Source organism: Oncorhynchus gorbuscha, linkage group LG01 (genome assembly GCF_021184085.1).
Source record: "Oncorhynchus gorbuscha isolate QuinsamMale2020 ecotype Even-year linkage group LG01, OgorEven_v1.0, whole genome shotgun sequence".
In the NCBI taxonomy this organism is placed as follows: Eukaryota; Metazoa; Chordata; class Actinopteri; order Salmoniformes; family Salmonidae; genus Oncorhynchus; species Oncorhynchus gorbuscha.
Window position 1 is genome coordinate 74,698,205 of NC_060173.1, and position 288,358 is coordinate 74,986,562.

The following is a 288,358-nucleotide window of genomic DNA, read 5'->3' on the forward strand; positions in this document are numbered from 1 at the left end:
CATTAAAGATCACGTAGTTACAGTATATTCAAATCACAATTTTGCAATAAATGAAAAGGAATCGCTCGCCACATTATGGTGTGTGCATTCACCGCTGTTAGTGATCAGGGTTGGTTGACTAAATTGTTCAGCCAAGTTTGCAGGAATTGAACAGAATGCACCGGTGTCCAGAATGACCACATGCATTATGGAATGTAGTGTATGCTCTCATTAGGTTGGTGCAGAGATGCTCGCTGTCTATGTGCTGTATCTGCTCTGACCCACTCAGCTACTGCATAATGCATGGGACTAGCTACAGATCAGCATGCCATATAAAGCCAATTTAAACAGTAATGGTTTCAGAAATGGGCATTTTGTGGATATTTTCTTTTTGGTTTTTAGATAGAGTGGAACAGTCTTGTTACACGACCTGCAGTACAATTGTTTGCCTTTTATGGGAAGTATGCCTTTTATGGGAGGTCCTTCTGTAGCTCAGTTGGTAGAGCAGTTGGTAGAGCATGGCGCTTGTAACGCCAGGGTAGTGGGTTTGATCCCCGGGACCACCCATACGTAGAATGTATGCACACATGACTGTAAGTCGCTTTGGATAAAAGCGTCTGCTAAATGGCATATATTTATATTATTATTATTATTATTAAGTATGCGACATTTAGTGATTCATTTGTTACCGAAGTGATCCTCCATGATTGTATTTTATATTTTTATACAATTAGTGTAGATGAAAAGTTGCCTTTATAGAACCCTATTGCATTTGGAACTACTCTTAAAACAATGGCTATATCAATTATGATCTCTCCCAACATTGCCTTTCCTAAACCAAATCCCAAAATATATTGTCTTGTGGTACACAACAGTAATTACTTCAGTTTGATAATATTCACCATGTTTCTTGACTTAAAAATGTCCCTCTAGTTTATCATAGTGTTGTTCTTTTGTAAATTGCAACACATAGGCCTAAATGTAAAATGATTTTGAAATTCCTTTTCAGACATTTCCCTCCAGCCTGTTCTTCAGGGATTGAAAGGGGACCTCTGCAGTACTATTTATTACATAAGCATGTTTCTCTGCAGATCCATCGGGGGTGATGGGTGTCAAACTCATTGCAGAGAGGAAGAGGAGTATGCCAATAGTCAGGGCCTAGGGCTTTGCACCTCACGTCGTCAACATGGCTCCTGTCCTTTCCTACTGTAATGGCATCTGGCAGGGAAAAAAGGCTGATCCCGGTGCAAGACTTTGGGGTAAAAGGGAAAAAAGAATTTCAGGGTTTACGTAATCCCCAAACTCTGGGATGTAATTGAGTGTTCCAGACAATCTAGGCATCAAAAGTGAGACAGGGAAGGTACACTATAAAAATACACGTATGTGGACACCTGAAATGAGTAGGTGTGTCCAAACGTTTGACTGGGACTGTATATCTGACTTGGTACAGGTGTTTTCTTTTTTAAGCCCATAACCAAATGTGTGAGGTGTATACTTTTGTTTCAAAGTAGATTTGTTTCAGACTACCAAGATTCACTCTGTGTAGCGCCGATTTAACTTACTGCATTAAAATGTTTTTAAGGCATTCATGTGAACGCCTTTGGTGCATAAATGTGCCCTGTAACAACTCTCCATATGCCCTCCCCCTCTCATAGCCCTGGCTGTGATGCATATTAACCGATGTGTCTGGAAGAATGGACTTTCTCCCCCTTACAATAAAATGGAACTGATGAGAGCTCGGCAGCCTGGTGTTCCTGCACCTTATATGTCTGGGTAATTGCTGTGGTGAAACTCAACTTGTGATAATTACGGGGACAGATTAAGTGTACAGGAAGGTGTCTGCTAGTCTGTCACTCTGTTCATCCATTTTGCATCATCCCTCATTTCCACATGAGCTACTAGTTAGTCGAATCAAATGTTCAGTGCATGAGTATGTACAAGTTGAACTCTTTTCTCACATTGTATCAAGATTCGGAGCACACAGCAACTGAAGAATAATGAGCTTCGTTGTAGGAATCCACCCATTTGTCACAACACGTCTTTACCATCAGCGCGTCAGCTTGTTATCTCTATGTAATTAACCTGGCTGAAGAGATTCTAGTGGAATTAACCAAGATGGGTAAAGCTGCAGCATCTTGCGTGATGCCGGTTGCCTTGGAAACCTTGGATTTGAAGCACCAAGCATTGGGCAAAGTTGGATGTTCAAAGGAGCATTGGCACAGGGCGGGAAAAAAAAGTTAATTGGTTTTGGAGAATCTACCATAACTGTCCCAATAGTTGGGGAAAAGAAAACATATAGAAAGTTTTAGAATCTGAGGCCTCATCGAAGAAGAAAAAAAGAAGGATTCCATTTCTGACACGTACAGGAATATGCTGCTCTAGTCTAGGGAAGGGGAATCAGGATCGGGGTCTGACACAGTGCGGCTATGCAAAAGATGGATCTGAAGTCTTGGGGATCTGCAATGGAATGCACAGAAGTAACAGAAATACCCACTACAAAGGGAAGGGGTGAAAGGGCAGTTATTTAACCAGATGCCCCACTCAGCAAAGAGGGGATTAAAATGCTGCTTATCACAGGTTCCCCTCAAAACGTGGTGCCAAGGTCAGCCTTTTATTAGTGCTCCTTTGTGTGCAAATGAGAATGCGGAGGGATCTTTTCAGAGACGGGATTTAGGTGTTCTTTCTTCAAAGTTGGTGTCCATAAAAGAAAGAAAAACAAGGGTAATGACACATGAATTCTGGCAGGGGATGGTGGATACTCCCTAATGTGTCAGCATGTTCAAATTGGACTGAGAGCAGATCTTTGGCAATTGTGTCCAAAGGCATAGGAATTTGGCAAAGGTGTAATGTGAGATTAAGTGGGCAAAGCTGCCTTGGTTTTGGGAGTGGAGCACTGTATGCCCATGAAGGACAAGATGTCTACCAACACACACAGTCAACGTGTTTTCTTTGATGCACTAGGCTACGTTTTCATTTTATTCCACTTCAAAATAGCTGGTCCAGTGAAGGCACAGCACAGTATTTCCTTGTAATGCTAGTGACCTGTGAAGCAAATTACAGTACTAGTAGTAATGTTGAACTGGTTGAAGTAGATGAGTCAAAGTGTTAATATTACTGCATTTTGATGAATATATGAGTCATTCCTTTTCAAGATGTGAATAGGCAAATTTCCTATGTAAAAATGTTTCATTCTGATCATAACTTCCTCTAGATTATTCACTCAGGAGTGAGTGACCATAGACCATATATCAGTATTGTTTTATAAGTGATGGTGTTGAACAATAAACAAATCCATGTAATTTTAGACTGCCAGAAAGACACACTTTGCACCATCTGTCAAAAATACAAAATAGTACTTTGCGCAATGTCCGTTTTGTATTTGACCACCTGTTTATGTCCATTTAGGGAAGGGAGAAAATGTCCGCATATTTTTCTTAGCTCTAGAGCCCACTTCAAAGCCATTAGGCCTTCATAGTAGGATGAATATCCCTCTCACATGAACAATTGGCTGTGAACTTGAGGTTGAATTATGGGAGAGGTTTATGAGAACAAATGAATCTTCAATTTTACACAACAGTAAAGACAACTTAACTTATGACAACGCCAGTTAATACCAACAAGGCCACAACATGTAACAGGATAAAATATCTCAAGGGAAATCAAGGGTAATCAATTTCAGTTTGTGCTATCTATTTTACTGTGGCGTAATACATTCTCACAGTGAATGGAATTTGACATTACAGTCACATGTATGATCTCTTTACTTGTAACTCAAATGTCTTTACCACATTTCTTGATTCATCTCTTGTCAATCCTTCTCCACAACCATTGAACGGAATGTAAAAAAACATCTGCCTTTTTTAGATGAGTCTCAGGTTATTATCAGCGAAGCAGTCATATAATTGTATTTGATTATTCAATCATGTTAATATTATGGCCCCCATGTAAGGGGGATGTTGTGTTAGGAGGAAATTCACTCAATGTCACGTTCTGACCTTTATTTCCTTTGTTTTGTCAGGGCGTGAGTTGGGGTGGGCAGTCTATGTTTGTTTTTCTATGATTTGGGGATTTCTATGTTTCGGCCTAGTATGGTTCTCAATCAGAGGCAGGTGTCATTAGTTGTCTCTGATTGAGAATCATACTTAGGTAGCCTGGGTTGCACTGTTTGTTTGTGGGTGATTGTCTATGTTGATTGCTTGTTTCAGCGCAGTTCGCATTAGCTTCGCGGTTGTTATTTCGTTTATTGTTTTTGCATAGGATTTCAGTGTTTTCTTTATTAAAATTCATGATGAACACATACCACGCAGCATTTTGGTCCTCTGATCCGTCTCGCCTCTCCTCTTCAGATGAAGAGGAGGAAGACCGTGACACGCTATGTGTTTTACAGTAAACGCCAGCTCAGCCCCAACTTATCAGAGAAAGCAGATCATGGAAGACCACGCTAAAAGGGAGCACCCACTGTAATCACGGCAGTTCTTATCGGTGTATGTTAACATAGAATAAAGTGATGATGGTCAAATGGAAAGCCCCCAGCTTGTTTAGTTCTTGACAACACAGGTGCTTTTGTTGTTGTGTTGCACTACTGTCAAAGACGTCAGATATGTGTTTCATATTACTTAAAGTGCTTGTCCTTTGAGAGTTATCATACGCAGACTGCTGTCAATTCCGTCACCTTAGGCCTGGGGGGAGGATATGTCACTTATTCATAAATATGTTGATATAACTTGCAGTCTGTGGTTTGTTATACTTCTCAGTGTTGAATGCCCTTAGGTTACTGAGGTGGATTTGCCTCCTCTCCTTGGGAAGGTCTTTGAAAATGTTGTCTGGGTAATTGTCTGGATATGACATCGTTCACTAACATCAATCTTGAGTTTTCAGTTGTATATCATTTTTTATCAATGGCAGAGTTGGTCTACAACAGTATTCTCTCTACATCTTATCTGTAGATGAATATGCCTTTAAAATGGTCCCCTATACTGTAAATGTACTTTCCAGAACTAGGCTTGGTATATGATATAACCGGTATATTTCGAAATACCGATGGTGTGATTTTCAATACCGTAAAAAAATATATACAGTTGAAGTTGGAATTTTACATACACTTAAGTTGGAGTCATTAAAACTCGTTTTTCAACCACTCCACAAACTTCTTGTTAACAAACTATTGTTTGTAATTTTTCCAACAATTGTTTACAGACAGATTATTTCACTGTATCACAATTCCAGTGGGTCAGAAGTCTACATATACTAAGTCGACTGTGCCTCTAAACAGCTTGGAAAATTCCAGAAAATGATGTCATGGCTTTAGAAGCTTCTGATAGGCTAATTGGCATAATTTGAGTCAAATGGAGGTGTACCTGTGGATGTATTTCAAGGCCTACCTTCAAACTCAGTGGCTCTTTGCTTGACATCATGGGAAAATCAAAAGAAATTGTAGACCTCCACAAGTCTGGTTCATCCTTGGGAGCAATTTCCAAAAGCCTGAAGGTACCCCGTTCATCTGCGCAAACAATAGTATGCAAGTATAAACACCACGGGACCACGCAGTCATACTGCTCAGGAAGGAGACGTGTTCTGTCTCCGAGAGATGAACGTACTTTGGTGCGTAAAGTGCAAATCAATCCCAGAACAACAGCAAAGGACCTTGTGAAGATGCTGGAGGAAATAGGTACAAAGGTATCTATATCCACAGTAAAACCAGTCCTATATCAACATAACCCGAAAGGCTGCTCTGCAAGGAAGAAGCCACTGTTCCAAAACTGCCATAAAAAAAGCCAGACTATGTTTTGCAACTGCACATGGGGACAAAGATCGTACTTTTTGGAGAAATGTCCTCTGGTCTGATGAAACAAAAAAAAGAACAATTTGGCCATAATAACCATCGTTATGTTTGGAGGAAAAAGGGGGATGCTTGCAAGCCAAAGAACACCATCCCAACCGTGAAGCTCGGGGGTGGCAGCATCATGTTGTGGGGGTGCTTTGCTGAAGGAGGGACTGGTGCACTTCACAAAATAGATGACATCATGAGTGGCCATCCAAAGCCCTGACCTCAATCCTATAGAAAATGTGTGGGCAGAACTGAAAAAGTGTGTGCGAGCAAGGAGGCCTATAAACCTGACTCAGTTACACCAGCTCTGTTAGGAAGAATGGGCCAAAATTCACCCAACTTATTGTGGGAAGCTTGTGGAAGGCTGCCTGAAGCGTTTGACCCAAGTTAAACAATTTAAAGGCAATGCTACCAAATACTAAATTAGTGTATGCAAACTTCTGACCCACTGGGAATGTGATGAAAGAAATAAAAGCTGAAATAAATCACTCTACTATTATTCTGACATTTCACATTCTTAAAATAAAGTGGTGATTCTAACTGACCTAAGACAGGGCATTTTTACTAGGTTTAAATGTCAGGAATTGTGAAAAACTGAGTTTAGACGTATTTGGCTAAGATGTATGTAAACCTCCGACTTCAACTGTATATATTATTGTTATTATTTTATGGTGTGGTGGGGGTGAGTGCAACGCAAACTGATTTTAACTTTAAGTTAAGTATAACTATAATAATTCTATGATGTCAAATAAATGATATCCAGCTCAGGGGTCCAGCTATGCATTTGGTTTGCTAAATTGCTAGCAAAGTGGCTAGATGTCAAGATCAAGCTTTTTGGTTACAGCAGAGACATTCAATCCCCTCGTATTCTTTATATAGTGCACTACGTTTAAACCAAGTATTTATTAGTTAGGGCACTAGGGCAGTGGTTCCCAACCAGGGGTACTAGGACCCCCCCTGGGGGTATTTGACCTATCCACAGGGGGTACTTGAAGACTCATGAGACCATAGGTCTACATGTCTACTGGTAAGATGCACATGAGGGGGTACTTCAGGGGTACTCCGGGCAGAATTCAGTTGGTGGTACGGTAACTGAAAAAGGTTGGGAACCACTGCACTAGGGAATAGTTTTCCAATTGAGACGCAGACTTGTAATTTAATGGCAAGGTTTACTCTACTCCACCACTTGAGAACAGGAAGTCAAATGACATGTTTAAAATCACAGAACTCACTCATTTTGAACTTGTCCCCATAGGGGAGCTCAAGCAGAAAGGATTTATGCTATCCAACCATTGTACCTGCAGTAAATTATAGATGTCACGAATATCACAGAAGGTGGCTCTCCTTCCCGTTAGGGTGGTGCTCCGCGGTCGTCGGTCTACTAGCTGCTACCGGTCCCTTTTCCCCTTTTCGTTTTGTTTGGTTTAATTGGTTTCACCTGTTCCTTGTTTGGGGGATTTGGGTTGGGGTTATTTAAGTTCAGTTAGCCCGCCTGTGTTCGTGCGGGCTTGTTTGCTGTTTGGTCCAGGAGTGTTCCTGTCTTTTGGATTTTCCGCTGAACAGTGCATGTACCAGTGTAGTATATTTTGGAGTGTTTTACGCCTGTGTTCGGCGTCACCCTCTTTTTTGCGCTGTGATTGTACGGAATAAAGTGTTTTTTTCCCCCCAAATCCTCTGCTCTCTGCGCCTGACTCCACACCCATCACTCTTTGAAGCCTGACAATAGATTTGAAGATAAATGGCAAAGCGGCAACAAACAAAAAAATCGCGGACTTAAGACATGAAGTGAGCAGACATAAAAAAACTAAAAAAACAAGCTCAGAGTAAATTGTATTTGAGAATACCTTGTCTTGCAAAACACGACCAGTCAAAAGTTGTTGGTGAAGCAGACACGCATTCATTAGTTCAGTCATTTAGCACTATTGAAGCATGAAGATTGGTGATATTATGTTAACCTCCTGTTTTTACATCTAGAGTGCAGATTACATTTCACTAGGGAGCTTTTGTAACATTCTGCACAGTCTCCAGGTAATTGATGACGGACTGAAGCCATTTAGTGAGTTGAGTGTCTGTGCTATCGTTCTGATTCCAGGTCGTGGCATACGCCATTTTTACAATGATTGACCGCAACTGTATACATCCTCTATGTAACTCCTCCTTTTTGGTCTGAATGTGGGCCCATATTGTCGCAATGTTTGGCGAGGGCAGCATTTTTCAAGGTAAACTGACCAAGATGATACACCTCCAACAACACATAACACCTCAAATGATTCTGCCCAAAAACAATGATAACTTCTCTCACTCAGCCTTACAGTACACAAAGTACTAGCCTATGTGAGTTTTTCTGTAACCCTAGACCCAAATGTATTACAATGTCATGAGGCAGATACTGTTTTAAATCATCAACTTATTAATGAGAAGAGAGAGTGCAGGCAAGCGGGCAGACATCAGTTTTGGAGAAGCTGCAGCATAATCAAACAGGGAGACAGCAAATGGTGGTGAAAGTCATTCATTTCAACAATTATCTTCATTTTAATTAGACTTCACTAAACTCTTTGTTGGAGCCTATTTCTTCTTATGTAAAACAAAACAAGAGGTAGGCCTACCTGTTTGACAGACGCAATTATGCTATCCATAGATTTGTCGGCCTAGTCAAAACCTTCAATACTTTCACCCTGCAGTCCTTACATGCTACAAACGAGCTTTAAAATGCCCACACATATACGTTACTCTGATGCATATGGAGATATATGGATTAATCTCTATGACATTCTGAAAGTGATTTGACTAAAACATAATCATTTCAAAACCTTGCTCACATTTGTACATGATCATATACAATATATCTCTCTATTATGCGTAGGGATACTTTGGAACAGATTTCCAAACTTAAAATGACTTGGAGATGATTTTCTGGTGTTTTTAGTCTTTTGTCCAACAATAAAAAAAAGAAAAAATTTGTATATAATATTTTACTCAAAATTTGGGGGTTCAAATAAGGTAACCCTGGTGTATACCACATGTGTCCTGTACATACGACCAACACAACTTGAAACTTGAGGCAGGAGATGTTTGACAAATGTCATTTTCTGTGCTCGAGTGCCTATATCATATTGAAGCATATTGACCTTTTAAAAAACTATGTGAATGATATGTTTTCACATGACATTATGTTGTCACCCATTCCTCTGAACTCTTCAATTTGTTACTCCCCTTTACAATCAGGCCAACATTTTCTACTGAGTGCAGCTTTCTCAACCAGTCGTGGTATCTTTATTTGAGGCCTACTTGGGGATAGAAGCACAGATCTGGGCACTATAGTGTCTTTCCAAGTACTTGTTGGAGAGTTGGAGAGTAATGGTTGTCGTCTTCCTCTTCTGAGGAGGAGTAGGAAATATCAGACCAATATGCAGTGTGGTAAGTGTTCGTCATATTTATTTCACTCAACACAGAAAACAAACGAACAAGCGAATAAAGAAAAACCGAAACAGTCCTGCATGGTGAAAAACACTGAAACGGAAAATAACCACCCACAACCAAGAGTGGGAAAACAGGCTACCTAAGTATGGTTCTCAATCAGAGACAACGATTGACAGCTGCCTCAGATCGGGAACCATACCAGGCCAAACACATAGAAATATAAACACAAGAACAAAACATAGAATGCCCACCCCAACTCACGCCCTGACCAACCTAAAATAGAGACATAAAAAAGGAACTAAGGTCAGGACGTGACATGGAGTAGTGGATGTATTTTTGAAGATATGGGTTTGGAACACAATTAATCAAACTTTTTTCACTCGTATGATATCTTGGTATCTTGGGCAATATGCTACAAAGGAGAGTCGGTTCACTATCCTGAATAAGGGAAGAAGGCATTTAATTATGCTCATCATGGACAGAATGGAATGGCCAAACAATATGGCAATATGCTTCAAGCAATGTTAACTACCGTACGTAGTATGTAATAGTAAACATTTTAAATGTTCAATTAATTTACTGCCAAGATGCAGTATATCTATAGATCGAGATAAAATGGCATAATCCCCTAAAACCACGGTAATAATGTTACCTTCCCTGATCATCTCACAGGTACTGTACATACATCAGAGTTGTTGAAAGTCTCACCGTTTCAATAGTTTTTGGCAAAGCTTTTTCACCCATGTTAGGGGATGAGTGGATTTGGGTCTAGAGAGGCAAGCTTTGTTTTGGTGGCCTCTGGTACATTCTAATGCTTTGATTCCATCCGAAATACACATCTAAACTATTGAAAACTTTAACAACTTTTCCTCCAAAATTGGTAAAAATGTGTTGATTAGAAATATAACTTTACATTTAAAATTACTGAAAATGTATGAATTCGGTGTGTTGGTTGTTTTGGATATCGCCAAGGACTATTTTCAGATAACCTTTTTATTTTATTATTTATTTAATTTTTACATGGGAACAGTCTTCTCTTGAGATTTAGTCATATTTATAGTTTTACTGCAAGATATGAATTTCCACAATGATGTTTGTTCCTTGAATTATGTGTTTGAGTCAGAGTTGGTAGGGTTGTTTTTTACCTGTCAATCAATCACTGCGGGTGGGACTTTGAGGGAAGGCAGTAGATTAGTAATCTAGTCAGAAATACTAGTCTAGTCTACTCTTTCAATTATTGTGGCAAAAACTAAATAAAATCTACTCTTTCAATTTAGTTTGTGACAAAAACATGAGGAAAAAGTTGTGTTCTGTCAAGTAAACATGGATTCCCTGTTGAGAAACAAAGTAGAATTGGCTGAAAATGGTTCTAAAAATATCCAGGAAATGACCCCCAGAGACCCCTGCCAGATTGTGCACCTCCACTTTTATACAAAGTCAGACGTCCATGAATAGACCTACAGGTGTTATTGAAGAATGAATCAGGTGTTAAACATGGGCTTTGCAACACAGAAAGCAACAATTGACTACTCCATTGTTGACACTTTAAATCTGTAGGCCTATATCAATATGTTTAATAATACCATATAATTATCAAGCCATTAGCTTTTATAACCTTATAACCTAAAATAAAATTGTCTGTATGAAAATGATGGCGCCAAATGAACAGCTCTCTTACCGATGCATTCGGTTCCGTTCAAAAAGAGCCGAACAACCCATCTGACTGATGAGTCACTATAGCGGTCATTGGCAAGTCTTGATATGGGCTTCGAATCCTAGGAAACATGTATTGCTTGTCCAGATGCGATACCATGGACATAAACAGTGCTTTGAGGAAGTATTCATACACCTTGACTTATTCCACATGTTGTTGTTACAGCATTAATTCATAATGGATTAAATAAAACATTTTCTCACCCATCTTCACACAATACCCCAAAATGACAGTGAAAACATGTTTTTAGAAATGTTTGCTCATTTACTGAAAATTAAATACGGAAGTGTCTCATTTACCAAAGTCTCTAAGAGCTTTGCACACCTGAAATGTACAACATTTGCGCATTATTCTTTTAAAAGTTCTTCAAACTCTGTCAAATTGGTTGTTGAGCATTGCTAGACAACAATTTAAGTCTTGACATAGAATAGATTTAAGTCAAAACTGTAACTAGACCACTCAGGAATATTCACTGTCTTCTTGGTAAGCAACTCCAATGTGGATTTGGTCTTGTGTTTCAGGTTATTGTCATGCTGAAAGGTGAATTCATCTCCCAGTGTCTGGTGGAAAGCAGACTGAAGCAATGTTAATGCTAAATTGTAATTATTTTGCCTCTATCGCCTCTTTACTCCACACACCAGAGACGTGTAAAAAGCTCTCCCTCGCCCTCCATTTGGCAAATCTGACCATAACTCTATCCTCCTGATTCCTCCTTACAAGCAAACATTTAAGTAGGAAGCACCAGTGACTCTGTCTCTAAAAATGTGGTCAGATAAAGCAGATGCTAAACTACAGGACTGTTTTTCTAGGACAGACTGGAATATGTTCTGGGATCCTTCCGATGGCATTGAGGAATACACCACATCAGACACAGACTTGATCAATAAGTGCATCGAGGAGGTCGTCCCCACAGTGACTGTATGTACATACCCCAACAAGAAGACATGGATTTACAGGCAACATTCGCACTGAGCTAAAGGGTAGAGCTGCCGCTTTGAACGAGCGGGACTCTAACCCGGAAGCTTATAAGACCCGTATAAGGCTCGTCGGATGTGGCAGGGCTTGCAAACTATTATAGACTACAAAGGGAAGCACAGCTGAGAGCTGCATAGTGACACAAGCCTACCAGACAAGCTAAATCAATTCTATGCTCGCTTCGAGGCAAGTAACACTGAAACATGCATGAGAGCATCAGCTGTTCTGGACGACTGTGTGATCACTCTCTCTGCAGCTGATGTGAGTAAGACCTTTAAACAGGTCAACATTCACAAGGCCGCAGGGCCTGATTACCAGGACATGTAGTCCGAGCATGCGCCAACTACCTGGCTAGTGTCTTCACTGACATTGTCAAACTCTCCCTGTCGGAGTCTGTAATACCAACATGTTTCAAGCAGACCACCATAGTCCCTGTGCCCAAGAAGACTAAGGTAACCTGCCTAAATGACTACCGACCCGTAGCACTCACATCTGTAGCCATGAAAATGCTTAGAAAGGCAGGTCATGGCTCACATCAACACCATTATCCCAGAAACCCTAGACCCACTCCAATTTGCATATCACACCAACAGATCCACAGATGATGCAATCTCTATTGCACTCCACACTGCCCTTTCATATCTGGACAAAAGGTACACCCATGTAAGTCCCCTCCTGTACTCACTGTTCACTCAAAACTGCACTGCCAGGCACGACTCCAACACTATCATTACGTTTTTTGATGACACAACAGTGGTAGGCCTGATCACAGACAACGATGAGACAGCCTATAGGGAGGAGGTCAGAGACCTGGCCGTGTGGTGCCAGGACAACAACCTCTCCCTCAACAAGATCAAGACAAAGGAGATGATTGTGGACTACAGGAAAAGTAGGACTGAGCACACCCCCATTCTCATCGTTGGGGCTATAGTGGAGCAGGTTGAGAGCTTCAAGTTCCTTGGTGTCCACGTCACCAACAAACTGACATGATCCAAGCACACAAAGACAGTCGTGAAGAGGGCACGACAAAACCTATTCCTCCTCGGGAGACTGAAAAGATTTGGCTTGGGTCCTCAGATCCTCAGATTTTACAGCTGCACCATCGAGAACATCCTGACGGGTTGCATCACTGCCTGGTATGGCAACTGCTCGGCCTCCGACCGCAAGGCACTACAGTGGGTAATGCGTACGGCCCAGTACATCACCAGGGCCAAGCTTCCTGCCATCCAGGACTTTCTACACCAGGCAGTAAAAATTGTCAAAGAGTCCAGTCACCCTAGTCATAGACTGTTCTCACTGCTACCGCACGGCAAGCGATACCTTAGCACCAAGTCTAGGTCCAAGAGGCTTCTAAACAGCTTCTACCCCAAGCCATAAGACTCCTGAACAAATGAGACTCCTAATCAAATGGCAACCCACACTATTTGCATTGCCCCCCTCTACGCTGCTGCTACTCTCTGTTATTATCTATGCATAGTCACTTTAATAAATCTACCTACATGTAGATATTACCTCAATTACCTCGACACCGGTGCTCCCGCACATTGACTATGTACCGGTACCCCCTGTATATAGCCCCGCTATTGTTATTTGGTGCTGCTCTGTAATTATTTGTTATTCTTATCTCTTACTTTTTTTAGGCATTTTCTTAAACATTGTTGGTTAAGGGCTTGTAAGTCAGCATTTCCCTGTAAGGTCTACACCTGGTGTATTTGGCGCATGTGACAAATAAAATGTCATTTGATTTGAATTGAACTCATCATAACTACTTATGGGACATGTAAAGTTATACAGGAGAAGATGAGAAGCATCAAGTTATCCCTCCTCCAGGAAAATAAATGAGACTGCAGCCAACCACAGTATACAACAATAACACCAGTATCGAGAGGTTGGACAGACAGCAGACTGACAAACCAGCAGTTTCCCTGTCATTGCTCGCTTTGTGAATGACAGGTGCCTGTCCTATCAATAGATCACTCGAAGATTCATATTGTTCATTCTAGTGGAAGAAGGCTACACTGACTATTCTGACTAGTGAATGGAAACTTTTAAATGAAAAGAAGCCTTGTTAATTTATGAAGTGGAAAAGTAGCCTGCTTACACTAAGTCTGTTTTGGGCTATTTAGCCGACGGCCGGCCCTTATGGAAAACACTACAGATGGGTCCCTTATAGTTCCCTCTTCGCTGATGGCCTGACCTCTGAATATCCTGAAAGCTTGATACCACCGAGGGCTCTGATTAAGACCAGTGCAGCCTGCACATCCCACTGGGCAGGTATGAGAAGAGGCAATAGAGTGGACGTGATTGACTACGCTGCACACCCTGGCCGAGTGCTGCAGTTCCAACAGATCGAGTCCTCACTGTTTTTTCTGCTGTTTGGCTAATTAAGTATTATTATCCAACACAGCAGGAAGTACCTGAGAGGTAATTGTCCACAGCTACAGCTAAATGTCCCAAAGTCAGGAGCACTAGGAAAGGTCAGACACCATTGTGTTCCACTTCTGATCTAATTATTGCTACCATCCGTCACAACGACTCCATTAATGTATATTCCAAAATATTTCTTGGATTAGTATTTTTTTTTACTCTATTGACAACCTTTTTTGTTTCAGGTTAAAAAAAGGCAGGGAATTGAGGAGCGTTAGCGTCGCCTGAAAGCAGCTCTGAGGCTACCATTTATTTTTGTTGGTCTCTTTTTAAAAATGTCTCTTTATCTATCCCCAGCCATTGTTTACATGCTCTGTATCTTAATGTCTGTACATGATAAACAGCACTTTATTGCTTTATTGTCGTGAGTTGGTATTTTGTCGTAGTTCTTTGAAAACATCAATTACATTGCATTACAAAAGCACCACCACGTGGACTTCATTCAGCTCTTTTGTCCGTGCCAATGTTCTACTTCTCTGTTATGATTAGATTGAAAAGGTCATCTCGGAGCCACAAAGGTTACAGAATGTTCACAGCTTGACTATTTTTACACTGAAGCCTGATTCACTTTGGACTAGTTTCATTTGCAACCTTAGTCGTTTCTTTCCAATATCTGTCAATATTGCCAGCATTCTAAAATGCAGCAAATTTGCCCATTTAAGGGATCAAATGACAGATCATTGCAGTACATTTCACAGAGAAATAGATTCCGCCCCACTGATGATAGAGAATACATTCTGGATCGGAGTGGCCGGAACTGGACTTTCCTTGGTGAGAATGAAGGTCACATTCCTATGTTAATTACAATAATCAACAAGTAGCTAGCTGCTGCACATTGAACTGCTATTCCGTATTACATTTTTCTTTAAAACTACTCAAAAAGCCATTGATACACTTTTAAGAGAGGGTTATAACTTTCTTGATCTATTTTCATTAAGAAGAAAGACAAATCCACTCCAGTTCATAGTGACTGAACAATACGAAGTACCGGCTCATGTAAGATCACACCAGCATGTTCTGAGTGGCTTAAATGTAGTGTCAATCCAATTTCATTTCGGAGCACATTTGAACTAGAATGATGTCTTGTTCCGAAAAGTAATAAACATACAGCTTCCAACTATAGTACATCAACACATTAGTGCCAAAACACTGTTTGGTGCAAGAGCTTTCCAAATTGTGTAAAATGTATCTATCTTTCACTGCCTTTTTGAAGGTCCCATTGGCCTGACACCACTCTCCGAGGGTGTCTAAGGGGGAGTTGGGATATGCAAAAAATATATTTCCAATTCACACGTACTATGCACTTGTCCATCTGTGAAATAGGACAAATATAAGCACCTGTCACGCCTGCTCCCGCTCTTCCCCCCTGGCGCTCGAGGGCGCCAGGTTGCCCTGCATTCCGCACTCCTGCCACCATCATTTACGCACACCTGCTTTCCCTCGTCACGCGCTACAGCGATATTGGACTCACCTGGACTCACTCAATCACCTGTTTATTACCTCCCCTATGTTTGTCAGTTCCCCAGCTTTGTTCCCCGGTGCTGTGTTGTTTGTCACATGTCCATGTTACCTGTGTGCTGATGCTGTTCCTGTCTTGTTCTATGTCTGTTCCCGAATAAATGTCTCCCCGTACCTGCTTCTCCTGTCCGGCGTCAGCCCTTACAGAACGCAGCAGCAATTACACAAAGCATTGGGGAGTACTGGTGTTCCGGTTGGTGGTGACGTCGGCCCTGGATCGCCGCCGATGGAAGCGGGGGTGCCTAGCCAGCTCGTCGGGCTTCCACGCCCTAGCTGGCTGTCACGTTCATCATAACGAGGAGACCAAGGCGCAGCGTGAGATGAATACATTCTTCTTTATTTAAACGAAGAACACTAAACAAAATAACAAAACGAACGTGAAGCTATAAACACGAGTCCTGACATGCAACTACACATAGACAATAACCCACAAAACCAAAATGGAAAATGGCAACCTAAATAGGATCCCTAAATCAGAGACAATGATAAACAGCTGCCTCTGATTGGGAACCAACTCAGGCCACCATAGACCTACATTTACCAATACAAACCAAAACCCCATAGATGTACAAAAACCCTAGACAAGACAAAAACACACATACCACCCTCGTCACACCCTGACCTAACCAAACTAATGAAGAAAACAAAGATAACTAAAGGTCAGGGTGTGACAGTACCCCCCCCCCCCCAAAGGTGTGGACTCCTGGCAGCAAACGTAACCCAAATAAGGGCACTGCGTTCATCCACCTCTGGCCTGCTCGCCTCCCTACCACTGAGGAAGTACAGTTCCCGCTCAGCCCAGTCAAAACTGTTCGCTGCTCTGGCTCCCCAATGGTGGAACAAACTCCCTCACGACGCCAGGACAGCGGAGTCAATCACCACCTTCCGGAGACACCTGAAACCCCACCTCTTTAAGGAATACCTAGGATAGGATAAAGTAATCCTTCTCACCCCCCCCCCCCCTTAAAAGATTTAGATGCACTATTGTAAAGTGGCTGTTCCACTGGATGTCATAAGGTGAATGCACCAATTTGTAAGTCGCTCTGGATAAGAGTGTCTGCTAAATGACTTAAATGTAATGTAATGTAAAAAACGTAAACCTATATGGGAGGGTCTGGGTGGGCATCTAACCTCGGTGGCGGCTCTGATTCTGGATGCCACCCCCCTTCTTTACACTGAGTCCGCTCTTGTAGCACTGACCAGTGGATCATCACCGGGTGGGGACCGTCGTTGGAGACCCCGGACTGGGGACAGTCGTTGGAGGCCCCGATCTGTGGCCTGTCGTTGGAGGCTCCGGACTGTGGCACGTCGTCGGAGGTTCCGGACTGTGGCCCGTCGTTGGACGTTCCAGACTGTGGCCCGTCGGAGGTTCCGGACTGTGGCCGTCATTGGAGGTCCCAGTCTGTGAACTGTTGCCGGAAGCTCTGGACTGGGTACTGTCACCGGACGCTCTGGACTGGGTATTGTCACCGGACGCTCTGGACTGCAGAGGCGCCCTGTAGGCCTGGTGCGTGGTGCCGGCACTGGTGGTACTGGGCTGGGGACACGCACCTCAGGGCGAGTGCGGGGAGGAGGAACAGGACATTCTGGACTCTGGAGGCGCACTGGAAGCCTGGTGCGTGGTGTCGGCACTGGTGGTACTGGGCTGGTGACACACACCTCAGGGCGAGATCGGGGAGCAGGCACATGACGTACTGGACTGTGGAGGCGCACTGGAGGTCTGGAGTGTAGAGCTGACACAACCCGCCCTGGCTGGATGTTTATTTTCGCCCTGCACTGGCACAGGACGCAGTGGGCTGTGCAGACTCACCGGAGACACAGTACGCAGAGCCGGCGCAGGATATCCTGGTCCAAAGAGGTATATTGGAGACCAGGAGCGCTGGCTGGATGCCCATTATAGCCCGGCCAATGCGAGGAGCTGGATTAGAGCACACCGGGCTAGAATAGCGCACTGGAGACACTGTGCGCTCTATCGCATAACACGGTGGCATGGAAGGCGCCCATCCCATGTCGGGCCTCAGCCGGATCGTCAGGTCTTGTTCGCCCAGCCGGCCCATGAGTGTTCTCGTCTTGTTGGTGACGTTGGCCTTGGATTCCTCCGCTGATGTAACCGGGGGTGCCTAAGCCAGCTTGTCGGGCTTCCATGTCCTAGCTGGCTCAAGAAGTTTCCTTGCTTTGGTTGGCTCATCAGGTTCCCATCCCACATCATGCTCCGCCGGATCATCGGGCTTCCACGCCGCAGAGGGATCGTCAGGCTCCTATGCCTCAGCCGGCTCGCTAGGCTCCCACGCCCCTGCTAGTTCGTGTGGAGTTTACCCCCAGCCGGCTTGCCCAGCACCCATGTCTTGGCCGGCTCGCACTGGTGGGATGGGTTACTGTCAAGCGTGCTCCCGCCTGCTCCCGCTCTTCACCCCTGGCGCTCAAGGGCGCCAGGCTGCCCTGCATTACGCACTCCTGCCACCATAATTTATTCACACCTGCCTTCCCTCGTCACACGCTTCAGCAATATTGGACTCACCTGCACTCACTCAATCACCTGTTTATTACCTCCCCTATGTTTGTCAGTTCCCCAGCTCTGTTCCCTGGTGCTGTATTGTTTTTCATATGTACATGTTACCCGTGTGCTGATGCTGTTCCTGTCTTGTTATATGTCTGTTCCCGAATAAATGTCTGACTCCCCGTACTTGCTTCTCCTGTCCGGCGTCGACCCTTACAAACCCACCCAAATTATAATTATAATTATCAGCATCGGGTGACTGTTCTAGAATATTTATGCAGTTCATCCCTCTCTGCCCCCTGGCTAACCTGTTCATGCTCCCCTTCAACCTCATCTAGCTATCCAATCACTCCTCCAATGCTAATGAGCAGCTTAGGTGCCTGCTCTCCTGTCACTCGAATATCATGACTGGAGAAGGTTGATCAGGCAAGCGGTGATACTGCAACATAACATTATTTATTCTGCCTCTAATATCCTGCATCAGGGCCTCTCCCTAGGGACGCTGTTTATTCAGGCATGCTGTTCTTTCATCATCGGGAGGATCAGAACCTCGTTACTAAATGCAACCTCAACTTTTCTTGCACGAAGTGGCTGTGACGCTCTACACTTAGTGGTGAGCCTGACTGTTTAGATAAATTCTTACACTGTCTCAAAATGTATATTTAATGTGTTTTTGCTCTAAGACTGTTTTTTCCTTCCCCCCTTCCCTTACACGGAACAGCTGTTCGACTTGCATTCCGTAGTCCGTAGTTTCATTGGGTCCCCCCCTCCTTTGAAAGGTAAGATGACACAAACAAACAATGATTCTACCTCTCAAAATAACTGGATTAGAGATAAGATCCAGCTAGTCAGACACACTTTTCAACCCTCTCCCCACTACCACCACCACCCTCCCTCAAAACATTGTCACTGACTCACTGTGTGAAATCCTCTAAGGGCAGGAGTGAGTTTTCAGACTTCACCGCGTCTGGGTGGTATGGCGTGCATGGTGGTGATGTACACAGCTGGCGGCAGGAACATGCCCTCTTTTAGTGGGGGCTGGAGGGCAGGTGAGGCTCTGTCAAATCAGGGGGAGGATTGTGAGTGTGATTCCCATCGTGTTTGCGCTGCTTATGGGGAGGGGAAGAGGGTCATCAGTCCCTCCCAGGCTTTCATCCGCGTGCGTCCCATCTGTCCTGCACTGACAGCCTACGAGCCCAATAACAAGTTAGCATCTGTCCTCTAATGAGGCATCCCACTCTGCATCAAGACATCAAACAAACAGGTATATCATCAAGGCAGGAGGAGAGGTGCCCCACGTGAAATATAGCCTTCTCAGTCCACTTAATCACAATGTCTCCATCTACAAAGTAAGCAATAATCGTTTGGAGCGCCTCGCTATTAATTATACAACACACACAACTTGTCTTTATCAGTGCAAACTTTGCTTCGTGAACCGGAAAAACATTTTATATGTAAAAGTATTTTTTCACCACCCATTTTTTTTATCTGAACCCCACTGCTGTCTTCTGTCATCCATTGTTTTGAACTGGACTGTTATTCTGTGTGTCAGATGCAAACAGATGAGGTTCAGTCAGTCAATGTTCTCCCCTGGCGTTTACAGGCCTTTGCTATTTCTGCCGGCCACAGAAAAACAGACACTCCCCTGAACTTTTGAAGAGGTAGAGGAATTTATATTAAGAAGCTCTTAAAAAGAAAGTGCATTTATTATTTACAAGACACTATGTGTTGTAAAATTGCGCATGAATGATTTTTGGAAAAGGAGATTCAGCCTGTGACATTTAGCTTTTGTTCCTTTGCTTATGGACGAGAGTACCTTTCTTTCTTTAACTTGGGGGTGGGGGTCCGCACACGGGTGAGGGTATGAGGACAGAAATAATATTGGGAGGTTGGGAGGTTTGCACTATTTTGGGTATGTCCTTTATACTGTTCTGTAGATAAAGAGCTCTGCCAATTGTGGTTGTCAATACTTGGATACCCTACCCATTGTCAACAACCTCTCTTTTTTCATTTGATATTTGATCGATTAATGTTGCATTTGTTAGCCTCGGTTTCTATTCTTCCTGTCGCGTTGGTATGAATGATTCGGGAGACAGGCGCAGGAATGCATAATAATGTTTTTTATTCAGCCCAAATTACGATGTGCCGTGTAAAGTACTTAAGTTAAAAAAAACTTTAAAGTACTACTTAAGTAGTTTTTTTTGAGTGTCTGTACTTAACTATATATATATATATTTTTTGATTACTTTTACTTCACTACATTCCTAAAAAAAATAACGTGCTTTTTACTCCTTACATTTTCCATGTCTCCCAAAGGTACTCGTTACATTTTGAATGCTTAGTAGGTCAGGAAAATAGTCCAATTTACGCACTTATCAAGAGAACATCCCTGCTCATCCCTAATGCATCTGATTTGGCGGACTCATTAAACTTAAATGCTTCATTTGTAAATTATGTCAGTGTTGGAGTGTCCCCCTGACTATTCATAAATAAAATAATAAGAAAATTGTGGTGTCTGGTTTGCCTAATATAAGGTGTTAGATAGGATTTACTTTTGATAGGATTTTACTTTTGATACTTAAGTATATTTTTGAAATTACATTCACTTTTAATACTTAAGTATATTTAAAAACAACTACTTTTAGACTTTTACTCAAGTAGTATTTTACTTGGGTGACTCACTTTTACTTGAGTCTGTTAAGGTATCTTGACTTTTACTCAAGTATGACAATTGGATACCTTTTCCTCCACTGGCAGCAATACACTGAAAGTAATGTACTGTGCTCCTTAATGTTCTCACATATGTAGAGCACTACCTGGGAGGTCAAGGGATGTACACTTTCCGTGACTTCTCCCAATATTATTCTCATACTGAAACATTGAAGATATACATGGGTAAGACGTTGCATTTTTTGTTGTTGTAATTAAGCAGTGTACTGCATGTGTTCCTTAATATAAATGATCTTCAGAGCTGTAACAAAAACCCGTGAACCTTGAGCTTCAGGCTCATGTTTGCAAAACATGTCAACTCCTCCGTCCACTGCACTGGCTACACTTGCTGTTTCCCCCAGGGCAATGGATTTACAATCATACGTACAGCAAAATGAGATATGGTCCATCCATATGGTCCTTCAGTAGATAGTCTAACCTTAATAATGAGAGCTCTCATTATGCCCTGGCACTTTGGACTTTGCTTTCATGTAGTATTAAACCATGGTAGCAGAATTAAGTGACTGATCCAATTTCTGCATAAATGGGTGGGGGGCTTTCAATGCCATACCTGAGTGGCTTTCAATGCCATACCAGTTATTTCAGCATTTTCAGAGGAATAAAAAGTAAAAAAGACTTCATCTATAATGAAACGGAGACTGGATGTAAAGCAGAAATTCCATTTCTAGAGTTAACAGTAAGGTAGGTTGGTCTCGGTTATATTCTCAAGGCAGTAAGTTAATACATTCACTTCCATGTATTACCTCATGTAATCTCCAAAGTAAATGTCTTTAAGCCATCCCTCCAAAAGAAAATGTCTCGTTTATCATAAAGTAGGTATAGCATTGCTAACAGTCGCCAATGTTCGCCAGTGTTAACATTGCTAATTGAGTAGTGGTTTAGGCCATAACTGTTTGGGGTTTTAAGCTGGGTTTCTGCATAAGCACTTTGTGACATCTGCTGATGTAAAAAGGGCTTTATATAAATACATTGATGTTATTCAATGTTATTCAATGTTATTCAATGGTATTGTCGAAACCTACTTTGCGACAGTTCTCAGTGATCCTCCCTGAATTTTACACTTGAGTTTTTACCAACTGGGATCTCTGTTACATGGTGAAAATGGTGTTTTACTGGAATAAGAGTAGACTAAATTACATTAAACTTTATTCAGACAATTCAGCTACAACATCAGAAAAAGTTTTGGTACTTTTGCTTGATACAATCAGTATATATAGTAATGTTTTTATACTGAACAAAAATATTAACACAACATGTAAAGTGTTGGTTCCATGTTTCATGAGCTGAAATAAAAATCTCAGAAATGTTCCATAGGCACAAAATGCATATTTCTCTCAAATTTGCTTACATCCCTCTAAGAGGGTATTTCTCTTTTGCCAAGATAATCTATCCACCTGACAGGCGTGGCATATCAAGAAGCCAATTAAACAGCATGATCGTTACACAGGTGCAACTTGCGCTGGGGACAATAAAAGGCCACTTTAAAATGTGCAGTTTTGACACACAACACAATGCCACAAATGTTCCAACTTTTGAAGGAGTGTGCTTTTGGCATTCTGACTGCAGGAATATACACCAGAGCTGTTGCCAGAGAATTTTATGTTAATTTCTCTACCGTCGTTTAAGATCATTTGTCAGCACGTCCAACCGACTTCACAAAAGCATACCACGTGTAGCCAGTCCAGGACCTCCACATCCCACTTCTTCTGAGGAGGACTGGTGGGTGTGCTGAGGAGCGTTTCTGTCTGTAATAAAGCCCTTATGTGGGGAAAAACACATTCTGATTGGCTGGGCCTTGCTCCCCAGTGGGTGTGCAGGGGTGCCCTCCCAGGCCCACCCATGGTTGCACCCCTGCCCGGTCATGTGAAATACATAGATTAGGGCCTAATGAATGTATTTAAATTGACTGATTACCTTATATGAACTGTAACTCGGTAACAATTTGGAAATTGTTACATGTTGCGTTTATATTGTTGTTCAGTATATTTAAAAAACAACAACATTGTAAATCAGTTAATCCTCCCATTTCCCACAGTCCCCCATTCTCAGAGGAGAAACTAGGAAACAAGAAATACAATATTTTGTAGCTGTTATGCAAATCTGACATTTCCCTGGCCTGTCCCAGGCAGTTGGGTTGTCTGTTTGGTGCAGATACCCGCCTGTGTTACTGCTGAGGTAGCAGTCACCTCACCTGCATTCAAGGAGCATCTTTTAACAACTGTCAAAATGAAAACCTCTAACGACAATTACATAGCCTCAAAGTCTCATTTCATTTGCTTGTGTAGCAGGGTTAGGCTAGGCTAGGGTCTGGCAGAATCTCAAACTCCATATCTCATAGTTGCACTCTTGGGAATGAATAGAAATGCCTGTGTGGAAAACGTTTATCCCCAGGAAACGTTTATTCAACAGAGATTGAAGAAAATGTATTTTCCTCCAAGATGAATAAAAAAATATAATGAACTGCAAAACAGAGGTGCAACATCCTGGATTTATTATGTAGCACAAAACTGAAGCATGAAGAGAATTCTCCAGTTCAACTTAGTGTCTATTGATTTTGGTTGTTGTATACAGTATCAGGTCATGCCTTCCATCCCAATCGGTTTTAATTGACAAATTGTTGGTAATTATGTGATATTTGGTTTTATAGCAAGCATCTTCACCATATCCTCTAATGATTTTCGAAGCAATTGCACATTGCACTGTGTTATTTGAGTAGCTCCCCTACTGCTCCTAAAGGTTTGCCAAAAGTAAAGTCAATTCTGACTTTTGATTCAAATTAGTGTATAGTGTGCTCAAAAGGTGTTGCATAGCCTGAAGCCAGTGAAGTGACATTTGAAAGGCTATTAAATGTAATATGTATGGTGTCCATCCACTCTGGGCAGGTTTGGTGATACAATTTCACTTCCTTATATTATAAAATCAATTTTACCAATACAAATATCATTCTTTATGTTCTGAATTGTTCAGTGTTGTAACGTATCATTAACATTATATATAAAATTTTGGATTTCATAACCTAATACCGACGATAATGAGCTTAGAGCTCTGTGCCACTTCTTGACGCGACTTTTGAAGATTTTTGTGGTGGTCTTCTGCAAAGTGGTTTTTGGGGCTGCAAAAAACAAAATGAACATGACCCAAATTCAATTAAATGTAGAAGACTTTGAAAATAAATAGTGTGCGGTATGATCAGTGACATTTCACAGAGATACAGGGTGTTTTTCTGAGAAATATTCTAAAAATAATATGAATTTTGCGTTAATATTGAAGTGTATACTAAAATATGAAAATACATGTCATCAATATCTCAAAAATTGATATCTATCTTACCTCTATATTGTTTCATGTCCTCCGGATTCAAGAAGATGACAAGTTCAATGGTGAGCCTGTCAGTTTAACTTAATTCTCGCACAGAATCCAGCCTAGCTGACGCAATGCTATTTTCCAGATTTTTATTGCATATGTTGATTTAGTCACACTAATCTTGGCCTTCCTACAAGGGTAAAACAGATTATGGTAGAGACATAAGGTTTGTCTCATTGGTTTTCTTAGAGGAGTATCTACAATGAACATATTATTTTACCCATTGGTCAAAGTATGTTTTTGATTGGACACCCTGTAATACGATATTTACCATAGTCTGTAGGGCTCACCCCTACAATTCATTGGAGGTCTGTTGAATGCTTATTAGTATTTATTATGGATCCCAATTAGCTACTGACAAGGCACCAGCTACTCTTTTTGGGGTCCGGCAAAATTAAGGCAGTTGTACAATTTTTAAAACTTTAAAATAAATGTATTACAGAATTCACAACACACATACTCCACTACCACATATCTACAATGCAAAATCCATGTGTACGCGTGTGTATAGTGCGTATGTTATCATGTGTGTGTATGCATGTGTCTGTGCTTATGTTTGTGTTACTTCACAGTCCCCGCTGTTCCATAAGGTGTATTTTTACCTGCTTGCATCAGTTACCTGATGTGAAATAGAGTTCCTTGTAGCCATGGCTCTACATATGTAGTTCTGTGCTCCTCCCATAGTCTGTTCTGGACTTGGGGACTGTGAAGAGACATCTGGGTGGCATGTCTTGTGGGGTTTGCAAGGGTATCCGAGCTGTGTGCTAGTATTTTAAACAGACAGTTCGATACCTTTGGCTTGTCTACACCTCTTACAAAAACAAGTAATGAGTAAGTCAATCTCTCTTCCACTTTGAGCCATGAGAGATTGACATGCATGTCATTAATGTTAGCTCTCCGTGTACTTTTAAGGGCCAGCTGTGCTGCCCTGTTCTGAGCCAACTGCAATTTTCCCAAGTCCCTCTTTGTGGCACCTGACCACACGACTCAACAGTAGTCCAGGTGCCTGTAGGACCTGCCTTGTTGATAGTGTTGTTACGAATGCAGAGCAGTGCTTTATTATGGACAGACTTCTCCCCATCTTAGATACTGTTGTATCAATATGTTTTGACCATGACAGTTTACAATCCAGGTTTACTCCAAGCAATTTCCACATTATTCATTACTATCGTCACAATGCCATTTCTTTGGATTGTTGTGATGTGTGTTACAAATACACCAATCAGAAAATACTCTGTATTCCATATGTGATTTGTGCATGAACAATGGATGCTGAAAGGATCGTAGTGTATGCATCTCAACATAAAGAAGGATCTGACAAAAAAGCACAAAGATCCTTCGCTGAGGTATGACACATAGCAGGGAATTACCAGGCTGCTGGGAGTGGCAGTTGGTTCCTCTTACAGGTTATCAGTAGCATGGTTTTCCTTTTCACTGGTTCCTATTAAAACCTATAGCTACAACTACTAGAGCTACAGTACTGCTGGATGTACCCATTCCTCCTTATTGACATTTTAAGTGACAGCTCTCAAAATATTAAAAAAATGTGATAAAAAACATTGGACATTCCCCAGCGGACACTTACCCTGCCCCCACCCACACTTACCCTGCCCTCACCCCCACCTACCCTGCCCTCACCTCCACTTACCCTGCCCCCACACCCACTTACCCTTCCCCCACCCCCACTTACCCTGCCCCCACCCCCACTTACCCTGCCCTCACCCCCACTTACCCTGCCCCCACCCCCACGTACCCCACCCCCACTTACCCTGCCCCTACCCCCACTTACCCCACCCCCACTTACCCTGCCCCTACCCCCACTTACCCCACCCCCACTTACCCTGCCCCTACCCCCACTTATCCCACCCCCACTTACCCCGCCCCTACCCCCACTTACCCCACCCCCACTTACCCTGCCCCTACCCCCACTTACCCCACCCCCACTTACCCCACCCCCACTTACCCTGCCATCACCCCCACTTACCCTGCTCCCACATTTATCATTGCTACAGTTGTAAATGTGCATATATTATTATTTTTATTGTCTCCTTCATACAGGGCATCATTGTAAATAAGAATTTGTTCTTAACCGACTTGCCTAGTGAAATAAAGGTTCATTCAATTACAGATCTTTTTTTTGACCTGCACTGTTTGGAGCTCAGAGCATAAGATTTTCACTTTACTCTGCGATATATAGTTTTTTTTTACATGTCTTGGCTGAAGGCAAATATAATGATCTCCAATACGTGAAGTTATTCCATTTGCCATAACGTGTCTTCTACATTTTTTTTGTAGGCTGGATTGAGGGCTGTACCCCTCCCCCAGGATGATGATCAACCCCAGATCTCTGTGTGGCTGCTGTAAATACCCTGAGAATGCTGAGGTTATCTCTATATCAAAGACTTCATGTCCAGCAGACCTCACTGCCAGAAGCAAGGTTAAACCATGTTCCTTAGATATCTCAATGTATCTATAAGGAATTACGATCAAGGGTCCTTTGTTTGACAAAGTAAAACCGCTTGTAGGAGTGACTACCATGACAATGATCAAAGAAGAAATATACAGTGAGAAGTCACGGTTAGGGCTTCAATAGTTACTTGGGGGCACCTTGTCAGTTCTCACTGTGGATAGGAATTGCCTTGGCTTGCACAAACTAAGGACATATTGTTGTCTTTGCAATCAATATCTCAATCCGTGATCACTCATTATTTCTATAATTTAACAAGATTTCATGCTAATTGTTTATACTGCCAAAAATAACTTCCCTGCTATTTCACAGTATGACTTACTCCCCCAGTCTATGTAGTGAGTAACTAAGACAGTGGAGGGTGAGCAAAAAATACCTTTAAAAAGCTTGTCCCCATAGTTCCTTGTTCAATCTGTAATAATCCTGTTTCTCTACGCTGTCACCATCTCCACTTGAGGGGACTTGGCACATGTGTTTAAAGCAGTTCAATTCACCTTTTAAATATGCCTTTTCTTTAAAGGTTCCAGCCGTGTGATGTGACCAGCATGAGTAATCCCATTTAAAGGGGAATAACATGCATAAGGGAGCCCAATTTTGTGCCCCCTATTTACATAATTTAGTTTGGCAATCTGGAAAAGGGCTATTAACAGCATGGGGGGGGGTAGATCGATACTTTATTTCAACATCTCCAGCGTCATCTTGGTCCCAGATAAGAAGGCATCCACTAATTCAAATTCATGCTGGAGCCTGTGACGCTGCCATTAATTCCTGATAAGAAAGGACCGTTGTACTGCCTTACTTAATCTCTGACAGATGCTTCAGCCGGAATCGATAGTCTTTCACTTTTTTTTTTCCAAAGAGAAGATTGATTGCTAGGAGTTACCTGCTGCTCATTTCTACTTATCTCATTCCTCATTATTTTTCAAATTAGGCATTCTCTGGGGAACCCGAGGGGGGTTGGCATTAAAAACCAGTGACCCACTGAAATTCACATCAAGCACCGGATGTTTGGTGGAACAACCTTTGAAACCAACTTATTGCGGTCAAGGAGTAAAACAGTGTTACACACAAGTGGATTAAGCAGGAGCAGGCTATGGGAAGATCAGGGACGTACGACGGGGGAAGTTGTGGCTCGCGCCAGTGAAGAGGAAATAATCACAATGCTGCCTTCTCATGAATCATTAAGTAGCCCCATGCCTCTTAGCTCGACTCAAAACGCTGCATTTTCATCTATGGGTCTGAAAGGGTGTTTTTTGACAGCAGTATTACTGCTGATAAGCAAGACTCTGCCAGCTGATCAAGTACTGAGACAAGCATCCTGAGCAGCAGCTACACAGCAGCACTAGTCACTATGAGCAGTGGCAGTCAGTAGCAGCAGCACTAACAGCAGAAGCAGCAGCAACAGCAACTCTCTCGTGCCTTTTTTCTTCTTCTTTCTGTAGTTATAATCTGTTCTGAGATCAACGGCCAGGGAAGACGGGACAAGTGGATCAGGGCTGATAGCTGTCATCAAAACAACCCCAAACGCAGACCTGGCTGCCCACATGCCGATCGAATTTGTTTGCAAAATCAAATTTGCAGAGGAGGATGAGAAGCAGAAAGGCAAACAGGATGGGGACAAGGAGAGTCTGATTGAGGAGAGCTGCACTCCTCCAGCTAAGGACCTGGTTGGCTTCGCCAACTCCAGCTCTCTCCATGGAATTAACCACATCTTTGTCTCGGGGCGCCTGGGCATTCGGCAGACCCTCTGGGCACTTGCCCTTTTGGCTTCTCTGGCACTCTTTTTGTACCAAGCAGCAAAGTGTGCCATCTCTTACCTGGAGCACCCTCACGTCACGGCTTTGAATGAGGAAGCAAGCCCTGAGATGGTCTTTCCTGCTGTGACCATCTGCAACATCAACCGCTTTCGTTTCTCTGCTCTCACCGATGCCGACATCTACCACCTGGCTAACCTCACAGGTCTACCTCCAAAAAACCGAGATGGCCACAAGCCCACTGATTTGGACTATCCTGCGCCCGACATGCAGGACATCTTCAACCGGACGGGACATCAGCTGGATGAGATGCTGAAGAGCTGCAACTTCAGTGGACAGAACTGCTCTGCCGAGGACTTCTCTGTGGTAAGTTGAAAAGTTTCCCAAATTAGACTTGCTTGTGTCTTGTTCTGAGAAAGAATTTCATTTCATTCGGTGTTCATCTAAACTAAAACATTTAAAATACTGAAAACACAAGGCATTAGAAAAATAAGTATCCATGTTCTTATGTATTCTGAATTTTATAAAACACAATTCCTTGGGACATAGCACTTGTCGTGTATTTCCAAAACACCTGGAGGCCTGAAAGAGAAGGTTGGAGTCAGCTCAATACTTTAAAGTGTAATTAGTGCCATTTAAATTCTCTGTTCGATAGTGTTACTTGAAGAGCCATGTGCTTTTTACTGGGACAAGCTTATAAAAATAGGATTCAGAGCTCTGTGTCAGTTAGCTTTCATCATGCACAGGGCAGCAACAGTTCTCTCATGATTTCCTAGTGTTTGAGAATGTAACGGCATGGAACAACTGCTCTGGCTCCCCTAAAGGGAATAAAATACTGTTTACTTTTTAAATACACGCTGTGGTTTTGTGCTACCTCTGATGCCAGCAGCTGAGAGAGTTCATGGCAACAAGAGAATATTTTAAATGCGAACTTCTCTTTCCCTCACTCCCTCTCTCTTTCTCTCTCTGGCATTGCAGAACCGCTGCCTCTCAGCTCTTGAACCTTTCAGGAGGGGAGGAGTAATGTTCCGCCAACGTTGTATTTCAATCTCACTGCTGTTAAGATTAAATATTTAGAGACAGACATACATGATTCTTGCATTAGCCAGATTGACTAAAAGGAATAAAAAATAAATTCCATAAGCTTCTCTCACATCCGGACAGGAAGGTAAGGGACTCTGTCTCTGTCTGTCTGTCTGTCTGTCTGTCTGTCTGTCTGTCTGTCTGTCTGTCTGTCTGTCTGTCTGTCTGTCTGTCTGTCTGTCTGTCTGTCTGTCTGTCTGTCTGTCTGTCTGTCTGTCTGTCTGTCTGTCTGTCTGTCTGTCTGTCTGTCTGTCTGTCTGTCTGTCTGTCTGTCTGTCTGTCTGTCTGTCTGTCTGTCTGTCTGTCTGTCTGTCTGTCTGTCTGTCTGTCTGTCTGTCTGTCTGTCTGTCTGTGTGTGTGTGTGTGTGTGTGTGTGTGTGTGTGTGTGTGTGTGTGTGTGTGTGTGTGTGTGTGTGTGTGTGTGTGTGTGTGTGTGTGTGTGTGTGTGTGTGTGTGTGTGTGTGTGTGTGTGTGTTGTGCACTATTTATTAAAGCCACAGTCCTGATAGCAGATGGATGTTTTCCCTCTATCCAGGAGGAACAGGAATATGCAATGGCTTTAGTGATGATAAAGTACTGGTGTCAAGTCCTAATAGGCTGTGTTGAACATTGATATGCTCACTTTCCTGAGACCCAAGGATTCTCTCTTTTCGTGGTGATTAAACAGTAATACCCTTTGATCTGCCATGTTACAGACCAAGGAAATAATGACGTATCCTTCCTTATTTCTGTGACTGTTGCAATGTATTGGCAGCTTGTTTCATATGCAGTACTTCTGATCTTCAAAAGAATCTCTCACATAGTGACATGTTATTGCCCCTGACATGTAGTAAGATCAACGTAGATTTCTCTTCTTTTTTTTCATCATCCTAAAATAAAAATAAAATGACGGGTAAAGATGGCAAAATACTGGCAGCTTTGGAGATGCAATTCCAAAAGTTTGCAAAGTGCTTGGGTTCAAGCTATTGCTGCACCAGTTGATGAGAATGTCATATGACACTTTGACAGTCCCTTCTCTCTAAGTACATCAATTAGGGGAAGATTGTGACATCCAGGAACGGGGCTGTCCTGTGTCAGCTGTTGAAACCTCGCTAGTTCCCCGGGATGGGGAGTGACTTCAGCACAGATTAAGATCCCGTAGAAAGTTCCTTAAGTTGCTGTTTTCTCTCTGTCAGCTATGGGATCTGCATTTCGGGGGCTGTCAGTTGGATTTGTTACAGGCTTCCTACTGCCTCCACGCATGACAAGTCATTTACTCCACCCCCAAGGGCAGCACAACTGGGAGGGAGCGTCTGTGTAAGGTGCCAGCCTTCCTGGTTTGCGAGCTCTGGATAAGGGCAGGCAGGGAAAGGATGGGATGGATGTGCGCTAGGTAGCTAACGGATGTTAAAACCATCCACAGTCTCTCTCACACTGCATTTACTCCTCTTTTCATATGTGCGTGCCTCTGAGGAACGTGGAGCAACAGAAGTATGCAGCTAAGACTGAATATTAAACTAACTCACTAGAAGCATTGTTATTACAGGCAATATGCAATTAAACACACACACTATCTCTCTCTCTCTCTCTCTCTCTCTCTCTCTCTCTCTCTCTCTCTCTCTCTCTCTCTCTCTCTCTTCTCTGTTTACTTTTTATTATTTTTCCTCCGTGATTTGCATATATCGGGAAGGCCTTATGCACAGGGCTGTGAGTTTCAATGGATCATTCAGAGGTTTCCAGATGTTTTGTTTAGGTAATGACTGAGATGCTGCTCTGAGGAAAAGTGTCTCATGAATAATCTCATTCCAAGGCATTTGTCATTTCATTATTTGTCCCTAAAGAAACATTCTGTCTTTATTACCTTGCAACTTTACTTTGATATTTTTCAACTGGTCTCTCACAGAACACTTCAGTGTTCTCAAGTTAGACACATAATTGAATTGAAAAATTACACGGTGTGACACACTGTGAGTCTGAATCATGTGCTTTGAAATGCAATAATTGGTAGGGAAAAAGGAATTCAAAAACATGCATTTGCGCTTGAGGCACTCAAGACCCAACCGAGATAGCGGTACATAGCAATTTATTGTACATTCTGGTCCCTAAGAATGAAATGATTTTCAAAGAAAAAGAAGCTTTGTCATCCAAACAAGGTAGCTCTGTTGGAAGCCTATCGTCAGAAACTCCTTGGATCGATGTGGACTATCAAAGACCTGTTGGAAGCCTATCGTCAGAAACACCTTGGATAGATGTGGACTAACAAAGACCTGTTGGAAGCCTATCGTCAGAAACACCTTGGATAGATGTGGACTATCAAAGACCTGTTGGAAGCCTATCGTCAGAAACACCTTGGATAGACGTGGACTATCAAAGACCTGTTGGAAGCCTATCGTCAGAAACACCTTGGATAGACGTGGACTAACAAAGACCTGTTGGAAGCCTATCGTCAGAAACACCTTGGATAGACGTGGACTATCAAAGACATGTTGGAAGCCTATCGTCAGAAACACCTTGGATAGATGTGGACTATCAAAGACCTGTTGGAAGCCTATCGTCAGAAACACCTTGGATAGATGTGGAAGACCTGTTGGAAGCCTCACACAGGAAGCGGCGCAACAAAGACCTGTTGGAAGCCCTACACCCAAATAAGGGCACTGCGTTCATCCTATACCACTGAGGTCAGAAACACCTTGGATAGATGTGGACTAACAAAGAGCTGTTGTCGTTTTACAGGAGATTGATTGGTGTATTTTTTGCTGTTATTTTGCTTTGGAAATAAATTGATAAGAAAAATGCAGCTACTAGCGTTGTCATATTTTACGTTTTACAGATGTAACGCAACATTAGCCGTCCCCAGTCCCTATTCAATTCAACAATCTATTTTCCTAGTAGGTCTTGATGTTCATATCAAATTTAAGAATGTGTTGACTGGTCAACAAATAGGAAAACAAATAGCTGATCTATTTTAAAACGCGGTCGTACATAATTACATATCAGAAGGATTTGTTTCCCTTCATTAGGCTAATAACTTTGCAGATTGTCAGCATTGTTTGACTAGCATCTTATACCATTTGGTGTAATTAAAAATCATATTGACTCTGATTATTTTAGCACCAGATAGAGCTGACCCAACACGCCAGTTTTTTTTAACCTCCAGGATAATTGTTATTTCATTGTGTTGTGCTATCATGTAAATCTGTCTCCCCAGCATGTGCAGAGAGCCCTTTGGCATTTTAAAGAGGATATTTTGGATTTGTTTGCTCTCTCAGTCAGCTCTGTTTGCAGCTGCATTATCAGATTTAGCTTGCAATAAGGACAGATCCCTTCTAAATATATTCATATGGTTAATTAATTGGTGTTGGTATGATGTGCAGCAGTCTATGTAACATGGGTTAACGCAGTCACAATTAAAGGTGTCTGCAATTTGGCCCCTTTGCAATTTGTCATTTCTGCGTGTTAAGTCATTGTTGAGAGGCTGGTGTGTTTTAATCGACAATTGAATATTTAACAACGTGATCCTGAATGGTTAACTGTTCTTGATCTCCTTTACCTCATCTATTTCAATCAAATCAGAAGTGTTGGAACAAGGATAATGAAATCAATAGTATGCAGAATGGTTAGGCAAGCATGTATGGTGATGCTGTTGTTGATCCATACCAAGGCAGACAACTGCCTGACTAGATATCTGGAGCTTTGTCCATACAGCATACGGCTTTGAGCCAGGTTGTATTAACCTACAGCTTGTTATTGCTAAGCTCTAGTGAATTTCCTATACGCAAAAACTCCCAAGTCAACAACATAAGTAGGCACTCTTTATATCTGATTTCTTTGTGTCGTCCTGTGAAATGATTTGCCAAGAACCGGTGCTCTTTGTTGACACTGTCAACAAGTGGGCTGGCACCCACCCACTCCCGGGGTGGCATGTCACCCTTGTCTTGGAGTGAGTGATGCACATGAGCATGACATCAGGTCCCCCAGTGGGTTTAGCATCTGACCCCCCCCCCCCCATCCATCCAGCCCCCCGACAGAGGACTGGGGACCGTGAAAGTGACCGCCTTTCTGGAGCTTCATCTGAAACAACCTGTCAATTAGCCATCCAGTTCCACTGCTATGGGCCTATCTCTCTGCAGCTTACCATGCTACTCCACATCTCATCTGATGTACAGACTCTGTCTGAATTTAGAGCCCTCTTTAGTTAGGATATGAGCAGCTAGGGGAGACCACACATTTGCAGTTGCTAGCTGTGCCACTAGAGATCTTGGTTCGAGTCCAGGCTCTGTCGCAGCCGGCCGGGACCGAGAGACCCGTGGGGCGGTACACAATTGGCCCAGTGTCGTTCGGGTTGCGGGAGGGTTTGGCCGGCAAGGATGGCCTTGTCCCATTGCGTTCTAGCAACTCCTGTGGCGGTCCGGAAGCCTGCACGCTGACACGGATGCCAGGTGTACGGTGTATCCTCTGACACATTGGTGTCGCTGGCTTCTGGGTTAAGCGGGCATTGTGTCAAGAAGCAGTGTGGCTTGGTTGGGTCGTGTTTCGTAGGACGCACGGCTCTCAACCTTCACCTCTCCAGAGTCCGTATGGGAGTTGCAGCGATGAGACAAGACTGTAACTACAATTGGATACCATGAAATTTGGGTGAAAAAGGGGTAAAAGTAAAAGAATATATATACTGTATATTTAACTTCTACGGGATAATATATTTATTTGAACCTCTAATCAACGATGATGGTATTATCTTTTACCAGATCTAATGTGTTATATTCTCCGTCATTCATTTCACATTTCCACAAACTTTAAAGTGTTTCCTTTCAAATGGTATCAAGAATATGCATATCCTTGCTTCAGGTCCTGAGCTTCAGGCAGTTAGATTTGGGTATGTCATTTTAGGTGAAAATTGAAAAAAAGGGTTGGATCCTTATAAAGAAATACTTCAGTTTATCCCGTATCAAGCTGCTCTCTGATGGGGGATACGCAAACAGTACTGTAGGTGTAACCTATTCCGGGCCCTGTCCAACAAACACTGTCCTCCTCCACGCTGGAAATGAATTAGTCAAATTGGTCGGCTGCTTTACTCAATATGCATCATCAACATCTAATTAGATTAATCCATCCTGTGGCCAGCTACTGTATAATACAAAACCAAACAGTTTATATTCTTAAAGGATTTGTATTTTTTAAATAATTTCTGAGCAGATTTAAAACATCTTACCTCTGCAAGCTTTGGAACACTAGGCTGTATATGAGGAGAAGCTAGAGCTTAGGGGTGGCTTGTAACTCTACAATAAAGGTTTCTAATGCTCCGGTGAAGTTAACCCCCTTCTAACCCCTGGGTGTCATCTACTCATACATTTGTCTCCTTTTGAGAAGTAGCACACCAAGCTGTTGGTTGTGTTAATGCATGTGCGTGCTTGTGTGTACACACACGTTTCATCACAGGCTGAAGGACTTGGTTCAACAAGATTGATAATAACCCCCAACTGGCCCTCCCCCTTCCATGGATCGATATATCCTTCAGTCAGATTGCTTCCCAGGCCTTAAGCCTAGTGTGACTAATTATCTGGTTGCTGTGTTTTGGTCCGGGTCTCTGCTGCATTTGTTGATGCTGCCAGAGCCAGGTTCGAGTTTGATTTTAGTCTAGAGCAACATTTCTGTTAGTAGAAACAGAGTTGTTGGTCGAACTCAGTCAATAGGGCTGACTTTTCCTAATTTACATGTAAAGTGTGCTCCAATGGTCTATTACTATTAAGCAATGAACCATGAGTAGCCATTTCCACACCTCACACAATATTGGGCTGAAAATACATTTGTTATTCTCTATACAGTGGGGTCCAAAATTATTTACATCCTTGATAAAGATGAGCAGTAATGAGTGTATAAAATAAATAAATCAAATACAGAGCTACAAGTGGGGCAAAAAAGTATTTAGTCAGCCACCGATTGTGCAAGTTCTCCCACTTAAAAAGATGAGAGAGGCGTGTAATTTGCATCATAGGTACACTTCAACTATGACAGACAAAATGAGAAAAGAAATACAGAAAATCACATTGTAGGATTTTTTATGAATTTAGTGTACCTATGATGCAAATTACAGGCCTCTCTCATTTTTTTAAGTGGGAGAACTTGCACAATTGGTGGCTGACTAAATACTTTTTTTGCCCCACTGTATATTGTACGCTAAAAAGAACAGGGAAATTCTATTATTTTATACTAATATTTTATATATTTTATACTTTTATACTAATAGAATTATAAAACACATTAATGTGTACCATGATTACGGAAAATTAATTGTGAATAATGATGCGTGAAAAAGATAGAGTGTAAAAGGTTATACCCCTAAGTCATGCTAACTTCTCACCATTACCAATGACAGGGGATGTTAGCATGTCTTGGGGGTATGATTTTTGACCCTCGCTAACTTTCTCACTCATCATTATTCACAATTCATTTAGGATTATCCGCAATCATGATAGCATCCACATTAATGTAGACGTGTTTAGAAACCTTCTATTCTTATTTGCAATAATAGTGACTCCAAAATGACACAGTACATTATTTAGCATTCATTTCTATTGGGCACAAAACAATCTGAAATCTAACCAAAATGAACTGCAAATGCATGCAAGTTTGTAGAGTCACAAGCTTGATGTTAGGAATATGGGACCAAATACTAAACTTTTGACTATTTTGACCCCTACCTTTTTGAGAAAAAAAGTATTACAGTACATGTTAAATAATATATTTTTGAGAAAAAAGTATTACAGTACATGTTAAATAATATATTTTTGAGAAAAAAAAGTATTACAGTACATGTTAAATAATATATTTTTGAGAAAAAAAGTATTACAGTACATGTTAAATAATATCTTTTTGAGAGAAAAAAATATTACTTGTTAGGTAAAATCTTTCTCTGAGCAATTGTATTAGTATTAAATAATATAATATCCCTATTGTTTGTAGCGTACAATATAGCTGTCATGTTTTGTCTTATTTTGTCTTGTCATTTTGCTTTTCCCTCTGTTCGTTTTCCCCCTGCTGGTCTTTTTAGGTTCGTTCCCCTCTTTCTCTCTTCCTCCCTCTCTCTCTTCTCTCTATCGCTCCGTTCCTGCTCCCAGCTGTTCCTATTCCCCTAATCAATCATTTAGTCTTCCCACACCTGTTCCCTATCTTTCCCCCTGATTAGTCCCTATTTCTCCCCTTGTTTTCCGTTTCTGCCCTGTCGGATCCTTGTCTATTGTTCACCGTGATGTGTTTGTGTATCGCCCTGTCGTGTCGTGTTTCCCTCAGATGCTGCGTGGTGAGCAGGTGTCTGAGTCTGCTAAGTTCAAGTGCCTTCCCGAGGCAACCTGCAGTTCAAGATCGAGTCTCCAGTCTGTTCTCGTCATTACGAGTGGAAATTGTGTTTTTTGATTGTATTTTTACTTTACTGGATTAAAGACTCTGTTTTCGCCAAGTCGCTTTTGGGTCCTCATTCACCTGCATAACAGAAGGATCCGACCAAGTATGGACCCAGCGACTATGGATTCTCTCTACTCTACTCTCGAGTTCCAGGGAGCGATGCTCAGCAGACACGAGCAGGAATTGTCTGCTGCTCGGCATGCCGTTGAGACCCTGACCGCTCAGGTCTCCGACCTCTCAGGACAGTATCAGAGTCTTCGTCTCGTGCCACCAGCTACTTCCGGGTCTTCCGAGCCTCCGGAACCTAGGGTTAATAACCCACCATGTTATTCTGGGCAGCCCACTGAGTGCCGCTCCTTTCTCACCCAGTGTGATATAGTGTTCTCTCTCCAACCCAACACATACTCAAGAGAGAGAGCTCGGATTGCCTACGTCATATCACTCCTTACTGGTCGGGCTCGGCAGTGGGGCACAGCTATCTGGGAGGCAAGCGCTGAGTGTACTAACAATTATCTGAACTTTAAAGAGGAGATGATAAGAGTTTTTGATCGTTCAGTTTTTGGGAAAGAAGCTTCTTGGTCCCTGTCTTCCCTATGTCAAGGTAATCGATCCATAACGGATTACTCTATAGAGTTTCGCACTCTTGCTGCCTCCAGTAACTGGAACGAGCAGGCGTTGCTCGCTCGTTTTCTGGAGGGACTCCACGCTAAGGTTAAGGATGAGATTCTCTCTCGGGAGGTTCCATCCAGCGTGGATTCTTTGATTGAACTCGCTATTCGCATTGAACGACGGGTAGATCTTCGTCACCGAGCTCATAGAAGAGAGCTCGCGTTAACTGTGTCTCCCCTCTCTCGGACACTACCATCTTTCCCCACTGACTCAGGTGTTGAGCCCATGCAGCTGGGGGGTATTCGCATCTCGACTAAGGAGAGGGAACGGAGAATCACCAACCGCCTCTGTCTCTATTGCGGTTCCGCTGGTCATTTTGTCATTTCATGTCCAGTTAAAGGCCAGAGCTCATCAGTAAGCGGAGGGCGACTGATAAGCGCTACTAGACGGTCCTCTCCGTCAAGTACCTGTACTACTTTACCGGTCCATCTACGCTGGACCGGATCGGCAGCTTCCTGCAGTGCATTAATAGACTCTGGGGCGGAGGGCTGTTTTATGGACGAAGCCTGGGCTCGGGAACATGACATTCCTCTCAGACAGTTAGGGGAGCCCACGGTCATGTTCGCCTTGGATGGTAGTCCTCTCCCCAGTATATTATGTGAAACACTACCTTTAACCCTCACTGTATCTGGTAACCATAGTGAGACCATTTCTTTTTTGATTTTTTGTTCACCTTTTACACCTGTTGTTTTGGGTCATCCCTGGCTAGTGTGTCATAATCCTTCTTTTGATTGGTCTAGTAATTCTATCCTTTCCTGGAACGTTTCTTGTCACGTGAAGTGTTTCATGTCTGCTATTTCTCCCGTTTGTTCTGTCCCCTCTTCTCAGGAGGAACCTGGTGATTTGACAGGAGTGCCGGAGGAATATCATGGTCTGCGCACGGTCTTCAGTCGGTCCAGAACCAACTCCCTTCCTCCTCACCGGTCGTATGATTGTTGTTCTGATCTCTTTAAGAAGCATTTTGCATCCGCTCCTATCCTTGTTGCACCTGACGTCACTAAACAGTTTATTGTTGAGGTTGACGCGTCGGGGGTGGGCGTGGGAGCCATTCTGTCCCAGCGCTCCGATACTGACGATGGGGTCCACCCTTGTGCGTATTTTTCTCATCGCCTGTCACCGTCGGAACATAACTATGATGTGGCTAACCGCGAACTGCTCGCCATCCGTTTTGCCCTAGGCAAATGGCGACAGTGGTTGGAGGGCGACCGTTCCTTTGTCGTTTGGACTGACCAAAGGAACCTTGAGTACATCCGTTCTGCCAAACGACTGAATGCGCGTCATGCTCGTTGGGCGTTGTTTTTCGCTCGTTTCGAGTTCGTTATTTCTTATTGCCCGGGTACTAAGAACACCAAGCCTCATGCTTTATCCCGTCTCTTTAGTTCTGCTGTGGCTTCTACCAATCCCGAGGGGATCCTTCCTGTTGGGCGTGTTGTCGGGTTGACAGTCTGGGGAATTGAAAGACAGGTTAAGCAAGCACTCACGCACACTGCGTCGCCGCGCGCTTGTCCTAGTAACCTTCTTTTTGTTCCTGTTTCTACTCGTCTGGCTGTTCTTCAGTGGGCTCACTCTGCCAAGTTAGCTGGCCATCCCGGCGTTCGAGGTACTCTTGCTTCTATTCGCCAGCGGTTTTGGTGGCCTACTCAGGAGCGTGACACGCGCCGTTTCGTGGCTGCGTGTTCGGACTGCGCGCAGAAGAAGTCTGGTAATTTTTTTTCTGCTTCTGCTCCTGGTCTTGCTGGGTCTCAGTCTGTTCCCTGCCATCGCATCTCTCCTGTTCTTGTTCCTGCCCTTGCTGTGTCTCAGTCTGTCCCTAGTTGTTACTCTCCTGGCCTGTTTGGTCCTGTTTGCTCTAAAGCTTTCAGTTCTCTACCCGTGTCTCATTTTTTTTTAGAGTAGTACCCTAGTTTCCCTTTTTATCGTTTTTCGTTACGGTCCTGAGGAGAGGAGTTGGGTTCTTTCTCGGGACGTGCTGGACCGTTTGTGATCTATGATTTCCTCCGTTGCCGCCAGTGTTCCTCCTCGAGAGTGCCAGGAGGCGCTCGGTGAGTGGGGGGGTACTGTCATGTTTTGTCTTATTTTGTCTTGTCATTTTGCTTTTCCCTCTGTTCGTTTTCCCCCTGCTGGTCTTTTAGGTTCGTTCCCCTCTTTCTCTCTTCCTCCCTCTCTCTCTTCTCTCTATCGCTCCGTTCCTGCTCCCAGCTGTTCCTATTCCCCTAATCAATCATTTAGTCTTCCCACACCTGTTCCCTATCTTTCCCCCTGATTAGTCCCTATTTCTCCCCTTGTTTTCCGTTTCTGCCCTGTCGGATCCTTGTCTATTGTTCACCGTGCTGTGTTTGTGTATCGCCCTGTCGTGTCGTGTTTCCCTCAGATGCTGCGTGGTGAGCAGGTGTCTGAGTCTGCTAAGTTCAAGTGCCTTCCAGAGGCAACCTGCAGTTCAAGATCGAGTCTCCAGTCTGTTCCGTCATTACGAGTGGAAATTGTGTTTTTTGATTGTATTTTTACTTTACTGGATTAAAGACTCTGTTTTCGCCAAGTCGCTTTTGGGTCCTCATTCACCTGCATAACAATAGCTCAGTATTTGAATTATTTATTTTATACTGTCATTATTGCTCATCTTAATCAAGGGTGTCAATCATTTCCGACCCTACTGTATGTTTTGAAAAACAGTTTTGCACTCTCCATCTGAATACAGTAGGGTTGCATCCCAAATGGCACCCTATTCCCGATGTGTGAGCTGTAATGAACGGTACTGAACATAAATATAAATGCAACGTAAAACAATTTCAATGATTTTACTGAGTTACAGTTCATATAAGGAAATCAGTCAATTGAAATAAATTAATTATGCCCTAAACTATGGATTTCACATTACTGGTCAGGGGCACAGCCATGGGTGAGCCTGGGAGGGCACGTGGTCTGCAGAGGCCGGTTGGATGCACTGCCAAGTGGTGGGGGTTGCACGCTCCCTAAGACTTGAGAGATCTGTTGCTTTGTGTTGGGTAACAAAACTGCACATTTTCGATTGGCCTTTTATTGTCCCCAGCACAAGGTGCCCCTGTGTAATGATCATGCTGTTTAATCAGCTTCTTGATATGCCACTGTCAGGTGGATGGATGATCTTGACAAAGGAGAAACGCTCACTAATAGGGATGTAACAAATAAATAATGAGATAAATAATGATTTTGTGCATTTGGAACATTTCTGGGATCTTTTATTTCAGCTCACGAAACATGGGACCAACATGTTGTGTTTTATATTTTTGTTCAGTATATATAGGGAATAGTGCACTAAGTAATGCGCTATATAGGGAATATAATTTGGGACACAACCTAGGTGATGATGATGAAAGCTACTGACCAAAGATGCACTGTACAGTAAGTACTCTTTTCTTTCTTCAGTGGAGACAGCCGTGAGAGCTGTTTTTGCTTGGGTTTTCGAATCACCGAATACATTAGTGGAAATGTATCAAGCCTGCTTTTAGACCACACAAGATAATACATGCTTGCATGTTGTTTCTTTAACCAGTATCGCGTATATACTTTGAAAGATGAATGTTTGAATTCCAAAGATATTTAAAATGTAGAAACCATTGTGGCTGCGATTTGCATGGAAATAGCGGTGATTACTTGGGCTACCATTCAGCGGCAGAAAATGACAAGGAGCACAAATGTCACGGTGCATATCTACTCCCAGTGCTATCTGCATCTGCATGATGCTGCACTGTCTGTGCCTGGTACTGTATATCTGATTGGCTGGACAATTGGCCCATGTTCTGAATTATGTCTAATGTCACACACTTGGCTCGGCCCCTTGCTGATCTTTTGAGAGTGTCCTGGCCCCACTTTTGCATGAATTATCGAGCGGAATTTCAAACAATGTATTTCATTTTCTGTGCTCATTTAACAGGTTCATTTTATACCTTTTTGCATATTTGCCACTATTGCTAAAAAAAATACGCAATCCAGGTAGGACCTATATGGATATGGTGGCATTACTGTCAGGTGTGAAATTCTGTCTTGATCATTCAGAACACAAGTGTCATGAAGAGGACCACTACTAGAATCCCTTTTTCCTGTGAGAGAGGTTTGTTAAAGCCTGTGGTATGGTTCCCAATATTGCTATATATAGAAAACATTGGGCCTGATTTACTAAGAATTTAAACTAGTACAAAGTTTGCACTTTTGAGTTTGAGAAGGGCATACACCATAGTGGGATGATTTATCTCTGTCCCCCCCTGACTTAGAATACCAGATGCAAACGTTGCACTGGTGTAAATGGACATCTGTTATGTTGAGTGGGGAAAAAAGTGGAAATAATAATGAAAAAAACCTTTAACAGTACTTTAGTTAATGAATGAGTTAATATATTCAAATAAAGTAAATAAATCATTTCTAAAGGTAGACTAGTTACTTGAACAAGGTTGTACAGTACCTTGAATAAATCACAAGTTATGCAAAAATATTCATGATCATTGATATATTTCTGTACATGGCCTAATCTTTCCAGACAGAAAATGTCCCTGTGTGCCAGACCAGCAGGTTGTGTGGAGACATGATGTTGACAAACCACTCAACCTTCAGGTGCAGAGAAATGTCATCTGATTTTGTCTCCCAGTGCTTGATTTGCCACCTCTCATTGTGTCATTCTACTAGTACATTTCACTTATAGCGTGTCTCGAATCAAATCAAACCAAATTGTATTGGTCACATACATATGGTTGGCAGATGTTATTGCGAGTGTAGCGAAATGCTTGTGCTTCTCGTTCCGACCGTGTAGCAATTTCTGACATGTAATCTAACAATTCCACAACAACTACCTAATACACACAAATCTAAGTAAAGGAATGGAATAAGAATATATACATATAAATATATGGATGCGCAATGGCAGAGCGGCATAGATGCAATAGATGGTATAAAATACAGTATATACATATGGGATGAGTAATGCAAGATATGTAAACATTATTAAAGTACCATTACTAAAGTGACTAGTGATCCATTATTAAAGTGGCCAATGATTTCAAGTCTGTATGTAGGCAGCAGCCTCTCTGTGTTAGTGATACCTGTTTAACAGTATGATGGCCTTGAGATAGAAGCTGTTTTTCAGTCTCTCGGTCACAGCTTTGATGCACCTGTACTGACATCGCCTTTTGGATGGTAGCGGGGTGAACAGGCAGTGGCTCGGGTGGTTGTTATTCTTGATGATCTTTTTGGCCTTCCTCTCCCTTTGGAGAGCTTTGCGGTTGAGGGCGGTGCATTTGCCATACCAGGTGGTGATACAGCCCGACAGGATGTGCATTTGTAAAAGTATGTGAGGGTTTTAGGTGACAAGCCACATTTCTTCAGCCTCCTGAGGTTAAAGAGGTGCTGTGGCACCTTCTTCACCACACTGTCTGTGTGGGTGGACCATTTCAGTTTGTCCGTGATGTGTACGCCGAGGAACTTAAAACTTTCCACCTCCTCCACTGCTGTCCCATCGATGTCAAAGGGGGATGTTCCCTTAGCTGTTTCCTGAAGTCTACAATCGTCTCCTTTGATTTGTTGACGTTGACTGAGAGGTTGATCACCTCCTCTGTTTTGTTGACGTTGGTTGAGAGGTTGTGAGGGCCCACTGAGTGCCCTCACCTACTCCCGGCAGGCTGTCTCGTCGTTGATGGTAATCAAATCTACTACCGTTGTGTCATCTGCAAACTTGACGATTGAGTTGGAGGGGTTCATGGCCACACAGTCATGGGTGAACAGGGAGAACAGGAGGGGGCTGAGCACACACCCTTGTGGGGCCCCAGTGTTGAGGATCAGCAAAGTGGAGATGTTGCTTCCTACCTTCACCGCCTGGGGGCGGCCTGTCAGGAAGTCCGGGACACAATTGCACACAATTGCACAATTTAGACCCAGAGCCTCAAGCTTAGTGATGAGCGTGGAGGGTACAATGGAGTTGAATGCTGAGCTATAGTCAATGACAGCATTCTTACATACAGTTGAAGTCAGAAGTCTGCATACACATAGGTTGGAGTCATTAAAACCTGTTTTTCAATCACTCCACAAATGTCTTGTTAACTATATTTTTGGCAAGTCGGTTAGGACATCTCCTTTGTGCATGACACAAGTAATTTTTCCAACAATTGTTTACAGACAGATTATTTCACTTATAATTCACAGTATCACAATTCCAGTGGGTCAGAAGTTTGCATATACGAAGTTGACTGTGCCTTTAAACAGCTTGGAAATTTCCAGAAAATGATGTCATGACTTTAGAAGCTTGTGATAGGCTAATTGACATCATTTGAGTCAGTTGGAGGTGTACCTGTGGATATATTTCAAGGCCTACCTTCAAACTCAGTGCCTCTTTGCTTGACATCATGGGAAAATCAAAAGAAATCAGCCAAGACCTCAGAAAAAAATTGTGGACCTCCACATGTCTGGTTCATCCTTGGGAGCAATTTCCAAACGCCTGAAGTTACCACGTTCATCAGTACGAGCAATAGTACACAAGTATAAGCACCATGGGACCACACAGCCATCATACCGCTCAGGAAGGAGACGCGGTCTGTCTCCTAGAGATGAACGTACTTTGGTGTGAAAAGTTTAAATCAATCCCAGAAAAACAGCAAAGGACCTTGTGAAGATGCTGGAGGAAACAGGTACAAAAATATCTAAATCCACAGTAAAACGAGTCCTATATCGACATAACCTGAAAGGCCGTTCAGCAAGGAAGAAGCCACTGCTCCAAAACATGCATAAAAAGCCAGACTACTGTTTTCAATTGCACATGGGAACAAACATCGTACTTTTTGAAGAAATATCTTCTGGTCTGATGGAACAAAAATAGAACTGTTTGGCAATAATGTCCATCGTTATGTTTGAAGGCAAAAGGGGGAGCCTTGCAAGCTGAAGAACACCATCCCAACTGTGAAGCTCGGGGGTGGCAGCATTGCTGCATGAGGGACTGGTGCAGTAAATAGATGGCTTCATGAGTAGGGGAAATTATGTGGATATATTGAAGCAACATCTCAAGACATCAGTCAGGAAGTTAAAGCTTGGTCGCAAATGGGTCTTCCAAAGTTGTGGCAAAATGGCTTAAGGACAACAAAGTCAAGGTATTGGAGTGACCATCACAAAGCCCTGATCTCAATCCTATAGAAAATGTGTGGGCAGAACTGAAAATGCATGTGCGAGCAAGGAGGCCTACAAACCTGACTCAGTTACACCAGCTCTGTCAGGAGGAAGGGGCCAAAACTCACCCAAAATTCAACCAACTTATTGTGGGAAGCTTGTGGAAGGCTACCCTAAATGTTTAACCCAAGTTAAACAATTTAAAGGCAATGCTCCCAAATACTAATTGAGTGTATGTAAACTTCTGACCCACTGGGAATGTGATGAAAGAAATAAAAGCTGAAATAAATAATTCTCTCTACTATTATTCTGACATTTCACATTCTTCAAATGAAGTGGTGATCCTAACTGACCTAAGACGGGGAAATCTTATTAGGATTAAATGTCAGGAATTGTGAAAAGCTTAGTCTAAATATATTTGGCTAAGGTGTATGTAAACTTCCTACTTCAACTGTAGGTATTCCTCATTTCAGATGGGATAGGGCAGTGTGATGGTTATTGCATCGTCTGTGGACCTATTTTGGCAGTAAGAAAATTGAAGTGGGTCTAGGGTGACAGGTAAGGTGGAGGTGATATGATTCTTGAATAGTCTCTCAAAGCACATCATGATGACAGATGTGAGTGCTATGAGATGATAGTAATTTAGTTCGATTACCTTTGCCTTCTTTGGTACAGGAACAATGGTGACCATCTTGAAGCATGTGTGGACAGCAGACTGAGATAATGAAGGATTGAATACGTCTGTAAACACACCAGCCAGCTGGTCTGCGCAAGTTCTGAGGATGCGGCTAGGAATGTGGTCTGAGCCGGCAGCCCTGCGAGGGTAACACATTTAAATGTCTTACTCACGTCGGCCACGTAGAAGGAGATCCCACAGTCCTTGGAAGCAGGCCACATCAGTGGCACTGTATTATCCTCAAAGTGGGCAAAGAAGGTGATTAGTTTGTCTGGAAGCAAGATATCAGTGTCCTTGATGTGGCTGGTTTTTCTTTGGTAGTCTGTGATCGTCTGTAGACCCTGCCACATACGTCTCGTGTCTGAGCCGTTGAATTGAATCTCCACTTTGTCTCTATACTGACAATTTGCTTGTTTGATTGCCTTGCGGAGGGAATAACTACACTGTTTGTATTCGGCCATATTCCCAGTCACCCTTCCATGGTTAAATGCGGTGGTTCGCCATTTCAGTTTTGCGTGAATGCCGCCTTCTATCCACAGTTTATGGTTAGGGTAGGTTTTAATAGTTACAGTAGGTACAACCCTTCCTATACACTTCCTTATAAACTCAATCACCGAATCAGCATATACGTCGAGGCTACCCGGAACATGTCCCAGTCTGCATGATCAAAACAATCTTGAAGCACGGATTCCGATTGGTCAGACCAGTGTTGAATAGTCCTTAGCACAGGTACATCCTGTTTGAGTTTCTACCTGTAGGAAGGGAGGAGAAAAAGAGAGTTGAGGTCAGATTTGCCGAAAGGAAGGCAGGGGAGGGCCTTGTATGCATCGGAGAAGTTAGAGTAGCAGTGATCCAGCGTTTTTCAAGCTACAATCAATATGCTGATAGACTTTAGGTAGCCTTGTTCTCAAATTGGCTTTTTTTAAATCCCCAGCTACAATAAATGCTACCTCAGGATATATGGTTTCCAGTTTGCATAAAGTCCAGTGAAGTTCCTTGAGGGCCGTCGTGGTGTCGGATTGAGGGGGATATACACGGCTGTGACAATAACCTATGAGATTTCCCCTGGGAGATAATACAGTCAGCATTTGATTGTGAGGAATTCTAGGTCAGGTGAACAAAAGGACTTGAGTTCCTGTATGTTGTTACAATTACACCATGAGTCGTTAATCATGAAACATACATACTTGCCCTTCTTCTTCCCAGAGAGATGTTTATTCCTGTCGGCGCGACGCACAAAGATTCCGACTCCGACAGCATATCCCGCGAGAGCCATTTTTCTGTGAAACAGAGTATGTTACAATCCCTGATGTCTCCCTGGAAAGCAAACCTTCCCCTAATTTGGTCTATCTTGTTATCTAGAGACTGGACGTTAGCGAGTAATATACTCGGAAGCTGTGGGTGGTGTGCGCGCCTCCGAAGTCTGACCAGAAGACCACTCCGTCTACCTCTTCTCCGGCGGCGTTGTTTTGGGTCAGCCTCTGGAATCAGTTCAAATGTCCTGGGTGGTTCAGACAAGGATCCGCTTCCGGAAAGTGGTATTCCTGGTCGTAGTGATGGTAAGTTGACGTCGCTATGATATCCAATAGTTTTTACCGGCTGTATGTAATAACACATAAGATTTTCTGGGCTATCAATGTAAGAAATAATACATTAAAAAATGAAATACTGCAAAGTATCCTAAGGACTAGAAGCGAGGCAGCCCTCTCTGTCGGCGCCATCTTTCATGTTTACAGATCCTTGCGTATGAGGTACAGGGAATACATTAGTGTAATCAACTGCACTTAAAATCACCAAATTACTTCCTGCTAGATTCCAATATGATATGGCCCACCGTCTATTTATTCATGTTTTTTACTCCTCCAGTTATGCCATATTACAAATTAATAAATTCATTTTGTGGATATACACACATTTACACAATTTAAAGTAAACATTGGGAAACTGAAGAATTTGGGTGGTGCAGGAGATTACATGACTGGACCCCTCAACATCTACATTCCAAATTCATTCTGACCATGACTGGACAGTTAGTTCCTCGGTGGTCCAGACAGGGCTGTCTCTCTCTTGGCTGTGGTCTGATCTACTCTTCATGTCTTTTGTCTTCTACCTGACCTACAGCTTTGCTCTGGGAGCTGTCCCAAATGGCACAATATTCCCTATATACAGTGCACTACATTGGACCAAAAGCCATGGGCCCTGGTCAAAAGGGAATATTGTGCCATTTGGGACAGCCTTAAGACAATTGCGCACCAGTTTGGGTGTGTCAAGAACTGCAACACTCCTGTGTTTTTCACACTCATCAGTTTCCTGTGTGTATCAAGAATGGTCCACCACCCAAATGACATCCAGCCAACGGCAGGACAGTGGTTGAAAACGGGTCATTGATGAAAGAGGACAAAGGAGGCTGACACGAATTGTGCAGAGCAACAGACAGGCTACAGTTAGTCTACTGACAGTCCAGTACAACATTGTTGCCCAAAGACCCATAAAATAATGCTCAACTCGTCGTACCTTGATACGAATGGGGTATGGCAGCTGACGACCTTAGAGTTCCACTTCTTTCAGCAAAAAACAAGAAACTGCTGTTGCATTGGGCTAAGGAACAAAAACACTGGACACAAGAGAATTGGAAAAACATTGCCTGGTCTGATGAATCCCGGTTCCTACTGTTTCATACTGATGGGAGGACTAGGGTATGGAGAAAACCACATGAGCACATGCATCCATCATGCCGCATGTCAACATTGCCAGCTGGCAGTGGTGGTGTGATGTTGTGGGCTGTGTTTTCATTGCACACATTGGGCCCCTTGATACAAGTAGAGCAATGTTTGAATGCCACAGGATATCTGAACATCGTTGCCAATCAGGTGTATTCCTTTCACAGTAGCAGTGTATCCATCTGAGAATAGATTTTTCCCGCAGGATAATGCCTCATGCCACAAGACTAGGATTGTCCAGTTCAAAGAAAATGACAGTGAATTCAGCTTACTGCAGTGGCCTGCCCAGTCACCAGATATCAAACTAATTGAGCATCTGTGGGATGAGATGGAACAAGCTATTCGGAGTAGAGATCCACTAACAGCCAACTTGACACAACTGTGTGAAGCATTCGAGTCAACATGGGCCAGCATCCCTGTGGAACGCTTTTGACACCCTGTTGAGTCCATGCCCGACGAGTTGAGGTTATTCTAAAGTCAAAAGGGGGTGCAACTCAATATTAGGAAGGTGTTTCTGTTTTGTACACTCAGTGTAACTGTGCCATCCTTTCATGATAGTGTTGTCAAGATTAATTATGTTTATCCTAATGTAGGCTAATGAGAAAGCTGCAGTGTTTCTTTGTCAATAATTTGAAACATGGCCCTGCTCCCGAAATGCTCGCTCCACTCAATAACCTATTAAAGTTGAATCACAGATAACTTGGTGCGCATTAGGAGAGAACTGAAATCTGTGCTGACATTGATCCAACAGGGAGAGCACCTAGTGGCTTTCTAGAATAGTGCCGGAGGGGATGGCTGCCATTTTACGGGCTCCTAACCAACTGCTCTATTTTGTCCTTTTTTTTTGCATGGTTTGTAACCTTTAAAAAAAATAGTTTTTTGTACTTAATGACCGAAAATAACTTCTGGACATCAGAACAGCAATTACTCACCTCGAACTGGACAAAGATTTTTTATTTAACGAGTCCAATGCGAAGGATAGACTGTTCTTTCTGCCACCACACCGCAAGCCAAGAGTCAAGTCTAGGACCAAAAGGCTCCTTAACAGCTTCTACCCCCAAGCCATAATACTGCTGAACAATTAATCAAATGGCCACCCAGACTATAAACATTGTTATTTTATTGTGTTATTTTTTCTCATTTTTAACTTTAGTTTATTTGGTAAATATTTTCTTAACTCTTTCTTGAACTGCATTGTTGGTTAAAGGCTTGTAAGTAAGCATTTCACGGTAAGGTCTACCTGTTGTATTCGGCGCATGTAACAAATCAAGTTTGGTTTTGATTTGATTTAGCACTGTTGTCCCAAGAGGGAAGTCCCTTTGGCCATTAATGGCAACACTGTCCTCATGTCTTTGGTTCCCCTCATGACCATAGAAACAGGTTTATTTATGAGCATCATAGGTCGAGGTGTATAAGGGGGTTAAAAGCTACTTGGATGTGGGAGAGTCTTGCCCATCATTTAACATTGTTGCATAAAACAAAGCACCTATATATTAATAACAGAATTCACTGCACTTTTGATGGTCACGCACTACTGTGTGTGTGTGTGCAGCTGATTGGAGCACTTGAATGTAAATACCTTAATTAGAGCTTCTCTGTTTAAGATTTTCTCATCTTAAAATAAGTTAAGAATATAGGCTAGAAATCAGAATTCAGCTATTCAGATAGCTTTTGCGGCACATTCTAAACACAATAATGTGAATCATTTAACAACTTTATCTGGCACACCTGGCTCATTTGGTTGTGTTTTCTACATCACTATGAAAGTTTTAAGATATTATTGGGCATTTTACAATTTTATATCTCATGCAGCTATGGTCATGCAAAATATAACCAATAAGACCCCATTGAGTTGCTTGCCGCCATATTGGGAAAAAGTGAGGAACTGAAAAAGTTAGAGGGTCAAAGATCATGCCCCCAAAGCATGCTCACCTCCTCCCCTGTTATTGGTAATGGTGAGAGGTTAGCATGATTTGGGCATATGATCCTTGGCCTTTGGGGCGACAGGGTAGCCTAGTAATTAGAGCGTTGGACTAATAACCAAAAGGTTGCAAGTTCAAATCGCCGAGCTGACAAACAAGGTACAAATCTGTCGTTCTGCCCCTGAACAGGCAGGTAACCCACTGTTCCTAGGCCGTCATTGAAAATAAGAATTTGTTCTTAACTGACTTGCATAGTTAAAAATGTAAATTTCTCACCCATAATTATTCATGATTCATTCAGGATTATCCATAATAATGGCAATTATATCAGTATGAAAATATATGGTTCCCCCATTATTTTGAGCATACAATATAACTCAGTATTTTACTTATATTATACAGTAATTTTACTCATCTTTATCAAGGGTGTCATTCATTTCAGACCCAACTTTATCTACAAATTTGTTTCTAGCTGTGTGTGAAATGTGGTGCCTCTATCACTAAAGTTACAATCAAAAAACATAGTTGCCCCACTACATAGAATTCTACGACAAAATTTCCAACATTCTAATGTCAATGGCAGAATATGGTCTATTTGTAAACAATCGTTTGCAGCTGGTGCTTTCAAAGTTGGTTAAGTAAGGGATAATCAACGGGGGGCTATGCGTTCTATGTAAAAGAATGCACGATGTGGAAGGTGTGTTCCACGATGCGCTAGCAGAGTTGCATTATTTTCCAGAGAACATATAGAGCCCCAAGTTGATTATCTCTTTTATACCATGGCTATAATTCTTAAAATTGTTTATATATATATATATTTATTCCATTTTCAACCCAATTTCGTGGTATCCAATTGATCATTTACAGTCTTGTCTCATCGCTGCAACTCCCATACGGACTCGGGAGAGGCAAAGGTCGAGAGCCGCGCGTCCTCCGAAACACAACCCAACCAAGCCGCACTGCTTCTTGACACAATGCCCACTTAACCTGGAAGCCAGCAGCACCAATGTGTCGGAGGAAACGGCGTACACCTAGCAACCGTGTCAGTGTGCACTGCACCCGGCCCGCCACAGGAGTCGCTAGTGCCCGATGGGACAAGGACATCCCTGCCGGCCAAACCCTTCCCTAACCCAGACGATGCTGGGCCAATTGTGTGCCGCCCCATTGGTCTCCCGGTCGCGGCCAGTTGTGACAGAGCCTGGACTTGAACCCAGAATCTCTAGTTGCACAGCTAGCACTGCGATGCAGTGTCTTAGACCACTGGACCTCTCTAAAATTTAACACATTTGAAATGTGTTCACTTGCCGGTAGAAATGTGTTCAACATCCATTTTACTAGTCATCAAGTTTACTAAGATACAGTTGAAGTCAGAAGTTTACATTCAATTAGGTTGGTGTCATTAAAAGTTGTTTTTCAACCACCCCACAAGTTTCTTGTTAACAAACTGTAGTTTTGGCAAGTCGGTTAGGACATCTGCTAACAATTGTTTACAGACAGATTATTTCACTTATAATTCACTGTATCACAATTCCAATGGGTCAGAAGTTTACATACACTAAGTTGACTGTGCCTTTAAACAGCTTGGAAAATTCCAGAAAATTGTGTCATGGCTTTAGAAGTTTATGATAGGCTAATTTACATCATTTGAGTCAGCAATTGGAGGTGTACCTGTGGATGTATTTCAATGCCTACCTTCAAACTCAGTGCCTCTTTGCTTAACATCATGGAAAAATCAAAAGAAGTCAGCCAAGACCTCAGAAAACAATGGTGACCTCATCATGTCTGGTTCATCCTTGGGAGCAATTTCCAAATGCCTGAAGGTACCACGTTCATCTGTACAAACAATAGTACACAAGTATAAACACCATGGGACCACGCAGCCGTCATATTGCTCAGGAAGGAGATGCGTGTTCTGTCTCCTAGAGATGAACGTACTTTTGTGCGAAAAGTGCAAATCAATTCCAGAACAACAGCAAAGGACCTTGTGAAGATGCTGGAGGATACAGGTACAAAAGTATCTTAATCCACAGTAAGTTCTATATCAACATAACTTGAAAGGCCGCTCAGCAATGAAGAAGCCACTGCTCCAAAACATGCATAAAAAAGCCAGACTACAGTTTGCAACTGCACATGGGGACAAAGATCGTACTTTTTGGGGAAATGTCCTTTGGTCTGATGAAACAAAAATAGAACTGTTTGGCCATAATGACCATCGTTTTGTTTGGAGGACAAAGGGGGAGGCTTGCAAGTCGAAGAACACCATCCCAACCGTGAAGCACGGGGGTGGCAGCATCATGCTGTGGGGGTGCTTTTCTGCATGAGGGACTGGTGCACTTCACTAAATAGATGGCGAAAAGTATGTGGATATATTGAAGCAACATCTCAAGATATCAGTCAGGAAGTTAAAGCTTGGTCGCAAATGTGTCTTCCAAATGGACATTGACCCCAAGTGTACTTCCAAAGTTGTGGCAAAATGGCTTAAGGAGAACAAAGCCAAGATATTGGAGAGGCCATCACAAGGCCCTGACCTCAACCCTGTCGGCAATTTGTGGGCAGAACTGAAAAAGCGTGTGCGAGCAAGGAGGCCTACAAACCTGATTCAGTTACATCAGCTCTGTCAGGAGGAATGGGCCAAAGTTCACCCAATTTATTGTGGGAAGCTTGTGGAAGGCTACCAGAAACATTTGACCCAAGTTAAACAATGTAAAGGCAATGCTACCAAATACTAATTATGTACATTTCTGACCCACTGGGAATGTGATGAAAGAAATAAAAGCTTAAATAAATTACTCGCTCTACTATTATTCTGACATTTCACATTCTTAAAATAAAGTGGTGATACTAACTGACCTACAACAGGGAATGTTTACTAGGATTAAATGTCAGGAATTGTGAAAAGCTGAGGTTAAATGTATTTGGCGTATGTCAACTTCCGACTTCAACTGTAGCTACAGTAGTTGCCTTCGTCAGGGTTTCCCAAAGTCGGTCCTACCCCCCCCTTCCCCCACATCTGATTAAAATGATTAAAGCTTGATGATGAGTTGGGGGGGCATAGGACCAATTTTGGGGAACCCTGGCCTTGGTAACCAAACAGACTTGCTAGTTTAGCTAACCAAACCATCTGTCCTAGCTTTCTTTTATGAAAATCTAATTCAACAATGCCAATGTTTTCAATTAGACTTTTACTTTCAAAATCAGTTCAAACATAGAACATGTAAGAATTAACTATAGCCATTGAATTCTAACGTGCGGATATGCCGTGTGTTATATGGAAATAATGCACTCTGGCATGCCCAAGCCAATCAGATATGAGTATTCAACATTGCCATGGTATAAATTATATATAATTTGAAAAAGTAATTTCATGACCTTTCAGAACCACTTATATCACAAAGATTAAAATTGTTTAAGCAATGTAACAGGTAATTCTGAAATGTACCCTAGAGGTCAAAGGTCAAAGTTCTGTTGACCTGAACATTACAAAAAACGTTGGATAGCTGTAAATCTAAGCTTTCCAATGATATGATTAAAGGGTATACGTGTGCAATAACTTGTTGTGTACTGACATTGTTTGTCATAGGGTTAAATCCCTTTGGGAAAAATGTATGGGATGGAGGGATGAAAGAAAGTGATAACACATAGAAAGCTACCATTGTTGCACTGCTATCACACCTTTTCCAACTCTATGGACATCACCGAGACATCGTTGTCCCAAGTGAACCCGACGGCCAAACTTTGGGGGTGTGGCTCATGGACTAAATAGAGTACAATACTCTTGGACAAGGCCTATAATCTTATGTAGGGAATAGTGTGCCATTTGGGACGTATTTTCAGGGTAAAGGAAGGAAGGGGGAATGGCATGCTTCAGAACAGATCTCCAAAGTCCAGGGAAGAAATAAATATCACAGTGCTTCACACACAAATCACCACCCTTTTTTTCATTCCTCTTTGAGCTTCGCCGTCGACTCTGTTCTAAGGGGAATTAACAGGGTACTAACGTTTCATTAGTATGTTCTACCATAGTGAAAGTGCTCCCCTGAGACCTCTTGAATATTTTTCCTTAATGGCTATAATGCCCCTTAACTGACAACTAATTAGTAAGTTGAGGTAATAGGTTAATATATATATATAACCACCACAACATTGAGGAACATCAGGGATGATACTGTGCAATAGAACATGAGATATACAGTAGGAGTGGTATTGAGATACAGTGCCTTCGGAAAGTATTCAGACCCCTTGATTTTTTCTCACATTCTGTTGCTTTACAGCCTTATTCTAAAATTTATTTTTTTATTAAAAATCCGCAGCAATTTACACACAATAATCCATAATGCGAAAACTTTTTTTTTTGCAAATGTATTAAAACGAAAAAAATGGAAGAACTTATTTACATACGTATTCAGACCCTTTGCTATGAGAAAATTGAGCTCAGATGCATCCTGTTTCTATTGATGATCTTTGAGATGTTTCTACAACTTGATTGGAGTCCACCTGTGGTAAATTAAATTGATTAGACATGATTTGGAGAGGCACACACCTGTCTATTGTAAGAGCCGACGCTGGAGTAGAGAAGCAGGTACGGAGAGTCAACATTTAATTTTGCATGGACATGGAACAGGACAGGAACAGCGTCAGAACCAGGTAACACAACGACATAGGGCAATTAATGCTGAAGCGGGGATACAGAGCTGGGGAACAGACAGATATAGGGGAGGTAATAAAACAGGTGATTGAGTCCAGGTGAGTCCAATGAATCGCTGATGTGCGTGACGAGGTAACAGGTGTGCGTATTGCTGGGCAGCCTGGCACCCTCGAGCGCCAGAGAGGGAGAGCGGGAGCAGGCTTGACAGCTTATATAAGATCCCACAATTGACAGTGCATGTCAGAAGAAAAAGCAAGCCATGAGGTCGAAGGAATTGTCTGTAGAGCTCCGAGACAGGATTGTGTCGAGGCACAGATCTGGGGAAGGATACCAGAAAATTTCCTCAGCATTGAAGGTCACCAAGAACACAGTGGCCTCCATCATTCTTAAATGGAAGAAGTTTGGAACCACCAAGACGCTTCATGGAGCTGATGACCCAGCCAAACTGAGTAATCGGGGGAGAAGGGCGTTGGTCAGAGATGTGACCAAGAACTTGATGATCACTCTGACAGAGTCCCTCTGTGGAGATGGGAGAACCTTCCAGAAGTACAACCATCTCTGCAGCACTCCACCTATCAGGCCTTTATGGTAGAGTGGCCAGACGGAAGCTACTCATCAGTAAAAGGCACATGACAGCCCGCTGGGAGTTTTCCAAAATGGCACCTGAAGACTCTCGTACCATGAGAAACAAGATTCTCTGGTCTGATGAAACCAAATTAATCTATTTGGCCTGAATGCCAAGCATCATGTCTGGAGGGAACCTGGCACCATCCCTACAGTGAAACATGGTGGTGGCAGCATCATGCTGTGGGGATGTTTTTCACCGGCAGGGACTGGGAGACTAGTCAGGATTGAAGGAAAGATTAACGGGGCAAAGTACAGAGAGATCGTTGATGAAAACCTGCTCCAGAGCGTTCAGGACCTCAGACTGGGGCAGCCAAAACAACGCAGGAGTGGCTTCCGGACAAACCTCTGAATGTCCTTGAGTGGCCCAGCCAGAGCCCAGACATGAACCTGATAGACCTGAAAATATCTGTGCAGCAACGCTCCCCATCCAACCTGACATAGCTTGAGAGGATCTGCAGAGAAGAATGGGAGAAACTCCCCAAATACAGGTGTGCCAAGCTTGTAGTGTCATACCCAGGAAGACTTGAGGCTGTAATTGCTTCCAAAGGTGTTTCAACAAAGTCCTGAGTAAAAGGTCTGACATTTCTTTTTTTCTTCTTTTTTTGTTGTTTAAAATGTATAAAAACCTGTTTTTGCTTTGTCAGTATGGGGTATTGTGTGTAGATTGATGAGGGGGGAAAAACAATTGAATACATTTTAGAATAAAGGCTGTAACTCAACAAAATGTGGAAAAAGTCAAGGGGTCTGAATGCTTTCCTGAAGGCACTGTGTATAGAACAAGACTTGTTATAGAACAAATAGTTTGCTCTTTGTGCCAAAAGTGGGCTGACAATATAATTGTTGCACTCTTATTAAAATAATTTTAGTCTTGAATATTGACGATCTAATCTGTATTGTCAAACTTTCTGAAAAGAAGAGTATTTGGAAGCTCCTGAGGAAGCGAAACAGCTACGGATCAATAACAGCAGAGTACTATACATGATTATAAACTGGGTGATTTGAGCCCTGAATGCTTGACTGACACCAGTGGTATATCAGACTGTTTACCACGGTTATGACAAAACATTTATTTTTACTGCTCTAATTATGTTGGTAACCAGTTTATAAATGCAATACGGCACCTCTGGGGTTTGTGGTATATGGCCAATATACCACGGCTAAGGGTTGATCTATGCACTTCACGTTGCGTTGTCCCTAAGAACAGCCCTTAGCCGTTGTATATTGGCCATATAATACACCCCATGGGCCGTACTGTTTAATTAGACTCAACAAAAATATAAACGCAACATGCAACTACTTTACTGAGCTACAGTTCATATAAGGAAATCAGTAAATTGAAATAAATTCATTAGGCCCTAATCTATGGATTTCACAAGACCGGGCAGGGTCGTAGCCATGGGTGGGCCTGGGAGGGCATGCGGCAGGTCCACCAACTTGGTAGCTAGGCCAGCCAATCAGAATGAGTATTTGTCTACAAAAGGGCTTTATTATGAACATAAATACTCTTCAGTTTCATCAGATGTCCCGGTGGCTGGTCCCAGACAATCCCGCAGGTGAAGAAGCAGGATGTGCAGGTCCTGGGCTGGCGTTGTTACAAGTGGTCTGCAGTTGTGATGCCAGTTGGATGTACTGCCAAATTCTCTAAAACAACTTTGTAGGCGGCTTATGGTAGAGAAATGAACATTAAATTCCCTGGCAACAGCTCTGGTGGACATTCCTGCAGTCAGCATGCCAATTGCACGCTCCCTCAAAACGTGAGACATCTGGAGCATTGTGTTGTGTGACAGAACTGCACATTTTAGAGTGGCCTTTTATTTCCCCAGCAAGGTGCACCTGTGTAATGATCATGCTGTTTAATCAGCTTTTTGATATGGCACACCTGTCAGGTGGATGTATTATTTTGGCAAAGTAGAAATGCTCACTAACAGGGATGTAACAAATTTGTGCACAGAATATGAGAGAAATAAAATATTTCTGTGTATGGAGCATTTCTGGGATGTTTTATTTAAGCTAATAGGACCAACATGGGACCAACACTTTACATGTTGCTTTTATATTTTTGTTCAGTATATATTTTAGTTGTACACTATAGTATTTGAATGGAAGCGCCAAACCACTTGGCACAGCTATTTACTCCCAAACTGCTCCTTAATGAGCACAGAGGGAGACAGAGTGGTGAAATGGAGGCTATCCACTTCTGTGCTGGACCAGCTGTTTCGGGAAATAAATTGGAGCCACCCCATGTGCTGACCTGCCATATGCTATTGGAGTGTTCCAAATTGGGGAGTTACCAGCCTCCTTTCCTTCGCCTCTGATTCAGCTTGTAATAAAGTCAAGCAGCTCGCGTACTCAGAGAGCGCATTGCCACAATGGATTTACCTTTTAGAGGGGAAATCACAAGCCACCCACAGAACTGGACTGCCACTCTCTTATGTTATGCCACCCAAAAAACTGTACTGCCATTGCCTTTCATATCTATGTTAAGGTGCATGGCGTCTTCTCATGGCAATCCGGGCACGTTTCTGGAATGTGTTGTTTGTTCATAAACAAATTTTAAAAACAATACATTTGGGAGCATAATATGCACTTTTACAATGGATCGAAAATTAACAATGTATCACTAATTAATTTTTCAGCCGTCGACACATGATGAATACCTGCTTTCATATACTTTTGTTTGAATAATTAAACTTCCTGCCCGGTAAAAAGTAGTTAAGATGCAAAGGTAAATATGTATAAAACCAACATTGCACCAGACAGGTCCAGGTGTAGGATCTTAATTTGATCACCCTGTTGTTGCAGGAAATGCATACTTGTAGTTTATTCCAGGTTTAAAAAGGCTTGTAAAAGTTTGTAATTTCCACTATAAAATGTGACTTGATTTGCCCTAACTAAAAATGTATCACCTTTACAAAAATGTCCATTAATTATAATCCACACAATAATGTGCATATCCTGTTGCCGCAGGATTATTTTCCTGGTGTGAGAAACTGGTCAAATGAAGATCCTGCATCTGTATATTGATGCTCAGAAGAGGTCACCTTTAACCATGAGCCCCTATCAAATCCAGCTAATGTAGGAAAAGGAACATGATACAGATAAATACTGAATAAATAAAAGCCTTCCTCCCCCGAAATACTGGAATAAATTGCAGAGGATTAGCATCTCATTACAAAGGAGGGCTGAGGATTGTGGATAAAGCGGTGTGAAACAGGGAGCAAAAGGGGGACTGGGAGAGTTCCCTCACCTGAATATGAAAGAGGTCGAGATGCTGCATCCCTCCTGGGAGCTCTGGATAAACATGCATTGACTATGGATTGCACCGCTGGTGTTTTGCGGGTACTATTGCGGGTACTAATGAAGCTGCCAATTGAGGACTTGTGAGTTGTCTGTTTCTCAAACTAGACACTCTAATGTGCTTGTCCTCCTACTCAGTTGTGCACCGGGACCTCCCACTCATCTTTCTATTCTGGTTAGAGCCAGTTTGCGCTGTTCAATGAAAGGAGTAGTACACAGCGTTGTATGAGTTTCTTGGCAATTTCTCGTATAGAATAGCCTTCATTTCTCAGAACACAACTGACGAGTTTCAGAAGAAAGTCTTCGTTTCTGGCCATTTTGAGCCTGTAATCGAAGCCACAAATGCTGATGCTCCAGATACTCAACTAGTCTGAAGAAGGCCAGTTTTATTGCTTCTTTAATCAGAACAACAGTTTTCAGCTGTGCTAACATAATTGCAAAAGGTTTTTCTAATGATCAATTAGCATTTTAAAATGATAAACTTGGATTAGCTAACACAACATGCCATTGGAACAGAGGAGTAATGGTTTGCGTAAAATGGGCCTCTGTACGCCAATTGTAGATATTCCATAAAAAATCTACCGTTTCCAGCTACAATAGTCATTTACAACATTAACAATGTCTACATTGTATTTCTTATCAATTTCATGTTATTTTAATGGACAAAAAAACAAGTACATTTCTAAATGACCCCAAACTTTTGAACGGTAGTGCATATATTCCCAGACTCTGACATTGCTCGTTATGAAATGTACATATTTCTTAATTCCTTTTTATTTTGGGGATTTGCGTGTATTGTTTTGTATTGTTAGATATTATGGCACTGTTGGAGCTAGGAACATAAGCATTTCACTACACTTGCGATAACCTGCGGTGACCTCACCCATTACAACCAGCATGTCCAGAGATAAAACCTCTCTCATCATCACCCAGTGCCTGGGCTTACCTCCGCCGTACCCACACCCCACCATACCCCTGTCTGCGCATTATGCCCTGAATATATTCTACCATGCCCAGAAACCTGCTCCTCTTATTCTCTGTCCCCAACGCTCTAGGCGACCCGTTTTGATAGCCTTTAGCCGCACCCTCATACTACTCCTTCTCTGTTCCGCGGGTGATGTGGAGGTAAACCCAGGCCCTGCATGTCCCCAGGCACCCTCATTTGTTGACTTCTGTGATCAAAAAAGCCTTGGTTTCATGCATGTCAACATCAGAAGCCTCCTCCCTAAGTTTGTTTTACTCACTGCTTTAGCACACTCTGCTAACCCTGATGTCCTTGCCGTGTCTGAATCCTGGCTCAGGAAGGCCACCAAAAATTTAGAGATTTCCATACCCAACTATAACATCTTCCGTCAAGATAGAACTGCCAAAGGGGGAGGAGTTGCAGTCTACTGCAGAGATAGCCTGCAAAGTAATGTCATACTTTCCAGGTCCATACCCAAACAGTTCAAACTACTAATTCTGAAAATGACTCTCTCCAGAAATAAGTCTCTCACTGTTGCCGCCTGCTACCAACCCCCCTCAGCTCCCAGCTGTGCCCTGGACACCATTTGTGAATTGATTGCCCCCCATCTAGCTTCAGAGTTTGTTCTGTTAGGTGACTTAAACTGGGATATGCTTAACACCGCGGCAGTCCTACAATCTAAGCTAGATGCGCTCAATCTCACACAAATCATCAAGGAACCCACCAGGTACAACCCTAACTCTGTAAGCAAGGGCACCATCATAGACGTCATCCTGACCAACTGGCCCTCCAAATACACCTCCGCTGTCTTCAACCAGGATCTCAGCGACCACTGCCTCATTGCCTGTATCCGCTACGGTGCCGCAGTCAAACGACCACCCCTCATCACTGTCAAACGCTCCCTAAAACACTTCTGTGAGCAGGCCTTTCTAATCGACCTGGCCCGGTTATCCTGGAAGGACATTGACCTCATCCCATCAGTTGAGGATGCCTGGTCATTCTTTAAGAGTAACTTCCTCACCATTTTAGATAAGCATGCTCCGTTCAAAAAAATGCAGAACTAAGAACAGATACAGCCCTTGGTTCACTCCAGACCTGACTGCCCTCGACCAGCACAAAAACATCCTGTGGCGGACTGCAATAGCATCGAACAGTCCCCGCGATATGCAACTGTTCAGGGAAGTCAGGAACCAATACACGCAGTCAGTCAGGAAAGCTAAGGCCAGCTTCTTCAGGCAGAAGTTTGCATCCTGTAGCTCCAACTCCAAAAAGTTCTGGGACACTGTGAATTCCATGGAGAACAAGAGCACCTCCTCCCAGCTGCCCACTGCACTGAGGCTAGGGAACACGGTCACCACCGACAAATCCATGATTATCGAAAACTTCAACAAGCATTTCTCAACGGCTGGCCATGCCTTCCGCCTGGCTACTCCTACCTCGGCCAACAGCCCCCCCCCCCCGCAGCTCCTCACCCAAGCCTCTCCAGGTTCTCCTTTACCCAAATCCAGATAGCAGATGTTCTGAAAGAGCTGCAAAACCTGGACCCGTATAAATCAGCTGGGCTTGACAATCTGGACCCTCTATTTCTGAAACTATCCGCCGCCATTGTCGCAACCCCTATTACCAGCCTGTTCAACCTCTCTTTCATATCGTCTGAGATCCAAGGATTGGAAAGCTGCCGCAGTCATCCCCCTCTTCAAAGGGGGGAGACACACTGGACCCAAACTGTTACAGACCTATATCAATTCTGCCCTGCCTATCTAAGGTCTTCGAAAGCCAAGTCAACAAACAGGTCACTGACCATCTCAAATCCCACCGTACCTTCTCCGCTATGCAATCTGGTTTCCGAGCCGGTCACGGGTGCACCTCAGCCACACTTAAGGTACTAAATGACATCATAACCACCATCGATAAAAGACAGTACTGTGCAGCCGTCTTCATCGACCTTGCCAAGGCTTTCGACTCTGTCAATCACCATATTCTTATCGGCAGACTCAGTAGCCTTTGTTTTTCGGATGACTGCCTTGCCTGGTTCACCAATTACATTGCAGACAGAGTTCAGTGTGTCAAATCGGAGGGCATGCTGTCCGGTCCTCTGGCAGTCTCTATGGGTGTGCCACAGGGTTCAATTCTCGGGCCGACTCTTTTCTCTGTATATATCAATGATGTTGTTCTTGCTGCGGGCGATTCCCTGATCCACCTCTATGTAGATGACACCATTCTATATACTTTCGGCCCGTCATTGGACACTGTGCTATCTAACCTCCAAACGAGCTTCAATGCCATACAACACTCCTTCCGTGGCCTCCAACTGCTCTTAAACGCTAGTAAAACCAAATGCATGCTTTTCAACCGATCGCTGCCTGCACCCGCATGCCCGACTAGCATCACCACCCTGGATGGTTCCGACTTTGAATATGTGGACACCTATAAGTACCTAGGTGTCTGGCTAGACTGCAAACTCTCCTTCCAGACCCATTTCAAACATCTCCAATCGAAAATCAAATCAAGTCGGCTTTCTATTCTGCAACAAAGCCTCCTTCACTCACGCTGCCAAGCTTACCCTAGTAAAACTGACTATCCTACCAATCCTCGACTTCAGCGATGTCATCTACAAAATTGCTTCCAACACTCTACTCAGCAAACTGGATGCAGTTTATCACAGTGTCATCCGTTTTGTCACTAAAGCACCTTATACTACCCACCACTGCCACTTGTATGCTCTAGTCGGCTGGCCCTCGCTACATATTCGTCGCCAGACCCACTGGCTCCAGGTCATCTACAAGGCCATGCTAGGTGATGCTCCGCCTTATCTCAGTTCACTGGTCACGATGGCAACACCCATCCGTAGCACGCGCTCCTGCAGGTGTATCTCACTGATCATCCCTAAAGCCAACACTTCATTCGGCCGCCTTTCGTTCCAGTACTCTGCTGCCTGTGACTGGAACGAATTGCAAAAATCGCTGAGGTTGGACACTTTTATCTCCCTCACCAACTTCAAACATCAGCTATCTGAGCAGCTAACCGATCGCTGCAGTTGTACATAATCTATTGGTAAATAGCCCACCATTTTCACCTACCTCATCCCCACAGTTTTATTTATTTACTTTTCTTTGCACACCAATATCTCTACCTGTACATGATCATCTGATCATCTATCACTCCAGTGTTAATCTGCAATATTGTAATTATTCGCCTACCTCCTCATGCCTTTTGCACACATTGTATATAGACTCCCCTTTTTTTCTACTGTGTTATTGACTTGTTAATTGTTTACTCCATGTGTAACTCTGTTGTCTGTTCACACTGCTATGCTTTATCTTGGCCAGGTCGCAGTTGCAAATGAGAACTTGTTCTCAACTAGCCTACCTGGTTAAATAAAGGTGAAATAAAAAAATCTATAAAATAAAAACCTCAAAATATGTGTACGTGACCAATAACATTGTATTTGATTTGACAAGCATCAAACTACACAATCACAAAGGTCAAGGATGTGAAAAGAGTGCAAATAGCCTCCACAGAGTAGGATAATTATGAAATAGAATAATCAAGCAAGGCCCGAGAGTCCTGAAATGAACATTCGGGCTTTGTTTTAGGCAAGGTAGTCCATGAAGAGGTCCTACATCTTCAACAAAACCTAAGAGGCAGCTCATCTCTAGTTCCCAGTATACAAGACTTTGCACACAGCTGGGGAGAGCATTCGAAAGCGTTATCTATACAGTATCTGTAGAATCTCTGACCAGAATGTGTATTATGTTAGGACAATCCCAGAAACAATGTGTAAGAGAACCCTCCGCACCGTGACACTTATTGCAAAGACTAGACAAATTTGTGTTCATTCTGTCTAGACACAGAGGTGTCATGCAGTCGATCTAAAATTACATTTCCCAGGCTGAGCTGCAAGCTAGAAAATGGTGATGGTTGTACACACATTTCTTTGCTTTTCTGCAAGCTCATTGGGGAGTCTATATCAGTCTCATAACACCTTAGTTTTGTCTGCCTTATCTCTTCAAATTGCACAGTAAGTTCGAAAAGCCTTGAGTAATACGTTTGAGCTGTGTATTCTTCAAGAGGTGGGTCAGACTGTTTGCCACCGATAAATTGGCAAAACTACAAATCCTCTGCTGCTGGCTTGTCTACGTTATCTGCACCATGAACATGCAACTCATTGATTGCCCACTGATGTGTAGATGCTCAGTTAAGCAGAAAACTACTGTAAACAAGGGGCTCGTCGACAGTAGCGACGCTGCATCTCATTCTGAAGGAACCAAATACACTCTCCCTAATTTGAAACAAGGACCTTTTTAAATTTAAGTTGCTGCAATGTTTTTATCGTTTTTTGGATAAGGTGCAGTTTTGTCTTGTTTTCAGGTTGCTTATGGGATAACTTCCAGTCTGTCTTCCTCTCAACTATTTAGCAGAGATTAAACTTGGAAGTGGTCTGCTCAGACTCTGCTGGTTCACTACCCCACTAAGTGCAACACTATATCCTAGAATGGGACGATAAACCAAAAACGATCGATACCGACCAATTTTCGAGGACATTTTACTGAGATCGATAATAACGATAATTAGCCTTTACTAGAGGAATGTTAAGTTAGAAATGAGAAAAGCCTGTTAATATGAACTATTGCTAACGGGACAATTGAGACCCACAACATACAGAGTTGTATTAGTAGTTATAAAAATGTAACAGCACATTAATGTCATAAACGTATCGTTCATGCTAATTATCATGCTAATTCAGTAAATTTATTGGGATATATATATATGTTTTTTTCTCCATATCGCCACGCTCTACTATATCCTGGTTGATTTTGTAGACAAATGTCTCAGGGTAGTGTTTGGGAAAGGTAGGAGGAAAATGATAGATGGGCTCAGCGACAGTGTTCCATTGCACCACTTTAATGGAATCAAACATGAACTTCACAAAGTGTGTCACGTGAGGTTACAAATGCATCACTTGCAGCAAAGAAAATACAACGTTTACCATTGTAGAGTGAGTGAGTTGTCATTCACACAACTCATATTTGTGTTGACCACTACACAAAGGAACCAGGGGTCATCCTTAACTCTGATCCAATCATTCTAACGGATGTATAGGAATGCACTAGAGTAAGGGTGAGTTTTCTTCCACAAAGCTGCATAACTGGAGAATATCTCAGCATGTCTGTCTCCTCCCTATGATGTCTTACCTTGCTGTACGTATCTGCTGTTGTGTACAACCTCAATTTCCTCCCTGTAACAACTCCTATTCTAGCAACATGTTTACCTGCAGGGGTGGAAAATTCCTTAATCCCCTGACAATACATTTACTGTGCAGGATTACAGAGGAAATACAGAATATTGCTGATGACCTTGGTAAACATTAGACTGGATATACGTTTTATTAATATTGCTAGAGTCGTTCAATTTCTTTCATTTTTATGGATATGTGACATTTAGTTTACAATTGACCAACATAGATTATTTATTTATGTGCAGAGATATAGGTTTGGTCTAAACTAGATTTAGACGACAAGGGCTTTACTCCCAAATGACTGGAGAGCTGTAAAAGACTAGCAACTGCTCCTCTAAAATTTTGACAATGGGATTTGTGAGGAATATTCCTCCAGCATTCTCCCCACGCTCTCGACTTGAAGCTCTTTTGATCACCCACCTAGAAGGCCTCCACATCTGTGATTTACCCTCTGTTTTTTTTATCACTCCGATCATCTATCTTGTGCTAGCATATGGAGCCTGGATTCTGCCTGTATATTCTATCTTTCTGATTACAAATTGTTCAGGAGCTGTCTGTTTTGCTGCTTGCTTGCAGTCAGCAGAAAGCTTTCTGTGGGTGGTTGGTTGTGGAAGGCGGTTGGGTGGGTGGGTGGGGTGATGCTGGTGCTGCTGGTTGAGTTGAGGGGTGGATTAATCCCCACACTGTGAGAAATTAGGTATTGTGTTCGCCCTCTCGCTCTTGGCACTTTGATCAAGCCCTTATGCGATTAGAGGCTGACCTTGACATGAGAGGCCCCAAAAACTTGTAAAAGAAGCTAGAAAAAAACTTCTTCTGATCTGACGGGTAAACCAGGAAAAGAAAGGAGTCTGAATTATTCTGAAGGTGTCTTTCCACCTCTCACACACAGTCTTGAGGGTAATAAAGATTTCATGTATTCATTTTACTCTGGCAAAAATTGCAATCTATAATGACCTGACATTTATTTTTTAAAACTAGCTGGAGGCCTCATGATTTGAATGTTAACCAGAGTCCTGCTTCACTCCAGGTAGAATCTGGTGGGAGCGGCATGTTTTGAATTGTACAGTTCTTACACACCTGTGAAAGCAGAGATGCATGCCTTGGATAAATCTGTATTATTAATTTGTTTATATTTTGCGAACATGCTTTCCATAGTGGTTTATTCCAAACCAGATTAGGCAGAAAATATTTTTGGTATCTGATTTTTCTGGAAATTCTCATGTAGAAACTTCATTGGGAGAATGTTTGACATTCTTTTTACAGTTTTTCACAAACAACTCATGATGAAAGTGGTGGTGATGTGCTTCTTTTCCCTTTCAAAACGATGCGATATGTATCTATCTAGGAACGATACATTTTAGTTTGAAACAATTCAGCGCGATTTATCTTTAAATATTAGTTATGACATTGTCAATGAATATATAGGACAACTTTGGATTAGGCCGTTTGGAAGTTGACAGAAGGCCTAACCATGCAGTGCGGGTAGCAAAAGTGATTGACGTCCTTGTTATGAAATTATTAACTTTACATTATAGCCTGTTTCAATTGACTGATTTCCTTATATGAACTGTAACTCAGTAAAATCTTTTAAATTGTTGCATGTTTTTAAATAGTTGCATATATAAATGTAACATGCAACAATTTTGAAGATTTCACTGAGTTACAGTTCATATAAGGAAATCAGTGATTTGAAAGGAATTCATTAGCCCCTAATCTATGGATTTCACATGACTGGGCAGAGGCGCAGTGGGCCTGGGAGGGCATAGGCCCACCCACTTGGGAATCAAGCCCACCCACTGGAGATCCAGGATCAGCCAATCAGAATGAGTTTTCCCTACAAAAGGAATATATTACAGACAGAAATACAAGCCCCTAGACGATCCCGCAGGTGAAGAAGCTGGATGTGGAGGTCCTGGGCTGCGGTTGTGAGGCTGGTTGGCAACCGCTCTGGTGGACATTCCTGCAGTCAGCATGCCAATTGCATGCTCCATCAAAAGTTGAGGCATCTGTGGCATTGGGTTGTGTGTCAAAACTGCACATTTTAGAGTGGCCTTTTATTATGCCCTAGCACAAGGTGCACCTGTGTACTGATCATGCTGTTTAATCATCTTTTTCATATGCCACACATGTCAGGTGGATGGATTGTCTTGGCAAAGGAGAAATGCTCACTAACAGGGATTTAAACAAAGTTGTGTACAAAATTTGAGAGAAATACGTTTTGTGTGCATTTGGATCATTTCTGGAATTTTTTGTTTTAGCTCATGAAACATGGGAACAGCCCTTTACATGTTACATTTATATTTTTGTTCAATTTAACAAATGTACTATATATACAGTACTAACAGTTTGCAAAGCTGTCATCAAGGCAAAGGGTGGCTACTTTGAAGATTCTCAAATATAACGTATTTTGATTTGTTTAATACTTTTTTTGGTTACTACATGATTCCATATTTGTTATTTCATGGTTTTGATGTCTTCACTATTATTCTTCAATGTAGAAAATAGTAAAAATAAAGAAAAACCCTGGAATTAGTAGGTGTGTCCAAACCTTGACTGGTACTCTGTATATACTGATTGTTTCAAGCAAAACTATCAAAACTATTGCTGATGGGGAACCTGAACAATCAAAATAAAATCTAAATTAGGCCATGCCCCGATCAGCATACAGTGCCTTGCGACAGTATTCGGCCCCCTTGAACTTTGCGACCTTTTGCCACATTTCAGGCTTCAAACATAAAGATATAAAACTGTATTTTTTTTGTGAAGAATCAACAACAAGTGGGACACAATCATGAAGTGGAACGACAGTTATTGGATATTTCAAACTTTTTTAACAAATCAAAAACTGAAAAATTGGGTGTGCAAATTTATTCAGCCCCTTTACTTTCAGTGCAGCAAACTCTCTCCAGAAGTTCAGTGAGGATCTCTGAATGATCTTTACTAACTAAGTAATTCACAGAAATGCATAAACAAACAGTGAATATGGTTACAAGAAATGATAGGAGAATGTGCCCTAGTGGGCTAAACCGGCATCGCGGCTTGGTGGACAAAAAGGGAAGTGGGGGTCGACTGAGAAGTCACTTCAGAGTTAATAATTATAACAATTGAAATGCTAATCCTTTACACATGAATGCTCAGTCATTCGGGAACAATTGCAATCAATATATATATATTTACGCTCAGTGTGTCATCTTGATCGCTGTTGAAAAGTTGTTTCTTTTGTAGAATTGTCCGTCTCTCTCTCTTTGTCATGGTGGGTACATAGAGTGACATTCATTCATGTTGTTGTAGAATGGATGTTTCGTCGGTTGTTGTTCTTCGCGTTCAATGATACCGAATTCCTAGCTGCAGACTAGTAATTAATCTCAAAGACTTGTTCTTGTTCTGTCGGTATCGATAGTCCAATAGTTTAACCACGTGGTATGGTTAAACGATTCAGCAATGGTCTCCAACCTTTGTACTCCCGTGATTGAGAGATACATGGTCTACTTGAGAATTTCTCAAAGTTGGGATTTATTCGGAATTGCAGAAAAGGGGCTGTCCCAGGATGCCTGACCCTAACTGGGCTCAGGGGCGGTCCTCTGATTTAGTTAAACTCAAAAGGGAATTGGAGTTTCCTTCATTAAACAGTCCAAAATCACATTACACAATTTTACAAACAGTATCATACTCACTCATTCATCTTATAGAACAATTAGATGTAAACCTCATATCTGAGGCTATTATATAAACAGCGTTATGGTAATGTGGCCACACCGTCTCCCATGAGCTTCCCCAAGTTATAACAAATGGACCAGTTTGTAGCTGGATTCTTCACCAATCTTTTATACCTTCTCCGGAACATGAAATTTATTCGGACCTCAAGTTCTGTGAGGTGGAAGAAATTCCTTTGTTCTCTATGAAACTTCACTCTCTCTCTATACTGTGTGGCCATGAGGCAGGGTCTTCTCCTCAGGAATTTAAGACCTCTCTCTGACCACAGCAGCCTAGTTGAAGGAGGCAAGGGGGAGGCAGGGAGAGGGGTATGTGGCAATGGCATGACACCTGGCTACCCATCCACATCGCTTCGGCCAACTGCCGTTTCTTCTCCACGATGTATCTGGATTTGCCTCCCTGCCCGACTATTTCTAGAATGGAAACACATGACCGTTATGATTGGTCCCAGAAAACAATGGGTTGGGCCAGAGCTTAGCTGGGGCAGCAGGTAGCCTAGTGGTTAGAGTGTTGGACTAATAACCAGAAGGTTGCAATTGAATCCCAGAGCTGACAAGGTAAAAATCTGTCATTCTGCCCCTGAACAAGGCAGATAAGAAAATAAGAAGGAACTAACTTGCCAAGTTAAAAATAAAAAAAAAAAAAAAACATTATGACGTTATCAACTTTGATACTCTGATTGGTTAAATTTGTTAGAGACCATCAAATTGCTGAATGACTTCTAGGATATCAGTTTTAGACTGGATCTTTGTAGCGATTGATATAGCGGCGGAAATAAATTTAGGGTAAAAAAAAGCAACTAAAAAGGGCCTAAAATAGCCATTTTCATCATTAACCTTGAATCACCCTATTGAATCACCCTATTGAATCACCCTACAGTTTGTAAAATAGCTACCTGATTGTGTTCCCCTATCTATAGTGAGTCCAAGTCCTCCTGTTACCTTAATCATGTTGTTTGGGGTAAACTGCTGTGCCTGAACTTGAGTCTGCATGCTGGCTCTGCCTGGGCCAGGTCTCAATGTATTAAGTTCAGTCTAAAAGCTATTTATCAGCTTTGGCCTAGAAAGTCATGGAGATTAGAAAGAGGGTGGATAGTTGATTATTTAGCATTCTGTTTGGTTCTCCCCACCATGCCTGGAGTTGCTTAGAAGACTTTAAATGCCTGTCGGAATGTCTTTAACGTAGTGTTCTACTCCATCCTAGGGTACCTCCATTGCTTTTAACCACACAAGCCTGGCCACAGACCCATAATCTCCATTGGTAATGCGATCTAGAATATTCGGGGCAATGTTTTCTCCACTGAGAGAGCCTCTCTGCTGATAGGAATTCTTATTTTTACGGGCTATTGCTGCATTTTGAGGGGGGTTGAGATAAAATACTGGTTAAAAAAATACACGCGCTAATAAGCTTCATGGGTTTTATACAAATATGTAACAATGATTCATACAGTATAATTCATACTATGTCGTGTCAATAGTGACCAATGCAGAACATAGAAAGTATCCTAAATGAACAAATCCGATACATATTTAATGTTCCATCCAACAGCATTACAATCAGTTTAAGTTTTTGTGATCCATTCATGTTCAAATCTCATAGAACAATATTCAATTCTGTCCAGACAACATAAGATTTTCCACATGACAAGAAGTGTGTTCAGGGACCTATCTGGAGATCCACACACATTTGGAATGCTTGATTCAACACTTCACAAGGGACATCGACAAAACAGAATTGGCCAAAAGATGGAAAAGATATTCAACCACAAGGGATCCCCAAACATTAGCACAGAAGGGAGAAACGAGAAGTGTAGAAATTGGTTGGTTTGTAGTCAGACTTCTGGACTTGCAACTAATGGCACAGGTCTATTTCCTCTGAAGTATGTCCAGTGGAATGGAAAAATGTATAACTTAGATTTTTAAACATGCGGTTTTTATGTCCTTGATTACATTCGCGGTTCACATCTCATTATCGATGTATTACGTTAAAATGAACAAACACTTTTGTCTCTTATCTTGCATCATTTCATAAGAGCATTCAATGGCATTGATTGTGTGAGTCTACTTAAATAGATGGATGTAATTGCATGTATTAAGTATCCCATGGAGTTGGCTATCTGTTAACCCCTTAGATGTGTCTGTATGTTACCAGCTGTAACATAAGCCTGAATGCTGCCTCCTTGGGTGCTAGGTCTTGATCCAGCCTGGCCTCAGAGCCATATGTGTGGTGGCCTAGGGAAACCCTTCACATCATCAAATCGAGATTTTTCTTATAGTTCTGAAAACTACAAACTCTCCCAAATCCAGATATTTTTTAAACCTACAGAATTCTTGATCAAAACAGAGTTATGAGCTTTTAAAGTTGTCTTCAACTATAAACAGCATTAAAACATGAGGCATGACAGAAAAACTGCAACACAGCTTGATTATGTCAAAAAAGATTGCCTGTATATTTCTTATTTGTAAAACTGCAATTGCTGGTATTGTTTGCATTAAATATCATTACTAGAACAAATGACTATGCAGTACAATAATAGATGCATACATTTACATTACATTTACATTTAAATCATTTAGCAGACGCTCTTATCCAGAGCGACTTACAAATTGGTGCATTCACCTTATGACATCCAGTGGAACAGCCACTTTACAATAGTGCATCTAAATATTTTAAGGGGGGGAGGGGGGGTGAGAAGGATTACTTTATCCTATCCTAGGTATTCCTTAAAGAGGTGGGGTTTCAGGTGTCTCCGGAAGGTGGTGATTGACTCCGCTGTCCTGGCGTCGTGAGGGAGTTTGTTCCACCATTGGGGAGCCAGAGCAGCGAACAGAACATTTGAATTAGATTCAAAATAATGTGTATTTCAGTGTGATTATAAACCGTCAACAACAAATCCTTAAAAAGAAAAACAAAGAATGGTCTGTTTGATTTGAAAAGATACATAACACCGGATGGTATGAAAGATGTCAAAAATAATTATATATAAGCTGTTTTCAACTCGTCAATTTCAAATAATTTTCAAACAAGTTCTTATTTTCTAAGAACAGTTTGAATTGAGGTGTGTTCCGCCTCCTCATTCATTCACATAAAAGTAGGCATTTTTACTTTTGCGGGCAATTTTTTGTTGTTTGTTGACATTTTTGACCCAGACAAAATTCCCCTAGCACTTCGCAATTGTTTGTACAGTACAAGTCTGCAGACATTTGCGCATGTCCCATAAGAACAGGATCTGCACACACGTGTTCACATTTTTTAACCATTATGGTGTTATTCAATGTACTCATATAGCTAGCTGCATTCTTCTTTTAGCTCCGTAAAACAATGCTAATTGCGGCAGTGAAGTATTAGCTTGTGTTTTATTTTGAAGCAAACCTGGCCTTGTGACTCCCAATTGGCGCAGCTGTCTAAGGCACAGCATCTCAGTGCTAGAGGCATCACTAGACACCCTGGTTGAAATCCAGGCTGCGTTTCTGTCAAAGTAAGTGCCTTATTACGTTATAATAGTTTCTGTATGTCATGTTATGCAGCTTACTGTATGTATGGAGCATAATATATTTGTGTATATTCCTTATAACCACTGACACGCGAGGTAAATGTTACTCATTTCATAACCTTTATGGTGTTATATTCAATCGTGCTTATGTAGCTAGCTATATTCTTATATTAGCTCTGGAAAACAATGCTAATTGCATCAGAAGTATTAGTTTGTGTTGTATTTTGAAGCGACCCTGGCCTTATGACTCCCAAGTGGCGCAGTGTTCTAAGGTACAGCATTTCAGTGCTAGACGTGTCACTACAGACACCCTGGTTAAAATCCAGGCCGTGTTTCTATCAAAGTAAGTGCCTTATTATGTTAATAGGTTCTGTATGTGATTTGCATGTGAACTGTATGTCCAATTACAAAAAAATAATAATAATAATAATAATAATAAAAAATACCTTGTTCAGTAATCATCTCACCTGTCAGTTGGTGGTTAACTATGTGGCCGTTGAGGGCAGCGTCGTTCAGATGGAAAAATATCTTCTTATACCACTTGGTTGTTTTCGGAGTGCATTCCACAAAGCTGGTTATCATGTCCGCCTTATCCACTGCCCCCATTTTCAAATCAAATCAAATCAAATTTTATTTGTCACATACACATGGTTAGCAGATGTTAATGCGAGTGTAGCGAAATGCTTGTGCTTCTAGTTCCGACAATGCAGTGATAACCAACAAGTAATCTAACTAACCATTCCAAAACTACTGTCTTATACACAGTGTAAGGGGATAAAGAATATGTACATAAGGATATATGAATGAGTGATGGTACAGAGCAGCATACAGTAGATGGTATCGAGTACAGTATATACATATGAGATGAGTATGTAGACAAAGTAAACAAAGTGGCATAGTTAAAGTGGCTAGTGATACATGTATTACATAAGGATGCAGTCGATGATGTAGAGTACAGTATATACATATGCATATGAGATGAATAATGTAGGGTAAGTAACATTATATAAGGTAGCATTGTTTAAAGTGGCTAGTGATATATTTACATCATTTCCCATCAATTCCCATTATTAAAGTGGCTGGAGTTGGGTCAGTGTCAATGACAGTGTTGGCAGCAGCCACTCAATGGTAGTGGTGGCTGTTTAACAGTCTGATGGCCTTGAGATAGAAGCTGTTTTTCAGTCTCTCGGTCCCAGCTTTGATGCACCTGTACTGACCTCGCCTTCTGGATGATAGCGGGGTGAACAGGCAGTGGTTCGGGTGGTTTATGTCCTTGATGATCTTTATGGCCTTCCTGTAACATCGGGTGGTGTAGGTGTTCTGGAGGGCAGCTTGTTTGCCCCCGGTGATGCGTTGTGCAGACCTCACTACCCTCTGGAGAGCCTTACGGTTGAGGGCGGAGCAGTTGCCGTACCAGGCGGTGATACAGCCTGCCAGGATGCTCTCGATTGTGCATCTGTAGAAGTTTGTGAGTGCTTTTGGTGACAAGCCGAATTTCTTCAGCCTCCTGAGGTTGAAGAGGCGCTGCTGCGCCTTCTTCACGACGCTGTCAGTGTGAGTGGACCAATTCAGTTTGTCTGTGATGTGTATGCCGAGGAACTTAAAACTTGCTACCCTCTCCACTACTGTTCCATCGATGTGGATAGGGGGGTGTTCCCTCTGCTGTTTCCTGAAGTCCACAATCATCTCCTTAGTTTTGTTGACGTTGAGTGTGAGGTTATTTTCCTGACACCACACTCCGAGGGCCCTCACCTCCTCCCTGTAGGCCGTCTCGTCGTTGTTGGTAATCATGCCTACCACTGTTGTGTCGTCCGCAAACTTGATGATTGAGTTGGAGGCGTGCATGGCCACGCAGTCGTGGGTGAACAGGGAGTACAGGAGAGGGCTCAGAACGCACCCTTGTGGGGCCCCCGTGTTGAGGATCAGCGGGGAGGAGATGTTGTTGCCTACCCTCACCACCTGGGGGCGGCCCGTCAGGAAGTCCAGCACCCAGTTGCACAGGGCGGGGTCGAGACCCAGGGTCTCGAGCTTGATGACGAGCTTGGAGGGTACTATGGTGTTGAATGCCGAGCTGTAGTCGATGAACAGCATTCTCACATAGGTATTCCTCTTGTCCAGGTGGGTTAGGGCAGTGTGCAGTGTGGTTTTGCATCGTCTGTGGATCGTCTGTTTTGCATCGTTTGGCATCGTCTGTGGACCTATTTGGGCGGTAAGCAAATTGGAGTGGGTCTAGGGTGTCAGGTAGGGTGGAGATGATATGGTCCTTGACTAGTCTGTCAAAGCACTTCATGATGATGGAAGTGAGTGCTACGGGGCGGTAGTCGTTTATCTCAGTTATCTTAGCTTTCTTGGGAACAGGAACAATGGTGGCCCCCTTGAAGCATGTGGGAACAGCAGACTGGTATAGGGATTGATTGAATATGTCCGTGAACACACCGGCCAGCTGGTCTGCACATGCTCTGAGGGCGCGGCTGGGGATGCCGTCTGAGCCTGCAGCCTTGCGAGGGTTAACACGTTTAAATGTCTTACTCGCCTCGGCTGCAGTGAAGGAGAGACCGCATGTTGCAGGCCGTGTCAGTGGCACTGTATTGTCCTCAAAGCGGGCAAAAAAGTTATTTAGTCTGCCTGGGAGCAAGACATCCTGGTCCGTGTCAAGCACACAGTCTGGTTTGATTTTTCTCTCTCCCGTCAGGTGGTCCACTTCCCTTGTGGCCGACATGTTTGCTGTATGGACAGTGGAGAGGACATGAACGTCTCGTTTGTCATGCCACTTTACTTCCAGCTGTTGACCGTTCTCCTTGAACACCACCTCCCCTCTCTGCATCTTCCTGCATCCGAATGCCGACATCCCCTTCCTGTTCGACCTGACCCTGCCACAGGCCCCTATGCTGTTGGAGAGCAGATGCTGGAAGAGTGTGGGACTGCTGCAACAATTGTTCACATACAAAGTGTGTCCCTTGCTGAGATGAGGAGCCAGCATGGTCATCACCACGGACCCGGACACCACAAGCCCCTCATAATGTTAGATGTCAGTGGTGGACTCTGTGTAAACTTTAATGTCCTGGACAAATCCTGTCTTCACGTCGCACATGACAAAGAACTTGACCCCAAACCTGTGCCTTTTGAAGGGAATATATTGACGGAACACCAGCCTACCTTTCCCTAACACCAGGTACTCATCAATGCATAGGTCCTTGTCTGGTAAGAACATTTCTTATTTTGTATATTGGATCATTTAGGATGGCAGTAGTATTGTTGACGAAATGCAGGCATCGCAGCAGAACTAGGAAGCGGTCTTAGGAAAAGAGGGTTGCAAAGAAGGGAGTTGCAAACATAATATCTGGGCTCCAGTATTCTCTTAGTGAGTTCTTCTTTACTATCCCCATGAGAAGGACTGTCACTAGGAAGGTATACATTTCACTAATTGTGGTTGTCACCCATTTAGCAAGTTTCCCCCTCACTCCTTGCTCTCTCTTCTTGTAGCTCCAAGGCATAGCGATTGGTGTCCTCTACTATGTCTCCCACCAGCTCCTCTGTAAGAAACAACTTGAAGCTCTCTGCCTCAGATGGAAATGGCAAGGCGTGTTGCGCTCCAGACTGGGACTCATCAAAGCAAACAGCAGGGTCAGGAGGGGTGAAATGCCTGGTGGCCTTCCAGCTACCACAGAACTCCTTTACTTCATCCACTGTCGGTCTGCCTCCATCACCACCAGCATCTTCAAAGGTACCTGGGACTTCGTCAGTGGAAAGGAGCCCTGAGACTCAGGGTTCTCAATGGCTACAAGGCTGAGGGGCAGCTCCTCACTGTCAGAATCTGATTCCTGACTTTCCTACTCAGACTCAGACTTTTTTAAATCTCCAGAATTTCCACATTTGTGAGTTGTCTCCTTTTGAAAGACATTGCTATTGTTGCAGCTTAGCTCACTAGCTACATACATAAAGAACAACACGGAATGTCTCAGATTGGGAGTGAGAGGTTACGTGATTGTCCGCCAGCACGCACCACTTGTATCAATAAATCACTACCAGTAAATGTTTTGTGTGGTAATTATTTATATATTTACTGTTTTTGTACTGATTATGATGAGCAAAGCTAATTCCAGCTGTGTGTGGAGCCATGTTTGTTGACATACAATGCATTCTGGGTTTCACGTAATCGTCTGTCGGACCAAAGATGTAAACAACAAAATGAGGTGAGTAAGGGTTCACAAATCTTTTGAAAACTTACGGAAATGAATGGTGTGACGTGAACGATGGTAGACGACACGCCCTTCAACATGCATACTATAAACAAACCAAACTCATCTTGTCTTCCCTTAATATCTTTGGTTTCTGTGAGAAAAAAGGCATGGCATCACACAGAAACTACGCATCATCTGATTATTTTCGATTTGTTTTGATTTTGATCAATGGTGAGCTCAACCGTGATGTGATTAATTATAAATAGTAATGTATATTAATTAGCTCATTCATTTTGTAGTTTTGTCAGCTGAGAGATAGAAATATGGCCGCTTGTGTTACATCAATCTTTCCACAGTTAGCTCTAGGACAAATGTTGCCAAAATAATTCTGGTTTGGAAGATGGTGTTATGCTGCAGATACTTCTGTGAATGTCATTGCATCCTCAAATAAACTGCTCCCATTCTGGACATAACTTTGTAAGGACCGTGTTTTGTGCAAAATTTGACTATTTCTTTGTCAAACAAACACAGAGATCTTTAACACACAAACACAAACTATTAAAGTAATCTTTCTTACCGTAGCGGAGTGCTCCATGCTAACAACCACCTTGATCCATGAGCCTGTCCATTCCTTTCACCATCTTACCCCGAGGGGAAAAAACAGGTTTCAGTGCCTTATCAGTCTTATTTGGATCCACAATAAAGTAAATTGTCATGGAGACCCAAATGTATAGCTTACTTTGAACAAATGCAAAGAAGATGCAGGTAGTGAAGGCCTGAGTTTATATTGTATACTTGACTAGCTAGCTAGCTAGCAAGCTAGCTTAACATACCTTGCATGCTCCTCATTGAAGATGCTCTCTCATCTCTCCATCCATGATGAGGTGACACTTTGGGACAACTCATACCAGTAATTCAGAGCATACTACAGCTTTGTTTTAAAGTAATAACAACTAACTAGCTAAATCAAACAACAAGCAACATCACTATTTATCTGTGAAGTCAGCTTTTAGCTTCAATGATGACTGATGACTAACTAGAAAATGGAAAGACTGTGCACATGTGCATCCACCCCTTCTCGCCTGTGCACTCATTCACACCCCCTCAAAGATTAAAAGCAGTGGATTGGTGTACTTGTATTGGTAGACAATTCATCTACACCTATCATCTACACCCACATATGCTTTTCCATCTTTGAGGGGAGTGAAGGCAAGTTGCCAGGGCTAGCAAGAAATGGGATGCGGCTCCAAATTACATAGCTAACAAATGACAGCAAGGTGCCTCTCGCTTCCAACAAGTTTAGGGTAGGATATCGATTGCTTTGCTATCTAAAATTTTAATTATTCTCAACTGCTGAAATTACTGCAATACTGTTAATACTGGAATACACTTAATGTCATGTTGGCCAGCTAAGAGGCCTACCCACTGATCAAGCAACATCGGAAAAGTGTAAACCTCTTTATGAATGTTACTCGTTAGCTTCGGTGTATGGCTACTTGAAGGCGAAATGAAAATCCGATCCAATTGTATTCATAACTACTTTGTTGATTGTGAGTCACTTCCTATTGAATGCAGAGTGAGGGAGAGCTTGATTTGTTGTTTTGGAAAGTTTGTTGTTTTGAAAGTCTAAATTTGGTTACTAGCTAGCTACCTTTTGAGTTTGGATCCGGTGACGCAGTTGGCATCAATTGTTGAGATAGCTACTATCTGTCCAGTGATCCTGCCGACCAAGGCTGCCTATCAAGCTAGCAGTGTTTTCTTGAGGGCTTGAATACAGCCTGTGACACGGATAGCTATTGTGTCTGGGATTGTCTCGGGCTTGTGGCTTCTCTGCAACCTGCCCTGTTTGGAACTGAGAGGAGTAACAGCCTATGATGCTACTGTACCATGACAAAGACAGTGATGTCTCTATCACAATTGAATCATTTTTTTAACCAGAAGGGGACTAGGGTTCCAATTTTGGAACACCACCCCCCCCCCCCCACGTTCAGCTGGAAGGTGGCGCATGGAACGCAAACTTATTCCTAAAAATATTTAACCTCCACACATTAACAAGTCCAATGGCTCAAATGAAAGATAAACACCTTGTGTATCTACCCAGCAAGTCAGATTTCTAAAATGTTTTATGGCGAAAACATAGCACATATTTATGTCAAACCACCACCAAAGACACAGCTAATTTGCATAGCCAAGTTGAAATAAATATGCAATCAACAAACGCAGGATTAAAAGAAAAATAATGCACTAACCTTTTGAAATCTTCATCAGATGACAGTAATATAACATGTTACACAGTACATTTATGTTTTTTTCAATAATATGCTATATATATCCATAAATATCTGTTTACAATGATGCATCGTTCAAAAAATGCTACTCAAATGTCCTGAGAAATGACGATAGCTCTGGCAGATAACATCAGCTAACAAGGAATACACATCATAAACTTTGACTAAATATGCATGTTCTACATATATATAGTTAGATACACTTCTTCTGAATGCAATCGCTGTGTTACATTTATTTTTAATGTTACAGGTTTCGTTCACTAGGCTATACTATGAGTCTGCGCTCAAAAAGTAGCATTATGGCTCCTCTATCTTGGAGTCCACATAAACCCAAATTTACCACATAAATATTCCCTTACCTTTGCTGTTCTTCCATCAGAAGACCTGGAAGGAATTATACTTACCAAAAACAGCGTTTAGTTTTGCAGTCTGTGTCTTTCGGTTCTCAAACATGACACATTTCGGTTGAAATGTAGCCAAAAGTCAAGTGGATGCGCACCAAAACGTTGAACTTACATATTATATGTCGATTAAACTTGTCAAACTAACTTCATAATCAAGCTTTAACATGTTATAAAGGTGTACAGCAAACGTGAGGACGAACAGAAACGCATGCATTGTATAATCGAAGATTGAGGTGGAGTATACCCATAGGACTGGAAAACCTACCACCGGCTCAGGTGACAGACCATTTAGTTTGTGTGGGGTTTTCAAAACCATAAGGAGTATGAATGAGGGAAGCTATCGTGGGGGATATGATGCAGGAAATATTACTATGATGGGGGATTTATCAATAAAAGAGGGAAAACACAGGAGGACTTTGTACTCTAAATAAAAATAAAACCCTGAGCTGGCAACCCTGAGGTACCATAGTTACAATCTGATGCACTGTTCTAAACAACTGGGAACTCAGAAATCTCCAACTTCAGTGCGTTCAAGATAACTGCGAACTGAAAAAACAAGCTCCGACTCGGAAAAATCTTTGTGAATAGTCATCCAACTCGTGATTCCAACTCAGGAACTTGGCCTCTTTCTAGAACTCCGACTTTCTGACCTGAAGATCACTGACATCATCGTTTGACCTCGTATTTGTATGAGTTCCCAGTTGTCTTGAAAGCATCATAAGTCAGCCGAGTGAACTGTCCCTTACCTCATTTTTTATAACATATTTGGTCTGGCAGATGCTTACATGACAACCAGAATGCATTGTATGATGTCAACAAACATGGCACCACACATAGCTGGCAAATAGCTTAGCATTATCTAATCATAATAAGTACAACCTTCAAAAAAGTATTTTACACGCATCATAGGTATCCATTACGATCTGTGCAATAATCGGAATGCATGATTTGTCACCAGTACTTGAAAACGTGAATAAAACAGTAAATGCATTATGCTCCATACATACAGTACCAGTCAAACATTTTGACACATTTACTCATTCCAGGGTTCAAGAGGAAAATCATTCCTCATGAAGCTGGTTGAGAGAATGCCAAGAGTGTGCAAAGCTGTCATCAAGGCAAAGGGTGTCTACTTTGAAGAATCTGAAATATAAAATATATTTTGATTTGTTTAACACTTTATTGGTTACTACATGATTCCATATGTGTTATTTCATAGTTGTGATGTCTTAACTATTATTTTACAATGTAGAAAATAATCAAAATAAAGAATAACCCTTGAACGAGTAGGTGTGTCCAAACTTTTGACTGGTACTCTACATACGGTATGCTACAGTAGAAACGACAACACATTATACCAAAAATAAAGCACTTACTTTGATAGGAACGCACATATGTCCAAAGGTATTATTTGTTAGGAAAACAACAATGAAGGCAATGCGGGTGCCAGCCAGAAAATATGCCGGGAAAAAAGAGAGAAGTTTGTTTGGGTCAGTAAAAGCTCAAACATAAATGGTCCGCAACAGTGAAATGATCTACTTCTTATGTGAATTAATGAGGAGGCGGAACACACCTCAATTCAAACTAGTGTTAGAAAATCCAACTTGTTCAAAAATAATTAGCCTCTAGATAATTAGCAGGCATCTACCTTGGTTGGAGGGGCAGTGCGAGTTAACTGGCCTGATGCGTAACAATCACATTTTGGAACAGTGAGTACATTCTGACATCATGAGATAGAGATATTTTGTAACTCACATGTGAAAAGGTTAATGGACTTCTGAATGTATATTTTTTCTCTTGCTTTGTTTGTTCTTTTCTGTATTATGTCTGTCTCTGATAAGCTACACAGGAAAGGGATGAAAATAGCCCATACTAATATATGTAGCCTTAGAAATAAGGTTCATGAAATCAATAACTTTCTAACATCAGATAACATTCATATATTAGCCATTTCTGAGAGTCGTTAGATAATTAATTTGATGATACAGCAGTAGCAATACAAGGACATAACATCTATAGAAGAGACAGGAATGCTTATCGGGAAGGTGTTGCTGTATATATTCAGAGCCATATCCCTGTAATACTTAGAGAACATCTAAAGCCTTTTCTTTTGGGGTGTTGCTATAGGCCACCAAGTGCTAACAGTCAGTATCTAAATGTGTGAAATTCTTGATAGTGTATGTGATGTAAACAGAGAGGTCTACATTCTTGGGGACCTGAATACTGACTGGTTTTCATCAAGCTGTCCGCTCAAGAAGAAGCTTCTCACTGTAACCAGTGCCTGTAATCTGGTTCAGGTTATTAACCCATTCGATCCTAATCGAATTCTAGAATGTTGCTGTAGATTACTGATCATTTTCAAGATAAAGCTAATTTTCTCACACATTTCAAACTATGGTTGATCCCATTTAGTCGTCTGGTCCATAAGCTGTTGGTCGACTGAGATTTATTTAGTCGAGCAGTGTGCTAAAAAAAATAATGGAACACAAGACATCTGTCTGATTCACACCTGTCTGAGTGGACGAATCCATTGCGGAGGCCGTGGGGATGGGACACCAGTACATTTACCGTTAATTACCATAATTTCTCATTTACAATGTTTGTTTGGTTATGGTAATTTCTGTTAATGCATTCAATATATTATTATTAACAGTTTTACCGTTGCCATTTTAGGAGTGGACACGTTGATTGCAGAGTTCACAACCTAGGCTAAACATGTTAGGAAAATGTTTTGGTTTATTTCGTTCCATTTTCAAGTTGTCAATTTATTCATTTGCTTTTGTTTGGAGGCTCCTGTCAGTCTTGAGTAAGGATGCGCTTCTGATTACACATAGAACTAGGTCTAGGCTACCTGGCCTGCACACAAATCTTATAAATCTTATAAATGTGCCCATTTGGGGATCTGATACTATTTCTGATTGTCTTAATTGTTGTGCTTCTCAAAGTAATTTTTTCGCCTCAAAAATCAAGTAAAATAAGTCTGTTTTTACATCCACTGAGAATGACAATAGTTCCTCAAGTATTTCCAGCGCTCTCCATTTCGATAACCACTCAGCATGAAAGGGGAGAGAAAACATGTCATGCTCTGATCCGGTGGAAATGTCATAAAAAAGGCTTACCTGATTACTTCTTATCCCTTGACCAAATAGCCTACAGCTGTGTTTGTCTTTCCGGAGGTCATTGGTATGGGAAACTCTGGGGGCCCAGTTTATGTTATTCAATGTTGCACGTTATCAAGATATTTTCTACCTGCGGTCTGCAATGTTTTTATTTGTTGGCTTTATGTAGGCTATTTTTACGTATTGGCAATGGTAATAGAAGTGACTTGGAGATTTGTAACATTTTAATTTAGATAGAATTTGGATGAATCATATGAAATTGATTTTGAGATATGAAGACTTTATTCTAAATTAATTGAAGCTATTCCACGAAAATGTGCACATGAAAATCATAACCTGCACGTAGATCAGTTGAAATGGTACAATAACTTGGCACTCCAAATGGAAAAGGTGGCCGACTGCTGGTGTAGCCTTTTACCTGCAACTTCGGGAGCTTAATGGCAGAATCTGTGGAGGCCAGCAGCAGTGGGAGGAGGAGGGTCTCGTCGGGAACAGGTTTTTTTCTTCTGGTTAGGCTCCCTCTTTAGTAATTTGTGTGTTTTACTTTTGAATTGCAGTGCTTTAAGCATCAGGCATAGTAGTCTACATACAGTTGATTTTATTGAAACATAGGGTGTGTCTACATATGGAAAAATACATGTTTTAAAATGTTGACCAATCAATTGGTCAAAAGAACAGATGAATCTCGGTCGACCAATATTTATTTTAGTCAGGGATACCCCTACAAACAAACAGACATAGCTCAAAAACAAAGAACAAATGACAATGACAAGTTCACTTAGTTAAAAAGAGCACAACCTCTTCTTTAATATGATACCACATTCATGTCAATAAGAATAACACACATTTTGTGCTAAAAATACTCACTATCAAAAAATGATCAACACTCAACACAACAAAGACTATTTCAAAAGGTTACCTACCTCTCTCAATAAGTTTTGTAGTACACATACATATCATTTAGCCTACAACATGTCATGGAACTTCTGGAAGCACGACCCCATCCAGCAAAGTGGCACAGAACACGTAGAGCACCCAAAGGAGATTTCCACATATCTTCCACTTTTTGCCCTGTGTCCACTCAGGATGCACACCACACACCCTCTCTTGCGCACTTCAAACTCCACCTGCTTTCAAATGAGTTACAACTCTGTCCACGCGCCCTTGTGCCAAACCTTCCCCTCTTCCTGCCAGTGTAGCCATATCACAAAGTGAATGCACAAGCTGCATTTTGAATGCCTTTAAAGGACCAGCGCCTGCTGTTTCTGGGAAGGGGCCTTTGCAGGGTCCCCCACACAATATACGCATTTATGATGGAAATGTTGAGCATCCCCCAAAACACATATTTCCACCATTTTCTGCCTGTGCGTCCAACATTGTAATAGCTCCTCAGTTGGTCAAGATTTTCAACCCCGCCCATTTTCTTGTTGTAATCCATTACAAGCACTGGAGCAGATATAAGTTCCTAGCACTTTTAAAACAACCCCAAAACACTGTCATTTTAGGCCCAAGCTGTGTGGTACAAGGGTGAATGGTGGGACTTGGGGCAGACACACGCCATGGAAACGTAGTCTTCCCACTCTGGTGTGCGCTCCCTCTTCCCCTCCCTCTTCCTCCCCCTCTCCCTCTACTTCGTCCTCTCCTTCCTCCCCTTCATCCTCCTTCCTCATGTTTCTCTCCCTCCACTCTCCTCTCCTGCATACGCCTCTTCCTCTTTCCCTCTACTCTCCCTCCTCTTCACTTTCCTCTTCCTCTCTCCCTCAACTCTCCTCTCGCTCCACTCCTCCCTCCTCACTCCACATATCTATCCCTCCAATCATCTCTAACTCCTCTTCCTCCCTGACTTTTGCTGCTGAGCCCTGAATCTCCACATCACTTCCCCTTTCACTGACCTAGAGTAACAGAGGGAGACAAATAGGATACAATTGTAGTCCTGAACATCATTTCTCTCTCACACTCTCTCTTCCTTCCACTCTTTCTTTTTTTTTCAACATACACATACTCTCTTCCTAATAAGGGGTTTCCATAAAAAATTGTGTGATACAGTTATACGCCTCCCATTCCACACACACACACTCTCTCTCTCCATCTCTGTCTCTCTCTCTCCTCCAATCGGATCTTGCCTGACAGACTACAGAGCTAACCAATATTAGCCGATTAGTTACGAAGCTGTTTTGAAATGAATTGCATCGGTAGAAACAGGAAAAAACAAACATCTACGACCCTAACAAGACAGCTAAGGTGTCAAATAATAGAAATACGAGGCAATGTATAGCCTATGAATATCTGCCCCTAGCAAACATGACAAACCATAACCTAAACCCAACAGATAAACACAAATTTATCCAGCCTTCATTTCGGTGGCTAGTTAGCAGGTTGTCTGTATGGCTAGCTAGTGAAAGTGACACCTGTGTTTGACGCTTTGTGAGAGCTACACACAACTTCTCTTGCCTGACCAACGTAATAGTTAGCTAGCTAGCTATAGCAAGCAGCTTGGACCGTTTCCATATGAAGTACATAATTAGAAACAAGACAAAATAACCCACTATTTAGCTGACTATATACAGCCAAACATCAATTCCATGAGATAGAGAGCAATCATTCGAGCTCCACCACTGATGTGCTCGCCTGTACCAACCAAGTTATCATGACATGACGGGACATGCTAATCTTTGAGCGATTCCCTAAGTTTACCAGCATCCCACATCGACAATACCAAACAAACATCTGCTGTTGACTTATTAAACTCACCTAGACATCTTCGCTTTTCAAAGTGCAAGGACGTGTGCGAATCTATAACACCAAACAAGTCGTGTCTGGTTTGGCGCTGTGATTTTAAGTAATGAAGTTTAAAAAACGTAGGAAAGTAAAATGACTGCACACTCTTTTTCCGGTTTCTAGCTGCTCACAACAGTCACGCGAATTGACACAGGTATTATTGTTAGAAAAACAAGGCTATTCGCGGCCGCTATAGTAATTTAAAGAAAGGTTGTTGACGGCCGCTATTGGTTCTAAAGGGTTAAATCAATCAACCTACCAGGGTGTTTACAAACACTACAGGAACAAGATCATCCACATGTATTGATCACATTTTTACTAATACTGTAGAACATTGTTTTAAAGCTGTATCCATACCCATTGGATGCAGTGATCACAATATAATGGCTATATCCAGGAAAGCCAAAGTTCCAAAAGCTGGGCCTAAAATAGTGTATAAGAGAGATTTTGCTGGACTCTTATGTGGATGATGTTAAAAATATTTGTTGGTCTGATGTGATTAATAAGGAACATCCAGACGCTGCACATGATGAATTTATGGATCAGCTTCTTCCAATAATTGTTAAACATGCCTGTTAAGAAACTGACTGTTAGAACTGTTAAGGCTCCATGGATTGATGAGGAATTTAAAAACTACAGTTGAATAGGACAAAGATTTTTGGAGTAATGTCCTCTGGTCTGATGAAACAAAAATAGAACTAGTTGGCCATAATGACCATTGTTATGTTTGGAGGACAAACGGGGAGGCTTGCAAACTGAAGAACACCATCCCAACCGTGAAGCACAGGGATGGCAGCATCATGTTGTGGGGGTGCTTTGCTGCAGGAGGGACTGGTGCACTTCACAAAATAGATGGCATCACGAGGATGGAAATTTATGTGGATATATTGAAGCAACATCAGAAGACAATTCAGTCAGGAAGTTAAAGCTAGGTTGTAAATGGGTCTTCCAAATGGATATTGACCCCAAGCATACTTCCAAAGTTGTGGCAAAATGGCTTAAGGACAACAAAGTCACCCAACTTATTGTGGGAAGCTTGTGGAAGGCTCCCCGAAATGTTTGACCCAAGTTAGACCATTTAAAGGCAATGCTACCAAATACTAATTTTGTAAATTTCTGACCCACTGGGCATGTGATGAAAGAAATAAAAGCTGAAATAAATTATTGGCTCTATTATTATTCTGACATTTCACATTCTTAAAATAAAGTGGTGATCCTAACTGACCTAAGACAGGGATTGTTACTAGGATTAAATGTCAGGAATTGTGAAAAACTGAGTTTAAATGTATTTGGCTAAGGTGTATGTAATCTTCTGACGTCAACTGTATATGGTTGAAAGAGATGGGACAAAGAGAGCGGCCAATAAGTCTGGCTACACATCTGAGTGGCTGACTTACTGCAAATTGAGAAATGGTGACTAAACTCAATGGTGACTAAACTACTTTATGGGTAGAAAGACCAATTCAATCAGATGGCTTATTCATCACAAAACCATTTGATGTTGCCAACTATTTTAATGATTACTTCATTGGCAAGGTGGGCAAACTTAAGCAGGGAATGCCAACAACAAACAGCGTGCCATTGTACACATGCATAAAAAAAACAATAATGAAAGAAAATTATTGCAATTTTGTAAAGTAAGTGTGAGAGAGGTGGATTTATATTGTTATCGATCAATAATGACAAACCTCCTGTCATTGACAACTTAGATGGAAAGCTACTGAGGATGGTAGCTGACTTTATAGCCACTCCTATCTGTCATATATTTAATCTGAGCCTAGAGGAAACTCTTTGTCCTCAAGCCTGGAGGGAAGCCAAAATCATTCAGCTACCTAAGAGTGGTAAAGTGGCCTTTACTGGTTCTAACAGCAGACCTATCAGCTTGCTGCCAGCTCTTAGCAAACTGTTGGAAAAAACTGTGTTTACCAAACACAATGCTATTTCTATGTAAACAAATTAACAACAGACTTTCAGCATGCTTATAAAGGGCGCTCAACATGTACTGACACAAATGACTGATGATTGGCTGAAATAAATTGATAATAAGAAGATTGTGGGAGCTGTACTCTTAGATTTCAGTGCAGCCTTGGATATTATTGACCAGAAAACATATGTGTTATGGCTTTTCAACCTCTGCCATATCGTGGGTTCAGAGCAATCTATCTAATAGAACTCAGAGGGTTTTCTTTAATGGAAGCTTCTCTAATGTAATATAATATATAATAATATATGCCATTTAGCAGACGCTTTTATCCAAAGCGACTTACAGTCATGTGTGCATACATTCTACGTATGGGTGCTCCCGGGGATCGAACCCACTACCCTGGCGTTACAAGCGCCATGTTCTACCAACTGAGCTACAAAAGTAGGCAAATATGTAAAGTGTGGTGTACCACAGGTCAGCTCTCTAGGCCCTATACTCATTTCTATTTTTACCAATGACCTGCCACTGGCATTAAACAAAGCATATGTGTCCATGTATGCTGATGATTCAACCATATGTGGCATATGTCACACGTCATTACTTCACAGGAGCACCATTTGAAAGTAAATTTAAAATTTAAAAAAGGTATTGTTTGGCAGAAAAGCCTTCTGGAACATGTGAACTTTAATGTGTCTTAATAATAAACGAATATGCCTTCTGTAAATATGAATAAACTTGTAAAATTGAAAGCCTCGCCAAAAAGTTATTTTCATTTCAAGTTAAAGTGTACTATTAGCTAGCTAGCTAACATTAGCTGGCTGGCTAGCTAGCTAACATAACATTACGTGTATGATCTGTGTAGTAATATGTAGTAATATTATAATTATCCATTGGCATTGCTAATTATAGCCTAATGTTAGCTAGCTAACATTTAACTTGGTTGGTTAGCTTCCTACTGATTCATGCAGGGTAGTAACATTATGAGTTGGGATTATGGTTAATTGTTTAGCTAGCTAGCTAGCTACATGTCTAAACAAAAAACTCTACTATGAAAGTAACTATTTCAATAGAATGTTTATGATGTTCCTGCAACAACTGTCGATAGACGTAGCAGAATAACTGACAAATTGACTAACGCTCAACACCCATTGAATATGGCCGGTGTCAGTAAACGTTGGCAAAAAAAATGTCATTAAATTGCAGCAGAGTTGCAGTCACCAACGCTCTGCATAAAAACAGCCTAACCAGCTCTGATAGGGAGAGTAAAATGGTCAGTGAGCTGTTCTCTCATTTGTGTCTGGAAATAGCTAGCAAGCTAGCCAACGTTAGCCAGTTAGCTTGGGTGCTTGACTGCTGTTGTTAGGTCAGAATGCCCACGTAAACCCTACTCCTCTGCCAGAGCATCCAGTGTGTGGTCTGAACGCTCCGAGAGCGAAACACTCTGAATTTATGAACGGCCAATCTGACAACACTCTGAATTTAAGAACGCCCAGAGCACACTCTGGCACTCCAGATTAAATTCACGAACACACCTGTAATGTAAACCAACCTTGCTACATAAGACTGAATTGAGCTGGTCGGTCACATATACACATGATCAACCACAGCTAATGAAGTGACTGAAACCAGTTTTGGAATGGATGTCCAGTAATAAACGGGTCTTGAACATCTCTAAAACAAGGAACATTGCATTTGGTACAAATCATTCCCTAAATTCTAGACCTCAGCTGAATCTGGTAATGAATGGTGTGACTGTTGAACAAATTGAGGAGACTAAATCACTTGGCTTACATCAGATTGTAAACTGTCAATGTTATGCAGGTGAATGAGGACCCAAAAGCGACTTGGCGAAAACAGAGTCTTTATTCCAGTAAAGGAAAATAGGCAATACTCCTAGACAAATCAGAGCAGAAAACAAAACATAAAAAACTAATTCCACTCGTAGTGACGAGGACAGACTGGAGACTCGACCATAAACTGTAGGTTGCCTCGGGAAGGCACCGACCGTAGCAGACTCAGACACCTGCTCACACGCAGCATCTGAGGGAAACAAGACACAGCACGGCGAACAATATACAAGGATCCGACAGGACAGAAACGGAAGACAAGGGGAGAAATAGGGACTCTAATCAGAGGACAAGATAGGGAACAGGTGTGGAAAGACTAAATGAGTGAGTAGGAGAATAGGAACAGCTGGGAGCAGGAACGGAACGATAGAGAGAGGAGAGAGAGGGAGGGGGAGAGAGGGATAGAAAACGGGAACGAACCTAATAAGACCAGCAGGGGAAACGAACAGAAGGGAAAGCATAATGACAAGACAATATAAGACAAAACATGCCAGTACCCCCCCACTCACCGAGCGCCTCCTGGCGCTCTCGAGGAGGAACACTGGCGGAAACGGAGGAAATCATAGATCACAAACGGTCCAGCACGTCCCGAGAAAGAACCCAACTCCTCTCCTCAGGACCGTAACGAAAAACGATAAAAAGGGAAACTAGGGTACTACTCTAAAAAAAAAATGAGACACGGGTAGAGAACTGAAAGCTTTAGAGCAAACAGGACCAAACAGGCCAGGAGAGTAACAACTAGGGACAGACTGAGACACAGCAAGGGCAGGAACAAGAACAGGAGAGATGCGATGGCAGGGAACAGACTGAGACCCAGCAAGACCAGGAGCAGAAGCAGAAAAAAAAAAATTACCAGACTTATTCTGCGCGCAGTCCGAACACGCAGCCACGAAACGGCGCGTGTCACGCTCCTGAGTAGGCCACCAAAACCGCTGGCGAATAGAAGCAAGCGTACCCCGAACGCCGGGATGGCCAGCTAACTTGGCAGAGTGAGCCCACTGTAGAAACAGGAACGAAAAGAAGGTTACTAGGACAAGCGCGCGACGACGCAGTGTGCGTGAGTGCTTGCTTAACCTGTCTCTCAATTCCCCAGACAGTCAACCCGACAACACGCCCAACAGGAAGGATCCCCTCGGGATCGGTAGAAGCCACAGAAGAACTAAAGAGACGGGATAAAGCATGAGGCTTGGTGTTCTTAGTACCCGGGCAATAAGAAATAACGAACTCGAAACGAGCGAAAAACAACGCCCAACGAGCATGACGCGCATTCAGTCGTTTGGCAGAACGGATGTACTCAAGGTTCTTTTGGTCAGTCCAAACGACAAAAGGAACGGTCGCCCCCTCCAACCACTGTCGCCATTTGCCTAGGGCTAAACGGATGGCGAGCAGTTCGCGGTTAGCCACATCATAGTTACGTTCCGACGGTGACAGGCGATGAGAAAAATACGCACAAGGGTGGACCCCATCGTCAGTATCGGAGCGCTGGGACAGAATGGCTCCCACGCCCAGCCCCGACGCGTCAACCTCAACAATAAACTGTTTAGTGACGTCAGGTGCAACAAGGATAGGAGCGGATGCAAACGCTTCTTGAGGAGATCAGAACAACAATCATACGACCGGTGAGAAGGAAGGGAGTTGGCTCTGGACCGACTGAAGACCGAGCGCAGATCATGATATTCCTCCGGCACTCCTGTCAAATCACCAGGTTCCTCCTGAGAAGAGGGGACAGAACAAACAGGAGGAATAGCAGACATTAAACACTTCACATGACAAGAAACGTTTCAGGAAAGGATAGAATTACTAGACCAATCAAAAGAAGGATTATGACACACTAGCCAGGGATGACCCAAAACAACAGGTGTAAAAGGTGAACAAAAAATCAAAAAAGAAATGGTCTCACTATGGTTACCAGATACAGTGAGGGTTAAAGGTAGGGTTTCACATAATATACTGGGGAGAGGACTACCATCCAAGGCGAACATGACCGTGGGCTCCCCTAACTGTCTGAGAGGAATGTCATGTTCCCGAGCCCAGGCTTCGTCCATAAAACAGCCCTCCGCCCCAGAGTCTATTAATGCACTGCAGGAAGCTGCCGATCCGGTCCAGCGTAGATGGACCGGTAAGGTAGTACAGGTACTTGACGGAGAGGACCGTCTAGTAGCGCTTATCAGTCGCCCTCCGCTTACTGATGAGCTCTGGCCTTTAACTGGACATGAAATGACAAAATGACCAGCGGAACCGCAATAGAGACAGAGGCGGTTGGTGATTCTCCGTTCCCTCTCCTTAGTTGAAATGCGAATACCCCCCAGCTGCATGGGCTCAACACCAGAGTCAGTGGGGAAAGATGGTAGTGTCGGAGAGAGGGGAGACACAGTTAACGCGAGCTCTCTTCTATGAGCTCGGTGACGAAGATCTACCCGTCGTTCAATGCGAATAGCGAGTTCAATCAAAGAATCCACGCTGGATGGAACCTCCCGAGAGAGAATCTCATCCTTAACCTTAGCGTGGAGTCCCTCCAGAAAACGAGCGAGCAACGCCTGCTCGTTCCAGTTACTGGAGGCAGCAAGAGTGCGAAACTCTATAGAGTAATCCGTTATGGATCGATTACCTTGACATAGGGAAGACAGGGACCAGGAAGCTTCTTTCCCAAAAACTGAACGATCAAAAACCCTTATCATCTCCTCTTTAAAGTTCAGATAATCGTTAGTGCACTCAGCGCTTGCCTCCCAGATAGCTGTGCCCCACTGCCGAGCCCGACCAGTAAGGAGTGATATGACGTAGGCAATCCGAGCTCTCTTGAGTATGTGTTGGGTTGGAGAGAGAACACTATATCACACTGGGTGAGAAAGGAGCGGCACTCAGTGGGCTGCCCAGAATAACATGGTGGGTTATTAACCCTAGGTTCCGGAGGCTCGGAAGACCCGGAAGTAGCTGGTGGCACGAGACGAAGACTCTGATACTGTCCTGAGAGGTCGGAGACCTGAGCGGCCAGGGTCTCAACGGCATGCCGAGCAGCAGACAATTCCTGCTCGTGTCTGCCGAGCATCGCTCCCTGGAACTCGAGAGTAGAGTAGAGAGAATCCATAGTTGCTGGGTCCATTCTTGGTCGGATCCTTCTGTTATGCAGGTGAATGAGGACCCAAAAGCGACTTGGCGAAAACAGAGTCTTTATTCCAGTAAAGGAAAATAGGCAATACTGCTAGACAAATCGGAGCAGAAAACAAAACATAAAAAACTAATTCCACTCGTAGTGACGAGGACAGACTGGAGACTCGACCATAAACTGTAGGTTGCCTCGGGAAGGCACCGACCGTAGCAGACTCAGACACCTGCTCACACGCAGCATCTGAGGGAAACAAGACACAGCACGGCGAACAATATACAAGGATCCGACAGGACAGAAACGGAAGACAAGGGGAGAAATAGGGACTCTAATCAGAGGACAAGATAGGGAACAGGTGTGGAAAGACTAAATGAGTGAGTAGGAGAATAGGAACAGCTGGGAGCAGGAACGGAACGATAGAGAGAGGAGAGAGAGGGAGGGGGAGAGAGAGGGATAGAAAACGGGAACGAACCTAATAAGACCAGCAGGGGGAAACGAACAGAAGGGAAAGCATAATGACAAGACAATATAAGACAAAACATGACAGTCAATGTCAAAACAAATAGATTCAATGGTTGGAAAGATATGGAGAGGTCTGTTGGTAATAAAGATTCTCTGCTTTTTTGACACCACTCTCCACAAAGCAAGTACTGCAGGCTCTAGTTTTATCTTATTGTGATTAAAGAAACACCTAGTTAAGCTGCAGCTGGCCCAGAACAGACCATGTGAGCCAGTGCCAGTCTTTCTTAGCTAAGAGTTGAGGAAAGAATGACTGTGTTACTATTTGTTTTTATAAGAAACAATGTGTTGGAAATTCCTAATTGTTTGCATAGTTAACTTACACACAGCACTGACAAACACACTTACCCCACCAGACATGCCACCAGGGGTCTTTTTACAGTCCCCAGGTCCAGAACAAATTCAAGGAAATGTACAGTCTTATTCAGGACCACGGAACACCCTCCCTTTTTATATAGCACAAGTGAACAGCAAACCTGGTTTCAGGAAACAGATAAAGCAACACCTCATGACACAATGCCTCTCCCCCATATAAACTACTTGTTGTGTGTATGTACTGACATGTATGTATGCTTAACTGATAGATGCACCCACACTCGATGCACACACACTGCATGTTAATGGTTTTAAATGTATGTATATTGAAATGTCTTTTGTCTGTAATGTATTTTAAATTATATGTTGGACCACAATAAGACTAGCTGTCGTGATTGGCTTTATGGTGAAATCCCTGAGCGGTTTCCTTCCTATCCAGCAACTGAGTTAGGAAGGATGCCTGTATCTTTGTAGTGACTGGGTGTATTGATACACCATCCAAAGTGTAACTAATAACTTTACCATGCTCAAAGGGATATTTAGTGACTGCTTTTCCAATAGGTGCCCTTCTTTGCAAGGCTTTTGTGGTTGAATCTATGTTTTAAATTCACTGCTCCACTGGGGGACTTTAAAGATAATCGCATGTGTGGGGTACAGAGATGAGGTAGTCCTAAAAAATCCTGTTAAACACTATTATTGCACACTGTGTGCTTAACAAGTCACATAATAAGTTGCATGGACTCACTCTGTGTGCAATAGTGTTTAACATTATTTTTTACGACTACCTCATCTCTGTACCCCACACATACAATTATCTGTAAGGTCCTCCAGTTGAGCAGTGAATTTAAAAAACAGTTTCAATCACAAATGCATTGCAAAGAAGGGCACCTATTGGTAGATTGGAGAAACCTTGAAAAGGTATAGTGAAAGTATAGTGAAGTTATAAATGACACAATGGATGGTATGTCAATACACCTTGAGACAACAAAGATACAGGCGTCCTTCCTAACTCAGTTGCCGGATAGGAAGGAAACTGCTCAGGGATTTCACCATAAAGCCAATGGTGACTTTAAAACAGTTAGAGTTTAATGGCTGTGATAGGAAAAAAACTGAGAATGGATCAACAACATTGTAGTCAACAATGTTCAACAAAAATGTACTGAATACAAAGTATTATGTTTGGTGGTCCTTCTGTAGCTCAGTTGGTAGAGCATGGCGCTTGTAACGCCAGGGTAGTGGGTTTGATCCCCGGGACCACCCATACGTAGAATGTATGCACACATGACTGTAAGTCGCTTTGGATAAAAGCGTCTGCTAAATGGCATATATTATTATTATTATTATTATTACATTACTGAGTACCCATCTTCATATATTCAAGCATGGCGGTTGCTGAATCATGTTATGGGTATGTTTGTCATTTGCAAAGACTACGGAGTTCTCCCAATTAGGTTGTTTTCCCAACACACTGGGAGATAAATTCACCTTTCAGCAGGACAATAACCTAAAACACAAGGTCAAACATACACTGGAGTTGCTAACCAAGACTACATTGAACATTACCCTGTAAGACTCACATCTGTAATCCCTGACAAAGATGATTCTAACATGTATTGATTTAGAGGTAAAAATACTTATGTAAATTAGATTTCTGTATTTTATTTTCAATACATTTACAATTGTGCTTGAGGCTATTTGATAGCAGCCTTTTGAGCCGAAAGTGTGGAGATTAAATTTCTCTCCTTCAAAACCGCTCCGACAGACATTGTGTGATTGGCTCTTCTGTAGTGAATTGCTAGAACGCGATATCCCATAGCGAGACATCTCACTCATTCTCAGAGAACCGGAGTAACCTTGAGTTTCTTTACACTTTGACTTCCCTTAGGGGAGACTTCATTAGGTTTCCATTGGGGTGTGTGGATGTGGTGGTGAGAGGACAGCGGTAGAGTGGAAGTGTAGAGGGATGTTGTTGTTGAAAAGAAAGTGATGATACAAAACAGAGTAAAAAATGGCACAGCCAAAGAGAGAAAGGTGCAGATGCAGAGCCTTCACAAAGTATTCATACCACTTGACTTATTCCACATTTTGTTGTTACAGCCTGAATTCAAAATGGATGAAATATTTTGTTTCTCACCCATCTACACACAATACCCCATAATGACAAAATGAAAACATGTTTTTGGACATTTTTGCAAATGTATTGAAAATTAAATACAGAAATATCTCATTTACATAAATATTCATGTATGTGTTCAACACCAGTCCTCTATTGGCACATCATTAGTCAAAGTAGAAATGGCAACATTAATATCAAGCCTTTAAGGCCCTGCTTGCAAATAAAGCACAATTATTCTAACTACATTGCCTTTTTAACAGAAAACTAGGGAAAGTGTAGTAATCTGTTGGGTTATGAAAGATAAATTATAGACAAGAAATACAGTGTACAGTATATATGATACGTTATAGAGAAGATGCGTTATATACATTAGGTAACACAAACTTAAAGATGGCATGTTTTCACATCTTCCTAAAGACCACAGTGGATGCTGCTGATGCACAGCAGAAGAAGCAGGGGGAAGCATTGGGATAGTGCTGAATTTCATGTCCCTAGAAGACTCAGGACCCTTCCTTAGCAAGTTGCAGGACGAGATTTACTGTAGCACTATAATAATAATAATATATGCCATTTAGCAGACGCTTTTATCCAAAGCGACTTACAGTCATGTGTGCATACATTCTACGTATGGGTGGTCCCGGGGATCGAACCCACTACCCTGGCATTACAAGCGCCATGCTCTACCAACTGAGCTACACAGGACTATGGCATTATTAAGTAAGACACTTCAAACGGCCAATTGATCATTGAGGTTGAAAATATAATCTCAAAATCTGATGACTACTTTGGGTTGCTTTAGATTTGCTAATTAGGATTATCGATCCTATGTCATAATGTCACAGTTTAAGATGATGAAATCTCATAATCTAAGAGTGCAATGTGTGCAACCTCACAACTTTCATGACGGGCAGTTCTAAAGTATTTTTTCCCCCTTAACTCTTTCTCTGATGAATGTATTTCAAAGGGAGGAGTGGAAACTATGAGAGAAAAAATACTCTCATGATTGGATAACCTTATGTTATTTATTCTTTAAGGAGATTATGTGTTGCTGGTCACTGTAGAAGTCTGAGGTTCAAAATGATTGCTCCCTCCTTACTCCAGTGCCAAGTGAGTGACAGAGCAGTGACAGGATACAAATGTGAACCTTCATCACACTGGGCATCCACATAAAAATCTCGCAACCCCTCGGGCGCACTTTGAATTGCTAATTCAGTTGTGATGAGGCTGACGGGAACATGTTTTGAGGGAGAATCATGGGTTATACGAGCCTTCCTGCCCCACTTTACAAAGTCATTCATTTAGTATGTTTTTCACTTCCCCACTGCTCCCATAGAGAATGGACAGTCAACTATTTTCAACAACATTGATCAGCCAGTGTGAAGCCAGGCCTAGGATATTAGAGGGAAAATGGTCAGTTAGGGTTGGAGAAATGGCTTACTGTAGGGAGACTGATTGACTTCCCTCGGGGGAGACTTCATTAGGTTTCCATTGGGGTGTGTGGATGTGGTGGTTTTACAGGCTGATGAGAGGACAGCAGTAGAGTGTAAGTGTAGAGGGATGTTCTTGTTGAAAAGAAAGTGATGATACAAAAGAGAGTAACAAAGGGCACAGGCAAAGAGGGAAAGGTGTAGATGCAGAGCCTTCACAAAGTATTCATACCCCTTGACTTATTCCACATTTAGTTGTGTTACACCCTGAATTCAAAATGGATTTTAAAATAATTTCTCACCCATCTACACACAATACCCCATAATGACAAAGTAAAAACATGTTTTTAGACATTCTTGCAAATGTATTGAAAATTAAATACAGAAATATCTAATTTACATCAATATTCATATTCTTAATTCAATACATTGTAGAATCACCTTTAGCAGCGATTACAGCTGTGAGTCTTTTTGGGTAAGTCTCTAAGAGCTTTCCACACCTAGATTGTGCAACATTTGTCCATTATTATTTTTAAAAATGTTCAAGCTCTTTCAAATTGGTTGTTGATCATTGCTAGACAACCATTTTCAGGTCTTGCCATTGATTTTCAAGTAGATTTAAGTCAAAACTGTAACTTGGCTGCTAAGGAACATTGGCTGCTAAGGAACTGCCATATTGTTAAGCAACGCCTGTGTAGATTTGGCCTTGTGTTTTAGGATACTGTCCTGCTGAAAGGTGAATTCGTCTCCCAGTGTCTGGTGAAAACAGACTGAACCAGGTTTTCCTCTAGGTTTTAGCCTGTGAAAAACTCCCCAGTCCTTAATGATTATAAGCATACCCATAACATGATGCAGCCACCACTATGCTTGAAAATATGGAGAGTGTTGGATTGGATTTGCCACAAATATAACACTTTGTATTCGGGACAAAAAGTCAATTGCTTTGCCACATTGTTTGCAGTATAACTTTACTGCCTTGTTGCAAAGAGGATGCATGTTTTGGAATATATTTATTCTGTACAAGCTTCCTTATTTTCATTCTGTCAATTAGGTTAGTATTGTGCTTAAACAGTTACAGAGTTTAATGGCTGTGATAGGAGAAAACGGAGGATTTTAATGTGAAAACGGAGGATTCAAAATGTGGACAAAGTCAAAATGCTTGCGCAAGTCGTGTCACTTTTCTTCAACACACCTCTTTCAAAAACTTGTTTTAATGTCTCACTATGGGACAACGCATTCTAGCGATTCACTACGGAAGAACCAATCACACAACGTCTGTCACTGACAGACCGATCCAGTGCCGAATGAGGTGAGCACCTCCCTCCTTATAAGGCGCCACTCGCCAACTCTCTTTCTTGCGAAGAGCACTACGCTGCTTGAAGCTCTCCTCAGCATGACTTGATCCATGTCTTCCTGCTTAACTGTTCTCAGGTGAACTGTAAGGTTAACGTGGCCGAACATACTTTCTCAGCTCTTGTCTTTTTGTGTTGAACAACTGACCGAAAGGAAAATTTCAGCTTCCATTAGAATTTATTTTCTACTCTTAAAACCTCTTGGAACTACCTCTTGGAACTACCGAATTGTCATCAACTGACACTAATTAGCATAACGCAATGGACAAGAAATATTACTAGAAAATATTCATATTCATGAAATCACAAGTGACATATATTGAAACACAGCTTAGCCTTTTGTTAATCACCCTGTCATCTCAGAGTTTGAAATTATGCTTTACAGCCAAAGCAAGACAAGCATTTGTGTAAGTTTATCGATAGCATAGCATTATGCCTAACTAGCAGCAGGCAACCTGGTCACGAAAATCAGAAAAGCAATAAATTAAACCGTTTACCTTTGATGAGCTTCAGATGTTTTCACTCACGAGACTCCCAGTTAGATAGCAAATGTTCCTTTTTTCCATAAAGATTATTTTTTTGTAGCCGAAATAGCTCTGTAAGTTCTTCACGTTTGGCTGAGAATTTGACTGGAAATTGCCGTCACTACAATGGCGGAAAATATTCTAAATTAGCTCCATGATATCGACAGAAACATGGCAAACGTTGTTTATAATCAATCCTCAAGGTGTTTTTCAAATATCTATTCGATAATATATCAACCGGGACAGCTGTATTTTCAATAAGACCGGGAGGAAAAATAGCTACCTCTGTCTATTACACAAGAGAGAGCCCTCAGCCGGACACTTACGCAATGTAGTCGTTTAAGCTCATTTATCAACATAAAGGTGTGAAACTACGTCAAAATGCTGTAGACACCTTGGGGAATACGTAGAAAAAGGAATCTGGTTGATATCCTATTCACTGCTCAATAGGGACGCATCGGAACACAGAGCTTTCAAAACATGAGTCACTTCTTGATTGGATTTTTCTCAGGCTTTCGCCTGCAATATCAGTTCTGTTATACTCACAGACAATATTTTTACAGTTTTGGAAACTTTAGAGTGTTTTCTATCCTAAGCTGTCAATTATATGCATATTCTAGCATCTTGTCCTGACAAAATAGCCTGTTTACTTTGGGGACGTTATTTTTCCAAAAAATGAAAATAGTGCCCCCTAGTTTCAAGAGGTTGTCTCTGGGGGTAGTTCTCGTCACATGGCTAGCTGTTCAGACTTGGTTAGCTAATGCTGTAAAGCCTAAGCTAACTCAGCTCGCTCCCTACTTGCCCAGATGGTAGCATAAGCATTGCTAACTAACTCAGAATGAGTTCCCTTCCATGCCCAGATGGTAGTATTGCCAGCTCCCTTGTTTAGTACAACCTCATTCATGCGTTTGAGTTGCTAGACTGACTGGTTTAAATTCTCTGCATTATGGTCTTGGGAGATATTGAAGACAAATACCCACACACTTCACTTCGGCTAGTACTGTGCTAGCTATAACAAACTTAGCCCACAACCTGGTTGCTAGCTAACACCTACACTAGCCCCATGGTCATAATGTTATAAATAGTGCCAATTTCAATGAACCGTTAGCCGCGTGGCATGTAATAAGCTAGCTGAAGCCTGTCATTGCAAATGTTCTACAGGCACTACTGGGTATAAAGACATCATTTTTTCCACAAATTAGAGATGTAAGAAGGGTAACAGTGGCTTGACTGAGGCGCAACGTGACTCCCAGTTTCAACAAATTTTGGCCACTGCTACACCGTCTGAGGGCCAACTAGGTAATGTATTCAAACCCCCTCTCGTTTGCACTGGCGGCTTGATGATGCTGGGAAGCCAGCTGCTACTGGCCCTTCCACCTCATTTAGTACATTTAATGGTCACTCGTTTTGTTGGCTAAACCGACTGGTTACAGCTCAATGTGCTATGGTCAAAAGAGACCGAAGAAACAAAGCTATTTACACAGTTTTCTTCTGCACACGTGGTGTGAGCTATAGCTAGGCTATTATCCAACTCGGTGAAAACTAGCTAGATAACACAAAAGCCTCAAGGCTAAGTCTCGACTAGTACATGCATAACCCAGTTAGCTATACTTTTCTCCTGGAGCCATTATGGGCTCATGTACCCCATGGGAAACAAACATGCTCAGCCAGCTTTCATACGAGTCCTGTGCGTTTTGTAAGGTTTTAACAAGTAGCAGCTTAAGCTATGCTATTAGCCCTCACGACAAACGCTACTTAGCTAACCATGGTCTAGGGATTACTGGCTTAGCTCTCGTATTTAGTTCACCTAGCATTAAGTTGCTTTGTGCCTACTAACGGAATCAGTCACTCCATGCGGTGATCTGAGCCATGAGACGGCCTATAACAGGCTAACTCATACAGCAAGGCTAACTGTACCACTGCTAACCTAGGCGAAATGCTCATGCAGTCACGGACACATATTTTGCAGATATTATTGCAGGTGCAGTGAAATGCTTATGTTTATATATCCAGTAATACCTAACAATACACACAAATACCAAAAAACAATTAATTAAATTAATTAAGAAATAGCAGAATGATTAATGTCTGAGTCGGCAATATAAATATATATATATGTACAGTGCCTTCAGAAAGTACATTTTGTTATATTTGTGTGCAATAATAGTGTTTAACATGATTTTTAATGACAACCTAATCTCTGTACAACACATATACAATTATCTGTAAGGTCCCTCAGTCCAGTAGATAATTTCAAACACAGATTCAACCACGAAGTCCAGGGAGGTTTTCAAATACCTCGCAAAGAAGGGCAGCTATTGGTAGAAGGATGACAAAAAAAGAAGACATTGAATATCCCTATGAGTATATTGAAGTTATAAATTACACAATGGATGGTGTATCAATAAACCTAGACAATACAAAGTTACAGGCATCCTTCCTAAATCTGTTGCTGGAGAGGAGGGAAACTGTTCAGAGATTTCTGAGGATGGATCAACAACATTGTAATTACTCCACAATACTAACCTAAATGACAGAGTGAAAATTACCAAAATAAATATTCCAAGACATGCATCCTGTTTGCAATAAGGCACTAAAATAAAACTGCAAATAACGTGGCAAAGAAATTTACTTCATGTCCCAAATACAAAGTGTTAAGTTTGGGGCAAATCCAAGACATGCTGAGTACCACTCTTGATATTTTTAAGCATGGTGGTGGCTGCATCATGACATGGGTATGCTTGTCATCGGCAAGGACTGGGGAGTTTTTTTTAAATAAAAAGAAGGAAAACCTGGTTTAGTCTGCTTTCCATCAGACACTGGGAGAGAAATTCACATTTCAGCAGGACAATGACCTAAAACACAAGGTCAATATGTACACTGGAGTTACTTACCAAGACGACATTGAATGTTGCTGAGTGGCCTAGTTACAGTTTTGACTGAAATAGGCTTGAAAATCTATTGCAAGACTTGAAAATGGCTGTCTCACAATGAGCATCAACCAATTTAGCAGATCTTGAAGAATTTGTAAAGCACTTAGAGACTTACCCAGAAAGACTCACAGCTGTAATCTCTGCCAAAGTTGATTCTAACATGTATTGACTCAGGGGTGTGAATACTTACACTACCAGTCAAAAGTTTGAACACACCTATTCATTCAAGGGTTTTTCTTTATTTTCACTATTTTCTACAATGTAGAATAATAGTGAATCAAATCAACAACAAAAAAATATTTGTCACATGCACAACAATGCTTTAAGAAGGTAAGAAAAAATAATATACAAGTGTTTAAGTAAAAAATAGCAAAGTAAAAAATAGAAATTAAAATTAATTCAACAGCAGCAGTAAAATAACAAGCAAGGCTTTATACAGGGGGTACCAGTACAGAGTCAATGTGCAGGGGCACCGTTCAGTTGAGGTAATTGAGGTAATATGTGTATGTTGGTAGAGTTAAAGTGACTATGCATAGATGATAAACCGAGAGTGACAGCAGCGTTAAAGAGTGGTCTGGGTAGCCCTTTGATTAGCTGTTCAGGAGTCTTATGGCTTTGGGGTAAAAGCTGTTAAGAAGCCTTTTGGACCTCGACTTGGCGCTCCGGTACCGCTTGCCGTGCGGTAGCAGATAGAACAGTCTATGACTGGGGTGGCTGGAGTCTTTGACTATTTTTATGGCCTTCCTCTGACACCGCCTGATATAGAGAACCTGGATGGCAGGAAGCTTTGCCCCCGTGATGTATTGGGTCATACGCACTACCCTCTGTAGTGCCTCGCGTGGGAGGCCGAGCAGTTGCCATAACAGGCAGTGATGCAACCAGGATGCTCTCGATGGTGCAGCTGTAGAACCTTTTGAGGATCTGAGGAACCATGACAAATCTTTTCAGTCTCTTGAGTGGGAATATTCTTTGTCGTGCCCTCGTCACCACTGTCTTAGAAGACACATGGAATCATGTAATAACCAAAAAAGTGTAAAACAAATCAAAATATAATTTAGATTTTTAGATTCTTAAAAGTAGCCACCCTTTGGCTTGATGACAGCTTTGTACACTCTTGGCATTCTCTCAACCAGCTTCCAGGTTGTCGCCTGGAATGCATTTCAATTAACTGTTGTGCCTTGTTAAATGTTAATATGTGGAATTTCTTTCCTTCCTAATGCTTTTGAGCCAATCAGTTGTGTTGTGACAAGGTAGTTGTGCTATACAGAAGACAGCCCTATTTGGTATTTTAAATGTTGCATCATTCCATTACGTCATTAGTTTACCGTTCTTTCCTCTGTCATGTTTGTGTGGTTGTTTCTGAGGATCACGAGCAATAGTGGATCATATTAGGCTAACGTATTACAAATTGTCATCACAGTACTATGATGAGTGAGGATTATTAGGGACTACTATTCAATCCCTATTGTACACTTTTCTCACCTTCCAATATTTCATGGATTGAGCATTTGAATATGGCAACTTTCAGGAAGAATCAGACCACTGTATTTTGTATTCAGCAATATATTTTGTGCATAATGGCTCTGTATTTACATGGCTTTCTTTCATTGATCCCTAATATTCTGAAACATTTATCTCCATATAATCTAGTGAGTCTGTCGAGAAAATTAAATGTACACCAAATTTAAAGGGTTGGCTATGAATAAATGTACTGAAAGCCCTAAACCTCACGAGAAAATCTGTCTTCCAGCAAGTGGTAGGGTTTTCAGCAGTTTTATTTATTTTATTTTATTTCACCTTTATTTAATTAACCAGGTAGGCTAGTTGAGAACAAGTTCTCATTTGCAACTGCGACCTGGCCAAGATAAAGCGTAGCAATTCGACACATACAACAACACAGAGTTACACATGGAATAAACAAAACATACAGTCAATAATACAGTAGAACAAAAGAAAACAAAAAGTCTATATACAGTGAGTGCCAATGAGGTAAGTTAAGGAAATAAATAGGCCATGGTGGCGAAGTAATTAAAATATAGCAATTAAACACTGGAATGGTAGATCGGCAGAAGATGAATGTGCAGGTAGAGATACTGGGGTGCAAAGGAGCTAAATAAATAAATAAATACCAGTATGGGGATGAGGTAGGTAGATAGATGGGCTATTTACAGATAGGCTAAGTACAGGTGCAGTGATCTGTAAACTTCTCTGACAGCTGGTGCTTAAAGCTAGTGAGGGAGATGTGAGTCTCCAGCTTCAGAGATTTTTGCAGTTCGTTCCAGTCATGGGCAGCAGAGAACTGGAAGGAAAGACGACCAAAGGAAGAATTGGCTTTGGGGGTGACCAGTGAGATATACCTGCTGGAGCACGTGCTACGAGTGGGTGCTGCTATGGTGACCAGTGAGCTGAGATAAGGGCGGGGCTTTACCTAGCAGAGACTTGTAGATAACCTGTAGCCAGTGGGTTTGGCGACGAGTATGAAGCGAGGGCCAACCAACGAGAGCGTATAGGTCGCAATGGTGGGTAGTGTATGGGGCTTTGGTGACAAAACGGATGGTACTGTGATAGACTGCATTCAGTTTGTTGAGTAGAGTGTTGGAGGCTATTTTATAGATGACATCACCGAAGTCGAGGATCGGTAGGATGGTCAGTTTTACGAGGGTATGTTTGGCAGCATGAGTGAAGGATGATTTGTTGCGATATAGGAAGTCGATTCTAGATTTAATTTTGGATTGGAGATGCTTAATGTGAGTCTGGAAGGAGAATTTACAGTCTAACCAGACACCCAGTTATTTGTAGTTGTCCACATATTCAAAGTCAGAGCCGTCCAGAGTAGTGATGCTGGACGGGCGAGCAGGTGTGGGCAGCGATCGATTGAAAAGCATGCATTTAGTTTTACTTGCGTTTAAGAGCAGTTTGAGGCTATGGAAGGAGAGTTGTATGGCATTGAAGCTCGTCTGGAGGTTAGTTAACACAGTGTCCAAGGAGGGGCCAGAAGTATACAGAATGGTGTTGTCTGTGTAGAGGTGGATCAGAGAATCACCAGCAGCAAGAGCAACATCATTGATGTATACAGAAAAGAGAGTCAGCCCGAGAATTGAACCCTGTGGCACACCTATAGAGACTGTCAGAGGTCCAGACAACAGGCCCTCCGATTTGACACACTGAACTCTATCAAAGAAGTCGTTGGTAAACCAAGCGAGGCAATCATTTGAAAACCAAGGCTGTCGAGTCTGCCAATAAGAATGTTGTGATTGACAGAATCGAAAGCTTTGCACAGTAATGTCTCTTATCGATGGCGGTTATGATGTCGTTTAGAACCTTGAGTGTGGCTGAGGTGCACCCATGACCAGCTCTGAAACCAGATTGCATAGCGGAGAAGGTATGGTGGGATTCGAAATGGTCAGTAATCTGTTTGTTAACTTGGCTTTCGAAGACCTTAGAAAGACAGGGTAGGATAGATATAGGTCTGTAGCATTTTGGGTCTAGAGTGTCACCCCCTTTGAAGAGGGGGATGACCACGGCAGCTTTACAATCTTTGGGAATCTCAGACGATACAAAAGAGAGGTTGAACAGGCTAGTAATAGGGGTTGCAACAATTTCGGGAGATCATTTTAGAAAGAGAGGGCCCAGATTGTCTAGCCCGGCTGATTTGTAAGGGTCCAGATTTTGCAGCTCTTTCAGAACATCGGCTATCTGGATTTGGGTAAAGGAGAAATGGTGGGGGCTTTGGCGGGTTGCTGTGGAGGGTGCCGGGCAGTTGACCGGGGTAGGGGCAGCCATGTAGAAAGCATGGCCAGCAGTAGAGAAATGCTTATTGAAATTCTCAATTATAGTGGATGTATCGGTGGTGACAATGTTTCCTAGCCTCAGAGCAGTGGGCAGCTGGGAGGAGGTGCTCTTATTCTCCATGGACTTTACAGTGTCCCAGAACTTTTTTGAGTTAGTACTACAGGATGCACATTTCTGTTTGAAAAAGCTTGCCTTAGCTTTTCTAACTGCCTGTGTATATTTGTTCCTAACTTCCCTGAAAAGTTGCATATCATAGGGGCTATTTGATGCTAATGCAGAACACCACAGGATGTTTTTGTGCTGGTCAAGGGCAGACAGGTCTGGCGTGAACCAAGGACTATATTTATTCCTAGTTCTAAATTATTTGAGAGGGGCATGCTTATTTAAGATGGTGAGAAAGGCACTTTTAAAGAATAGCCAGGCATCATCTACTGACGGGATGAGGTCAATGTCATTCCAGGATACCCCGGCCAGGTCGATTAAAAAGGCCTGCTCTCAGAAGTGTTTCAGGGAGCGTTTGACAGTGATGAGGGGTGGTCTTTTGATCGCAGACCCATTACGGATGCAGGCAATGAGGCAGTGATCCCTGAGATCTTGATTGAAAACAGCAGAGGTGTATTTGGAGGGTGAATTAGTTAGGATGACATCTATGAGGGTGCCCGTGTTTACTGATTTGGGGTTGTACCTGGTAGGTTCATTGATAATTTGTGTGAGATTGAGGGCATCAAGCTTAGTTTGTAGGATGGCCGGGGTGTTAAGCATGTCTCAGTTTAGGTCACCTAGTAGCACAAGCTCAGAAGATAGATGGGTGGCAATTAGTTCACATATTGTATCGAGGACACAGCTGGGGGCAGAGGGAGGTCTGAAGCAAGCGGCAACAGTGAGAGACTTGTTTCTGGAAAGGTGAATCTTTAGAAGTAGGAGCTCAAATTGTTTGGGTACAGACTTAGCCTGCAGAGTTCTGTATTACTTTCTATCTTTGCAGTAGATTGCAACACCTCCCCCTTTGGCAGTTCTATCTTGGCGGAAAACGTTATAGTTAGCAATGGAGATTTCAGGGTTTTTGGTGGTTTTCCTAAACCAGGATTCGGACACGGCTAAGACATCTGGGTTGGCAGAGTGTGCTAAAGCAGTGAGTAAAACAAACTTAGGGAGTAGGCTTCTAATGTTAACATGCATGAAACCAAGGCTTTTACGTTTACAGAAGTCAACAAATGAGAGCACCTGGGGGGTGGAAGTGGAGCTAGGCACTGCAGGACGTGGATTAACCTCCACATCACCAGAGGAACAGAGGAGAAGTAGGATAAGGGTACGGCTAAAGACTATATGAACTGGCCGTCTAGCACGTTCAGAACATAGAGTAAAAGGAGCAGGTTTCTGGGCACGATAGCATAGATTCAAGGCATAGTGTACAGACAAAGGTAAGGTAGGATGTGAGTACATTGGAGGTAAACCTAGGCATTAAGTAATGATGAGAGAGATATAGTCTCTAGAGATGTTTAAACCAGGTGATGTCATCGCATATGTAGGAGGTGGAACAACATGGTTGGTTAAGGCATATTGAGCAGGGCTAGAGGCTCTACAGTGAAATAAGACAGTAATCACTAACCAGGACAGTAATAGACAAGGCATATTGATATTAGAGAGAGGCATGCGTAGCCAAGTGAACATATGGGTTCAGTGAGTGGTTGGGCTGGCTGGGGACACAGCGATTTAGACAGTTAGCAGGCTAACAAGCTAACAGGTAGTAGGCCGGAGCTAAACAAGCTAGCAGCTAGTAGACCAGGGCAAGCTAGCAGTTAGCAGGCCGGGTTAGCAAGCAAGCAGTTAGCATGGGCTAGCAGTTAGTAGACCAGGGCAAGCTAGCAGTTAGCAGACCGGGTTAGCAAGCAAGCAGTTAGCAAGGGCTAGCAGTTAGCAGACCAGGGACCAGCAGTTTAACAGTTAGCAGACCGGGTTAGCAAGCAAGCAGATAGCAGGGGCTAGAAAGTTAGCCTTTGGGGTGGGGACGTCGCAATGGGGGTTTGTCTGTTTTTGTTTAATTGAATTAGTTCAGTAATGCACAAGGGCATCTTGACTGCAAAGCCATTTATGCACCTGCAAAATTTAAGTCTGAAAACGAACTACTGAGTGGTGTGTAGGAAAGGTGTACATTTTCCGAGTCGGAATCGGGCCCCAAAAGTGCAAACATTTAGTATGCATGGAAAGGGTACACCCTGATGGTCATTGTAAAGCAATGCATTTCCTTCTCCATCCACATGGAGTGTACGCATCCTCCATATTCACCGTTTATCTGGCTCATAGTTTATAATAGGAAAGGTGAATGGGAAAATACGTTTCCTCACCTTGCTGGGTCTTATTTCAAACTCCACAACTTGAAAGCCCTGATTGCTAAGGTAATTTTGTGATGTTCTATTTTGGCACAGTGACTCCCTACCCAAACCAGACGCAACTGGTTTAAAGTGGCAAAGAGATGTCATATGTGATCTCCTATTGCTATCTATTCGGCAAACTGGGAATCATACAAGGGATATACACTGAGTGTACAAAACATTAAGAACACCGGTTCTTTCTATGACATACTGACCAGGTGAATTCAGGTGAAAGCTAGGATCCCTAATTGATGTCACTTGTTAAATCCACTTCAATTATTTTGGATGAAGGGGAGGAGATTAAAGGATTTTTAAGCCTTGAGATAATTGAGACATGAATTGTGTATGTGTACCATTTAGAGGCTGAATGAGCCAGACAAAAGCATTAAGTACCTTTGAACGGGGTATGGTAGTAGGTGCTAGGGGGGGAAAATCTATATTAGGAAGGTGTTCTTAATGTTTTATACACTCATTGTATTTACATCAATGGATAGATAGGGAGACTTCAGCTATATCAGAATATATGAAACCGAAATGAGGGTAGTATACAATATTATAGGTTGTTTACAAAATGCCACCAGAGAGGTCAGTGGTTTAAAGGTTAATGTAAAAACAATGGACATTTATGCTAATTGATTCATTATGGAGTGCAGACCAAGCCATAACAGTTTAAACCTGATGCATTGCACAATGACCTGGTCGTCGCACAGGTCCATGCCAGTGCGGGCAATAGGCCATATCAGGTATCAAGGTAAGACCCAAGTGCAGACTGTGTGAAGTAACAATGTTTATTGTAACAACAGTGGCAGGCAAACAACAGGTCAAGGCAGGCAGGCGTCGATAATCCAGAGTAGGAGCAAAGATACAGGAATGCAGGCAGGCTCAGGGTCAGGGACAGGCAGTGTTCAGTAGTCCAGAGGTGGACCAAAGGTACAGGATGGCAGGCAGGCCCAGGGTCAGGGACAGGCAGAGTGGTCAGGTGGGCGGGTACAGGGTCAAGACAGGCAAGGGTCAAAAACTAGGAGGACTAAGAAATAAAAGAGGCTGGGAAAAGACAGGAGCTGACAGAACAAACGCTGGTAAGCTTGACATAGAAGACGAACTGGCCAGGCAGACAGAAAACAGAGGTTTACATATCCAGAGGATCAGTGGGGAAGATGGGTGTCAACTGGAAGTGGCTATTTTCAAACCAGTGTTTTTATTTAGTGCATAAAGGCTCTCCAAACCCTATTTTTCCCTGAGGTAGCCTAGGGTTCATGAAAACATGCGTCGAAGATGTCGTTCCCATAGCAACGATAAAAACATTCCCAAACCAGAAACCGTGAATTGATGGCAGCATTCGCGTGAAACTGAAAGCGCGAACCACTGCTTTTAATCAGGGCAAGGTGTCTGGTAACATGTCCGAATATAAACAATGCAGCTATTCCCTCCGCAAGGCTATTAAACAAGCTAAGCGTCAGTACAGAGACAAAGTGGAATCTCAATTCAATGGCTCAGACACAAGAGGCATGTGACAGGGTCTACAGTCAATCACGGACTACAAGAAGAAACCCAGCCCAGTCACGGACCAGGATGTCTTGCTCCCAGGCAGACTAAATAACTTTTTTGCCCGCTTTGAGGACAATACAGTGCCACTGACACAGCCTGCAACGAAAACATGCGGTCTCTCCTTCACTGCAGCCGAGGTGAGTAAGACATTTAAACGTGTTAACCCTCGCAAGGCTGCAGGCCCAGACGGCATCCCCAGCCGCGCCCTCAGAGCATGCGCAGACCAGCTGGCCGGTGTGTTTACGGACATATTCAATCAATCCCTATACCAGTCTGCTGTTCCCACATGCTTCAAGAGGGCCACCATTGTTCCTGTTCCCAAGAAAGCTAAGGTAACTGAGCTAAACGACTACCGCCCCGTAGCACTCACTTCCGTCATCATGAAGTGCTTTGAGAGACTAGTCAAGGACCATATCACCTCCACCCTACCTGACACCCTAGACCCACTCCAATTTGCTTACCGCCCAAATAGGTCCACAGACGATGCAATCTCAACCACACTGCACACTGCCCTAACCCACCTGGACAAGAGGAATACCTATGTGAGAATGCTGTTCATCGACTACAGCTCGGCATTCAACACCATAGTACCCTCCAAGCTCGTCATCAAGCTCGAGACCCTGGGTCTCGACCCCGCCCTGTGCAACTGGGTACTGGACTTCCTGACGGGCCGCCCCCAGGTGGTGAGGGTAGGCAACAACATCTCCTCCGCCCGCTGATCCTCAACACGGGGCCCCACAAGGGTGCATTCTGAGCCCTCTCCTGTACTCCCTGTTCACCCACGACTGCGTGGTCACGCACGCCTCCAACTCAATCATCAAGTTTGCGGACGACACAACAGTGGTAGGCTTGATTACCAACAACGACGAGACGGCCTACAGGGAGGAGGTGAGGACCCCGGAGTGTGGTGTCAGGAAAATAACCTCACACTCAATGTTAACAAAAAAAGATGATTGTGGACTTCAGGAAACAGCAGAGGGAACACCCCCTATCCACATCGATGGAACAGTAGTGGAGTGGGTAGCAAGTTTTAAGTTCCTCCGCATACACATCACAGACAAACTGAATTGGTCCACTCACACTGACAGGAAGCGCAGCAGCGCCTCTTCAACCTCAGGAGGCTGAAGAAATTTGGCTTGTCACCAAAAGCACTCACAAACTTCTACAGATGCACAATCAAGAGCATCCTGGCGGGCTGTATCACCGCCTGGTACGGCAACTGCTCCGCCCTCAACCGTAAGGCTCTCCAGAGGGTGGTGAGGACTGCACAACGCATCACCGGGGGCAAACTACCTGTCCTCCAGGACACCTACACCACCCGATGTTACAGGAAGGCCATAAAGATCATCAAGGACATCAACCACCCGAACCACTGCCTGTTCACCCCGCTATCATCCAGAAGGCGAGGTCAGTACAGGTGCATCAAAGCTGGGACCGAGAGACAGAAAAACAGCTTCTATCTCAAGGCCATCAGACTGTTAAACAGCCACCACTAACATTGAGTGGCTGCTGCCAACACACTGTCATTGACACTGACCCAACTCCAGCCACTTTAATAATGGGAATTGATGGGAAATTATGTAAATATATCACTAGCCACTTTAAACAATGCTACCTTATATAATGTTACTTACCCTACATTATTCATCTCATATGCATATGTATATACTGTACTCTACATCATCGACTGCATCCTTATGTAATACATGTATCACTAGCCACTTTAACTATGCCACTTTGTTTACTTTGTCTACACACTCATCTCATATGTATATACTGTACTCGATACCATCTACTGTATGCTGCTCTGTACCATCACTCATTCATATATCCTTATGTACATATTCCTTATCCCCTTACACTGTGTATAAGACAGTAGTTTTGGAATTGTTAGTTAGATTACTTGTTGGTTATCACTGCATTGTCGGAACTAGAAGCACAAGCATTTCGCTACACTCGCATTAACATCTGCTAACCATGTGTATGTGACAAATAAAATTTGATTTGATTTGATTTTTGAACTTCCCTAAACATGCATATTGTGAAATATCAGTGTTTTTAAAACTGCAAATGGGTTCTGAAACAGAGGCTGTCTTTCATTCTGAACGCATTCATTCCAATGTGCCGATCAAATTCAAATTCAAGGTACACAGTATTGATAAAAGGGATTAGTTTAGATAAATTATCAGAAAAATACATTGAAGAAAAACTACCTGATCAAATTGGTGGGCCACCCTGTGGGTGCCCAAGGGAGCCACACCTGCAAACCTTTATGTGCATAGGGTAAGTCTGAATTCCAAATACTGAGAAGTGCTGAAATCAAAAAGCATAAAAAAGGCATACATATCAGAATCAGCACCTTGGTGCATTGGTTTTAGGATAGAGGAAATGAGGAGTTTAGGTTTGATTAGGTTATTAGATGAGTTTATTAGTCACAAGCACAGGGTGTAATTTGCAGGATACAGTGAAATTCTTAAGCTCTGACCTCCAACAGTGCAGGTCATTGCAAACTGGGTTGTGCAACTTGCTCTGCTGCACCCTCTCCCAATAGCTGTTGGTCCAACTCTTTACAAGAACCAACCCAGTTAGCAATGAGCACTGGAGAGATCGGTGTTCTTCCAGAATGGTTGCTTTTTTTGCCCACATCGGCCTCATTCACGGGGTGCCCACAATAGGTTGCTTTATCAAGAGGCAGCCTTGCGCCTGACATTCATGTGCTATTTTCTTCAAATAGCCCACACGCACTTCTCCCGACCCGGCAACACTACCAGCCAGCTACAGCTGCCAGTAGGAGGCAAGACACTTTTTTCAGCATTAAGACATTGGCATGTTTACTCCCTGTCACCACCAATATATATTAATTCATTTTTGTTATTTAAGATACATTGGATGCCATTTGAAAGGTTCTGGAAAAGTACTGTAAATGATGGTGTGTGCAAAGTATATCAGAAAAGGAGGGCCAGTCCTGGTCACCTGAATCCACTGGTGAGGACAAAGCAAATCCAGTCAAATGAAATGTTATTGTCATGTACTTGCAGGCTTCTCACACAGTGCAATGGTGACAAAAGTGACATAGTAATCAAATATGTAACACAGGAAAGCAATGAAATAAGTCACATTGTAAATATATAACATAGTAATAAAAATACAAAATAAACTAAATCAAGTACAAGAGGCATGCAGATAAGATAAAATAAAATAAGATTTACACTGAACATAAATATAAACAGAACATATATATACCAAATATATTTATAAAAGTCACCTTCTCTGAGAGAGATTTACATGGTTATCAAAACATAATGGCAGGGTAAGCCATTATTTTAAGTGTTTTTGAAATTTATGGTGGAATAATGATTGGAACCATTTCCCTGTTTGACCACTAGTTTTAATGGGTACTATGACACCTCCACTGTGGGACTCTATGTAGGTTGTACTAAGCGAAGGAGCTGAAAATGCTATTGTCTGGGCAGGTAACATGAACTCCCTCACTTTTGTACATCGCCTTGGTCCGTACAATTTACCTTATTTTAGCGCCCCAAAAAACGTAATACTTCCAGATCAACTGTAATGTCAATACCATTGTAAAGCACAATTTCTCCCCTTTCCAACAGAATTCATGCCGAGACCTCCACGCTGCCCGTTTCTGCATAATTCAACAAGGCAATGAGCTCCGTTGGGTCTTTAAAAAAATGGCTGGTGGGGAAGTGAAACTAATGCGTGGTAGTGAGAAGGAGAGGAGACTTTATCGCCTCTAAAACTTAAGTAAAACACTATAAAGAGTTTATATAATGTGTCATTACATACCTACTTGAAGGTTTGTGTCAAAGTTGAATTGTGTTTTTAGGGCGGTGCTAAAGTGATCTTCAGAAGTAAACAGCGGCTTTGAGAATCATGATGGCCTGCAGTGAAGATGCCAAAAATGACTAGGTATCCCCCCTTACCCTAGTCACTGTCCATTTATTGTTTTTAAACGATGAGAGAAGTGGTGGAGAGAGATTGTAAGACAGAAATATTTGCTTTATGCGTGTTGTACGCTACGGCATGACACGTCACGATGTAACAGTTTTTTCAACTTTTCTCCAATACCATAGAGCCATTATCATGTCGATCAACGCTTGAATAGAAACGTAGTTCACACCCCAGATTTTTGAAGTCAACACAGTCGCCACAGTCCCATTAGTTTTCTTTGCAGACTCATTTAAATGTCGCATTTGCGCACATTTGTATGGAATGGCGTGAGTTTACGTCAGGGAGCTAGCTGAGTTGGTTTTGCAGAGTTAGCTATCCAAGTCTCGATAGCTAGCCATGTGACGATAACTACCACCGGAGTCTTGGAGTAGAAAATGAATTCTACTCTAAGCTGAAACGTTCCTTTCAGTCAGTTGTTGAACACTAAAAGAAGAAAGTTGATGAACTACATTTGGCTGCTTTAACCTTGCGGTTCGCCTGAGAACAGTTAAGCAGGGAGACAGGGATCAAGTCGAGCTGAGGAGAGCTTCAAGGAGCTCTTTGCAAGGAAGAGGGTGGGGCGAGTGGCACCTTATAAGGAGGGAGGGGCTCAGCTCATGTGCCTCTGGACCTGTATGTCTCTGACACGTTGTGTGATTGGTTTTTCCCTCGTGAATCGCTAGAACGTGATATCCCATAGTGAGACATCGAAACAAGTTTTGAAAGAGGTGCTGTGATTTCATGTTCAAAATAAGAGTGCGTGCTAAGTGGGTGCTAAGTAAATCTAACAGGGGACTTTTGGCCATTATCCAGTTTAAATGCCTTATTTTTTATTAGTCTTGCACTCCCTTTGTTACAGTAAGAATTCTATACACTTATGTAAAGCACTGTTTATCACTATTTTATCAAAATAACACTGCGTGTTTTATTCCGGCATCATATCATGTGGCTCTCAAATCAAATCAAATCAAATCTGTGGCTCTCTACATCACCAATAATGTTGTCTGCTTATTGTGGTCATCACATTTGTTAAACACCAGCTTTATAATATGATGGCAGCTTATTGTAGTGGGAGACTTCTATTAAGTTCAATGAGGATCATGTCAACCAAGTTGGTATTTATACGCTGTTTGTCTGTCCCTGACCGTAATTATGTAAATGTAGTGTTAATCCCCCAGAATTTCCGGCATTGTGGATCTGAATTAGGGTCATCAAGAGGTTAATGATGGTCGGAATTGTCTGGGTGGTTATCAGCATACACTGATAACTTCTAGGAGCCACATTGGCTTTGTCTGCTGCTGTAACTGCACTATGTAATTAGTGTTTGTACACTGTGTGCATATGATTAGCTCTCTGTGGCCCTGGCCACCTTTTGTGTGTGTGTCAAGTGCATATTTTCTTTCTCTTGCGAAGGTATAAGACCTTGTTAAGAATAGACACACACAAAATATAATGCCACAGCATGAGACAAATGTTTAGTTATTGTAAACCTGCCCGCCATGAATGATACATTCATGTGGCAATTCTTAGACATTTTTTTTGTCAGAGCTTCATAATACAATTTCATGAAATGTATTGCTGTTATTTTCTATTAAAAGTTGCCCGATCTTTTGTTGATTTCGAATCAACAAAAGACACGGCTAAGGGTGGCCACTTACACTACATGTTCAGTGAGAAAACAGGGCTCTGCTTTGGCGCATTTTCTTGTAGAGTTGAACATTGAAGGAAATTACTCAGATCGATGCAGGCAATAACCAGATCAAACTGATTTAACAGTGTTCTGGATCATTCCACTCTCTATGGTATGTGATTTGTAAAATACATAGGCCTACATCTAATTAATAGTATGTTTTTATATAATTGGAATAATAAGGAACACTTCATATTGTTGTTCAACATTTTTTGTCATACGTATTTGTAAAACACTTTTTTAATCTCCTTACCAGGGCAACTACAATGAACAAAATATAAATGCAACATGTCAAGTGTTGGTCCCATGTTTATTTCGCTTGTTTATTTCATGAGCTGAAATAAAAGATCCCAGAAATGTTCCATACGCACAAAGAGCTGATTTCTCTCAAATTTTGTGCACAACTTTGTTTACATAACTGTTAGTGAGCATTTCTCCTTTACCAGGATAATCCATCCACCTGACAGGTGTTGCATATCAAGAAGCTGATTATACACCATGATCATTACACAGGTGCACCTTGTGCTGGGTAGAACAAAAGGCCACTCTTAAATGTGCAGTTATGTCACACTACAGTGAGCTTTGAGGGAGTGTGCAATTGGCATGCTGACTGCAGGAGTCCACCAGAGCTGTTGCTAAGAGAATTGAATGTTCATATCGCTACCACAAGCCGTCATTCTAGGGAATTTGGCGGTACGTCCAACCGGCTTAACAAGGGGTGAAATAAGTATAGCCAGTTATAATTGTGACGGTTTAGCAGATTATAAAAAAAGATCTGTCTTTACATGGCTAAGAGAAAGGGGATATAACATATAATGTTTACTGGAAACTCACTCTACATCCTTCGATGAAGTTGCGTGGAAAAAGGAATGGGGTGGTGAAATAATTTTCTGTTATGGACAAAGGAACTCAAAGGGTGTGATGATATTATTTAACAAAAATGTTGATCTGAATGTGGAAATTGTCAGGAATGATTCGCAAGGAAGGTGGATCCTTTTGAATATGAAAGTGGACGAAAAAGAGATTTGACTCATTGATCTATATGGTCCAAATCAGGATGAGCCAGACATTTATACCAATTTATTGAACTTACAGGCAATAAATAATCTAATCATTATGGTAGGAGACTATAACATACTCTACAAACTATCATCACCGTGCCCTTAAGGAAATCACAAATATCATGGACACATTAGAAATAGTGGATATTTGGAGACTAAAAAACCCAGACCTAGTGAGATATACATTGAGGAGACTTAATCAAACTAGTCGATTAGACTACTTTCTTGTCTCTTTCTCTCTTGCATAAAATGTTTTTAAAAGATTTAATAGGAGACAGAATGTGATCGGATCATCTAATTGCCATTCACATAACTCTTATAGATTTTCCACGTGGACAGGGGTATTGGAAATGTAATCAAAGTTTACTGTAGGACAACTAATTTTTAACTAAGACAAAATTATTTATAGCTGAATTTTTCCAGTATAATATAGGTTCAGCAAATCCCCTTGTTGTTTGGGATACCTTTAAATGTACCTTCAGAGGTCATTCAATTCAATATTCATCAATAATTTTTAAAAAAGCAGTTTCTGGCTAAAGAGACAAGACTTACAAGGGAAATCCATGAACTAAAAACAATACTACAGAGATGCAAAATAAGTTAGAGGAAAAACAAGAAGAACTTGAGGAACTTATTCAAGAACGATCTAATGTAATCTATTACAAAAATAAAACAAACTGGATGGAATATGGAGAAAAATGCATAAAATTCTTCCTGAATCTCCAATACAGGAACGCTAACAAAAACAATTTGCAGAAACGTGTTACTGAAGATGGAGTCATCTTATGATTCTGCAAATGACATTTTAAAAGAGGAAGCTAATTATTGTAGGCAGATGTTCTCTTTTCAGTCTCATCCTTTCCCACTGAATGAAGATTATGGTAAGGAATTATTTCCAAATAATATAAAACATGGAAAATTAACAAATGTACAGAAAGATCTGTGCAAAGGCCAAATTACAGAGGAAGAACTTTTTGAGGCTATTAAATCCTTTCAGTCTGGAAAAACCTCAGGGCTTAATGGCATACCGGTAGATGTATATCAATACTTCTTTGATATGCTAAAAGCTCCCTTGTTAGATTGTTTTAACTACTCCTACAGAAATGGTGGTCCGTCAGGTACTCAGCAGGAAAGTCTGATTTCTCTATTATTAAAATAAGACCCAGATGGCAAATATAAAGACCTAGTCTATCTAAAAAAACTGTGATGCAAAAATACTAACAAAATGCATAGCACTCAGAAAGGTTTTACCAGGTATTGTTCATCCTGATCAGACAGGTTTTTTACATGGACGATACATTGGAGATAATATATGACAACTACTAGATATAATAGAACATCATGAAACATATAAGAAGCCAGGATTGGTATTTATAGAGGATTTTTAAAAGGCATTTGATAAAGTAAGATGGGATTTTACTTATAAATCAATTTTGTTAATTCTCTTATAAAATGGGTAACAATAATGTATAGCAACCCCAGGTGTAAAATAGTAAATAACGGCTACTTCTCAGAGAGTTTTGAACCGTCAAGAGGAGTTAAACAAGGGTGTCTGCTGTCAACATATCTATTCATTATGGCCATCGAAATGCTAGCTATTAAAATCAGATCCAATAACAACATTAGAGGATTAGAAATCCAAGGCTTAAAACCAAAGGTGTATGCCGATGACTCAAGTATTATATTAAGTTTGCAAGCTAGATCCCTGCAATGTCTCATTGAAGAGCTAGATAACTTTTCTGTACTCTCTGTACTCTAAAACCTAATTATGATAATTGTCCAATATTATGTATTGGATCCCTAAAAAATACAACTTTTACATTACCCTGCAGTTTACCTATGAAATGGGATGATGGTGAAGTAGACATATTCGGTATTCATATCACAAAATATATAAATAAGATCACCACAATGAATTTCAATAGAAAACTTGTCAAAATGAACATGATCTTGCAACCATGGAGAGGTAAATACCTGTCTTTTTATGGAAAAATTGCCTGATTAACTCCTTAGTCATATCTCAGTTTACTCACTTACAGTGGGGAGAACAAGTACACTGCCGATTTTGCAGGTTTTCCCACTTACAAAGCATGTAGAGCTCTGTTATTTTTTATCATAGGTATACTTCAACCTTTATGATTTTTAAGTAATTAATTTGCATTTTATTGCATGAGATAAGTATTTGATACATCAGAAAAGCAGAACGTAATATTTGGTACAGAAACCTTTGCTTGCAATTGCAAAGATCATACGTTTCCTGTAGTTCTTGACCAGGTTTGCACACACTGCAGCAGGGATTTTGGCCCACTCCTCCATACAGACCTCCAGGTTTCGGGGCTGTCACTGGGCAATACGGACTTTCAGCTCCCTCCAAAGATTTTCTATTGGGTTCAGGTCTGGAGACTGGCTAGGCCACTCCAGGACCTTGAGATGCTTCTTACGGAGCCACTCCTTAGTTGCCTTGGTTGCATTGATGCCCCACGAGGTGAGATCTTGCATGGAGCCTCAGACCGAGGGTGATTGACCGTCATCTTGATCTTCTTCCATTTTCTAATAATTGCGCCAACAGTTGTTGCTTTCTCACCAAGCTGCTTGCCTATTGTCCTGTAGCCCATCCCAGGCTTGTGTAGGTCTACAATTTTAGCCTTGATGTCCTTACACAGCTCTCTGGTCTTGGCCATTGTGGAGAGGATGGAGTCTGTTTGATTGTGTGTGGACAGGTGTCTTTTTTTCAGGTAACGAGTTCAAACAGGTGCAGTTAATAAAGGTAGTGAGTGGAGAACAGGAGGGCTTCTTAAAGAAAAACAGGTCTGTGAGAGCCGGAATTCTTACTGTTTGGTAGTTGATCAAATACTTATGTCATGCAATAAAATGCTAATTAATTACTTAAAAATCATACAATGTGATTTTCTGGATTTTTGTTTTAGATTCTGTCTCTCACAGTTGAAGTGTACCTATGATAAAAATTACAGACCTCTACATGCTCTCTAAGTAGGAAAACCTGCAAAATCGGCAGTGTATCAAATACTTGTTCTCCTCATTGTACTGCCTACTCCTGATAATTTGTTTTTCAAATAATATGAGCAAAAACGATTTAGCTTTATCTGGGATACTAAACCATATAAAATAAAAAATAAAACATAATGAGTATGAATTGGGTGGGTTGAGATTGTTAAATATAAAAGCACTAAACCTCTCTCTAAAAGCTTCACTCATTCAAAAATGTTACATGAACCCTAAATGGTTCTCAAGTGGATTACTAGGAAAAGCTCATCCATTGCTTAAAAATGGCCTTTTTTTCAATTAATTGAAAATTATACTTTTTTTCAAAGTATCTCTCTTCTTCAAACAAGCATTGCAGAGCTGGCTACAATTTAAATGTCCTCCCCCTGAAAAGATAGAACAAATATTACAACAAATATTATGGCTGAACTCAAATGTGCTGGTTGATAAAATACCTGTATTTATTGGAAAGATGTTTAAAAAGGGTATTTTGTTCTTAAATGATATTGTAAATTGGAATGGTAGAGTTATGTCCTTCATTGAGTTATCAGAATTGTACAGAAAGGTCTGGTCAATCCAAGAGTACAACCAATTGATTACAGCATTACCCCAAAAATGGAGGAGGCGGGTGGCAGTGGGAGGAGGTAGGGAACTGGTCCGTCTGCCCAATATAAAGGAATAAAAATAGCATTAATAGGAAAGTATACCAGTTTCATTTGAGGACCAGGATGTTGACAACTGTGCCATACAGATTGCAAAATAGTTGGGAAGAGATTTTTGATGAACCGATTCCATGGTACGAGTTGAGTTTATATATAAAACAACGCGATATTCAAAATTATTATATGGAATTCTTGCCACCAACAAAATGTTGAATATTTGGGGCATAATATCATCGACGCTCTGCAGATTTCGTTGTGAGGATACATAATCAATAGACCATTTATGTTGGTATTGCCCTCAGGTAGCCTGTTTCTGGTCTCAGGTTCAGGAATGGCTGGAAATGCATAGCATTGATCTAAAATTGACTATAGCAATAGTACTGTTAGGAGATCTGGAGAGACCTGGCCAGTCAATTACTAATATACCAATACTCTTTGTAAAAGTATTTATCTTCAACTCGAAATCTGTGGATTCTATTCGATTAGATAGATTGAAATTGTACGTTAAACATCACAGCATAGTTGAAAGATATGTGTTGTATAGAAACCCGAAGTGGGTGGCCAGCAGAGATTGATGGGATGGGCTGAGGGGAGCTGAGGGTTGGTATGTGGAAATGGAGACCAATGGGAGTGGAGTTGCAGTGTGTGAGATAGAATGATGGTCAAAGATAAAAGTTGAAAAAAAATGTTTAAGTCAAAATTAAACATAATAAAAAGTACATTTGAATGACACTAAGTGGCAGTGCAGGTGTTTGTAAACATGCATATACACACACTCTCATTCAGACAACCACATACAAGAACACACACATACATGTAATAGTGCCAGACATACACACAAACATATACAGTTGGCATTGCGGTTATGATTTTAGTTGTCCTTGATGTCTTTCGTTTTAAATGTATTATTTTGTAAAAAAAATTGTTGTTTGCTATTTTCCTCTGTCTTTTCCTTTTTTCTCTTTAGTTCATTCTCTTGGTTGTTGGTGCATTTGGGGGTTCTTGGGGCTTGGGAATGGAATTAATAGTATTTTTTATTTTTGTTTATTCCTGTGGGGGGACTGTGGGATTGGTCTCGAATGGTTGAGGGACAGCTATTGGGGAACTATGGGGGGATCTTGGAGGGTTCGGTTTCATGTTTTTTGGCCTGGTGGTAGATCGGTCAACATGCTCTTGAGCAGTGCATTGACCCTGGATGCTTCTGTGTGTCGCTCTGAATGGGAATCTGTTGGATGACTGGTATGATGTATTTATTGAGCGGCGTCACTGCTTTTTGTGTGTTTCGAATATTTAAAAAAATATATATATACAGTGCCCTGCGAAAGTATTCGCAATGTGGCAAAAGGTCGCAAAGTTCAAGGGTACTTTTGCCACATTTCATGCTTCAAACATGAAGATATAAAACTGTATTTTTTTGTGAAGAATCAACAACAAGTGGGACACGATCATGAAGTGGAACAACATTTATTGGATATTTCAGACTTTTTTAACAAATCAAAAACTGAAAAATTGGGCGTGCAAAATTATTCAGCCCCTTTACTTTCAGTGCAGCAAACTCTCTCCAGAAGTTCAGTGAGGATCTCTGAATGATCCAATGTTGTCCTAAATGACTAATGATGATAAATACAATCCACCTGTGTGTAATCAAGTCTCCGTATAAATGCACCTGCACTGTGATAGTCTCAGAGGTCCGTTAAAAGCGCAGAGAGCATCATGAAGAACAAGCAACACACCAGGCAGGTCCGAGATACTGTTGTGAAGAAGTTTAAAGCCGGATTTGGATACAAAAAGATTTCTCAAGCTTTAAACATCCCAAGGAGCACTGTGCAAGCGATAATATTGAAATGGAAGGAGTATCAGACCACTGCAAATCTACCAAGACCTGGCCGTCCCTCTAAACTTTCAGCTCATACAAGAAGAAGACTGATCAGAGATGCAGCCAAGAGGTCCATGATCACTCTGGATGAACTGCAGATATCTACAGCTGAGGTGGGAGACTCGGTCCATAGGACAACAATCAGTCGTATATTGCACAAATCTGGCCTTTATGGAAGAGTGGCAAGAAGAAAGCCATTTCTTAAAGATATCCATAAAAAGTGTTGTTTAAAGTTTGCCACAAGCCACCTGGGAGACACACCAAACATGTGGAAGAAGGTGCTCTGGTCAGATGAAACCAAAATTGAACTTTTTGGCAACAATGCAAAACGTTATGTTTTGGTGTAAAAGCAACACAGCTCATCATCCTGAACACACCATCCCCACTGTCAAACATGGTGGTGGCAGCATCATGGTTTGGGCCTGCTTTTCTTCAGCAGGGACAGGGAAGATGGTTCAAATTGATGGGAAGATGGATGGAGCCAAATACAGGACCATTCTGGAAGAAAACCTGATGGAGTCTGCAAAAGACCTGAGACTGGGACGGAGATTTCTCTTCCAACAAGACAATGATCCAAAACATAAAGCAAAATCTACAATGGAATGGTTCAAAAATAAACATATCCAGGTGTTAGAATGGCCAAGTCAAAGTCCAGACCTGAATCCAAATGAAAATCTGTGGAAAGAACTGAAAACTGCTGTTCACAAATGCTCTCCATCCAACCTCACTGAGCTCGAGCTATTTTGCAAGGAGGAATGGGAAAAAATGTCAGTCTCTCAAAACTGATAGAGACATACCCCAAGCGACTTACAGCTGTAATCTCAGCAAAAGGTGGCGCTACAAAGTATTAACTTAAGGGGGCTGAATAATTTTGCACGCCCAATTCTTCAGTTTTTGATTTTGTTAAAAAAGTTTGAAATATCCAATAAATGTTGTTCCACTTCATGATTGTGTCCCACTTGTTGTTGATTCTTCACAAAAAAATACAGTTTTATATCTTTATGTTTGAAGCTTTCTGTATGGACCAATATGAGGAACTCTCAATGGAGAACTAGCCTATTTCACTACATCCACCATGGCTAGCTATTTTGCCGTGGACTTGTATGACCTATAACCTGTTGTCAACATGGAAATAGTGGACCTGGAGATGGTTGAGATTAATTAAGAAGCTGTCTGTCAGAGCTAAGCTCCAGTGTTCTGTGACCTATGTCTCACATCTGATCTGACACACCTAACAGTGGAACTCTGTAAATCTGCAATGGCAGGGTGCACACACAATGTTTAATTTTTTTTCACCTTTATTTAACCAGGTAGGCCAGTTGAGAACAAGTTCTCATTCACAACTGCGACCTGGCCAAGATAAAGCATGGCAGAGAGACAAAAACAACACAGTTACACCTGGGATAAACAAATGTGCAGTCAATAACACAATAGAGAAATCTGTATACATTGTGTGCAAATGAAGTAAAAAGCCTGGTTAATGAGCATTTCTCCTTTGCCAAGATAATCCATCCACCTGACAGGTGTGGCATATCAATAAGCCGATTAAACAGCATGATCATCACATATGTGCACCTTGTGCTGGGGACAGTAAAAGGCCAGTCTAAAATGTGCAGTTTTGCCATATAACACAATGCCACAGATGTCTCAAATTTTGATGGAACGTGCAATTGGAATGCTGACTGCAGGAATGTCCACCAAAGCGGTTGCCAGACAATTGAGTGTTCATAAGCCACCTCCAACATCATTTTAGAGAATTTAGCAGTAGGTCCTTCCAGCCGTACAACAACGCAGATCACTTGTAACCATGCCAGCCCAGGACCTCCACGTCCAGTTTCTTCACCTGCGGGATCATCTGAGACCAACCACCCGGACAGCTGATGAAACTGTGGGTTTGCACAAACTGTCAAAAACCGTCTCAGGGAAACTCATCTGTTCATGCTCATTGTCTTCACCAGGGTCTTGACCTGACTGTAGTTCTGCGTTGTAACTGACTTCGGTGGGCAAATGCTCACCTTCGATGGCCACTGGCATGATGGAGATGTATGCTCTTCACGGATGAATCCCGGTTTCAACTTTAACATGCAAATGGCAGACTGCATGTATGGCGTCGTGTGGGCGAGCGGTTTGCTGATGTCAACGTTGTGAGCAGAGTGCCCCATGGTGGCGGTGGGGTTATGGTATGGGCAGGCATAAGCTACAGATAACGAACACAATTGCATTTTATTGATGACAATTTGAAATCACAGAGATACTGTGATGATATCCTGAGGCCCACTGTCGTACCAATCATCTGTCACCATCACCTCTTGTTTCAGCATGATAATTCACGGCCCAATGTCGCAGGTATCTATACACAATTCCTGTAAGCTGAAAATGTCCCAGTTCTTCCATGGCCTGCATACTCGCCAGACTTATCACCCATTGAGCATGTTTGAGATGCTCTGGATCAACATGTATGACAGCATGTTCCAGTTCCTGCCAATATCCAGCAATTTTACACAGCCATTGAAGAGGAGTGGGACAACATTTCACAGGCCACTGATCAACTCTATACGAAGGATATGGTGGTCACAGCAGATACTGACTGGTTTTCTGATCCATGTCCCTACTTTTTTTAATGTATGTGTGACTAACAGATGCACATCTGTATTCCCAGTCATGTGAAATCCATAGATTAGGGCCCATTGAATGTATATAAATTGACTGATTTCCTCCTATGAACTGTCACTCATTAAAATATTTATTGTTTCATGTTGCATTTATATTTTTGTTCAGTGTAGTTACTTCATAGTACTAACCTAAATGACAGAGTGAAAAGAAGGAAGCCTGTACAGAATAAAACATATTTAAAAAACATGTCTGTTTTGCAATCAGGCACGAAGGTAAAACTGTCCCAAAAAATTAACTTCATGTCCTGAATACAAAGTGTTATGTTTGTACACAACACTTCACTGAGTACCACTATTCATGTTTTCAAGCATGGTGTTTGCTTCATGTTATGGGTATGCTTTTCTTTGGCAAGGACTAGGGAGTTTTTTAGGATAAAAATTAATGGAATAAAGCTAAGCACAGGCAAAATCCTAGAAGAAAACCTGGTTCAGTCTCCTTTTCAACAGACACTGGGTGACCAATTCACACTTCAACAGAATAATAGCCTAAAACACAAGACCAAATTTACACGGAAGTTGCATACCAAGACGACATTGAATGTTCCTAAGTGGCCGAGTTACAGTTTTTACTTAAATAGTCTTGAAAATATATAGCAAGCCTTTAAAATGGCTGTCGAGCAATGATCAACTACTAGCTTGACAGAGCTTTCAGAATGTAAAAAAAATTATTTGCAGATATTGTACAATCCAGGTGTGTAAACTCTTAGACTTACTTACCCAGAAATGCTCTCAGCTGTAATCACTGCCAAAGGTGATTCTAACATGTATTGACTAAGGGGTGTGATACTTAAGTAAATTACATTTCTGTATTTCATTTTTAATAAATGTGCAAACATTTCTAAAAATATATTTGTCATTTGTCATTAATGGGTGTTGAATTAAGGCTGTAACAAATCAAAATGTTGAAAATGTCAAGCGGTATGAATACTTTCTGAAGTCACTGTACAGTAACTTTGAATTGAACTTCCACATTGATATTTGTGTTGTAAATTGTCCCCAAGCGGTAATGAGTTATCAGGAATTCATTATTGGTTTCAAGGGAAAGAGATACAAATCTATCTAGTGTAGTGATGCTATGTAAATTATGTCAGATTTATGGGTGTTATCTTAGTCCTTGGTGACAGTACTGTAAATCACATCAGGGGGCCACAGACGGCAGATAAAAAAAATGTTTCACGATATACGACCCATGATTGGGGATCTGAGCTGGGCTCTGTTGTCGCTGAAAGACTATCCTATTGGATGATGTAGTGTAAAGACTGCATCCCAAATGGCACCATATTCACCTTGTAGTGCACTACTTTTGACAAGGGAGTATGGGCTCTGCACAAAAGTAGCACACTAAATAGGGAATAGGGTGCCATTTGGGACATAGATCAGTAGAGGTACATGTAAATAGAGGGCAGGACTGTTTTGTTTTCTGTTGACATGCCAATACACTATCATCTCCGAAGACCATATTCCCTCATTCCCATGTCATTTCAGCAAACCACATCACCCATCCTCTCAGATTGTTCTGAAATTATTTATGTAGTTATCATTTATGCGAACAGATAAGATTAGCATTCCTTAAACATTATTTTGTTTCATCTCTGAGAAATTAAGCTAATTGATTGGACCCAAAATTTGCCCTTTTAATTGATAGGATTCACATAATATTCAACGATTGAAGTACCCAACATCAGATTTGGACCAAAGGTCTTCCTACCTTTGAGTTCGACATAAGAATCCAATAAAATTGTCAAAAGTCACCCACGGACCCCCCACACCCTATGCCAATCTCACCCAAACAACCAGTATACAGTATCAGTTCACTGTTTGTCTGACAAGTAGTATGTAGCTGCGGCTTGGAGTATTTGTGTATTTATGTTTTTCAATAAAATTCTTAGAAAACATCTCACGTGTAGTGTGATTAGTGACATTTACCATTAAACCCAACCCAATACCATTACCGGTGAAAAACACTATACTGTGTGTGTTAGAGACCATATCATTGAAACCATTAGAACTGTTTTAGGCTAACGGTTTGCTTGTTCACCAGGAATGGTCTAAGTAATCCAGACCTTTTTTAAGGGAACAAACCACACACAGAGGGGCTGTTTCCTGGACACAAATTAAGCCTAACAGAAGGACAAACTGTGTGGGGTCTGTGGATGACTTTTGGTCATTTTATTGGATTCCTCATGTCTTACCCATTGTTAGGAAGAATTATTGTCCAAATTGGATGTTAGGCACTATATTTATTGAAGATGATATGAATCCTATAAATTAAAGTGGACAATTTGGGTGCAATCAATTAGCTTAAATTATATTAGCTTAAATTATATTTCAACAAAATAATGTTTCGGGAATCATTTCTGAACAATCTGAGATGGTGGGTGACAAAATCCTCTGTGTTTTTTTTCGGAGTAATGCCCCTTCACTCTGATCCGGAAACAACACTGGCCTTTGACTCATTTCCACGTTTTACAGACGTGATGTTGAAACATGGGCTGGATCAGCCACCTCCGCCCTCTGAGGTGTATAACAAAATGTCACGACGGTGGTGAGGACACTACTGCTTTATTATCTCTGGTCTATTGTTCAGCAGATGTGATGAATGTCATGCAGCGGGACAAACATCCTGCCCTATCTCTAACTGTCTGTGGGTCTTACCAGAGGGGGAAAAAAAGAGAAAGCTGTGGTTCGTATGGTTACAGTAGAAGAGATGTTTGATCGGAGACTGGGCGGATGGCGTGTGGCGGATGCACTCACGTCGCTCTGTGTTTGCCCTCTGGATAGTTCTCTGCCACTACAGGGGAAGATGGAGTAGATCAAGGGGAGTACACACCATCAGAAGGTCAATACAGTGACAGGCAGGTGTGGTCCACTAGAGTGTGTGGGCCACAGCCTGCCTCCACAGCCACTGCATGCACCACTGCTGTCATACAGTATATCTTGAACAGACATGGCAATACACCATATACCCGGCTGTCATATACCTATCTCAAAGAATGTAGGCTTTGAGAATTACCTTTGAGAATGGTCTCACGTGGGATTTGGTCCCTAGAGGAACATCTCTATTAAATTGTGTGATTTGAAAACCATTAACTTTAATGTATTTAACTCTTATGGGCCTAGCATTGCATTATTGGAATTGCATTAAATATCTGAGAGAGTATGTATAATACAGAGGTGGATTTCAGTAACAGTGCACTGATGGCAGAGAGAAAAAGGGGAATATCAGATCAGTTATCAAATCAAATTGTTTTGGTCACATACACGTGTTTAGCAGATGTTATTGCTTGTACCAGACCATTTTTAATGGAAGATCTTGTTCCAACGCGTAAGGTAATTATAATATAACATGTTGACCTTTCGGCATGACCTGTTTTAAAGGAGTGCACTGCTGACAAGCGCTAATTAACGTTAGCCTGCAGCAGCAGGGGACTTGTGTCTTCTCGGAGGCGGTGTACTGTGCTAAAGGACGTGGTGGAGGTCCCGTAGAACACAGCAAAGGCCACGAGTTCATCTGTTCACACGTCGGTCTCAACCCTCTCCCACTCCTGTGAAAAATAAAAAAGACCAGCTGCTCATGCATATGACCAAATATGGAGAATGGCTCAGCTCTCTATTTCTTAATTGAACTGTTATAGTACCAGTGGTGGTCACCACAGCTCTACATTTCAGTGTCTTTTTTTTTGTTTTTAACAAGCTTCTATGCTAATGTGTATTGTACACGATAGGGTTGTTGGCTCACTACACATGATGTAGGCTCAGGTACATAGAGGAAAACCCCAAAATAGCAATTACCTGATAAGACTGCCTTGGTACTTGATTTTGTTAGTCACTCAAGATATCATATTAAAAACTGCATTTCTCTCCACCCTATCACCACGTGTTGAATTGCAGCAAACTTGCTTTAAAACGTATATATTTCTTTCTCCACGCCTCATTGTATAATGTGTAGAATTGCAGGAAATTAACTCTAAAAACGTATATTTGTTTCTCTCCGCTGTCAAGAGGGGGGCCTCTAAGATGTTTTGCTCGCAAGGTAGGGTGGGCCACCACTCACAATTTCACTTAGGGGCCCCCAAAAGGCTAGGGCCAGCTCTGACTGCATGTATGGATATGGCCCCTAATGATGAGTTCAGATTTTTTGTGGCCCCCACACCCATCAAAGTTACCCGTCCTTGGTCTATAATATCCTTCAAGTTTAACCTCCATTTTTTCCTCATTCTCCACCATGTGTTGTGTTCTTTTGGCTCCATATAGACCTTTATCACAATATCAGTCCACCAGATTTTCTTTTTCAAAATATACTGTATGATATCAGACTTTAAAACTGAATAAGGTTTTCCTATAGTTGGAAATATGGGAATCTGCCTGGCCCATACCTGAAACAGTTTATCTCACGCATGCATCTTTTCCCTCTGTCTGCCATTTCTCATGGTCAAATCAATAGCAATTTATCAGCTACAGCAAGAGGGGGCTCATTTTCATCATCGGCTCATAGACCTTCTCCCTCATGACGGGCCAGATTCTCCCAATAACAATATCTACTGATAGACCTTGAAGTATGCAGAAGGGCTGGGAGATGATAATGGAGCACAGCACACCTTAATGATCTTGTTTTGGGATAGCGCATGCCCATTCAAAACAGCTTGGTTAGCTGACATTTTGTAAAGATGGCCTGCGTCCCAAATGGCACGCTGGCCTATTCCCTATGTAATGCACTACTTTTAACCAGAGGGTCCTAGTCAAAAGTAGTGCACTATTCAGAGAATAGGGTACCATTTGGGACGCACTTGTTGCTGACAAAATGTGCAAGTTTGCATGTGTAGCTGTAATGTGGCTGCTGTGTAAGGCAAGGCAGTACAGCAAAGGCAAGGTTTCCCTTGATCTGAGGCATCATCAACATGGCTGTCACCTGAGCGGTCAGTCGGAAACTCGCAGATGAGATAAAGGCATCCAGCAGGGAGTTGGGTTTTATGTTGACATAGCATGTTTTTTAAAACCACTTTGATAATGTTGCTTGGTAGGGCGCTGAGTGAAACCTAAGGTATACATACGTCAATGCTTGCTTTCTCCTGTCTACATTAATATAAGAAAATGGAGCATGAATGTATTTATTCTACTACGGTCAACTCCTAACCTGAAGATTAGGATTCGGAAATGTTCAGACGTACAGGTAACTACCAAGAAAAAAGGGAACACTTGAGTAAATGATGGATACAAAGTGTATTGATAGCAGGTTCTTCCACACGTGTGGTTCCTGAGTTAATTAAAATGCTTACTTACATGCCCTTTACCAACAACGCACTACCCTCTGTAGTGCCTTGTAGTCGGAGGCCGAGCAGCTGCCATACCCGGCAGTGATGCAACCACTCTCGATGGTGCAGCTGTAGAACTTTCTGAGGATCTGAGGACCTATGCAAACAAATTTCAGTGTCCTGAGGTGTAATAGGCTTTGTCGTGCCCTCATCACGATTGTCTTGGTGTGTTTGGACCATGATAGTTTGTTGGTGATGTGGACACCAAGGAATTTGAAGCTCTCAACCAGCTCCACTACAGCCCCGTCAATGAGAATGGGGGCGTGCTCGGTCCTCCTTTTCCTGTAGTCCATAATTATATCCTTTGTCTTGATCACGTTGAGAGAGAAGTTGTTATTCTGGCAGCACACGGCCAGGTCTCTGACCGCCTCCATATAGGCTGTCTCATCGTTGTCAGTGATCAGGCCTACCATTATTGTGTCGCCCGCAAACTCAGTGATGGTGTTGGAGTCGTGCCTAGCCATGCAGTCATGAGTGAACAGGAAGTACAGGAGGGGACTAAGCACACATCCCTGAGGGCCCACGTGTTGAGGATCAGCATGGTGGATGTGTTGTTACCTACCCTTACCACCTGGGGGACGGCCCGTCAGGAAGTCCACGATCCAGTTCCAGAGGGAGGTGTTTAGTCCCAGGGTCATTAGCTTAGTGATGAGCTTTGAGTGCAATATAGTGTTGAACGCTGAGCTGTAGTTAATGAATAGCATTCTCACATAGGTGTTTTTTTGTCCAGGTGGAAAGGGGCAGTGCGGAGTGCAATAGAGATTGCATCATCAGTTGATCTGTTGGGGTGGTATGCAAATTGGAGTGGGTCTAGGGTTTTCTGGGATGATGGTGTTGATGTGAGGCATGACCAGCCTTTCAAGGCACTTCATGGTTACAGACGTGAGTGCTACGGGTCGGTAGTCGTTAAGACAGGTTACCTTAGTGTTCTTGGGCACAGGGACTATGGTGGGCTGCATTTAAACATGTTGGTATTACAGACTTGAACAGGGAGAGGTTGAAAATGTCAGTGAAGACACTTGCCAGTTGGTCAGCGCATGCTCACAGTACACGTCCTGGTAATCCATCAGGCCCTGGAGCCTTGTGAATGTTGACCTGTTTAAAGGTCTTACTCACATCGGCTGTGGAGAGCGTGATTACACAGTCTTCCGGAACAGCTGGTGCTCTCATGAATGTTTCAGTGTTATTTGCCTCGAAGAGAGCATAGAAGTAATTTAGCTCATCTGGTCGGTTCGTGTCACTGGGCAGGTCTCTGCTGTGCTTCCCCTTGTAGTCTGTAATGGTTTGCAAGCCTTGCCACATCCGACGAGCATTAGAGTCGGTGTAGTACGATTCGATCTGAGATTTGTATTGACGCTTTGCCTGTTTTATGGTTCGTCAGAGGGGATAGTGGGATTTCTTATAAGCTCCCGGGTTAGAGTCCCGCTTCTTGAAAGCGGCAGCTCTAGCCTGTAGCTCAGTGCGGATGCTGCCTGTAATCCATGGATTCTAGTTGGGGTATGTACGTACAGTCACTGTGGGGACAACATCATCAATGCACTTATTGATGAAGCCAATAACTGATGTGGTGTACTCCTTAACCTCTTGCTCCTACCTGGCACGCAGGCGTCCCATCTAGAGCTCTGGAAATGCAAATGCACTACGCTAAATGCTAATAGTATTAGTTAAAACTCAAACGTACATTAAAATACACATGCAGGGTATTGAATTAAAGCTACACTCGTTGTGAATCCAGGCAACAAGTCAGATTTTTAAAATGCTTTTCGGCGAAAGCATGAGAAGCTATTATCTGATAGCATGTAACACTCCAAAAGACCCGCAGGGGACATAAACAAAATAATTAGCATAGTCGGCGCTACACAAACCGCACAAATAAAATATAAAACATTCATTACCTTTGACCATCTTCTTTGTTGGCACTCCTAGATGTCCCATAATCACTATTGGGTCTTTTTTTCGATTAAATCGGTCCATATATAGCCTAGATATCGATCTATGAAGACTGTGATAAACGGAAAAAATAGCATTTCATAACGTAACGTCATTTTTTAAAATTCAAAAAGTCGACGATAAACTTTCACAAAACACCTCGAAATACTTTTGTAATGCAACTTTAGGTATTAGTAAACGTTAGTAAGCGATCAAATTAATCACGAGACGAAGTGTTTTCTATAGGGGTCCGACTTGAAATACTGTCCGTGTATTTCTCAACCAAAATATCCGGTCGGAGACCTGAAAAAAAAGCCTGTCTCTTGTTCGTTTGACCAAGAAACAAAGAATTGGCAAATGACAAGACTGTTGACATCGTGTGTAAGCTCTAGGTACTGCAACCTCAGCCCTATGTAATGTCTTTCACCCATAACAATGGGTTGAAGCGGCGGAGTGTTTTCTATCCACACATACTAATCATATGCATATACTATATTCCTGGCATGAGTAGCAGGGCGCTGAAATGTTGCGCGATTTTTAACAGAATGTTCGAAAAAGTAGAGGGTCGACTGAAGAGGTTAATGCTATCGGAGGAATACTGGAAAATATTCCAGTCTGTGCTAGCGAAACAGTCCTGTAGCTTAGCATCTGCTTCATCTAGTCACTGGTGCGTCCTTCTTTAATTTTTTTGCTAGAATCATGGTCAGATTTGCCAAATGGAGAGCGAACGAGAGCTTTGTATGAATCTCTCTGTGTTTTTTTCCCCTCTGGTTGCACATTTAATATGCAAATAGAAATTTGGTCAAATGGATTTAAGTTTCCCTGCATTAAAGTCCCCAGCTACTAGGAGCGCCGCCTCTGGGTGAGTGTTTTTCTTGTTTGCTTATTAAAATACAGCTCATTCAATGCTGTCTTAGTGCCAGCCTCTGACTGTGATGGTATGTAAACAGCTACAAAGAAAACTAATGACAACTCTCTCGATAGGTAGTGTGGTCTACAGCTTAAAAAAACTCTACCTCAGGCGAGCAATAGCTCGAGACTTCTTTAGATATCGTGCACCAGCTGTTGTTTACAAAAATACATAGACCGCCGCCCCTAGTCTTATACCAGACGCCGCTGTTCTATCCTGCCGGTACATTGCATAGCCAGCCAGCTGTATGTTAATGTTGTCATCGTTCAGCCACGACTCCGTGAAGCATAAGATGTTACAGTTTTTAATGTCCCGTTGGTAGTTTAATCTTCGTTGTAACTATTTGCTAGTAGAATGGAGGGAAGTTCGGGTTTATTCGATCACCTGCGAAATCTCAGAAGGCAGCCGGACTCTTTCTCCGCCTCCTGTTCACGCAGATCACAAGGATCGGGGCCTGTACCCAAGAAAGCAGTGTATCCTTCTCGTCGGGCTTAACGATTCTGCTAGTCTGTGGTGAGTCATCGCAGTACTGATGTCCAGAAGTTATTTTCGGCCATAAGAGATGGTAGTGGCAACATTATGTACAAAATAAGTACAACAATAAGTTACAAACAACGAAAATAAGCAAACAAAAAAACACAATTGACTGGGGGCATGTAAAACGACTGCCAACTTCTCCAGCTCCATCTTAAGGTGTGACCCGGTGAAACATAAGATATTACAGTTTTAATGTCCCGTTGGTAGGATATTCGTGATCATAGTTTGTCTATTTTATTATCCAATGATTTTACGTTGGCTAATAGGACCGATGGTAAAGGCAGATTACCCACTCGTCGTTGGATCCTTACAAGTCACCCCGATCTATGTCCCCGATATCTCCATCTCTTTCTCCTGCTAATGACAGGGATGAGTACCTTGTCGGGTGTCTGAAGTAAATCCATTGCGTCCGACTCGTTAAAGAAAAAATCTTCTTCCAGTATGAGGTGAATAATTTCTGTTCTTTTATCTAGAATCTCTTTTCGGTCATAAGAGACGGTAGCAGAAGCATTATGTACAGAAGGGTGTGTGTGTGTGTGTGTGTCTCAATCACCAGCTCTCAACCAAATTGAACACCTATGGGAGATTCCAGTAGCGGTGCCTGAGACGCCGTTTTCCACCACCGTCAACAAAACATTTTGTGAAAAAGGGTGTCGCATTCACCCAATAGAGATCCAGATACACTACATTACCAAAAGTATGTGGACACCTGCTTGTTGAACATCTCATTCCAAAATCATGGGCATTAGTATGGAGTTGGGAAGGCTTTCCACTAGATGTTGGAACATTGCTGTGGGTACTTGCTTGCATGGAGCCATGAGCATTAGTGAGGTCAGGCACTGATGGTGGGCGATTAGGTACGGCTCGCAGCTGGCATTCCAATTCATCCCAAAGGTGTTAGATGGGGTTGAGGTTAGGGCTCTGTGCAGACCAGTCAAGTTCTTCTACACTGATCTCGACAAACCATTTCTGTATGCTCTATGCACGGGGGCATTGTCATGCTGAAACAAGATAGTAGCTTCCCCAAAGTACCTTCCCCAAACTGTTGCCACAAAGTTGGAAGCACAGAATAGTCTAGAATGTCATTGTATGATGTAGCATCAAGATTTCCCTTCACTGGAACTAATGGGCTTAGCCTAAACCATGAAAAAAAGTCCCAGACCATTAGTCCTCATCCACCAAACATTACAGTTGGCACTATGCATTGGGGCAGGTAGCGCTCTCCTGGCATCTGCCAAACCCAGATTCGTAGTGTCCACTCTGCAGAGCTGCTTCCAGAACAAGATTCATGACGAAAAAGACTAACAGGCTATTAAAACATTTTATGTTGATGTTTCCTTTATTTTGGCAATTACCTGTAGATCTGGAATAGACGTTGATTGGGAAAGTATAATATATGTATTTTCTGTGTGAGAAAACATTTGCTTCTTCACTTTGTTCATGTTCTTATCAGGCCAACGCTACGAGCAATTATTTGTCAAATTCAGGGCCATGCTGTATCCCATGCACTGATCCCATTAAAACCAGACTCGTGAGGCTGGCCACTATCACCCTGTTTTCTCAGTTGCCATGGAGATGGTGTTGCGTTGGAGAGTATTTCGATCACTCATGGCGGAGGGAGACATTTGACCATGCCATGTTAATCATCAGTTTGGATTTACTTTTTTGTTTTGTTATTAGTGCCAAGGCCAATTATGGTAAAGCCCTCACACACAATTACGCTAATGGCACAGGCTGAGCTCGCCTCTCCTTGGGTGGCCTCTGTAGTCAAGTACACACATTTCCCTCCCTGCAAAGCAGACTGGAACCAATGGGATGGCTCTGTCACTGGTTGCGTCCCAAAAGGCAACCTGTTCTCCACATAGTGCACTACTTTTGACCAGAGCCCTATGTGCCCTGGTCAAAAGTAGTGGACTGTATAGTGAATAGGATGACTGTTGGGACATATACTGTGTTCCTAATTCACCCCCATGTTATTTCCAGCTCTGCTTGTATGGTACTGGACTCTCAATAATAGCTCATGGTTGCTGACCTTTTCTGCTGATTTTTGTGATGGGATCTAAGGTGACATTCAAGTATGTCCCCTGGACCGAAGGCCTGCTCTTAGTGCCTGTTTGGGAGCAGAAATGCTTATTTCTCTGGTCTGTGCTACAGCCTGTCGAAAAGGGGATTGAACCAGTGGTCTGCTGGTCTCAGGGGGTGAGCCCTGAGGCAAGACAGAGGGACTGAGTACTGCTAGAATCTCAACTGAGTGCACTGAAAGGTGGGTGAAATGTTAGATTTGTTTTTACCCCTACCCTTTTTCATGCAATTCAAACCTTTTCAGATGTTCAATTAAACATAACTTACACTGTTCAGTAAGGTTTAGGAGAAGGCTTTGGCAAATAATATCCAGAAACAGTGGAGTGTGTTAAAGTGGAATGCTAAAATATCCCTGCCGTGGCCTCAGCGAAGAGATGTGAGCTGCTCTAATGGAAATCAATGAAACCGCTGGCATTCAAATGTGGCTTGGCGAAATGTGTGAAGTGGCCAAGAGAAAAGGAAATAAATTGATCTGGGGAGTAAGCACATTGACGGCTGAAAGTCACAGCGTACCCCTGCTTATTGGGCTTCTCTGTGGGACTCCTGGTGCCCAGCACTGATTCTGTGACCCGGGCTTCACCTCACTGCTGTCCAAAGAAACCTGGGTTGCATCCCAAATGGCACTATACAGTGCAGTACTTTTCCCAGGGCCTACCCTACAAAAGTAGGTCTAAATAAAGAGAATAGGGTGACATTTGAGACGCAGTCTGCTGCGCTAGGGTGCCTGGCCAAAACCTTAGGATGGATGAAGTATACTAAGACTAATCACAGTCACATAATACTGTCTGCCAGTGGAGCAGTGCAATACATAATGAGAGCCAAGTTGTTACTGTGAGACATTCATCTACGATATTATATTTTTGGGGGGCCACAGGAAAAGAGAGCTAGACGAGCTACACACAATTTAACTCTGTTCTCTCAAACAAACAATTCAATGTTAATGATCTCCCACAAATCTAGCTACCTGCATGTGGCAGAACACTATCGTTTCAGGGTATTAAACTGTGTCCCTTTAGAGACTTTTCGAGAGATCCCCTTTGACTGTGGTAACAGCATTAGTCGAGAGAAGATGGTTTGCCTGAGGTGCATTTGTTTTTGCAAATGGTATAACTAGTTGCAGTTTTAGAAGTCTCCAAATGACACTAATACAGTCTAGTTTAGAGTGACTTGCTCCAGTAGGGTTATTCCTCACAAAACTAAAACAGTGAAATACCATGAGTTGGGGATTTTCATGAAATGTAATCCATCGAAGGATCTATCGGAGGAAGGATTGTTGACACATGTTTAACATTTGTATCTTAAAAAGCATGATTGAGAAACAATGAATTGAAGTTGGAATATTAATATTTGTGACATTTTGGCCTTACCAATGCCTCATTTAAGACTCCATAATGTTCTATCAGTATGTGTTACAAAGCACAAATTGGTGTCCATGTAAAGCTTTTCCGCTGGCACTGGAATATGAGTAGTATTTTGATTTCAATTAATAAAAAAAATAACATTAGTTTATGAATTCAACAATATAATTGTTTTATTTGGCAAAAAAATGGATCCCTGCTACTTTTAGAGTTACAGTGAGCTCCAAAGGTATTGGACAGTGACCATTTTTTTGTTTTGTTTTGGCTCTGTACTCCAGCACTTTAGATGAAGGGATACAATGACTAAGAGGTTCAAGTGTAGATTGTCAGGGTATTTTCATCCATATCAGGTGAACTGTTTAGAAATTACAACACCCCCCCCATTTTATGGGATCAAAACATATTGGGACAAATGCACTTATGTGTATCAAAGTAGTCACAAGTTTAGTATTTGGGCCGATATCCCTAGCACGCAATAATTACATCAAGCTTGTGACTACAAAATTGTTGGATGCATTTGCTGTTCGTTTTGGTTGCGTTTCAGATTATTTTGTGCCCAATAGAAATGAATGGTAAATAATGTATTGTCATTGTAAATAAGAATAGAATATGTTTCTAAACACTTGAATGTGGATTCTATCATGATTATGGGTAGTCCTGAATGAATCATCAATAATGATGAGTGAGAAAGTTGCAGACTCACAAATATCATACCAATCAAGACATGCTAACCTGGTGGGTATGATATTTGTGTGTCTAACTTTCTCAATCATCATTATTCACGATTCATGCAGGATTATCTGTAATCATGGTAGCATCCACATTAATGGAGAATTGTGTTATGTTTAGAAACATGTTATATTACAATAAAAACGGACTCCAGATTACACAATACAGAATTTACCATTAATTTCTATTGGGCACAAAATCATCTGAAACAACCAAAACAAACAGCAAATGCATCCAACAAGATGCCATGTATTGGCCATTGAAGCTACCAGTTGGCCATATGTGACCGACCGGCTCGATTTGGTTTTATGTAGCAAAATTTGAAATTGTGTTTTTTTACATTGGAGAGACTCAGCACTAGAAAATTGTATATCATACACTGCAGTTGAGGAACAATAGGAAAGTAATTCCACTTTGAAAGTTGATAAACTAGTAACCTCGCTTTTGAGAAAATGGCCCTTGAATGTTTTGGTACCTACTGGAGAGCTCTTCTTTGTCTACACCCATTCAGCATCATTTACACCCTTTTAAGCTTTAGACCCACCCATCTCTTTAAGGATTCACATGTGAGGCTATGTACTAAACACCAAAGATTTCAAGACTAAAGGGTGGTTTATATTACTGGTGTGTTCATGAATGTAATCTGGTGTGCCAGAGTGTGCTTTGGCCTTTTGTAAATTCAAAGCGTTTTGCTCTCGGAGCATTCAAATCGCACTCTGGACACTCTGGCCGAAAAGTAGGCTTGATCCGAGCATTCTGACCTAACAACAGCAGTTAAGCACCCAAGCTAACATTGGCTAGCTTGCTAGCTACTTCCAGACACAAATGAGAGTACAGATCACTCTGACCATTTTACTCACCCTAGCAGAGTTGGTTAGGCTGTTTTTATGTTATCCAGAGTGTTGGTGACTGCAACTACCAGCTACGTCTATCGACAGTTGTCGAAGTGACATCATAAACATTCCGTTGAAATAGTTACTGACATAGTGTAGTCTTTTGATAAGACATGTGAGCTAGCTAGCTAAACAATGAACCATTATCCCAACTCATAACGTTACTACCCTGCATAAATCTGCAGGTAAATAACCAACCAGGTTCAATGTTAGCTAGCTAACATTAGGCTATTACTAGCAATGCAAATTGCTCTGAGATACCAATAATATTATTGCACAGATCATACACATAATGTTAGGTAGCACTTTAACTTGAAATGAAAACATCTTTCTGATAAAATTGTAAATGTGTAATATCTGAAAATGTAGCTACTTTCCCGTATACTTGGATGAACGCTTCTCCCTCTCTGTCACGGATGCCATGGTTGCTCTTAGTTTGAAGATGTAATCCAGAGCCTTCTGTGTGTTCTCTTTCCGACTCCGTCTGCATATTTGCAATCAAATGCCAAAGGTTTCTCCATCTCCTTAGCTATCATACTCTAAATCCACTGATTTCAAAACTCGTTCCTACAGAAAGTGGAGAGCAACACTTATGCAGTTCTACTACGTGATATCTTTTAAAAAAAAGCTGAGTTAGAAAGGGTTACCTACACATAATGATCAGCTCATATTATAGACAGTAGCATATTAATTGGCAGACCAATCCGAACTCATCTCTCGGCATGTCCAGCCCACACATTATCTCAGCCAATCATGTCTAACAGGAAGGTTGCTGACTTTTTCCATTGCTAAACCAACTAGACTTGTAATTTAACAATTGTCTTCATATTTACAGATGACATACAAGTTTGTTATTAAGGCACATTAAATTTCACATGTTCCAAAAAAAAAAAAAAAACATTTTGACGTATTGGTAGTCCCCAGTAGGAGCAGTCCTCCATAGGAATAAATGGAAATCTACAATATTTCAATGAAATGTTTAAATTACAAAATTGCATTATAATAATAATAAATAACTTATTACACTTGTAAAGTGCTTTTCATTGCACAGAATAATCTCAGTGCATAAAATTAAAAATAGAAACAACAACACACGGGAACTGACACAAAGAACACAGCTGGTGCTACAAAGATTAGCATGTACAGGACGAATAGGGTGGGGCTAAGAACAGATCGTTGTGGGACATCGCAGGTGTTGTGGTTCCGGGACTTGGGCCCACCTAGTGACAGTCCTGTCTGAGAGGTAGGAGTGGAACCAGCTCAGAGCTTGTCCAGACAGTCCGATGGTGTCCCGGAGGAATTCCAGGAGAATGGGGTGGTCGACAGTGTCAAACGCTGCGCTTAAGTCCAGGAGGATGAGGAGACGTGGAGAGCCTGCATCAGATGCCATCAGCAGGTTGTTGGTGACCCTGAATATGGCCGTTATTTGCTGTGGGCCGGCCGGAATCCTGACTGGAATTTCTGGTATGAGCTCCTAACTATCACGGATTACAAAAAGAAAACCAGCCACGTTGGGGACACTAATCGCCCTTCCGGACGAGACACCTTATCTCACACTTCAAGCACAACGATAACATTGAGCGGCCGAAGAGCTCCCCTGAGGACAACAATCGCTACGTACTAGATACTGTAGTGCCCCCTAAGCTACTAGATACTATAGTGCCCCCTAAGCTCACCACAAAGCTCAAGGCCCTGTGACTGAACTCCTCCTGGACTTTCTGACGGGCCTCCCCTAGGCGGTGAAGGAAGTCAACATTACCTCCTCAACACTGATTCTCAACATGGGGACCCTACAAGTGTGCGTCCTCAGTCCCCTCCTGTAGTCCTTTCATACCCCCGACTGCGTGGCCTCACAACGTTCCAACTCCATCTAGTTCGTAGACGAATGGGGCCGCAGCGAAGACGGTCAACAACTTAATGTTCTCAGTGTAGCTGAAATGGTCAAAGCATACGGACACCATGGTGAAGAAGGCACGACAGCGACTCTTCAGCCTGTCCCCAAGGGCCTTCACAGTTTTCTAGAGGAGCATACTGTCAGGATGCATTACAGCCTGGTACGGCAACTCCACCGCCACAGACCTCAAGGCGCTTACACAGGGTAGTATGTTCAACCGAACACAACCTGCCCTCCAGTACACCTAGAACACCAGGTGTCGCAGTAAGGCCAAGAATTTCATCAGAGACACCAGCCATGGCCTGTTCTGCCTGTTTCCATTACTCAGACTCAAACAGTATAGGAGCATCATGGCAAAACCTGTAAGACTGGCCAATAGCTTCTACCCCCAGACCTTAAGGCTGTTAAATAGCCACCACAAGTCCCCCCCCCCCCCACGCTCCCCTTAATGGTTTTTACCCTGCCCCCACCCCAATGGACTTTTACCCTGCCCACCCCTCAATAGAGATTTATCTTTGCTAGATATTGTAATATGTATATATTATTATTTATATTTGTATCAATGTTTATATTTTTATATTTTAGTCTTATTTCACTTATTTCGCTCGGAGCTCAAGAATTTCAATGTACCCTGTAATTACATCTACACGCTAAACAAACCTCTCTCTCTAATCGAATCAAATAGGTTGTTCTGATTGAGATGATCCTGCAGCTGTACAGCAACCACTTTTTCCTTGGAGAGGAAGGGGAGGTTGGATATTGGCCTGTAATTGGCCAGAACTTCTGGGTCCAGGGTGGTCTTCTTCAGAAGTGGGCTGATGACAGCAGTCTTAAATGTAGGTGGGACACTGCCAGATTGGAGCGAGTGGTTAACAATCTGGGTTATCAGAGGGTTGAGTGCAGAGGTGCATGATTTAAACCGAGCTGTTGGAATAGGAGGTTTTCATTATGGAGATAGTTTTCTCAATACCTCGCTGGATGACTTAAAGAAAACAGGAGAGAGGCTAAGGTGATGTTGGCGAGGGAAGAGATGGATTAGTAGAGCTGGAGAGGAGAGATCTGATGTTGTTGACCTTTGTTGTTTTTAAAGTCAATGAAGCTGTTACGCTACTATTCCGTTGTCTCGTGGGGGACTGTGACTGGGGTTTCAAAGGAAAGTTTTGAGTTTCCAGACTTTTTATTGATGAGGTTGGAATAGAACGTCGACCGTGCTTCTTTCAGGGCCTTGGAATATGCCCTTTGGTGCTCTTGAAAGGCCAGTTTGTGGACGATGAGGCCAGAGCTTCTGAGATGCTGCTCCAAGATGCTTCCAGTGGATTTCATGTTTCTCAGTTCTGGAGTATACCAGGGAGCTGGTCGAGCAAATGCAACGTCACATGTTTTTATGGGGGCATGGAGGTCAAGCACACTGCTCAGGGATTGGTTGTAGAACTCCACAGTTTCATCCACTAACGAAAAGGATGTTCAATATGTATCTGACAGGCTGGCTGGGTCGATATTTTCCCAGCTCCGGAAACGCTTGTGGTCAGACACATAGAGGTCATAGACCTGCATGTTGTTGATGGGACGGAGTCAGTGATGACCAGGTCATGTATGTGCCCACGGGGGTGCACGGAGGCATCAACAACTTGCTTCAGGTCAAGACAGTCAATCAAACTCAGAAACTCAGCAGCAGAGTGACATGAGGGAGAATCAATGTGAATATTGAAATCTCCTAGAATCACAATGTTGGTTGAGGTGGAGCAGAGTGAGTAGATCAGAGATTTCGGGATAAAGGAGGCCAATAAACTAGAAGCACAGTCATTGAGTAGGGGATTTTAATTTTACGGCGAGACATTCAAAAGAGCACAGTTCAGGGGGGACAGTTTCAGTTCAGCTTGGGGTCTGATGGCTAAGCAGGCCTCATTTAGGGCTGAGTAGACCCCAGACTGATCCCAAGATTCAGTTAGGGACATGATGTCAAGCGTCTTTCTTCTTGTCCACTGTGGTCATGCAGCAGGAGGGTGTATTATTGAGAGACTGGGCATTCATTAGTTCCATGCTGTTAGGCAAGGAAGCTGTAGATGGAAGCTGTAGATGGAATCCACCCAGGGAGGATTCTCCCTCATGTCACTCTGCTGCTGAATTTCTGAGTTTGATTGACTGTCTTGACCTGAAGCAAGTTGTTGATGTCCCCATGCACACCCTGGGGCACATACAGTTGAAGTCGGAAGTTAACATACACCTAAGCCAAATACATTTCAACTCAGTTTTTCATAATTCCTAACATTTAATCCTGGTAAGAATTCCCTGTTTTAGGTCAGATAGGATCACCACTTTTATTTTAAGAATGTGAAATGTCAGAATAATAGTAGAGAGAATGATTTATTTCAGCTTTTATTTAATTTAATTACATTCCCAGTGGGTCAGAAGTTTACATACACTCAATTAGCATTTGGTAGCATTGCCTTTAAATTGTTTGGGTCAAGCGTTAAATTGTTTGAGTCGAACTTGGGTCAAGCGTTCCAGGTAGCCTTCCAGAAGCTTCTACTACCATGGTCCTTTTTTGTTCTATTTTCATGAGTAATCACCCAGTAAAGACTTAAAACATGTGCTGTCTCCAGTATTTAGCTGAACCACTCGTATGAGTTGAGTTGAAATTTCCATAATAAATTCATAAATGAACATAGTAAAACAATGTCTACCTCAGATTTGTGCATTTTTATCAACACCAAAATGCCCCTGGTAACTTAAGGCAGATTGCCTGGAGGGTGTTTTTCCAGGGAATGTATTCATCATCATGTTTCAATACATGTGTGAGTGCTCAATCAATACAAAGTTTACTGTGAATCTGCTTTCCTGCCTCATTTCTGACATCTCCTTTTCTTGTGTGCTCCCAAATGACTTTTTAAAAATCAGTTTTGCCCTCAATGTTTGTGAGAAACATAACATTGGAATTCATATTGGGACACAACATGTCCTCAGGTTGATTTGAAATATGGAAAAACTGAAGGAGTGAGATTGTGAAGGGAAAAAATGGTAAATGTAGATCCATTACCTTTTTGGACTTTTGATAGACCCCACTAGTCAAAACAAACCATATTACTCCCAACCTCGAATTGTGCTGTGTCCATGATGAAACCAATGACAATTCAAGTTCTAAAATGAAATTGTATTGATGTGTGATGCACATGATGCAGTCACATAGGTATCCCTTTTCACTCGCAGCCCCTGCCATCCAGATTTTGTCATTGATAAGCACCTAAATTGGAACGCAGTCTACAAGGTGTCAAGTGTTCCACAGGGATGCTGGCCCATGTTGACTCCAATGCTTCCCACAGTTGTCAAGTTGGCTGGGTGTCCTTTGGGTGGTGGGCCATTCTTAACACAGATGAGCGTTTATAAACCCAGCAGCTTTGCATTTCTTGACACAAACCGGTGCGCCTGGCACCTACTACCATAACCTATTCAAAGGTACTTACAATTTTTGTCTTGCCCACACACACAACCATGTCTCCTCCCCTTTATCCACACCGATTGAAGTGGATTTAACCAGTGATGTCAATAAGGGATCATAGCCTTCACCTAGTATACTCAGTGTACATGACACCAGAGCTCATTTTCTTTGCTTCACAGCGCTGTATGGGTTTTGACTGACAGCTGCTATAAACTTGAGCACGGTGGAGTGACAAGGTGCCCTCATCCCTCCCGCTAATTGGCCTACTTCTGCACATGTGTTATTGTCTGAGTGAGGGAAATGCTGTGAATCAAGAGGAGTCGATGTGTTGTGAAAGATAAGACGTTGAGTATTATAATAAATACCATTTTGATGTCATACAAGCAAACCAGACACGTGCACTTCACATTTCCATATTTGAAAACTCATGTCATTTTACAATATCAACATTTATGATCGCTATGTTTGATCCACAGTTTTAATGATGACATGCATTATACCCTGGGTTGTCCGGAACAGAATGAAGCTATGTATGTCGTATTGTGAAGAACATTTTCCGCAGAACACGCACTTTAAATCATTCTGTACTCTATTCTATGAGCACCAAAATTACAATCTGTTTTGTCTGAAGTGCCTTTTGAAACCTAACACTGTAAGATCGTATTTTATAACGTAAAATACATATATCGTATATATACCCATGTTGGCAATAGAATAAGACCCAGATTGTGATTTATGATGGAACATTTTGGGAATGCGGAAACAACAACAGTAATTGTGTGATGGTGGGGACGCAAGGCTGTATTCCAAACAAACAACTACAAGTGTGCTTGCTTCAGTTCCTCAATGGCAAAGCTAGGAGAGCTCAATAAAGCACCTTATACTGTATTTGAAGACTTTCCTTGAGTCATAAAATTGCACTGAAATTATTTAGGAGGTGTGCACAGTTCAGAGAGGTATGTGGACACTTGGAGATACCCGTACGACCTCTCAATCATTTTTACTTATCTTGCATCTACTCCAATATTTCAATTAATATTCTTATGTTACAGAATGTATCCATAGTATTTTCAAATGCTGTGAAAAATACAGAACATTTCAAATGCACATAACATCAACAGTATAATGTTTGGATTCAGTCTTGTTAGGTGAACTTTTGTCTCTCCTAAACTCTTTCAATTGCTACCATGGTCATGCATATGCTTTTTATAATTATTATATTAGAAACATTTCAATTTGGCCCTTATCCATATACGTGTAAGGGGATAAATGCCCAATTTTTTAAAATACAAATATCACGTTGCACCATGTTGAAAGTATTTAAACTGGAGATATGGTCTGTTGCCAACCTCATTTTGCATTGTCACCCAATGAGGGTGTGTGGTGAAGACTGGAGAGAAAAGAGTTCAACAGGAAACTAGATCATTCAAGTGGGCTCCCTCTGTTTGGCAAAGCGACCGCTGCTCAAGTGATTCTCAGCATCTCTGTGTTGTCTGTCTTCAAGGATCGCGGCTAAGTGGCCAATAAAATCCTATGATCACTTCATAAACCTGTCATTAGCCGTCTGCTGTGCATTACAGACATGCTCTGGAACTGTGGTGACTGGTAAGTCTTTTTTAAACCTCACGCTTTGAGCTGGATGTGATAACGTGTAGTTCATGCATACATAATCTATGAGCATACCTCAATTAGCCAAGAAATCCCTAGTTTGAAAGCGACTGTTTTCTGCAAGCGGTGCTGCGACATTTCCCTACATTTTCCCCCGCCTGGGCCAGCCCCCTAGCAATTTGAGTTTCAGCCAATGAACTTCAGCCCCTCGCCACGTGAGTGACAACTAGCAAGAGATAGAGAGCAATGACGTGGTGTACATATCTGCACATCAGTGGAGGCTCCTCAGAGGAGGAATGAAGGACCATCCTCAGTGAATTTCAATTGATTTGTTTTTTTAGATAAGACTATACTGAATATATTTGCATGTCACCGAATAATTGATTAAAACGCACTGTTTCGCAATGAAGGTCTGAAATAGCCTCAGCAGCACTACAGCGCAATTAGAAGGTATTCACAACGTCACATGCTGGAGCAGACAGATTTTGGGCCCAGTTATCCCTCTCGCTTTACCTCTTACTCATAATAAGGTGTTGGGCCACCACGAGCCGCCGAGAACAGCTTCATGGTGCCTTGGCATAGATTCTACATGTACACTATACAGTGCATTCAGAAAGTATTCAGACACCTTGACTTTTTACACATTTTGTTACGTTACACCCTTATTCTAAAATTGATTAAATAACATTTCTTCCTCATCAATCGACACACAATACACCATACTGGCAAGCGAAAACAGGTTTTTAGACATTTTAGGAAATGTATTACAAATAAAAACATAATTTATTCAGACCCTTGGCTATGAGACTTGAAATTGAGCTCAAGTGCATCCTGTTTTCATTGATCATCTTTGAGATGTTTCTACAACTTGATTGGAGTCTACCTGTGGTAAATTCAATTGAATGGGCGTGTTTTGGAAAAGCACACACCTTTCTATATAAGGTCCCACAGTTGACAGTGCATGTCAGAGCAAAAACCAAGCCATGCGGTTGAAGGAATTGTCCATTAAGCTCCGAAACAGGATTGTGTCGAGGCACAGATCTGGGGAAGGTTACCAAAACATTTCCGCAGCATTTTTTTTAACCTTTATTTAACTAGGCAAGTCAGTTAAGAACAAATTCTTATTTTCAATGATGACCTAGGAACAGTGGGTTAACTGCTTGTTCAGGGGCATTGAAGGTCCCAAAGAAAACAGTGCATCATTCTTAAATGGAGGAAGCTTGGAACCAAAAACATTATCTTCCTAGAGCTGGCCGCCGGGCTAAACTGAGCAATCGAGGAAGAAGGGCCTTGGTCAAGGAGGTGACCAAGAATTCGATAGTCACTCTAACAGAGCTCCAGAGTTCCTCTGTTGAGCTGGGAGAACCTCCCAGAAACCTTCCAGAAAGACAACCATATCTGCAGCACTCCACCAATCAGAACTTTATGGGAGAGTGGCCAGATAGAAGCCACTGCTGAGTAAAAGGCACATGATAGCCCGCTTGGTGCCAAAAGACACCCAAAGGACTCTCAGACCATGAGAAACAAAATTCGCTGGTCTGATGAAACAGATTGAGTTCTTTGGCCTGAATGTCAAGTGTCAACTCTGGAGGAAAGCTAGCACCATCCCTATGGTGAAGCATGGTGGTGGCAGCATCACGCTGTGGGCATGTTTTTCAGTGGCAGGGACAGGGAGACTAGTCAGGATCGAGGGAAAAATAAACAGAGCAAAGTATTGAGAATTCCTTGGTGAAAACCTGCTTCATAGCGCTCAGGACCTCAGACTGGGGCAACGGTTCACCTTCCAACAGGTCAACGACCCAAAGCACACAGCCAATACAACACAGGAGTGGCTTCAGGACAAGTCTCTGAATGTCCTTGAGTGGCCCAGTCAGTGCCCTGACTTGAACTCGATCAAACATATCTGGAGAGACCTGAAAATAGATATGCAGTGACGCTCCCCATCCAACCTGACAGAGCTTGAGAAGATCAGCAGAGACGATTGGGAGAATGTCCCTAAATACAGGTGTGCCAAGCTTGTAGCGTCATACCCAAGAAGACTCGAGGCTGTAAACGCTGCCAAAGGTGCTTCAACAAAGTACAGAGTAAATGGTCTGAATACTTATGTAAATGTGATATTTACATATTATTTTTTGTAATACATTTGCAAAAAAAATCTAAAACCTTGTTTTTGCTTTGTCATTATGGGGTATTGTGTGTAGATTGATGAGAAGAAAATCAATTAATACATTTTAGAATAAGGCTGTAACGTAAAACATTTGGGAAAAAGTCAAGGGGTCTGAATGCTTTCCAAATGCCTTGTATGTAGGGTAGCCCTATGGGGTAGCCAGAGGACAGCTACAGTAGTTTCCATCCTCGTCTGGGTACGTTGACTTCAATACAAACCTAGGATGTTCATGGTTCTCACCCCCTTCCATAGACTTATACAGTAATTATTACAACTTCCGGAGGACGTCCACCAACCTATCAGAGCTCTAGCAACATGAACTGACATGTTTTCCACCCAATCAAACGATCAGAGAATGAAGCTATTACTGAAGAATAAGCTACAGCTAGCTAGCACTGCAGTCAATAAAATGTGGTGAGTAGTTGACTCAAAGACAATAATTTATTAACAGTTTTGAACGCATTAATTTCTTCAAAAATGAAGGAGAAGCAAGAGGGAGAGCGAAAGAGAGAGAGCTATATTTTATAAAGTTTGACTTGAAAAGTTTTTTTGTCTGGTCACAGTCAGCTGATGTTTATTGCACTGAACTCCACAAGCAGTAAGGGAAAGAGAGCATGTAGATAGAATTATACAACAAGCAAAGTGATAATGTTGTTTGAATGTGGCTGCTATGAAAGTGCACTGTGTTTGCGTGTGATCAGAGGTGTATTCATTCCGTTGATTGTGTTGAAAAATGTTTCTTAACCGGAATGAAACAGAGATAAACATACCTGAATTTGTCCAATAGAAACCCTTGTTTGCAACTGGATTAATGATTACAGCGTAGATCAGCTAGATGCAGGCAAGAGTGTGTAGTGGTGGAAAAAGTACCCAATTGTAATACTTAAAAGTAAAGATACCTTAATATAAAAGTGAGTCACCCAGTAAAAGTATTTGATTTTAAATATATTTAAGTATACAAAGTAAATGTAATTGCTAATATACAGTATACTTAATGTGAGCGGACCAAGTAATTGGGCGTCACTCTAAAGCGGGAAGGTGGAATAAACGAGTCAGGAGTAGGTTTTCTTGATTTAACACAGTTCTCTATTGAGGGCATTTGGTCCACAAAAACATTTCAACATAATCAATGAAAATCTTCCAAGGAAAAAAACATACATCTTCTCCAGATGAAACAAGAACACAATAGGATTATCTTTAAGCTACAACAAAAAGTCACGGGATTGTCACCGTCTTAGTGGTTCTTCCTGGATAGCTCCTCTCTCTCGGTGGCCATCTTCCAGAGATAGTTTCCCCCCTTTCTCTGCTGGTTCCATTCTCTCTCTTATAGGGGAAGGAGAGTATGTCATTAGTACCGTCAGCTGTGCTTAATTGCCTCTGGTTACCTTGTCTCCCATGCCTTGTTGGGCTACTATCCATGAGCCCAGCCTTCCCTCTGGTGGTCCTTCCACATACCTTCCCCCCCAGGACCGAACCGGAGGGTCGGGCGCCAGACGCACCGTCTTGGTCGCGTTCGGACAGCGCGTCTGCATTCCCGTTCCTCGATCCGGCCCTGTGGATGACATGGAAAGAGAACGGTTGTAAAGACAAAAACCATCTGGCTATTCTGTTGTTATTGTTTCTCTTACCAGCCATCCACGTGAGGGGCGCATGGTCAGTAACTAATGCAAACCTCCGACCCAGTAGGTAGTACCGGAGATAATCGAGGGCCCACTTGATGGCTAAGGCCTCTTTCTCTATGGTCGCATACCTCTGTTCCCGATCGCTGAGCTTCCTACTAATGAAGAGAATCGGCGTCTCTGCTTCACCTTTACCCTGAGCTAGTACGGCCCCGAGCCCTGTATCCGAGGCGTCGACCTGCACAATGAACTCTTGTGAGAAGTCCGGAGCCTGTAGAACGGGATCAGAACACAGGCCATCTTTTAGCAATTGAAAGGCCTCTTCCGTCTCGTCTTTCCACTCTACCTGGTTTGGAAGGTTTTTCCTGATGAGGTTTGTGAGGGGGTTGGCAATGGTTGCATATCCTGGGATAAAACGGCGATAATATCCTGTTATCCCTAAGAACCCATACGTAGAATGTATGCACACATGACTGTAAGTCGCTTTGGATAAAAGCGTCTGCTAAATGGCATATATTATAAGAAGGCCCGAACGTCTCGCTTGGTCCGGGGTCGAGGCCAGTCACGAATTGCCCTGGTCTTCTCTGCCTGTGGGCGTATTTTCCCATTCCCCACAGTGTACCCCAGGTATTCCGCTTCGGACAAGCCCAGGCAGCATTTATTTGGATTGGCTGTCAACCCTGTGGCTTCCAAACTCACGAGCACCGCCCGTAATCGCAGGAGGTGACTATCCCATTCCTCGCTGTGGATGACCACATCGTCTATGTACGCCGCTGCATACTCTTGATGGGGCCGTAGAATGGCATCCATGAGGCCTTGGAAGGTTGCAGCGGCACCGTGCAGTCCGAAGGGCATCCTCACATACTGGAAAAGCCCCTCTGGGGTGGAGAAGGCAGTCTTTGGGCGATCCTCTGGAGCCACCAGCACTTGCCAATATCCCTTCGTCAAATCCAGGGTAGTGATGAACTTGGCCTTTCCTAAGCGCTCCAAGAGTTCATCCACGCGGGGCATGGGATACGCATCGAATGTAGAGATAGCATTCACGGCCCTAAAGTCGTCGCACCTCAGTACCTCCAGGCTCTGATCAGGCCCTACACCCAAACAAGGGCACTGCGTTCATCCACCTCTGGCCTGCTCGCCTCCCTACCACTGAGGAAGTACAGCTACCGCTCAGCCCAGTCAAAACTGTTCGCTCCTCTGGCCCCCCCAATGGTGGAACAAACTCCCTCACGACGCCAGGACAGCGGAGTCAATCACCACCTTCCGGAGACACCTGAAACCCCACCTCTTTAAGGAATACCTAGGATAGGATAAGTAATCCCTCTCACCCCCCCCCCCCTTTAAGATTTAGATGCACTATTGTAAAGTGACTGTACCACTGGATGTCATAAGGTGAATGCACCAATTTGTAAGTCGCTCTGGATAAGAGCGTCTGCTAAATGACTTAAATGTAATGTAATGTCATACTACCATCGGATTTGGGGACCAGGACTATGGGACTGGACCACTCACTCATCGAGGGCTCGATCACGCCCATCTTTAACATCTCCCCACCTCTTTCTTAGCGATGACTCTGCGAGCCTCAGGAATCCTGTAAGGGCGGATATGCACCTTCTTGCCGGGTTCAGTGTGGATATGGTGGAACAGGACATCTGTTTGTCCTGGCAATGGAGAGAATATTCGACCAAAGTTCATAATCAGCTTGTCTAGCTGTCTTGACTGCTCCGGTAGGAGAGTCTGGCCACGGCGCACCTGTGGTAGAGCCTCCTCTTTTCTTTTGCCCTCCAGGGCCATCAAAGCCACCTCCTCCTCTCGTCCATGGTACGTCTTCAGCAGGTTTATGTGATAGAGTTGGACCTTCTTCCTCCTGTCAGGTTGCTTGATGAGGTAATTGACCGGTGAGACCCTTTTCATTACCTCGTAGGGCCCCCTCCACTGCGCCAGCAAGCGATGTTCGGCCGTGGGCACAAGCACCATCACTTTCTCTCCCACGGTGAACTCACGGGGGGGGGGGGGTCGCAGACTTATCATAGGCCCGGCCTTGGGTCCTTTGGGCCTTCTCCATATGCTCCTTGACTATGGACAACACTGCTGACAGGCGGTCTCTCATCAGGGTAACGGGTTCTATTGTGGATCGAAAGGGGCATGGTTGGGTCTCCCAGGTCTCCTTGGCTAAGTCGAGGATTCTGCCATAGAGCAATTCAAACGGAGAGAATCCAGTGGATGCCTGGGGTACTTATCGCAGGGCAAACATTAAGTGTGGAAGAAGCATGTCCAAGTTTTTCCCGTCTCAGGACACCACTCTTCTCAACATGCTTTTAATCGTTTTGTTCAAGCGTTCACACAACCCGTCTGTTTGAGGGTGGAATATGCTTGTACGACGTATCTGTTGAACCTGATATAACCGACACAAGTCCTTCATCAACCGGGACATGAACGGGGTTCCTTGATCAGTTAAGATAGTCTTGGGGAGGCCCACACGAGAGAACATCAGGAATAACTCCTTGGCAATTCCCTTTGACGACATGTTACGCATGGGTATGGCCTCCGGGAACTTGGTAGCGTAATCTATAACCACTAGGATGTACTCGTGTCCTCTGGCGGATTTTGGGAGGGGTCCTACGAGGTCCATAGCTATGTGTTCAAAGGGAGTCTCTATGATGGGGAGAGGAATCAAAGGGTTACGTAGGTGTGGCCGTGGGGCTGTACGTTGACATTGATCACACGTCCTACAATACCTGGCCACATCCCGGGTGACCCGGGGCCAATAGAATCTCTGCATGATTCTGTCAATAGTCTTGTTTCGTGCCAGGTGTCCTCCTAGGACGTGGGAATGGGCTAACTGTAGAACTGTATCCCTGTATGGCCTAGGCACCATTAGAAATTCCTGGTTTTCCCCCCTTTGTCGTACGACCCAGTATAAGAGACCCCGCCTGATTGCATAGTAAGGAAGAGGGGGCTCACCTGATCCATCGACGTTCCTTAGGTCTGGGTCTCTATGCTGCGAGGTGCCAATCTGTCCCTTTAATTCCTGGGGCAGGTTGACCTCGGTAGAGAGATGTGGAGGTTGTTCCACATCCCCATCAGGGGTGACCGAGGAGAATCCCTTCCAGGTTCCCTCCTCGGATGGAGCTTCAAATATATCCCTTAACGCCTGGTTGCTCCTTCCTTCCTGCGTTGTGTATAGCCCTTCACATGTGTCTTCATCGGTGGTTTCCTGGAATATCTGTCGTAAACGTTGGGTCGCTATTTCTTCCGCTGCTGCAGAAGACGAGGACGTGGCTACGTCTCCTTGTAGGACTACTACCTTGGACTTGGATTTTCTCTTCTTTCCTGTCCCCCTTCTTCCCGTGCATAACGTCATCTGACGAAGCTCCTTATATAGGGGACAGTCTCTCTCGATCAATAATGGCAGCTTCAGCTGTGGCATTTTCCCTGCCCTGACTGTACACCTTCCTTTTGGAGTGAGAATAGGCAGATTCACAGTGGGGTAATAGTGGGTGTCTCCATGGATACAGGATACGGCTACTTTGTCTGGTAGCAATGTTGCGGAGGTCACCATCCGCTCCTCTACTAACGTAACCATACTTCCCGAGTCGAGAATAGCTACCACATCTTGTCCTTCGACTCGCACCGGAATCTCTGTGGCTGGGGCTATCTCTGCTAACCAACAGTGTTGATCCTGCCCCCTCAAAACGGGATGTGTGGAGGTAGGCAGTGATGACTCCGTGACCATGGGCTCATCCTTGCTAGGACATTGTGGGGCATAATGCTTGGGAGACTGACATTTATAACACCGACCCTGCTGTGTGGTGGCTGACTTGTCCCACCTCCGGGGGGGGGGCTTGGACGTTTCGGTGGCGGGCGCGCCGGGGTGAGTCGTGGTAGGGGATTGGAAGACTCCTTCCGTTCCTCCTTGTCACTTTTTAACAACTCCCCTGTAGACCGATATGTTTCCACCGCCTGGGCTATGTCGTCGGCTGACAATGGGTTGGCTTGCCCCACAACCCTTTTTAAGTCACTGGGTAATTCTCTCAATATTTTGTCCACTACGAGAGTCTCTATCACATGTCCTACTCCCTTTCCAGGTTCTAGCCACTGTTTCGTCAGTCGTATTAATGCGAAGATCTGGGCACGGACGGGTTGATCAGCTGTATAGGTCCATTGATGGAACTTTACAGCCCTATCTATGGCAGTCAGCTGGTACCGGGACAGGATCTCGGTTTTTAGTCGCCCATAGTCCGCGGCTTCGCGGGAATCCAGGTCAAAATAGGCTTCCTGAGCCACCCCGGTCAAAAGAGGGGCTAATGCGCTCGCCCATTCTGTGGGCGGCCACTCTTCCAAGGTGGCCGTCCTTTCGAAAGTCATGAGGAAGGCCTCAATATCATCCTACTTGGAGAGACGAGGTAAGATGGCGTGAGCAGCCGCTCTTGGCTTAACTCTAGGTTCTTCTCGTTGGCTCAGCTGTTGTTGCAGGAGTTCTATGGTTGTCTGCTGTGCCGTGATCAATTGTTGTAGTAGGGCGTTATCCATCGTTCTTGAATGGTTCCTCCGGGTCGACTGGAAGAATCTTGATTTACTCACTTATCCTTGTGTCACTCGTCCAACTAATGCCCGCATCCTCCACCAATGTGAGCGGACCAAGTAATTGGGCGTCACTCTAAAGCGGGAAGGTGGAATAAACAAGTCAGGAGTAGGTTTTCTTGATTTAACACAGTTCTCTATTGAGGGCATTTGGTCCACAAAAACATTTCAACATAATCAATGAAAATCTTCCAAGGAAAAAAACATACATCTTCTTCTCCAGATGAAACAGGAACACAATAGGCTTATCTTTAAACTACAACAAAAAGTCACGGGATTGTCACCGTCTTAGTGGTTCTTCCTGGATAGCTCCTCTCTCTCGGTGGCCATCTTCCAGAGATAGTTTCCCCCCTTTCTCTGCTGGTTCCATTCTCTCTCTTATAGGGGAAGGAGAGTATGTCATTAGTACCGTCAGCTGTGCTTAATTGCCTCTGGTTACCTTGTCTCCCATGCCTTGTTGGGCTACTATCCATGAGCCCAGCCTGCCCTCTGGTGGTCCTTCCACATTAAGTATCAAAAGTAAAAGTATAAATAATTTAAAAATCCAGACGGCACCATTTTCTTCTTTCTTTTATTTACTGATAGCCAGGGGCACACTCCAACATTCAGACATAATTTACAAATGAAGCATGTGTGTTTAGTGAGTCCACCAGATCAGAGTCAGTAGGGATGACCACGGATAAGTGTGTGAATTTGACCATTTTTCTGTCCTTCTAAGCATACAAAAGGTACTTTTGGGTGTCAGGGAAGATGTATGGAGTAAAAATTACATCATTGTTTTAGGAATGTAGTGAAGAAAAAGTCAAACTTGTCAGAAATATAAATAGTAAAGAACAGATATCCCCAAAAATGACTTAAGTAGTACTTTGAAGTATTTTTACTTAAGTACTTTATGCAACTGAGCGTGTGCAAGGCGGTATTGAACATGTCACTGTCTGTTTCACCTTGATTACAAAAAAATATCTCGACCTGTGCACCTACGTTGTAAACTTATATTCATGGGCTAGGTTGTAGCAACATCATGGTGGGTGGAGAAAAACTTAGGTTTAGGCTACATGATAGTCTATCAATGTCACATTGGCTAAATGGAATATGAATGACATTCACCCAATATGCAGTAATATAAATAAGGCTATGCTCATAAAATAAATAATCGTCCTTCTTCATCTTAAACAGCACCGACTGCCACTGTTGCACATATATGACATAGTACGCAATAGATAGATAGCTGTATGGAGACATTTTCTGGTAGGCCTAATTGTTTTTGTAGCTAGAGCCCAGAGATGGGGAAATCATTCAGTAGGACTGTTTTATTTCTCTGAATATCAATGCGAAAGGTAGCTTATTTCCTACATCAATATAGCGTTCGAAAAGACTGGTTCCTTCTACCACTTTAATTAGACTGAACTGAAGATGGAGCACCTGTCAATCATTCTGTCACCTTTTCTCTGCTCTGCTGGGTCAGGCAAAATGCATCTTCAAAAAAGCACACACATTTTCCAAGCCTTTCAAATACTAGTAACATATTTCAAATATATTGAATTGGAACTTGGCCCATCCCTGTGCTATGTCATGCTCAGTGACTTCAATGGTTGATCACTTTGCCTTTGGTTGTTGTAATACTTCAATGAACAATTGTGATGCAGCTCATAAAACAGACCCTAGCTAGTAAATATCAACACTATTGATATTAAAATTCAATGAATAAATATAGATTTCAGCCTAAATAGATAGATTTTTAATGAGCGGGCCATAAACAATATCTAGCAATGCTTATATATGTGTAGTCACTTTTTTTCTGATAAATTGCTGATGTGTAGTCACTTTTGAGGACATAAGCTCAAGTACACAGTACAAATATGAAAATATAAAAAATCATATGATTTTTTTCCTATTTAACATATGTAGGGGAATAGGGCTTGAAATGAATGGAGTGCTTTCTGACTTTAAAACACTGAAAATATAAACTACACACTATAATATTTCACCTTATAACTATAAAATAAATATGATCATACTTAGTGACAATACAAAATTGGCACCATTTCATATACAGTAACTGATGTCATGTCACGCCTTGCTTAGAGAGACGTTTTATTTCTCTACTTGGTTAGGTCAGGGTGTGATGTGGGGTGGGCATTTTAATTTTTGTTTTCCATGTTTCGGCCGAGTATGGTTCTCAATCAGGGACAGCTGTCTATCGTTGTCTCTGATTGGGAATCATACTTAAGTAGCCCTTTTTCCCCTCCTTCAGTGTGGGTAGTTAACTTTGTTTGCGGCACTTAGCCCTGTAAGCTTCACGGTTGTTTCTTGCGTTTGTTGTTTTGTTGGCGACATTAAATTTAAAAAAGAAAATGTACGCCCACCACACTGTACTTTGGTCTACTTCCAACGACACCCGTGACATGTCGGAGCATTTTTTGCTTAGCGTCCTCTGAGTGAGCACAGACATGATTCAAATGCCTGCTGAGTCATTTCAACTTCAGCTTTAAGCACAAGGTGACTTCGTCCCTCTGACTAAGTGAATGTGGTCTTGTTTCAATTCTACAAATTTTAATTTTTCATGTTGAGAGTTTTAAATCCATCTGAGAACCTCAGTGAGATGAGACTGTGTGTTTTCTGCAATCTCTAGAGTCTCCTGTTTCATTACTCCTTGATCATGACTCTCAGTTACAGTATATCCTTGTACGTAAAAAATATCACAAGGATAAATCTAATTTAATTCAATACGAAGCTTTTTCAGTGTCAAAATAGGCCTAAAAATATATTTATCCAAAAATGAAAACTCGCTCAAGTAGTTGAGTACTCAACATTCATTTGGATATTCAATTAACTTTGCCTATCCCTTGTGAATGAAGTAAAGTTTCAAACTGTGCTTTCCCATTCAGTGCTATATTGAGCATTTTAACATGACACTTAGCAAATATGCCACTAGAAAGACCCATTTGATCTAAGGCAAAAACAAAGTGCTCATGGTAAGGTCAAGTGAGGGACGGCAACAAGGTCAGGGTGTGGCCCCCCAATGGTGGAACAAACTCCCTCACGACGCCAGGACAGCGGAGTCAATCACCACCTTCCGGAGACACCTGAAACCCCACCTCTTTAAGGAATACCTAGGATAGGATAAGTAATCCCTCTCACCCCCCCCTTTAAGATTTAGATGCACTATTGTAAAGTGACTGTTCCACTGGATGTCATAAGGTGAATGCACCAATTTGTAAGTCGCTCTGGATAAGAGCGTCTGCTAAATGACTTAAATGTAAATGTAAATGTAAAATGCGCTTTTGAAATCATATAGTCATTACTTTTGCTGCTGGGTCGATGGCCTGGGCTTTTTCTAGGATACATCTCAAATGACACCCTATTCCCTACATAGTGCTCTAACTTTGACCAGAGCCCTATGTGGCCTGGTCAAAAGTAGTGCACTGCATAGGGAATAGGTTGCCATTTGTGACACACACTGGGCTTGGTTTTACATGTTCTTAATGACTCATGAGCCCAGTCTGCCACACTACTCAATGCCCTGCCTTCTGGCATATGTTATGTTTCCTACTGATCTGAGCCGTACATAAATGACATTATTAGGTCTGCTTACGGAATTTTTTTGATTGAAACCAGAATGCTGCTGACATTATTCACATGGAATGTTTTTGTTTATTTTACTAAATGTTCACTCACTGAATCTTGTTTGTGACAATGTAACCATTTGCATAAGTCCAAATGCTTGACAAATTAATCCTTTGAGCCTGTCTGTAAAAAAAAAGAAAGGAGCATATTGTAAACGTTTAGATGTGTCTTTTAGTGATATTTATGTTTGCGGGATTTCCCCACATTCTACTAAGCGTTGTGGAAGATGACAGTATGGTACTCTCCGCTTTCTCTCCAAGGCCCTTACAAAGCTGGATAGCGGGACTATCGGGGGAATGGATAACCTGGGTTGGGCTGGGATGGCAGTACCCCAGCAACATCCCTGCTAGTCCCCGCTAGTCCCCCCACCTGCCCCTCAGTACTGATTGATTTCAGACAATCAGACTGCCTGGGTGCTGGAGGAGTGTGCAGAGGCAGCAGGAGGCAGAGATAAGGCCTCCACAGATTAAACAGGTGGATGAACCTCTCTCCTCCAACACCATTGCTTTTTTTCACCCCTTATCTGGCCCCCTTTTTCCTCCAACATTTGCCAGCATACATTTGTACAGATGTCATGATGGGGGAAATGGCTTTTTAACCCCTTGCAGCATTCCCTCTTTGATAATTGAAACAAAATTAAACGGAACTGACAATGGATAAACAAAAAAGTTACATTGTGCATTAGTCTTGTTAAAATGGAGAGTTTCTGTCATTTTTATAATTGAACCTGTATTTAACTAGCCAAGTCAGTTAAGAACAAATTCTTATTTACAATGATGGCCTACCCCGGCCAAACCTGGACAACGCTGGCCAATTGTGCGCCGCCCTATGGGACTCCCAATCACAGCCGGATGTGATACAGCCTGGAATCAAACCAGGGACTGTAGTGACACCTCTTGCACTGAGATGCAGTGCCTTAGACCGCTGTGCCACTCGAGAGGTCAAAGTATCTTTCTGCGTTTTTTTTGTGCCTGTTTTCCCTCCCGCTGTCCCAGACTTGACATGAGAAACCTAGGTGTCTGGTTAGACTGTAAACACTCCTTCCAGACTCATATTAAAAAATTACATCTAGAATCGGCTTCCTATTTTGCAACAAAGCATCCTTCACACATGCTGCCAAACATACCATCGTAAAACTGACTATCGTACCGATCCTTGACTTCGGCGATGTCATTTATAAAATAGCCTCTAACACTCTACTCAGCAAATTGAATGCAGTCTATCACAGTGCCATCAATTTTGTCACCAAAGCCCCATACACTACCCACCACTGCGACCTGTATGCTCTCGTTGGCTGGCCCTCGCCTCATATTCGTCGCCAAACCCACTGGCTCAGCTCACTGGTGACCATAGCAGGTTCCACCCGTAGCACGTGCTCCAGCAAGTATATTTCACTGGTCACCCCCAAAGCCAATTCCTCCTTTGGTCATCTTTCTTTCCATTTCTCTGTTGCCAATGACTGGAATGAATTGCAAAAATCACTGAAGCTGGAGATTCATATCTCCCTCAATAACTTTACGCATCAGCTGTCAGGGCAGCTTACAGATCATTGCACCTTTTATTTTATTTTTTATTATTTTTTATTTTTTTATTTCACCTTTATTTAACCAGGTAGGCAAGTTGAGAACAAGTTTTCATTTAAAATGCGACCTGGCCAAGATAAAGCAAAGCAGTTCGACACATACAACAACACAGAGTTACACATGGAATAAAACAAACATACAGTCAATAATACAGAACAAACAAGTCTATATACGATGTGAGCAAATGAGGTGAGATAAGGGAGGTAAAGGCAAAAAAAGGCCATGGTGGCAAAGTAAATACAATATAGCAAGTAAAACACTGGAATGGTAGATTTGCCGTGGAAGAATGTGCAAAGTAGAAATAAGAATAATGGGGTGCAAAGGAGCAAAATAAATAAATAAAATAAAAACGGTAGGGAAAGAGGTAGTTGTTTGGGCTAAATTATAGATGGGCTATGTACAGGTGCAGTAATCTGTTAGCTGCTCTGACAGCTGGTGCTTAAAGCTAGTGAGGGAGATAAGTGTTTCCAGTTTCAGAGATTTTTGTAGTTCGTTCCAGTCACCTGTACATAGCCCATCTGAAATAGCCGATCCAACTACCCCATCCCCATATTATTTATTTTATTATATATATATTTCTTTCTCCTTTGCACACCAGTATCTCTACTTGCATATTCATATTCTGCACATCTATCACTCCAGTGTTTATTTGTCACGATCGTCATAATGAGCGGACCAATTAAACATCCACTTTCTGAAACATGTGTAGTTACTAATGTAATTTATTTTGTTCCCATGGCCAGCTCCATGCATATTTGTCACTCACTAAGATGTTTTAGATTGTCAAATTAGTCCAGCCAGTAGCCAGTTATCTAATCATTGCCAGGCCCGTGCTCCTTGACCAAGGCCCTTCTCCCCCAATTGCTCAGTTTGGCCGAGCGGCCAGCTCTAGCAAGAGTCTTGGTGCTTCCAAACTTCTACCAATTAAGAATGATTAAGGCCACTGTGTTCTTGGAGACTTACAATGCTATAGAAATGTGTTGATATCCTTCCTCAGATTTGTGCCTCGACATAATCCTGCCTCGGAGCTCTACGAACAATTCCTTCGACCTCATGGTTTGATTTTTGCTCTGACATGCACTTTCAACTGACCTTATATAACCGTGAATATGGCACCGATAGAGATGACAGCTGTGCTTCTAGCCCCTAGGCAACTTTGCAGTTTTTTTAAATGTGTTATTTCTTACATTATTGGGCCGCCCCCAGGTGGTGAAGGTAGGAAACAACACCTCCACCTGTACACCCTGTTCACCCATGACTGCGTGGCCAGGCATGCCTCCAACTCAAGATGGCGCCGACAGGGATGGTAACCTCGCTTCGAGTTCTTAAGAAACGATGCAGTAATTTAAACATGGCCCTCTTGGGATATGTTGTTGGAATCAGTTCAGCCACCGGGCTTCTCCATGCATCAGAGATAAACACCTCTCTAGGAAGATGAAGGTATGGGGGTGTATGCTTCATGATTAATGACTCATGGTGTAATCATAACAACATACAGGAACTCAAGTCCATCAGCTCACCTGACCTAGAATTCCTTACAATCAAATGCCGGCCATTTTACCTACCATTTTACCTAAGATAATTCTCGTCAGTTATAGTCACAGCTGTGTACATTCCCCCTCAAGCAGACACCCAGATCGCCATCAAGGAACTTCACTGGATTATATGTAAACTGGAAACCATGAGGCTGCATTTATTGTTGCTGGGGATTTTAGCAAAGCAAATTTGAGAACAAGGCTGCCTAAATTCTACCAGCATATTGATTGCACTACGCGCATGCTCAATACCCTCGACCACTGCTACTCAAACTTCCGCGATGCATACATAGCCCTCCCCAGCCCTCCCTTTGGCAAATCCGACCACAATGCCATTTTGCTCCTACCGTCTTATAGGCAGAAACTCAAATAGGATGTGGAAGCCAAGCTTCAAGATTGTTTTGACCATCCGAACTGGAATATGTTCTGGTCAGCCTCAGAGATCAACATCGACATATACGCTGACTCTGTGAGTGCGTTTAGAAAGAAGTGCATTGGAGATGTTGTACCCACTGTAACTATTAAAACCTACCCTAACTAGAAACCGTGGATGGATGGCGGCATTCGCGCAAAACTGAAAGCACGATTCACCACATTTAACAATGGATGGAGGTCTGGGAATATGACTGAATATAAACCGTGTAGTTATTCACTCCGCAAGGTAATCAAACAACCAAAATGCCAGTACAGGGACAAGGTGGAGTCGCAATTCAACGGCTCAGACATGAGACGTATGTGGCAGGGTCTACAGGAAATCACGGTCTACAAAAAGAAAACAAGCCACGTCACAGACACCGATGTCACGCCTCCAGACAAACTAAACACCTTCTTTGCCCGCTTTGAGGATAATACAGTGCCACCGTCACGGCCCGCTAACAAGGACTGCCACCATTCTGCTTCTCTGTGTTTGACGTGAGAAAAACATTTAAACGTGTTAACTCTCGCACGGCTGTTGGCCCAGACGGCATCCCTAGCTGTGCCCTCAGAGCATGCACAGACCAGCTGGCTGGTGTGTTTACGGACATATTTAATCGCTCCCTATCCCTGTCTGTTGTCCCCATTGTTCCTGTACCCAAGAAGGCAAGGATAAATTAACTAAATGAATACCGCCCCGTAGCACTCACTTCCGTCATCATGAAGTGCTTTGAGAGACTAGTCAAGGATCATATCACCTCCAGCTTACTGGCCACCCTAGACCCACTTCAGTTTGCATACCGCCCCAACAGGTCTACAGATGATGCAATCACCATCACACTGCACACTGCCATATCCCATCTGGACAAAAGGAATACCTATGTAAAAATGCTGTTCATTGACTACAGCTCAGCGTTCAACACCATAGTACCCTCTGAGCTCATCATCAAGCTGGAGGCCCTGGGTCTCAACCCTGCCCTGTGCAATTGGGTTCTGGACTTTCTGACGGACCGCCCCCGAGGTGGTGAAGGTAGGAAACAACATCTCCACTTAGCTGACCATAAACATTGGGGCCCCACAAGTGTGCATGCTCAGCCCCCTACTGTACTCCCTGTTCACCCACGACTGCGTGGCCATGCATGCCTCCAACTCAATCATCAAGTTTGCAGACGACACAACAGTAGTGGGCTTGATTACCAACAGCGACGAGACAGCCTACAGGGAGGAGGTGAGGGCACTCGGAGTGTGGTGTCAGGAAAACATTCTCTCACTCAACGCCAACAAAGCAAAGGAGATGATCGTGGACTTCAGGAAACAGCAAAGGGAGCACCCCCCTTATCCACAACGAAGGGACAGCAGTGGAGAAGGTGGAAAGTTTTAAGTTCCTCTGCGTACACTTCACAGACAAACTGAAATGGACCACTCTCACAGACAGTGTGGTGAAAAAGGTGCAACAGTGCCTCTTCAACCTCTGGAGGCTGAAGAAATTTGGCTTGTCACCCAAAATCCTGACAAACTATTACAGATGCACAATCGAGAGCATCCTGTTGGGCTGTATCACAGCCTGGTATGGCAACTGCACCACCCTCAACCGCAAGGCTCTCCAGAGGGTGGTGCGGTCTGCACAATGCATCACTGGGGACAAACTACCTTCCCCCCATGACACCTACAGCACCCGATGTCACAGGAAGGCCAAAAAAATCATCAAGGACATCAACCACCCGAGCCACTTCCTGTTCACACCACTACCATCCAGAAGGTGGGGTCAGTACAAGAGAGACTGAAAAACAGCTTCTATCTCAAGGCCATCAGACTGCTAAACAGCAATCACTAACTCAGAGAGACTGCTGCCTAACATTGAGACAAAATCACTGGCCACTTTAATAAATGGATCACTAGTCACTTTATGCAATGCCACTCTAAATAATGGCACTTTAATATTGTTTATATATCTTACCTTACTCATATAACATGTATACACTGTATTTTATTTAATGTTTACATATCTTACATTACTCATATCACATGTACTGTATATACTGTATTTTATACCATCTATTGCATCTTGCCTATGCCGCTCGACCATTGCTCATCCATATACTTACATGTACATATTCTCATTCACCCCTTTAGATTTGTGTGTATGAGGTAGTTGTTGGGGATTGTAAGATTACTTGTTAGATATTGCTGCACTGTCGGAACTAGAAGCACAAGCATTTCGCTACACTCGCATTAACATCTGATTACCATGTATATGGGACAAATACAATTTGATTTGATATGATTAGATTTTTGATTCAAGTTTGCAGACAACAGAACAGTATTAGGCTTGATTACCAACAATGACGAGACAGCCTACAGGGAGGGGCTTTGGGAGTGTGGTGCCAGGAAATTAACCTCTCACTCAACATCAACAAAACAAAGGACATTTTTGTGGATTTCAGGAAACAGCAGAGGGAGCACCCTATCCACATCGACAGGATCAGAGTGAAAAGCTTCAAGTTCCTTGGTGTACATATCACTGACAAACTGTAATGGTCCACCCACACAGACAGTGTGGTGAAGAAGGCGCAACAGCGAGGAGGCTCAGTTTTCTTGGCACCTAAAACCCTCACAATCTTTTAGATGCACAATTAAAGGCATTCTGTTGGGCTATATCACAAGGCCATCAGTTAAATAACCATCACTAGCACATTAGAGGCTGCTGCCCTATATACTGTATATAGACTTGAAATCACTGGCCACTTTAATAAATGAACACTAGTCACTTTAATCATGTTTACATATTTTGCATTACTCCTCTCATTTGTAAATACTGTACTCTATTCTACTGTATTTTAGTCTATCCTGCTCTGACATTTCTCTTCCATATATTTATATATTCTTAATTCCATTCCTTTACTTAGATTGGTGTATATTGTGTGTTTTGTTATGAAATTGTTAGATATTACTTCACTGTTGGAGCTAGAAACACAAGCATTTCGCTACACCCACAATAACATATGCTAAACATGTCTATGTGACCAATAAAATGTAATTGGTTTGATTTGATTTGTATGCCTTTCCAAATCATGTCCAATCAATTGAATTTACCATAGGTGGACTCCAATCAAGTTGTAGAAACATCTCAAGGATAATCTATACACTAATTGAGTGTATGTAAACTTCTGGGAATGTGATGAAATAAATAAAAGCTGAAATATGTCATTCTCTCTACTATTATTCTGACATTTCACATTCGTTTTCTCCCCAATTTCGTGGTATCCAATTGTTTTAGTAGCTACTATCTTGTCTCATCGCTACAACTCACGTACGGGCTCGGGAGAGACGAAGGTTGAAAGTCATGCGTCCTCCGATGCGCAACCCAACCAAGCCGCACTGCTTCTTAACACAGCGCACATCCAACCCGGAAGCCAGCCGCACCAATGTGTCGGAGGAAACGCAACCTGAGTCGCTGGTGCGCGATGAGACAAGGATATCCCTACCACGCTAGGCCAATTGTGTGTCGCCCCACAGACCTCCCGGTCACGGCCGTTTACGACAGAGCCTGGGCGCAAACCCAGGGTCTCTGGTGGCACAGCTGGCGCTACAGTAGAGCACCCTTAACCACTGCGCCACCCAGGAGGCCGATATTTCACATTCTTAAAATAAAGTGGTGATCCAAACTGACCTAAGACAGGGAATTCTTACAAGGATTAAATGCCAGGAGTTTTGAATTGCTGAGTTTAAATGTATTCGGCTAAGGTGTATGTAAACATCCGACTTCTACTGTACATACACAGTATTTACAATGTACATACCCATGAGCAAACAATTGACTGTAAAGTGAAGTAACTTTTTAATTATTATGAAGTTATAACAATATAACAACCTTGGCAGACAATAGGCTAATATTTCAGTTATTTAATGGATTTTACTATTTTATTTCATATTTTTAAAACAATACAAAACATACACATACAAACAACTACATCACACCTGCCCAGACCCACTAGGCCCCACCCCTATCACCAGCATCCTTATCACTTTCTGCCACATGACTTCAATCTGCACCATTTTGTTTCTCTCCGTCACCCATGCTCTTTCAATTTTTCGATAATAAAGCATTTGACCTTTCCATTGCGTGAACGATGGAGGATTGACTGATTTTCCAGTTTTTTGTTTGTTTTTTAAAGATAATTGATGAGAAGAGTTTTGTCAAACCCATCGGGTATCTCACTGCACCCTAATATGTAATGTCTTGAAATAGACAGACAAATTAAACGTATATTTACATTATAATCCCTCTGACATCCATCTTTCCAACTCTGCCCATAACTTTTACGTTTGATAGCAAACCCAGGAGGCATGAATTATTGTGTCATTAGCAATTGTACTTGTACTTTAGACATCATTCTGCAGTTGTGCTGTAGAATTTGTGAATTTTGACTGTTGTATATCAATTCTATACATGAATTTATACTGGATTAAGCATACATTTCTGTCAACTGTAATGTCGTTAGTTAAGTTCCAACATTCCCTCACTCTTTTTTAAAGCTTACCTATCACGTGAAAATCCTTTTCGGACTCAAATTGTATTCCCTCAAGATTGATGTCCAAAAGGTTGTGAAATATAACTTAAATTGGATCTATTTGAAAGTATCGACATTGGTCAACCCAAAATTACTTTTTAAACTTGTTATGGTGTCACGCCCGGACCTTAGAGATCCTCATTATTCTCTATGTTCGGTTAGGTCAGGGTGTGACTCGGGTGGGAAAGTCTATGTTTTCTATTTCTTTGTATTTGGCCATGTGTGTGTGTGTGTGTGGTTCCCAATCAGAGGCAGCTGTCTATCGCTGTCTCTGATTGGGGATCACATATAAGTTGTCATTTTACTTTTGGGTTTAGTGGGATCTTGTTTTCTGTTTAGTGTCTGTACCTCACAGAGCTGTGTGCTTTCGTTTTCGCGGTTGTTATTTTTTTTCTGTGTTTTTGATTAAACAATCATGAATATTTTCCACTCTGCACTTTGGTCCACTCCTTTCGACCGAGAGCCGTTAATGTATTTCCTATTACTGTACCAAGTCACTTATGGTTTCTATGCCTTTAGTTTCCACGTGGGCCAATTTCAATGAATTCTGAAAAGCTGCCCAAGGATTGTTCCATAAGGTTGTATTTCTAGGGAGTGACATTGGCTTTTGTAAAATACTGTATGTTTCCATTTCTTCCATGTCATCAGTGTTCTTAGCTTTATCGTCTGAAAATAGACACAAAGATTGATATTCAAACAGACTAAAGCAATAACCAACTATTTGTGTTAGTAAAAAACGTACTAACACAGGGTGGTAAAGCTAGCTAGCATTTGTGGCTAGCTAAGCACTTGGCACAATGTTAACATATTTTCCAACTCAGTCAATAAAAGTTACAAAATCATCATGAAACTCAAATATTTCGTTAACAATGACATTTCATTATTTTGAGACTTACATTGCACTTTTGCACATTACAAACAAATGAACAGACAGAACAGCAGTGTTGTATTCATTACGGAAACCATTTACCGTTTAAGCAGCTTCAGGCCCACATTGAGATATAGAAAGCAACTCATTCTAAAACACTGAGCAATATTGACATTTCATATATTACAAATTACATAATGAGCCTCCCCTGGACTAGATTTAAAAAATAATGAATCCTCCCCCAGACTCTGAAGATATTGAACATTTCCTTTCCAACCTGTTACTGCTTTGCGTCTGAAATGGGGAATTGAACCGTTTGAATATTAATTTTTGTCGAATCCATTAAAGAAAAGTCAAACTGAAAAATGTTCGCTCGTCTCCAAGATAACTTCTCCTGTTAAGCATGTTGTCTGCTAAGGTTGTTACATTGCAACAACAGAGCAATAAAAAACAAAACTTCACTTTACATGTACATTAAATTGCTTTCTCCTGGGTTATTACATTGTAAATACATGTACAGTACGAGTCAAAAGTTTGGACACACCTACTCATTCAAAGTTTTTCTTTTTTTAAATAAAAAATAAAAAACTATTTTCTACATTGTGGAATAATAGTGAAGACATCAAAACTATGAAATAATACATGGGATCATGTAGTAACCAAAAAAGTGTTAAACAAATCCAAATGTATTTTATGTTTGAGATTCTTCAAATAGCCACCGTTTTCCTTGAGGACAGCTTTGGACACTCTTGGGATTCTCTCAACCAGCTTCATGAGGTAGTCACTTGGTATGCATTTCAATTAACAGATGTGCCTTGTTAATAGTTACTTTGTGAAATGTCTTTCATTCTTAAAATCGTTTGAGCCAATCAGTTGTGTTGTGACAAGGTAGGGTAGGTACACAGAATATAGCCCTATTTTGTAAAAGATGAAGTCCATATGATGACAAGAACAGCTCAAATAAGCAAAGAAAAATTACAGTCCATCATTACTTTAAGACATCAAGGTCAGTCAATCCAGAACATTTGCAGTCGCAAAAACCTATGATGAAACTGGCTTTCATGATGAATTACCTCTGCTGCGGAGGATAAGTTCATTTGAGTTACCAGCCTCAAGATTCAGCAAATTAACTGCACCTCAGATTGTAGCCCAAATAAATACTTAACAGAGTTCAGGTAACAGACACACCTCAACATCAACTGTTTAGAGGAGACTGCATGAATCAGGCCTTCATGGTCGAATTGCTACAAAGAAACCACTACTAAATTACACCAATAATAAGAAGAGACTTGTTTGGGCCAGTAAACACGAGCAATGAACATTAGACCAGTGGAAATCTGTCCTTTGGTCTGATAAGTCTTGTTGGTTCCAACCGCCATGAGAACTCCTTCAAGACTGTTGGGAAAGCATTCCAGGTGACTACCTCATGAAACTGGTTGAGAGAATGCCAAGAGTGTGCAAAACTGTCATCAAGGCAAAGGGTGTTTACTTTGAATAATTTTTTATTTTAAAATATATTTTGATTTGTTTAACACTTGATTCCATATGTGCTATTTCATAGTTTTGATGTCTTCACTATTATCCTACAATGTAGAAAATAGTAAAAACAAATAAAACTTTTGACTGATACTGTATATTCCTTGTAACAACATTGTCATTACAAAGTTGGTTGTTTTTATCTTTATTTATTTTAATTTGACCTTTATTTATACAGGTTTTTTCTCTTGAGAGACCTGGTCCAATAGCAGCAGAGGGAACAACGTTTCAGACAAAACAATTTACATACACTAACACAACATTAAACAAAACTATAAACACACATACAGTACAACAAAAACATTGTACATTAAAAACACAAACGTCTTGACTAAAAACAGCTGGCCTAAAAACAATTACACTCTTCTATGATGTATATATCGATCAAGTGTTTAAACTCCACCAACAAAACTAGATCATCACATTTTAAAATGTTCATGACAGAATTCTAGGACCCCTGAGCTAACTAAAACTATTTCTACCATGTCGTGTTCTAAATTGTGGTACTGTTAGAAGTAATTCCGAATTGGACCGTAATTGATATTTATTTACTGACCTGACTAAAAAAGAACAGAGATAAAGTGGCATTTTACCCAATATGGCCTTATAAATCAGTGTATACCAGTGTTTAAGCCTACGCAAGGTCAATGACGACCAGCCAACAGCACTGTAGAGATCACAATGATGTGTTAGACGTTTCTGATTTGAAATTAACCTGAGGGCTGCATGATACACTGAATCATGTGCTCTCAGGGTAGTGGCTGAGGCCTGCATATATATAACATCACTAAAATCTAAAACCGACAGTAAAACCGACAGTAATGTACCAGCTCCTTCCTGGTCTCAAAAGAAAAACAAGCCTTATGCCGGTAATAAAATCCTATTTTCAGCTTGAGCTTCCTTCTCAACTTCTCTACATGCACAGTGAAGCTCAGCGTATCATCAACTGCTACAGACCTATATCTATCCTACCATGCCTTTCTAAGGTCTTCGAAAGCCAAGTCAACAAACAGATTACCGACCATTTTGAATCTAACCATACCTTCTCTGCTGTGCAATCTGGTTTCAGAGCTGGTCATGGGTGCACCTCAGCCACGCTCAAGGTCCTAAACGATATCTTAACCGCCATCGATAAGAAACATTACTGTGCAGCCGTATTCATTGATCTGGCCAAGGCTTTCGATTCTGTCAACCACCACATCCTCATCGGCAGACTCGACAGCCTTGGTTTCTCAAATGATTGCCTCGCCTGGTTCACCAACTACTTCTCTGATAGAGTTCAGTGTGTCAAATCGGAGGGTCTGCTGTCTGAACCTCTGGCAGTCTCTATGGGGGTGCCACAGGGTTCAATTCTTGGACCGACTCTCTTCTCTGTATACATCAATGAGGTCGCTCTTGCTGCTGGTGAGTCCCTGATCCACCTCTACGCAGACGACACCATTCTGTATACTTCCGGCCCTTCTTTGGACACTGTGTTAACAACCCTCCAGGCAAGCTTCAATGCCATACAACTCTCCTTCCGTGGCCTCCAATTGCTCTTAAATACAAGTAAAACTAAATCCATGCTCTTCAACCGATCGCTACCTGCACCTACCCGCCTGTCCAACATCACTACTCTGGACGGCTCTGACTTAGAATACGTGGACAACTACAAATACTTAGGTGTCTGGTTAGACTGTAAACTCTCATTCCAGACCCATATCAAACATCTCCAATCCAAAGTTAAATCTAGAATTGGCTTCCTATTTCGCAACAAAGCATCCTTCACTCATGCTGCCAAACATACCCTTGTAAAACTGACCATCCTACCAATCCTCGACTTTGGCGATGTCATTTACAAAATAGCCTCCAATACCCTACTCAACAAATTGGATGCAGTCTATCACAGTGCAATCCGTTTTGTCACCAAAGCCCCATATACTACCCACCATTGCGACCTGTACGCTCTCGTTGGCTGGCCCTCGCTTCATACTCGTCGCCAAACCCACTGGCTCCATGTCATCTACAAGACCCTGCTAGGTAAAGTCCCCCCTTATCTCAGCTCGCTGGTCACCATAGCATCTCCCACCTGTAGCACACGCTCCAGCAGGTATATCTCTCTGGTCACCCCCAAAACCAACTCTTTCTTTGGCCGCCTCTCCTTCCAGTTCTCTGCTGCCAGTGATTGGAACGAACTGCAAAAATCTCTGAAACTGGAAACACTTATCTCCCTCACTAGCTTTAAGCACCAACTGTCAGAGCATCTTACAGATTACTGCACCTGTACATAGCCCACCTATAATTTAGCCCAAACAACTACCTCTTTCCCAACTGTATTTAATTTATTTATTTATTTTGCTCCTTTGCACCCCATTATTTTTATGTCTACTTTGCACATTCTTCCATTGCAAAACTACCATTCCAGTGTTTTACTTGCTATATTGTATTTACTCTGCCACCATGGCCTTTTTTGCCTTTACCTCCCTTCTCACCTCATTTGCTCACATTGTATATAGACTTGTTTATACTGTATTATTGACTGTATGTTTGTTTTACTCCATGTGTAACTCTGTGTCGTTGTATCTGTCGAACTGCTTTGCTTTATCTTGGCCAGGTCGCAATTGTAAATGAGAACTTGTTCTCAACTTGCCTACCTGGTTAAATAAAGGTGAAATAAATAAATAAATAAAAATCAACCCACACACCCAAATATTCGTACACTTTAACTTGCTCTATGGTATGTCCAGCCAATGTACCAATGACATGATTTGAATGGCATTTGAAAATACCATGCATTTTGTTTTACCCAAATTTAGAATCAGCTTTAAATCATACAGATTCTGTTGTATGATGCTAAATGCTCTTTGGGCATTTTCAAAAGCTAAAGATAAACTATTACCACTTGAATAAAGAACAGTATCATCTGCATAAAAATGAACATCCGCTGTTTCAATAAGATCCCCAATGTTGTTGATATACAAAATGAATAACAGTGGGCCCAAAATAGAACCTTGTGGAACACTTGAGCACAACTCTATGGACTTACAAACATCCGCCATTACACATTGTGTATGATTTGATAGATCCTTTATATACCAATCTAGAGCATGACCAGTAATTCCACAACATTTTAACCTTTGCACTAACACAGCATGGTCCACGGTGTCAAAAGCCTCTGACAAATCAATAAAAACAGACACACAATGTAACTTCTTATCAAGAGCACAGTGGATGTCATTTAACACCTTCAATGTTGCTGAAACAGTGCCGTGACCAGACCTAAAACCTGATTGCATTCCATTTGAGATGTTGTTTTCTTGGAAGTAGACCTTAAGCTGCCTACTAACTAAGGACTAAGGACTGTTAAAGATGGTTATAGTGTACGAATAATGTAACTAAACAGGTTATACCTTATGTTTGCCTGTCTCCTAATTTGTCTTTGTTAGCCTATTGTCGGCAAAGGTAATTATGAAGATTATACCCTACTGGGTTTCACTTTATATTAGGTTGCTTGCTTCTGAGTGCATACATGATAATTACTCGTATATCCTCTTTATCTACATCGTTCTTACATTGTACTTGGATTTGGTATAGCATTTGAGCAAGGTCATGACATAGAAATAAATGTATTGAAAATAACCCGTAGTTAATTACAGGGTGTGCCTTGTTATAATTGTTGTTACCAGGTCCTAGCCGATTTATCAACCTTGGTATGACATGTGGACTTGATGGTAGTGGCACCTTGTAACAAGGTGAGCTTTTTGTTTGAGTTAATAACATGGAAATGCACAGGTAACTTTCAAACATGTAATTACAAAACATTAGTGACATAATGGAACAAGAAATGTGTAATAACATCTGTATTTACAGTTCTTGTTCCAATTGTGTAGGCCTTATAACTGATACCACTACAACATTTACATTTACATTTACATTTAAGTCATTTAGCAGACGCTCTTATCCAGAGCGACTTACAAATTGGTGCATTCACCTTATGACATCCAGTGGAACAGTCACTTTACAATAGTGCATCTAAATCTTAAAGGGGGGGGGAAGAGGGAATACTTATCCTACAACCCTATTACCATGCAATCACGTAGTAACACCTATGTAACTACTATGTTGTTACTATAGTTATTACTGTGTAGTTACATAGTAATAGCGGCAACTTCAAGTAAAGCATTACTAATGGCACTTTTCAGGATAAACTCTCTTAATTCCTCTGAATTACAGAAAAAAATCCAATTTGTTTAGGATTTTTTGCCTGGCAGGAAAGGGACAGAGATGCCCTGTTATAGGAACATGCCACCTTCACCCCTTCAGACTCAGATTCTAGCATAGGCCCCCCTTCATCCCTTTGCTGTAGGTACGATAAGAGGGCTAGTGACCAAGTGAGCTATGACGTTCCATTGATCCAGAAAATTGCTGCGGAGCCAGCCTTGAAATTAGTTTAAATTGCTGAATCAAAAACTGGTATCCACCATTCTGGTAAGGCCGGTGCAAACCCCTCTGCCTCTAATCCCTGGCTGATGTGAAAAGTTGCCAGGGATCGTTTCTTCCGCTGCCCAATTGATGGGGGAATTTGGATTGCTTGTGACAGAGACACACATGCAACCAACTGGGATTTGACTTGGATGGCACTTATGGGGGACCAGGACCGTGGCTTGGTTTTGAATTTGAGGGCTTGAGGAATTTTGTGTGATCTACAATGGCTTTGTGCTTTTCAATTCAATTACATGCCAACACTTTCCACTGTGCCAATTTCAGATCCTCTCTTAGTTGTGAGTTGAGTCATAACTCCAAGCCTTGCTATACAGTTCAAGGATTGGGGAAAACCATGTTTCTTATTTTACCCGGTTTACTTGGTCCTAAAAATAGCAACAAACACCAGCGTTTGAGCTGGAGATTGATGTGAAGAGGGAGCAGGCAGGTACGTCTTGACACAAAATCAGCTTTAATTTGGAGTAAATTGAGCTAAAATGATCACTCAGGCATACACGGTTATGTCATGCCTTGGTCTTAGTATTTTGTGTTTTCTTTAATTATTTGTTCAGGCCAGGGTGTGACATGGGGTTATTGTATTTTCGTATTGGGGTTTTGTAGTTATTGGGATTGAGGCTGAGTAGGGGTGTTGCATAGGCTTGGCTGCCTGAGGCGGTTCTCAATCAGAGTCAGGTGATTCTCGTTGTCTCTGATTGGGAACCGTATTTAGGTAGCCTGGGTTTCACTTTGTATTTCGTGGGTGATTGTTCCTGTCTCTGTGTAGTTTCACCAGATAGGCTGTAATATGGTTTCACGTTCCGTTTTGTTGTTTTTGTATTTATTTAGTTATTTCATGTATCGTCATTTTTCTTCATTAAAGACATGAGTAACCACCTCGCTGCATTTCGGTCCGACTCTCTTTCGACAAACGAAGAACGCCGTTACAGGTTAGTGGATTATACCACACATATTCTGTCATTATTACTATATTATCATTCCGTTAAAGACCAGAGAGAAGGTCTCGGCATACGTTAATATAAAACAATTTATCCACTACTTGGTGGAAAGTGGGAACACATTTTACTGTTATCAGTAATACAATTATAATGTCATGGAAAGTTGTGATTTCTACATAAAGCCACACTCCTACACTTACTTCCCTATAGCTTGCACTCTGTAATTGTCCAAATTGACTGGGCATTCTACATTCATTCCAGTTCATAACCTGCTTGCAGAATCTTGATATTAGCAAGGTGTGATGGGGACTGTGGACTAAAGTTATTTGTATCTGTAGATTGTTGTGAATCCTGATACAGGAGAATGAGCTTCTTCTCTATTGGGTGCAGTTTTCTGTTTTCACACCTGATGTTGAAAGATGTCCGTGGTAAAGGATAACCGATGGCTTTGTCACCTGCCACTTTTTTCCCCCACCCGTTTTTGATGTTCTTTACGCCATGCATCGGGGTGTCTGCACTCAGAATGTAAACTCCTTCCTCCGTTGTTTCTTTTTCCACCTTTCCTGGCGAACGTTGGAGGAAGAAGCTTTTAAATCTTACCCCTAATCCCTCCCATCGTTGACAGGAATACGAATTCTACCCTAAAGACCACTCAACAGATTTGAAGTTAGTGTGTGAAAGTCCTTAAAGCTTACAATCCTTAGTTGCTACATCAATTTCTTTACGTATATATTCATGATATACAGTGAGCTCCAAAAGTATTGGGGTCAGTCAAACATTCGTTGTTGTTTTGGCTCTGTACTTCTAATGAAATTATACAATGACTATGAGGTTAAAGTGACAGACTGTCATCTTTCATTTTACAGTATTTTCATCCGTATCGGGTGAACCGTTTAGGAATTACAACACTTTTTGTACATTGTCCCCCCATTTTAGGGGACCAAAAGTAATGGGACAATATCACTCATGTGTATTAAAGTTGTATAAAGTTGTCATCATTATTCACAATTCATTAAGGATTATCCATAATCATTGTAGAATCCACATTCATGTAGAAGTGTTTAGAAACATTCTATTCTTATTTACAATAAACGTGACTCCAAAATGACACAGTACATTAATTACCATTCATTTCTATTGGGCTCAATAATCTGGTACACAGCCAATGTATTTTACACAATCATTATTGCTCATCTTTAATGAGGGTTGTCAATCATTTCAGACCCCACTGTACATGCATTACATTACAGACAGATTAGGAAGACAGTATCTGCCAACATTTAAACGAAAGGCTAAGAGAGTGATCAAGGACTTGCACATCTCTCATACAAACAGCTGCTTCAAACAGGAAGCTTCTTGGAAGTCAAGGGTAGATTTGCCCCCCACCTGACTTTGAACTATAGGAAAAAACAGGGTATAAATCCAGGCCATAGCTCAATGTCTTACTCCCTGAGATTGCTTGCCTCTGTTATTTCAGTTTCATGAAGGTGGATTTCAAATAGTTTCTTTATTAATAAGATCGGATATTAAAAGGTGTCTTGTTGGTCAACATTAAGATCAATTTCACAGATCTTTAATGGGCTCTGTGAGTTAGCCTACAAAATCCAATTGAATTTCCCACTTAGTTTCGTAAGCAAAGATGAAATTCAGTCTCATCCATGACACTACATTTTGAGAGGCGGTCTGTCTTTTCCTCATAAACTGGTTTGACACGTACAAGCTCTTTGAATGATGAAATGCATGACATTAATCGTCAAGGTTATTTGACTTCAAATGGAGTCCCACCTGTCCTGGTGACCTCAGCCGACCGTGGTTCTTTGTGTCCTTTCCATGGCCCCGTAGGGGAGTGGAAATCATGAGGCCTGACAATGTGCTGACAACGTGTCCCAGGCTGGCCAACCATGGCATTCTCAGGAGTTCAAGGCCTGATTGGGTCTGTCTGTGTCTGTCTCTCTCAGTCTCCCAGTTTCTCGGTCTCCCTGTCTCTCGGTCTCCCTGTCTCTCGGTCTCCCTGTCTGTCTCTGTCGGTCTCCATGAAACAAAGTACAGATGCCACACATGCCAAACAGAATCAAAGGACTTCCTTGGTGCAGCTGGTCCCTGGCACCACTGGCAGACTACTGATCTTCTATGCCTCACCCCTCCAGTAATTTTACTACATGGTAAACATCAATATAACTTTTTTCTTGCCCCGCAAGAAGAGCAATTAATGGATTATTTCTGGAGAAATGGCCAATTATTCATTTATTTTAGACAAATGTCTCTGGTTACAGATAAGGTTTGTCCATTTGATGTTCGAGGTAAAGGTCTACGGTGCCAAACCCAGTGACCCCCTACTGTACACTATATCAGTTAGTGTACAGTTGAGTTAGTTGATGAATGAAATTAGGTCCATGTTGGAGTTGAATGATAATTAAAGGGCAAATGAGTGTCAGCTAAATCAGTCAAAACATTTCATGAACTGAACACACTTGATGGCACTTTTTTGTTTCGTTCAGTGGAGCCGCACCTCCCATTGTTAAATAGTTACCGTGCTGTGGTCTCCTGGGAAATTAAAAGCATATTGTGCACAGTTTCCCTGTGACTCTGAGACTCTGGGGAGGAGGACTTTTTACATTTTCTAATAAAGGAGACTTCAAATGACTAAACAGGGGACTTGTCTTTAATTAAACTGGGAGTTTGGACGTATTTATCTGTTTATGTTCTTTGTAATAACTCCTAAGGCATGTTCAGACTATTAGGGTCACCACTTTGGGGACTAGTCACCGCCCGTTTTGATGAGATGTGCAATAAGAGATTTGTGCATTGTAATATCTTCAGATAATACGGTGAAAAGGATGGTACAGTAAAAAAGAAATCCTACAAAGGTTCAGACAAATACATTTTTTCCTAGTCACTTTTGCACATTGTCCTTACTCTATCTTGCATCACAAAGGATTGCCAGCAAATTGAATATTTTGCTCCCTGGCACATCGATGTGGGATTTCATCACCTCATTTCACAGGTACCTCTTCCTTTTGATGCCGAGTTTAAATGTTTGGAGCATAAGTTAGACAATAAGCTGGTGGGTAATTTTATAGCAAGAAGTGGAAAAAAGTTCAGAATAATACCAAAATAATACCTAGTGGGATGAAAGTGTGTGTGGAATAATTCTATAGTGTATAATCAAGTTTCGTCATATCCTCTTGATCTTTACAGTATGCTGGCTGAGGTATGACATCCGTGTGCAGCTGGTGGCCGTCCTATCTCCTTTGACCACAGAACATTGGCCCTCATTTTCTGTTAATTTACTGACTATTCTACATATTCGTCGACACCCAGCAGGTGATCTACTACGCATGGCCGGCGTTCGTGTTGGTTTGTCTTGTCCTTAATGTTGATTCATTGATTTATTAATGTCACGTTCGTTATAAGGATCGGACCAAGGCGCAGCGTGGTATGCGTATATTCGGTGTCACGAACCTTGCTGAAGAGGGTGCCTCTTCCTGTTCGGGCTGGGCTCGGTGGTCGTCGTCACCGGCCTATTAGCTGCCATCGATTCTTTTTCCGTTTGTGTTGGTTAGTGGTTAATTGAGTACACCTGTTTTGTATTAGGGTTTGTTTGTAGGGTATTTAAGGGCACTAGGCCCGCTGGGTATTTTGTGCGGGCTTGTTTTTTGTTACTCTGTGTTTGATGGTGTGATTTTGTTTTCTCATCTTTATTCTCTGGTCTATTTTGTCCTGTTGTTTTGGACTGGCAACCTATATACGCCCTGTGTGTATTTTTCGGTTGCACCGGTGTAATAAATTTGATAAACGACAGAACCCTGCTCTCTGCGCCTGATTCCATCCAACACTCTTAGTTTTTCGTAACATTCGGCATTTATTTAAAAAATGAACACTGAACAAACTAACAAACTAACAAAATAACAAAACGAAACGTGAAGCTATACAAACGAGTGCTGACAGGCAACGACACATAGGCAAGATCCCACACAAAAAGGAAAATGGCTACCTAAATATGATCCCCAATGATCAACAGCTGCCTCTGATTGGGAACCATATCAGGCCACCATAGACATACAAATGACCCAGACCTACAAAACCCCTAGACATACAAAACCCTAGACAATACAAAAACTAGCATACACACACTAGTCACACCCTGACCTAACCAAAATATAAAGAAAACAGGGATAACTAAGGTCAGGGTGTGACAGTACCCCCCCCCCCCCCCTGGAGGTCTGATGTGTGGTGCCAGCACTGGTGGTACCGGGCTGATGACACGCACCTCAGGGCGAGTGCGAGGAGAAGGCACAGGACTTACTGGACTGTGGAGGCGCACTGGAGACATGGTGCGTGGGACCGGTACAGGTAGCACCGGGCTGATGACACGCATCTCAGAATGAGTGCGGGGAGGAGGCACAGGACGTACTGGCCTGTGGAGACGCACTGGAGGTCTGATGCGTGGGACCGGTACAGGTGGCACCGGGCTGATGACACGCACCTCAGGGCGAGTGGGGGAGCAGGCACAGGACTTACTGGACTGTGGAGGTGCACTGGAGATCTGGAGCGTAGAGCTGGCACAATGTGTCCTGGTTGGATGCTCACCCGAGCCTGGCAAGTGCGGGGCGCTAGCACAGGATGCACTGGGCTGTGCAGACACACCGGAGAAACAGTACGCAGAGCCGGCGCAGGATATCCTGGTCCAAGGAAGTGTACTGGAAATCAGGAGAGCTGAGCCAGCACCATCCGTTCTGGCTGGATGCCCATTCTATCCTGGGAAATGCAAGCAGCTGGAATAGGGCACACCGGGCTATGAATGTGAACTGGAGACTTATCACTGCGTAACACGGTGTCTGACCAGTCACACGCTCCCCACGGTAAGCACAAGGAGTTGGCTCAGGTCTCCAACCTGACTCAGCCAATCTCCCCGTGTGCCTCCCCCAAAAATGTTTATGGGGCTGCCTCTCGTGCTTGTCTCGTTGGTACAACTCCTCGTAATATCGCCGTTCTGTTTTCACTGCCTTTATCTCCTCCTTGGAACGGCGATACTCCCCAGCCTGCGTCCAGGGTCCTGCTCCATCCAGAATCTTCTCCCAGGTCCATTCCTCCTGAACACGCTGCTTGGTCCATTTTTGGTGGGATTTTTGGTGGGATCACGTTCGTTATAAGGATCGGACCAAGGCGCAGCGTGGTATTCGTCCATTCTTATTTATTTAAAGAATGAACACTGAACAAACTAACAAAATAACAAAACGAACCGTGAAGCTTTTCAAACGAGTGCTGACAGGCAACTACACAGACAAGATCCCACAAACACCGAGGGAAATGGCTACCTAAATATTATCCCCAATCAGAGACAACGATAAACAGCTGCCTCTGATTGGGAACCATATCAGGCCACCATAGACATACAAATCACCTAGACCTACAAAAACCCTTAACATACAAAAACCCCTAGACAATACAAAAACTAGCGTACCCACCCTAGTCACACCCTGACCTAACCAAAATATAAAGAAAACAGAGATATCTCAGGTCCGGGCGTGACAATTAAGCATTTTGCCCTCTAAATAATGAATATCTGCTTTAACCCTCTAATAACCAGTAATAATAATTGATTAACCAAACATCTGTTAATCAGCCATTACACAGCACTTATGCTAATTTAATGGAGGAAATAAACATCATTTAAACACATGCCTTTAAATGCATCAAATCAGTTGTACTGTAGCAAATCTCTTTTTTACAAATCAGTCCTTGTGTCTGCATTTTGAAGTTGTGGATGTCCATTTCTTAAGCCTTTTAACACTATTTTCTCCTTCAATTACATTGTTCGTTTTGATGTATTTTTACGATCACGCACAAGATAGATGGATAGACAGCCAGACAAAGAAGTGTGGGTTTGATGGATGGTCATTCACAGCTCTTCCACTTGTTTGTCCATCCCTTGCTGTATTTAAAAATGACCCTTCAAACAAGACCAATGGAGAAAACCAAAGTGTTTCACTGAGCAGAGGGAGGACATGGTTCCTTGAGTAATCTGTTACCATTGCTTTTACAAGGGTCTTTCTTGACACCAGACACCCTTCAAACATCAATATCAAATGTCTGCTAATCCCCTTGGGTGAGTTCAGCTGATGACTTTCCATCCCTGTATGAAGCCTTGCTGTCAGGCATGGAGGCGTTATGGGAATCCACTGACATTGATTTCTTTATCCCTACACACACACACACATAGATGGACGCAATGGATCCAAACCTGATCTGTTGTAAATGCTTCATTTACATTGAGAGTGGGTAAGAGAACAGCGCTATACAGGCTGCAGGCCCAACACTAAGTAGTTTGTCTGTCTTCAGGCGTATTCATTCAATCTTTCAAATGATCTTGAAACACATTTTATGGAAGAGTAAGGCCACTGGAAATGGGAGATTGCAAATTTCCTCAGACTAAAGGAATGTGTTTTGGCCATTTTCTAGGTGGCTGAGAGGACCCAAATGAGTCATAGTGTCAGCAACGAATAGTATTTTGACTTTGCTTTTCAGTCTATTGTGAGTAGCAATATGACTATTGTCAAGGGAGGGGGAGGGAGAGGTCTCTTTCATATCAAGACGCCTGCTCATCTCTGTTACAGTAGCTGTCATTCACTTGTAGTCAGTCACACATGCTAAAAATGCGATATGAACCCTCAAGGCTCCAGGGAGAGGAATTTATGCTATGTTGAGCCTGTGTTCCCCGATTAATTCTGTTCCATCATCTAGCATCTCTCTCTCTCTCTATCTATATATCTCTCTCCATGACCTTGTGATTTACTGAAGAAGTAATCAAATGGTTTGTTATCAAAATAAAGGGCCAAATGATGGATGACATTTCCTCGTTCATGTCCCTCAAATCTATTAAATTCATATCTGATTATCACATAGATCCCTGCATTCAACTGTGGTGATGAAATTGCAGATATGTAAAGTATGTGTGAGATCATCTCTCCACATGCCACACAAACGGCTGTCGCAGCGAGACCAGGTGAGTCAAGATTTTTCTGCATCCCAAATTCCACCCATTCCCTATATAGTGCCCTTTTTTGACTATGGCTGTAGTCAAAAGTTGTTTACTGTATAGGAAATAGGGTGCCATTTGAGACACAGACTTTGACCTGCCTCTGTGTCGATATTGCAGGGATTTTGTGTACTCCCATTTCCTAAGGTATTTATGTAACTTTAGAAGTCTGAATCCACGTGACGTGGACAAAGTCAGAGGCTAACAGCTTACAAATGGATTCGTCGATGACATAATACAGGCACCTTTATGGAACATTTTTGTTTTGAATGTTCATTCTGCTAAGACTATTTTGTTTTATGCCCTGTATGGGATTCGCTAGCAACTCCATTGCTCATCGAAAATGTTCTACCATAATATTCAGTTTACAATGGATTTGACAGAATATTGCACAGCCATTTACCTTAAGGGAACTACCCAACGATAAGGAGAAAAAAACTGCTAAAATAATGGCTGCTTGTATGCCATGCCTCACTGCTTATGTGTGTACTAGTCAAATCCAACTTTAAATTGAAATCATTTTGATCATCCTCTTTGGTGTTGATACAACAGTGGACCCTTTTTACTCATAAGTAATCCCCCCTCTCTTGACCCAGGCAATGGCAATGATCAGTGTGACCTCCCACTCATCTTCCCTAAGAGCAGAATGACATCAGCACTAGCTCCGAGAGGTTTGGTTGTGTGTGTCAAATGCGTCATTGCTCCACACCACCATCTCTTATGACCGACAAGGCCCAAATCCCCATGATTTGTATGAGAAAGAGACAGAGATATCGGGGACGTAGTTCGGGGTGCCTTGTAAGGATCCGACGGTGATTGGGTAATTTTCCCCTACCATCAGTACTATTAGCCAACGTACAATCCTTGGACAACTAAATAGACAAACAATGATCACGAATATCCTACCAACGGGACAGTAAAAACTGTAATATCTTATGTATCACCAAGTCGTGGCTGAACGACGACATGAATAACATACAGCTGATGGGGTTCACACTGCATCTGCAAAATAGAACAGCCGCCTTCTGTAAGACAAGGGGTGCGGTCTGTGTATATTTGTAAAGAACAGCTGGTCCACAAAATCTAATAGTAAGGAAATCTCTTGGTATTGCTCACATTATTTACCAGGAGAGTTTTCATCTATATACTTCGTAGCTGTGTATTTACCACCACAAACCGATGCTGGCACTGTCTTAGTCAATGAGCTGTATACAGCCATAAGCAAACAGGAAAACGCTCATCCAGAGGCGGCGCTCCTAGTGGCCGGGGACTTTGATGCAGGGAAACTTAAATCCATTTGACCTCATTTCTAACAGCATGTTAAATGTGCAACCAGAGGGGGGAAAAACGTAACTCCACACACAGAGATGCGTACAAAGCTCTCCCTTGCCCTCCATTGGGCAAATCTGACCATAATACTATCCTCCTGATTCCTGCTTACCAGCAAAAATGAAAGCAGGACGCACGAGTGACTCGATCAATAAAGAAATGGTCATATGACGCAGATGCTAAGGTACAGAACTTTTTTGCAAACACAGACTGTAATATGTTCCGGGATTCTTCCAATGGCTTTGAGGAGTGCACCACATCAGTCAATGGCATAATGAATAAGTTGCATCGATGACGTCGTCCCCACAGTGACTGTACGTTCATACTCCAACCAGAAGACATGGATTACAGGCAACATCCACATTGAGCTAAATGGTAGACCTGACGCTTTCAAGGAGCGGTACTCTAACCCGGAAGCTAATAAGAAATCCCGCTATGCCTTCCGACGAAACATCAAACAGGCAAAGAGTAAATACAGGACTAAGATTGAATCGTACAACACCGGCTTCAATGCTCGTCGGATGTGGTAGGGCTTGCAAACCATTACAATCTACAAAGGGAAGGACAGCCGTGAGCTGCCCAGTGACACGAGGCTGCCAGACGAGCTAAATTATTTCTATGCTTTCTTTGAGGCAATGAACACTGAAGCATGCATGAGAGCATCAGCTGTTCTGGACGACTGTGTGATCACGCTCTTCGTAGACGATGTGAGTAAGACCTTTAAACAGGTCAACATTCACAAGGCCGCAGGGCCTGATGGATTACCAGGACGTGTACTCCGAGCATGCGTTGACCAAATGGCAAGTGTCTTCACTGACATTTTCAACCTGTCTCTGACTGAGTCTGTAATACCGTCAAGCAGACTACCATAGTCCCTGTGCCCAAAAACACTTAGGCAACCTGCCTAAATGACTACCGACCTGTAGCACTAAAGTCTGTAGCCATGAAGTGCTTTGAAAGATTGGTCATGGCCCACATCAACACCATTATCCCAGAAACCTTAGACCCACTCCAATTTGCATACCGCCCCAAAATATCCACAGATGATATAATCCATATTGCACTCTACACTGCCCTTTCCCACCTGGACAAAAGGAACACCTATGTGAGAATGCTATCAATTGGCTACAGCTCAGCATTCAACGCCATAGTGCCCTCAAAGCTCATCACTAAGCTAAGGACCCTGGGACCAAACACCTCCCTCTGCAACTGGATCCTGGACTTCCTGACGGGCCACCCCCAGGTGGCAAGGGTAACAACATGTCTGCCACGCTGATCCTCAACACGGGGGCCCATCAGGGGTGCGTGCTCAGTCCCCTCCTGTATTCCCTGTTCAGTCATGACTGCATGGCCAGGCACCACTTCAACACCATCATTAAGTTTGCCGTTTGACACAACAGCGTTAGGCCTGATCACAGACAACGATGAGACAGCCTATAGGTAGGAGGTCAGAGACCTGGCTGTGTGGTGCTAACAACCTATCTCTCAAAGTTATGAAGACAAAGGAGATGATTGTGGACTACAGGAAAAGGAGGACAGAGCACACACCCATTCTCATTGACGGGGCTGTAGTGGAGCAGGTTGAGAGCTTCAAGTTCCTTGATGTCCACATCACCAACAAACTAACATGGTCCAAACACACAAAGACAGTCGTGATGAGAGCACGACAAAGACTATTCCCCCTCAGGAGTCAAAAGATTTGGCATAGGTCCTCAGATCCTCAAAAAGTTCTACAGCTGCACCATTGAGAGCATCCGGACTGGTTGCATCGCTGCCTGGTATGGCAACTGCTCGGCCTCTGACGGCATGGCACTACAGAGGGTAGTGCGTATGGCCTTGTACATCACTGGGGTGATCACTGGGGTGATGTACAAACCCTCCTTCCAGACTCATATTAAACATCTCCAATCCAAAATCAATTCTAGAATCGGCTTTCTATTTTGCAACAAAGCCTCCTTCACTCACGCCGCCAAACTTACCCTCATAAAACAGACTATCCTACCGATCCTCGACTTTGGCGATGTCATCTACAAAATAGCTTCCAACACTCTACTCAGCAAACTGGATGCGGTCTATCACAGTGCCATCCGTTTTGTTACCAAATCACCTTATACCACCCACCACTGCGACCTGTATGTTCTAGTCGGCTGGCCCTCGCTACGTATTCGTCGCTAGACCCACTGGCTCCAGGTCATCTATAAGTCTATGCTAGGTAAAGCTCCACCTTATCTCAGTTCCCTGGTCACGATAACAACACCCACCTGTAGCACACATTCCAGCAGGTATATCTCACTTATCATCGCCAAAGCCAACACCTCATTTGGCCGCCTTTCCTTCCAGTTCTCTGCTGCCAGTGACTGGAACGAATTGCAAAAATCGCTGAAGTTGGTGACTTTTATTTATAATAATAATAATAATATATGCCATTTAGCAGACGCTTTTATCCAAAGCAACTTACAGTCATGTGTGCATACATTCCCTCACCAACTTTAAACATCAACTATCTGAGCAGCTAACCGATCGCTGCAGCTGTACATAGTCCATCTGTAAATAGCCCACCCAATCTACCTTCCTCATCCCCATACTGTTTTTATTTTATTTACTTTTCTGCTCTTTTGCACACCAGTATCTCTACTTGCACATCATCATCTGCTCATTTATCACTCCAGTGTTAATCTGCTAAATCATAATTATTCGCGCCTATGGCCTATTTATTGCCTCCCTCCTCATGCCTTTTGCACACACTGTATCTAGACTTTCTTTTTTTCTACTGTGTCATTGACTTGTTTATTGTGCTATTGGCTTGTTTATTGTTTACTCCATGTGTAACTCTGTGTTGTTGTCTGTGTCACACTGCTTTGCTTTACTTTGGCCAGGTCGCAGTTGCAAATGAGAACTTGTTCTCAACTAGCCTGCCTGGTCAAATAAAGGTGAAGAAAAAATAAATAATAATAAACAATACCAGTCAGTGTCACAGGAAGGCCCTAAAAATTGTCAAAGACCCCAGACATATACTGTTCTCTCTGCTACCGCACGGCAAGTGGTACTCCAGCGCCAAGTCTAGGTCCAAGAGACTTTTTACAGCTTCTGATACCAAGCTATAAGACTCCTGAACAGCTAATTAAATGGCTACCCAAACTATTTTCATTGCACCCCCCCCTCTCCCTCTTTATGCTACTGTCTGTTCATTATCTATGCATAGTCACTTTAACTCTACCTACGTGTACATATTACCTCAATTACCTTGACTAACCTGTGCCCCCGCACATTGGCTCTGTACCAGTACCACTGTATATATCGCCTCGCTACTGATTTATTTACTGCTGCTCTTGAATTATTTTTTATTTTACTTTTTATTTTATGCTTTATCAATTTTTTTTTCCCTAACACTCATTTTTCTTAAAAATGCATTTTTGGTTAAGGGCTTGTAAGTAAGCATTTCACTGTAAGGTCCTACACCTGTTGTGTTCAGCGCATGTGACAAATACAATTTGATTTGATTTCGTTGACAGTTAGCGCTGTAACTGCATGAGCCCTTCCAACCTGCGTACTGTCTACTAGGCGAGTCCCTCAACTGACAGTAGTAGACTACTCAGATGTGGCAACATTCATACCAGTATATGGGGTTACTGCTGCAACAAAATATAAAGAGCGTTCACATATTTACCGTACTAATCCTCTCAGAACAGTCTGACTTGAACAGTAAAAAAAAAAAAATTGTTAGCAGAATGTTAGGCTCCTTTGGGATGTTGCCTGACCACAGACTTACCCTGGATGTTTTGGGAGCTTCATACTGTAGGCCTCTTGGGGAAGATCCTGGTGTCTCCTGGTCCCAATTTGGCAGCTCCAAAGTCTGCATGTCAAACATCTGTGAGGATGGCACCCAGTCATGCTGCCAGTAGCTGAGCATATATCTGGATCTTGCTGGATTGGACGGCTACTCCACCACTCTGATGTGTTGAGCATAGAGTTGGATAGAGGGCCCACCTGGCTTAACCCAGTAGAAGTCCCACCCAGCTGTTTACTTCAGAATGGTGAAAGTCATCAATGGCGCTGGCCATGCTAAAACAGGGACCCAATCCCAAATGGATCCCTACACCCTTCGCCCTATAATCCGAGAGGATTTCACCGTTGTAATCAATGCGTTAATAGCTCCACCTTGTCATCTGATAGGCTAGGTTAAAGTTTCACCATTGCTTATACCAATCTAGAGGTCCATTTGGGATTGGGCCAAGGTCTAATTTACAGTCTAATGGCTGTGATAGAACTGAGGATGCTCAAAACATTGTAGTTACTCCACAATACTAATTTAAATGACAGAGTGAAAAGAAGAAAGCCTGTGCAGAATAAAAATATTTCAAATCATGCATCCTATATATAATAAGGCACTAAAGTAATACTGCCAAAATTGTGGCAAAGAAATGACCTTTTTGTCTTGAATATAAAGCGTTAGGTTTGGGGCAAATCCAACACAACACATCACAGAGCACCTTCTTCATATTTCAAGCATGCATCATGTTATTGGCAAGGACTAGGGAGTTATTTAGGATAAAAATAAACAGAATAGAGCTAAGCACAGGAATCCTAGATGAACACTTTGTATGCTTTCCAACAGACACTGGAAGACAAATTCACATTTCAGCAGGACAATAAACTAAAACACAATGCCAAATATAAACTGTTGTTGCTTAACAAGACAACATTGAATGTTCTTGATTGGCCGAGTTACAGTTTGGACTTAAATCGTGTTGAAAAACTATGGCAAGACATGAAAATGGCTGTCTAGCAATGATCAACAATCAACTTGACAGAGCTTGAAGAATTTAAAAAAGAATAATGTGCAAGTTATTGTTCAATCCAGATTTGCAAAGCTCTTAGATACTTACCCCAAAATAGCCTCAGCTGTAGTCGCTGCCAAAGGGAATTCTAACATGTATTCATTGAAGATGAAAGGTGGCTGGGTCTTTCAGCATGACAATGATCCCAAACACACCGCCCAGGCAACGAAGGAGTGGCTTCGTAAGAAGCATTTCAAGGTCCTGGAGTGGCCTAGCCAGTCTCCAGATCTCAACCCCATAGAAAATCTTTGGAGGGAGTTGAAAGTCCGTGTTGCCCAGCAACAGCCCCAAAACATCACTGCTCTAGAGGAGATCTGCATGGAGGAATGGGCCAAAATGCCAGCAACAGTGTGTGAAAACCTTGTGAAGACTTAAAGAAAATGTTTGACCTCTGTCATTGCCAACAAAGGGTATATAACAAAGTATTGAGAAACTTTTGTTATTGACCAAATACTTGTTTTCCACCATAATTTGCAAATAAATTCACTAAAAATCATCCTACAATGTGATTTTCTGGATTTTTAAAAATAATTTTGTCTGTCATAGTTGAAGTGTACTATCTTTTTAAGTGGGAGAACTTGCACAATTGGTGACTGACTAAATACTTTTTTGCCCCACTGTATATTGAATCATTTTTCTTCCTCTTTGAAAAAATGGAGTATTGTGTGTAGATTGTTGACAAAAGAAAAACAATGAAGTCCATTTTAACCCATTTTTGTAACAACAAAATGTGTAAAGTTGAGGGGCGTGAATTCTTCCTGAAGGCACTGTATGTTGCACCTATTTGCAGTACCTTGTGAATAAAGTTAGGGTTGCATGTCTCTTTAGCGATCACATCATGGTGCTAAGGGGATCTATACGTATTCTATGTCTAACATATTTAATAACCTTTGTAATAAATGTGTACTAATGCTGGGTGAGGACATTTGCCCAAATTACCATAATCCATACATGTAGAATGAATGTGTTCAATCAAGGTCTAAACTCTAAAATGCCCATTGACTAATGACCAGAGAAAGGCCTGTACTAAACCCTTGGAAGGCCATATATTGTACACGGATGATTTACATGGCAATGTAGTCGTTGCTGTTCTTCCAATATAGAATTGTCAATCTTCGGCATTTGTCTTTTCCTCAATAGATATTGTTTCCCCAGACATTCCCAGAGGTGTCTCACATCGGATTAATAGCAAATAAAAAGATTGCCAGGGAAAAGGGGGCACCCGGGTACGCCGGTGGTAGGAGTAGTTTGGAGCGATAGAGGAGTCTGGAGGACAGAGAGCAAGGGAGGTGGAAGATTGAGAGCTGGAGAAGTGAAGGTCTATGTTAATGAGAGGTGCCTTGATTCAAATAGAAAATATAAACAGCAGTAGAAAAATAGTCGACAGTTAGACAAATGCCTCAGGCAGGGTTTTAGCTGCATACTCTGCCCAGGGCAGATTTATCCTCTTTCCTCCGGGCTCTATTAGCTATTATCAAACCAAATCACAAATAAGAACAGAGAGCAAATCGACCCAAAAGGAAATAGCCTGGTACATTGATAAACGTGGATTATATAAGTCTAGTGAGGGACCCTTGTGACCTATGATAACATTCAATCAGCACTGCCGTAGTAGTAACGTTAATCTGCCCTGCTCTTTTCATCAGTGCTATGATGCTGACCATCCAAGTGTAAAAAAAGAGCGAAAGATTGTATCGAGGGGTCCATTTGCGTTCACCACCTCTACAAGAAAGGGCACATAAGTCAACTGTCACAAATGGTTAGTGTAGTTTAGACACGTGTATGATGCACAATCCAGTAAACTAATTTGAATACAGATCTGAAAATATGACATGACGACAGCAGTACATACACATGAACAACGTATCTAATGTTCCGCAATGCTACATTTATAGAAGCCTTTGGGTGTTTAAGAAATTGGAAGATTTAATCATTTGATTTATAGAGGAAATTATGGGGGCATCGTTTCTGTGCCCAATCGGTTGTTTCAGTCCTCCAAGACATTTAACAAAGCTTTACAAGCAAGCGAGGACTCATTTCCATTACTGACAAAGACTGCTTAGAGAACAGTGTGCCACTGGTGATAGAAATTAATTGATCTCTGTTATATTACTGGTATCTAATCACATTTCCAAAATGGCTCATTTATGTGTCCGTGTAGGCTGCTTGATGTTGGCACACTGTCAACACTGTCATTGTAGACCCCCCCCCTCCCTTCTGTCTGAGCTGTTTGGTCAGTCCAAAATACCACCCTGTTGCCTTCATAGGGCACTCCTTTTTGAATGGGCCGTGGTCAAAAGTAGTGCATTTGAGACAGAGACTCTGTCGAGTGCACATGTGCTGCTTCATTAGCCTGCTATAATCCAACATGAGGATAGGAAGGAGGGCTACAGCCTCCTAGTTTCTGGAGATGAACAATGTGTGTATTTTCTAGGGAGTATAGCGCCCATGTTTTTCTTTATTCCTATTTTTGGGTTGAGTGAAGAATAGAAACAGAATATAAGTCCCAGAATATGGTGACAGAGTGATTGATCTATCAGCATAGGGATGCTTCATTTCTGTAGCTAAGACAAAGTACTCTTTATGCTGAACTACCTTGCTCATTTTTGACATTTCTTGGTATCCACTTTGGCGTTCACATTCCTTTCAGCAGGCGTTCTCTATATTTCTTCAAATAAAATGTAACTGAAGGTGTGCAAATACTGATGGTTCTTCGTGTACCGAGTCATACATTCAACAGTGAATAGAGATAATTTCACCCCTGTTGCGTGTGTCCGTTAACTATATAATTTACTACATATCTCCAATTAAAGGGATGAGATAAAATCCTTTCGTTATCCGCTCAGATCTTTTTGCCGTCGTCCGCTCTATTTGCCATGCAAACAAGTCCTCGATGACACGTCTTGCTCACTGTGCTGTATGCTAGAGGGATAGGCCACCAGTAAAGTGATGCTTCCAGTCAGTTGTTTAATGAAGTTAGGAATTGATATACAATAAATGTAATGCGTCTGAATGTGTGCCAAAGTGGTGCCCTATACGCCGAGTCGAGTGGCTTACCCATGAGACAGGAGCAAATGGTGCAGAACCTTGCGTGCCTCACATTCTTATCCAAACTGTTTAGAGGATACGCTTCAATGTCTACTCCGTTTACCCAAACCACGTTGTCATTGCCTTTAAACATCTGGAGTGGAGTGTCTATCAGCGTCCCATTTGGCACCCTATTCCCTATGTAGCTAATGCACTACTTTTGACCAGAGCGTTATGGGCCCTGTTCAAAAGTAGTGCACTCTATAGGGAATAGGGGGCCATTTGGGGCACCACCTCTGTTCCCTCAATTAGAGCGCTTCCTTCTCGTCAGTATGTTAGGATCTTAAATGTATTGACCCATGAGAAATCAAATTTGTTTCGTGTTGCCTCTGATAGACTCTAATGGAATACTTCGATTGAAAGATATTTAAGAATTAAATGACTAAACTACCGTCTAGCAGTGAGGGCACCTTGAGCAGTGAGGTAAAATCTCTCCCCTTAGTTCCTGCATTACTCTGGCACCTAGCTACTGTATGTGAAATTCAGGTGTTGGTGAGACTCCTTCATAGATGTCCCTACTCAATCATTCCTGCCTTGCAACTTAACACAAGAGCAACCAACCAACACATGTCTCCAAATAGGTTTGCAAAATTCTGGTAACTTTCTCAATATTCTCAGGTTATCCAGAAATCCTGGTCAGAGGATTCAGAATTTCCTGTTTAATTCCCTCCTGATTCTGGGAATCTTCAGTGGGGAATTTCTAGAAAACCTGGGCATTTGGGGAAAGTTACCAGAGTTTTCCAACCCTACTTGCAACTTAACACGAGGAACCAACCAAGAGACAAGATTAGTTAGCTCATGTAGATATTCCATCAATGTATGCTACTGTGTGATCCCTAGCACTCTGCCAGAGGGCTGTAATGAAGCCATTAAACCAGGGAACGTTCTCTTACCTTTAAACCTGCATGAGCCGCCCTCAATGGGACTCAACTGCCAATCTGCCATGCAGCGTGTTCCACCACCATCGGAAATGAATTATAATCTTCCTCCTCATCCATACACGAAGAGTCCCGGCCGCTGACACACGGCTACATGCTAAGAAATGGATGTCCTCAGGAGAAGCGCTCAAGTGATTCTTGTGGGTTATTTAAAAGGAAAACACCCGGGAACTGTCAGATGACTGCCGTAAAGAGGATGTTTTAGGTTATACCACACAAGGGCTCAGGAGTTACATGTGGCAAGCGGTGAGCCACTTAATGTATTTCAAATGGAGAGACCAGGGGAGAAACAAGGCAATTTGAGGAGAAAATACTGCCAAAAGACAGTTAATGGACTGACATTAAGCTCAATTAAGTTGGGTGCTAGCCGCTAGAACAAGAGAGATTTATGCAAATTAGAGTAGTTGGGCATCTTTCCAAAGCAAAGTTACTGCTATGGACTCTAGTTGCATTTTAATGTTTATAGCATGTAACTATCCAGCTGTTCATACCAGTGTTGGCGTATACATAAAAAAATATAAAATAAATTGTTTCTAACCTTTGTTGTGAATGTAGCTATCTATTACATTCATTAAAAGTTTATCACTGGTCCACAACACGATTTATTGTAAAGGTATATATTGTTGTAGATACATGTGAGGGATTATTTTAGAATAAACTGTTAGTGTGACTATGGTACAGGATGTTTGGTTTTTCAGAGACGATACCATGATCCTCCTTGGAATTGATAGTCAGCCCTGTTACCTTTGCTAAATTTGGTGCAAGATGTAACAAGGGGGAAACGCTCCATCAATCACACAGGCTATTGGAGAGACGAGAGAGAGGCTAAAGCTGAGAAATGAATCAGTGGAGGCTCTGTCAACAAACATTTCCAGGCTGAGACGATGGAAAAACTTCCCCTGCTCTCTGTGGACATAATTTGCCAATACCCCAGCGATATCACACGTTTTAGAGCAGAACTCAGGACTATCCCTGTAAGTGTGTTTTTTCTTTCTTTAATTCCTCTTCCTCTGTAAATCGAGTGCAGTGGTGGAAGCTTAAGTATGTCAATAAAGCAGGCTAAATCAATGATGGGGTGCAGCTTACCTCCTCTGCTGCTCTGTGCCCGCCTTCCACAGATTAAACCAACGCACACAAATAGCACGTCAGTCAAAGAGGGCGGGTTGCACACTATTGTCCTCTTCGTACACCATTGGCTTAGCCACAACTACACAGAAAGGGCTTTAAATAATTTGATGACTTATTTTTCTTCCTACATACTAGGCTACATATTCTATATGTACCCATTTCTTGAAGGATCACAGAGTAGATTATCTGGGAGGACGATTATACTTATTTCTTGTTTTGTTTTTTGTCAGAATTACAGGTACATTATTCCATTTCAAATTCTAAGTTTATGAAACATGAACTTAGCCGCGTTAAAAGGCTTCCACTCAAAATAATTTTAAAAAGACAGTAAGAAATACTTTAAGTGATGATGAATTCAGTATAAACAGGAAAAGAAAACAAAAAAAAGTGGGCCTCCACCTCCAACATCCCCTCCCAAACCAGCCAACATGTCCCTATCCAGTGGCCTGCCAGTGCTGTTGCCTGATTGATTGAGCGATTCAAAGAGCTAAGCAATTAATGTTTACATTGATGCAATTCAAAATGAATTTTGAAACTTTGCCCCAGAAGCATTTAACTGCAGGGCACTCCCACATTATATAGGGGAATGGGCCTACCTGATTTAGGGGACAGCATAATCATATACAGGCTGTATACTGTACTGTACATGCCTGTGTTTTAGTAAACATCCCAGTTTGGTAAACAGTGGCTTAAAGGGGATATATGGGATTCAAACAACACCAAAACCACTCTTAATGACTGTTGTGTATGGTGTACAACAGCCAGCTGCAGAGCCATATGACAGTGTAAAGGTTTGGTTTGTGTGTAACTATCTGAGATCAGAGCACACCCTGTGGTCTGTAAATTAGTACTTGTGTGTTGTCTGATGTTCAACCCTAATTTAGTCATCACACCACTTATTGTAAAGTTTGTGCTTAGGGTTGCAAAAATTCTGGAATTCCCAGGTTTTTCCAGAAATCCCTTGTTGGAGGATATTCTGGATTTCCTGCTTATTCCTTCCTTTTCCGGGAATCTTCCAAACAGAATTTCTGAAAAACCTTGGTATTTTGAGAAAATGACTGGAATTGTGAAACCCTACGTGTGCTGATATTGAAGTTAAAACAGACTTGTTCCAGAAACATCCAGGATTTGGCACCATTGTTATTTTACTGTCAACCCCACTGTCTCATCTGCTGATTTAGTTTGTCATGTGATTTCCTCATCTTTCATTCTAATGCTCCACAAGGTTCACGGTGTCAAGTCAAAATAATATAATCGTGTCACTTTGGCTTGTACTGTGGCGAGATGAGGCCCATAAACAAAGGAATTCTATGTTTCCCTAAAAGGCTGCTGTCAAGCTTTCAACAGATATTCTACCTCAATTTTAAATGCTTCTGTCTTTTATCTTCTCTTATCAACGTAGATAATAAAGGGAACACTTACCTTTGTGTGATCAGTTTGTGGAATCCTTAATGGATCGTTAGTGGGTGTTTGCTCTGTAAATTTGAAGAGCAAGCTACATTTTTATCATAGTCTGTAAGTATGTAAAGTATATAGGTATACATTTTTAATAAGTTATATTTTGTATGTTTCTATGGTATAATAAAGATCAAGACTGTTGGTATATCACTCTCCCTTCAACACACATCTCTTAGGTTTATTTAAATCAAATCAGATTTTATTAATCACATGCGCCGAATACAACAAGTGTAGACCTTACAGTGAAATGCTTACTTACAAGCCCCTAACCAACAAATGCAGTTTAAAAAATACGAATAAGAAATAAAAGAGTAAAATTAATTAAAGAGCAGCAGTAAAATAACAATAGTGGGACTATATACAGGGGGCACCGGTACAGAGTCAATGTGCGGGGCACCGGTTAGTCGAGGTAATTGAGGTAATATGTACATGTAGGTAGAGTTATTAAAATGCATTGAAAATATTCTGGGTAGCCATTACAGACAGAGAATGTAGACCACATAGACCATCTTCATTTTCCGGTCCATACCTCCAACTTCATTGCTACACCATACAAGTACTGTATGAGTCTGTTACAGCAGAGATGGATATTGTCATGTTTATTATGACATGTCTGATATTAATATATTCTCCCATAGGTCTATACAAGATATGGAAAATGCTACACTTTCAATGGGAACAAGTCGACGTCCAGGAAAACCAAGCAAGGTGGAATGGGAAATGGGCTGGAGATAATGTTGGATATTCAACAGGACGAGTATCTTCCCATCTGGAAAGAGACAAGTAAGTCATAAACCTTACATGTTGTTACGGGATCTGTTTCTGTTGTCATAAATCAACAGTATTCTACCCCATCTCTGAATCATGTTTGTATAGGACACTAGTGATGCATTTCTGCAATGTCGTCACTATCCTGAATGCTTTCGTTAAAATGATTATTGTAAGGGATAAATCTGTTGACAGTGCTGTAAGTCATATACACTGAACAAAAATATAAACGCAACGTGCAACAATTTCGACGATTTTACTGCGTTACAGTTCATTTAAGGAAATCAGTCAATTGAAATCAATTCATTATGCCCTAATCTATGGATTTCACATGACTGGGCAGGGGTGCAGCCATGGGTGGGCCTGGCCCACTTGGGAGCCAGGTCCACCCACTGGGGAGCCAGGCCCAGGCAATTAGTATATTTTTTCCCAACAAAAAGGCTTTATTACAGACAGAAATTCTCCTCAGTTTCATCAGCTGTCCAGGTGGCTGGTCTCAGACAATCCCGCAGGTGAAGAAACCGGTCTGCAGTTGTGAGGCCGGTCGGACGTACTGCTAAATTCTGTAAAATGATGTTCGAGGCAGCTTATGGTAGAGAAAATAACATTAAATTCTCTGGAAACAGCTCTGGTGGACATTTCTGCAGTCAACATGCCAATTGCAAACTCCATCAAAACTTGAGACATCTGTGGCATTGTTGTGTGACAAAACTGCACATTTTCGAGTGGCATTTTATTGCCCCCAGCACAAGGTGCACCTGTGTAATGAGCATGCTGTTTAATCAGCTTCTTGATATGCCACACCTGTCAGGTGGCTGGATTATCTTGGCAAAGGAGAAATGCTCACAAACATGGATGTAAACAAATGTGTGCACAACATTTTAGAGAAATAAAGTTTTTGTGCGTATACAACATTCCTGGGTTATTTTATTTCAACTGATGAAACATGAGACCAACACTTTACCAGTTGTGTTTATATTTGTGTTCAGTATATGTACAGTGAGGGGAAAAAGTATTTGATCCCCTGCTGATTTTGTACGTTTGCCCACTGACAAAGAAATTATCAGTGTATAATTTTAATGGTAGGTTTATTTGAACAGTGAGAGACCGAATATCAACATAGAAAATACAGAATTCCAAACTCTCCACCATGGCCAAGACCAAAGCCTTACAAGGGTTTCAGAGACAAGATTGTAGACCTACACAAGGCTGGGATGGGCTACAATACCATCGCCAAGCAGCTTGGTGAGAAGGTGACAACAGTTGGTATGATTATTCGCAAATGGAAGAAACACAAAAGAACTGTCACTCTCCCTCAGCCTGGGGCTCCATGCAAGATCTCATCTCGTGGAGTTGCAATGATCATGAGAATGGTGTGGAATCAGCCCAGAACTACACGGGAGGATCTTGTCAATGATCTCAAAGCAGCTGGGACCATAGTCACCAAGAAAACAATTGGTTACACACTACGCCGTGAAGGACTGAAATCCCGCAAGTCCCCCTGCTCAAGAAAGCACATATACATGCCCGTCTGAAGTTTGCCAACGTACATCTGAATGATTCAGAGGACAACTGTGTGAATGTGTTGTGGTCAGATGAGACCAAAATGGAGCTCTTTGGCATCAACTCAACTCGCCATGTTTGGAGGAGGAGGAATGCTGCCTATGACCCCAAGGATACCATCCCCACCATCAAACATGGAGGTGGAAACATTATGCTTTGGGGGTGTTTTTCTGCCAATGGGACAGGACAACTTCACCGCATCAAAGGTATGATGGACGGGCCATGTACCATCAAATCATGGGTGAGAACCTCCTTCCCTCAGCCAGGGCATTGAAAATGGGTCGTGGATGGGTATTCCAGCATGACAATGACCCAAAACACACGGCCAAGGCAACAAAGGAGTGGCTCAAGAAGAAGCAAATGAAGGTCCTGGAGTGGCCTAGCCAGTCTCCAGACCTTAATCCGATAGAAAATCTGAGGAGGAGTGGGACCAAATCCCTCCTGAGATGTGTGCAAACCTGGTGGCCATCTACAAGAAACGTCTGTGATTGCCAACAAGGGTTTGTCACCAAGTACCAAATCATGTTTTGCAGAGGGGTCAAATACTTATTTCCATCATTAAAATGCAAATAAATGTATAGCATTTTTGACATGCATTTTTCTGGATTTTTGTTGTTGTTATTCTGTCTCTCACTGTTCAAATAAACCTACCATTAAAATTATAGTCGGATCATTTCTTTGTCAGTCGGCAAACGTACAAAACCAGAAGGGGATCAAATACTTTCTTCCCTCACTGTAGATGTGATCATTGTCAGTGTCTTGTTTTTCTCAAATTACTGAGATGGGCCTTGTCAGAATTAGCCTTCCCCTAGGATGGATGGATAAAAGGCTGAATGAATCCACTCTGTACGTGTGTTTTTGTACTGCCTACACGTGCCTCTTTTATCCCGGAAGATGAGACGTCGTTAGAGGCAGGGATCCGCGTGCAGATCCACAGCCAGGATGAGCCTCCCTACATCCACCAGCTGGGCTTCGGAGTCTCCCCGGGATTCCAGACCTTTGTTTCATGTCAGGAACAAAGGGTAGGCCCCGGCACCGCTTTCACCCAGATTACCACTCTCTCAGTACTCACTTATCCTCACCCCCGAGCAGTGTGGCTCAGACATGGCTCTAATCAATCACTCTGTGCTTAGCTGACCTACCTGCCCCAGCCCTGGGGGAACTGCCGCTCCACCAGCGACCAGATGATCCCGGGATACGACACCTACAGCATCAGTGCCTGCCGCCTGCGCTGCGAGACCAGGGAGGTGCTCCGGGAATGCAACTGCAGGATGGTACACATGCCTGGTAAGAAGGCTTCACTGTAGCCCTCACTCACTACTCACTAATCACCTGGTATTATATATGATATCCTGTTACCCATTTAATGTACCGCGTTAAAATGCAGTTGGAGTCAAACGTTTACACTACACTTAGGGTGAAGTCCTTAAAACTCGTTTTTCAATTCCTCCACAAATTTCTTGTTAAAAAACTGTCATTTTGGCAAGTCGGTTAGGACATCTACTTTGTGCATGACACAAGTAATTTTTCCAACAATTGTTTAAAGAAAGATTATTTCACTTATAACTCACTGTATCACAATTCCACTGGGTCAGAAGTTTACATACACTAAGTTGACTGTGCCTTTAAACAGCTTGGAAAATTCCAGAAAATTATGTCATGGCTTTAGAAGCTTCTGATAGGCTAATTGATCATTTGAGTCAGTTGGAGGTGTACCTGTGGATGTATTTCAAGGCCTACCTTCAAACTCAGTGCCTCTTTGCTCGACATCATGGGAAAATCAAAAGATATCAGCCAAGTCATCAGAAAATAAATTGTAGACCTCCACATGTCTGGTTCATCCTTGGGAGCAATTCCCAAACGCCTGACGGTACCACGTTCATCTGTACAAACAATAGTACCCAAGTATAAACACCATAGGACCACTCAGCCGTCATACCGCTCAGTAAGGAGTTCTGTCTCCTAGAGATGAATGTACTTTGGTGCGAACAGTGCAAATCAATCCCAGAACAACAGCAAAGGACCTTGTGAAGATGCTGGAGGAAACAGGTACAAAAGTATCTATAACCACAGTAAAACAAATCCTATATCGACATAACCTGAAAGGCCACTCAGCAAGGAAGAAGCCGCTACTCCAAAACCGCCATAAAAAAGCAAGACTGCGGTTTGCAACTGCACATAGGGACAAAGATCGTCATTTTTGGAGAAATGTCCTCTGGTCTGATGAAACAAAAATAGAACTGTTTGGCCATATTGGCCATCGTTTTGTTTGGAGGACAAAGGGGGAGGCTTGCAAACCGAAGAACCATGAAGCACGGAGGTGGCAGCATCATGTTGTGGGGGTGCTTTGCTGCAGGAGGGTCTGGTGCACTTCACAAAATAGATGGCATCATGATGAAGTAAAATTATGTGGATATATTGAAACAACATCTCAAGACATCAGGTCAGGTAGTTAATGCTTGGTCGCAAATGGGTCTTCCAAATGGACAATTACCCAAGCATACTTCCAAAGTTGTGGCAAAATGGCTAAAGAACAAACAAAATAAAGGTATTGGAGTGACCATCACAAAGCCCTGACCTCAATCCTACAGAAAATTTGTGGGCATAACTGAAAAAGCGTGTGTGAGCATGGAGGCCTACAAACCTGACTCTGTTACACCAGCTCTGTCAGGAGGAATGGGCCAAAATTCACCCAACTTATTGTGGAAAGCTTTTGGAAGGCTCCCCAAAATGTTTGACCCAAGTTAAACAATTTAAAGGAAATGCTACCAAATACGAATTAAGTGTATGTAAACTTCTGACCCACTGGGAATGTGATGAAATAACTAAAAGCTGAACTAAATCATTTTCTACTATAATTCTGACATTTCACATTCTTAAAATAAAGTGGTGATCCTAACGGACCTAAAACAGGGATTTTTTTTACTAGGATTAAATGTCAACAATTGTGAAAAACGGAGTTAAAATGTATTTGGCTAAGGTGTATTTACTTCCGACTTCAACTGTATGTGTAGTCATGGCAGGAGTCTTATTTGGTATACATATCTGCTTATTTTCATTCCTGAATGAAGGGCCTTGATGTAACATCCCCTGTAGAGAGACACCTGACCTCTCTCCATTGAGAGTAGGGTGAAAGATTTCCTGTGCAGTCATGCTACTCTGATCATAAGGATGCCTCTGCTCCTCAGTGCCCCCGACGTTAATGTCCCCAAATCAATCTTCCCTAATGCAAATTGAAAAGGCTACTGTTCCTAAAACATTAACTCAAAGAACATTTTGTTGTCTGCTCGCCACACATATTTCCCACAATGAATTGTGCTCCTGATGAATTCCTATCATTAGTGGCCCCTGTGCTGTGCTTGTCACTGTGATGAGGTGAATCATTGATTGTTTTTTAAATACTTTCTAAATATGCCTTTGGGGTTGGGCCCCGGTGCTCCATTTCTCAATGCAAACAGAGGAGGATGCCCAACGTGGCCGAAAAAGTGTGAATGGAACTCATCTTCCCACATCTACTTGCGTTTGTAGATGAATGATAAGCCAGTGTTCTGTTCTCAATGAGAGCTTTTGATGTTGGTAATAATATGGATGGTGGCCATTTTTGTTTTTTTCTTAATCATACTCATTTCATGTTTTGTACTCCAGGAACTGCTGATATCTGCACTCCCAGTAACATCAAGTGTGTCGACAAGGCGCTTGGTAAGACATGTTTTTCTTTTTTATTATCATAAATGGTCCCTGAGTGAAATGCAGAATCATTATTTTCAATTATAAGGAGAAATTGTGTTTCAATGTTCTGGTAGGGATTGCCTAGGCAAAGATTGCAAAAATGACATTGCCTCCATGTTGACATGACAATTGTTGGAGTCGAAAATGCGCAAAATTGTGAGTGACAACGAAGCTACCTAACTGCTTACTTACCTTTATTCTCTGAGCTTTCACCATACATTTGATATTCCTTCACTGAACCAACTCCATGTGCTGTGGCTGACTCCCCACTGGCAGGCTCTGGGTGATCTCTGTGCAGAGGTGCCTTGTCTCCACGACATTATGGCGGTCATAAAAGAGACGCTTTATTATGTGATGAGATGTATCAGTACAATTATGATCTTCGAGCCTAATAAGCCAGAAATGTAATTATCTTCCTCTTCAAAAGGATTTCAAGCCCTTTTCATGGGTGGGTGCGCTAAATCTAGATATATATCTTACAAGAATGGCTCATATTTATATCTAGCTGTATTCTCGACACAATCCGAATAAATTCAAGGTAATAAATTAAAACATGATTTATATATTTATATTATATACAGTAGGTGACTTGTTGTGTGCCTCAGTCTAAGAATAGATTCTGTGTTGCCCCTGCATACAAATAACCTCATTATAAGAGTTATAAAACACACAACTCACCACATTTTTCTAACTGAATTGAATTTTGTCCTGAAATTAGGGATGAGTTGAGTAAGGCATATATATTATTAGTATTATTATTATTAGTATATATATTAGTATATATTTTTTTAAATTTTAGTGCCATGAATGAGCAATTGTTTATGCATGTTTGTGTTAAAAGTGTGTGTGTGTATGGGCGTTTGTGGCCAAAATAAATATTGAGACTAGCCATGATCTCAGTATGCACACTAAGCATGCTAGTAAATAAACATTGATCAAGGTATGGTGCTGGAGATAATGAATATGAGGTTAAAAAGTGGCGGAATTTCCCTTTTAACTTGCTAACTGAAATGCGCTTGCATCCCATTTGTAGACTAGTGCCCAGGAGAAGAGCCCCCAACTGTCTGCTCTGTCTTCTAGGTGTCCTCTCGTGGACAGGCTACGTAAACATAAATGGTACCGTAGATCTGTCATGATACAACGGGATGCGTAAGATAACGAGCAGCATTAGTTCCGGTGCTTTGGAAAATCCAGATTTTGTAGGTGTTAGCATCCTTTGAATTTTGGGAAGTGGAGGGGACATTTGGTCCATAGACTGCCCCATAACATGCATAGACAGAGGGTGGAGCGCTTCATTCCAGTTCTGATTCTCGTTCTCTCTCTTCCCTTAACATGTATGCAGCCAGAACTTAATCGAGCATCTCACCAATTACAAAGGACTTTAGTTCTGGTTTAACCGAGATTATGTTCTAGGCTATGTCCCAGACCCAGTCTATTACATTCTGCTCTGTGTTCCAAGCTGTGTCCCAGACCCAGGCTAAAGCACTTTGCTCTGTGTTCCCAGCCCTTCTCCAGAAGAGCACTGGGGACAGCTGTCCCTGTGAGACACCATGTAACCTGACCCGCTACGGCAAGGAGCTCTCCATGGTCAAGATCCCCAGCAAGGGCTCCGCTCGCTACCTGTCCAGGAAGTACGACAAGTCTGAGGAGTATATCAGGTAGAACTGACGTGATTACTTACATTACTGTGACCTGGAAAAGATCCGTGCTAGAAAATTTAGACACCCTCAGAGGGTTGGCTACACATCAGGTGTGTCTCAAATGGCAACCTATTCATAGATACTATATAATACAGTGCACTACTTTAGACTTGAACCCTATGGGCCCTGGTCAGAAGAAGGGCATTAGGGTTCCATTAGAGACTCAGCCCATGCTTCTCATGTTCCCTGCCAGTGCTGTTAAAATCTTAAAGTCCCCGTAATCTGTGAATTATTAACTTGATTCATTTGAATTTGAATTGAAAGTGCCATCATGACAATTTATGACAACCACAAAAATGACATGGTACAGTATATATATATATTTTTTTACATATTATCCTGGTAATATTATAGTGCTGTGGTTGAGGTAAAAAGGAAAGTGCAATTTTGTATGTTCCATAATAACACTTTACTATTGGTTATGACAACGTAGACTAAACATATGCCGTTATCGTTTAATATTGTTCTCATTTTCTCCATCTCTAGAGACAACTTTCTGGTGTTGGATATCTTCTTTGAGGCTCTTAACTATGAAACAATTGAACAAAAGAAAGCGTACGATGTTGCAGGTTTACTAGGTGAGTTTCTCTTTTCTAATATGACCCCTTTCTCTCTCGCTCTTGTTTTATTCAAAGATAATAATAATTGGGGTTTCATGTGGTTTAAGATAAGTCTTAATATGGAAACTGCCTGGCACTGGTTCTTTGGCTCTAGTAATAAATGGAATTTTCAGACAATGGTTTTCAAATATGAGTGAATGAGTAATTATTGGCATCACCTGAAATCCTTCTTAATATTACATTTCTTCCTTTTCAGGTGACATTGGAGGCCAGATGGGCTTGTTCATTGGAGCCAGTATTTTGTCCATTTTAGAAATATTGGATTATGTTTACGAGGTACATTGTCTAAATCAAATCAAATTTATTTGTCACATACACATGGTTAGCAGATGTTAATGTGAGTGTAGCGAAATGCCTTATAATATGTGTATATGCATGAAGCTCACAAGAGGTGACACAAATTTGGGGTTACAAAATTCCCAAGTTTTCCAGAAATTCTGGTTGGAGAATTCTGCTTTTTCTGCTTATTCCCACCTGATTCCAACCGGGATTTCTGGAATAACTGCATATTTTGGGAAAGTAATTTTTACAACCCTACACACATTTCAGCTGGTCTTGCTCTATAAACACCAAGGACTTTGTTCTAAAATGTCTGCCTCAATCAGTGTTAGTGGCACTTTGACATTTTAAACTGTTACGCGCAGACTAGCGCTATTATCACTGCTAATGTGTCAGTTATGAGTGTGAAGGATTTCACTTGTGTCATATGAGGCTAATGATATGGAAAATCGCTCGCTGAGCTCTGGGACATGCCAGATGTGCTGATGGAGTGAACTCCTGACTCTGCTTGCACTCTTCCATCCCTCCCTCCATCCTGCCTCCACCCAGGTGATAAAGCACAGGCTGCAGCGTCTGCTGAGGCCACAGAAGGATGAGAAGAAACAACAAACGACCACTGTTGCCACTGTGGATCTGCAAGATGTGAAAGCCAATAAGGTGAGTGGTTTGCTTGTGGAGGGCAGGCATGTTGCATCAGGCCGTTTGTAGGCCTACGCATCTCTGTGCATGCAGGGAGAGCCCAAAGGGGAATGAGCCTCCTGAAATGGGGTTGTTCAGTTCTCTCTGGCCCCATACACACTCGATTTGTGTAACTGATGTACAACACATTTGGCACAATGGTTGTAAATCGATACATTTACAACCATTATCATTCTCAATCTTTATATCACTACAAGCTACTGTATATCACTGCACATCTTTCAGGGAGATCAGTTTAATCTCTTGTTAAAAATATTGTTTTATCCCATTGTACAGGATTACATCCCCCCAGAGGCAACTTCAATTCCCAGGTCCCTCTCTCATGGGGAACAAATTTACTCCTTGAGTCCATATAAAATCATCCAAAATCATCAATTTTCCATAGACGTAAAAAAATTATCTACATGAAATATCTACCATTACATCAAAGGTATTATCATTTTGGTTTATTCAAAAACAATATTGTTTGGTTTATTGAGCCAACACACTGTACATAATTTAGGGTTGGTTTTCCAGACAAAGATTAAACCTAGCCCAAGACTAAAAAGCTTGCTCAATGGAGAATCTCCATTGAACGTGCTTCTTCGTCCAAGACAAATCTTAATCTGTGTCTGGGAAACTGACCCATTTAGTATATCTTATTACATTGTGGTCTTTGTGGCAACCAGGAGTCCAGTGACATGACCAGAAGTCACCCAGAAGGAGCCTACGCCAATACGATTCTACCGAATCACCATCTCCCCCACCACCAAGGACAGCCACATGGAGTGTTTGAGGACTTTGCCTGCTAGACCCAGTGGCCATCTTTCCACCCTGATGACAATAAAATGACAATAAAATATGTCCTCTCAGACCCTGGGACCTCAGTTCTATACCTTTCTTGCTGTCACCAGTGGAAAAAGCTACAGCCAAAGTCGAACACCAAACCTGTGCTGCTAATAGACCACTTGTATGTAAGCACAGATGGGACCCCACAGTACTGTCCGGCTGGAGACGCCCACCTTCGATCCCTATTCTGGTTATTTTGATACATGGTCACCACATGGGAACAAGACAAGGACTGCATGTCATCTTGAGCCATCTTGATATACTCACCTCCAATATCTTGATGTATGTACCACTCTTAATCTTGTTTCCACCAAACTATTTGTCAATAAGTTCTCACTTACTATTTTGAATCATATCATTGTAAATCATTCCCCTTTATATGGTATACAAGATGAGACTCGATAAGACAAGTGGTCATATTCAATCTAACCATTATATAGAGATATCAGCAAACAAAATCAGAGAAGATATTACACTGATCTTTTAGCGAGTTAAACCCCTACTACACTTACTTTGATGATAGGGCCCGTACTATATACACACACTGTGTCTCGTTTATAGTAAAGGTGTGTTAGAGATTAGTATTATATATGTACTGTACATGGTTCCAACCTGAGTACAAAGAGAAAGCACTGTTTTAAATGGATAATGATTCATTTAATATATAACTAATACAAATGTTGGTAATTTCTTGATATATTTTAGAGAATATTATTTTTTAAATAATATGATTGTAGCTTCTTCTTGCTTATTAGTGAAACCAGTCGGAAAGGTGATGATTGGAATTGCATTGCTCCAGGCAATTAATATATTTTTCAGATTTACTGACTTGGGTAAAGGTGAAGTTCTTACAGCAATTACGGTGTCCAAATTAGCACAGCACTCAAAGGTAATGAATAACAACAAGCGTGACATGGATGAATCATTTGGGCCCTTCTGCAAATGCTGTGGTCATTTCAATGACAAAGTCCCCATTAAGGTTGCTTAAGGTTATATATTCTATAACAGATGTGTGACACAAGTTAATGCCCCCACAGCTTAAAGCCAAAGCAACAAATAAGAGGGTGAATTTTTTTGGAACCAAACAAACAACAATTCCCTTTCACTATATGCCAGTCCTGTGGGGAACAGTTTGTAGTTTGGCACACATTTGTGTGTGGGAACTATAACACACATCGTTGAACACATTCAACAGACTGTAATACCTGATCTCCTCCATTTAAAGAAAGAGCCAGAATATTATTTTCCCAAAATCCCTGTTGGAAGTAAACTGACTTCCAAAATAATTGTTTTATGTCTCCTGCACACTCCCTTGGCTTAAATAGTGAATTTGATAAAGAAAAAGCTGATCTAGGACTAAACTGCTGTCAACTCTCCTAAGTGAAACAGCCTCCGTGAAAGACCCATCAAAGACCTTTGAGTACTATCTGACAATCCACTGTGGGTTTAAGACCTCCACCATTTTGTTGGATTTTGCTGGGTTATTTATTTTTACCTCGCATTACTGCGTATATGATCACATAAATAGATGTCAAGATGTTATCAACTATTTCTTAATCATTTGGTTTGTGATCTTAATATTGGTAACCATACTGTAGTCGAGTGCTCCGAGCTGTGCTTTGTTAGACAAGTCCACAATGAAATTACACATTCATCAGCGTAGAGAATCCACTGTTGCCCATGTCAAGTAATCATGGGTTTTAAACATGGCTTTTAAGTATTCATAATCATGTGTCACTATGACATTTTCAAAGGTTCCCAATCACAGTCTCTGATGGCATCCTGTACTGGCTCTGCATACAAACTTTCTCCTCGGTCATCACTAACACTATCCTCTCCACTAAAGACAGGCCACACACACAGATGAGATGCTGTACAAGGGTGAATGTGGGGTCAAAACGCAATCTTGACGTCACTTGTTACAGTTATCTATAGGCAGTCAAGTATTTATAGATCCAGAAACGCCTAACCAGTCTGTCTCTATAGCGAAATGTATTTGCTATGTGTATAGCATACATGTACGGCCCGTCTGAGAATGTGTTCATGGAATTCAGAAAGAATTTGGTATGTAATATTACAACTAGTATGGGCAAATTACAACAACACCTGTGCATATTACTGTGGAACGAAATGGTTGTTGTAGAGCTGACCTTGCCTGATTCCCCCCTTGACAACAACCTGAACATTTTACAATTTCTAAATTTGCCACTCTGCTTGTTCTTTCACTTCATTTCTCTACTCTGCTTGTTCAGTTCCACAATTTTCTGTTTTGCAAATACTGTTGGCATATTGTATATTCACACAATCAAAATCAAGTTCTCAGTAATAAGTTTGTGTTTTGCGACTTGGTCTCATCATGATCTAAATGTTCCATATATGACAGAAATCGGTCATAGAGTGAGATGGCAATGAAGCACGCATCGTTACACTGTTGAGGGTTCAAGAATGGATCAGAGCAACTCTATTAAACAGTATGGCATCAATGGAAATTCTATAAGATTCACAGGAAAACGCTGAATACATTTTGTACAGAAGTCTGCTATTGTGACTGTTTCTTCTGTTGGAACACATTTTATAAATGTTATGGTAAGTACAAATATTAAAGTTTAGATTGGTAAATGAAATGCCTCCTATATGATCTATGGTTAATTCACTTATTTTGTTCTTGCTTTGTTCTTGAGCTCTAAGGAGCTTGGCTGTCAGGCATTTTTTTTTAAATGTACATTTGCCGTTTGGGACGCAAACCTCGCGTTTGAATTCTTCAGACGAACTGTTCCCTGTGGGAGGAGAAAGTCCAACAATCTATGTCAAATGGAGTGCAAAATAATTACATACAATTTGCTCCCAGCTGCACTATAGTTAGGTGGATTCACAGCATGCCTGAGGGTAGTATGTATGAGGCCCTTACATCTTCTATACATATCATTTAGCATTTTTCACTGTTTCTTCCCAAACAAACTTAAAAGAACACTTTGTCCTATAGACAATGTATTCTGACCAAAAATACTGTATACATGCAAAGTGCAACAATTTCACTGAGTTACAGTTCTTATAAGGAAATCGGTCAATTTAAATAAATTTATCAGGCCTGAATCTATGGATTTCACATGACTGGGCAGGGGCACAACCATGGATGGGCCTGGGAGGGCATAAGCCCACCCACTGGGAAGCCAGGCCAAGCCAATCAGAATCCGTTTTTTCCCACAAAAGGGCTCTTATTACAGACAGAAATCCTCCTCAGTTTCATCAGTTGTCTGGGTGGCTGGTCTCAAACGATCCTGCAGGTGAAGAAGCCAGATGTGGAGGTCCTGGGCTGGTGTGGTTACATGTGGTCTGTGGTGAGTTGGATATGCTGCAAAATTCTCTAAAATTACATTGGAGTTGGCTTATGGTAGATAAATTAACATTAAATTCTCTGACAATAGCTCTGGTGGATATTCCTGCAGTCAGAATGACAATTGCACACTCCCTCAATACTTGAGACATCTGTAGCATTGTGTTGGGACAAAACTGCACATTTTAGTGGCCTTTTATTGTCCCCAGCGCAAGGTGCACCTGTGCAATGATCATGCTGTTTAATCATCTTCTTGATATGCCATGTCTGTCAAGTGGATGGATAATCTTGGCAAAGGAGAAATGCACACTAACAGGGATGTAAACAAATTTGTGCACAAAATTTGTGAGAAATAACCTTTTTGTGCGTATGGACATTTCAGGGATCTTTTACTTCAGCTCATGAAACACGGGACTAACACTTTACATGTTGCATTTATAATTTTGTTCAGTATAAATAGGAAGGATAACATATACAGAATATGCTAATATATACAGAATATACCAAATATAATATAGTGTATTGGCTTTGAAAGTTGTGCAGTTTTGAACATATAAGTAACTTGGTCTTTCACCTGTTTGATTAACATCTGACATTTGACCATGGCTGAATGATTGTGCTCTTTTGCTGACACCTAAAGGACAACATTAGCTTTGCTGACTCCACTGCCTCCCAAAAGTAATGCTCTGCTCACCTTTTCTACTGTACATGCTCGTTCATTACCAAACCACACTTAAAAAAGGAACTAAGACAAAATGTTCACACTTTAGTTGTTTATTCCATCATTACAATAATTCACAGTTCATTGAGGATTTCAGTACACCATTGAGTCTTGTATCTACACAATATTGATGTACTCAGTAATATGACATGGAACATGTTTGTAACAGAAGATTTACCAATGATTATTTCATTATCCACTTGTAGGTTGGAAGTGTTCTGCAGTTGTTTGTTTTGTAACGGATGTCCTATAGACGGGGGGGGGGACAATTTACAGCTTGTGCTGTACACAGGACCTTTTTAATATAGGTCTGGACAGACTTGGGTCAGCTGCTTTATGGGGAGGATATGGATTGAATTACGAATTCCCAAGTGGTCACTGTTTCTCAATTAGATTAATAATGAGTTAGGTTAACACTACCATTAGAAACATACACTGGACACTTCAAAACGACTGAATCCAATATTTAAACTGGTAGTAAACAGAGAATAGTCAACAGTGTAAAATGCAAAGCAGGAAATGTCGATTACGCCATCACCTCACCTAAACAAAGCTACTAACTGAAGATTTGTCATAACAATTAGATGACATACCATGGCATTGTTTAATAGTCCTTCCAGATTGGCTCAAAGGGCATCCTAGAGTGGGCATTATTTGCCTGTTTAAATTGGGTGGGTCTAGCCCTAAATGCAGATTGGCTGCCAGCCGTGGTATATCACGGGTATGACAAAACTGTTTTTTTAGTGACGTTTGTAACCAGTTTATAATAGCAATAAGGCACCTCGGGTGTTTGTGGTATATGGCCAATATACCACAGCTAAGGGCTGTATCCAAGCACTCCACAAGTCATGGTATATTGGCCATATACCACACCCCCTCATGACTTATTGCTTAAATAACACATGCACAGTAGAATTCAATGGCAATAGCTCATTTTTACATGTTGTTTTAGTTGCTTTTGAAAGCAAAAGTCAAATTGAAAACAGTATTGGTATTGTTGAATTCGATTTTCATAATAACAAGCTAGGACTGATTGGTTTGGTTAGCTAAACTAGCAAGTCTGTTTGGTGACCATGGCAACTAGCCATCTAGTAAACTTGCTAGCTACTTCAGTGGATGTTGAACACATTTCTACAGGCAAATTAACACATTTCTAGTGGCAAATATGTTAAATTATAGCCATGGTATAAAAGGGATAATCAACTCGGGGCTCTTTGCATTCTCTGGAAAATAATGCAACTCCGTGGAAGATCACACCTTCCACGTTGTTCATTATTTTTCATAGAACGCATAGCCCCCCGTGGATTATCCCTTACATATTATATTTACACACATCAGATACAAGGGAAACAATGGAAATCTCTATTTGAGCTTCATCATTCTGAATTTGCATAATGTATTGTAATCTCAAATGGTCTCTAGCAAAACCTCTTGGAAAATCATATACAGTGCTTTCAGAAAGTATTCATACCCCTAAAATTATTCCACATTTTCTTGTGTTAGACTGAATTCAAAATGTAATAATTTATTTGAAATTAAATACAGAAATATCTCAATTACATAAGTATTCACACCCCGAGTCAATACTTTGTAAAAGCACCTTTGGCAGTGATTACAGCTGTGAGTCTTTCTGGATAAGTCTCTAAGAGCTTTCCACACCTGGATTTTGCAACATTTTTCCATTATTCTTTTCAATATTCTTTAAGCTCTGTCAAATTGGTTGTTGTTCATTGCTAGACAAAAAAATTAATTGTTAAATCTACTTTTTTTGGTTGTCTAAGTAAATAAACTAACTCGGCAACTAAGGAACATTCCCTGTCTTCTTGGTAAGCAACTCCACCGTAAATTTGGCCTTGTGTTTTGGGTTATTGTCCTGCTGAAAGGTGAATTTGTCTTCCAGTGTCTGGTGGAAAGCAGACTGAACCTGGTTTTGCTCTAGGATTTTGCCTGTACTTAGCTCCATTCCGTTTATTTTTTATCCAGAAACACTCCCCAGTCCTTAACAATTACAAGCACACCCATAACATGATGCGGCCAACACTATGCTTGAAAATATGGATGGTGGTACTCAATAATGTGCTTTATTGGATTTGCCCCAAACATGACACTTTGTATTCAGGACAAAAAGTTAATTGCTTTGCCACATTTTTTGCAGTATTACTTTAGTGCCTTATTACAAACAGGATGCCTTTTTTATAGTTGTTTTTCTGTACAGGTTTCCTTTCACTCAATTAGGCTAGTATTGGGGAATAACTACATTGTTGATCCATCCTTAGTTTTTCCTATCACAGCCATTTTAAAGTCACCATTGGCTTCATGGCGAAATCCCTTAGCAGTTTCCTTCCTCTCCAGCAACTGAGTTAGGAAGGACGGCTGTATCTTTCGAGTGTATTGATACACCATCCAAAGTGTAATTAGCGAGGCATTGGAAAACCTCCCACATCTTTGTGGTTGAATCTGTGTTGGAAATTCACTACTCGACTGAGGGAAGTTACATATAATTCATTGTATGTGTGGGGTACAGAGATGAGGTAGCATTCAAAAATTATGTTAAACACTATTATTGCACACAGAATGAGTCCATGCAACTTATGTGATTCGTTAAGCACATTTTTACTCCTGAACTTATCTATGCTTGGGGGTTGAATACAGTGGTTGAATACTTATTGACTTTTCATTTTTCTTATTCCTTTCTAAAAATGTTCTACAAACCAAATTCCACATTGACATTATGGGGTATTGTGTTAGACAGAAGTAAAAGGGTGTGAATACTTTCTGAAGGCACTGTACAAGTAAAATCTAGATTTACAAGGGCATTTGGTTGTTTCTTTTTAGTATGTATTCATTTCATGATAGATTCAGTGTCCACAGTGTTTCTTTCAGTATAATACAATACAAATCAAATCTTAAAAAATGTAGTGTATTAATTTATACACAACAGTAATGTCAGTAAAGTCTTAAAAAAAAGGTACTATAGACTCCGCGAAAGGACATAGATGCACAAAGTCAACAACATAGTGGGTCAACTTCCGCAACAAATAAGAGCGTTGAAGCGCGAGGCTAAACTTCTCAGCAGTTTCGGTCCCGTACGAACCCATACACACGCGCAGATACGGTGTGTGACAGTATGAGAACAAAGTCTTGCGTCTCATCGCAACATCTGCGCTGCTGCTCGTTACAACGTCATTTCACTGTCTACCTTCAATGTAGGCCATGTCACATTCAGTGTTACAAAGGATATTGGCTTGGTATAAGCTTTATAAATATAACTTTAGAACATATTCTCAATTTGCAACACATGTCAAACAAATAAAATCCCTGTCCTTGAATGAACAGTTAGAATTTGTTCATATATATATACAGTATTGCACATATTTTACTTCTCAGGTTAATGGTACCTGCTGCACCCACTCAAAAGGCCTCTGTTTGCACAATACTGAGTGGAAATTGCAGTGTACAGCGATTTGCTTGATGCCAAACTATTACATATTGAGGGCTACAATGTGGTACCATGGAAATGTATATATACAATAATTATAATAATAATTGTGATTAATATTATAACTTGGCAGAAATGTTGCAGGGAAATGTCAATATCAATGGGATTTCAAACTATGTACAGTTGAAGTCGGAAGTTTACATGCACTCAGGTTGGAGTCATTAAAACTCGTTTTACAACCACTCCACAAATGTCTTAACAAACTATAGTTTTGACAAGTCGGTTAGGACATCTACTTTGTGTATGACACAAGTCATTTTTCCAACAATTGTTTACAGGCAGATTATTTCACTTATAATTCACTGTATCACAATTCCAGTGGGTCAGAAGTTCACATACACTAAGTTGACTGTGCCTTTAAACAGCTTGGAAAATTCCAGAAAATGACGTCATGGCTTTAGAAGCTTCTAATAGGCTAATTGACAGAAGTTGAATCGATTGGTGCTTATTTGACATAAGTTGAAACTCAGTGCTTATTTGCTTGACATCATGGGAAAATCAAAAGAAATCAGCCAAGACCTCCGAAGAAGTTTTGTAGACCTCCACAAGTCTGGTTGTGCTACAGAATTGCCATACAACCGCCCGACTACGGTTTTACTGCTCCAAAAACGCCATAAAAAAAGCCAGACTACGGTTTGAAACTGCACATCGGGACAAAGATTGTACTTTTTGGAGAAATGTTCTCTGGCCCGATGAAACAAAAATAGAACTGTTTGGCCATAATGACCATCGTTATGTTTGGAGGAAAAAGGGGAGGCCTGCAAGCTGAAGAACACCATCCCAACCGTGAAGCACCGGGTAGGCAGAATCATGTTGTGGGGGTACTTTGTTGCAGGGAGTCGGTCTGGTGCACTTCACAAAATAGAGTGCATCATGAGGAAAGAAAAGTATGTGGATATATTGAAGCAACATCTCAAGACAGGTCAGAAAGTTAAAGCTTGGTCACAAAATGGGTCTTCCAAATGGACAATGACCCCAAGCATACTTCCAAAGTTGTGGCAAAAAGGCTAAAGGAATTACAAAGTCAAGGTATTGGAGTTGCTATCACAAAGCCTTGACCTCAACCCTATAGAACATTTGAGGGCAGAACTGAAAAAGCGTGTGCGAGCAAGGAGGCCTACAAACCTGACTCAGTTACACCAGCTCTGTAATGAGGAATAGGCCAAAATTTACACAACTTATTGTGGGAAGCTTGTGGAAGGCTACCCAAAATGTTTGACTCAAGTTAAACAACTTAGAGGCAACGCTACCAAATACTAATTGAGTGTATGTAAACTTCTGACCCACTGGGAATGTGATGACAGAAATAAAAGCTGAAATAAAATCACTACTATTATTCTGACATTTCACCTTCTTAAAATAAAGTGGTGATCCTAACTGACCTAAAACAGGGAATTTTTACTAGGATTAAATTTCAGGAATTGTGAAAAACTGAGTTGAAATGCTAAGGTGTATGTAAACTGTATATCTTCAGGTATATTCCGATTTAATAGCATTCATGTTACAACGTTGACTACCAACGTATACATTACAAACCACAATCCTGATTGCCCTCAATAACTACATTCTTAAAATGCAACAGCTTTCAAATTGCTACTTTAATATATTGAGATGACATTTTAGTGCGGTACATACTGAAACCAGCAACTTATGTGAACTAGTCCAGTCACAAAGTTAGCCTCAGTTATTTTCAAGGACTCTCCAGCAATATGGTCAGAGAAACATACAGTATCTAACTGTGTATTCAGAGGGGTGAAATGTTTAGAGTGTTGCAGATAGAAATGTAACAGATAAAGATGACATGATTTCCTATTCTAAATAACAGACAATCATATGCTTTTTATTTGATTTTTTAAAGAATGTGTAATGCTGCAACCTCCTAAAGAGACCCCTAGAGGGGTAGTTTTCTACCTCACCTACGGGGACCTACAGTACCGACACATAATGTCCAATCCTCTTAACCTAACAGTAATCTCACAGTGCATCTGATTACGTCAGTGCCATAAAGCTTTCTTCCGTTTATCATCTTTGAGTAGAGTGAATCTATATTTCAGATGCCAGCTTACACATTAAAATATGAATTGTGTAGTGTGGAAATATGAGGCCTCAAATATTGATAAATGTGTACATGTAAATCTACTTATTTTGCTTGATGTGACAAGGGACATGAAAATACAAGAGGACCGACAGACATTAAAAAGGCACACATATTGAGATGTGCTTTAGTAGGGATTACTAAACTGCAAAGGACCAAGTATCAAAAGCTGTGCAGGTAAAAAGCCATACCCTTGAGAGCAACATAAAATGTATGTAGAACTTTTCTAATATATTAAAAAATATTGATATAGGCATCCCTGCATGACCACCAAATCAAAGGTTTAAAATACTTTCAATGTTCAAAACCACCCCATTTGGTTCCAGCATGGTTTTTTGTATTCAGTAAAAAAAAGAAGGAATGTACACAATCACACGCACGCAAACATGCACACACACATTCACATACACCCATTCACACTCACATTCAAGGAGAAGTTTCTAAGCGAGGTGTGATCAAGTGCTATTTCCTTGCTCTTGTTCAAATAACAGCATGGCGAGCTGGGAACGGGCTCCCAGGCCATCCAGGTTGCTCTGGACACACCTGTGGTAGATGTCCTCACTGAGCCGAGGGTTACAAGCCTGGTAGTGGTACTTCTGGTGCAAGCCTGGCTCCACAGCCCTGAACACATGCAGGGTTGAGTACCTGACAAACATATCGTAGATATCCAAGGTCTCCAGGATCTCCTCGTTCTCCTGCACGTCGGAGGCCATGCGTGTGCGCGTCGCCATGTAGTCAATGTTGTAGAAGCACGCCTCCTCGAACGAACTGCGGTCAAAGTGTCCGGCGTCCTTGACCAGGTCTACTGCGGGTGGGGGCTCCTGGTTATGGAAGGCAATGTCTGGGTTGTAGTCCTGGAAGTGGATTGGGAAGAACACCTGCCAGTTGTTGATGGAGTTCATGCGGCAACGGTTGAGGAACTCTGAGTTGACGTTGGTGTTGACGTTAGTGATGAAGAACAGAGTGTCTACTGGGTGCTTCTTCGAGATGATGTCCATGAATTTGATTTGAGAGGGGGTTTCGGTCTTGACACTTATCCACGGGATCTTCACTGTTGGATACTTGCGTTCGTAGGCATTGATCTGGGTTTTAACACTGGCGAAGATGTCATTCTGGTTGACCTGCTGGGCCTCGAATGGGTCGTAGATGAACAGGAAAGTCAAGATGGCGTTTTCACTGGTCTCAAACGAATTTGCGGCCAACACTTCAAGAAAATGGTTGACGTAATCTCGATCCTGAACGTTCAGCGGTAAGATGATGTGAACTCTGGTGGCCTCTGTGACATAAGGCATGGGGATGATCTCGATGCGACTCAGGGGACGCACCAGGTGGACCCTCTTGGTGATGGAGCTACTGTGACCTTTCTGGTTGACTACCTCCAGCTGTAGGTCCAGGGTGTACTCCATGCCCCGAGTGGGGTCGAAGCGCCGGTAGCCATTGATCAGCTGCTGCTTCTTCAAGTGGAGGACAGGCTTGTACTTCTTGTTCAGCTCCCCCATGGCTATCTCGATGACGTCGGCCACGTCCAAACGATCAATACCGCGCAGTTCACACTTGGGGAAGCCGTCGATGCACGAATACACCTGTTCCTCCGTGAAGTAGTCCCATCGAAGGACCTCGAAGCGGGACTTGGGCTCAAAGGGAGGATTGATCCCAATGGGCCACTGGGCGCTCCGGTTGCCATCATAAGCCACTTCACTCACATTCTTTATCTCCGTCTGTGGATACAGATGTAAAATCAAAAGCTGACCGTGAGTATGCACACTAATAACTTGATATTGAACTGATTATGGCAATAGGCCGAGTATGGCATTAGTCATATAAAACACCCTACTCTGCTTATCTTAATCGGTGTAAGATCATAATCGAAGTAAGCATACGTCGATTAAAACACATAGGTTACAGCCGTGTATTTGATCTGTGCACGTGCATAAACAAACGCAAGCGTTCTTCTTTCGCGCGAGTGAAGTGAGTTCGGAAAAACTGAAAGTATGCATCTAAGAAATAGTTTTCACATACAAACGTTGTATATCCAAACTCAGAAACAAACAGGCTTCACAAAACTAACATGGTCGCTTGATTTTGATTGGCGATTTTCTGCATTTATCAAATGATTTCAGATGTGCCCTTGTAAACAGGATTATTAGGGAAATAGTCATTCTTGCAAAGCATGTAAATGATTCAAATCAAACTTTTACATTAATCTGACTATTCACAATATTCTATTATCACAATAATTGTGTTCATGTAACTGTATTCAGTGATATTGTATGGCTACAATGAAATGATGCTTATGTTCAACCAAGACAGCGGAGTCATTCACAAAACAAACATTACTGAACAGTACTGAAATGAATAAGCCTTCAGCGCTTGATGTTCAATTAAAACAGACAGGGAGACAGACTACAGTCAGTGTTCACTGAACAGAGGATGTTTTGTGGTGTTCAGGTTGACTGTTTTTACCTGCAGCTTCTCAATTTCATCGTATGTCCTCTGGAGTTCGACCTCAGTGAAGTGCTTGTGTAGTCTATACATCTGCTCAGGGTCAGACACCGGGTGGACAGTCAAGGCATTTTTAAACTGCATATTGTCCTCCTTACTCGGATCTGAGTTCTTGCCCATTTCGTAATGGTAGTACTGCAGCCCCTGAAAACAAAGATCGACACACATTTAGCAAAGTGGGAATTGGGTGAAAACAAAAAGACTGAGTTATACATTTTTGGGCTGTATTTCAACAAACCTAATGCAATGTAAATCTTAGTGCTGGCGGTAGCGCTAAAGGGCTAGAGGTGTGTCAGAAATATTTGAGCTATTTTCACAGTTGGAATTATGGGCGCAGTAGCTGGCGGTGGCGAGAAAGGGCTGGGTTTTGATGAATAAATAAGTTGTAGGTGTGTTGAGGCCAATCAGAACATGCTCCAGGGCTAAATATGTGGTTGCTTCAAGTTGTGTATATATCTGGTCTTTTATGTCTTGCATTGCCATCAACTCCAATTTGAATGTTAGCCCGTTATAGCCTAGTTTGTTAAATAGCGTACAGAATCTTTTTAAATGCAGGCCTAACCTATCTTTGCTAAATATCTTGAACGTGTTTGCAGTTCACATTGTTCTATGTAATTGCAAGAGTTCAACACTGTTTAACATAGCATTCACACCGATGTAGGGGATAGGACTACTGTAAATTGTTATTTCTGCCATGTCTGAGCCATGGACATGCCAAACGCTGTATATAAACAAGATTAAAGTCACTATTGATATTGCTGGGGAAAAAAAATATTATAATCAAAACAACTTGTTTTAAATAGGCTATGTTAAAATATAGTACATACACCAGACAATGTAGACTATGGTAGGTTTTACCCACATCCAAACTTTTCACAGGAGCCAATATAAAGAGAAAGGCGGAATGTCCACTCCGTTACAGGCTACTGCTCCTAAATATAATGTTTTATAAAAATCATGGAAGGATCATACAGATCGCATTTGCACTTCTCCAGGAATAGCAGACAGCTTCTAAATTGCATTGCATGTGAGCCATGGATGTTCTCAACCATAAAGTTGAGGTTTTTAATCAAATGAAATGGAAAACAAGCCATTGTTACAGGAAAATAACGTAAATGTTTCTAAATACGAGGGTCACCGGCATCATCTCATATCTTGTTTCGAATGGGCATATGGACACATATGGACACGTACATAGAGGGGGTTTAATGCACAATAAAAATAATAATGGGAGCTGGCTGAAATAATGATCAAAGGGTGATGTCTGATCACTATTTTGCTGCTCCCAAACTTGATCTTTTAGTAATGCTTTGGGGATTCATATTTATTTCAAAACAGTCTTACGAGCCAAATCATTTTTCCATAGGCTGCTACTTGGCGAATGCATTGGGTAGGACAAAACAAAAAGCAGCCTTCATTGGGGGAGGGGACGCTATGTTAGGTTTTGAATCAAATTAAACTAAATGGGAAAGAACATTTGAATCATTTTAACCCCCTTTATCTCCCAAATTTCATGATTATGATCTTGTCTCATCGCTGTGACTCCCCAACGGGCTCAGGAGAGGCAAAGGTTGAGTCATACATCCTATGAAACAAGACCCACCAAGCTTCTTAACACCCACTCGCTTAACCCGGAAGCCAGCTGCACCAATGTGTCGGAGTACACGCTATTCAACTGACGACTGAAGTCAGCCTGCTGGCGCCCGGCCCCCAACATGAGACAAGTAAAGCCCCCCCAGCCAAACCCGGACGACGGTGAGCCAATTGTGCACCGCCCTATGGGACTCCCGGTCAAACCCCAGGCTGCAGTTACGCCGCAACACCGCGATGCAGTGCCTTAGACTGCTGCGCCACTCGGGAGGCCAGTTTTCTTTTTATGTTTTAACCTTAACAAGGGCCCCAGGAACAGTGGAAGCAAAATAGCCCCATAACAGCAAAGATCCAGGCGTGGGCGTGGGGTTCTTTTCTGCTCATGCATTCTCATTTCACGTAACAAAATAGTGTTGTCACGATACCGGATTTTTTGACTTACTCTATACCATCATGATACTTGATACCAAAACAATACCATGGCAAAAAAGGCAAATTAGCAAAAGTCACAGAATGGCACATGTTCCAGACAAATAAAATCAGCTGCTGCTCTGTTCAATTGTTAGGCATCTTTTGAGTTCAATATCATTACATTTGAAATATAATGTAAAATAAATTCTGAGATTGCCATGTCTGCATTAATGAATCAATTATACACTAAAACTATTCATTTGACTCTAACTACTTAATTACATAATGGTAATCATTTATTTGAGTGGTAAATCTCTATTGATGAACTGTGTAAATCAAGAAGTAACTCAGGGCTATTAACAATACAGGTGAATGCATATTAAATAGTTGTGTGTGCATGCATTGAGTCCTTCCATTTGAGACTTGTTTTATTGTACTGATCAACAACATTTTCATAGAAGTAGAAATGTATTACTTTATAAAAAATGCCCTCTCTCTGAAAGACCAAGTAATGACGTCATTCACAAGGCACATTCCCACAGTCAGTTGAGACCGGTGATGGGAAGGATGTGACACAGACAAAAGTAGGCCATCTTTAGACGTGAGGGAGAAACAATGAGCTGAATTAAAAGTGTTTTGGTGTCAATCAGCTTTGAAATCAGCATATTTTGATTATGGCTCACATTATCATAAACAAAGTACTAGGGTAGTGAATTGATGTTCACTTCTGCTGTAAGCTAGCAAGGAAAGTTAGCCTAAAAAAAGCTGTAAGCTACCAGTATCTTCTTGCATTGTAAAGTGTTCTAGACAGCATGGACATTGTTTTGCGAACAGTAAATACATTTCTACATATTGCATTATTCAAGTGTGTTAAATGATATGCAGTATGTGTGGGGAGCTAATATAATGTAGCCTAGACTCCCAGTGCTCACACTATATGGGCACATTGGCGGTGCTGCTAGACAGACAGACCTGATCCTCTCAATCAGTATACGACATAATTGAAGAGTGCAGTCAGTAAGAACAGACGAAGGATATCAAGTATCTGGAAGGATTTTATAAAAAGGCTGTGTCGTCATCGTCGCACGGTGAGGTGTTGAAAACAAGGGTGTGAATCTTGACCCCTAACTTTTTGACTTAAAAAAAGTATACGTTTTTAAACAAAACCATTCTCTGAGCAATTGTATTAGTATAAAATCATATAATTTCCCAATTTGTTTAGCATACAATATAGCTCAGTATTTTAATTATTTATTTTATACAGTCATTTTTGCTAACCTTTATCAAGGGTTTCAATCATTTTGGACCCCGCAGTATTTCTAATAATTTAAGAATAATTCTGGTAATTTTTTTAAAGATCCCTTTTCCATCTGTTTGACCAGAAATCAAAACCCTTGCCTGTTCCTAATATTTAGGATAGAAAATGGTTGAAAAAAAGAATATGCCTTCATTTAAAAATTATATATATATATATATATATATATATATATATATATATATATATATATATATATATACTTAGCTGACACCAGATTTGACATGAACTTCTATGAACTTTACATGTTGGTTCTCATGGGTCCTTTTACCTGGACATGCCCTTATTAAAAAACATTTTGAAATGGCTTCATAGGAACAACACTGCTAGAATGTATGGTGTCAACAACTTAAGAGGAATCAGTGTACGAATAACACCTAAATGACCATAATAAGTAATAAGACTCCACTTAATCTAAAGCGACGACCATTTAGGATAAACACAGCACACACCTTAAGAAGTTAACCAATTAGGAAGGGGTCGGAAGAAAAAGTGAATCCGATCTGATCAAGCTATTAAAAGAACAAAGAATTAAGTCGCATGAGCAGAGGTCACCGACCGTCGGACTGTAAAATGTGTCAACTAAACATCTCAAGAGTTGCAAAGATCTAAAGAACATGTCACTGCTACACATAACTGAGTAACCTTTTTTTAATATACTCAACGCAGTTCTTTGGAATGTGAGTCACACTTCCAAATAACACTCTCCTGTGTTTTTTCTTCTTCTGACCTTTCCCCTACTTCTCCCTTCATAGATAGGTCGGTCCCTGCTGGAGTCGTGCTGGCCCTGAGGCATGATGACCAACCATGCAGAATTGAAACAGGCCCTCTGTTTCTGTTCCACCACAGACTCTTAAACAAAAATTTTCCTGCTCAAATGCCAGACCACAGGAGAGAAAATGGTATAGAAGTTAACATACCACAGAGAAAGGTTTAGGCACACTCAAACTGCCTTGAATTAACTACTCATTATGTAAAAAGGTGCTAAAATAGTATTGCTATAGAATGGTGTAGTGTAGGAACAAATTCTGGTGTAATGTGAAAGGGCCACACTATGAGCCGAAAAGGCTAACATATACAAATAAATTAAATCAGTGTAGTTAGTTTAAAAGGTACAGAGTCTTTAAACTGTCACTTGGACAAGTGGTGTGACTGTGACAGGACTCCACTGGGGCACTGACTGTCAGTGCAGAACAGGAGAAGCAAAGCTCCCTTTCACAGCAGAGAGGACCATCAGGGGCCACAGTGTGAAGAGAAAGACAGCCAGCTAGACAACTCTCTGTCTCTATAGAACATGCAGTGTTAAAACACTTATGGATGTTATAACTATGTTATAGAACTACTACGGTGCAACATGCCTTATTCTATAGATATCACTATTATCATTTGTATTTATTTATTTCAAGACAAATGTGGATTGGAAATAAAGTGTTTGAACATGAGGCTGGTGGATCTTGAAAGATGGATCTTATGTTGATGTTGTAGCATACCGTCGGCAATATTTGCTATATTGTGTGTGTGTGTGTGTATGTGTGTGTGTGTGTGTGTGTCCAGCTTTCACTGATCAGGAACCAGCCTATTACACTAACGGATTGAGTTACATGTTAGAGGGCCGTGTAAAGTTTATGAGGCCTCATAAAGTCAAGCTCCGTTTCATCTTTTTGGGGGAGTGGCCAGTGAAAGACAGTTGATTTAGGGTTTCAACTCAGAGCACATCTGAGCCAAATGCATATGTAAAATACTTAAATGTCCACTTTGTGACTATTCCAATTGTTCCATTGTACTGGATGAACTAAATCAAGTGTCGCTCAAGTATTTAACATACGTATTCAACCCAGGTCTGGTACGTTGACACAAGAAACATTCACTTCCTGACAGTCACTTGGGGCTGCTTTCTCAGACACAGATTAAGCCTAGTCATGGACAAAACAAAAACACTTAGAATAGAGAATCTCTTAAGAATGCATCTTAGTCTAGGACTAGGCCTAATCTCTTGGACAAAGGGAACATAAACCCATATTACATAACTCTCGCCATTGCAACTTAATTGTACAAGACCATAATACATAACCTACCTCATGCTCATCCACACAGTTGGTGTTGGCATAATCAATGATGCATCTGCCCAGCCACTCGTCAGGCCTGGCGCTCAGGATGTCATTCCTACAGTTCTCAAGGAAGGGTTTGAGCCGGAGCAACAGGGTACGGGAGAGAATGTATCCGAACCCACCATAGCAGTACCTCCCCTCCATCTCCCCACCTATAAACTCCTCGGGGCTGCCCATGTAAAGCTCCCGGTCCATGCTCAGGTGAGCCACCAGCTGTTTGATCCGGTCTGCCTCGGTGTAGGTGTCGTCCTGGGCCAGATAGAACCAGTCATACTCATGGACATAGTGCTCCAAGATGTACTTGATGGTCTGGAACATGTTCCATATGAGCCTTTCGTCCCCATGGGTGACCACGAACATGCCGTGGGGCACTTTGCGGTTGCGCATGCCGGTGAAGAAGACGACAGTGTCCAGGTGGTGGCTGAGGGTGCGGTTCACGGCCACTCCCAATGTGTTGATGGTGCTTTTGGACGTCAGGATCCCGACGAAGAGGCGCTCCCGGATCCCCAGCTCTGTACTGATGTACTTCGCCCTGGAAAACATACACACTCTCATGAAGTGATTGCTGCTATGTTCAATGTGAAAAGTTAAAGCTAGAAAAACAAGTATACAAAAACATAACACGTGTTATTGTCCATATATTTATAGACAGCACAGCAAAGATACTAGTAATTAAATTGCAGTTCAGCATTTCAATGATTTAAAGAATTAACTTTTAAAGTCTTCGTTCATCATTGCAAAAGCAACCCTTTCATGCATGTTCTTGTGCTCAACACTTGCAATCATTCACACTGTAGATAAGCCTATCAGTAATTGTTTTGCTATGGTTAATTGAAGTCAAGGTCCAGTGTTCTTCTGGGATATGATTAAGGATTGTCTGTCTTTGAAACCTGGTCATTGGACAGAGTCCAAGATTGAAGAGTCCGTACCAGAGGACGGCCCCGGCCCAGCAGCTCAAAGCTCTATCTCATGCAATGGAGCAACCTGTCTGTGTGATAATAGAAATACAAACGCATCTACCCAGTACATCTCGTTTACTGGCTAGCTGTCCATGAGGAGTAGGGGCAAAAAAATCCTATAACCCCATGAAATGAATTGAAAACTAAAAATACCTGTTTTTATGTTGTTGTTTTTTACATTTTATTCAGATCAAACCAAACAGTGTTACACGGACACTGTTGTGAAGGTTATGATGAGAAAACATCCTTGCATATTTTGTCTAATAACATTTAGGCAGTTATTCGTGTTACAGGCTGAGCTCGTAGAGGTGGTTCTCTTCAAGCTGTAGCCAAAGATAGAATCCAGTGGCAGAAAGTTGCTACAGCCTTTATGTCCCACCAGGGACCCGGAGGACTAAGTAAGTCAGTCCTGTTACAGCACAGAATAAAGTTGTAAAATAACATTGTTTAGTTATAGTTACTCCTAAGCCATCGTTATTTGCCCAAATACTGCTGAAAATAAATTCATGGTCGAGGGTAAATACACCAGAACAACTTGGCTGTGCATGCTACACAAGGTCAGTGGATCAAAGTGGATACATGGATATTATTCCACATACAGTAGGTAGACTATATCAATAAAAATATTCAATAGTTTGTTATGGCGAAAAATACTGTGTGTACTCTGGTAGCTGGAGACTGAATGCCACTGATAGGGTGAAGGATATAAAAATGAGTTCTACATTTCAGGAATGTTGGCCTTTCAAATATATTTTTGTTTTTGTGGGCACAATAACAGCCTACTCCAATACTGACTGATTTCCAATGTGATATTACATGTCACTGTGCTAATTTCCTACATAAAAAAGGCATATTGTTCATAAATTGCTGTCTGATGTTGTTTAAGTGTGCTTGACATCTAATAGGTGTAGGAGTTAAAGACACTGCAAACCAATTGAAAAACGGATAAAGATGGGGAAACAACCATGCCTAATTAACCTAGGCTCACATACTGCTGAAGGACAATTGGCAACATTGTAACGAGTTTTCCTGGGAAAACTGGTAACATAGCCTAATATCCATGCTGAAAATATCGGGGGCAATAATGGCAGACATGACAGTCAACTGGAAAAACAAGATCTAGGCTACACTGTTGTGGCATGTTTATAATAATACATTTCACCTATTCCGGTTTCAACCATGATCTTTGAATCCTTACCGAAAAAGTTTATTTGGTTTGCTTTGTTGGACTGGTTTATATGGCACTATTCTTGGCTCAAAATCTTCCTCGGCGTCCACATCTTTGACCGTCGATATCGAATTGGGTCTCGTTGCTCCTTTTGAATTCCCATCTTGGGACAAACTTATTTGTTCACTCGCTTTCCCGTTGAGGAAACAAGATTCCTCCACCCAATTCACACTAAGTAAACTTAAGGTAAAGCCCAAAGAAATACCGATAATAACCGGCCCGATCGGCCTCAGCAGAGAAATAAACATTGAGAATCTCATTCTCAACGTTGACTATATATATGTAGGCCCTTTCTACAGCCTAATTTAGTCGCGTTGGATAATTATGTACATCAAAACAAATACAAAATATTAGTAGCTGGCTATATTCAAAAATACCATCCTTCGCTACTAAAAAGATGTAGGCCTACGTAGCCTCTTCCATAAAATTAAAGCAGGATTCTTACGTGTCAATGGTCTCTAGCTCCACCCCATTGAAACACAACTGTCAGAGATGCATAAGCGCAGGCGTTTCCAGGACCCTTTCAGTATGCTACTGAATCACATAATTTGTTAAATAAAACCCATCAACCTCGCCCATGGGCAAATAGATCACAATACCGCGGCCTACATAAATGTTGGTTTAAATAAAGAGCTATAGAAAAGAAAATCCTCTCTTCAGCTGAAAAGCCTATTAGAGGTGCGTTGCCACACTAGAGGGCAACCTAGAGTCACATTCAATCAACCACAAAGTCCAGGTTTGCGGGTTAAAACCAACATATATATTTTTACTATAAAGTCACGATACATGATTAATGTGTGAAATAAATCAAATATTTCGCTCCAAGACTGTTCATAAAAGAAGATGTTTTTGACTTGACCTGGAGACCTTGGCCTGGTTTTAAGTAGGGCCTCAGGTGTCACAGAAATACATATACAGTGCCTTCAGAAAGTATTCATACTTCTTGACTTATTCCACATTTTGTTGTGTTACAGCCTTAATTCAAAACATATATCTTTTTACGCCCGTCTATACACAATACCCCATAATGACAAAGTGAAAACATGTTTTTAAAGAGTTTTGCAGATTCATTGAAAATTAAATACAGAAATATCTCATTTAGATAAGTATTCACATTTTGCTGTGACAGTCCAAATTGAACTCAGGTGCATCTTATTTATTTTTGATCGTCCTCGAGAGGCTAGTGGGAGGAGCTATAGGAGGACGGGCTCATTGTAATGGCTGGAATGGAATAAATGGAACGGATCAAACATATGGAAACCACATGTTTGACTCCGTTATTTACATTTACATTTAAGTCATTTAGCAGACGCACTTATCCAGAGCGACTTACAAATTGGTTATTATCTATTCCATTCCAGCCCTTACAATGAGCCTGTACTATAGCTCCTCCCACCAGCCTCCACTACTTGAGATGTCACTACAACATGATTGGAGTCAGTCCACCTGTGGCAAATTCAATTGTTTGGACATGTGCATGTGCACAGTTGACAGTGCATGTAAGAGCAGAAACTCTTACATGCAAGGAATTGTCTATGGAGCTCAATATATATAATTGTGAAGAGTTTTCAGACCCCTTGACTTATGTTAGTTACAGCCTCATTCTAAAATGAATTCATAAAAAATGTACAATCTACACACAATACCACATAACGACAAAGCGAAAACAGGTTTTTAGACATTTCTGACACCTTGCTATGAGACTCGAAATTGAGCTCAGGTGCATCCTAGTAGAAACTTCTCAAGGATGATCAATGGAACAACTTGATTGGAGTCCACCTGTGGTAAATTCTATTGATTGGACATGATTTGGAAAGGCACACACCTGTCTATACAAAGGTCCCACAGTTGACAGTTCATGTCAGGGCAAAAAACTAGCCATGATGTTGAAGGAATTGTCCGTAGAGTTGTGAGACAGGATTGTGTCGGCGCACTGATCTGGGGAAGGGTACCAACAAATGTCTGCAGCATCGATGGTCCCCAAGAACACAGCGGCCTCCATCGTTTTTTAATTAAAAAGTTTGGAACCACCAAGACTCTTCTCAGAGCTGGCCGCCCGGCCAAACGGAACAATCAGGGGAGAAGGGCCTTGGTCATGACCAAGAACCCGATGGTCACTCTGACAGAGCTCCATAGTTCCTCTGTGGAGATGTGAGAACCTTCCAGAAGGACAACCATCTCTGCAGCACTCCACAAATCAGGCCTTTATGGCAGAATGGCCAGACGGAAGCCACACCTCATTAAAGGCACATGACACTCCACTTTGCCAAAAGGCACCTAAAGGACTCTCAGACCATGAGAAAGAAGATTATCTGGTCTGATGAAAATATTTGATTGAACTATTAGTCAGTATTGAGGGGAAGCAAAGTACATAGAGATCCTTGGTGAAAACCTGCTCCAGAGCGCTCAGGACCTCAGACTAGGGTGAAGGTTCACCTTCCAACAGGACAATGACCCTAAGCACACAGACAACACAGGAATGGCTTCTGGACAAGTCTCTGAATGTCCTTAAGTGGCCCAGCCAGAGTCCGGACTTGATCTAACATCTCTAGAGAGACCTGAAAATAGCTGTGCAGCGACGCTCCCCATCCAACCTGACAGAGCTTGAGAGGATCTACAGAGAAGAATGGGAGAAACTCCCCAAATACAGATGTGCCAAGTTGTAGCATCATACTCAAGAAGACTCGAGGCTGTAATCGCTGCCAAAGGTGCTTCAACAAAGTATTGTGTAAGGGTCTGAATACTTATTTAATGTGATATTTCATTTTTTTTATACATTTGCCAAAAAATCTAAAAACCTGTTCTTGCATTGTCATTATGGGATATTATGTGTAGATTGATGTGGGGGAAGAAACTATTTATTCCATTTTAGAATAAGGATGTAACGTAACAAAATGTGGAAAAAGTCAAGTGGTCTGAATACTTTCCAAATGCACTGTATATCTGGGGAAGGGTATAAAACAAATGATTGAGGGTTGAAAGTTTCCAAGAGCATAGTGGTCTCCATCATTGGGAAATTGAAAAAATATGGAACTACCCAGACTCTGCCTAGAGCTGGTGGTCCGATAAAGACATACCCGAGATCATTTATGGCTGTAGCCACCGCCAAAGGTGCTTCTACAAAGTATTGACTATTATGTGTGAATACTTATGTCAATATATTTCTGTATTTCATTTTCAATAAATTTGCAAACATTTCTTAAAACATGTTTTCACTTTGTCAATATGTTTCCAGATGGGTGAGAGAAAAAAACATATTTAATCAATTTTATTTCAGGCCGTAACACAACAAAATGTGGAGCAAGTCAAGGGGTATGAATACTTTCTGAAGGCCTACAAATACTGACAAAAAAAATGCAATATTGATTATATATTTCAGTATCTTAATCTTTGTCTGAGAAACTGGCCCCAAGAGGCTAAATAGAGGCAGTGACAGAGACCCAACATTTTTTTGCAAAAAATTAAATATCATTTTAAAAAATTGAGGGGGTGCATGTTTTGCATGTTATTTTTGCATTCATTTGCCACATATCAGTTTGCAAGCAAAATAGCCGCATACAAACGTGGTCTTTTTTTTGCTCCAAAATGCAGGGGTTTCAGCCTAGCTCATTGCTTTCTGTGGTGGTGTGGCTGCCAGCGGATAATACAGAGTGCAGGGGTTGGTAATGTTCTCTAGTTGCACCGTGATAGGCTCAGTGTTCTGTCACTCATGGGGACACTATGTCACTGCCAAATCTAAGGCTAGAAAACTCAAGCCCCTTAGGTCCTGCCATAGAGTTACATTAGAAGTGCCCATCCAAGAAGGCTCAAGTTCATTGGCCACAGATAAAATTACATCAAATGACATATCTACAGTAGCTTTGATTGGACTGATACTTTCAAAAATCTTAGCTAGCAGTCATCATCATGAATCAAGTTGACAGTCTACTGGAAAATCCTTTTAATCCTTTTCATATGAGGATAAATAATTAAGAGAAATTATAGATAAAACGGATCAGTGCTCGTTGGGCATTAGACATAACTATTACACAACAAGTTGGAAATCGCAAATTCAACAATGAGTGGTTTGGACGGAATCAGTGGTTAACTGCAAGTATTGCAAAGCAATCACTAGCCTGCTATTCAGTGGAGGCTGTGTGGTCCCAAGTCTGGGTTTAAGGTCTGGATTCTATTTTCAAATGAAATCAAACTTTATTTGTCATATGCGTCATATGCAACGTGTAGACCTTACTGTGAAATGCTTACTTACAAGCCCTTAACCAACAGTGCAGTTCAAGAAAGTGATAAACTATTTACCAAATAAACTAAAGTAGAAAATTAAAAAGTAACACAATAAAATAACAATAACGAGGCTATATACTGGTACTGGGGGTACTGGTACCAAGTCAATGTGCGTGGGTACAGGTTAGTTAGGAAATTTGTACATGTAGGTAAGTGACTATGCAGAGCTAATAAACATTGAGTAGCATTAGTGTAAAAAACATATGGGGGGGGGGGGTAAATGTAAATAATTATTTGGTTAATTTTTCAGCAGTCTTATGGCTTGGGGGTAGAGGCTGTTAATGAGCCTTTTGGTTGTAGACTTGGTGCTCTGGTACCTCTTGCCGTGCGGTAACAGTTTTGGGCTTTCCTCTGACACCGCCTAGTATATAGGTCCTGGATGGCAGGAAGCTTGGCCCCAGTGATGTCCTGGGCCGTACGCACTACCTACGGTCAGATGCCTAGCAGTTACTATACCAGGCAGTGATGCAACTGGTCAGAATGCACTCGATGGTGCAGCTGTAGAACTTTTTGAAGATCTGGGGACCCATGCCAAATCATTTCAGTCTCCTGAGGGGGAAAAGGTGTTGTCGTGCCTTCTATACGACTGTCTTGGTGTGTTTGGACCATGATAGTTTGTTGGTGATGTGAACACCAAGGAACTTGAAACTCTCAACCAACTCTACTACAGCCCTGTCAATGTTAATGGGGGCCTGTTCCTGTAGTTCAAGATCAGCTCCTTTCGTGTTTGTCCACGCAGTCGTGGGTGAACAGGGAGTACAGGAGGGGACTAAGCACACACCCCTGAGGGGCCCCCGTGTTGAGGATCAGCGTAGCAGATGTGTTGTTGCCTACCCTTCCCACCTGGGGCAGCCTTTCAGGAAGTCCAGGATCCAGTTGCAGAGGGAGGTGTTTAGTCCCAGGGTCCTTAGCTTAGTGAAGAGCTTTGTGGGCACTATGGTTTTGAACGCTGAGCTGCAGTCAAAGAATAGCATTCTCACATAGGCAAATTGGAGTGGGTCTAGGGTATCCAGGAGGATGCTGTTGATGTGAGCCATGACCAGCCTTTTAAAGTTTTTCATGGCTACAGACATGAGTGCTAAGGGGTGGTAAATAATTTAGGCAGGTTACCTTCGCTTCCTTGGGCACAGGGACTGTGGTGGTCTTCTTGAAACATGTAGGTATTACAGACTTGGACAGGGAGAGGTTGAACATGTCAGTGAAGACACTTGCCAGTTGGTCCTTACATGCTTTGAATAAACGCCCTGGTAATCTGTCTGGCCCCACAGCTTTGTGAATGTTGACCTACATTTACATTTACATTTAAGTCATTTAGCAGACGCTCTTATCCAGAGCGACTTACCTGTTTAAAGGTCTTGCTCACATCGGCTACCGAGAGCATTATCACACAGTTCTCTAGAACACCTGGTGCTCTCATCCATGCTTAAGTATTGCTTGCCTCGAAGCGAGCATAAAAGGCATTTAGCTCATCTGGTAGGCTCGCGTCACTGGGCAGCTCATGGCTGGGTTTCCTTTTGTAGTCTGTAATAGTTTTCAAGTCCTGCCACGTCCGAAGAGCATCAGAGCCGGTGTAGTAGGATTCAATCTTAATCCTGTATTGACGCTTTGCTGGCATAGCAGGATTTCTCATAAGCGTCCGGATTAGTGTCCCGCTCCTTGAAAGCGGCAGCTCTAGCCTTTAGCTCGATGTGGATGTTGTCGGTAATCCATGGGTTTTGGTTGGGATATGAAATAACACAGATGGAATCATGTAGTAACCCAAAAAGTATTTAAACAAATCAAAAGGAGACTGTGTGAATCAGGGCATCATGGTTGAATTGCTGCAAAGAAATCACTACTAAAGGACACCAAAAAGAAGAAGAGACTTGCTTGGGCCAAGAAACACAAGCAATGGACCTTAGTCTGGTGGAAATTTGTGCTTTGGCCTGATTGAGATTTTTGGTTCCAATTTCTGTGTCTTTCTGAGATGCAGAATAGGTGAACGGATGATCTCCACATGTGTGGTTCCAACCGTGAAGCATGGAGGCGGAGGGGTGATGGTGTAGGGGTGCTTTGCTGGTGACACTGTTGGTGATTTATTTAGAATTCAAGGCACACCAGCATGGCTACCACAGCATTCTGCAGCAATCCCATCTGGATTGCGCTTTGTGGGACTATCATTTGTTTTTTAACAGGAAAATGACCCAACACACCTCAAGGCTGTGTAAGGGCTAGTTGACAAATTGAGATGGTTTGGGTTGAGTTGGACAGCCGAATGAAGGAAAAGAAGCCAACAAGTGCTCAGCATATGTGGGAACTCCTTCAAGAAAAGCATTCCAGGTGAAGCTGGAATGACATGAGAGAATGCCAAGAGTGTGTAAAGCTGTCATCAAGGCAAAGGGTGGCTACTTTGAAGAATCAAAAATATATTTTGATTTGTTTAACACTTTTTGGTTACTATATGATTACATATGTTTTATTTCATAGTTTTGAGGTCTTCATTATTATTCTACAATGTAGAAAATATAAGAAAAAGCCTTGAATGCTTTGTCCAAACTTTTGCCTGTTAATGTATATATTTGGCCTGGTGAAGCGGTTTTACACTCTGAATGAATGGAAGCTGACAATTATGAGTTGTTTTACTCTGATGGTCTCGGCTGGTCTCGGGAAAGTCTAGACCAAGTACAAAAATGTATCCGACACCAAGACACTCAATATGTGGTCTTGAGACCAGACCCGAGACAGAGAGTAGTCTCCAGTACTAATATATACTCAGCAAAAAAATAAACGCTCTCTCACTGTCAACTGCCTTTATTTTCAGAAAACTTAACATGTGTAAATATTTTTATGAACATAACAAGATTCAACAACTGAAACATAAACTGAACAAGTTCCACAGACATGAGATTAACAGAAATGGAATAATGTGTCCCTGAACAAAGTGGGGGTCAAAATCAAAAGTAACTGTCAGTATCTGGTGTGGCCACCAGCTGGATTAAGTACTTCAGTGCATCTCCTCCTCATGGACTGCACCAGATTTGCCAGTTCATGCTGTGAGATGTTAACCCACTCTTCTACCAAGGCACCTGTAAGTTCCTTGTCATTTCTGGGGGGAAAAGCCCGAGCCCGATCCAACAGGTCCCACACGTGTTCAATGGTATTGAGATCCGGGTTCTTTGCTGGCCATGGCAGAACAGTGACATTCCTGTCTTGCAGGAAATCATTCACAGAACGAGCAGTATGGCTGGTGGCATTGTCATGCTGGAGGGTCATGTCAGGATGAGCCTGCAGGAAGGGTACCACATGAGGGAGGAGGATGTCTTCCCTGTAACTCAAAGAGTTGAGATTGCCTGCAATGACAACAAGCTCCATCCGATTATGCTGTGACACACCGCCCCAGACCATGACGGACCCTCCACCTCCAAATCGATCCCGCTCCAGAGTACAGGCCTCATTCCGTCGACTATAAACGCAAATCCGACCATCACCCCTGGTGAGACAAAACAGAGACTCGTCAGTGAAGAGCACTTTTTTCCAGTCCTGTCTGGTCCAGCAATGGTGGGTTTGTGCCCATAGACGACGTTGCTGCCGGTGATGTCTGGTGAGGACCTGACTTATACAACAGGCCTGCAAGCCCTCAGTCCAGCCTCTCTCAGCCTATTGCGGACAGTCTGAACACTGATGGAGGGATTGTGCATTCCTGGTGTAACTTGGGCAGTTGTCGTTGCCATCCTGTACCTGTCCCGCACGTGTGATGTTCGGATGTACCGATCCTGTGCAGGTGTTGTTACACGTGGTCTGCCACTGCGAGGACGATCAGCTGTCCGTCCTGTCTCCCTGTAGTGCTATCTTAGCCATCTCACAGTAAGGACATTGCATTTTATTTTCCTGGCCACATCTGCAGGCCTCATGCCTCCTTGCATCATGAATAAGGCACATTCACACAGATGAGCAGATGAGACCCTTGGCATCTTTCTTTTGGTGTTTTTCAGAGTCAGTAGAAAGACCTCTTTAGTGTCCTAAGTTTTCATAACTGTGACCTTAATTGCCTACCGTCTGTAAGCTATTAGTGTCTTAACAAGCCAGTGTCTCCACATTCTCAGAGCCCTGCCCACCGCTAACAACTCCCGGTCCGCCACGTCATAGTTACGCTCCGCTGGACTGAGCTTCCACGGGAAAAAAAACGCAGGGGCTGAGTTTTAAGTAGCGTATCCGAGCGCTGTGATAGCACGGCACCCACCCCAGCCTCGGACGCGTCCACCTCCACTATGAATGCTAGAGAGGGGTCCGGGTGCGCCAACACGGGCGCATCCGTGAACAGCGCCTTCAACCTATTGAAGGCTCTGTCCGCCTCTGCTGACCCTTGCAAACGCACCGGGCACCCCTTCAGCAGTGAGGTAATGGGAGCCGCTACCTGGCCAAAACCCTGGATAAACCTCCGGTAGTAATTGGCAAACCCCAAAAACTGCTGCACCTCCTTTACCGTGGTCGGAGTCGGCCAATTACGCACGGCCTTAATGCGGTCACACTCCATTACCACCCCCGAGATGGAAATGCGATAACCCACAAAGGAGATGGCTCGTTTGGAGAACACACACTTCTCAGCCTTTACATATAGGTCATGCTCCAGCAGTCTACCAAGCACCTTGCGTATCAGAGACACATGCGTGGCGTGGGTGGCGGAATAGATCAGAATGTCATCGATATAAACAACCACGCCCTCCCTGAGAATCTTGTCTACAAAGGATTGAAAGACGGCTGGAGCATTCTTTAATCCATACGGCATGATGAGGTACTCATCGATTGCCATCGATTGCCAAATCAACATATCCAGGGGGGATGCGCACCGTGGAACCCTGGTCTGGACTCTCCACCGACGTGGCACCGATGGAAACTCCCAGACACCTTCCAAAACACTCCTCTGACCACCCCTGGAGAACCCCCTGTCTCCACGAAATCTTAGGATTGTGCCGAGCCAGCCAGGGAATCCCCAGCACCACTGGAAACACAGGTGAATCGATAATAAAGAGACTTATACGCTCCCTATGATTCCCCTGTGTCACCATGTCCAGTGGAACCGTGGCCTCCCTGACCAACCCTGAACCTGGGAAAGGGAGAATCTATCGGCACAAGCGGAACACTCAGCTTGATGGCGAGTCCGTGATCCATAAAGTTCCCAGCTGCACCTGAATCGACTAGCGCCTTATGCTGGGAAGAGGAGAAAAAAATCAAGGAAAAAAATCAAGACAAACATGTGACCAACAGGGGGTTCTGAGTGAGTTTGGTGCTGACTCACCTGGGGTGACCGAGAAGCGTTCCACCTGCCATCTCGACTCCCAGACGGGCCCCCACAGCACCAATCGGCCGTGTGTCCTCTCCGACCACAGCTGGTGCAGGGGGAGCCTCCTCCTCCGGTACCCCTTGGCACGGCCCCTCCCAACTCCATCGGAATGGGAGCGGGGGTGCTGGGTGGTTGAACGCACAGGACCCTCTCTGAACGCCCGCGGGCAGTCAGCAGTTTGTCCAGACAGATAGACATGTCAATTAGTTCATCGAGGGAGAGAGTGGTGTCCCGACACGCTAGCTCCCTGCGGACGTCCTCCCGGAGACTACACCGGTAGTGGTCTATAAGGGCCCTGTCAGAATGTATGCACACATGACTGTAAATCGCTTTGGATAAAAGCGTCTGCTAAATGGCATATATTATTATTATTATTATTATTCCACCCAGACCCAGTGGCCAAGGTCCAGATCTCCAGCGCGTAATCCCGGGTGCTCCTCTTCTCCTGCCTTAGGTGGAACAGTCGCTCTCCCGGGTGAATTCCGGTGTAGTGCTCCTTCTCTGAGTCTGGGCCATTTCAGACCGCGTTTGCCCACTCCAGAGCACAACCCGTCAGGCAGGAGACGAGGACACTCACCCTCTCCGCTCCCGAGGGAGCGGGTCTCATGGTCACCAGGTAGAGTTCTAGTTGGAGTAAGAACCCCTGACACCCTGCCGCCGCTCCATCATAATCCCTCGGGAGTGCAAGACGGAGAACGCTGGAGCCGGGGGATGGGGAGAGAGGAGAAGGGTTATCCTGAGCTGGGGAAGCCGAAGGTGGAGAGAGGAGACCACTCCTCTCCCATCGGTCCATTCTCTCCATAATTTGGTCCATGGCGGATCCGATCCGATGGAGGACGGTGGTGTGGTGGACACGTTCCTCCATCGATGGGAGGGGGTTGGCAGCTGCTCCTGCTGGGGGTGCGGGATTCTGTAATGTCCGGGGTGTAGTGGAGGAAGGAGAAAGACGCAGGAGACAGAGAGTTCAGAGTAGCGCTACTTCTTTATTCACCAACTAGGTGAAAGCGGTACGCTGTTTCGGCCCAGGGTATCCTTGGCCGGCACTATGTGCTGTGTCTCCGGGACGGCCATCAGTCAGGAGCTGCCGGAGCCGCACGTCAGTCAGGAGCTGCCAGAGCCGCCCGTTAGTCAGGAGCTGTCAAAGCCGCCCGTCACTCCGGAGCTGCCGGATTTGCCCTTCACTCCGGAGCTGCCGGTGTCGTCCTTCACTCCGGCGCTGCCAGAGTCGCCCTTCACTCCGGCACAGCCGGAGTCTCCTGTCTATTCGGGGCACGCTGCAAGGGTCCCCAGTCTGAGGTCAGCGGCGAGGGTCACCGCTCCAAAGGCGCCACTTAAGTGGGCCAAGACTATGGTGGAGTGGGGTCCACATCCCGCGCCAGAGCCGCCTCCGCTGACAGATGCCCATCCTGACCCTCCCCTATGGGTTTAGGTTTTGCGGCCGGAATCCGCACCTTGGGGGGGGGGGGGGGGGGGGGTGTACTGTCAGGTGAGCTGGCACAACACGCCCTGGCTGGATGCCCACTCTCGCATAGCACTTGCGGGGGGCTGGCCTATAGCGCACCGGGCTATGAGCGCGTACTAGTGACACCGTGCTCTTGACCGCATAACACGGTGCCTGACCAGTACTGCGCTTCTTCCGGTAAACACGGGAGTTGGCTCAATTTTTTTGGGGGGGGCTGCCTCTTATGCCTGTTGCACTGCCTTACCTCATATCACCGCCACTCAGCTTTCGCTGCCTCCAGTTCTTCCTTGGGGCGGCGATATTCCCCAGCCTGTGCCCAGGGTCCCTTGCCTTCCAGTATCTCCTCCCAAGTCCAGGAGTCCAGAACCCTCTGCTCCTGGTTACCAGGCTGCTTGGTCCGGTTGTGGTGGGTAGTTCTGTAATGATTGTCATTGGTGGAAGAAGGTGAGGACCAAGGTGCAGCGTGGTACATGTTTGGCATTTTATTAAATATAACTGAACACTAGATAACAAAGTAACAAAAGGCACAACCGAAACAGCTCCGTCAGGTGCAACACACACTAAACGGAAAATAACTTCCCACAACCCATAGTGGTAAAACAGGTTGCCTAAGTATGGTTCTCAATCAGAGACAACGATAAACATCTGCCTCTGATCGGGAACCATACTAGGCCAAACACAGAAATACAAAAACATAGAACAACATATAGAATGCCCACCCAACTCACGCCCTGACCAAACTAAAATAGAGACATAAAAAAGGAACTAAGGTCAGGATGTGACACATACATCCTGAAGCTGCATTTATTGTAGCTGGGGATTTTAACAAAGCTAACCTAAGAACAATACCTCAATTCTATCAGCATATCAAATGCGCGACATGAGCTGGTAGCATTCTGGATCATTGCTACTCAAACTTTCGCAATGCATTCATAGCCCTCCCCCACCCTGACTTCGGCAAGTCTGACCATGACTCCAGTTTGTTGCTCCCAGCCTATAGACAGAAACTAAAACAGGAAACGCCCGTGCTCAGGTCAATACAACGCTGGTCTGACCAATCAGATTCCACGCTTCAAGATTGCTTCGATCACGTGAACTGGGATATGTTCCGGATAGCCTCATACAACAACATTGATGTATATGCTGACTCGGTGAGCGACTTTATTAGCAAGTGCATCGGCGATGTCGTACCCTCTGTGACTATTACAACCTTCCCTAACCAGAAACCGTTGATTGATGGCAATATTCACGCAAAACTGAAAGCGCGAACCACCGCTTTAAATCATGGCAAGGCGACCAGAAACATGACCGAATACAAACAGTGCAGCTATTCCCAACTCAAGGCAATCAAACAACCGAATAGACAAAGTATAGTCACAATTCAACGGCTCAAACACAGGACGTATGTGGCAGGGTCTACAGTCAATCACGGATTACAAAAAGAAAACCAGCCCCATCGCGGACATCAACGTCTTACTCCCAGACAAATTAAACATCTTCTTTGCTCGCTTTGAGGACAATACAGTGCCACTGACACGGCCCACTACCAAAGCGTGTGGACTCTCCTTCTCCATGGCCAATGTGAGTAAAACATTTAAACCGTTTAACCCGCACAAGGCCGCCGGACCAGACGGCATCCCTAGCTGCGTCCTCAGAGCATGCGCAGACCAGCTGGCTGGTGTGTTTACGGACATATTCAACCAATCCCAGTCTGTTGTCCCCACATGCTTCAAGATGGCCACCATTATTCCTGTTCCCCAAAAAGCTAAGGTAACTAAACTAAATGACTATCACCCCATTGCACTCACTGCTGTCATCAGGAAGTGCTTTGAGAGACTAGTCAAGAATGATATCACCTCCACCCTACCTGATACCCGATACCCACTCCAATTTCCTTACCGCCCAAATAGGTCCACTGACGATGGAATCGCCATCACTCTGCACACTTCCCTATCCCATCTGGACAAGAAGAACACCTATGTAAGAATGCTGTTCATTGACTACAGCTCAGGATTTAACACCATAGTACCCTCCAAACTCGTCATTAAGCTCGAGACCCTGGGCCTCGACCCCGCCCTGTGCAATTGGGTCCTGGACTTTCTGAATGGCCTCCCCCAGATGGTGAAGGTAGGAAACAACATCTCCACCCAGCTGATCCTCAACACTGGGGCCCCACAAGGGTGCGTTCTCAGCCCTAACCTGTACTTCCTGTTCACCAATGACTGCGTGGCCATGCACGCTTCCAACTCAATCATCAAATTTGCAGACAACACTACAGTGGTAGGCCTGATAACCAACAACGATGATGGCCTACAGGGAGGAGGTGAGGGCCCTCAGAGTGTGGTGCCAGGAAAATAACCTCTCACTCAACGTGAACAAAACAAAGGAGATGATCGTGGACTTCAGGAAACAGCAGAGGGAGGGAACACCCCCCCCATCCACATCGACCTATATTGACAAGTGATTGCACAACGTTTTATTATTTTTACCTATTTGTTGACATGTTCACTATTCCCAGTGTGTTGTTGTGTTCAAACATGTGAATATTCCAATCTGTATTGTCCTACTTCCATTTCAGAGCCAGAGAAAGGAAAATACAAGGACTCTGGTATTCTCTATTCCCTTGACATGTGCCATGGCGCCAAAACTCTGTGAAAGGAACTACATGCTGTGGTGGCAGAATTTGTGGGGGGGGGATATGTTCTGTGTTGTACTGTGATGTTATGCCTTTCATATACTTCTGCTATCTGTGCACCCTAACACAAGGCCATTGTGTTCCGGAACGGTTGCTTGTATTGAAAGAACTGTTGTGTAGCAATATGATTTTATTATCACCTCCCACTCTATAAGGGACATGTAACCATTTATTATTTGAGTTCTTTCCTGCGAAATCAGAGGTAGATCTCCCCCGCAGCTGCTTGTATTAAATATTATTCTATTATACAATTAAATAGTCTCTGCCTTAATCTTTGGATCTAATATTCCACAACAATGTGTTGATTGTAACCACAAATGACATGCTCTAATGATAATAACACTTGTTGATATTGGTCCATAAACACACAAGTGCATTCGAAATGTGTTATTTTTGACATATCCCAATTCTCAAAGTGCTTGCGTAGGCAACCATGGAGCAATTGGTGGTTAAGTGCCTTGCTGAAGGACACAACAACTTTTTATAAATCGCAGTCTCTGGTATTGCAACCAGCAACCTTTCAGGTACTGGCCCATCTATCCTTGAACCTGACGCTTTCTTTGTTCAGTGGTGATCTGATAGACTACGGTATACCATGGCTTTCAGCCAATCAGCACTCAGAGCTTGAACCAAGTTTATAATTGTAAATAAATCCCCTTTGAGCATGTGCATAACTATGGATAAATTTGACAGGAGAGCTTGAGTGATGAAAGTTGGACAGGGGATCTCAATCTCTGAGTATGAAAAACTTGGACAAACATAAAAAAACTGTTTGTCACGTTTTGACCTTTGTTTCCTTTGTTTTGTATTTATTTAGTATGGTCAGGGCGTGAGTTGGGTGGGCAGTCTATGTTTGTTTTTCTATGATTTGGGGATTTGTATGTTTCGGCCTAGTATGGTTCTCAATCAGAGGCAGGTATCATTAGTTGTCTCTGATTGAGAATCATACTTAGGTAGCCTGGGTTGCACTGTTTGTTTGTGGGTGATTGTCTATGTTGATTGCTTGTGTCATCACAGTTCTCATTTAGCTTGACGGTCGTTATTTGTTTATTGTTTTGGATAGTGTGTTTCAGTGTTCAGTGTTTTCTTTATTAAATTTCATCATGAACACATACCACGCCGCATTTTGTTCCTCCGATCCTTCTCGCCTCTCCTCTTCAGATGAAGAGGAGGACGCCCGTGACACTGTTAGGCTATTTTCTGACAATTGTGCTGTTATTATGTGAGGTTCAGATTAAAAACCGTTATAAATGTCCCATTTGCAAGATTGATTTGTCATTACAATAGGCCCTGATAAGCCTACATCTAATTTCAGATTGTTTACAGTAGCCTAGACAAGATGTAGGCAAGATATAAACTGAACGATTTAGCAGCTTGCTTAGTTCAAATTAACAGACAAATTTATTCAACATGAATAGCGAAGCGATTTAGAGGTAAGAATTGCTTGTGTTAAACAACAATTAAAGACACTTTGGTTTTCCAGCTCCAGGTAAGCTACACAATCGTAATTTCAACATATTTAGTATCAAATGGTAGCTTTCAATGGCATATAAATAAATAGGCAACTTGATGGCCAACAGAGGCAAATGGTTCATTCTCCACATTTAATGTCCCCATAAAAAGAACCATGTGAGGGAATTCTCAGACCCATAAAACAATATATGTCGTGCTCTCTTAACAGACACACGCCTCCTGCCCTCCCCACCACTCACTCAGCAACAGCCTGCCGCACTGCCTGACAGTCGGCAGCAGGTCACAGTGAAATATATACAGTACCAGTCAAACGATTGGACACACCTACTCATTCAAGGTTTTTTCTTAATTTGTACTCTTTTCTACATTGTAGAATAATAGTGAAGACATCAAAACTATGAAATAATACATTTGGAATCATGTAGTAACCAAAAAGGTGTTAAACAAATCAAATTATGATTTTATATTTGAGATTCTTCAAAGTAGCCACCCTTTGCCTTGATGACAGCTTTGCACATTCTTGGCATTCTCTCAACCAGCTTCATGAGGTAGTCACCTGGAATTCAGTTCAATTAACAGATGTGCCTTCTTAAAAATGTATGCGTTTGAGCCAATCAGTTTTGTTGTGACAAGGTGGGTGAGTATACAGAAGATAGCCCTATTTGGTAAAAGTCCAAATTATGACAAGAACAGCTCAAATAAGCAAATAGAAACAACAGTCCATCATTACTTTAAGAGGGTCAGTCAATCTAGAAAATGTCAAGGATTTTGAAAGTTTCTTCAAGTGCAGAAGCAAAAACCATCAAGCGCTATGATGAAACTGCCTCTCATGAGGACCGCCACAGAAAACAAATTCCCAGAGTTACCTGTAAGTTCATTAGAGTTACCAGCCTCTGAAATTGCAGCCCAAATAAATGCTTCACAGGGTTCAAGTAACAGACATACCTCAACATCAACTGTTCAGAGGGGACTGTGTGAATCAGGCATTCATGGTCGATTGTTCTGCAAAGAAACCACTACTAAAGGACAGCAATAAGAAGAAGAGACTTGTTTGGGCCAAAAAACACAAGCAATGGACATTAGACCAGTGGAAATCTGTTCTTTGGTCTGATGAGTCCAAATTTGAGATTTTTGGTTCCAACCACTGTGTCTTTGTGAGATGCAGAGTAGGTGAACGGATGATCTCTACATGTGTGGTTCTCACCGTAAACCATGTAGGAGGAGATGTGATGGTGTGGGGGTGCTTTACTGGTTACACTGTCTGTGATTTATTTACAATTCAAGGCACACTTAACCACCATGGCTACCACAGCATTCTGCAGCAATACACCATCCCATCTGACTATCAATTGTTTTTCAACAGGACAGTGACCCAAAACACTTCCAGACTGTATAAGGGCTATTTGACCAATAATTTGATTGATGGAGGGCCTCCACAATCACCCAACCTCAAACCAATTGAGATGGTTTGGGATCATTTGGATCACAGAGAAGGAAAAGCAGCCAACAAGTCCTCAGCAAGACTGTTGGAAAAGCACAATTGTAAAAAGCTTTGAGTCCGTATGGCCCAGCATCCCTGTGGAACGCTTTTGATACCTTGTGGAATCCATGCCCCAACAAATTTAGGCTGTGCTGAGGGCAAAACGAAGGGAGGGGTGCAACTTAACGGAGGGAAGGTGTTCTTAATGTTTTGTACACTCAGTGTATTTGCATCAATGGATCGAAAGGTAGAGACTTCAGCTTTCTCATATGTATATGATTCCTGTAAGACGATAAATTATTTGTATTTCATTTTTATCCTTTTGGCACAGTAATTGGTGACATATTTTATCTCAAACCTAGACTTTCAAATCTCTTGTTGTTTGTATTTCTGAAACCAAAATGAGGGTAGTATTCAATGTCATGCATCATTTAGAAAATGCCACCAGAAGGGGCAGAGTTTTACAGGTTAATGTAAAAACAATGGACATGTAGGTTCATTAAATCATTATGGAGTTTTTTTAACCCCCTTTTTCTTGATATCCAATTGGACGTTACACTCTTGTTTCATCGCTGTAACTCCCCAACGGACTCGGGAGAGGCAAAGGTCGAGAGCCATGCTTCCTCCAAAACATGACCTGCCAAGCCGTACTACTTCTTCTACACTGCTCGCTTAATCCGAAAGCCAGCCGCAACAATGTATTTGTGGAAACACCGTACAACTGACGACCGAAGTCAGATTGCAGGCACCCAGCGGGCCACAGGGTGTCGCTAGAGCACAATGAGCCAAGGAAATCTGCTCGTCCAAACCCTTCCCGAATCCAGATGACGCTGGGACAATTGTGCACCTGGGATCTATTTTTCCCTAAGGTTACATAGGGTTCATGAAAACGTATCTAAAACATACAAATTGTGACATTTCTGAGTTTTTTTTTTATCTACACGAGTTCAAAAACAGAGATAAATATGCATATGTTTTGATGGTTGTCCTTCATTGAGCTCCGTTCTGAACGCATTCATAGGCTACATTCTAATGTGCCGATCAAATTCAAATTAATGGTAGACAGTATTTATCTTTGTAAAAAATTGTTTAACATTTAACCTAAGCAAAGGGATTGGTTTAGATAAATTAACCATAAAAACAATTGAAGAAAAACTCCTTGATCAAATTGGTAGGCCACCCTGTGGTTGCCCAAGGGAGCCACATCAGTAAGGCCTTTATGTGCATCGGGTAAGTCTGAATACCAAATACTGAGAAGTGCCTAAATCAAAATGCATAAAAAAGTCATGCATTTCCTAAGTCAGAATCAGCCCCTTGGTGCATTGGTTTTAGGATAGAGGAAATGAGAAGTTTAGGTTTGATTAGATGATTAGATGAGTTTATTAGTCACAAGCACAGGGTGTAAATTGCAGGATACAGTGAAATTCTTAAGCTCAGACCTCCAACATCGCAGGTCATTGCAAACTGGGTTGTGCAACTTGCTCTGCTGCACCCTCTCCCAATAGCTGTTGGTCCACCTCTTTACAAGAACCAACCCAGTTAGCAATGAGCACAGGAAAGGCCGGCATCCTTCCAGAATGGTCACTTTTTTGCCTATTGGCCTATGCTTTAGTAAGCGGCAGCCGTGCTCCTGACATTCACCTTGCTGTTTTCTTCACAACACACGCGTCCTTGTCACCTGTGTCCACTGGTGAGGACAAATCAAATCCAGTCAAATGAAATGTTATTGTCATGTACTTGCAGGCTTTTCACACAGTGCAATGGCGACAAAAGCAACATAGTAATAAGTAACACAGGAAAACAATTAAATAAGTTACATTGTGAATATACAACATAGCAATAAAAATATTAAATGGACTAATTCAAGTACAAGAGGCATGCATATCAAATAAAACAAGAATTAATAAGAATTACACTGAACAAAAATATCAACCCAGCATGTAAAGTGTTGGTCCCATGTTTCATGAGCTGAAATAAAAGATCCCAGAAACGTTTCATATGCACAGAAAAAAACATTTCTAAAAATGTTGTTGCACAAATTTCTTTACATCCCTGTTAGTGAGCATTTCTCCTTTGCCAAGATAATTCATCCAACTGACAGGTGTGGCATATCAAGAAGCTGATTAAACAGCATGATCATTACACAGGTGCACCTTGTGCTGGGGATAATAAAAGGCCACTCTAAAATGTGCAGTTTGGTCACACAACACAATGCCAAGTTTTTAGGGAGCGTGCAATTGGCAGGAATGCAATTGGCAAGCTGACTACAGGAATGTCCACGAGAGCTGTTGCCAGAGAAATGAATGTTTGTTGCTCTACCATAAACGGCCTTCGAAGTTGTTTTACAGAATTTGTCAGTACCTCACAACACGTGTAACCACGCCTGCCCAGGACCTCCACATCCGGCTTATTCACCTTTGGTACATCCGTTGATATTTGTGTTCCAGCGTTGGGCGATTGCTACGCGTCTGGACGCCACTGCCATTGGTTGCTCAAGGTACTGTATCCCCATTGAGCCTAAGGGAGTTGACTCCTCGGAGACCTACGATTGCTGTTGCAGGGGGTTCTCATGGGCCGGGTAGGTGCATCCTTACTGGGATGGGAGAGCATTGTGTGTGGGCTACTCAGAAAGAGGGATTTGGTCAACAGCACAAAGGGCACTGCATATCGATTACCTAGAGCTACTGACTGTTTTGCTGAGGCTTTCCTTCTGATGTTGGAGGGCCAGCATGTGTTGGTAAGGTCCGACAACATGACGGTGGGGGGTGTATATTAACCGTCAGGGAGGGACGCGGTCTCTCTTTCTGATAAACCTGGCCCTTATCTGTGCCTATGGCACCAACCTGGGACCTGGCTTTGGTCCTGGATGCTCTGTGTTTCTGTTTGAACCGTTGGAGTTTGTGGACAGCTGGCGGATTATATGCTCGTCAGGACAGAACAGCTGCCTCTGGTAAGACTCGGGGCAGGGGCCTATGCATATTTGTAAACAATAGCGGGTGCACGATTTTTAAGGAAGTCTCCAGGTTTGCTCGCCTGAGGCAGAGTATCTCATGATAAGCTGTAGACCACACTATCTACATAGAGAGTTTTCATCTGTCATAAGTAAACAGGAATATGCTCATCCAGAGGCAGCACTATTGGTGGCAGGGGTCTTTAACGCAGGGAAACTTAAATCACTTTTACCTCATTTCTATCAGCATGTTATATGTGCAACCAGAGGGGGAAATATTTTATAACCACCTTCACTCCACACACAGAGACACGTACAAAGCTCTCCCTAGCCCTCCATTTGGCAAATCTGACAATAACTCTATCCTCCTGATTCCAGCTTACAAGCAAAAAGTAAAGTAGGAACCACCAGTGACTCGGTCTTTCAAAAAGCGATCAGATGAAGCAGATGCTAAACTACAGGACTGTTTTGCTAGCACAGACTGGAATATGTTCTGGGATTCTTCCGATGGCATTGAGGATTACATTACATCAGTCACTGGCTTTATCAATTAGTGCATTGAAGACATCGTCCCCACAGTGACTGTACGTACATACCCCAACCAGAAGCCATGGATTACAGGCAACATTCGCACTCAGCTAAAGGGTAGAGCTGCCACTTTCAAGGAGCGGGGCTCTAACCCGGAAGCTTATAAGAAATATGCCCTACGACGAACCATCAAACAGGCAAAGTGTAAATACAGGATTAAGATTGAATCGTACTACACCGGCTCCGACGCTCGTCAGGTGTGACAGGGCTTGCAAACTATTACATACTACAAAGGGAAGCACAACCAAGAGCTACCCAGTGACATGAGCCTACCAGATGAGCTATATAACTTCTATGCTTGCTTCAAGGCAAGTAACACTAAAACATGCATGATAACACCAGCTGTCCCAGCTGTCCACAGCCGATGTGAGTAAGACCTTAAAATAGGTCAACATTCACAAGGCCGCAGGGCCAGACGGATTACAAGGATGTGTATTCCGAGCATGCGCTGACCAACTGGCAACTGTCTTCACTGACATTTTCAACCTCTCCCTGTCTGAGTCTGTAATACCAACATGTTTCAAGCAGACCACCATAGATAGTCCCTGTGCCCAAGAATACTAAGGTAACCTGCCTAAATGACTACCAACCCATAGCACTCAGGTCTGTAGCCATGAAATTCTTTGAAAGGCTGGTCATGGCTCACATCAACACCATTATCCCAGAAACCTTAGACCCACTCCAATCTGCATACTGCACCAACAGATACACAGATGATGCAATCTCTATTGCTCTCCACACTGCCCTTTCCCACCTGGACAAAAGGAACACCTATGTGAGAATGATATTCATTGACTACAGCTCAGCGTTCAGAACCATAGTGCCCTCAAAGCTCATCACTAAGCTAAGGACCCTGGGACTAAACACCTCCCTCTGCAACTGCATCCTGGACTTCTTGACAGGCCGCCCCCAGGTGGTAAGGGTAGGTAACAACACATCCGCCACGTTGATCCTCAATACGGGGCCCCTCAGGGGTGCGTGCTCAATCCCGTCCTCTACTCCCTGTTCACTCATGACTGCACGGCGAGACACAACTCCAACACTATCATTAAGTTTGCTGCTGACACAACAGTGGTAGGCCTGATCACCGACAACAATGAGACAGCCTATAGGGAGGAGGTCAGATACATGACCCTGTGGTACAAGGACAACAATCTCTCATTCAATGTGATCAAGACAAAGGAGATGATTGTGGACTACAGGAAAAGGAGGACAGAGCACATCCCCATTTTCGTCGACGGGGCTGTAGTGGAGCAAGATGAGAGCTTCATGAGTTCCTTGTATGAGTTCTGACATTTCAGACTCGTATGGTAAGTATTGTTCTTTGAACCGTGGGGTTTATGGACTTGGGCTGCAGTGGCAGCATGTCAGTGCGCAAAACCAAGTTGCAGTAGGTTCTGGTTCCCTATATGGGGCTCTGACAGTTCAGGCCTCATGAGGCTTCTGTAACATCCTTTGTAGAACCTGTGTGTGCTTGGACTGCCTTTGGTCTCCTAGTTTGGTAACACTGAGCCTGATTTTATGTTCCCATACCATGTTATATCGAGTGACTGATAAGGAATGTACAGTTTTGAATATAACTACTGTTCGCTGAAGGAGGGAACGTGGTACAACATATTTTGGCCCTGCGCTGTCAGGGCATTTGGGCTCGCTGAAGAGCGGTACTAAATTGAGGAAATTGATGCGAGCCCTGGTATTAGAGCCAGGAAGGCGGGGCTTCCGAGGGCGGGCTTCTCATCCATTGGCCCTTTGGCCGTGATTGCAATTTGCTTCAGGTAAATAGGATCGGTCGTTGACTCCCCCATAGTGTGGTAAACCTAGTAGGTATATTCACAACTTTAAATATTCATTCTTCAGGGACTGATTTAGGCCTGTGACACCAGAGACCGGTTCAGGAAGGTGCAGAATGTTAAAAAATATTACATTTTGCCTATTGAAAATTATGGAGCATCCACATTATTGTTGATGTAGAATACTGTAATGTGGAATACAATTAAATATAATTAATGAAAGGTATTAGCCTACATAACATCTGCAAGCTTAACAAACAAAATGATAAGACAGCGGTAGCCTAGGCTACTAATTAGTCATACTGAATTTATAAGTAGACCTATAGAATTGCACATTGCATAGAATCATATAGTATTTTAATAAGATCTCTGTTTATAAGTTATTCTTCAAAAGTCGATTCCACTGGGCACACACTGGTTGAATCAACGTTGTTTCCACATCATTTCAATGAAATTACGTTGAACCAACATGGAATAGACGTTGAATTGACGTCTGTGCCCAGTGGGATGTCATTAATTAAAAGACCAGGAATGATTTCAATACATTTAATCCTATCCGAATTCAAGGCCTGGTTATTTCATGTCCATGAATGTTGCATTGTATCTAATGAAATCCATTGTGGGTGGTACCTGTAACACAAGACCTACAATTTTCAGAGATTAGCCTACATGCTACCCCAGAAAACCCATTGCTGGAGTTAGTTTAACTGTAAAAAGTCTATACTTACTCCAGGTTACCCATTATGGACTGTAACTATAGAAACAAGGTAGCCTTATTCACATCAGGTGAATTTAGCAAAACATGGTTGATTTTCACTTCAGGGGAATTTAGCGAGAAGTGGCAGCCTATTTGCAAGGCACCTCCTTGTTATTGCATTACCATTTTTGTTTTTGTGTGTTGCACTTGCATTCAGTAGCATCTATGAATCACGTGATTATGAAGGCATAATCGATGAAAGCATGTGTACCTATTTTACATTATGTAGTTCTGTCCTTGATATAGCCTAGCCTACTTGTCTATAAATGTTTGGCCAATGTATTATGTCATGCATTATGTTTTGTGTGGACTGAAGGAAGAGTAGCTGCTGCTTCAGCAGTAGCTAATGGGGATCCTAAAAAAAAACAACTAAATAGCCTACTAAATTATTCCAGGTTGTGCCTTCTCATAAAAAAATGGATGACATTAAAGCTCACACCACATACAGAGCAGCCTAGGCTAGTCATGAATACTTTCCTGTTCTCTCTGAAGTGTCCTTTACATAGATTTCCACAAGATGGCGCTATATACTAATAAACCGTATCAACGTTTTACATACAGGAAAACATTTCATCTCAAATTGTTCTTCTTTCAATAGGTTATGATACAGTATGTAAAAATCAAACAAAATGAATTAAGCAATATTTTCAAAGTTATGTAGTGTACCTACTGTACATAACATCACGAAGCATCATGATGAATAATCATATAGTGAGTGAGGGTAACGAAGAGAAAAGAAAGGTAATAGAGCAAAGATTTTTTTAAAGTAAAGAAAATCATATCTTCAATGTTGTTGTACATACTCAAGATAATGCATCTCTCCCTTGGTTGCACACTGTCACGCACAATGATTTGCTACATCTCATTATGAGCACTGTTAATGAACTGGGTTTATCATTCCGTTGATCAGTGTGAATGCCTGTTATCTTCGGAGACCATCTCCTCCAGGAGAGATCCACTAGTACATAAATATTTCCTTTGTTAGACACAGATGGGTGTGTACTGTTGCACATGGAGACGCGTGCTCAATGAAAGAAGATTCAGAAGTTGCTCCACTCATCTCCTTTTGTCTCTTTGTCTTTTAAACACAACCTAAGATAAGAACACACATTACCTGTAATTACCTCGACTAACCCGTACTCCTGCACATGGACTCGGTACCGGTACCCCTTTTATATAGCCTCGCTATTGATATTTTATTGTGTTACTATTTTTCCTTTACATGAGCAAATTGTTCATACTTTTTTTAAACCTCTGCATTGTTGGTTAAGGGCACATAAGTAAGAATTTCACAGTAAGGCCGACACCTGTTGTACATGGCGGATGTGACAAATACAATTTCATTTGATTTAGTTCCATGGCTTTGCGTAACATGACCCTATCCAAGAGAGTATACCTTGGTGATGTCAAAGCAGCTATACATATAACTGATAGACACACATTGGGTCTCACTTTCACACAACACCATGGGTAACACAATCGATTGGGCCAAACCTAATCTAATAAACAAAAGTTCAACAGTGATGTTATTGTGGAGTATTAAATGTGACGCACTTGGAAGATGCGACCACTGCTGGAATGAATTAGGTTTCCAATAGGCTGGCCCGATTCTGAGGGGACTATTTGCTGCTGAGGGGGTGATCTCATGATCAGTCAAAATATTAAGACTTTTTTTTACAGTCAGAATGTGTAATCTGCACAAGAATTCGGTTTTCGTTGAGGAAGCATGCAGTCTGGACTCACTGAAAAGGGTCATCAAAAGGGTCATAGTTGACAGGGCAGATTGATTTTTGGGTGACATTGATTTGTGGGTGTTTTTTTTCCCTCTGGGCAATTTACTATTTTCCTAATAACATTTACACAATTCTGATAAAAACATTGCGTTCGTGTCCCTAATTTGCTTTAGTCAGGGTATCATATGACATAACGCCATTTATTTTTCCAAACATACTTAGTGTTTAAATTACAGATATGTGAAATCATGCGGCATTATCAATGTTTTATAATAAAATTCCCTTGCCAGTTGCAAAGGAATTTCACAAACTTGACTTCTCAAGGGAATTCCAGAAACGACTGTGTTTTGTTTAAAAAGGTTAAGGAATATCGCCGTCATGTGTTTCTGATTTAGCCTTAATTTAACCCGGCATATGAAATGTGATGTGTGATGGGATTTCTAATCGTTTTGGATGATAATCCTAGGGGAATGTATTGGCGGACTTTTTGCCAAAGCAAGGGGATTGAAAGATTTGAGAAACAAAGGGCTAATGTGTGGTAGAAAGATGAAGCTCTGGTAACCAGAGATAGAAGGTGCAATCCCTTGGTAGACAGTAGGTAGCCATTTCATGGTTGGATGAAAGCAGTTTGAAAGAGGGAGTGTGCTGGGCAAGGGTGGAGGGCAAAGTATGGAGCACATACTAGCAGTGAAAATGTATTGTTGAAGCATTGTCAGCTAAAGACAAACTCTGGGTCTGCTCAGGGCTGTTCTCAGGCACACTCAGCCAAGACCTCAGGCTCAACACCCTGCTGTACTTTGAAATAGGATCTTTATTGTCCATAAAGTTTAAACCAAGTATGAAGAATCAGTCCTCCCGAACAAAAAACACTCGCCCCAGAGAGAGAGCGAGAGAGTTAGAGAGTCTACAAGTGGAGTAGTCATGCTTGACATTATGCCTCAGTTAAATATAGACAAGGAGTGATAATGCCATTTTTTTTGTATAACTTTCTTATTTCATTAGGAGTTCAAGTCACATATTCATGTAAATAGCGGGGAATGTAATTGCAGGAATTCCAAAAATGTAAGGATAAACTTATCTAGGCATATTTATTGGATTAGGTCAAATGTAATGTATCGCACTCAAAGCTGGGACATGAACTTTCTGGATGTGGTAAATAAATACACTTCAAACTTGATACAACATTGCGCCAAAACAAACACACACATCAGCCCACTTTGAATGTCGTCCTACATCTGATCATGAGTATACTGTAGGTCATGCACATTTTTAAAATAAAAAATAAAAAAAACATAATATTTGATTGAATATCTGCTTTGCACATGACCCGGGGATGCTTTGCTACTGTTTGATGCACTTCAACCTACCATACATTGAGGCTGAGCCAGATATCACTTCTCTTTTATCTAATGATAAATGGAACTATCACTACCGTGAAAACACCTGCGGTTCAGACAAAAATTATTCCATATCTCACCTTTTGACGTTGGAGGTAAAAACAAAAGGTGAGAATGAAAGAGACCTGGTCACGAGACAGACAAACGGCTCCTGTCCTTTACACTCTGCTGTTCAGGGCTATCAAGAGAGAGAAGTGAGCCATGTGAATGAGACTAGTGCTGTTACCTGTTGGCTTGTGACTGTATTATGATTGATTGCTTCACTGTGTTGGAATGCAGAGGTGAATCTTTGATGGGCTACAATAAGAGCAGAGATCTTGAATTTTCAATCGGGATGCCATATTGGCCATTCGAAAGGGGAGATATAAGCGTGGCAATGATACCTATGTAAGACATGTAATGACACATGGGCACGTGTCATTTTGTCTTGGAAATATTGTAAATCATTTATTAATGACTAATATGACAACAACAAAAAAATAGAATGTGAACGCAGCAAAGAAAAAGCACTGAGAGCAGGTGTTTCGATAAGAGTCGGGCCTATAATGGAAACATCACAAAATAGATTTGAGCACAGATGGAGCTATTAGCCTAGATCAATGTAGGCTACATGGCCTAAATGAAAAATATAGATGAATGGATGAGCACAAACACATTTGATAACAGTCTGTCAAGAAATAGTTTAGCATGTTGTTGCATTTCCACAGCTGTTGTAGTTGCAATGAAAGTTGTGTTTACTGGTCTATTGGCCTACTTTATTATAGAAAAACAGGTGAGGACATACATAGTTTCGCCAAAAGTGTGCATGTTTACGTTATCAACAGATATGGGCAAATATGGCAGAGGTATGCCTATTTGCAACACCTGAGATGAATTCCTCCATTCCCGTGAGCTCTTATTTCTTTACTGTAAACACGCAAGGGAAATGTTTCTCTCTTTCTCCCATTTCACAAAATACCCTTGTGCACACAGGCTCGTCCAAGTAATTATCCAGTTTTTCTGAGCGACAGTAAGGATTTCACTTGCCCCGAAGCAACGTCATACCGGGTTGGAGATGAGCGCATTTCTTATCCAAGGAAAATACGTTCCCACTTGAATACGGGTGTGGGGGGAAGGGGGGTGCACGAGCGCGCAGACACCTGGGTAAACTTGTGCGCTTTGACTACTACTCGTGAATCGAAAATGAACAACCATTTCGATGCCGAGCAACGCACTAATCCAACCAATGTTACCAAGGCCAATACAATTGATTACTTTTGCGTAATAACGTCAACATTAATTGTCCACGCGGAATCTGCTGGGTCATTGGGTTTACTTTTCTGCCCAAGGTCTGGCTGCATCCCACCACCCCCGGGCTGTAGTATCCTTACTGCCAGATTAAAATCGCTGTGCTATTGGAATTTGTGTGTTTTAGTTCAGACGTGCTTGTCACTTCTTCCTCTGGCATTTGAGCTTTGAATCTGTCTGCCAGAGAAAGGACTATGAAGAGGTTAACACATTTCACCACGGATGTTTCTTCCCTCTTGACCGAGTAATCGAACGTTAGTGATGCACCCAAAGAGGAGTTCAATGGATTTTTTGCACGTTTCGTGGAGGTTCTAAATCCTGCAGATCACCAATTTTTGCAGGACGTCCCCAAGAAAACAACAACACATTAATTGACGGCTCTAATTTTTGAACGTAACTTTTTTTTTTGTTGGTAGGATACTCTCATCATGACGATTCTATTATCTCGGACTCAACTTGCCCTGTTTTTCATTCTCCTATGTCCGGTCAATATCATTGGGTTATGGTGGTAAGTCATGCTACATACAATTAACATGTGCTTCCAGTGTAGTTGCAAATGGAAATGAGGTTTCTCAGAATAAAGCGTTTATGTCATCTGATGTTTTGTAGGCTAGGTTATGCACGCGTGTCCATGTTTTTGATGTTGTGGCCATGTTCTGCATATTGCACTAAAATTCAATTCTGGATCCGACTCTATTGATACAACCACTATTCAAGTAGCCTCGTATTGACAAGTGTAATAACATGGTAACCCGTTTGATGACCTTGGCCGCATTGTGTGAAGCTTTGTCTGCAATTACTTTCCAATTAAAGATTCTGCTTAACCTCTCACCGTATTGCAACCTTACTCAAATAAATTGTAACGATTGACAAAACAATCCCTGTCAGTCTCCCAACATTTGTTAATTTACCACACAATATTTTTTTCGATACAGCATTTTTATTGTTGATAACAAACGAATCTATACAATGTGGTTAAGTAAATAAAAAAAGATAAAAACGAAAGACCCTAATGTTATGCCTTGGCTCGACAGAAAGATGCAGCTGCAACTTTTGGAGGTCTGCCTTTGTAGTAAAAACAAAAAAGAGAAGATATTAGTGCTGTCAGAGTTGGAATTTTAGGTGGACCTTGAGGCAGTGCCTATATGTCATCATAAAACAATTCTTTGTTCAGCACTCTGAGATGTATGAGACTTGAAAAGACAGAGCCAGATGTGTTATTAAAGTATAATACATTCATTTGAGACATGCACATCTGAAGGGGGATGTTTAGATAAATCAAACCATTTCAAGTTTGCATCTCATCCAATCTCGATAATGGCCTGCTATTAGTACTGCTGAACTGTGAACATCTCTCCTCTAAGACTAAATTGGAGCACTCAGGTGAGCACACCTGGAGGTCCTGCAGTTTGACAGGACAAAGATGCTTTCTGTTGAGAGCTGGGCATGCCATCACACCCCTGTCTCTCTACCCCTTGTCTTTTGAAGCAAATGATTGTCAGCGTGACCAGACAGACAGGATGTAATTTGTGGGGAAGATGAAACGTCCAGAGATAAACCCATTCTTTCAGAGTTTCCTTGATTAGGCTCTAATCATTTGGACAGAGGGCAGTGAGACCAGCGAGTGTGGAATGCCTTTGCAGGTTTCAGGACAAGTAACCTCCTGATCCTCCTGGGTAAGTGTGGGTCATAAGTCTGGCAGGCAGCCAGGAGTGTGGCCCACAGGTATGCATATAGCGTGTGCCATTCCCACTCACCCGGCTTGGAATGGGTCCCGGACCAGTCTACAGCTCTGCATCACCTGCAGAGAAGCACTTCATTATACTAGATATTTATTGTTCTCACTCCTATTTCAAAGCAATACATATTTCTGGAAAATTGCATGATTTCCAATCCAGGCCAGAGAGATGGGATCAGATAAAGATTCAATGACGAGGCTTGGCCAGGGATACTATGTACACTGAGTATGTGGCCTCTGCCGATTTCCAGACGTTGGGATTTTTCAGTGCACACGTAGGCCTCATGCTATCCTCACTTATTGCAAGACAAACATGTGACAGACAGCAGCGGTGCATCGGTGTCATGCAGGACCCCGGGCTCCAGTCACTTGATTTAGTGTCGAGTTCTAGCGATGATTGGGCCATGGCTCTGAGCCACGGACCACAGAGCTGAACCCAAGCCACTCTCCAGCTAGCGATCCAGCCTTGTCGTGACTGACTTCATATCCAGCATACTTAGAGGATTAAGGAGGATGAAATTCACTCGTTTGCAAAGTGAAAAAAGGGACACGTATCTACGGCCGTGCAATTCATAATGTAACTTGAGGTACACATACAGCTAGAAGAACGGCTTATCTCCAACGGATCACGTCGGCCTACATTGAGACTGATTATTTGGATACTTGTCCCCTTATCAGTGTTTCCCGCTCTATTTTGGTCTCTGGTCATCTCTATGCTATTTAATGTGAGGCGCTGCTTAGAGGGCTCTTGATTGCATCGATGGCGATACATCCTCATTTGTGTTATGATTGGACTCTGTTTCAACGTTATCATGTCCAGGGGCTTTACTGTGACTGATAAATCAAAGGAATATAGACACATTGCATGGACAGGGAAGATTGATTGCTTGATTTTGTAGTTCATTTTATGTGTGCTTATAAAGAGGACTATCCTTTATATTCAACACTAATAGCATCATGTTCCTCTTCGGGTCCTGTTCAGGTTAGTGCTGGTTTGGATTAACACTGGAACACAGTATGGTGGTCAAGACAGACAAATGTCTTCATCTACATATTTCTCGACCATACTCAGACTTGGTCAATGCCAGCGTTCCGGGCCGGCCCCACACTTGCTATAGGTGGCCCGACAAATTTTTTGTATTGATTAATATTATTTTACAAAAAATGTTGAACTCAGTCTGAGGCTCAACTAACTGTTGAGAGTTAGAATAGTAGACGACACAAGGTGCAATTTGGACATTTGGTTATGCAGCAGTTTTTTCCCTTGTTATGTCAGTCACTGACAATCACTCAATTAGCCCATGTCAGCAAAATTTTTGTAGATTGGTAAATTAGTTTAGCCAGCTATTAAAACTAGACCAATGGCAAAATGAGCAGAATTACATGAAGTTTGTTATAAAATAGCAACATTTTCTCCGCCCCATGGAAAAATGGGGGGGGCACACAACAACATTATGCCTAGGGCCCCCAAAAAGCTAGGCACGGCCCTGCCATTGTTCAAGCTGCATCAGCTGCTCATGTGATATTCAAGCGTTTCTTTTGAATTGTGCTAGGAGGGGTTGCCTTTGCCTTGAACAATGACACAGGACTTAGAGAAGAAATTCTGTCCAACATAGGCTGCTATTTTTTACGAGTCTACACCTACTGCAGTAAATCCTGGTCCCTTATTTTTGCGAGCAGCTCGTCAGGCCAATTTCAAAGCTGTGATCCTCGCACACAGATTCACGCAGATTTGAAGGCCGTGCGTGACACATCAGATAATCAGGGGTTGTAAAGACCTGGGGTGTCTTGCTAAGTACTGCATCTGCAGATCTTAATTACACAGGGGTGTGGATTCATTGGAGTCAGATCTGTGTAGGAATACTAGAGCGTGCTTGAGATGTAATTCCCCTGTAATTCGTTTCTGTGGAGACGTTGTCAATACATTGAAGGATGTCTGGATCCCAGAAGTTGTTGACGCTGGACTGTCGGAGTCAAGTTCTCACACTTCCGCGAAGATAACTCACATTGTGGGCATTAAGTTGCTTTTCACTCCCCACTTTTAGGCTTTTAGGAATTTCTATTTGCTTAATCTGTGCAGCCATTATGCTATTTTTCAGTCTTTCAAGGACAAGTGTACAGCATGTTGGCAGTTCAGTTTGTAGTTTTCCATTACGCTATAACTAAAAAAGGTACATCTAACTGTACAAATAATTTGTATTTTGATTGAATCACAGATATACAGTGACATTTCATACATTGATATATAAATGGTTTCTACTTCAATAAAGTAATTGACTTACTGGAGAAGGGATGCATTACATTTTAAGAGCAAATATCCTGTGTCTCATGCTTCTTATCAGACCGCCATGCTAGGGATTGGAAAGAGCGCTTGTTTGACTTCTTAAAACAAACTCACGAGGCAGATGAATGTTATTACTTAGAAAGATTAGCTGTGACAGGGGTGAGTGAAAAGCAATGAGGTATTCACACTCACTCCTTACTCCCACATAATGATAAAAATGGACTCGAGGTTTACGGATCACATTAGCTGAACTGGAGTCAGATGCAGAGTTATTGAATAGAGGGAACAGGGGGATAGGGCTGTTCTCACATTATGTCATAGCAACTGTCATGCGAAGTACTGGCGAGAGTTCACAGTGTTGGACCTGAGGCCCGTACTCCCATTAGGAATTGAAATAAACAATTTACCTAAGTGTAAACATACATCTGTCAACGCGATGTAAGAAGCACAGCAATTAAGATGCAACTTTCTCTCTCTTTCCTATGTTCCCTGACGATCAGCACAGCTTTACTATTTCTCTCCACACCTGAAATGTCTTTTTTTTTTGCACAACTATGTGGTGTCAAGTAACCAAACTGCCTGATAGAACAACACGTTCATTTAAATGTAGTGCTACTTCTAGGTAAGATACTTCTCTGAAATGTAACGAGACCTCGTAATAATGTTATGCCACTGTAGCATGACACAGGAGTTGTAGTCACAGTCTATGTGTTGCGTGCTTCCCTGTAGGGCAGTGGGGAGCCCTCTGGTTATGGATCCCAACAGTATCTGCAGGAAGACCAAGCGGCTAGCGGGCAAGCAGGCCGAGCTGTGCCAGACCCAGCCAGAGATCGTCCACGAGGTCGCCAAGGGTGCCAAGCTGGGTGTGCGGGAGTGCCAGTACCAGTTTCGCTTTCGCCGCTGGAACTGCACCAGTCAGAACAAGTACTTTGGCAAAATACTCCAACAAGGTGAGTGAGGACTTGTCGTAATGGAAATAAATAGGAACCTTTAATAATTACCCCCAAACTTTTTCTAATAACTCAACACACACGCTGCCTGACATGGAGAATGATCATCTAAGTGCCTTTCTCATGGTTCAAAAGTGTATCACTTAGGATGTGACCCCTTGACCCTTTGAGAGCACAGCCAATGGCCTCACTTCAATTTCAGGTCTGATCCCAAGTACAGTGGAGAACAAGGCCATCTGTTGTATGTTAACAAGGCAGATTTACACTTGACTGCTCCTCTTTTGCATTCAATTGCACACTCCAAATTGATCTCCTAAATTGCTTCTCATAACGATTGATCTCTAACATCAACTGTGCTCATTTGAAGTCAGAAATAAAACTGTTTGGACCTGCTACTATGCAATTATTGTCCTGCTTTTTGTACAGTGTCTCGCCCTTTTTCACCTTTCAGTTTGTGGTTCATAGGGAACATTCTGTGTACCAACAAGGAAGTGTTTTTGTCAACAAGCCACCGTTTAGATCCAATACAGTGTATCCTTTATTGGTTTTTATCTTCTTAACTATTTAGCTAATACGTGGCCTTTAGAGGATGTCGTTCATCTTTAAAACAATTAGAGTACTAACGTGCCGCCGGCACTGACAAAATTCCTGTTCTTCATCGTCTGTCATCTGATAACCAGAAATACCTATTCTAACTTTCACTTAAAGATTTTCTGTATCAAAGAACCTCTACTTAGTTCTTAAGACTACATTCTGAGTTAAACATATCTCATGCCGTAGTCGAGCCATATAAGCAATTCCAGACGAAGCCTGTAATCTCCTGTGGCAAAGCTAAGTATTCTGCGGGTGTTTTAACATCATTTTGGTCGCACAATGAGGAAGATCTGGGTATTAAGATGATACCTCCTAAAGTGCTAGATTACATATGTCATCTTCCTGTAAACTCTGGTTTGTAACTTTCCTGTTTTGTTGCTGAAGGCCAGCAGAGGGCAGAGTGCCTGTGGTGTGCTATGTGACCACTTATTGGACTGATCAGTTAGACAGTCTGATCTGAGTAGCATCTTTGTGGCTTTAGTTGAGTGTAAATTGAGTGACGAGATGTTGCTGTCAGGATTAAGCTACAACATTAGAACTCCTTTCACTGAGAACTAGAGAACTCTGTGAAACTGCTAGGTAAAATGGTAATTAATCGTAAATTCCTCCATGTCTTTAGGTAAGGCTTAAGTGCTCCTCTGTTTTGAAGCATTCAGCACAATTATCAAGATGTACCACTAATGACCATTTGTCAGTGCAGGGAGATCTGCAAAGACAGGTTCACTTTCTCACGTGCGCACGGTGGGCTGGGGCTGCTGCACGAAGTAGCTTACATTTTTCTCCCTTTGCAAAAATAACTTGAAGCTATATTTTCTAGATTTAAACTTATAATCCAAAGCTGTTGTTGTGTTGGCTTCTCGATGCCAGAGGTTAACGGTGGTCCCTGCTGGCTGCTTCGACATGTTGTCTCATGGTTATAATTGAGTAGTTAGACGTGCTCAGAGGCAATATGTGGTTGTGATTAGATATAATAATCATAATATAGTCTGAATGTAATTTCCATTGCCACCTCAGGAATGCAACTCAATATTAATTTGTCAGAATGTTCCTGCTTCTGTCTGCTTCTCTGTCAATCATCATTTGGGAGCTTTGCATCGCCTGGCTTGGCGGAGATGTTTTCTCCAGACTCCTGGAGAGAAAACAACCACCACACATTCTAGGTCCTTCAGTAGTCCTTCCTTATGAATGTGACACAATTTGTCTGAGTCCAAAATGGCATCATATTCCCTATATAGGACAATACCTTTGGGGAAAAAGTGTACTTTGGGATGCATACTTATTATTATTATTAGTACTCATTGCCTTGATGACAGCTTTGCACATGCTTGGCATTCTCTCAACCAGCTTCACCTGGAATGCTTTTCCAACAGTCTTGACGGAGTTTCCACACATACTGAGCCCTTGTTGGCTGCTTTTCCTTAACTCTGCGATCCACCTCATCCCAAACCATTTCAATTAGGTTAAAGTCGGGTGATTGTGGAGGTCAGGTCACCTGATGCAGCACTCCATCACTGTCCTTCTTGGTCAAATAGCCCTTACACAGCCTGGAGGTTTGTTGGGTCATTGTCCATTTGGCCATTTTGAAGAATCTCAAATCTAAAATATATTTTGATTTGTTTAACACTTTTTTGTTACTACATGATTCCACATGTTTTTTCATAGTTTTGATGTATTCTACCATTTAGAAAATATATTTTTTTAAATAAGGCAAAAACCTTGAATGAGTAAGTGTCCAAACTTTTGAGGACATTTGGAAAGTCTTCAGACCCCTTGACTTTTCCCCATTTTGTTACGTTATGGCCTTATTCTAAAATGGATTAAATAGTTTTCTTTCTTCATCAATCTACTCAGAATACCCCATAATGACAGAGAAAAAAACTTTTTTTTTTTAAATGTTGCAAATATATTAACAATAAAAAACACAGTCACATTTGCATAAGTATTCAGACCATTTACTCAGTACTTTGTCGAAACGACTTTGGCAGTGATTATGACGCTACAAGCTTGGCACACCTGTATTCGGGTAGTTTCTCCCATTTCTCTCTGCAGACCCTCTCAATCTCTGTCAGGTTGGATGGGGAGTGTCGCTGCACAGCTATTTTTGGGTCTCTCCAGAGATGTTTGATCGGTTTCAAGTCCGGGCTCTGGCTGGGTCACTCAAGGGCATTCAGAGACTTGTCCCGAAGCCACTCCTGCATTGTCTTTGCTGTGTGTTTTGGGTTGTTGCCCTGTTGGGAAGTGAACCTTCACCCCAGTCTGAGGTCCTGAGCACTCAGGAGCAGATTTTCGTCTTTCCCTTGAACCTGACTAGTCTCCCAGTCCCTGCCTCTGAAAAGCATCCCCACAGCATGATGCTGCCACCACCATGCTTCACCATAGGTCAGGTTTCCTCCAGACGTGACGATTGGCATTCAGGCCAAAGAGTTCAATCTTGGTGTCATCAGACCAGAGAATCTTGTTTCTCATGGTCTGAAAATCCTTTAGGTACCTTTTGGCAAACTCCAAGCGGGATGTCATGTACCTTATACTGAGGAGGGCCTGGCCTTTATGGCCTCTACCATAAAGGTCTGATTTGTGGAGTGCTGCAGAGATGGTTGTTCTTCTGGAAGGTTCTCCCATCTCCACAGAGGAACTCTGGAGTTCTGTCAGAGTGACCATCGGGTTCTTGCTCACCTCCCTGATCAAGGTCCTTTCTCCCTGATTGCTCCGTTTGGCAGGGCGGCCAGCTCTAGGAAGAGTATTGGTGGTTCCAAACATCTTTCATTTAAGAGTGATGGAGGCCACTGTGTTCTTGGGGACCTTAAATTCTGCAGACATTTTTTGGTATCCTTCCTCAGATCTGTGCCTCGACACAATCCTGTCTCTGAGCTTTATGGACAATTCCTTCGACCTCATGGCTTGGTTTTTGCTCTGACATGCACTGCCAACTGTGGGACTGTAATGATATTCGTCTGTTGTTTGAAGTGAGTCAGACCAAAATGCAGCGTGTAGGTTACTCATGACTTTTAATGAAGAAAATGCTGTACATGAAATAACTGAGAATACAAAACAACAAACGAGTGAAACTACTTACAGCCTATCTGGTGACTAACACAAAGACAGGTACAATCGCCCACGAAATACAACGCGCACTCAAGCTACCTAAATACGGTTCCCAATCCGAGACAACTAGAATCAGCTGACTCCAATTAGGAATCGCCTCAGGCAGCCAAGCCTAACTAGACACACCCCTAATAATACACACTCCCAATTAATACAAACCCTAATACGAAATACAACATATAAACCCATGTCACACCCTGGCCTACCCAAACATATAACAAAAACACAAGATACAATGACCAAGGCGTGACAGGGACCTTATATAGACAGGTGTGTGCTTTTCCAAATCATGTCCAATCAATTGAATTTACCACAGGTGGACTCCAATCAAGTTGTAGAAACATCTCAAGGATATTCAATGGAAAGAATGCATCTGAGCTCAATGTCGAGGGTTTGAATACTATTGCAAACAAGGTATATATAGTTTTAGTTGTTGTTGCTAAAGTAAAAAAGTTTTCCGCTTTATCATTATGGGGTGTTGTGTGTCGATTGATATGGACATGTTTTAATTTGATCCATTTTAGAATAAGGCTGTAACGTAACAAAATGTGGAAAAAGGGAAGGGATCTGAATACTTTCCGAATGCACTTTACCTTGACTTGGAAGAGTTCCAGTGTTGGATAGTCATAGCCAGCTAGCTAACATAGCATCCCTCTATGTTTGAACTGAGTGTTTGAGTAGGTTAAACTAGCTAGCTGCATTTGCTAGCTAATTAAGTGAAAGTGACAAAAATGACCAAATCTCCCTCTCTCTCTCTTGTTCCTCCATTTTTGAATGAATGAATTTGTTCAAAACTGTTCAACTATTGTCTTTCTCTCTCTTTGAGTCAACTACTCACCCCATTTGATGCAGTGCAGTGCTAGCTAGCTGTAGCTTATGCTTTCAGTACTAGATTAATTCTTTGATCCTTCGATTGGGTGGACAACATGTCAGTTCATGCTGCAAGAGCTCTGATATGTTGGAGGTTGGAGTTGATATAATTACTGTGTAGATCTATGGAGGGGGGTGAGAACCATGAACCGCCTAGGTTTTGTATTGAAGTCATTGTGCCCATAGATGGACGGAAGCAATTTGTCCTCCAGCTACACCATGTTGCTACCCTACAGAGTGCTGTTGAGACTACTGTAGACCTTCATTGCAAAGAATCATGTGTTTTAATCAATTATTTGGTGACATTTATTAATAGATTTTGTATAGTTTTATCAAAAGAGGATATGTATATGTATGCACACATGACTGTAAGTCGCTTTGGATAAAAGCGTCTGCTAAATGGCATATATTATTATTATTATTATTATTATTATATTTTTATGAAATTCGCTGAGGAGGATGGTCCTCCCCTTCCTCTGAGGAGCCTCCACTGATATACAGTACCAGTCAAAAGTTTGGACACACCTACTCATTAAGAAAGGTTTTTCTTTATTTGTGCTATTTTCTACATTGTAGGATAATAGTGAAGACATCAAAACTATGAAAGAACACATATGGAAGCATGTAGTAACCAAAAAAGTGTTAAACATCAAAATATATTTGAGATTTTTCAAAGTAGCCACCCTTTGCCATGTTGACAGCTTTGCACACTCTTGACATTCTATCAACCAGCTTCATGAGGTAGTCACCTGGAATGCATTTCAATTAACAGGTGTGCCTTGTTAAAAGTTAATTTGTGGAATTTGTTTCCCTTAATACGTTTGAGCCAATCAGTTGTTTTGTGACAAGGTAGGGGTGGTATAAAAAAGATAGCCCTATTTGGTAAAAGAACAAGTCCATATTATGGCAAGAACATCTCAAATAAGCAGAGAAACAACAGGCTTCATTACTTTAAGACATGAAGGTCTGTCAATGCAGAACATTTCAAGAACTTCGAAAGTTTCTTCAAGTGCAGTCGCAAAAACCATCAAGCGCTATGATGAAACTGGCTCTCATGAGGACCACCACAGGAAAGGAAGACCCAGAGTTACCTCTGCTGCAGAGGATAAATTAATTCGGGTTAACTGCACCTCAGATTGCAGCTTCAAATAAATGCTTCACAGAGTTCAATTAACAGACACATCTCAAGATCAACTGTTGAGAGAATCAGGCCTTCATGTTCGAATTGCTGCAAAGAAACCACTACTAAAGGACACCAATAATAAGAAGAGTCTTGCTTGGGCCAATAAACATGAGCAATGACCGGTGGATATCCGTCCTTTGTCCAAATGTGAGATTTTTGGTTCCAACCCCTGTGTCTTTGTGAGATGCAGAGCAGGTGAACAGATGATCTCCGCATGTGTGGTTCCCACTGTAAAGCATGGAGGAGAAGGTGTGATGGTGTGGTGCTTTTCTAGTGACAGTGTCTGTTTTATTTAGAATTTAAGGCACTTATAACCAGCATGGCCACCATAGTATTCTGCAGCGATACACCTTCCCATCTGGTTTGCACTTATTGTGACTATCATTTGTTTTTCAACAGGACAATTATCCAACACACTTCCAGAATGTGTAAGGGCTATTTGACCAAGAAGGAGAGTGATGGAGAGCTGCATCAGATGACCTGGCCTCCACAATCACCCAACCTCAACCTAATTGAGATGGTTTGGGATGAGGTGGAGGAAAAGCAGCCAACTAGGGCTCAGCATATGTGGGAACATCTTCAAGACTGTTGGAAAAGCATTCCTCATGAAGCAGGTTGAGAGTGTCAGGCTCTGAAAAATGGAGTGAAAAACTAACGGACAACTAGTCAAAGCTCAAACCAAGTTTATTCACCCAATGGTTCAAACAGCTGAAAGACAAAGATATATTTACACAAGCCCATATATTTATACCTTCTTCCTTTGCCGTGTCTCCTCCCTTACACATCTGGACAGCCAATGCATCTCTGTTGCTAGCCAGAATTTAGTGATGCGTGTTCTTTCTCACTTCATCTGACCTGAACTTGGCCCAAATTCCTCACTCCTCACCAACTCACGACTGTCCTGTTGACTGGAACCTGACTCTGGCCCTCTCCATAGGATACCTGATATATAACAATAACATGTTCTGACAGAATGTGCACTTTCTGCATTCCCCTCTCTCACTCAGTAGATTTCTATACCCTCGGTTCTAATATGATAACATAGGGATATTTCATATTTCAAGTTTAGAATGTAGTACCCAACAGTCCCCACTTTTGCACATGAATTCCATACTGTTCAACTCATTTCAACTTGGAATTACTTATAAATGAACAGGAATTTAAACATGGTTAACATTCACAGTTGATTATTATGTTTACACCTCCGAGGCTTATGGCCTCTGATCTATAATTACACTATGCACCCTGCTATTTCCATCTCTCGTCGTTCAACTGAGAATAACATTTCAGCTGAAGCTTTTGACTTCCTCCATTTCAGATGGACCTTTTTACTTTCTCCACTTCCTCCTTCTGGTTCCTAAGAGAGTGATAGCACAGGACTTGAAAAGCAGAAAGAAACACAACACATAACAAGTATTAATAATGTCCTAAGCCTTGCATAATTATATATGCAAATACAAACTGAAGTTTGATAACATGACGATTCCCACTCGCTCTTCACTTGACTCTATGCCGTTGGGATAATTTTCTGCCGGGTTCCTCAAAAATGAAGGCCCTAAAAAACCTCCTCATGCCAGACTTCCCCCTGTCAGGCCACAGGTTACAAGAGGTGTTCCCAAGCCATGTCATTTTCACTTCACTCCCAAACTCCTTCACGGGATACACGAGATACACAGCCCTAATCAACTTTATCTCATCCTGAGGTAAATCAGCACTGTATATACGTTTCAACATCAATGCCTTCAGAAGATGATATCCCAACAATGCACAGATAGATCTAGGACTGAACCTTTCAGATACTCCCTACCTGTCTCCCAACTCATACCTGGTTCCCTAGCCACCAACATCTTCAATGACCTCCTATATTCTGCTAGTCGGTACAATGGATAATACTTTCCTGTGCTCCAGTTAGGTACACATCGCTCATCCCAAGGCCGATCCACACCCACCCCTTTGTGAACACCCTCGTTACTGTGCTAACTTTCGGTCCCAATGGTTGATAAGCAGCCACCTTCTGACACTTTCTGTTTACTGTCACTCGGTCTCAAGTGTTTGCTGGCTGTTAGAAATGTGGGAGATATTAGTGGAGTTGGAAGAGTATCCAACCTTACAAAACTCTGAGTCACATGTTTCTTAATCACACTCTGCAGGAGATGTGATGATACTACCTCAGTGAACTTCCCTTCCGGTGAGATGGCCTCCTGTATACAGGGATCTGTAGCTATTCTTTCAAGCGTTGTACCTTCTTTGACAAACGCCTCACTGAAAGTTGACAATAGTGTCTGAAATGACAACACTATCTCTGCTACTCTCACCATGATCTGGGTATGTGTGTTGTTCAGTTAAACATCATAGTAGTCTCTATATTGTGCACAGATGTCATTCCTCTCCTATGAGCTATCCCCTGTAACAATATACACACAGTGGTATCATTCCCCAGAGACTTGATTACCCACTTCCTTAATTTATTAGCCTCACAAATCGCAATCCCAGTCATATTAAATTCTGCTCTTCCAATTCCCTGTAACGTCCCCCGTTGTCAGATTAGTACTGTGACGTGGTAAGGTTGGACACAGGTGCAGAGAAGAGACCAGACAAGGAATCAGTGGTTAACTTCTTGCATCGAGCAATCCCGTATCCGGGAGCGTAATCACAGCCTCAAGCTCATCACCATAACGCAATGTTAACTATTCATGAAAATTGCAAATTAAATTAAAGAAATATATTCACTCACAAGCTTAGCCTTTTGTTAACAACACTGTCATCTCAGATTTTCAAAATATGCTTTTCAACCATAGCTACACAAGCATTTGTGTAAGAGTATTGATAGCTAGCATAGCATTAAGCCTAGCATTCAGCAGGCAACATTTTCCCAAAAACAAGAAAAGCATTCAGATAAAATAATTTACCTTTGAAGAACTTCGGATGTTTTCAATGATGAGACTCTCAGTTAGATAGCAAATGTTCATTTTTTCAAAAAATATTATTTGCTCCGTTTTGTTCATCACGTTTAGCTAAGAAAAAAAAACTGAAAATTCAGTCATTACAACGCCAAACTTTCTTCCAAATTAACTCCATAATATCGACAGAAACATGGAAAACGTTGTTTAGAATCAATCCTCAAGGTGTTTTTCACATTTTCACATATCTATTCGATGATAAATCATTCGTGGCAGTTGGGTTTCTCCTCGGAAGCAAATGGAAAAATACACACAGCTGGAGATTATGCAATAATTGCGACGGAGGACACCAAGCGAGCACCTGGTAGATGTAGTGTAAAATGGTCATCTTCCAATGATATGCCTACAAAGACGTCACAATGCTGCAGATACCTTGGGGAAATGACAGAAAGTGTAAGCTCATTCCTGGCCCATTCACAGCCATATAAGGAGACATTGGAACACAGCGCCTTCAAAATCTGGGGCACTTCCTGTTTGAAATTTCATCTTGGTTTCGCCTGTAGCATCAGTTCTGTGGCACTCACAGACAATATCTTTGCAGTTTTGAAACGTCAGAGTGTTTTCTTTCCAAAGCTCTCAATTATATGCATAGTCAAGCATCTTCTCGTGACAAAATATCTTGTTTAAAACGGGAACGTTTTTTTATCCACAAATTAAAAGAGCGCCCCCTATATCCAAGAAGTTACGGATAAACATAATACTTTACAGAGAAACAGAAGCCACGGGATCACAGTACACTTGAAAAGCCAACAAACACTAAGTCTCACAAACTCACTCACGCAACGACCACAGAAAACACACCTCTTTTAAGAGGGACATCATTAAAATAATAAGACACCTGAGTCCAATAAAAGTCTCTAGGGCGGACTCTACCGCCCTCTGGTGCCAGGAGGAACCATGACAAGACATAACGCATCATCCATCCGATCCACATAATCGCGTACTCCTTCTTTCAGTTACTCATTTTACTCGCATCCGTCTAAACAATACATTCCCAACTAGTTAACAATCCCTCAATTTCATAATTTGCTGTCGGCTGGGTCACATGTTTGCTGTCGGCTGGGTCACATGCTTTGATATCCCCGTGCGAGTGCTGGTAACATGGCCCTTGGCAAAAGCGAGCGTACAATATGATTGTAATCACCAGCATGGAACCCAAAAATTCTACCCTGTTTCCTCCGGCAACTGATAAATTCCTGTCCCTCCCTTACTGGATCTGGCGCCTCTTCCATAATACTACCCAATTCGCTCATTGGCTGATGGTGATGCTGAATTTGGATCCGTACTTGAGGATATGCGTCATCAGGAATAGGGTTGTCCTCCCCTGGTACTATTTGTCACAGACAATATGTAAACGGGGTCTCGTGTGTTCGTACTGGGTGCACATCTCTACGATTACCTGGATAATGCTAATCACTATCCAGTCTGGTACTACTATAATCCAGACTCGTAATTTGCCTGTCCTCTGCCTCTCGCATCCCATATCGCTCTTTTGCCGCTTTTACCTGTGACCTTTCACCTTGTAGCATGTGGTGAACGGCGGATGAGGTGCAATTACATATACTCCTCCACACGTATTTGTAATACTGTTGAAGTGACAACAGTGCCCTACCCTGTGCTCTGACCTCTTTCTCCCCTCTCTCTCCAGATGAAATCTTGCGTCTTGTGACGGCCGGCCGCCCAACAACCTGCCCGCTTGACCCTATCCCCTCCTCTCTTCTCCAGACCATTTCCGGAGACCTTCTCCCTTACCTCACCTCGCTCATCAACTCATCCCTGACCGCTGGCTACGTCCCTTCCGTCTTCAAGAGAGCGAGAGTTGCACCCCTTCTGAAAAAACCTACACTCGATCCCTCCGATGTCAACAACTACAGACCAGTATCCCTTCCTTCTTTTCTCTCCAAAACTCTTGAACGTGCCGTCCTTGGCCAGCTCTCCCGCTATCTCTCTCTGAATGACCTTCTTGATCCAAATCAGTCAGGTTTCAAGACTAGTCATTCAACTGAGACTGCTCTTCTCTGTATCACGGAGGCGCTCCGCACTGCTAAAGCTAACTCTGTCTCCTCTGCTCTCATCCTTCTAGACCTATCGGCTGTCTTCGATACTGTGAACCATCAGATCCTCCTCTCCACCCTCTCCGAGTTGGGCATCTCCGGCGCGGCCCACGCTTGGATTGCGTCCTACCTGACAGGTCGCTCCTACCAGGTGGCGTGGCGAGAATCTGTCTCCTCACCACGCGCTCTCACCACTGGTGTCCCCCAGGGCTCTGTTCTAGGCCCTCTCCTATTCTCGCTATACACCAAGTCACTTGGCTCTGTCATAACCTCACATGGTCTCTCCTATCATTGCTATGCAGACGACACACAATTAATCTTCTCCTTTCCCCTTCTGATGACCAGGTGGCGAATCGCATCTCTGCATGTCTGGCAGACATATCAGTGTGGATGACGGATCACCACCTCAAGCTGAACCTCGGCAAGACGGAGCTGCTCTTCCTCCCGGGGAAGGAAAGCCCGTTCCATGATCACGCCATCACGGTTGACAACTCCATTGTGTCCTCCCAGAGCGCTAAGAACCTTGGCGTGATCCTGGACAACACCCTGTCGTTCTCAACTAACATCAAGGCGGTGGCCCGTTCCTGTAGGTTCATGCTCTACAACATCCGCAGAGTACGACCCTGCCTCACACAGGAAGCGGCGCAGGTCCTAATCCAGGCACTTGTCATCTCCCATCTGGATTACTGCAACTCGCTGTTGGCTGGGCTCCCTGCCTGTGCCATTAAACCCCTACAACTCATCCAGAACGCCGCAGCCCGTCTGGTGTTCAACCTTCCCAAGTTCTCTCACGTCACCCCGCTCCTCTGCTCTCTCCACTGGCTTCCAGTTGAAGCTCCCATCCGCTACAAGACCATGGTGCTTGCCTACGGAGCTGTGAGGGGAACGGCACCTCAGTACCTCCAGGCTCTGATCAGGCCCTACACCCAAACAAGGGCACTGCGTTCATCCACCTCTGGCCTGCTCGCCTCCCTACCACTGAGGAAGTACAGTTCCCGCTCAGCCCAGTCAAAACTGTTCGCTGCTCTGGCCCCCCAATGGTGGAACAAACTCCCTCACGACGCCAGGACAGCGGAGTCAATCACCACCTTCCGGAGACACCTGAAACCCCACCTCTTTAAGGAATACCTAGGATAGGATAAGTAATCCTTCTCACCCCCCCCCCTTTAAGATTTAGATGCATTATTGTAAAGTGACTGTTCCACTGGATGTCATAAGGTGAATGCACCAATTTGTAAGTCGCTCTGGATAAGAGCGTCTGCTAAATGACTTAAATGTAAATGTAAATGTAAAAGTGCAACCATGAGTTGTTTTATTTGTTTTTGTCTATTCTCAAGGGCACCCTCTAATTCCTGGTTTAGGTATTGACTCTTTTCTAGCGCAACAGCCAATTCCTGCTTTTGTTCATCTAATCCAGGGCTCTCCAACCCCGTTCCTGGATAGCTACCATCCTGTAGGTTTTCACTCCAACCCTAATCTAGCACACCTGATTCTAATAATCAGATGGTTGATAAACTGAACCAGGTTAGTTACAACTGGGGTTTGAGCGAAAACATACAGAAAGGTAGCTCTCCAGGAACAGGGTTGGACACCCCTGATCTAATCTATGCGCACTCCCTTCGGATACGCCTAGTTTCTTATTTGTCGTCTCATTCTTGTCCACTGCCTGCTCCATTTGACCTTGCAGGTCTCCATTTTTCCCTTTTTCCAGTTTTATCCGCTGCTGATAAAATGCCATGGTTAGGATGACTGCATATTGTAGTTTGGACCATTCTCTGATTTCAATATTCCACACTATGATTGCATTTTTGGCTGGTTTTAAACGTTCTATCTAAGGGATAGTGTGTAGCAATTTTGTCCAATTTGGCAAATTTTTTCCACCATTTATTTGGTTCTTGGTGCTGGTCAAATGCCTTTTTTTGCAATTCTAATGCTTTGGTAACATTTTGCCTTTCTACCCATCCCACTCCGGGAGTCTCCTGGTGTAACCGATGTGAAATGGCTAGCTAGTTAGTGGGGTGTGCGCTAATAGTGTTTCAATCGGTGACATCACTCGCTCTGAGACCTTGACGTAGTTATTCCCCTTGCCCTGCAAGGGCTGCAGCTTTTGTTGAGCGATGGGTAACGATGCTTCAAGGGTGGCTGTTGTCGATGTGTGCAGAGGGTCCCTGGTTCGAACCCAGGTAGGGGCGAGGAGCGGGACGGAAGCTATACAGTTACACTGGCTTCTAAAAACCATATCCATTATAACTGACTCGGCGTCACCCCCCAACAGTGTTGAGTAGTAACAGCTTAGGCTATCAATAGTTTGGCCACTACACCATACTCCACCTTTTGGTGCTAGATGATACTTTTGTGTCTGTCAATTCACCTAATCTGTCACATTTCCCCGCACCACTAAGGCATAAACCAATCTCTCTTTACTGCTACTGCTACTACACATGAATCATCTTCAAACACACACACACACACACACACACACACACACACACACACACACACACACACACACACACACACACACACACACACACACACACACACACACACACACACACACACACACACACACACACACACACACCCCTTCGGCTTCATGGCCACTGTGGCTGAGACTTTCGTCCCTCTTTCAGAATTCCCCCACTAGGGACCTGTCCTTCACAGAACCTACCCAACACTGTAGTGACACTCATGGATCTCGCAGAGGAACACCCCAACTCTGGACCTATCCTTACGGAACTACCCTACACCATATATTGACATGGATCTCGCAGAGGAACACCCCAACTCGGGACCTAGCCTTATGGAACCTAGCCTACACCATATATTTACAACCGGTCGTAACACAATGGGACTTCTGAATAAGCTCCGGCTTTCTAGGTCCGTAGCCTATTATTGTTCAGCCTACGATTCTCATCTCCGAAGATGTCAAAATGAGTGGTAACACAGTGCCTTTCAAAAGTATTCATCCCCCTTGGCGTTTTTCCAATTTTGTTGCATTACAACCTGTATTTTCAATTGATTTTTATTTGAATTTCATGTAATGGACATACACAAAATAGTCAAAATTGGTGAAGTGAAATTAAAAAATAACTTGTTTCAAAAGAATTATTATTTTTTTTTTACGTAAAAGTAGTGTGTGCATGTGTTCACCCCCTTTGCTATGAAGCCCCTAAATAATATCTGGTGCAACCAATTACCTTCAAAAGTCACATAATTAGATAAATAAAGTCCACCTGTGTGCAATCTAAGTGTCCAATGATCTGTCACGTGATCTCAGTATATATACACCTGTTTTGAAAGGCCCCAGAGTCTGCAACACCATTAAGCAAGGGACACCACCAAGCAAGCAGCACCATGAAGACCAAGGAGCTCTCCAAACAGGTCAGGGACAAAGTTGTGGAGAACTACAGATCAGGGTTGGGTTATAAAACAATATCAGAAACGTTGAACATCCCACAGAGCACCATTAAATCCATTATTAAAAAATGTAAAGAATATGGCACCACAACAAACCTGCCAAGAGAGGGCCGCCCACCAAAACTCACAGACCAGGCAAGGAGGGCATTAACCAGAGAGGCAACAAAGAGACCAAAGATAACCCTGAAGGAGCTGCAAACCTCCACAGTGGAGATTGGAATATCTGTCCGTAGGACCACTTTAAGCCGTACACTCCACAGAGCTGGGCTTTATGGAAGAGTGTCCAGAAAAAAAATACAATACTGGGCTATTTAGCTAAAGAATCTCTGTTTTGTGCGGGAGACCGGGGTTCAATTCCCTGATGTCGAAGAAGAAGGAGTAGGCTGTCCTTGTAAATAAGAATTTTTTTTCTTAACTGACTTGCCTAGTTAAATAAAGGTTACACTAACTCCAATATGCTCTTTAAATAAATAAGACCTACACCACTTTTAACAGCACATTACTCAACACTAGTTAGACTCATGTCACCTATGGTAGGCCTACAGTATGTCGAAAAATATGACATGACTCTCCTCCAATAATTACATATTAAGGATTGGAGGATATTTCTGTAATTCAGTGATATTTATTCCCATAGTAATTTGTTATAGATCAATAACGGCGTTTTGAAAAACTATTTTTAGCATTATTTTATTCATGACAATGAATGGGGTCCACCCCGCCCCTTCCTCCTCCTCCCTTCCCCATGGGCTAGGTCGGTCTTCTGTGCATGGCTCTGCGTCCCATCCCGTGCCCCCTGCCCTCGTGCCTTGAACCTTGCGCGTTTTCAGTGGATACAACTGGAGAACTGCAAGGCAATCCCATTGTGCGCCACTCGGGAGCCATGAACAATATATACACTGCTCAAAAAATAAAGGGAACACTTAAACAACACAATGTAACTCCATGTCAATCACACTTCTGTGAAATCAAACTGTCCACTTAGGAAGCAACACTGATTGACAATACATTTCACATGCTGTTGTGAAAATGGAATAGACAACAGGTGGTATTTATAGGCAATTCGCAAGACACCCCCAATAAAGGAATGGTTCTGCAGGTGGTGACCACAGACCACTTCTCAGTTCCTATGCTTCCTGGCTGATGTTTTGGTCACTTTTGAATGCTGGCGGTGCTTTCACTCTAGTGGTAGCATGACACATAGTCTACAACCCACACAAGTGGCTCAGGTAGTGCAGCTCATCCAGGATGGCACATCAATGCGAGCTGTGGCAAGAAGGTTTGCTGTGTCTGTCAGCGTAGTGTCCAGAGCATGGAGGCGCTACCAGGAGACAGGCCAGTACATCAGGAGACGTGGAGGAGGCCGTAGGAGGGCAACAACCCAGCAGCAGGACCGCTACCTCCGCCTTTGTGCAAGGAGGAGCAGGAGGAGCACTGCCAGAGCCCTGCAAAATGACCTTCAGCAGGCCACAAATGTGCATGTGTCTGCTCAAATGTTCAGAAACAGACTCCATGAGGGTGGTATGAGGGCCCGACGTCCACAGGTGGGGGTTGTGCTTACAGCCCAACACCGTGCAGCACGTTTGGAATTTGCCAGAGAACATCAAGATTGGCAAATTCGCCACTGGCGCCCTGTGCTCTTTACAGATGAAAGCAGGTTCACACTGAGCACATGTGACAGACGTGACAGAGTCTGGAGATGCCGTGGAGAACGTTCTGCTGCCTGCAACATCCTCCAGCATGACCGGTTTGGCGGTTGGTCAGTCATGGTGTGGGATGGCATTTCTTTGGGGGGCCGCACAGCCCTCCATGTGCTCGCTAGAGGTAGCCTGACTGCCATTAGGTACCGAGATGAGATCCTCAGACCCCTTGTGAGACCATATGATGGTGCGGTTGGCCTTGGGTTCCTCCTAATGCAAGACAATGCTAGACCTCATGTGGCTGGAGTGTGTCAGCAGTTCCTGCAAGAGGAAGGCATTGATGCTATGGACTGGCCCGCCCATTCCCCAGACCTGAATCCAATTGAGCACATCTGGGACATCATGTCTCGCTCCATCCACCAACGCCACGTTGCACCAGACTGTCCAGGAGTTGGCGGGTGCTTTAGTCCAGGTCTGGGAGGAGATCCCTTCTTTCTTTTCTCTCCAAAACTCTTGAACGTGCCGTCCTCGGTCAGCTCTCCCGCTATCTCTCTCAGAATGACCTTCTTGATCCAAATCAGTCAGGTTTCAAGACTAGTCATTCAACTGAGACTGCTCTTCTCTGTATCACGGAGGCGCTCCGCACCGCTAAAGCTAACTCTCTCTCCTCTGCTCTCATCCTTCTAGACCTATCGGCTGCCTTCGATACTGTGAACCATCAGATCCTCCTCTCCACCCTCTCCGAGTTGGGCATCTCCGGCGCGGCCCACGCTTGGATTGCGTCCTACCTGACAGGTCGCTCCTACCAGGTGGCGTGGCGAGAATCTGTCTCCTCACCACGCGCTCTCACCACTGGTGTCCCCCAGGGCTCTGTTCTAGGCCCTCTCCTATTCTCGCTATACACCAAGTCACTTGGCTCTGTCATAACCTCACATGGTCTCTCCTATCATTGCTATGCAGACGACACACAATTAATCTTCTCCTTTCCCCTTCTGATGACCAGGTGGCGAATCGCATCTCTGCATGTCTGGCAGACATATCAGTGTGGATGACGGATCACCACCTCAAGCTGAACTTCGGCAAGACGGAGCTGCTCTTCCTCCCGGGAAGGACTGCCCGTTCCATGATCTCGCCATCACGGTTGACAATTCCATTGTGTCCTCCTCCCAGAGCGCTAAGAACCTTGGCGTGATCCTGGACAACACCCTGTCGTTCTCAACTAACATCAAGGCGGTGGCCCGTTCCTGTAGGTTCATGCTCTACAACATCCGCAGAGTACGACCCTGCCTCACACAGGAAGCGGCGCAGGTCCTAATCCAGGCACTTGTCATCTCCCGTCTGGATTACTGCAACTCGCTGTTGGCTGGGCTCCCTGCCTGTGCCATTAAACCCCTACAACTCATCCAGAACGCCCCAGCCCGTCTAGTGTTCAACCTTCCCAAGTTCTCTCACGTCACCCCGCTCCTCCGCTCTCTCCACTGGCTTCCAGTTGAAGCTCGCATCCGCTACAAGACCATGGTGCTTGCCTACGGAGCTGTGAGGGGAACGGCACCTCAGTACCTCCAGGCTCTGATCAGGCCCTACACCCAAATAAGGGCACTGCGTTCATCCACCTCTGGCCTGCTCGCCTCCCTACCACTGAGGAAGTACAGTTCCCGCTCAGGCCAGTCAAAACTGTTCGCTGCTCTGGCTCCCCAATGGTGGAACAAACTCCCTCACGACGCCAGAACAGCGGAGTCAATCACCACCTTCCGGAGACACCTGAAACCCCACCTCTTTAAGGAATACCTAGGATAGGATAAAGTAATCCTTCTCACCCCCCCCCTTAAAAGATTTAGATGCACTATTGTAAAGTGGCTGTTCCACTGGATGTCATAAGGTGAATGCACCAATTTGTAAGTCGCTCTGGATAAGAGCGTCTGCTAAATGACTTAAATGTAAATGTAATGTAAATGATCCCTCAGGAGACCATCCACCACCTCATCAGGAGCATGCCCAGGCCTTGTAGGGAGGTCATACAGGCACGTGGAGGCCACACACACTACTGAGCCTCATTTTTACTTGTTTTACGGACATTACATCAAAGTCGGATCAGCCTGTAGTGTGGTTTTCCACTTTAATTTTGAGTGTGACTCCAAATCCAGACATCCATGGGTTGATAAATTTGATTTCCTTTGATAATTTTTGTGTGATTTTGTTGTCAGCGCATTCAACTATGTAAATAAAAAAGTATTTAATAACAATATTTAATTGTTGTGTAGGATGTGTTATCTTAGTTTTCCCTTTATTTTTTTGAGCAGTGTATATTGTCCTGCTAATAACAGGGTTGATAAAATATCTGTGAGAATATCCAACGGGATTTTATATAATTCTACTAAATGAATAATAATTGCTTTGTTTAAAAAATAACAATATTTTGGAGATTTTCATTTTCAAATAACGTAAAATGAGGGAGAAAAATACCATTCTTGAACATGGGGTGAGACATGTTTTTAGAGGGAGAGAAACCAAAAAACGACAATCATCTCATGGGTTTCCCAGTCGAGGACGGCACGGATATGTAGCAAACAATACAGCTTGCACTGGTATTCAGTGTCTTAGACCGTTGCGCTACTCAGGCGCTGTATAACGTGACCGGTCGTGAGTGGCCTACAGTACTACAGTAAAACCAAAATAATCCTAACAAAATAAAATAATAAAAACCTTAGTGTAACAACAATTTTAGTAAGTAATACTGAAGTTGTGCACAATTATCCGTTTCTATTTAGATTTAAGCCACCCATTCATTGTCAGTTAGAGACACAGTAGGACCCAAAAGCATGATCAGTGCTCTAACTCCCCCTTGCGCTGGTCTGGAGCAATGAAGTGGTGACGCAGGGTACCGCACTAAACCACAAATTACCTCTAAGTCCCGAAGCCTAATCGCAAAACTTTTAGTGGAACAACCACTGTATGCTGAGCCCTTGTTGGCTGCTTTTCCTTCACTCTGCGGTCCGACTCATCCCAAACCATCTCAATTTGGTTGAGGTCGGGGGATTGTGTAGGCCAGGTCATCTGATGCAGCACTCCATCACTCTCCTTCTTGGTCAAATAGCCCTTACACAGCCTGGAGGTTTGTTGGGTCATTGTGTTGTTGAAAAACAAATTATAGTCACACTAAGCACAAACCAGATGGGATGGCGTTGCTGCAGAATTCTGTGGTAGACATGCTGGTTAAGTGTGCATTGAATTCAAAATAAATCACTGACAGTGTCACCAGCAAAGCACCATCACACCTCCTCCTCCATGTTTCACGGTGGGAACCACACATGCGGAGATCATCCGCTCACAAAGACATGGCGGTTGGAACCAAAAAAAACACAAATTTGGACTCATCAGACCAAAGGACAGATTTCCACCAGTCTAATGTTTATTGCTGTAATGCTCCGGGTGTCGTGGGTGTGAAGTCAAATGCAGGAGACAGAGTTCAATGCTGTGCGTCTTTTAATAGCACCAACGCACCACAGGGTGCTCACAAAAGTTACGTTCCCAAAACACAGGGAATCAAAAAATACAATACACGACCAGGCACTAACACGTACCTTTACAACAGAGCCGAAGTTTACAATGAAATAATCCCGCACAACAACCAGGCGGGCCGGCTGACTAATAAAGACAAACTAATTAACATAAACAGGTGCTACCACTAAACATACAAGGAGGGGGAGGAAAAACAATCAGTGGCAGCTAATAGGCCGGTGACGACGACCGCCGAGCTCCACCCGCCCGGGAAGGGGAAACACCCTCGGTCGAACTCGTGACAATTGCCCTTGTTTCTTGGCCCAAGCAAGTCTCTTCTTCTTATTGGTGTCCCTTAGTAATGGTTTCTTTGCACTAATTCAAAGCATTTATTTTGGCTACATTCTGAGGTGCAGTTACTCTAATGAACTTATCATCTGCAGCAGAGTTCTCATGAGAGCCAGTTTCATCATAGCGCTTGATGGTTTTTGCGACTGCACTTGAAGAAACTTTCGAAGTTCTTAAAAAATTTCCGCATTGACAGACCTTCATGTCTTAAAGTAATGATGGCCTGTCGTTTCTCTTTGCTTATTTGAGATGTTCTTGCCATAATATGGACTTTCACCAAATAGGGCTATCTTCTGTTTACCACCCCTACATGGTCACAACACAACTGATTGGCTCAAACACATTGTGGAGGAAAGAAATTCTGCAAAATAACTTTTAACAAGGCACACCTGCTAATTGAAATGCATTCCAGGTGACTACCTCATGAAGCTGGTTGAGAGAATGCCAAGAGTGTGCAAAGTTGTCATCAAGCCAAAGGATGGCTACTTTGAAGAATCTCAAATATAAAATTACAATTTGATTTGTTTAACAATTTTTTGATTACTACATTGCTTTCATAGTTTTGATGTTTTCACTATTGTTATACAATGTAGAAAATTGTAAAAACAAATAAAAACCCTTGAATGAGTAGGTGTGGCCAAACTTTTTACTGGTACTCTATATATAAAAACAAATGATTTAAAAACATACTTATTTAACATTGCACACATTCCACTCTGAATGAGATGAGACATTGTGACATAATGTCATAGTAATGTCAATTAAATGATCCCAGTTGGACATGGGATAAATTGTACAAATATAAATGAACATTCATTCATTATCCATACCACCAACACTTAAAAGTTGTGGACTATATCAACCTCTCACTGCTCCACTGGGGCAGACAGTTGTTAAGCTTACTGATTTTTCATGTATTTTCAATATAATAATTTATTTCACACCTGTGTTAAGGCACAGTAGTGTGCATCCAGTGAACACCAATGTCCAGCTACAGTCAGAATACTCTTGAACATTCCTCTGGCTCGAAGTTGAGGGCTTGAGAGGGGCTTATGGCCTTGGACTCTGCACGATGAAAGAAATATGTGTTTTCGCCATTCAGAGATCAACAGAGCAGCTGCGTTGAGTCAATTATCAGATTATAGTAAAAGCTATGCAATATAAGGCTATGCATAATTTTTAAGGTGGAATGTGTATAGTTTTGGAGTAAGTGTCTTCGTCTATTTTGTGCATCTTTAGGGATTACTTGGTGTGCTCACTGTTCTATGACTTAATAGAATGGATTTCAGGTTTTCTATGAGATATGTGCTGTACACAACTTGACTGTGACACATGGAAGCCAAATCAATCAAAAAAAGTATTCGAACTCGTCAGGCTTTGTCACATGTACTGCTACAGAGAGGGGCCCTGGGTTCCCTCCATATATATATATTTTTTTTACCTGAACCCATGCATCATTGACTCAAAGATTGAGTATTAAAAAAAGATTAGCTAATTCCTCGTGAAGCCCCTTCTGGCACCAAGTGATCTCCCAGGCAAGCCCAGGCATAGGCTGCTGGAGAAGTTTGGAATTTGTGTCTTGGAGGAAATTATAAAAGGGTGTTCAAATCAAGAGATATACATTTTCATAATCTCTCTCTTGTAGTCATGTAACTGTTTTTTAAAATCATCTTAGTCAAGAGGGTCGGTCACATTGTACAACTGAATGGACACACTTTTTGATTGTGTTTGTAATAAAGTTTCGTTTAACATTATGAATTGAACGTCTTCTATCCAATACAGATATGATGATGGCATTACACGTTGGTGTAGTAGCTAAGGACGAGCGAAGCTAAGGGACATAGCTCTTACCTGAAACAACACTGTAACTTGTGTAGACATTGAACCCCTTAGAGATTCGGGGGGGGGGGGGTTCTAAACAGTTGTCTGTAGTTGTTTTCTCTAGTACCACCTCGCCTGCTGAAACAGTAAACAGGTGTGACTGTTCGACGTCTCCCTTCAATCCCTCCATGGACGCTTCTAAAATGGCACCCTATTCCCTACGCAGTGCATTACTTTTGGTCAAAAGTAGTGCTCTTTAAAGGGAATAGGGTGCCATTTGAGACACAGGCTATATGAAACCTTCCGAAACAGCAGCTGATTTGACTGGCCTGTCTAAGAGGAGTCTCAACAGAAGTTATTGAGTTAGTCAGCTCTACCCCTTCTGTACACTCAATTGGCCTGGGAGGAGAACATTTGTTTTCCCTCCAGATCTATACAGCTGGTTGAACCTGAGAACAAACAGTGATGGTGTGTGATAGGGAATGGCCTTCACAATGCATATGACAGGCAGGCAGGGAGGGGCTTTATTGGAGAAGTATGTAGGGAGGACTGAGGAGGAATCAGGATGAGGTGTGTTCAGGTGGGATGTTCTAGGGCTGGAGCTGGGCTGGGGCTGTTCAGGTGACTTTCAAAGCTGAGCTAGGTGAGGAGGAATCACGATGTGGTGTGTTCAGGTGGGATGTTCTGGGGCTGGACTGGGCTCAGGCTGGGGCTGGGATGGGCTGAGGCTGGGGCAAGGCTCGGGCTGAGCTGGGGCTGGGGCTGGCAGGGAGACGCCACACACACACAGAACAGGCCTGTATGGAGCCATCACTGGGTGTGCAGACAGACAGCTGGTATTCATATCACAGGGTGCTGGTCTGCAGGGCCCTCGCACGGCACCGATTCTGTTTCACTAGATTTAATGAATCCCATTCACTGAATCATGCGATATGGAATTGGCAAACAGGGCAGAGCGGTGACTGCACGCTCATGTCTTCCAGCTCCAGAAAATAAGTCATTCATTTTAGCTTCGACACAATGGACTGCTAACTACCTACCTCCCTTCCCCCAGTTCCTGGAAATATAGCAGCTCGAAACAGTGAATAGAGATGTTGTCGACAACTGGCCTAAAATACACCTGGATCTTTTCCAAAGTAACAAAGAACAGGGGAATCTGCAGTTGCAGCTGTACATCCCTCTGGGCCAGGGGGGTAAGCCCCCTCTTCTACAGTAATAGCCCTGCAGCTGTGTCTGAGATACCAGGGGTATTGAGGATTTACCCCACTGTTTTACCCGAAAGGATCCAACATCTCTGTTTCCATCTACGCGGGCCGGCACCCATGTCTCACTGGGCCTTGGCTCCAGCGGACCTGCTCTGACTTGGAGCCAAGGCAAGGCCGTGGCTACTGTTCTGCTAGGATTAACATATCAATGGCTAACTGTGAACTTTAACACCTTCGCACAAAACAACAGTCTTGAATGCTGCAGAGGTTGTTGGTTCTTCTCGCCTCAAGTCTGTTGTGTCACACTCTGGATTGAATCACAATAACACTAGTGCCTGCATTAACACAAAACACTGGCGGCCCACTCATTTGCAGGCCGTCATTGTAAATAAGAATTTGTTCTTGGCTGACTTGCCTAGTTAAGTACAGGTTAAATACAAAATAAAAAAATAAAAAATTGGAAAAGCACTAGGTGCCCTGGGTCACTCTTTGTTCACTCCTCTGATGACACCCCTGTGTGTGTGCGTGTGCGTGTGTGTGTGTGTTTGTGTGTGTCTGTGTCTGTATGATCTTTCAGACATCCGGGAGACAGCGTTTGTGTATGCCATCACGGCGGCTGGGGTGACCCACGCGGTAACGCAGGCCTGCAGTATGGGGGAGCTGCTGCAGTGTGGCTGTGAGGCGACCAGGAGCAGGGCTCCCCCCCGGCCTGCCTCCTTCTCCACCACCACCTCTGTCGAAGGAGTCAAGTGGGAGTGGGGCGGCTGCGGAGACGACGTGGAGTTTGGCTACGAGAAGTCCAAGCAGTTCATGGATGCCAAGAGGAAAAAGGGCAAGAGTGACATCAGGACGTTGATCGATCTCCACAATAACGAAGCAGGACGACTGGTAGAGTGAAACTTACATTTTTTAAATAACGGGTGATACAGTCCCACTCCTTTCGTAATTCTTCATGCTTTATTACAATGGATATATATAGGTAGGAAAGAACAGTGGTTCGTAATCGAACCCATCCTTGCAGTTGCACAATGTTAATGTGCCCCAGAGGCAGTAGCTTATGGAGCACTAGACCACCCCAAGCGGTGAGCTAACTTTTAATCATTCACTCCAAACACACTTAATCTCATATGTTTTACTTGACCTGTCCTGATATAAGCAGAAGTACAGGAAATTATACTTCTGAAATGTTTCAGATTATGTTCACCTGATGCTTACTTTTTTGTTTTTTTACAATGGTGAAAATTAGGTTCAGATGCTGAAAGTCTTAATTGTCTAGCTGAATGTTCCTCCTTTCATCCAATGCATCATCCAAGACAGCCTCAAGCCATAGTTGGACTCTAAACTTCCGCCGAAATTGGTCCCTCTCCTTGTTCGGGCGGTGTTCGGCGGTCGAAGTCACCGACCTTCTAGCCATCGCTGATCCACTTTTCATTTTCCATTGGTTTTGTCTTGCCTTCGATCACACCTGGTTCCAATTCCATCGATTACATGTTGTATATTTAACCCTCTGTCCCCCCCATGTCCTCGTCGGTAATTGTTTCTTGTAGTGCTTATGCACGGTATGCTGGTATTTACCTGGTTTTGTTTGACACATTTATGGTATTGTTGTGTTGACGGTGGTTTATGGATATTAAACGACACCGTTGTAAATCAGTTTCCGCTCTCCTGCCCCTGACTTCTCTGCCGCCAGTACGCACCACACTACAATAGTTCTATAACACTGTAAACTGATAGTTCAACAAAAATCATGTTTCTGAACAAGGAAACAAGTGTGTGCCGCACAGTTTGTTTTCAAACCTTTAAGCCAAATAGCTGCTAATATTTCTCCTTATAAAACTGTGATTTTTCCAGCTCTTTATGAAGGACTAAGTACATGTATGTAGACAAAGTGAAATATTGAAATACAATGACTTTCTTGTTGACAGGGAGAGAGGAACATTGCAACATTGATCCCGTAGTATTTTTTCAGCAATGGTGGCAAGGGTGTGTGTGTGGGGGGAAGGGGTGCATTGCTACTAGCCTTAGCGCAAAAACATGCTAGCTGTTCCCATATACTTCCAGTCATTGAACCAACAACTATTGATTTAAAAGTGAGTCTCGGCAGAAGCGGTGGAAAGAATTTAGCAGCGGTGGTCCATCGCTGCTAAATGAATATAGGGGAAACACTGACTCAGTTTGGAGGTTGTCTGCTCTTTTGAGAAGGTAATTACAGGTTATTACTCTGAATTTCCTGGGACTTGCTCACCCTTGTCAGTATTGCTTCATCACAGTATGTTACACTGTCACACAAGCCAAAACCTTTCCAAGGGGTCAGAGACAGGTAAATGGGGAGGAGTGGCTGTGTAGTTGGGCCAATTATAGTCTCAGGAGGACATCTTTGGAAAAATAACATACAAGAAGCAAAGGGAGCCCAAATGTAGAAACAACAATGTAATCTTAAAGAGCTACTGAGAGGTTAGAGCAGTGCATGCAGCCAGGGTTAATTAGCACGAGTATAACTGAATGATCTCTGTTCTGTTCTATTGTCAGGGTCTGGGAGCTCTGTGAATGCCAGAGGCAGGAGGGGGAGAGTAAATTCCTTCTGTATGGTGTCTGCTTTTATCTCACCTATCTATCTCTGTGTCTTAACTACAGGCGGTGAGGAATTATATGAGGACTGAATGTAAATGTCATGGCCTGTCCGGGTCTTGCACACTCCGTACCTGTTGGAAAAAGATGCCTCACTTTCGGGAGGTGGGTGATCGCCTGCTGGAGAGGTTTAATGGAGCTTCCAAGGTGATGGGAGGCAACGATGGCAAGACCCTGATTCCTGTGGGCCAGAACATCAAGCCTCCGGACAAACAAGACCTGATCTACTCGGCCGAATCGCCCGACTTCTGCTCACCCAACAGGAAGACAGGCTCGCTGGGCACGCGGGGCCGCATGTGCAACAGCACAGCCATGGACGTGAGCGGCTGTGACTTGCTGTGCTGTGAGCGTGGCTACCGAGACGAGACGGTGGTGTTCGAGGAGAACTGTCTCTGCCGCTTCCACTGGTGCTGCGTGGTGCAGTGTAAGAAGTGCTCGGTGAGGAAAGAGCTCAGTCTCTGTCACTAGTATTACCACAGAGGAACTTGGTTGGTTTCAGGCCTCTTCAGCCTCACAGGAATGATGCACTGAGATCAGGCTCCCACAGTTCACTTTAGGAGCACGCTGAAAGATGAATGTCTTATCTAGGATCATCTTGGACAGACAGCTGGAGGAACTCTCCTCTCAAGCTGTAGAACAGTCCAGAATGGCCACCTACTTCAGTGCTCACCACATAGAGCTCTATGACCCTGAACTTAGGCTCTTTTTAAAAGTTACATTTCAGCTCCCAGAACTTTCTAGAGCAGAATGCTGGGTCCCATGTCATATAAGACAATCAGAAAGTTTGGTACTATTCTCAGTCATCTGTATAGAGCTGTTAGCCTCTAAAGCAGTGGTTCCCAAACATGTTTGCACAGTGAACCACCCGCCACAGGTCTTTAGAATTAGCCATTGACCCAGAAAATAGCATAACAACTGTTTCTAGCCTCAAACCCAATGCTAGGACCCACTAAGAACATGGGGCCTACAACCCACCATTAGGGAAAAACGTTGCATAGTCAGTTAACCATGTATCTACGAGGGGTGACTTTTGTAAAGAAAACATAATGACTTTGCATGTGGAAAATACAGTCACGGTGATCAAATATTTTCCTATGTAATATAAATGTCCTTCATGTGAAAGGTAAATGGACATGCTCAACATGGAATACAGGTTTTTTGTATCTAGCACAAAATGTATAAAAAAAGGGAAGTGTGGGGTTGTGTTTTTGGAAGACGAACCGAACCCCATCTTGTTTCATGGTGAGGAGCTGAACTGACATCCGAGACTATTATTTATGAACATTTTTATGACAAGACTACTCATAGTGATAAGGTGAGGAACGTGCCTACCGTCTCTCTGAAAAGCACTTTGGATGTTGGAGCTATCTATGTAAGCCATTTGTTACATTTCTGGTTTTGTTTGTTTGAGTAGTTTGCAAATGGAATTTGCAAATGGAAACAATATGTTCAGACTTTTTTTTCTTTGTTGTATGGTGCAGTGTCGAGAAAGTATGCAATTATGTTTATCTGTTTAATATAAAGGGCTTTTGTAATGCACTTTCAATTAAAGCATTTGTTATGTTAAGCTTTGTTAGGTATAGTCATGTTGTGCAGAATAGCCAGTCACAATCACATACAATGCTGACAATGAATCCATACATTGGTCTCTTTGATAAGTTAACTTGCTGAAGTGAGTTGGAAGTTAGTAAGACCATTTATTTTTACTCTCTCCCCTAAATTCTTTAGAATAGGCAAATAAGATCTCCTTGCTTGTTTTTTTTTGGGGGGGGTAAAGCATTCACTGTGATTAATAATAATAACGATTCCTCATGAGTTGTGTTGGTACCCAAACACGCTGTACATTTTCTGTTGATGTGCATAGCTATAAGTTATTGAAATGTACTGTGTCGTACCCTTCTTTTAGAGTACGTTTTTTTGTTGCTACTTACCTTTCAGGGATCTGTAAGACAAGAAACCATTGGCAAAAGAGAGAGTACGATGAGAGATCACATCGCTATAATTTATTGCCAATATACCATGGTTTATGACCAGATGATTTCTGGCCAGAGTTCATAGTTCATATTGTTACCATGATAGTGACTACACACTGCACAGGATCACTCTATTCTCAGAGCTACTAGCTCTATCTGTGGAATCAGCAACATTTTGTGTTTAATTTAATCTAAATACAGTTTTTGTACAAAAAGGAATATCATTTTAAGGGAGAAAGACTTGGTATCACTGAACTATTCTGACTGAGATTTACTAAAATATTAGGCATTCTTTACATACAGGTATGTTTAGCAGTAGAATTGGTCACTTTACCATGTTAAGTTTGGGTTGTAGTCGACCAAATTATGAAATCAGACCAAATGTGACATTTCATATGTGAGATATATGCATGACTAAGCAAGGTCTTGGCCTATCCATTCCCCATAGAACAACTTTTGGACTTGTTGGGCTGCCAGGAGCGTTTTACTGCTACTGTATGTATGTTTAAACAGCCCTTGTCAAAATGGAAGAAGGTTGTTTTGTTGCTTTCTGGATTCAAAGCAAGACAAGTTTAGAAAACAGGATTTTGTCATGGAATGTTGAATGATTTAAAGATCATTTCTCAGCATTTGTTTGGATTCTTAGACATCATTTTGATATTCTCATACTTAGTTGTTCATTGATTAAACTTGTATTATTCTACGAAGTTCATTTCATGTCCATTTAGTTACTTTCCAGTTACAGTATTTATATACATTTCAATAAATTGGCAATTGAGTTTCTGCATTTACTATACAAATAAAAAGTAAACTGTTCACTCTAGTTTTCATTTATTTGTATTTTTTGTTTTCTGGTCTGTGTAGCAATGAATTCAAATTTCTTTTTTTGTTGTTGTCTTGTTTTAGTGTCTTTTTTTGTTAGACCAAGACAAAGCAGAGATTTAAATGCATAACCCTTTATAAACGAGTAGATTTATAGAAACGTATGTCACTGCTGCCTTCTGTTGACCTTCAACACATTGTGTAAGTGTTATTCATATTAATTGTCTTCATGCTGGGTCAGGGTGGATGGTTTCACCTCACTCCCTTCCAATGACCATTCTGGAAGATATATTTTCAACACTTCTGCTTCAACTATATCATTTTGCCACCCAACAAAAAAATGTGTTGTTTTGAGTTATTTATGATGTAAAAAAAAAAAAACTTGTGCTGTATTAGTTTGAGCCTTGCAAGTTGACACAAGTTCATTTTTTCCAGGAATTCACATTTCAGTGGAGCCAGCAGTGTTTAATACAGAGGTAGGCCACAGACAGGGAAAGCGCTAGGAGCGCTCTCTCCTCGAGCTGCCACGGTTCAGCGTCGGTAGAGCCAGAGGAACTGCATAGACAGTGGATAGATTTATAGAAGCCCTGGTATTAATGTGGCTGCCTCTCTGCCTGCCTGCCATCTTTCAATGGAGAGGTGTACTTTTCCACGTCTCCCCCTGAACAGTGCCCTGAGGAATGTGGTGTATTCGGATATGTGTCTGCCTTTGCCCGTTGATTGTAAAGAGACGTTAATGAAGGCCTGCCACTCTGTGTGGCTATATGTCATGAGGCAGACACATTTCCTTGGATCAATCAGACCAAAATGGCTCCTCCTGGGGTAATGTCTGACTATCATAAGGGCAATGATGAATGAACTCCCGGTGGTCTAGTCACTGAGCTTAGAGGTTCTCATTAAAGGTGCATATTCTAGATACTGGAACCTTTGGCAATGTCCCAAATGGCAACCTATTCCCTATTTACAGCCCTACTTTTGACCAGGGGCCAGACAGCTCTGGTCAAAAGTAATGCAGTAAATGGGGAATAAGGTGCGATATGGGATGAAGGTTTGTCACAGAGTGTAACTGTTGACATGAGAACAACTTAGATGACTTAGATGTGAATCTCTTCTTGCTTGCTCCTTTCCTTAGGGAGATCGTTCTCTGTTGTCAGTCAGCTTGAATCTTGACCAGGAACAAAGGAGAGTGTAAGAGCAAGAGTAACTGTCACAGGTAATGTAACACCCATAATGTTCTGTGAACCTCTCTTGATCTTCACCGAGACGCTCTCGACTCCATTCCCAAGCGTTGTGTGAGGCTTGATCTGATCGTAATCAGTCTAATTATAACCCACATAGTGTAAAACCTCTGTTCTAGTCATGTGTGAGCACAGTGTTTGGATGAAGCAATGATATTTACGAGAGAGACATGCCGCTGGAGCTGGAAGTTCAGCTGTTGTCTGCCTGGTGGACTGACTGAGAGGGGCCCACCGAGGTAGGTGGCAATAGAGTACGTGAGTAACGCAATTACCTTCAGTGTATCATTACTTTGTCCGGGAGGAACTCTCTGTGTAGTAAAAGTAGACCTTGTTATCCTTCACGGTGAACAAAAAAAATTGCTGCTTGGTCGGGGAGTGATTGAGGAACCTGCTGTTTGAGGTTGACTTGGCAATTCCAGTTCAACAGAAAACAGGCTTCAGGACAATCCCTCCATTGTCAATAAACACTTTTGTTTGCCAACACTCCAGACGGGAATTTCCTAATGCTGTTTAGCCTATGTCCCCAATCAAATGTTGTTTTCTCTGTTTGAACACAGCCCTCTTGTTGACTGTTTATTATATATGGTTCAATTTTAGAGAGTCCCAGGGCTGTATGTATCAAGCGTCTCAGAGTAGGTGGGCTTAACTAGGATCAGGTTCCCCCTTTCCATGTAAAAAAAAATGAAAAAAAAAAAGATACTAAATCAGCAGCAAGATGCAGTGCCAGCTCAGAGGACAGTATGGTCTTTTAACACAAGATGGCGATCTTTGAACAGGGTGGGGTTTTTTTCTCTCCCCAGCTGTACCATGCTTCAAAGACAATTCCTTGAAATGTTGTGTCATGAAACAGCTGGTTAATTGCAAGAGGGTTGACTTACAACACTAACACGTCTGGGTTTGGAGCTTCTTGTTGACTGTTATGGGGCTTTCAAATACTCCACAGTATAGTTTGCTGTTCAAGGCCACTGGCAAGCCACAGTAATCTGTTTTTGCCTGGTCAGCTCAGTGCACTCACTCCCAAATGGAACCCTGACTATCTATATGGTGCACTACATTGACCTTAGGAGCCCTATGGGCCCTGGTTAAAAAGTAGTGCAGGGTGGCATTTGAGACACGCAACCACTGTCCCGGTGGGCCAGGTGCTTCAACAGACTGAACTCCCTGCTTTCTCTATCATCCTTATCTTCATCTCTATGACCTGAGACCACTCCACTTAGAGGTCGTTTTGAAGGAAGGCCATGCATAGCATCTCTTCAGATCTCCATCTCCAACCCATTTCTCTCCTCAGATTGTTTATCAATAATGCCTCGAGCAACTCCTTTCTCCTTCCTCCGGTAACTTTCTGCACTTTATGTGCAGTTTACCTAAAGTTGTAAAAGTGCCAATCCTTATTTTGATGTGATCCTTGTCTTGATAAACAAGACGTTGGTGGATGATTCACAGGAAGCCGTGGAGAGAGACAGAGTCCAGATGGTCGGGTCAGCACAGCCCACTGTCTATAGCAGAGAGAGAGAGAGAGAGAGAGAGAGAGAGAGAGAGAGAGAGAGAGAGAGAGAGAGAGAGAGAGAGAGAGAGAGAGAGAGAGAGAGAGAGAGAGAGAGAGAGAGAGAGAGAGAGAGAGAGAGAGAGAGAGAGAGAGAGAGAGAGAGAGAGAGAGAGAGAGAGAGAGAGAGAGAGAGAGAGAGAGAGAGAGAGAGAGAGAGAGAGAGAGAGAGAGAGAGAGAAAGCGAGGGAGAGATTGAGAGACCACCGTCTACAGCAGAGAGAGAGAGAGAGAGAGACAGCGAGGGAGAGATTGAGAGACCACCATCTACAGCAGAGAGAGAGAGAGAGCTCCCACTGTTCAACAACAGAGCAAAGCTCGGAGAGACTGTGCATGCGCACATATGTTTGTCATTTCAGTTACAATACTTATGCATTTAGCCAGCTACTATACTGCAATTCTTTGCGTGATTGCACAGCAATGAACGTCAACATTATTGTACCTCTTATGTTTTCGACCCTACATACTTCTCTGGTTGTGTCACCAGCATTGCTCACACAGATGTTTTTGCACAATAACAATAGCACGCAAACATAGTGTAATTATGTCAAATTAGGGAAACCCAGGATTAATTCAAGCTGTAAAGAAAATAAGTGATGCTCAGATTTTCCTCAATGGGTTGTAGAGTGCCTGAGCCAGCTGGTAGGTAAACCCCAGCACAGAGGATTCCCTGCTTGTTGCCCTCCAGTAATTAATACCACATTCAATGCTATGTTCAAACCACAAACAACTACCTGGTCATGGGATGCCTTTGAATAGCTTGAGGATACCCAGACACAAGGCTTCAGAAAAGAGCAGAATATAATTGAATAAACAAATAATAGAAGAGAACGAAATAGAATAGTGGAAATCGTTGCTTTTTTCCCCAAGAACATTTCACTTTACTAATTTGTGGGCTGCATTCTGGATGAAAGATATCCCAAAATGGCTTAGGGTATATTCTGTTTTACTCTACTGTCCAGAAGAGGGAGCCTCGGTTTTCACAACAGCAACTTTCCCAAAGTCCATTGTGTCCCCAGTCTTTTTGTAACTCACGGATGTAAAGACACTGTAACACCATGAGCTCTATGTATCTCGATACAGTTGAAGTCAGAAGTTTACACACACTTAGGTTGGAGTCATTAAAACTCGTTTTTCAACCACTCCACAAATTTCTTGTTAACAAACTATTGTTTTGGCAAGTCGGTTAGGACATGTACTTCGTGCATGACACAAGTAATTTTTCCAACAATTGTTTACAGACAAATTATTTTACTTATAATTCACTGTATCACAATTCCAGTGGGGTCAAAAGTTTACATATACTAAGTTGACTGTGGCTTTAAACAGCTTGGAAAATTCCAGAGAATTATGTCATGGCTTTAGAAGCTTCTGATAGGCTAATTGACATAATTTGAGTATTGTACCTGTGGATGTATTTCAAGGCCTACGTTCAAACTCAGTGCCTCTTTGCTTGACATCATAGGAAAATCAAAAGAAATCAGCCAAGACCTCAGAAAATAAATTGTAGACCTCCACAAGTCTGGTTCATCCTTGGGAGGAATTTCCAAACGGCTGAGGTTCCACCTTCACCTGTACAAACAATAGTACGTAAGTATAAACACCATGGGACCACACAGCTGTCATACCTCTCAGGTAGGAGACGTGTTCTGTTTCCTAGAGATGAATGTACTTTGGTGTGCAAATCAATCCCAGAACAACAGCAAAGGACCTTGTGAAGATGCTGGAGGACACAGGTACAAAATAATCTATATCCACAGTAAAAACCAGTCCTCTATCGACATAACCTGAAAGGCCGCTCAGCAAGTATGAAGCCCCTGCTCCAAAAACACCATAAAAAAGCCAGACTACAGTTTGCAACTGCACATGGGGACAAAGATCATACTTTTTGGAGAAATGTCCTCTGGTCTGATGAAACAAAAATAGAACTGTTAGGCCATAATGACCATCGTTATGTTTGGAGGAAAAAGGGGGAGGCTTGCAAGCCGAAGAACACCATCCCAACCGTGAAGCACGGGGGTGGCAGCACCATGTTGTGGGGGTGCTTTGTAGCAGGAGGGACTGTTGCACTTCACAAAATTATTGTGAGAAACTTGTGAAAGGCTACCCGAAATGTTTGACCCAAGTTAAACAGTTTAAAGGCAATGCTACCAAATACTATTTGAGTGTATGTAAACTTCTGACCCACTGGGAATGTGATGAAAGAAATAAAAGCTGAAATAAATAATTCTCTCTACTATTATTCTCACATTTCAAATTCTTAAAATAAAGTGGTGATCCTATCTGACCTAAGTCAGGGAATTTTTACTAGGATTATATGTCAGGAATTGTGAAAAAATGAGTTGTAATGTATTTGGCTAAGGTGTATGTAAACTTCCGACTTCAACTGTAGCTATTCACACATTCTACAGTCAGTATGGGTACAACCCTTTTTCCTATACAGTGCACTACTTTTGGTACCTTGGTTTAAAGTAGTGCACTATAAATGTTATAGGGTGCCATTGGGAAAGCAGATTATATCTTCCCATGGTAACATGGGAACAACAAAAGGCAAAAGGCAATGTCACATGAAGGACTGCACTTATATCTTCCTGTGGTCTTGTGCATGTCAGACATTAGAGAGAGGTATAGAGCGGCAATCTACGCCCCAAATGGTACCTTATTCCCTATATTGTGTACTGCTTTTGACCAAGGCCCATAGGACCGTGATTTGCGACACACCCTATTTCAGCCTGACCTCCAGCATGTCCTTTCCAGATAAATACACTGCATAGACGCCACACTCTTTCTGCATCATTTCACCACACTTCTGACTCTCTTTGCTATAATCAAAACAAAACAAGCCACATTTTTCAAAAGCCCATAAAAAGTTTAAACCCTCCCCGAGGCGACAGATTAGTGTACCTTCTGTGAGTTGTTAAGACCATCCAAAATAAAGTTACACTCATCCCCAAACTATTTTCAGTCCCACAATGACTAGTTAATTGAAAACCATACTGTTCTTCCTCCCAGAAGATTGCAACATAGATACGAAGCAACAACAAGATCGGCCTAAACTTTCTATTGCACCATGCATCTGTTGAACAGTGCAGTTTCAATAAACATGATTATAACTATAATGTCTTGGCTTTTCATGAACTAAAAAAGGTCATTCCCAGCTTTGAAGTGTCCCTGCACACTACTGTAAGTCTCTTTATTTATTTTTTTATATAGAAATTCTGCAGAAT

At 42.3% G+C, this 288,358-nt stretch overlaps 3 protein-coding genes across 4 annotated transcripts; 2 read left to right on the top strand and 1 right to left on the bottom strand.

Moving 5' to 3' along the window:
* Nucleotides 1–28,050: 28,050 nt before the first annotated feature.
* LOC124042022 (acid-sensing ion channel 4-A-like) lies at nt 28,051–204,895 on the top strand. 2 transcript variants are annotated; one of them, XM_046360293.1, is made up of 11 exons: nt 28,051–29,037; nt 192,738–192,882; nt 195,325–195,452; nt 195,564–195,717; nt 198,076–198,129; nt 199,664–199,817; nt 200,346–200,437; nt 200,676–200,755; nt 201,308–201,415; nt 201,734–201,887; nt 202,126–202,268. In XM_046360293.1, the coding sequence occupies exons 1-10, from the start codon at nt 28,462–28,464 to the stop codon at nt 201,863–201,865; spliced, it is 1,623 nt and encodes a 540-aa protein (XP_046216249.1). In that variant the 5' UTR covers nt 28,051–28,461; the 3' UTR covers nt 201,866–201,887; nt 202,126–202,268. The 2 variants fall into 2 exon arrangements, with proteins under 2 accessions (XP_046216249.1, XP_046216257.1); XM_046360301.1 differs by lacking the exon at nt 201,734–201,887 and having other exon boundaries at nt 202,126–204,895.
* Nucleotides 204,896–211,191: 6,296 nt separating this feature from the next.
* LOC124016008 (chondroitin sulfate synthase 2-like) lies at nt 211,192–222,640 on the bottom strand. The gene is made up of 4 exons (XM_046331554.1): nt 222,018–222,640; nt 219,828–220,392; nt 214,398–214,580; nt 211,192–213,652 (listed from the first exon to the last, which is right to left on the bottom strand). Exons 1-4 carry the CDS (start codon nt 222,305–222,307, stop codon nt 212,390–212,392), a joined length of 2,301 nt encoding a protein of 766 aa, XP_046187510.1. The 5' UTR covers nt 222,308–222,640; the 3' UTR covers nt 211,192–212,389.
* A 26,526-nt stretch (nt 222,641–249,166) lies between these two features.
* LOC124042034 (protein Wnt-6-like) lies at nt 249,167–282,344 on the top strand. Its single transcript, XM_046360312.1, has 4 exons — nt 249,167–249,768; nt 254,012–254,232; nt 277,505–277,815; nt 279,562–282,344. The coding sequence occupies exons 1-4, from the start codon at nt 249,689–249,691 to the stop codon at nt 280,021–280,023; spliced, it is 1,074 nt and encodes a 357-aa protein (XP_046216268.1). The 5' UTR covers nt 249,167–249,688; the 3' UTR covers nt 280,024–282,344.
* The last annotated feature ends 6,014 nt before the right edge of the window (nt 282,345–288,358 follow it).

Excerpts from the sequence above, each read along its gene's own strand:
- LOC124042034 (XM_046360312.1), top strand. The coding sequence starts at position 249,689 with ATGACGATTCTATTATCTCGGACTCAACTTGCCCTGTTTTTCATTCTC. Across the intron at positions 254,233-277,504 it reads TGGCAAAATACTCCAACAAG|ACATCCGGGAGACAGCGTTT; the intron begins GTGAGTGAGGAC and ends ATGATCTTTCAG. Across the intron at positions 277,816-279,561 it reads ATAACGAAGCAGGACGACTG|GCGGTGAGGAATTATATGAG; the intron begins GTAGAGTGAAAC and ends TCTTAACTACAG.
- LOC124042022 (XM_046360293.1), top strand. The coding sequence starts at position 28,462 with ATGCCGATCGAATTTGTTTGCAAAATCAAATTTGCAGAGGAGGATGAG. Across the intron at positions 29,038-192,737 it reads CTGCCGAGGACTTCTCTGTG|GTCTATACAAGATATGGAAA; the intron begins GTAAGTTGAAAA and ends ATTCTCCCATAG. Across the intron at positions 200,756-201,307 it reads TATTGGATTATGTTTACGAG|GTGATAAAGCACAGGCTGCA; the intron begins GTACATTGTCTA and ends GCCTCCACCCAG.
- LOC124016008 (XM_046331554.1), bottom strand. The coding sequence starts at position 222,307 with ATGAGATTCTCAATGTTTATTTCTCTGCTGAGGCCGATCGGGCCGGTT. Across the intron at positions 214,581-219,827 it reads ACTGTGTGGATGAGCATGAG|GGGCTGCAGTACTACCATTA; the intron begins GTAGGTTATGTA and ends CTTTGTTTTCAG. Across the intron at positions 213,653-214,397 it reads ATGAAATTGAGAAGCTGCAG|ACGGAGATAAAGAATGTGAG; the intron begins GTAAAAACAGTC and ends CTGTATCCACAG.